General features: G+C 39.1%; 1 protein-coding gene across 2 annotated transcripts; it reads left to right on the forward strand.

Annotated features, from left to right (window-relative positions):
- The first annotated feature begins 70,253 nt into the window (after positions 1–70,253).
- Positions 70,254–233,895, forward strand: AR (androgen receptor). Of its 2 annotated transcripts, XM_030850106.2 has the most exons (8): positions 70,254–71,788; positions 159,990–160,141; positions 202,308–202,424; positions 220,999–221,286; positions 227,154–227,298; positions 231,254–231,384; positions 232,244–232,401; positions 233,048–233,895. In XM_030850106.2, exons 1-8 carry the CDS (start codon positions 70,254–70,256, stop codon positions 233,201–233,203), a joined length of 2,682 nt encoding a protein of 893 aa, XP_030705966.1. In that variant the 3' UTR covers positions 233,204–233,895. The 2 variants fall into 2 exon arrangements, with proteins under 2 accessions (XP_030705966.1, XP_030705967.1); XM_030850107.1 differs by lacking the exons at positions 220,999–221,286; positions 227,154–227,298; positions 231,254–231,384; positions 232,244–232,401; positions 233,048–233,895 and adding an exon at positions 205,798–205,859.
- Positions 233,896–288,358: the final 54,463 nt, after the last annotated feature.

Here is a 288,358-nt window from a genome sequence, read left to right on the forward strand (position 1 = left end):
TAATATGGTATATCACACTGATTGATTTGCATATATTGAAGAATCCTTGCATTCCTGGAATAAACCCCACTTGATCATAGTGTATGATCCTTTTAATGTGCTGTTGGATTCTGTTTGCTAGTATTTTGTTGAGGATATTTGCATCTATGTTCATCAGTGATATTGGCCTGTAGTTTCCTTTCTTTGTGACATCTTTCTCTGCTTTTGGTATCGGGGTGATAGTGGCCTCGTAGAATGAGTTTTGGAGTGTTCCTCCCTCTGCTATATTTTGGAAGAGTTTGAGAAGTATAGGTGTTAGCTCTTCTCTAAATGTTTGATAGAATTCTCCTGTGAAGCCATCTGGTCCTGGGCTTTTGTTTGTTGGAAGATTTTTAATCACAGCTTCAATTTCAGTGCTTGTGATTGGTCTGTTCATATTTTCTATTTCTTCCTGGTTCAGTTTCAGCAGGTTGTGCATTTCTAAGAATTTTTCCACTTCTTCCAGGTGGTCCATTTTATTGGCATAGAGTTGCTTGTAGTAATCTCTCATGATCTTTTGTATTTCTGCAGTGTCAGTTGTTACTTCTCCTTTTTCATTTCTAATTCTATTGATTTGAGTCTTCTCCCATTTTTTCTTGATGAGTCTGGCTAATGGTTATCAATTTTGTTTATCTTCTTAAAGAACCAACTTTTAGTTTTATTGATCTGTGCTATCATTTCCTTCATTTCTTTTTCATTTATTTCTGATCTGACATTTATGATTTATTTCCTTCTGAAAAATTTGGGGTTTTTTTGTTATTCTTTCTCTAATTGATTTAGGTGCAAGGTTAGGTTGTTTATTTGAAATGTTTCCTGTTTCTTAAGGGAGGGTTGTATTGCTATAAACTTCCCTCTTAGAACTGCTTTTGCTGCATCCCATAGGTTTTGGGTTATCGGGTCTCCATTGTCATTTGTTTCTGGGTAATTTTTGATTTCCTCTTTGATTTCTTAAGTGATCAATTCGTTATTAAGTAGTGTATTGTTTAGCCTCCATGTGTTTGTATTTTTTACAGATCTTTTCCTGTAATTGATATCTAGTCTCAGAGTATTGTGGTCAGAACAGATGCTTCATACGATTTCAATTTTCTTAAATTTACCAAGGCTAGATTTGTGACCCAAGATATGATCTTTCCTGGAGAATATTCCATGAGCACTTGAGAAAAATGTGTATTCTGTTGTTTTTGGATGGAATGTCCTATAAATATCAATTAAGTCCATTGTGTTTAATGTATCATTTAAATCTTGTGTTTCCTTATTTATTTTGATTTTGGATGATATGTTCATTGAGGAAAGTGGGGTGTTAAAGTCCCCTACTATGAATGTGTTACTGTCGGTTTCCCCTTTTATGGCTGTTAGTATTTGCCTTATGTATTGAGGTGCTCCTATGTTGGGTGCATAAAGATTTACAATTGTTATATCTTCTTCTTGGATCGATCCCATCATCATTATGTAATGTCCCTCTTTGTCTCTTCTAATAGTATTTATTTTAAAGTCTATGTTTTCTGATATGAGAATTGCTACACCAGCTTTCTTCTGATTTCCATTTTCAAGGAATATCTTTTTCCATCCCCTCACTTTCAGTCTGTATGTGTCCCTAGGTCTGAAGTGGGTCTCTTCTAGACAGTATACATACGGATCTTGGTTTTGTACCCATTCAGCCAGTCTGTGTCATTTGCTGGGAGCATTTAATCTATTTACATTCAAGGTAATTATCGATATGTATGTTCCTATTCCCATTTTCATAATTGTTTTGGGTTTGTTTTTGTAGGTCTTTTCCTCGTCTTGTGTTTCTTGCCTAGAGAAGTTCCTTTAGCATTTGTTTTAAAGCTGGTTTGGTGGTGCTGGACTCTCTCAGCTTTTGCTTGTCTCTAAAGGTTTTAATTTCTCCATCAAATCGGAATGAGGTCCTTGCTGGGTAGAGTAATGTTGGTTGTAGGTTTTTCTCCTTGATCACTTTAAATATGTCCTGCCACTCCCTTCTGGCTTGCAGAGTTTCTGCTGAAAGATCAGCTGTTAACCTTATGGGGATTCCCTTGTATGTTATTTGTTGTTTTTCTCTTGCTGCTTTTAATATGTTTTCTTTGTATTTAATTTTTCATAGTTTGATTAATATGTATCTTGGCATGTTTCTCCTTGGATTTATCCTGTATGGGACTCTCTGTGTTTCCTGGACTTGATTAACGACTTCCTTTCCCATATTAGGGAAGTTTTCAACTATAATCTCTTAAATATTTTCTCAGTCCCTTTCTTTTTCTCTTCTTCTCCTGAGACCCCTATAATTCGAATGTTGGTGCGTTTAATGTTGTCCCAGAAGTCTCTGAGACTGTCCTCAGTTCTTTTCATTCGTTTTCCTTTATTCTGCTCTGCAGTAGTTGTTTCCACTATTTTATCTTCCAGGTCACTTATCAATTCTTCTGCCTCAGTTATTCTGCTGTTGAACCCTTCTAGACTATTTTTAATTTCATTTATTGTGTTGTTCATCATTGCTTGCTTCCTCTTTAGTTCTTCTAGGTCCATGGTAAATGTTTCTTGCATTTTCTCTATTCTATTTCCAGGATGTGGGATCATCTTTACTATCATTATTCTGAATTCTTTTTCAGGTAGACTGCCTATTTCCTCTTCATTTGTTAGGTCTGGTCAGTTTTTACCTTGCTCCTTCATCTTCTCTGTGTTTTTCTGTCTTCTCATTTTGTTTATCTTACTGTGTTTGGGGTCTCATTTTTTTAGGTTGCAGTTTCGTCTTTCCCGTCATTTTTGGTTTCTGTTCCCACTGGCTAAGGTTGGTTCAGTGGGTTGTGTAGGCTTCCTGGTGGAGGGGACTAGTGCCTGTGTTCTGCTGGATGAGGCTGGAACTTGTCTTTCTGGTGGGCAGGTCCACGTCTGGTGGTGTGTTTTCGGGTGTCTGTAGCCTTATTATGATTTTAGGCAGCCTCTCTGCTAATGGATGTGGCTGTGTACCTGTCTTGCTAGTTTTTTGGCATAGGGTGTCCAGCACTGTAGCTTGCTGGTCATTGTGTGAAGCTGGGTCTTGGCATTGAGATGGAGATCTCTGGGAGATTTTCACCCTTTGATATTACATGGAGCTGGGATGTCTCTTGTGGACCAGTGTTCTGAATTTGGCTCTCCCACTTTAGAGGCATAGCACTGACTCCTGGCTGGAGCACCAAGAGCCTTTCATCCACACAGCTCAGAATAAAAGAGAGAAAAAATATAAAGAAGAATGAAAGAAAGAAAGAAAGAAAGAAAGAAAGAAAGAAAGAGGATAAAATAAAATAATTAAAATAAAAAATAATTATTAAGGAAAAAAATTTTAACAGGAAAAAAAAGAAAAAGGAAAAAATAATGGATGGTCGGAACTCTAGGACAAATGGTGAAAGCAAAGCTATACAGACAAAATCTCACACAGAAGCCTACAGATACACAATCACAAAAAGACGAAAAGGGCAGAAAATAATATATCTTGCTCCCAAAGTCCACCTCCTCAATTTGGGATGATTTGTTTTCTATTCAGGTATTCCACAGATGCAGGGTACATCAAGTTGATTGTGGAGCTTTAATCTGATGCTTCTGAGGCTGCCGGGAGAAATTTCCCTCTCTCTTTGTTTGCACAACTCCCAAGGTTCAGCTTTGGATTTGGCCCCACCTCTGTGTCTTGGTCGCCTGCGGGTGTCTCTTCTTCACTCACACAGGATGGGTTTAAAGGAGCATCTGTTTCAGTGGCTGTGGCTCACTCAGGCCGGGCGGATGGAGGGGTATGGATGTGAGGTGAGCTTGCAATGGCAGAGGCTGGTATGACGTTGCACCAGACTGAGGTGTGCCATGAGTTCTCCTGGGGATGTTGTCCCTGGATCACGGGAGCCTGGCAGTGGTGGGCTGCACAGGCTCCCAGGAGGGGAGATGTGGATAGTGACATGTGCTTGCACACAGGCTTCTTGGTGGCTGCAGCAGCAGTCTTAACGTCTCATGCCCGTCTCTGTGGTCCGCTATGATAGCCGTGGCTCGCGCCCATCTCTGGAGCTCCTTTAAGTGGCACACTTAATCCCCTCTCCTCATGCACCAGGAAACAAAGTGGGAAGAAAAAGTCTCTTGCCTCTTTGGCAGCTCCATACTTCTCCCGGACTCCCTCCCGGCTAGCCATGTTGCACTAACCCCTTCAGGCTGTGTTCACGCCACCAATCCCAGTCCTCTCCAGGCATCTGACCGAAGTCAGAGCCTCAGCTCCCAGCCCCCACCCATCCCGGTGGGTGAGCAGACAAGCCTCTCGGGCTGGTGAGTGTTGGTCATCACCAATCCTCTGTGTGGGAATCTCTCCGCTTTGTCCTTCACACCCCTGTTTCTGTGCTCTCCTCCATGGCTCCGAAGCTTCCCCTCTATGCCACCTGTGGTCTATGCCTGCAAAGGGGCTTCCTGTGTGTGGAAACCTTTCCTCCTTCACAGCTCCCTCCCACTGGTGCAGTTCCCATCCTTATTCTTTTGTTTTTTTTTTCTTTTGCCCTACCCAGGTATGTGGGGAGTTTCTTGTCTTTTGGGAGGTCTGAGGTCTTCTGCCAGTGATCACTGGGTGTTCTGTAAGAGCAGTTCCACGTGTAGATGTATTTCTGATGTGTCTGTGGGGATGAAGGTTATCTCTGTGTCTTACTTTTCTGACATCTTCTCTCGAAAACCTAAAATGGAAATTTTAGATGTGAAGAATACAATAACTAAAATAAAACTTTCATTGAAAGCATTCAATACCAGATTGGAGATAACAGAAGAAAGAGCTAGTGAACCTGAAGACAAGGCAATATTAATTATCCACTTTGAAGAAAAGAAAGAAAAGAAAAATGAGCAGAGGTTCAGATATTGTGGAACAATACCAAAAGGTCTAATATTCATATCATCAGAGTCCCAGAAGTTTAAAGAGAATTATTTAGAAAAAAATGCTTGAAGCAATAATGGCCAGAAACTTCCGCAAACTGGTAAAATACATAAACTTACAGATTCAAGAAACTTGGCCAAATATCCAATGGATAAACTCAAATAAATTAACATCTAGACACATCATATACTGCCAAAAATCAAACATAATGAAAAAAATATTGAAATCAGAGAAAATCAATGCATTTTATATGAGGAAATAAAGATTCAAATGACTGCAAGTTTCTCATTAGAAACCATGGAGTCAAGAAGACATCTCTAAAGATCTGAAACAACTGTCAACCTGAATTCTATATACAGTGAAAATAACTTTTAGGAATGAAGATGAAATAAAGACATTTTCAGATGAATGAAAAATAACAGAATTCAGCAGATTTGTTCTAAAAAATGATAAAGGAAGTTCTTTATACAGAAAGGAAATGAGTCCAGGTAGTAACTTGGAACACTAGGAATGAAACAAGAGCAACAAAAAGATAAATATCTGTTTAAAAATAGTACACTATTTTTCTCTTTTTTTAGTTGAGGTAAAATTGGTATATAACAGTTTCAGGCATACAACTTAATAAGTCAATCTTTGTAATCACTACAAGTGATCAGCACAATACACGTTTTCACATGTACCATACAATTAACCACCTTCACCCATTTCACTCACCCCTGGTGCCCTTTCCCTCTGATTACTACCAAACTTTTCTCTGTATCTATGAGTTTTTGTGTGTTGTGTTTGTTTTATTTTTTATATTCCACATATAAGTGAAATCATTGCATCATTATTAACAATAAGATATGGAAACAACTTAAATGTTAAAAGCATTTATCAATGGATGAACAGATAAAGATTATGTGATAAACACACACACACACACACACACTGGAATCTACCTGGTGGAGTTTTCAATGTATATAGATGTAATATATATGATAACTAAAACAAAAAAAGAAGGGAAAAGGGACCTATATGCTGCTAAGGTTTTTATGTTGCACTCAAAGTGGTAAAATATTTAGATATTCTGCCCATTTTTTGATTGGGTTGTTTGTTTTTTTGATATTAAGCTGTATGAGCTGTTTGCATATTTTGGAAATTAACCCACAGTCAGTCACATCATTTGCAAATATTTTCTCCTATTCCATAGGTTGTCTTTTCTTTTTGTTTATGGTTTCCTTTGCTGTGCAAAAGCTTTTAAGTTTAATTAGGTCAAATTTGTTTAGATTTGTTTTATTTCCATTACTCTAGGAAACAGATCCAAAAAAATATTGCCATGATTTATGTTAAAGAGTATTCTACCTATGTTTTCCTCTAGGAGTTTTATAGTATCCAGCTTTACATTTAGATCTTTGATCCAGTTTGAGTTTATTTTTGTATATTGTGACAGAGAATGTTCTAATTTCATTCTTTTACATGTAGCTGTCCAGCTTTCCCAGCACCACTTGTTGAAGAGACTGTCTTTTCTCCATTGTATATCCTTGCCTCTTTGTCATAGATTAATTGAGCATAAATGCATGGGTTTATTTATGTGCTTTCTATCCTGTTCTATTGATGTATATGTCTGTTTTTTTTGCCAGTACCATACTGGTTTGATTACTGGAGTTTTGTAGTCTAGTCTGAAGTCAGGCAGCAGGATTCCTCCAGCTCTGTACTTCTTTCTCAAGATTGATTAAGCTATTCAGGGCCCTTTGTGTTTCCATACAAATTTTAATTGTTTTGGTTTTACTTCTGTGAAAAATGCCATTGGTGATTTGATAGGGATTGCACTGAATCTATAGATTGTCATGGGTAGTGTGGTCATTTTAATAATAATGATTCTTCCAATCCAAGAACACAGTATATCTTTCCATCTGTTTGTGACCTCTTCAGTTTCTTTAATCAGGGTCTTATAGTTTTAGGAGTACAGGTCTTTTGCCTCCTTAGGTAGGTTTATTCCTAGGTATTTTACTCTTTTTGATGTGAAGGTAAATGGGATTGTTAACTTAATTTCTCTTTATGCTATTTCACTGTTAGTGTATAGAAATGCAAAATATTCCTGTGTATTAATTTTGTATCATGCAATTTTACCAAATTTATTGATGAGCTCTAGTAGTTTCCTAGTAGCATCTTTAGGATTTTCTATGTATAGGATCATGTCATCTGAAAACAGTGATGGGTTTATTATTTCTTTTCCAACTTGGATTCCTTGTATTTCCTTTTTCTTGTTTGATTGCTGTGGCTAAGACTTCCAAAACTATGTTGAATAAAAGTGGAGAGAGTGGGCATCCTTGTCATGTTCCTGATCTTAGAGGAAATGCTTTGAGCTTTTTAACATTGAGTGTGATTTTACCTGTGTGTTTGTCATGTACAGCCTTTATTATGTTGAGATATGTTGCCTCCATGCACAGTCTGGAGAGTTTTTATCATAAATGGATGTTGAATTTTATCAAAAGTTTTTTCTGCATCTATTTAGATGATCATATGGTCTTTATTCTTCAATTTGTTAATGTGCTGTATCACATTGATTTATTTGAGGATATTGAAAAATCCTTCCAAAGAAGACATACAGATGGCCAAAAGGCACGTGAAAAGATGCTCACCATCACTAATTATTAGAGAAATGCTAATCAAAACCACAGTGAGGGATCACCTCACAGTGGTCAGAATGGCAATCATAAAAATTCTACAAGTAATAAATGCTGGAGAGGGTGTGGAGAAAATGGAATCCTTCTGCACTGCTGGTGGAAATGTAAATTTGTGTGGTCACTATGGAGAACAGTATGGAGGCTCCTTAAAAACTAAAACTAGGGCTTCCCTGGTGGCGCAGTGGTTGAGAGTCCACCTGTTGATGCAGGGGACATGGGTTCATGCCCTGGTCCAGGAAGATCCCACATACTGCGGAGCAGCTGGGCCCGTGAGCCATGACCACTGAGCCTGCGCATCCAGAGCCTGTGCTCCACAATGGGAGAGGCCACAACAGTGAGAGGCCCGCATACCACACACACACAAAAAAAACTAAAAATAGAGTTACCATATAATTTAGTGATCCCACTCCTCAGCATATATCTGGAGAAAACTATAATTTGAAAAGATATATGCACTCCAATGTTCATAGCAGCACTATTTACAATAGCCAAGACATGGAAGCAGCCTAAGTGTCTACTGACAGATGAATGGATTAAGCAGATGTGGTATATATACACAGTGGATTATTACTCAGTCCTAAAAATGAATTAAATAATTCCATTCACAGCAACATGGATGGACCTAGAGATTAGCATAGTAAGTGAAGTAAGTCATACAGATAAGGATAAATATCACATGATATCACTTATATGTGGACTCTTAAAAAATGATACAAGTGAACTTATTTACAAAACAGAAACAGACTGACAGACATAGAAACGAACTTATGGTTACCAAAGGGGAAAGGGATAAATTAGGAATTTGGGATTAATATATACAAATTATTATATATAAAATAGATAACCAACAAGGACCTACCATATAGCACAGGGAACTATACTAAATATCTTGTAATAATATATAATGGAAAAATAATCTAAAAAATAGAATATATAGATAGATATATATAACTGAATAACTTTGTTGTATACCTGAAACTAACTGAATCAATTTGTTTTATACCTAAAACTAACACATTGTAAATCAACTGTATTTCAATAAATTTTTTTTAAAAACCCAAAGTGGTAAAATATTAATTCTGAATAGACAGGAACAGTTAAGTATATATATTGTCCTTCAATATGTGAGTAAATAAACAACTGTAGAACATCCATACAGTGGAATAGCAATCAGCAATAAAAACAATGTGCTGTTGATGCAACAACTTAAATGAGTCTCAAAGGCATTATGGTGAGTGGAAGACAGTTTCCAGTGGTTACATACTTTATTATCCATTTATATAACGTTCTTGAAACAAGAAACTTATGGAGATGGGGAAGAGATTAGTGATTGCCAGTGGTTAGAGATAGTGAGGTGAGGAAAAGGTTGAGTAAATATAAAAAGAAACACAAAGGAGATATTCGTGGTAATGGAATAGTTCTTTATCTTGATTGCAGTGATGGTTATACAAATCTACACATGTAACAAAATGACACAGAACTATATACACACATTCTACCAATGTTAAATTCTTGATTTTGATATCAATATTATAATTATGTAAGATGTAACCATTTGAAGAAATCAGATAAAAGGTACAGTCTTCCCTTGAAGAAACGTATCTTAAAAAGTCAATGTTTCTCATAGTTTCACCACCCTGAAGTCATAACTGTTAAACGTACAGTATACCTTTTTCTATATCAAGAATCAAGAAACTTCTTATGTGGAGTCAAATAGTAAATATTTTAGGCTTTGAGGGCCATATCATGAAAGCTATCAGAGACAATTCATAAACAAATGGTCATAGAACTTTACTTACAAAAACAGGTGGTGGTGCTTAATTTGGCCCATGGGCTGTCATTTGATGAGCCCTGCTCTAGATTAAATATATAATATATTGTATGTATAATATAATTTTTGGACAATTACTATAGATAATTATATATAATCTTTATTACATAATATTTTAAATTTAATATATACACCTATACCCATATTATTGTTTATTTTACATATGTATGAACATATATAGTTAATGTTTTAAAATTTTATTTTTGCACTCAATAATACATTGCAGACATCTTTCCTTGTCAGCACACATAGATCAATCTTATTCCATTTCAGTGGCTGCAGAATATTTCATTGAGGAGAAATATATATTTAAGTAACCTCTCATTAATATTTATGGGAATTCCGATTCTTCACAAATATAAGGAATGCTACATTAAACATATTTATATATATGTATATATACATATATGTTTGCACTTGTGCAAATATTTCTGTAGAGATTAATTGCTTTTAATTCACAGATTGTTTTTAACTTCTTTATTGGAGTATGATTGCTTTACAGTGGTGTGTTAGTTTTTGCTGTATAACAAAGTGAATCAGCTATACATATACATATATCCCTATTCTCCTCCCTCTTGCATCTGCATCCAACCCTCCCTATCCCACCCCTCTAGGTGGTCACAAAGCACTGAGCTGATCTCCCTGTATATGCAGCTGCTCCTCACTAGCTCTCTATTTTGATTTGGTAGTATATATAAGTCCATGCCACTCTCTCCCTTCATCCCAGCTTGAACTTCCCCTTCCTGGTGTCCTCAAGTCCATTCTCTACATCTACGTCTTTACTTTATAACTGTCATGCCCCTAGGTTCTTCAGAACCGTTTTTTTTTTCTTTTCAGATTCCATAGATATGTGTTAGCATACGGTATTTGTTTGTTTTTTCTGATTCACTTCACTTTGTATGACAGACTCTAGGTCCACCCACCTCACTACAAAAATCTCAATTTTGTTTCTTTTTATGGCTGAGTATTATTACACTGTATAAATGTGCCACATCTTCTTTATTCATTCATCTGTTGATGGATACATAGGTTGCTTCCATGTCCTGGCTATTGTAAATAATGCTGCAGTGAACATTGCGGTACATGACTCTTTTTGAATTATGGTTTTCTCAGGGTATATGCCCAGTGGTGGGATTGCTGGATTGTATGGTAGTTCTATTTTTAGATTTTTAAGGAACCTCAACACTGTTCTCCATAGTGGCTATATCAATTTCCATTTCCACCAACAGTGCAAGAGTGTTCCCTTTTCTCCACAAACTCTCAAGCAATTATTGTTTCTAGATTTTTTGATGATGGTCATTCTGACTGGTGTGAGGTGATACCTCATTGTACTTTTGATTTGCATTACTCTAATGATTAGTGATGTTGAGCATTCTTTCATGTGTTTGTTGGCAATTTGTATATCTTCTTTGGAGAAATGTCTATTTAGGACTTCTGCCCATTTTTGGATTGGGTTGTTTGTTTTTGCCATATTGAGCTGCATGAGGTGCTTGGAAATTTGGAGATTAATCCTTTGTCACTTGCTTCATTTGCAAATATTTTCTCCCATTCTGAGGGTTGTTGTCTTTTTATCTTTCTTATGGTTTCCCTTGTTGTGCAAAAGCTTTTAATTAGGTCTGTTTATTTTTGGTTTTATTTTCATTACTTTAGGAGGGGGTCAAAAAAGATGTTGCTGTGATTTACGGCAAAGAGTGTTCTGCCTATGTTTTCCTCTAAGAGTTTTATAGTATCTGGTCTAACATTTAGGTCTTTAATGCATTTTGAGTACATATTTGTGTATGGTGTTACGGAGTGTTCTAGTTTCATTCTCTTACATGTAGCTCTCCAGTTTTCCCAACACCACTTATTGAAGAGACTGTCTTTCCCCATTGAATACTTTTGCTTCCTTTGTCATAGATTAGTTGACAATAGTTGCGTGGGTTGATCTCTGGGCTCTCTATCCTGTTCCATTGATCTATATTTCTGTTTTTATGCCAGTACCATACTGTCTTGATTACTGTAGTTTTGTAATATAGTCTGAAGTCAGGAGCCTGATTCCTCCAGCTCCATTTTGCTTTCTCAAGATTGCTTTGGCTATTGGGGTCTTTTGTGTTTCCATACAAATTGTGAATTTTTTTGTTCTATTTCTGTGAAAAATGTCATTGGTAGTTGGAGGGATTGCATTGAATCTGTAGATTGCATTGGGTAGTACAGTTATTTTCACAGTGTTGATTCTTCCAATCCAAGAACGTGGTATATCTCTCCATCTGTTTGTATCATTTTTAATTTCTTTCATCAGTGTCTTATAGTCTTCTGCATACAGGTCTTTTGTCTCCTTAGGTAGGTTTATTCCTAGGTATTTTATTCTTTTTGTTGCAATGGTAAAAGGGAGTGTCTCATTAATTTCTCTTTCAGATTTTTCAGCATTAGTGTATAGGAATGCAAGAGATTTCTGTGCATTAATTTTGTATCCTACTACTTAACCAAATTCAGATTAGTTCTAGTAGTTTTCTGGTAGAATCTTTAGGATTCTCTATGTATAATATCATGTCATCTGCAAACAGGGACAGGTTTACTTATTTTCCCATGTGGGTTCCTTTTATTTCTTTTTCTTCTCTGATTGCTGTGGCTAAAACTTCCAAAATTATGTTGAGTAATAGTGCTGAGAGTGGGCAACCTTGTCTTGTTCCTGATCTTAGTGGAAATGCTTTCAGTTTTTCACCATTGAGGACGATGTTGGCTGTGGGTTTGTCATATATGGCCTTTATTATGTTGAGGAAAGTTCCCTCTATGCCTACTTTCTGGAGGGTTTTTTATCATAAATTGGTGCTAAACTTTGTTGAAATCTTTCTCTGCATCTATTGAGATGATCATATGGCTTTTATCCTTCAATTTGTTAATATGGTGTATCACATTGATTGATTTGCGTATATGGAAGAATCCTTGAATTCCTGGGATAAACCCCACTTGATCATGGTGTATGATCATTTTAATGTGCTGTTGGATTCTGTTTGCTAGTATTTGTTGAGGATATTTGCATCTGTGTTTTTCAGTGATATTGGCCTGTAGTTTTCTTTCTTTGTGACATCTCTAGTTTTGGGATCAGGGTGATGTTGGCCTATAGAATGTGTTTGGGACTGTTCCTCCCTCAGCTATATTTTGGAAGTGTTTGGGAAGCATAGTTATTAGCTCTTCTCTAAATGTTTGACAGAATGCTCCTGTGAATCCATCTTGTCCTGAGCTTTTGTGTGTTGGAAGATTTTTAATCACAGTCTCAATTTCAGTGTTTGAGATTGGTATGTTTATATTTTCTACTTCTTCCTGGTTCAGTCTCAGAAGGTTGTGCTTTTCTAAAATTTGTCCATTTATTCCAGGTTGTCCATTTTATTGGAATATAGTTGCTTGTAGTAATTTCTCATGACACTTTGTATATCTACAGTGTCAGTTGTAACTTCTGCTTTTTCATTTCTAATTCTATTGATTTGAGTCTTCTCCCTTTTTTTCTTGATGAGTCTGGCTAATGGTTTATCAATTTTATCTTTTCAAAGAACCAGCTTTTAGTTTTATTGATCTTTGCTATCATTTCCATCATTTGTTTTTCATTTATTTCTGATCTGACCTTTATGATTTCTTTCCTTCTGCTAACATTGGGAGTTTTTCTTTTTCTTCTTTCTCTTATTCTTTTAGGTGTAAGGTTCGGTTGTTTATGTGAAATATTTCTTGTTTCTTAAGGTAGGACTGTGTTGCTATAAAATTCCCTCTTAGAAATGATTTTGCTGCATCCCATGGGTTTTGGGTCGTCGTGTTTTCATTGTCATTTGTTTCTAGGTATTTTTTAATTTCCTCTTTGTTTGCTTCAGTGATCCCTTGGTTATTAAGTAGTGTATTGTTTATCCTCCATGTGTTTGTATTTTTTACAGATTTTTTCCTGTAATTGATATCTAGTCTCATAGTGTTGTGGTCAGAAAATATACTTGATACGATTTCAATTTTCTTAAATTTTCCAAGGCTTGCTTTGTGACCCAAGATATGATCTATCCTGGAGAATGTTCCATGAGCACTTGAGAAGAATGTGTATCCTGTTGTTTTTGGATGGAATGTCCTATAAATATCAGTCAAGTCCATCTTGTTTAATGTATCATTTAAAGCTTGAGTTTCCTTATTTTTTTTTTCATTCTGGATGATCTGTCTATTGGTGGAAGTGGGGTGTTAAAGTCCCCTACTATGATTGTGTTAGTGTCGATTTCCCCTTTTATGGCTGTTAATATTTGCCTTATGTATTGAGGTGCTCCTATGTTGGGTGCATAAATATTAACAATTGTTATATCTTCCTATTGGATTGATCCCTTGATCATTATGAAGTGTCCTTCTTTGTCTCTTGTAATAGGCTTTGTTTTAAAGTCTATTTTCTCTGATATGAGAATTGCTACTCCAGCTTTCTTTTGATTTCCATTTGCATGGAATATCTTTTTCAACCCCCTCACTTTCAGTCTGTATGTGTCCCTAGGTCTGAGGTGGGTCTCTTGTAGAAAGCATATATACAGGTCTTCTTTTTGTATCCATTCAGCCAGTCTATGTCTGTCAGTTGGAGCAGTTAATCCATTTACATTTAAGGTAATTATTGATATTTCTGTTCCTATTACCATTTTGTTAATTCTTCTGGGTTTATTATTGTAGGTCTTTTCCTTCTCTTGTGTTTCCTGCCTAGAGAAGTTCCTTTAGCATTTGTTATAAAGCTGGTTTAGTGGTTCTGAATTCTCTTAGGTTTTGCTTGTCTGTAAGTATTTTAATTTCTCCATCAAATCTGAATGAGATCCTTGCTGGGTAGAGCAATCTTGGTTGTGGTTTTTTTCCCTTCATCACTTTAAATATGTCTTGCCACTGCCTTCTGGCTTGCAGAGTTTCTGCTGAAAGATCAGCTGTTATCCTTATGGGGATTCCCTTGTATGTTATTTGTTCTTTTTCCCTTGCTGCTTTTAATATTTTTCCCTCGTATTTAATTTTTGATAGTTTGATTAATATGTGTCTTGGCATGTTTCTCTTTGGATTTATCCTGTATGGGACTCTCTGCACTTCCTGGACTTGATTCAGTATTTCCTTTCCCATATTAGGGAAGTTTTCAACTATAATCTCTTGAAATATTTTCTTAGTCCTTTTCTTTTTATCTTCTTCTTGTGGGACCCCTATAATTCGAATGTTGGTGTGTTTAATGTTGTCCCAGAAGTCTCTGAGATTGTCCACGATTCTTTTTGTTCTTTTTTCTTTATTCTGCTCTGCAGTAGTTATTTCCACTCTATGTTACTTATCCATTCTTCTGCGTCAGTTTTTCTGCTCTTGATTCCTTCTAGAGAATTTTTAATTTCACTTATTGTTTTGTTCATCATTGTTTGTTTGCTCTTTAGTTCTTCTAGGTGTTTGTTAAATGTTTCTTGTATTTTCTCCATTCTATTTCCAAGATTTTGGATCATCCTTACTATCATTACTCTGAATTCTTTTTTACGTAAATTGCCTATTTCCTGTTCATTTGTTTGGTCAGATGGGTTTTTACCTTGCTCTTTCATCTGCTTTGTGTTTCTCTGTCTTATCATTTTGCTTAACTTACTGTGTTTGGGGTCTCCTTTTCACAGGTGCAGGTTCGTGTTTCCTGTTGTTTTTCGTGTCTGCCACCAGTGGCTAAGGTTTGTTCCATGGGTTGTGTAGGCTTCCTTGTGGAGGGGACTAGTGCCTTTGTTCTGGTGGTTGAGGCTAGATCTTGCCTTTCTGGTGGACCAGACCACATCCAGTGGTGTGTTTCGGGGTGTCTGTGACATTATGATTTTAGGCAGCCTCTCTGCTAATAGGTGGTGCCATGTTCCTGTCTTGCTAGGTGTCCAGCGCTGTAGCTTGCTGGTTGTTGAGTGTAGCTGTGTCTTAGCGGTGAGTTGGAGATCTCTGGGGGAGCTTTCACTGTTTGATATTATGTGGAGCTGGAGGTCTCTGGTGTACCAATGTCCTGAACTCGGCTCTCCCACTGCAGAGACACAGGCCTGACACCCAGCCAGAGCACCAAGACCATGTCAGTGACTCAGCTCAGAAGAAAAGAGAGAAAAAAAGAAAGAAAGAAGAAAAAATAAAATAAAATAATTGAAATTAAAAATAATTATTAAAAATAAAAAAATTAAAAGTAATTTAAAAAGGAAAGAAAGAAGAGAGCAACCAAACCAAAAACCAAATCCACCAATGATAACAAGCACTAAAACTATACTTAAAAAAAAAAAAGGACTGACAGAACCCTAGGACAAATGGTAAAAGCAGTGCTATACAGATTAAATCACACAAGGAAGCATACACATACACACTCACAAAAAGAGGAAAAGAAAAAAATATATATATCATTGCTCCCAAAGTCCACCACTTCAATTTTGGGATGACTCTCTGTGTATTCAGGTATTGCACAGATGCAGGGTACATCAAGTTGATTGTAGAGATTTAATCCTCTGCTCCAGAATCTGCTGGGAAAAAAATTCCCTTTCTCTTCTTTGTTCGCACAGCTCCACCCCTGGGGTTCAGCTTTGGAATTGGCCCCACCTCTGCGTGTAGGTCACCTGAGGGTGTCTGTTCTTCACTCAAACAGGAAAGAGTTAAAGAAGCAGCTGATTAGGGAGCTCTGGCTCACTCAGGCCAGGGGGAGGTGGGTACAGTATACAGGGCGAGCCTGTGGAGTCAAAGGCTAGCATGATGTTGCAACAGCCTGAGGCGTGCCGTGTGTTTTCCCAGGGGTTGTCCCTGGATCAGGGCACCCTGGCAGTGGCATGCTGCACAGGCTCCCAAGAGGGGAGGCGTGGATAGTGACCTGTGTTCGCACACAGGCTTCTTGGTGGCTGCAGTAGCAGCCTTAGCATTTCATTCTCGTCTCTGGTGTCCACGCTGATAATCGCAGCTTGCGCACATCTCTGGAGCTAGTTTAGGTGGTGCTCTGAATCCCCTCTCCTTGTGCATGTGGAAACAATGGTCTCTTGCCTCTTAGGCAGGTCCAGACTTTTTCCCAGACTCCCTCCTGGCTAGCTGTGGCACACTAGCCTCCTTCAAGCTGTGTTCATGCAGTCAACCTCAGTCCTCTCCCTGGGATCTGACCTCCGAAGCCAGAGCCTCAGCTCCCGGCCCCACCCACCCTGGTGGGTGAGCAGACAAGGCTCTCAGGCTGGTTAGTGCTGGTTGACACTGATATTCTTTATGGGAATCTCTCTGCTTTGCCCTCCGGACCCCTGTTGCTGTGCTCTCCTCCATGGCTCTGAAGCTTCCTCCATGCCTGAAACCCCATCTCTGCCAGTGAAGGGTCTTCCTAGTGTGTGGAAACCTTTCCTCCTTCACAGCTCCCGCCCAGTGGTGCAGGTCCCATCCCTATTCTTTTGTCTCTGTTTTTTCTTTGGCCCTACCCATGTACATGGGGAGTTTCTTGCCTTTTGGGAGGTCTGAGGTCTTCTGCCAGCGTTCAGTAGGTGTTCTGTAGGAGTTGTTCCACATGTAGATGTATTTCTGATGTATTTGTGGGGAGGAAGGTGATCTCCACATCTTATTCTTCTGCCACCTTGAAGGTCAACTCACAGAGTTTTAAGAAAATATTTTAAAATAAATACGATTTTTTTAGTTTTAATTACATTTTTCTTTTTATTCTGTCGGTTTTCAGACTCAATGCCTTATTTGCCAATAGTGCTTTATACTTGTTAAAGAAAACTCATTTGATTTTATAGAAATGTTATTATACAAAGGATACTGAAAGCCATTATTTCTCTTTGTGTGTGTGTGTGTGTGGTACGTGGGCCTCTCACTGTCGTGACGTCTCCCATTGCGGAGCACAGGCTTGGGATGCACAGGCTCAGTGGCCATGGCTCACGGACCCAGCCGCTCCGCGGCATGTAGGATCCTCCCAGACCGGGGCACGAACCCATGTCCCCTGCATCAGCAGGTGGACTCTCAAGCACTGCGCCACCAGAAAAGCCCTATTTCTCTATTTTTAAGTTGAGGAAAATGAGGCTGAGGGAAGTTAATTGACTTGTCCAAGGTTGCACAGCAAACTGGTGTCTAAATAGGGCTTGGACTTCAAGACTCTTGATTCTTTGTTTGGGTCACTTTTCTCTCACATGGAGTGGCTCTTGTTTTAGTTTTAGCATGTTTGGAACCTGTATAACAAATATGGTTAATACTTTTAAAGATAAATGGACAAAGGACAGAAGCAAGTTCTTGTCCAAAAAAAGAAAAACCAAAATATGAAAAACAAAAAGAAATACCCATTAAATATATGAAGAAATGCTCAGTTTATACCTTCATTTTCAAATTAAAACAGCAATTGGATTTTTCACCAATCAAATGCATAGATTAAAAAGTGTGTGGAATCCCGTTCACATATTGACTGACAATTGGAGTGAAAATTGAACAATATGCTAGTCTCTATGAGAATTTGAAACGTCCACACACTTTGATCCAAAAATTGTATTGAAATTTACCCTATAGAATTATCTGAAAAATTGCAGAAACACACACACACACACACACATACACAGAGGGGGGGGCACAGTAATCTCCAATTGCAGAACTGTTTGACATTGTGAAAAGTTGGAAACAACATAAATATAGATTAATAAGGGAGTGATTAAATTAAATACTATGCCTTTGTTAAAAGGAATAAAGCCAATCTTTTGTACTCAAATGGAAATGTATTCAAGATGTATGAATTGGGTAAAGAAAATGACAATATATTATAATGGTATAATCCTGTTCTTGTAAAAATAAAATGCTATGCAAATATATATACATGTACTTATTTGTGTGTATTAGGGATAAAACAAGTCTGAAAAAAATATCCCAAACTGTTAACAGTGATTATATGTGCAAAATTGTTTTATACATATTTGTGACAAAATGTCTGAATCCTTGGGCTCCTGAATCCAAAATTTTGATGAAGACCATAAAAAGAGAGACTAGACTTTAGAGATCCTTCACAAAAACGGGAACATACATCTCCAGTGAGTGAAAACAGCCAGTGGGGAAAACAAACACAGTTCCCCCAAGTTAAGGAGAAGGATGTTTATATAATTGGAAAAGCAAGCCAACCATTACCCCACTCCACCTTATGAAGGCACTTTAAATAATGCACCCTCATTAGCTCTAGTGGTTTTCTGGTAGCATCTTTAGGATTCTCTATGTATAGTATCATGTCATCTGCAAACAGTGACAGCTTTACTTCTTCTTTTCTGATTTGGATTCCTTTTATTTCCTTTTCTTCTCTGATTGCTGTGGCTAAAACTTCCAAAACCATGTTGAATAAGAGTGGTGAGAGTGGGCAACCTTGTCTTGTTCCTGATCTTAGTGGAAATGGTTTCAGTATTTCACCATTGAGGATGATGTTGGCTGTGGGTTTGTCATATATGGCCTTTATTATGTTGAGGAAATTTCCCTCTGTGCCTACTTTCTGCAGGGTTTTTATCATAAATGGGTGTTGAATTTTGTCAAAAGATTTCTCTGCACCTAATGAGATGATCATATGGTTTTTCTCCTTCAATTTGTTAATATGTTGTATCACGATTGATTTGCGTAAATTGAAGAATCCTTGCATTCCTGGAATAAACCCCACTTGATCATGGTGTATGATCCCTTTAATGTGTTGTTGGATTCTGTTTGCTAGTATTTTGTTGAGGATTTCTGCATCCTTATTCATCAGTGACATTAGCCTGTAGTTTTCTTTCTTTGTGACATCTTTGTCTGGTTTTGGTACCGGGGTGATGGTGGCCTCATAGAATGAGTTTGGGAGTGTTCCTACCTCTGTTATATTTTGGAAGAGTTTGAGAAGGATAGGTGTTAGCTCTTTTCTAAATGTTTGATAGAATTCACCTGTGAAGCCATCTGGTGCTGGGCTTTTGTGTGTTGGAAGATTTTTAATCACAGTTTCAATTTCAGTGCTTGTGATTGGTCTGTTCCTTTTCTATTTCTTCCTGAGTCAGTCTTGGCAATTGTGCATTTCTAAGAATTTTTCCATTTCTTCCAGGTTGTCCATTTTATTGGCATAGAGTTGCTTGTAGTAATCTCTCATGATCTTTTGTATTTCTGCAGTGTCAGGTGTTACTTCTCCTTTTCATGTCTAATTCTATTGATTTGAGACTTCTCCTTTTTTTTCTTGATGAGTCTGGTTAATGGTTTATCAATTTTGTAAGTAGCAGGATACAAAATTAATGCACAGAAATCTCTGGCATTCCTATACACTAATGATGAAAAATCTGAAAGTGAATACAAGAAAACACTCCCATTTACCATTGCAACAAAAAGAATAAAATATCTAGGAATAAACCTACCTAAGGTGACAAAAGACCTGTATGCAGAAAATTATAAGACAGTGATGAAAGAAATTAAAGATGCTACAAGTAGATGGAGAGATATACCATGTTCTTGGAATGGAAGAATCAACATTGTGAAAATGACTCTACTATCCAAAGCAATGTACAGATTCAATGCAGTCCCTATCAAAGTACCACTGGCATTTTTCACAGAAGTAGAACAAAAAACTTCACAATTTGTATGGAAACACAAAAGACCCTGAATAGCTAAAGCAATCTTGAGAATGAAAAATGGAGCTGGAGGAATCAGGCTTCCTGACTTCAGACTATACTACAAAGCTACAATAATTAAGACAGTATGGTAATGGCACAAAAACAGAAAGATAGATCAATGGAACAGGATAGAAAGCCCAGAGAGAAAACCATGCACATATGGTCACCTTATCTTTGATAAAGGAGGCAGGGATATACAGTGTAAAAAGGACAGCCTCTTCAATAAGTGGTTCTGGGAAAACAGGACAGGTATATGTATAAGTATGAGATTAGAGCACTCCCTAACACCATACACAAAAATAAGCTCAAAATGGATTAAAGACCTAAATGTAAGGCCAGAAACTTTCAAACTCTTAGAGGAAAACATAGGCAGAACACTCTATGACATAAATCACAGCAAGATCCTTTTTGACCCACCTCCTAGAGAAATGGAAATTAAAACAAAAATAAACAAATGGGACCTAACGAAACTTCTAAGCTTTTGCACAGCAAAGAAAACCATAAACAAGACCAAAAGACAACCCTCAGAATGGGAGAAAATATTTGCAAATGAAGCAACTGACAGAGGATTAATCTCCAAAATTTACAAGCAGCTCATGCAGCTCAATAACAAAAAAACACACAACCCAATCCAAAAATGGGCAGAAGACCTAAATAGACATTTCTCCAAAGAAGATATACAGATTGCCAACAAACGCATGAAAGAATGCTCAACATCACTAATCATTAGAGAAATGCAAATCAAAACTATAATGAGATATCATCTCACACGGGTCAGAATGGCCATCATCAAAAAATCTAGAAACAATAAATGCTGGAGAGGGTGTGGAGAAAAGGAAACACTCTTGCACTGCTGGTGGGATTGTGAATTGATACAGCCACTATGGAGAACACTATGGAGGTTCCCAAAAATCTACAAATAGAACTACCATATGACCCAGCAGTCCCACTACTGGGCATATACCCTGAGAAGACCATAATTCAAAAAGAGTCATGTACCAAAATGTTCATTGTAACTCTATTTGCAATAGCCAGGAGATGGAAGCAACCTAAGTGTCCATCATCAGATGAATGGATAAAGATTATGTGGCACATATATTACAATGGGTTATTACTCAGCCATAAAAGGAAACAAAATTGAATTATTTGTAGTGAGGTGGATGGACCTAGAGTCTGTCATACAGAGTGAAGTAAAGTCAGAAAGAGAAAGACAAATGCTGTATGCTAACACATATATATGGAATCTAAGAAAAAAAAATGTCATGAAAAACCTAGGGGTAAGGCGGGAATAAAGACACAGACATACTAGAGGATGGACTTGAGGATATGGGGAGGGGGAAGGGTAAGCTGTGACAAAGTGAGAGAGAGGCATGGACATATATACACTACCAAACATAAAATAGATAGCTAGTGGAAGCAGCCGCATAGCACAGGGAGATCAGCTAGGTGCCTTGTGACCACCTAGAGGGGTGGTATAGGGAGGGTGGGAGGGAAGGAGATGCAAGAGGGAAGAGATATGGGAACATATGTATAACTGATTCACTTTGTTATAAAGCAGAAAGTAACACACCATTGTAAAGCAATTATACTGCAAAAAAGACATTAAAAAATTAAGAAAAATAAAAAAATAAAATAAATTGCCACTAAAAAAAATTTAAAAAATAACATATCCTGGGAAGCATCATAAATGACCAGCATGAACATGATAAATTCAATATGAATATCAATCAGCATTTGGACAGCACTTGGTATACGCATACATTATTGCATTCAGTTTTCCAAGAACTTTGTCAAGAAAGCAGGACAATTATTGTTACCTACATTTTGCATGTGAGGAAAATGAGACTCCAAGTGGGCAAGCAACTTGTCCCAATGTCACACAGCTAGTTCAGTGGTAAAATCAGTGCTAGAATTCAAGACTCTGTACATCAAACTCCATGCTCTCTTTGCTATTCATCTCTGGGTCAGTGAAACCACTAAGTTATTAGTGGTCATGTCTTCTTTCAAAGTATGAAGGGAGGTCCATCAGCATAAGTGGAGAGAAAGAACAGACCCATTGTTTTATAGTTTTTAAATAATCACCTTCATCTGCCCTCGAAATCTTCAATCCCAGTTAAGAATTATTTATTGACAGATACACTGGGTTAGGAGAGGCCACTAACCCTCTGAGTTACCTAAGACAAGTTTATTTTCATCAGTAAGACTCAGTTTCCTATACAATTGGGGGTTTTCTGGTTTGAACATTCATATTCTCTGGAATTCCTTTCAATCCACATATAGGAGAGTAGACTAAATTATTCTGCTGTTCCAGGTCTGACAGTCTGTTCTTCCAGTCTGTTCTTCTATGAAACCTGCTGTTTATTATTAATAACTAATAGTTATTACATGCTCACCATGTGCCGGGCATTGTACTCAACACTTTACATTTACCATTTCATTTCATTATCACAACAAATCTATGAAGTAGGTGCTATTATGATTCTCATTTGACTCATGAACAGACTGAGACACAGAGATCAAATGACTTGCTCAAGTTTACACAGGAAGTGGCAGAGACAAGTTATGAATCCAGGTATTTTGACTCAAGAGCCCATGGTTTGAACCACTGGTTCCACTAGAAGGGACCATTTCTTCTATTCCAGTCATTTGCCTGAGAAATTATAGGAGATATCTTGATCAGACAGGGCAGTCTGGTCCCATTTTTAATGTCTGAAGGGCCTTCTCTGAATCGTTTTGAAATCAAAATCAGTTGATGCATTTCACCTGGAATTAATATTTCTGTAAATCCCTATGAGACAAATCCTTCATAGAGAAACTTCTCTGGAAGCACAGACATAATGTCAAGAAATTAAGATGGAAACTGAATTCCATGCCCCAAGCCAGCCTTTAGCAACACTGATGTAGGGAAGTTTTGACAGTGGCCTTGTCCTGTCTATTGGTGTTTCTTCCTATCCTCATAGACAGAACTCACCATGTGCAGTTTGCAGGTTATTCACTACACAAGGGGGCCTGGTGGAGGGCATGAGTGAGGACTGAAAACCAGCCCCTATTCTTCTTGTCCTGTGTGCCATGGTTTCAAGCCACAACGCCCCAAAGGAAGGACAGCTTTTTCTAATTTGCAGAAAGGCATAGTTCCCTCTCCAACTACTCACTTGCAGAGCTGGAACTGTTAGGGGTATGAGAGGTCGAGGAGAGTGTGAGAATGGCTTTTGCTAATTCACAAAATTTTGCTGCATGAAGCAGCAGCTGCCCTGCTGATAGATCATTACAGATAATTCTCAGAGCTTTTACAGACTTGTTACACTATCTCACAACTCAGGGTACTGCTCTCTTCTGGGAGACAACTGCTAATCTGAGAAATTAATTCCTACTACCAGTGTTAAATAGATCGACAAGGAGAATAGTCCTCATTCACAGTGAAATGAACATTGGTTAGAAGTACTCGAAATACAAGTGATATGAGTTTAAATAAGTTCAAGCCTCCTAAATCAGAAAAATTACATACCAAGAATTGTGAGAAAGGTTAAACCACTGGGTATTAAACAGCCCTGGAGGATTGCAGTGAAGCTTGAAAGCTGAAGATAGTTTAACAGGGTAAGCATTATCAGAAAGGGGAAGAGGGTGCCTTTGATAAACCACAAATGAACTTCTTGAAATCAGGTGAGATTCAATGACTTGTTTAAGGAATGATCCTTGATGACTTATAAAAAGTATATACTTGAAGCCAACATGCATTCACTGAAAACAAGTGATGACAAATAAACTTTGTTTTTGTTTGTGTTGTTAACAAGGTATCCATGCAAGAGAATAGAGTGTGAGACTTCAGTAAGCTCTCTCATTCTAATCTTTTTTAGATAGAGGCCCTAGGGGAATACTGATAGGGTTCACAACTGATTCAGGGCCAACTCTGAAAGGGGATGAGTAACTAAATAACAGGCTGACATAAACCTGATTAAAAAGCCTTGGCCTTGGCCCATTCACTGATTTATCAATGGCCTAAATGAAAATTGAGAAGATATACTCGTATAATTTGCAGTTATGGATATGGGAAGAGGAAGCAAATAACCCGGATTTTTTTAGAGCAGCCCTGATTTCATATATTGTGTCCCCAGACACCACCAAAATGGTCAAAATGTCCCAGAAATTCCAAAATTTTGGCAACCAAAATATACCCACCAGACTTCCTTCTACAGCTGGACACAGCACAAAATCCCTCTGCCAGACTGTGCCAGTTCAGAATTAGGAAAATATCATTATTCATAAGGAAAATGATTATGTCACCAGTTATATGGAAGGACAAAAGCAGAGGAGCAAGAGTGCCAGCAGGAAAACTGACTTGGGTAGCAGTGATGGGGCAATGTTAGCTGGAAGGAAAGCTATTTGTATTGAATTCTCTCCTTAGAGAAGTTATTACTTTGGTTTCTCTAGTTTCCCAGCCTTTCTAGGTTGCAAACTCAGAGCTTACTTAGTAATCTTGGACATCTTACTTACACTTAAGGACTTTCTTTTAGTCATTGAGGCAGATGTTGAGAAATAAAGCAAGGAAGACGTCAGGTGTTTGGTGCTGGTTGGAGTTGAAAAGCGTAATCCAAGTTATCCTCTGAGACTATGGAGAAATATGGAATGAACGTGGGCTTAAGGGGTCAGAGAGAACACATTTCACATCTCAATTTTGCCATTTATTTAGCTATGTCATCTTGAGCAAGTTGTTTAACCTCTCTAAGCCTTGATTTCATAATCTGAAAAAGAGTAATTAGTGTAAAATGATAAACCTCATCTCACAGGGCTGCTGAATATTGATAATGCATATAAAGTGTATAACATGGTATCTAGCACATATTAATAACACAGCAACAGAACTCCTCATCTCTTTTCCTTATGAATTTGCTTCTCCATCACAGTTCTCTTTCCTCAGTGAATGGCCTCATCATTTACCTAGCTACTCAAAACCAAAGACTTGAATATCATCCTTAATTCCTCTATCTCTCTCATCACTCCATCTATCACTGAAACACACACACACACACACACACACACACACACTAAATTATTTAGTTCTTAAGCTCTTTATGCCATTTCTACCTCTTGAATATTTCTCAGATTTCTCCAGGCCTCTTCATTCCAATTGATATGTCCTTAGTCCCAGTCACCATCATCTTTCACCTGTATATTGCCACCGCCTCTTAATTGGTATCTTTATTTCTAGTTTTCTCCTACTATCCTTTTATTTCAAACATCAGTAGCACAAGGAACTCTACTCAATGCTCAGTGATGACCTAAATGTGAAGGAAATCTAAAAAAGGGTGGATATATGTATATGTATAACTGATTCAATTTGCTGTACAGCAGAAACTAATGCAGCATTGTAAAGCAACTATACTCCAATAAAAATTAATAAAAAAGTGATTTTCCCAATATGCAAAGTTTCACTAACCCACTTAAAACATGTCAATAGGGCTTCCCTGGTGGCGCGGTGGTTGAGAATCCGCCTGCCGATGCAGGGGACACGGGTTCGTGCCCCGGTCCGGGAAGATCCCACATGCCACGGAGCGGCTGGGCCCGTGAGCTATGGCTGCTGAGCCTGCGTGTCCGGAGCCTGTGCTCCGTAACGGGAGAGGCCACAACAGTGAGAGGCCCACGTACCACAAAAAAAAAAAAAAAAAAAAACATGTCAATAGCCTCCCATTTTCTTTATGACAAAGACCAATCTCTTTAAACCAGCTCTCAAGGACCTGGCATCACAAACTCCTACTGTTCTTTCAGATGTGTCAACTTTAATGTCCCTTCTGAGAAGTCTTCCTTGGTGCAGTTCTTAGCTTAATTGTCACATCATCAGGAAACCTTTCCTGAATCCCCAAACTAGATTGCCCCTTCTCTTTGTTATATGTTATGTGTTTCCAAGGCTCCCACTATTTCATCTTTTCTGCACTTGATGCACAAATATTTATATATCACTTGCTGTTCTCCAGGAACTAAGCACTTTAGATTATTGTCCAATGCAATTCTCATGACAATCCTATGAAGTAGGTCCTATTTTTATTCCCATTTTTCAGATGATGAAACTGAAGTACAGAGAAGTTATTTACACAAGGCCATACATCTGGTAAGTAGTAGAGCTGGGGATTTGAAGCCAGGTGATCTGGTCCCAGAATCCATGCTTTTAAATCACTATATTATGTTGTCCCTCACTTTTAATAAATTACTTAATAGCATATAATTATGTAATTATACTAGGCTATAAACTCAAGGTCTGTGTAATTTACCACTGTATCTCTCAATGTGGATGCCAGAAACATAATTAACATTCAATAATTGATCATTAGATAAATTGGTCAATATTTATTGAATGAGTATTGAGGGAATAAATAGTGCCTGTTATCATCATTATCAAATCTGCCCTCAATGGGCTTCCCTGGTGGCGCAGTGGTTGAGAGTCCACCTGCCGACGCAGGGGACGCGGGTTTGTGCCCCAGTCCGGGAAGATCCCACATGCCATGAAGCGGCTGGGCCTGTGAGCCATGGCCGCTGAGCCTGCGTGTCTGGAGCCTGTGCTCCGTAATGGGAGAGGCCACAACACTGAGAGGCCCGCATACTGCAAAAAAAAAGAAAAAATCTGCCCTCAAACATCATCCGCTTTGTGAAGATTTCTCTGATCTCACAACTCACCCTGGACATATTTAGTGATTCCTACCTCTGTGCTCTCAAGTTTATTACATATAATTAGTCTTACCCAAGAGCATGGGAAGTCTTTGAAAGCAGCAGATATTTAGTTCATTTTTGGATCTCTAATATCCATATCAAGAATGCCTGGTATAGAGTAGGTACTTGATTAATGTTAAGGAATATGAAAAAGAAAAGAATATAGACATCTAAGTAGATGATATATGACAGACAGATAAATAGATAATAGACTGATATTACATAACCAAGTGAGAATCCAAAAATAAGTTTAAATCTAATGAGATGAAATTTAATTAGAATAACTGTATAAGGTAAACTCCTTGTTAATCAAATTGTGCTATTGCCAGCAAATGTAACGTGATGTTGTTAGGCCATTTCAACAGATACAGTGTCCAGAAAGAGAGCGCTGACAGCTACATCTTATGTGCTAATCTGCCCATACAAACATTACATGCTTAGTTCTGGGCCACCCCCTCTAAGAAGGAAGTTTCATGATTGGGAGGGTGGCTATGGCTACAGTTCTTCATAAAGCTAAACTTATTTTTGGAAACAAATGACCATTCCCTCATGTGTTACTTTTACAAGTTAAGGTTTTCATATCCTTTCCTGTTCTGTATAATAGCAATAATAATAGCACTCCTCCATAGAGGTGTTGTGAGGACTAAATGAGGTAATACGTGTAGAGCACTTTTCCCCATGTCTGGCTGTCTGACTCTAAAGTTATTAGCCACTATCCTGTGTAACAGAGACACATCATAGTATTCGATTGTCACATCACATTCAATTGTTGCAGCACACCTGTGAAATGCATCTTATTATGGTCATTTTACTGGTGATAAAACTGAGGATCAAAAAGCACAAGGGGGGCTTCCCTGGTGGCGCAGTGGTTGAGGGTCTGCCTGCCAATGCAAGGGACACGGGATTGTGCCCGTATCCGGGAAGATCCCACATGCCGCTGAGCGGCTGGACCCGTGAGCCATGGCCTCTGAGCCTGCGGGTCTGGAGCCTGTGCTCCATAACGGGAGAGGCCACAACAGTGAGAGGTCCGCGTACCGCAAAAAAAAAAAAAAAAAAAAAAAAAAAAAAAGCACAAGGGGTCTCTGTAAGTGACATTAAGTGACAGCTCTGGAATTCAAACCCAATTCCAGAGCCCATGGCCTTTCCACTAAACCACACTATCACCCTGGCAGATATATAAATTGTCATTTAGAAATCCATTATGAAGGAGATAGAGAACACGTGCACCTATCCTTCATCCTTCAAATGAAAAAAAATAATTACAGCTCTTTAAAGAATCACTGCCTTTCATTAGTGAACAACATATCTATTAAGCAACTAGGAAGTCTCTTGCTTTTTGAGCATATGGGAAGATTACCTTTTCATCTCTGGCCACAGAGCACTTTTTCAACAGTTAAACTGCTCTAGGCCTTTGCTCCAAGAATCACACGCACACACACACAAACACACACACACACTTACACATATAAGCCCTTTCACCTTGGAAATGCTGTTTCTCTACAGGCCAAAACTTAAGATTTGGAAATGTAAATCAGTTCTGAGGAATCCTGGGGCTAAAGGAGCTTTCCCATTGATTAAATGTTATTCAAGTCACTGCTAGCCCACATCCTTTAACATATAATAGGGTTGGTCGGGACAAGGGGAAGATGGCGGAAGAGTAAGGTGCGGAGATCACCTTCCTCCCCAAAGATACACCAGAAATACAACTACATGTGGAACAACTCCTACAGAACAACTGCTGACTGCTGGCAGAAGACCTCAGTCCTCCCAAAAGGCAAGAAAGTCCCCACGTACCTGGGTAGGGCAAAAGAAAAAAGAATAAAAAGAGGCAAAAGGATAGGGACGGGACCTGCACCAGTAGGAGGGAGTTGTGAAGGAGGAAAGGTTTCCACACACTAGGAGCCCCCTTGCGGGTGGAGAATGCGGGTGGTGGAGGGGGAAGCTTTGGAGCTGTGAAGCAGAGCACAGCAACAGGGGTGCAGAAGGCAAAGTGGAGAGATTCCAGCACAGAGGATCGTTGCTGAATGGCACTCACCAGGCCGAGAGGCCTGTCTGCTCACCCGCCGGGGCGGGCGGGGCTGTGAGCTGAGGCTCGGGCTTCAGGGAGAGGTTGGAGCGCAGGGAGAGGACTGGGTTGGTGGCGAGAACAGAGCCTGCAGGGGGTTAGTGCACCATGGCTAGCTAGGAGGGAGTCCCAGGCAAAGTCTGGACCTGCCAAAGAGGCAAGAGACTTTTTCTTCCCTCTTTGTTTCCTGGTGCGTGAGGAAAGGGGATTAAGAGTGCTGCTTAAAGGAGCTCCAGAGATGGGCACGAGCCGCGGCTCAAAGTGTGGACCCCAGAGACGGGCATGAGACACTAAGGCTGCTGCTGCCACCACTAAGAAGCCTGTGTGCGAGCACAGGTCACTATTCATACCCCCCTTCCGGGGAGCCTGTGCAGCCCGCCACTGCCAGAGTCCCGGGATCCAGGGACAACTTCCCCGGGAGAACGCATAGCACGCCTCACCCTGGTGCAACGTCACACTGGCCTCTGCCGCCGCAGACTCACCCAGCACTCCGTACCCCTCCCTCTCCTCGGCCTGAGTGAGCCAGAGTCACCGAAGCAGCTGCTCCTTTAACCCCGTCCTGTATGAGTGAAGAGAAGAAGCCCTCCAGTGACCTACATGCAGAGGCGGGGCCAGATCCAAAGCTGAGCCCCGGGAGCGGTGAGAACAAAGAAGAGAAAGGGAAATCTCTCCCAGTAGCCTCAGGAGCAGCGGATTAAAGCTCCACAATCAACTTGATGTACCCTGCATCTGTGGAATATATGAATAGACAATGAATCATCCCAAATTGAGGAGGTGGACTTTGAGAACAAGATTTATGATTTTTTCCCCTTTTCTTCTTTTTGTGAGTGTGTATGTGTATGCTTCTGTGTGAGATGTTGTTTGTATAGCTTTGCTTCCACCATTGGTCCTAGAGTTCTATCCGTCTTTTCTTTTAAAACATTTTTTTTTCTTAATAATTATTTTATATTTTAATAACTTCATTTTTTTAATTTACTTTATTTTATCTTCTTTTTTCCTTCTTTCTTTCTTTCCTTCCCTCCCTACCTCCTTACCTCCTTCCTCCTTCCATCCCTCCCTCCCTTCTTCTTTCCTTCTTTCTTTCTTTCTTTCTTTCTTTCCTTCCTTCCTTCCTTCCTTCCTCCCTCCCTCCCTCCCTCCTTCCTTCCTTTCTTTCTTTCTTTCTTTCTTTCTTTCTTTCTTTCTTTCTTTCTTTCTTTTCTTTCTTTCTTTCTTTCTACTTTTTCTCCCTTTTATTCTGAGCCGTGTGGATGAAAGGCTCTTGGTGCTGCAGCCAGGAGTCAGTGCTGTGCCTCTGAGGTGGGAGAGCCAACTTCAGGACACTGGTCCACAAGAGACCTCCCAGCTCCACATAATATCAAATGGCCAAAACCTCCCAGAGATCTCCATCTCAAAACCAGCACCCTGCTTCACTCAATGCCCAGCAACTTACAGTGCTGGACAACCTGAGCCAAACAACTAGCAAGACAGGAACACAACCCCACCCATTAGCAGAGAGGCTACCTAAAATCATAATAAGTCCACAGACACCCCAAAACAGACAACGAGACGTGGACCTGCCCACCAGAAAGACAAGATCCAGCCTCATCCATCAGAATACAGGCACTAGTCCCCTCCACCAGGAAGCCTACACAACCCACTGAACAAACTTTAGCCACTGGTGACAGACACCAAAAACAATGAGAACTAAGAACATGCAACCTGCAAAAAGCAGACCCAAAACACAGTAAGATAAGCAAAATGAGAAGACAGAAAAACACACAGCAGATGAAGGAGCAAGATAAAAACCCACCAGACCTAACAAATGAAGAGGAAATAGGCAGTCTACCTGAAAAAGAATTCAGAATAATGATAGTAAAGATGATACAAAATCTTGGAAATAGAATAGACAAAATGCAAAAAGCATTTAACAAGGACCTAGAAGAACTAAAGATGAAACAAGCAATGATGAACAACACAATGAATGAAATTAAACATGCTATAGATGGGATCAATAGCAGAATAATTGAGGCAGAAGAACGGATAAGTGACCTGGAAGATCAAATAGTGGAAATAACGACTGCAGAGAAGAATAAAGATAAAAGAATGAAGAGAACTGAGGACAGTCTCAGAGACCACTAGGAAAACATTAAACACACCAACATTCGAATTATAGGGTTTCCAGAAGAAGAAGAGAAAAAGAAAGGGACTGAGAAAATATTTGAAGAGAGTATAGTTGAAAACTTCCCTAATATGGGAAAGGAAATAGTTAATCAAGTCCAGGAAGCACAGAGAGTCTCATACAGGATAAATCCAAGGAGAAATACGCCAAGACACATATTAATCAAACTGTCAAAAATTAAATACAAAGAAAACATATTAAAAGCAGCAAGGGAAAAACAACAAATAACACACAAGGGAATCCCCATAAGGTTAACAGCTGATCTTTCAGCAGAAACTCTGCAAGCCAGAAGGGAATGGCAGGACATATTTAAAGTGATGAAGGAGAAAAACTTGCAACAAAGATTACTCTACCCAGCAACGATCTCATTCAGATATGATGGAGAAATTAAAAGCTTTACAGACAAGCAAAAGCTGAGAGAGTTCAGCACCACAAAACCAGCTTTACAACAAATGTTAAAGGAACTTCTCTAGGCAAGAAACACAAGAGAAGGGAAAGACCTACTGTAACGAACCCAAAACAATTTAGAAAATGGGAATAGGAACATACATATCGATAATTACCTTAAATATAAGTGGACTTAATGCTCCAAACAAAAGACACAGATTGGCTGAATGGATACAACAAGACCCTTATATATGCTGTCTACAAGAGACCTACTTCAGACCTACAAACACATACAGACTGAAAGTAAGGGGATGGAAAAAGATATTTCATGCAAATGAAAACCAAAAGAAAGCTGGAGTAGCAATTCTCACATCAGACAAAATAGACTTTAAAATAGAGACTATTAGAAGAGACAAAGAAGGACACTACAAAATTATCAAGGGATAGATCCAAGAAGAAGATATAAAAATTGTAAATATTTATGCACCCAACATAGGAGCACCTCAATACATAAGGCAAATACTAACAGCCATAAAAGGGGAAATCGACAGTAACACATTCATGGTACGGGACTTTAACACCCCACTTTAACCAATGGACAGATCATCTAAAATGAAAATAAATAAGGAATCAAAAGCTTTAAATGATACATTAAACAAGATGGAATTAATTGATATTTATCGGACATTCCATCCAAAAACAACAGAATACACATTTTTCTCAAGTGCTCATGGAACATTCTCCAGGATAGATCATATCTGGGGTCACAAATGAAGCCTTGGTAAATTTAAGAAAATTGAAATTGTATCAAGTATCTTCTCCAACCACAGTGCTATGAGACTAGATATCAATTACAGGAAAAGATCTGTAAAAAATACAAACACATGGAGGCTAAACAATACACTACTTAATAACGAAGTATTCACTGAAGAAATCAAAGAGGAAATTTAAAAATACCTAGAAACAAATGACCACGGAGACACGACGACCCAAAACCTATGGGATGCAGCAAAAGCAGAGCTAAGAGGGAAGTTTATAGCAATAAAATCCTACCTTAAGAAACAGGAAACATCTCGAATAAACAACCTAACCTTGCACTTAAAGCAATTAGAGAAAGAAGAAGAAAAAACCCTCAAACTTAGCAGAAGGAAAGAAATCATAAAAATCAGATCAGAAATAAATGAAAAAGAAATGAAGGAAACGGTAACAAAGATCAATAAAACTAAAAGCTGGTTCTTTGAGAAGATAAACAAAGTAGATAAACCATTAGCCAGATTCATCAAGACAAAAAGGGAGAAGCTGCAAATCAATAGAATTAGAAATGAAAAAGGAGAAGTAACAACTGACACTGCAGAAATAAAAAGATCATGAGAGATTACTACAAGCAACTCTATGCCAATAAAATGGAAGAAATGGACAAATTCTTAGAAATGCACAACCTGCCAAGACCGAATCAGGAAGAAATAGAAAATATGAACTGACCAACCACAAGCACTTAAATTGAAATTAAAAATCTTCCAACAAACAAAAGCCCAGGACCAGATGTGTTCACAGGCACATTCTATCAAACATTTAGAGAAGAGCTAACCCCTATTCTTCTCAAACTCTTCCAAAATATAGCAGAGGGAGGAACACTCCCAAACTCATTCTATGAGGCCACCATCACCTTGATACCAAAACCAGACAAGGATGTCACAAGGAAAGAAAACTACAGGCCAATATCACTGATGAACATAGATGCAAATATCCTGAACAAAATACTAGGAAACAGAATCCAACAGCACATTAAAAGGATAATACACAATGATCAAGTGGGGTTTATTCCAGGAATGCAGGGATTCTTCCATATTTGCAAATCAATCAACTTGATACACCACATTAACAAATTGAAGGAGAAAAAGCATATGATCATCTCAATAGATGCAGCAAAAGTTTTCCACAAAATTCAACACCAATTTGTGATAAGATCCCTGCAGAAAGTAGGCATAGAGGGAACTTTCCTCAACATAATAAAGGCCATATATGACAAACCCAAAGCCAACATCATCCTCAATGGTGAAAAACTGAAAGCATTTCCACTAAGATCAGGAACAAAACATGGTTGCCCACTCTCACCACTCTTATTCAACATAGTGTTGGATGTTTTAGCCACAGCAATCAGAGAAGAAAAGGAAATAAAAGGAATCCAAATCGGAAAAGAAGAAGTAAAGCTGTCACTGTTTGCAGATGACATGATACTATACATAGAGAATCCTAAAGATGCTACCAGAAAACTACTAGAGCTAATCAATGAATTTGGTAAAGTAGCAGGATACAAAATTAATGCACAGAAATCTCTGGCAATCCTATACACTAATGATGAAAAATCTGAAAGTGAAATCAAGAAAGCACTCCCATTTATCATTGCAACAAAAAGAATAAAATATCTCGGAATAAACATACCTAAAGTGACAAAAGACCTGTATGCAGAAAATTATAAGACACTGATGAAAGAAATTAAAGATCATACAAATAGATGGAGAGATATACCATGTTCTTGGATTGGAATAATCAACATTGTGAAAATGACTCTACTACCCAAAGCAATCTACAGATTCAATGCATTCCTTATCAAACTACCACTGACATTTTTCACAGAACTAGAACCAAAAATTTCACAATTTGTATGGAAACACAAAAGACCCTGAATAACCAAAGCAATCTTGAGAAGGAAAAACAGAGCTGGAGGAATCAGGCTCCCTGACTTCAGACTATACTACAAAGCTACAGTAATCAAGACAGTATGGTAATGGCACAAAAACAGAAAGATAGATCAATGGAACAGGATAGAAAGCCCAGAATTAAACGCACGCTTATATGGTCACCTTATCTTTGATAAAGGATGCAGGAATGTACAGTGGAGAAAGGACAGCCTCTTCAATAAGTGGTGTTGGGAAAAGTGGACAGGTACATGTAAAAGTATGAGATTAGAACACTCTCTAACACCATACATGAAAATAAGCTCAAAATGGCTTAAAAAGCTAAATGTAAGGCCAGAAACTATCAAACTCTTAGAGGAAAACAGGCAGAACACTCTATGAAATAAATCACAGCAAGATCCTTTTTGACCCACCTCCTAGAGAAATGGAAATTAAAACAAAATTAAACAAATGGGACATAATGAAACTTCAAAGCTTTTGCACAGCAAAGGAAACCATAATCAAGAGCAAAGACAACCCTCAGAATGGGAGAACATATTTGCAAATGAAGCAACTGACAAAGGATTAATCTCCAAAATTTACAAGCAGCTCATGCAGCTCAATAACAAAAAACAAGCAACCCAATCCAAAAATGGGCAGAAGACCTAAATAGACATTTCTCCCCAGAAGATATACAGACTGCCAAGAAACACATGAAAGAATTCTCAACATCCTTAATCATTAGAGAAATGCAAATCAAAATTACGAGATATCATCTCACACCAGTCAGAATTGCCATCATCAAAAAATCTAGAAACAATAAATGCTGGAGAGGGTGTGGAGAAAAGAGAACACTTTTGCACTACTGGTGGGAATGTGAATTGGTACAGCCAGTATGGAGAACAGTATGGAGTTTCCTAAAAAACTACAAATAGAACTACCATATGACCCAGCAATCCCACTACTGGGCATATACCCTGAGAAAACCATAATTCAGAAAGAGTCATGTACCAAAATATTCATTGCAGCTCTATTTACAATAGCCAGGAGATGGAAACAACCTAAGTGTCCATCATCAGATGAATGGATAAAGAAGATGTGATGCATATATACAATGGAATATTACTCAGCCATAAAAAGAAACGAAATTGAGCTATTTGTAATGAGATGGATGGACCTAGAGTCTGTCATACAGAATGAAGTAAGTCAGAAAGAGAATGACAAATACCGTATGCTAACACATTTATATGGAATCTAAGAAAAACAAATGTCATGAAGAACCTAGGCTAAAGACACAGACCTACTAGAGAATGGACTTGAGGATATGGGGAGGGGGAAGGGTAAGCTGTGACAAAGCGAGAGAGTGGCATGGACATATATACACTACCAAACGTAAAATAGATAGCTAGTGGGAAGCAGCCACATAAGCACAAGGATATTAGCTCGGTGCTTTGTGACCACCTGGAGGGGTGGGATAGAGAGGGTGGGAGGGAGGGAGACGCAAGAGGGAAGAGATATGGGAACATATGTATATGTATAACTGATTCACTTTTTTATAAAGCAGAAACTAACAAACCATTGTAAAGCAATTATACTCCAATTAAGATGTAAAAAATGAAAAAAACTTATAATAGGGTTAATATTAGCTCTGTAAGTACTAGAGACTTTATTTATCCACTGTTTATTTATTCAACAAATATTAATAATAATAGCTAATACAGATGGTGCCTACTATGTTCCACTACTATGTTCCACACACCATTCTATGTACTTTGAGCCTATTAACTCATTTATTTCATATAACAACCCTATGACACAGGGACTATTATTATCCTCTTTTAAAGATTTAAAAAAAACTTATGCATAAGAGAGGTTATGTAACTACTGTAAGGTCACACAGCTAAAAACTGATAGAGCTAGGATTAAAACACAGGCTGTCTGGCTTTAGTGCATGGAACTACTGTCTCTCTAAACTTCCCTAAATATGTACCAGGCACTGGAATAATTTGAATGTTCAGTATACTCCAAAATAAATATTGAGCACCCAGTATGTGCTTCACACAGTGCTAATCACTACATTAAGGATAAAAGAAACATTAGACAATGTCTTTGCCTTCAAAGGTCTTACAGACTATCAGAGGAGAAAAGATTAACACATATGAAATAACATATAAAGACTCGGTGTCACTAGAGTACTGGGATTCAGGATAATCCTGACTGCTAATAGCCAGTCCTAACGTCTCTGTAAACCCTTGAAATGTACCAGAAATGCAAATATTTTATAATCCAAACCATACCACCCAAACCACATATCAACCCTTTCTCCCACATCCAAAGTGCCACAGAACTTTAGTGACACATATATGCTCAAATACATCAATAATCTAATTTCGACTAATTTTGAGATAAATTCACAAATCACTTCCTGGACTGACACAGGTGAGCCTTTCATCAGGAAGTATAGTTTAATATGGCTATTTGGCCTGAGTGGGCACCAGGAAATACCAAGCACTTTTTGAAAATGATGTTTTTCTTCTACTTCTACTTGGCATTTTGTGTAATTCACATATGCCAGAGCCTGAAATAACAGAAGGATCATGACACACAAGGCAAGACTAGGTATGGGTGTGCAAACTTTACCATAAATTACACCCTGTAGCTGTCAGTAAATTTTGTCAGAAGAGAACCTATTTACAATGTAGAACTGTCTATAAAACTATACATTTAGAATATTTTCTCTTTTAAATGTTTTTAAAACTCAAAGACATTGATGGTATTTATAACTATTGAACTATTTTATATTTTTAGATTTTATCATCAACTATTTCAGGGATTAACAACCTACAGGCACTGCCTGTTTTGTACATAAAGCTTCATGGAACACCGTCACACTCATTTCTTTATATATTGTCTATGGCTGTTTTTGTGCTGCATTGGCAGTGTTGAGTAGTTGAAACAGAGACTGAATAGGCCACAAAGGCTAAAATATTCATTATTGAGCCCTTTACAGAAAAAAGTTTGCCAACTCCTGGACTATTTCATTGAAAGTGTTAACACCTGGACTATTTTATTGAAAGTGTTATTATAAATCTAATAGTAACAGGGGTTCAAGGTAGAAAAAGCATTGAAAACTTATCAGGAGGTGTATATATATACTGACAGCTCATTTTTTATTAAAGAAATGTATTTGAAGATTAAATCCTAGAATATTGAACTGGGCAAAACTTTCAAAATGTGTCCATAGATATTCAATTTTATTTTTAATATTATTGTACTCTTAGTAGGAAAAAAGTCTCAAATACTTTTAACACAGTTATTTAAATCAGTCTGAGTTCTCCTCTGATTCTCGGCAGTGTTCACACATACACATTTACAGAATTATTCACGTACATGTGAATTTTATGATCTGCTTTCTTCATTTAACATTATTGCACAAATTCATAGGATGTCAGTGCTTAGAGGTACTTAGAGATTCTCTAGTTCAACCCAACCCCACCCCCACTCCAATGTTACAATGGGGACAATGAGGCTCAGAGAGGGGAAGGACTTGCACAAGACCTAAGAGACTGAAGTGAGCTACATGTTTTCACTGCTGTTGCCTCAACTCTGTTTTATATACACATTCTTATATACTGACATATCATTTGCATTTAGACGTTAATGGAATTTCTTGCTTAACCATTCTCTTACTTTTGTAACACACTTGGTTTCCAGATGAGCAACAAAGACACAGAAAGGCAAAGTATCCTGCCTAAGATCTCATGATGAATTAGAGGCAGAGTTGGGACTACTTGCATACTGCTATCGTCTGCAGAGAATGACAAAAGGTGACATTTGGTCCAAGCGTGCTGAGAAGAAGCTAGTGGTACTCTGAGACCCATCAGGTTTGCAAGGGAATGTCCACCTTTCACTCGATGTTAAGAAACTATAGATTGTACTACTCAACCTGGCTTCTTGCCTCCTTGTGGGCATAGTAGCCAGGAACAGGTGATTCTCAGGCAGCTTCTCCTGACAGGCTTGAGCAAAACAAGAAAAAGGAAGGCCTGATGAAAATAGGAATTATGAGATGGTACAAGGTTACTTCTGCTTCATGTTTTCCCTAAAGCCATGGATCCAGACAGTACAAGAGAAAAAACTGGGTACTTGCAGAGTCTCTGACATATTGGCTTTGGGACTTCGAGTAGGTCTGACCTTTCACTTTGTGCTCTTTTCAATCTGAATTGCCCAATGTCTCTGTCTCTGTTTCTCTCTCTCTCTCTCTCTCTCACACACACACACACACACACACACACACATACACACACACACAATCTGTGCTTTCCAGAAGAGCCTGCTCTTTCCACAGTCCCTACTTGCCCCATCTCCCCCTGGATAAACTTGACCATTTTTCAATGTCATAAAGTCAGCTTGCATGCTCCTGCTCAAGAAACCTTTCAAGATCCCTGCAGCTGAAAATAAGTCCTACCTCCTGTGAAGCCTCATAGCTCTTTCTTGTATAATTATTTACCTTTAGCCCCTGTATTATTTATTTATTTATTTTGCAGTACACGGGCCTCTCACTGTTGTGGCCTCTCCCGTTGCAGAGCACAGGCTCCGGACGCACAGGCTCAGCGGCCATGGCTTACGGGCCCAGCCGCTCTGTGGCATGTGGAATCTTCCCGGACCGGGGCATGAACCCGTGTCCCCTGCATCGGCAGGCGGACTCTCAACCACTGCACCACCAGGGAAGCCCCTAGCCCCTGTATTTTTAAGATAGTATCTTGTACAACTAGGTATACCTATTGAAAAAATTAATGATAGTATTTGATCTTTATAAAAAGTGATGTCATAGGTAGAACAAGGGTCATCACTCCCATCTGATCGATAATAAAGTTGAGGATTTGAGAGGTGAAAAGCCACATTGTTACTATGGGGCAGAGACCAGACACAAGCCTAGTCTTCTGTTTTTCCTTATTGCTCTATCTGGAAGATGAACAGAAATAAGTTTTTTTCTCTTCAGCGTAACATTTGTCAAGATTATCCCAGAACCCTGAACACACACTGGATCTCTTAAAATGTTGGAAATATGGCTTGGAACCCAAACAGAAAAGCCTGGGTGTGGACTCAGGGATTTTTCAAGCCAGGTTGTGTTTTCTCTGGATTATTTTCTACAGCAAGTATCAGGGTTGCATGGCCTGAAAAGACTATCAAGGTTATCAAGGACACATTTGTAAATAGAAAAACCATAAATTAAGACTGATAAAAACTGAAAGTTGTGAAAGTGCTGGCTGACTCTCCTCCCCTTTCCCTATAAGTGGACTAAAGCCTATATACTATACTTCAAGAGAAAAATACCTTCAAACTTCCACAGGAATTAATTGTGTCTCACCCTAAGACTCATGCTGCTGCTTTGTTGCCCTAGGAAATAAGCCAAGCAGCACTAGTTTAATTGTCAAATTTAGAATGAACATTCTCTGAAGAACTATCAGCCATTGAGAAGCCTTGTGGTCAGGAACTAAAAGCTATGCAATTGGCTTCCCAGGGTCCTGTTTTGCCTGAGGCCTGTTTAGAGTCTGAGCTGCATACTTGACAAAAACTAATTTTTGCAGCTGTCAGAAGCCAGGACAGCTGTGAAAAGAGTGAGTTGGATTGGGTTCTGCCTCCTGTACCACTCCAAAGCTCTGCCAACACCAGTTTCTAGAACCATTCCCACAAATGAAACTACAAAGTGTAAAGAGTCATGTGTGCTTTTCACAGGCCTGGCAGAGCACAGAAGCTTGGCACTTAGGTACTTCTTGTTTCAACATGTACCCTGAGTAGATTCAAAATAGGAATGGCTAGAGGTTAAATATGAGGCACTGGGGTAGATTTTTTTACAGATTCTCATTTCTGGCCATAACTTCCCTAAATTGTATCTAAATTGCAATTACCAACACCTGTTCTCTAGGCAGCATGCAATTTGGGAGAGATTTGCAGTGTTCTTAGACATGTCTTTTAAAGTTTCATAATACCAGTTCCTATATTTCCCATGCTAGATGGGCTCAGAACTGGCAGTGTATGTTTTCAGAAACGCAGGTATGCAAATGGGTCAGGCAGGATGTGAAGCTGCCAGGACTGGCAGAAGTCCAGTACCATATAAAAATGTGGGACCCTTTTCTAAAATTATTAAATTTTCATGACGGGGACTATAGATCATTAAGCCAATCCTGGGTCCTTCTAAATATGGGGCTCTTTGTGACTGCACAGGTCACACACTCATGAAGCCATCCTTGCTCCCTGTTTACACACAGACCAGAACATGATTCTTGAATTCAAGCTGTCCCTTGACAGAAAACCTGATAGGTATAATGGTTATTAAACTATCGTTCCCTATGTGATGATTACATCGTGGAATGCTGCAGGAAGACAAAATAAAAGTCTCCTAATGATGCTAAAGAACCATTTGAAGACTTTACTAATTGAGATGGTGACTTCCTAGACACAGAGGAATTGATTAAATGACCTTTTATCAATCTTTGAAAATGATACTATTTCTGTAACCCTCATTGACTTTCCCTGGCAAAGACCAGAATCTCTTTTGAGCATAATTAACAACCCATGTTGGCTTCTTGCCACTTCACATTTATTCACTGGACCAGTGCATGACTGCTCTTCTCATCCCACACAGTTGGGTCAGAGCCTTCACTGGTTAATATTTATAAAAAATACTTTGAAGATGAAATCCTTGGTGAGTAGAGGAAACCCTGGAGTTGGATAGAACAGAGAGTTTTGGGGTCTGGGCCTCCTCTCAGAACTGCCACTACCGCACATTGTGATCTTTGACAGATTTGTTGTAGCTGAGTGGCTGTACTTTCCTTTGGGTGAAATAGCAAAAGCCAAATAAAGAGACCACAACATCTGATGGGGTTTTTCCCAGCTCCAATACTGAATGCCTGAGTTGCTTTAGAAGAGAAGTGTTGGCTGTTTTGTCTCTCTGGTCTTTAGTACCTCCTCCCTCCCTTCCCCACGCACACACCATACTTTGAAGATGGTTCTTAGCGGGGAAGTACTTCATATTATTAAGCGAAGTATGCTCAGCAATACCTTGCCTGTGGGCTGGCATTTAATCTTTGTCTACACACAGAAACTGGTTTGACTGAAACCTGAAAAAAACAGACACAGATCAAAAATAATAATCACAGTAGTTTTACACATACCTCTGTTTTTTATGTCTAGATGACTGATTTAACTGATTTTGTTAGCATTTTCTATCCTGTTATTCTGGTGCTGTGAAGGCCCTAGCTAGAAATGGGAGTTGTGGGGAAATAAAGAAGTTGATTCTGAGCTTATTTCCCCCAAAGCTTCTGAGGGGACTTCACCCTCTCCCCTGAAAGGAAGGAGAAAGGAGTCTATGCTTTTAATTCCATGTAAGGTATAACTGGACTACTCAGAATGTCCCTCTTTGTAATAGTACCCTGACAGCAGGGAGCTGAAGCAGTGTAAGCCAGATTGGGCTCTGCTTGGGGCTCCAGCCTCAGCCCAAGCCTTGGACTGGAAATATCTCCACTCAACCCTATGGCTTGTCTCATCTCCCTGATCTGCCTCCTGGGTGAACTGTAGGCCAGGTTAAACCAGGCCACCTCAATACTTGTGTCATGGGGCAAAGCTGAGGAAGCTTTGCTTCTTCAGCTCCTGGCTTTTTAGCTATGTCTGGCTACCTACATACTGTTGAAAGTCAGCTGCTAGCCTTACCTTAACCAAAGCCAGTTGATGCTCTTAAAATAATTTGATTTCAGAAGCTCCTTGGGCATGGCTTAATGTCCTGTATTGCCTTTGGCCCTTGGCTCTGGGGCATTAGAAAGCTGAATTTATTTCAGAGTAATGGGAACCTAGATAGGCTACTAAAGGCTTCTAACTGGCTATCTCTCAGTCCAGTTCAACGTGTACTTATGGAGCCAATTGCTCTGTGCCAGGCCAGTACCAAGAACTAAGGGTACAAAGTGGACTGAGGTCTAGTCCTTGCCCTTCAGGAGTTCATAGCCTGTTTACAAAGCCAGAGGAGTAAACAGATGATTTCAATATAATGTGATTAATGACAGGCAAGAGATGAGAACTTGATGTCTTGAAGGCACTGAAGAGAAGCACCCAACCCAGGCTAGAGGCAGCAGGGAAGACTTCTTTCTGTAGGAGAGTTCAACAGGTATGGTTCAAAGGAGTTAGTGAGAAAAAAGTGAGAAATAAACATCAAAAACTGAACAACAATAGCAATGGCAAAGGAGTGTCTAACAGCACTCTATGCTCAGGGAACTATGAAAAGTCAAGAAAATTAAAATTTAAAGTACAGGGTTTGGAGTGGTAAGAAACGAGAGTAGAGAGGGAGATGGATGGGGAAGTAGTCATGGGAGTCTTGGGTATCACTTTAAGGAGCTTAGCTTATCTAAAGGCAATGGGGAGTCAGTAAGGAGTTTTAAGCAGGGAAGATCTGTCAATTAAAATATCACTTGGAGTGCAGTGAATGTATGAATGAATAAACATGTCTATGTCACAACTTTACCTGAAAATGTGCAATGTTTTCCAAGGAGCCTACAGAATAAAGCCAGAATTCATTTGCTTGGTTTTCCTCAGGCTTCTCTAACCTAAATTTCTATTCTCAACTCACTCTTTTCTAGCCACATAAAATTCACTCTTCTTACTCATTTAAAGCTCATGCTATTCCTTATTGCTAATTTGTCCCTGTATGCTTCCCTTCTCTGGTGAATTCATAATAATTCTTTGAAAATAAGGACAGTTATCATTTTCTCTGAGAAGTCTTCCCTGACCTCTGTTTACTCTATTCCTCCTCTGTCTTCCCATAGGACCCTGCTCATGCTTTATAGCTTTTATCACAAAGTGTTGTAACATCTCTGTTTCCCTGAGTATTCCCCACTTGGCATGAGCTGCTTGAAAACAAAGAAGATGCCTTATTTATTTCTACTTTATCAGTACTTTACATAGTCAGCACTCAATAAATGTTGGTTGAAATAATCAAAAGATCAACAGGTTAAAACAGAAGGTCAGAAACAGACCATTCTAATCATTCTGGCACTGTAGGAGGTTAATTGTGGAGTGTAGCAGAAAAAGCACCAATCACCAAGGTGTAGGGTGTGAGACAGGACTTGAGATTTCACTCCATGTCCTGATGTTGACTTACTGTAGTCATCTTTTCCTATCTCTGTACTGCAGTAGTCCCAAGCTATGTATTAGTCCAACTGATCTCCTGAAAGGTTACCAATCTCTCTCCCAATCCAGATCTAATTCTCTAGGATAATATTATTCATATTATCCACATTCCTATATCCTAGAGGCCTGCAGAGTCTATGGCAATGGGATATATAAAGCACTTGGGTTGAGAAGAAACAATATGTTAAGTCCTATGATAGAGGAATACTGGGAAAGGTATCTAAGAGATACTTTAGAACATCTCATAATGGAAACAGCTTTCTCTCCCTTCCTTCCTCTCATATCTAAAGAATGGGGCACAGTGACATTTAGAGTTGTGTTGAGTTGACTTTGCCTAGTTGCAATAGCCCACGAAAGCCCATACAAAAGATTCCACAAAGTGAGCCTTGTAAGTTAAATTCCATAGGGTACATACTCATTCATTTGCAGCTTTTTTACATCAAGAGATCTGCTGTTTGATATTCTCCAATCTAAAAAAGATAGTGTTTTCCTGGATTTGGTTGTGAAACCAAAGCCACAGTAGCACAAGCCAGGTAAGGAGAAAAAAAGGAATTGAACACATTAATAGGACCTTTCCTAGCTGCCTGGCAGTAAAGGGGAAAAGCTTAACAACATCTACAAAATGATGGCTAATAGGATGTGTCAGTAGTTAATTTGCATATTTTTCATTTAATGTGAAAACAGAGCCCAGGCGCTTTTCTGACTCCTTTATCACTACTTCCAAACTTCTATAACCCTGACCCATTTGTCCTCCCAACGTTGAACAATGTTGGTTTGGCGAGGCCCAGAGAAGTGAGTGTCAGGGTTCCAGGACGCAGTGTGAAGATAAATAATGAAAATTTAAAATGATAGCATTTTCATAGTGCTTTACTGTTATAATCCTTTTTAGCATAAATCATCTTGATTCTTACAATAACTATGTTCTATTGAGCCTCAGGGCTTTTGCACATGTGCTTCTCTTTGGACAGTTCTTCCCACCTATCTTTGCCTAGTTTTACGAATGCTTCAGGTCTCAACTCAATGATTACTTTATCAAGGTAACCTTCCTTGACTTCATTGTCTATGTCAAGTCTCTCTGTTACACACTCATGACACTGGTACATTTCTTTGTTTCTTATCATAATTGCAACTTTACATGAGTGGGCATGAGCATTTAATTATGACAGCTCTATAATATAAAGCTGTTGTTGAGAAGTGGCTGCCTAGCCAGAGACTACATTTATCAGCCCTCCTAATATCTTGGGAAAGGAAAAGGTGCATACGACCACCCTCCTAACATCTTGGGGAAGGAAAAGGTATGTGCATATGTACCTTTTAGTACGACCAGTTCTTACTAATGCAATACAAACAGAAGTATGTCATTTCTGGGCCACAGTATTTAAAAAGCAGGTGTGCCTTCTTTATCTTCTCTTTGTACTTCTCCAGCCTAGATACAGAGGCTTCTGAGGCCCTAGAGCAGTGGTTTTCAAACTTGACTGCGATGTTAGAATCACCCAGAAACTTTAAAAAATTCTGATACCTCTACTGCATGTCAAGCCAATTAAATCTCTGTATGTGGACACCCAGGCATTAGTAATTTTTAAGCTCCCTAAGATATTCAATGGATAGTCAAAGTTGAGAAAAACTGCCTAGGCATGGCTTCTGGACCCCTAAAACACTGTGTGGAGAAATGTTGTCTGTTGAGCAGGAATATTTGTATTAGGCTGTCATGTGAGCAAGAAATAAGCTTATGTCAAGCCACAGAAATTTGGGGGGTTGGTTTGTCATATCAGCTATTTTACCATAACTAACATACTCCTCATTGTATCTCTAGTGCCTAGAACAGAGCCAGGTACATATTTGGTGCATAGTTACTAGTTATTGAAGAATGGTATTATCTTTCTCACCTTTACAAATGAAGCTCAAAGTGGTTAAATAACTTACCCAAGTTTGTACGGCTAGAAAGCAGAAGTTTGAATTTTAGCCCAGGTCTCCTTGATTACAAAATAGGTATTCTTCCCACTATATTATAATGTTCCATTTTGCAGATGAGGACACCATAGGTTTTCAGAAGCACAGGCACTAACTTTAATATCCCTTATAGGTGACAATTAGTGGGGTGTGATGGTCTCAGGATTCTGACAGCTAATGGTGGGGATATTAGCACCTAATTAGTGGTAAATAAAGGAACAGAAAGACACTGATGGGAGTTGGTAGAAATTGGTAGGTGTTAAGACCCTTATCTGGATCTTAGGTTGCCTGTTTCAAGATCAAACCTGAAACCTCAAACTTTTGACAACTAAGACCCTTTTTCATGAGACCAAAAAAACAATGATTAGAATATAGTATTTTGTGGTAGAAAAACAAAGACGTTGGCCCTGGACCAAATTAAGATCTGATTAAATGGTCTCATTGACTCCATTTTTCCTGTATCTTCCAACTTTGCCTACCATATCTTTCTAAAGACCACCTGCATCATATCACCCCACAGCTCAAAAATATGTAATGGCTTCCTGTCCTTTCCCATATCAATTCCACATCATTCTGCCCAAATCACTAAAGACCCAAGACCCTCCATAACCTGTCCCTGTCATATCCAGCCAACTTTTTCTCTCAGCCCTCCTCTACACCTCTTTTTCTTTAGCCAGAGTGCCCTCTTCACACTTGGTACCACACCCATACCAACTTCAGCATTCCTTCAAACCTTACTTTATGTTGAAGCCTGCTCTCCACCCCACTCTGCTCATGTCCGAAAACTCCATGAAGTCATTTTGTACTACTCTGAACCATCTAGTATTTACCTAGTTGCTATATTTTGTGTATTGGTTTCATCTCCCTGAAGGAGTTTGTCAGCAACTTGGTTGGCAGGACCCCATACCAAGCCTTCTTCATTTATGTAATTGTGACCACTGATTATTTTCTTTACAAAGGTAGTTGGCAAGGCACTCTTGAATACATGATCCCATTTGACAGTCACACTCATCCTGTGAAATACATATTGATTCCCTATTTAACAAAATATTTATTGAGAATCTGCTACCTGCCAGGCACTGTGCAGGGAACTTACTTCTAGCCTCTTTTTATAGATGAGGAAACTGAAAATTTTGGTAAAGAGACTTAGATAAATTCACACAGCTGAAAAATGAAAGATCTAGAGCTCTAACTCATGTTTACCATTCTACATCCAAGGCTTTCTCTATTACATGTTAGACCTCCCTTAGAGTAAGCATTCAATATATCTTAATTGAAATAAAGTAAATTTTATTTTTATACATTTGGGAGAATTCATTGTATATTATTGTGAGCATTAGTAATTTGATCAAAAAATATTTATTGGGCACCAATTATTTGCTGGGTAGGAACGATGTATACATAAAGATTAATAACATTGGTTATGCTCTGTTAAGTTCCAACTGAATGGCAGAAGTTTCCCAGGCCTTATGAAAAGGACAAGAGCACTGTGAGTTAGTGGACCTGGAAGGCTTCAAAGGAAATGTGAGCTTTGAGCTGAGCCTTGAAAGGTAAGTAAGACTTTGATAGAGAAAGGTGAGAGTATGAGGGAATTTCAAGGAGAGGAAATAATTTGAGCAAAAGCTTCCCAAGGTGTTGCAAAACCAGGTCGGGCATCGCTGGTTTGTACCAACAGTAAGAAACAAACTTTTGAGCAATATGTGATAAGTGAAAACCTAGATGGTTTTGAGGATTGAAAGAAGGTGATAAACAAGTATTAGAGCGGGAAGCCAAAGTTGTGAAATGAGTTACTGAAAGTGACAGAACTTTACAAACTAAATTACAATGCACATGGAAATGATTTAAAGTATTATTGTTGTTTTTGTTATTGCTATTCGACCGACTGCACAGTAAGTGGTTTGATTTAATCATCACTGACTTTCATCATTGAGCTGTGGCCATTTCTACAAAGCAATAAAAGGCATAGCCCTTTCCAGGAAAGGCAAGTAAAGAAAATATACAAATTGGAAACGTTCTTTCTTCTCACATTGTTTTGAACTTATTAGAAGTTCAGGAGGACCTGAATCAGCAGGTGGTGACTTCAGACACTGTTAGTCCTTCACACTTAAAGTGAACTTCTTGGAGGAAGTGAATTATGGGGAAAATGAATTTTTTTAACATCTTTATTGGAGTATAATTGCTTCACAATACTGTGTTAGTTTCTGTTGTACACCAAAGTGAATCAGCCATATGCATACATATATCCCCAGATCCCCTCCCTCTTGAGCCTCCCTCCCATCCTCCCTATCCCACCGCTCTAGGTCATCACAAAGCACCAACCTGATCTCCCTGTGCTATGCTGCTTCTTCCCACTAGTTAACTGTTTTACATTCGGTAGCATATATATGTTGATGCTACTCTCAGTTCGTCCCAGCTTCCCCCTCCCACCCCATGTCCTCAAGTCCATTCTCTATGTCTACATCTTTATTCCTGCCCTGCAACTAGGTTCATCAGTACCATTTTTTTTTTAGATTCTATATATATGCGTTAGCATACAGTATTTGTTTTTCTCTTTCTGACTTACTTCACTCTGTATGACAGACTCTAGGTCCATCCACCTCACTACAAATAACTCAATTTCATTTATTTTTATGGCTGAGTAATATTCCATTGTATATATTGCCACATCTTCTTTATCCATTCATCTGTCAATGGACATTTAGCTTGGTTCCATGTCCTGGCTATTGTAAATAGTGCTGTAATGAACATTGTGGTACATGTCTCTTTATTAAGGAAAAATAAAGTTTAGAAAAATGAGCCAGCAACACTAATCATCTTTCACTTTGCCTAGCACTTTGGTCTTTTCAGCTATTTCTGTGGACTCATCTTCATCTCACTCTGACTCTGAGAGATGATGAGAACTAATATTACAGTTCTATAGAGGCATTCTTGAAGGCTGTGGAGCTAAGACTTGTAGGTTTAAATCCTGGCTCTGTCACTTCCTAGCCATGAGAACTTATACCTCTCTGAGGCTCAGAGAGAAAAAATAATCCCTAATTTGCAGAATTCTCATGAGAATTAAATAAAATATGTGTCTATAAAGTCTGGAATGTTCCTCAAATATCAATTCTTCTTTGGTTCTCTGGCATTATACAGCATACTTTTGAGAGTCAGAGAAGATATAGACCCAAGTGAAGGAGAATTCATTCAACATATTGCAATTGAGCTCCTCTTAAGTGTCAGGCTCAGTGCTAGGGGCTGGAGAAAGAACAGTGAACAAAGCAAACAAGACCTTTATTCTTATGGAGTGTACAGGCCAAGCCTTTTTGACATATAGTAGCTGTGTACCTGTAATATTTAATTCCACTAGCCTCAGTTTGCTCAAAGGAATGATAGTCATTGCCCAACATACTTTATTAGGAAGTTGTGAGAATCAGATTGTATAATTCATATGGAAACATTCTTGTGAACTGCAAATTATTGTACTAATGAAATTATTAGTAGTTGTGTTCCTATTTGATAGCAAGAGGGGCTAAAAACATAAGTTGGTAGCTGTAGGTATCAGAGAATACATTATCACAGAATCCTGACCAGCAGTCTGGCCAGAATAGCATGAGCTGCTACTTATAGGTGCCATAGCACATATTATCATAGAATCCTGATCAAAAGCCTGACCAGATGTAGTGAATATGATAATGTCATCAATATTAAGGGCCAGCTGCTGGAGGTACCCAGGCAATTTGTATAGCCAGGGAGGTCTGGCTGTCTATAATAGTGAAGGAGAAAGCCTTTGTCTTGGGCCTCTAGCCATTCTTCTTATGCTCAAATTCCTATCTTCCCTGTCAGGAAGTCCATATTCCCATTGGCTTCCCAAATTTTCCCCTTCTCCCTCCTGTAAGTGAATATGCTCTAGGGAAATGATATGGTCAATGCATTCATATCAATGTGTCAGTGACTGAAAAAACCTCATGGATGACCACTCCCAAGGAAAAGGATATTGAATTGGGGGCTAAGCCTTAAGATAAAGAAATAGAACACTGATTGGTAGAATTCTGGGGAGTATCAATAAAGCTCAGGCTCCTCTGAAACCAGGTGGATAGGAGACTTAACAATAATGGAACCAGAAAATGTAAGCACTAAAATATTTCTCAAAGTATGTTCACTGGAACACTAGTCATTCATCTATTCTTCTAGAAAAGAAGAGAATGGAGAACTGATGGCCAATAGCCCTGGAAATAAGCATAGATATTTTAGAGCCATTGTTAGGATTGAGGGAGACCTGTTGGCACATGCAGAGAAACCCATCTCTAAATCTCACTAGTAATGTACTCAGGCTGCATTAGTTGGCAAAAATATATATTCTTTGCTTTTGTAGAAAAATCTACTCATTTGATTGTCTTCCCAGAAAACCCCTTTGAAGGAAACTGTCACTTTTTCCAGAAGGAATACCCCCATTCACATATTACTGAGAGCTACTATGCTCTTTTACACTTACTATGCTCTTACACTGAGAGATACTATGCTCTTATGCTACTATGCTCTTACACTACTATGCTCTTACAGGGAGAGGGAGCTCTACTATGCTCCCTCTTGCTGGTAACAATTAACTGGCCAAAGGATGGGCATATAACCCAAGTTTTTACAATCAGTCTTTACCTTGGTTTTTGGACCTGGCGATTCAAGGCCAGTTTGGCTCCTAACTTTAATTGTACAGATGTTATCAGTAGCCATTTTCTCCAGTGTGGACTTAGAACGGAGAAAGTGGTCTGTAGAGAGAGGAGGAGGAGACATGTCAAAAGAAGCAGAGACAATAAGAGGGAAAGAGACCTGACAGCACTGAGTCCCTTGTTCTAATTGTTTCTGAGGCCCAGCAGAATTCTGATCTGTAAGACACCCCTATAGGCTTAATAACAAACAGTTCTTTATGCTAAGTTATTCAATTTCTCTCTTTCCTTAGTGAGCTTAACTGGGTTTCTATTACTTGCAAACATACATCTAAACTAGTAAAGCCTCCTACTTAACAAAAGCAAAAGCTAGTCATTAGTGAGCTTTTATATTTATACAATCCTACCAATGTACAAGTATTTTTTTGTTTTTATTTTTATTATGACTTAATCACATATGATTTTTTATGGTTTTTATTCTTCAGTTTGTTAATATGGTGTATCACATTGATTGATTTGCAGATATTGAAAAATCCTTCCATCCCTGGGATAAATCCCACTTGATCCCATGATCATTTTAATGTATTGTTGGATTTGGACTACTAGTATTTTGTTGAGGATTTTGTGTCTATATTCATCAATAATATTGGCCTGTAATTTTCTTTTTTTGTGGTGTCTTTGTCTGGTTTTGGCATCAGGGTGATGGTGGCCTCATAGAATGAGTTTGGGAGTTTTCTTTCCTCTGCAACTTTTTGGAAAATTTTGAGAAGAACAGGTGTTAACCCTTCTCTAAATGTTTGACAGAATTTGCCTGTGGATTTTGGTTCAAGAGGGTAGAGTAGAAGTACGTGTGCTCACTCCCTCTTGCAAGAGCACCTGAATCACAAATAACTGCTGAACAATCATCGACAGGAAGACACTGGAAATCACCAAAAAAGATATCCCACATCCAAAGACAAAGGAGAAGCCGCAATGAGATGGTAGGAGGGGCACAATCACAATAAAGTCAAATCCCATAATGGCTGGGTAGGTGACTCACAAACTGGAGAACAATTATACCACAGAAATCTACCCACTGGAGTGAAGATTCTGAGCTTCACATCAGGCTTCCCAACCTGGGGGTCTGGTAACAGTAGGAGGAATTCCCAGAGAATCAGACTTTGAAGGCTAGCGGGATTTGATTGCAGGGCTTTGACAGGACTGGGGGAAACAGAGACTCCACTCTTTGAGGGCACACACAAAGTAGTGTGCACATCAGGATCCAGGGGGAAGGAGCAGTCACCCCATAGAAGACTGAATCAGACCTACCTGCTAGTGTGGGAGGGTCTCCTGCAGAGGCGTGGGGCAGGGCGGCTGTGGCTCACCAAGGGGACAAGGGCACTGGCAGCAGAAGTTCTGGAAAATACTCCGTGGCATGAGCCTGCCTGGAGTCCACCATTAGTCCCACCAAAGAGCCTGTAGGAGACAGTGCTGAGTTACCTCAGGCCAAACAACCAGCAGGGAGGGAACTCAGCCCCACCCATCAGAAGACAAGTGGATTACAGTTTTACTGAGCTCTACCCACCAGAGAAACACCCAGCTCTGCCCACCACCAGTCCCTCCTATCAGGAAGCTTGCACAAGCCTCTTAGATAGCCTCATGCACCAGAGGACAGACAGCAGAAGCAAGAAGAACTACAATCCTGCAGCCTGTGGAATGAAAACCACGTTCACAGAAAGATAGACAAAATGAAAAGGTAGAGGACTATGTACCAGATGAAGGAACAAGATAAAACCCCAGAAAAACAACTAAATGAAGTGGAGAATGGCAACCTTCCAGAAAAAGAATTCAGAAAAATGATAGTGAAGATGTTCTAGGACCTCAGAAAAACAATGGAGACGAAGATTGAGAAGATGCAAGAAATGTTTAGAAAGACCTAGAAGAACTAAAGAACAAACACCTAGAATTACAGAACAAACAGAAATGAAAAATACAATTACTGAAACGAAAAATACACTAGAAGGAATCAATAGCAGAATAACAGAGGCAGAAAACTGATGAGTGACCTGGAAGACAGAAGGGTAGAATTCACTGCCGCAGAACAGAATAAAGCAAATAAATGAAAAGGAATGAAGATAGCCTAAGAGACTTCTGGGACAACATTAAATGCACCAGCATTCACATTATAGGAGGCCCAGAAGGAGAAGAGAGAGAAAAAGGACTCGAGAAAATATTTGAAGAGATTATAGTCAAAAACTTCCCTAAGATGGGAAAGAAAATAGCCACACAAGTCCAGGAAGCACAGAGAGTCCCAGGCAGGAAACCCAAGGAGAAACACGCCAAGACACATAGTAATAAAAATGACAAAAATTAAAGAAAAAGAAAAATTATTAAAAACAACAAGGGACAAATAACATACAAGAGAACTCCCATAAGATTAACAGCTGATTCCTCAGAAGAAAATCTACAAGCCAGAAGAGGGTGGCACAATATATTTAAAGTGATGAAAGGGAAGAACCTACAACCAAGATTACTCTACCTGGCAAGGATCTCATTCAGATTCGACAGAGAAATCAAAAGCTTTACAGACAATCAAAAGCTAAGAGAATTCAGCACCACCAAAACAGCTCTACAACAAATACTCAAAGAATTTCTCTAAGTGGGAAACACAAGAGAAGAAAAGGACCTACAAAAACAAACACAAAACAATTAAGAAAATGATAATAGGAACATACATATTGATAAATACCTTAAATGTGAATGGATTAAATACTCCAACCAAAAGTCACAGGCTCACGGAATGGATACCAAAACAAGACCCATATATATGTGGTATACAAGAGACCCACTTCAGACCTAGGGACACATACAGACTGCAAGTGAGGGGATGGAAAAAGATATTCCATGCAAATGGAAATCAAAAGAAACCTGGAGTAACTATACTCATATCATATAAAATAGGCTTTAAAATAAGGAATGTTACAACAGACAAGGAAGGACACTACATAGTGATCAAGGGATTGATCCAAGAAGAAGATATAACAAGAGTAAATGCTTATGCACCCAACATAGGAGTGCCTCAATACATAAGGCAAATGCTAACAGCCATTAAAGGGGAAACTGACAGTAACACAATCATAGTAGGGGATTTTAACACCCCACTTACACCAATGGACAGATCATCCAGACCAAAAATTAATAAGGAAACACAAGCTTTAAATGACACAATAGATCACATAGATTTAATTGATATTTATAGGACATTCCATCTGAAAACAGTAGATTACACTTTCTTCTCAAGTGCACACGGAACATTCTCCAGGATAGATCACATCTGGAGTCACAAATCAAGCCTCAGTAAATTCAAGAAAATTGGAATCATATGAAGCATATTTTTTGACCACAATGCTATGAGATTAGAAATAAATTATTTGTTACTAAATAACAAAGATATCACTGATGAAATCAAAATGGAAAAAAAAATACCTAGAGACAAATGACAATGACTATACGATGATCCAAAACCTATGGCATGCAGCAAAAGCAGTTCTAAGAGGGAAGTTTATAGCAATACAATCCTACCTCAAGAAACAAGAAAAAAACTCAAATAAACAATCTAACCTTACACCTAAAGGAATTAGAGAAAGAAGAACAAAAAAAAACTCAAGTTTGTAGAAGGAAAGAAACCATAAAGATCAGAGCAGAAATAAATGAAATAGAAACAAAACAATAGCAAAGATCAATAAAACTAAAAGCTGGTTCTTGGAGAAGATAAACAAAATTGACAAACCTTTAACCAGACTCATCAAGAGGCAGAGGACTCAATTCAGTAAAATTAGAAATGTAAAAGGAGAAGTTACAATGGACACTGCAGAAATACAGAGCATCATTAGAGACTACTACAAGCAATTCTATGCCAATAAAATGGATAAACTGGATGAAATGGAAAAATTGTTAAAAAGGTATAACCTTCCAAGGCTGAACCAGGAAGAAATAGAAAATATGAACAGATCAATCACAAGTAATGAAATTGAAACTGTGATTAAAAATCTTCCAACAAACAAAAGTCTAGGACCATATGGCTTCACAGGGGAATTCTACCAAACATTTAGAGAAGAGCTAGCACCCATCCTTCTCAAACTCTTCCAAAAAATTGCAGAGTAAGGAATACTCACAAACTCATTCTATGAGGTCACCATCACCCTGATACCAAAATCAGAAAAAGATACTACAAAAAAAGAAAATTACAGAACAATATCACTGATGAATATATATGCAAAAATCCGCAATAAAATACTAGCAAACAGAATCCAACAACACATTAAAAGGATCATGCACCATGATCAAGTGGGATTGATCCCAGAGCTTCAAGGATTCTTCAGTATCCACAAATCAATCAATGTAATACATCATATTAACAAATTGAAGAATAAAAACCATATGATCATATCAATAGATGCAGAAAAAGCTTTTGACAAAATTCAACAACGATTTATGATAAAAACTCTCCAGAAAGTGGACATAGAGGGAACCTACTTCAACATAATAAAGGCCATATATGACAAACCCACAGCAAACATTATTGTCAGTGGTGAAAACCTGAAAGCATTTCCTCTACGATCAGGAAAAAGACAAGGATGTCCACTCTCACCACTATTATTCAACATAGTTTTGGAAGTCCTTGCCATGGCAATCAGAGAAGAAAAAGAAATAAAACGAATACGAATTGAAAAAGAGGAAGCAAAACTGTCACTGCTTGCAGATGACATGATACTATACATAGATAATCCTAAAAATGTCACCAGGAAACTACTAGAACTAATCAATGAATTTGGTAAAGATGCAGGATACAAAATTAATGCACAGAACTCTCTTGCATTCCTGTACACTAACAATGAAAGATCAGAAAGAAAAATTGAGGAAACAGTCACATTCACCAATACAACAAAAATAATAAAATACCTAGGGATAAACCTACCTAAGGAGGTAAAAGACCTGTACTCAGAAAACCATAAGACACTGATGAAAGAAATAAAAGATAACACAAAGAGATGGAGAGATATACCATGTTCTTGGATTGGAAGAATCAATTTTGTGAAAATGACTATACTACCCAAACCAATCTACAGATTCAATGCAATCCCTATCAAATTACCAATGGCATTTTTTACAGAACTAGACCAAAATATCTTAAAATTTGTATGGAGACAAAAAAGACCCCTAAGAGCAAAAGCAATCTTGGGGGGAATAAATGGAGCTGGAAGAATCAGGTTCTCTGACTGCAGATTATACTACAAAGCTACAGTAATTAAGACAATATGGTACTGTCACAAAAGCAGAAATATAGATCAATGTAAGAGGATAGGAAGCCTAGAGATCAGCTCATGCACCTATCTATGGTCACCTAATCTATTACAAAGGAGGAAAGGATACACAATGGAGAAAAGACAGTCTCTTCAGTAAGTGATGCTGGGAAAACTCGACAGCTCCATGGAAAAGAATGAAAGTAGACCACTTTCTAACACCATACACAAAAATAAACTCAAAATGGATTAAAGCCCTACATGCAAGACTGGACAGTATAAAACTCTTAGAGGAAATCATATGAAGAACACTCTTTGACATAAATCACAGCAAGATCCTTTTTGACCCACCTCCTAGAGTAATGAAAATAAAAACAAAAATAAACACATGGGACCTAATGAAACATAAAAGCTTTTGCACAGCAAAGGAAACCATACATAAGACGGAAGACAACCCTCATAATGGCAGAAAATATTTGCAAACACATCAACGGACAAAGGATTAATCTCCAAAATACATAAACAGCACATGCACCTCAACAGTAAAAAAAAGAAACAACCCAATTAAAAGATGAGCAGAAGACCTATGTAGACATTTCTCCAAAGAAGACCTACAGATGGCCAAGAAGTACATGAAAATCTGCTCAACATCACTAATTATTAGAGAAATGCAAATCAAAACTACAGTGAGATATCACCTGACACCAGTTAGAATGGGTATCATCAGAAAATCTACAAACAAATGCTGGAGAGGGTGTGGAGAAAAGGGAACCCTCTTGCACTGTTGGTGGGAATGTAAATTGATACAGCCACTATGGAGAACAATATGGAGGTTCCATTAAAAAAATAAAAAAAGAATTCCCATATGACCCAGCAATCCCACTACTACACATATACCCAGAGAAAACCATAATTGAAAAAGACGCATGCCCCCCAATTTTCATTGCAACACTATTTACAATAGCCAGGTCATGGAAACAGCCTAAATGCCCATGAACAGACGAATGGATATACAAGATGTGGTACATATATACAGTGGAATATTACTCAGCCATAAAAAGGAACGAAATTGGGTCATTTGTAGAGACGTGGATGTATCTAAAGACTGTCATTCAGAGTGAAGTAATTCAGAAAGAGAAAAACAAATATCGTATATTAACGTATATATGTGGAATCTAGAAAAATGGTACAGAAGACACGTTTGCAAGGCAGAAATAGAAACACAGATGTAGAGAACAAACGTATGGACACCAAAGGGGAAAAGCGGGGTGGTGGTGGTGGTGGGATGAACTGGGAGATTGTGATTGACATATATACACTAATATGTATAAAATAGATAACTAAGAAAAACCTGTTGTAAATAAATAAATAAATAAATAAAAGTAAATAAGAGCCAAAAACAAAGAATTCGTCTGTGAAGCCTTCTGGTCCTTGCCTTTTGTTTGTTGGGAGTTTTTTAATCACAGTTTCAATTTCAGTACTTGTGATTGGTCTATTCATATTCTCTATTTCTTCCTTGTTGAGTCTGGGAGATTGTGCCTTTTTAAGAATTTGTCTGTTACTTCCAGATTGTCCATTTTATTGGCATACAGTTTCTTGTAGTAGTCTCTTATCAGCCTTTGTATTTCTGTGGTATCAGTTGTAACTTATTTTTCATTTCTAATTTTATTGATTTGAGTTCTCTCCCTTTTTTTTTTGACGAGTGTGGCTAAAGGTTTATCAATTTTGTTTATTTTTTCAAAGAACCACCTTTTGGTTTCATGGATCCTTGCTATTGCTCTGTCTCTATTTCATTTATTTCTGCTCTGATCTTTATGATTTCTTTCCTTCTACTAACTTTAGGTTTTGCTTGTTCGTCTTTCTCTAGTTGATTTAGGTGTAAGGTTATGTTTTTTATTTGAGGTTTTTCTTGTTTCCTGAGGTAAGACTGTATTGCTATAAATTTCCCTTCTAGAACTGCTTTTGCTGTATCCCATAGGTTTTGGATCATTGTGCTTTTATTTTCATTTGTCTCTAGGGTTTTTTTTAATTTCCTCTTTGATTTCTTCAGTGATCCTTTGGTTGTTTAGTAGCATATTGTTTAGCCTCCACGTGTTTGTGCTTTGTACAGTTTTTTTCTTGTAGTTTATTTCTAGTGTTATAGTGTTGTGGTCAGAAACAGTGTTTGATATGATTTCAATTTTCTTAAATTTACCAAGGCTTGCTTTGTGGCCAAGCATGTGGTCAATACTGGAGAATGTTCCATGTGCACATGAGAAGAATATGTATTCTGCTGCTTTTGGATGGAATGCTCTATAAATATCAATTAAGTCCATCTGCTCTATTGTGTCTTTTAAGGCCTTTGTTTCCTTATTGATATTCTGTCTGGATGATCTGTCCATTTATGAAACTGGGGTGTTAATATCCCCCATTATTTTTGTGTTACTGTTGATTTCTCCCTTTATGACTGTTCGTATTCATCTTATATATTTAGGTGCTCCTATGTAGGGTGCATATATATTTATAATTGTTATACCTTCTTCTTTGATTGATCCCTTGATCATTATGCAGTGTCCTTCTTTGTCTCTTATAACAGTCTTTATTTTAAAGTCTATTTTGTCTGATATGAGCATTGTTACTTCAGCTTTCTTTTGATTTCTATTTGCATGGAATACCTTTTTCCATCCCCCACATAAGACTTTTTCATTAACTTGTAGGCCAAGTGCTATTTGCATGGTTAAGAGACCTAGAGAAACTGGGGATCAAAGCAAGGCAAAGACTTATCTAGGGTCAATATCAGAGCTATAACACATATAAAAGCATTATGATTTTGGATTATTCATGAATTTCATTGTCTCAGCCCAAGTTGGGCTGCCTTGGCTTTATACCAGTGAGAATGCCATAAAAATGGCAGGGTAAAAAGCCAAAAGGCTTCCTCTAACCACTTGAGTGACAGAATCTATGTGCTTGAAGCTGTTATAGCATGTGAGTATAGTCATTCTGAGTCCAAGGTGTTTGACACGTTCATTTAAAGCACTATGGCATACAGTAGTTAAAAGTGCACAATTTGTAGAGTCAGAAGATGTTTGAATCTCATCTGTATAACTTTCAAACTGTGTGGTCCTAAGCAAGTAACTTAGACTCTCTGAACTTCAGTTCTCCCATTTGTGAAATGAGAAGAGAAATACGTTCCTAGCTGAACTCACAGAGTTGTTAGGATTAGGTGGGGAAAAAGGCTTTGAAAATTCTAAAATGCTGAACATGTCCTAATTGTTCTTATTTTTTAACAAAATAAAAGTTCATTCTACTAATGTTGAAAATAATGGGCTGGGTTGCTTTTCTATTGCAAATTTCTTGATGGTATGCCTAGTACATAGTAGGTGCTGAGAAAAGGTCAGTTACTTGTTGAGACTTTCTGGCATTTTGTTAATAAGAAAAGGACCAGGCAGATGATATGCAAATATCATTTAGTAGTCAGGATAGCATAAATAATAGTGCCAGGTTTCAGGGGTTCTAAACCTGACTCTATCACTTGCTAGCTGTTTGATCTCAGATAAGTTGCTGTATTTCTCCAAGCTTTTCTTTCCTCATCTGTAAAATAAGAGTAATAATAATAGTTTTCTCACAGGATTGTTGTGAGGATTAAATGATTTAATTCACATAAAGCTGTTAGATGAATGGCTGAACACAGAGTAAGTGCTTTTAGTACTAAATGAGTTGGTTTATGTGTGGCTCTTTTAAAAGGATGGTTAGCACACAAGTGTGTAATAAATATTAACTGTTATTATAGTCCATTGCATAGACTCTGGTGATAAAGGAACTACAACCTGGTTATTACTAGATGAGGCCCTTTTGTTTCAATCTGATCACATAATCCAAATGCTCTTGCAATACTATATTACTTTTGTATCTGTATTCCTGTCCTGGTTTGCTATCTGTAACAGGGGACCACTGGAGCACCAAGGAAGTAGCATCTCTCCTAGCTTTAAACACTATATGGAGACTTTGCTACTATAAAAGATAGAAATGATCTCAAGTGCATCTTTTAGCCTTACTCTGGTTTTCCCAGAGTATTCACATATCACCTACGGGCCTTTCTATTCTTAAAGGTCCATAGGTGTTATATGTTCTCTGATTGATTGTCATTTTTTCCTTTTGGCAGCTATTGATTCCCTCCTCCTTACCTGGTAAAGCAGAAACAAATATGAGCCAAGATTCTCTGTATATTGCCATATTCAAATGGGTTTTTCACAACAAATGCTGCCAAGGACATTTCTAGAGTAGAATGAGATAGGGTCTTTTTGCTGGGGAAGGGTGAGATGTGGGTAGGAAGAAAGAAAGGTCTTGCTGAAATGATTTCCAACTGTAAGCCTCTGCTGCACATGTTTTGAAACCTTTTAAATGTGGAGTTTAAACTTTGAATCCCAAATGTTATCCCTGGCACCTGAACTTGAGGTCAAATATCCTTAGGCATTTTGAAAAGCAAATAGCAGTATACAGATGATACCAGTAATTAACTGTTGCCTAATGCATGAGAGAAAATATGACATTCTGTTTTGTGTCAAAGAGGGCAAGCTTCAAATTCTAGCTCTGCCTCAATATTGCCATCTTTAAAATGGGAATAATAACAATAATGCTTCTCTTGGAGAGCTGTCGTAAGCACTTAATGGACAGATTATTGGGTGAGCTGTGACGGGGCGAGAGAGAGTCATGGACATATACACACTAACAAACGTAGTAAGGTAGATAGCTAGTGGGAAGCAGCCGCATGGCACAGGGATATTGGCTCGGTGCTTTGTGACAGCCTGGAGGGGTGGGATAGGGAGGGTGGGAGGGAGGGAGACGCAAGAGGGAAGAGATATGGGAACATATGTATATGTATAACTGATTCACTTTGTTATAAAGCAGAAACTAACACACCATTGTAAAGTAATTATACCCCAATAAAGATGTTAAAAAAAAATAATAATAATAATCCTTATTGCATAGTCTCTTTGAGTTCTTCTTCTTTTTTTTTGGTTTTCACAACAAACTGTGAAGAAGAAAATTATTATCTCCATTTTAGAAAAAAGTAAAGGGAGGTCCAAACTGGGAGATTACCAGAGGTCACATAGCACATAAATTGTAGGGGAAAGAATTTTCATTCTTCATCAAATGTCACTATAAAACCTATTATGAAATGCCTTGCTCTACCATAGATTCAATACTGTCCCTGCTCATCTAATGTTTGGCTTGCATATTATGGATGGATAGGGCACCTCACCAGAGCATTAGAGAGGCAGCTGGGGCATAGTGGTAATAGGTCAGTTGCTTTGTGATAGAACATCTAAATTCATAGTTGTGCTAGCCCTCCCTGCTATCAGTTGTCTGACCTTGGGCAAATTACCTAATATTTCTGAGCCTCAGTTTCCCCGTCTACAAAATAGAGGTAACCCCTACTCATCTGGTTTATTATACAAAAGTGATTATCAGGGCTTCCCTGGTGGTTCAGTGGTTGAGAGTCTGCCTGCCGATGCAGGGGACATGGGTTCGTGCCCCGGTCCGGGAAGATCCCACCTGTTGTGGAGCGGCTAGGCCCATGAGCCATGGCTGCTGAGCCTGTGCGTCCGGAGCCTGTGCTCCGCAACAGGAGAGGCTGCAACAGTGAGAGGCCCGCGTACCGCAAAAAAAAAAAGTGATTATCAATGTCCTGTAATGTCAGTGGATTCTTACTGAATTATCATTATTAGCAGTCAAATAGCAGAAGTGTGGACAAACCTCTCTTTCTCATAATACTTTTGTAATCTGCTTGCATTTAAAATTTTATACCTATATTTTGGTTAAACGGAACATCTAGAGCTCTTAGTCATAGTGCCTGGTAGAGTGCCTGACACACAGTAGGAGTTCCACACATTTGTTGAAAAAAATGAAAAATTAATGAATGGGAATGCACAAGGTGTGGGATACCGCCTGGTGGAGGAGTAAGTTTTTATATCAGATATATTTATATAAATAGCAGGTTGTGATAAGTGTTTTAAAAGTGATAAGGATAAAGAGCTATATAAATTATGATTAATAAATCCAAAACTACTGCCCAGAAAACTCAAGATTTGAGCTGTGTTTTGAAAGTTAAGTTGAATTTGGTCATGAGGGAAGCGAAGGAATAACATTTCTGTAAAAGACAATAGCATGACCCAAAGGTAGGCTGGCCATACAGTGTAGGATATTTTAAGAGGGAACCCAGGAAGTCTGATATGGTTGAGGAGGTGGGTGATTGGCAGGAGAATGAGATGGGAGAAGGGGCTGCAGAGAGATATTAGGACATCACTGTGATAAACTTTAAAGTCTAGGCTATGAAACTTGGACTTGAACCTGCAGGCCAGAGGTTGCAGATTTGCAGCCCACGAACTAATTTTTGTCCACAGACATGTTTTTTTTGGCCTGAAAAATGGTTGGCCTGTATGATGTTTTTAAACCAATTGAATTAGTTGCCAACTTTTTTAAAAAATTCAGGAGCTTTCACATTAAAGTCTGGAATTCTGTTCTTAAAAATAATGGAACATCTGGAATACTGAGACTTCATTTCTGCCTGGCAACAACCAGTTGGAGTTGAGTGGAGGCTGCCCACTTTAGATGGGGCATCTGTTCTCTAGTTGGCCACAGCCTCTCCCACCACAACCTTTTCTCTCTTTAACACCAGGTTCTCTTCACTCACTTTTGTTTAAGGAGGCGTTCAGGTTTGAAACCCCTAGTATAGGCAATTGAAGTTTATAGAGAAGAGAAACAATGCTATCAGAGTTATCATTTTATAAAGAACCCTCTGATTCTGATTCTGTTGAAGATAGCCTGGAAGAAGGTGATCAGGGGAGAAATTAGGGCTGTAGCTGTGGAGGAGGATAAGATAAGATGGAGGCTCCAATATTTAGGGGGAAAGAAGAAAATATGAGATGAGAAAGTAGTCTTTTATAACCCTCTAAGTGGAGGAAATAGCAAACATCTACAAATCAGCAGAATGAAAAACTCTAAGGGTTTATTCATAAGCCCCACTCCTCATTTCCGGCCCGACTCAATTACAGGTATTTAAATGATTTTTCACTCTCTTTCTTACACTGTGAATATAAGCTCTCAAAGACACAGTCCACAGTATCCTATTCATCAGTGAATCCCAAGTGCCTAGCACAGAGCCTGGCAAGAAGTAAGCGCTTAATAGATACCCATTCAATGCATGAATTAGAGAGATTCTCTACTTTAGGCAGAGAAGGTTTACTGCATGCCTAAGCATGCTGAAACCACAAGGGGTTTCTGCAAACCCCCAAAGCCAAGCTCTCAGTTTGGAAATAGAGTTTTAATTCTGTGAAAATAGAATCCATCCATTTATTCAACAGATATTTATTAAATACTGACCATGTGCCACACCAGGCTGAGTCTTAAGGATTCGATGATGAACAAAACCAACATGGTCCCTGCTATCAGGAATGAGGAAAGTCTAATGAGGAAACAGTCTAATGAGGAAAATAGATATTAAGCAACTAAATGCACAATTATTATAATTGTATTTGTGTGAAGACCTCCAATGGAGAAATACTGGGTACTGTTAAAACATGTTAAAAGGTGGGTGAGTGGGGAACTTGAGCTAGCCTAGGGGGTCAAGGAAGTCTTTATGTAAGTGCTCTATGCATAGGCATTAACTAATGAGCAGGGAGAAGGATAAGCCAGCATTTCAGGTACAAGGAACAGCATATGAAAAGGCACGAAAGATTATTGGGCATTTGAGGAGCTCTAAACAAAGGCCAGTGTGAGCAGAGCTCAGAGAGCAGGAGAAAAAGTGGTATGAGATAAAATCAGAGAGATGGCGAGACACCAGATCATATAGTGTCTTGTTAAAGATTTGGGCTTTTATACTAAGAGCAATGAGAAGCCAGAGATAGAATGTAAGTGAGTGAATGATATGATAAGATTCAACTTAAAAAAACTCTCTTCACAAACATATATTGACAGTTCACTATTAACAAAAGTCTAAGGGCAATTAAGAGGAGAAAGAATAGTCTTTTAAACAAATGGAACTGGATATCCATATACAAAATTCAATTCAAAATGGATCATTCTAAGTATAAAACTGAAAACTATACAACTTCTAGAAAAAGAAACACAGGTTTTTAAAAACATAGTTTGTGACGTTGGGTTAGAAAAAGATGTCTTAAATCTGAAACCAAAAGCTTAATCCATAAATAAATAAATTGATAAACTGGACCTCACAGAATTAAAATCTTCTCTTCTTAAAAAGACCTATAAGGACCTCCCTGGTAGTGCAGCGGTTAAGAATCTGCCTGCCAATGCAGGGGACACGGGTTTGAGCCCTGGTCTGGGAAGATCCCACATGCCGCAGAGCAACTGAGCCTGTGCTCCACAGCTACTGAGCCTGCACTCTAGAGCCCGCGAGCCACAATTACTGAGCCCAGGGGCCACAACCACTGAAGCTCACGTGCCTAGAGCCCATGTTCTGCAACAAGAGAGGTCACCGCAATGAGCAGCCCGCGCACTGCAAGGAGGAGTAGCCCCCGCTGGCCACAACTGGAGAATGCTCACATGCAGCAACAAAGACCCAACGCAGCCAAAAAATAAAATAAATTAATTAATTAAAAATAGAATTATAGTTATAAGTTATAGTTATAGTTATATAGTTATAAGTTATAAGACAATGAAGACAAACTACAAATTGAGAGAAAATATTACTGAGTCATATTTCTGACAATGAGCTTGTATCTAGAATATATAAATAACTCTAAAAACTCCATAAAATACAAGCAGCCCAATTTTTTAAAAAAATAGGCAAAAATTTTGAGCAGTCTTTACCAAAGAAAATATACAAATGGCAAATATACACATGAAAAATGCTCTACATAATTATTCATTGGAGAAATGCAAATTAAATGAGAAATGCTTACACATCAAATTAGAATGCTAAATTTAAAAAGACTGACCATACCAAGTGTTGGTGGGGATGTGGAGGAAATGCTGGTGGGAATATAAAATGGCACAACTACTTTGGAAAACAGCTTGGCAGTTTTTTTATTAAGGCAAATATACACCTACTCTGTGACCCACCCATTCCACTACTAAATATACAATCAAGAGGAATGAAAGCATATGTCCATACAAAGATGTATGTATGTATGTTCATAAAAGCTTTATTCGTTATAGCCAAAAATTGTGAAGAACACAAATTCCATCAACAAGCTAATGGATAAACAAATTTTGGTACATCCATACAATGGGATAATACTTAGCAATAAAGAAGAACAAATTACTGATACACATAAAAGCTTGGATGGATATCAAGGGTATCATGCTGAGTGAAAGATGCCAGACAAAAAAGATGATAATTTTATTGATATAAAATTTTGGAAAATGAAAACTAATCTATAGTGACAAAAATGCAAACTTTTGATTGCCAGAAAGGGAGTGTGGGGAAGGGTGGGTAGAGGAAGTAAAAAGGTACATAAAAGAAATTTTGGGGGTGATGAATATTTTCACTATCTTGACTGGGTGATGGTTTCATGAGTGTATGCATATGGCAAAGTTATCAATTTATACAACTTCAAATATGTGCACATTATTGTATGTCAATAATGACATACCTTAATATGGTTGTTTTAGAAAAATCCTCTGGAATAGAAAGCCCAGGAATAGACCCACATAAATGTAGTCAATTGATCATTGACAAGGGAGCAAAGGCAATAAAATGGAGCAAAGGTAGTCTTGTCAATAAATGATGCTGGAAAAACTGGCAATCCACATGTAAAAAAATGAATCTAGACATAGACTTTACACTCTTCATAAAAATTAACTCAAAATGGATCACACCTAAATATAAAATGCAAAATTATAACACCCCTAGAAGATAGCATAGGAGAAAGTCTAGATGACCGTGGGTGTGGTGATGCCTTTTTAGATACAACACCAAAGGCACAATCCATGAAAGAAAGAATTGATAAAGTGGACTTCATTAAAATTAAAAGTTTTGCTCTTAAAGGACAATGTCAAGAGAATGAGAAGACAAGCCACAGACTGGGAGAAAATATTTGTAAAAGATGCATCAATAAAGGACTGTTATCCAAAATATACAAATAACTCTCAAAACTCAACAATAAGAAAACAAACAACTGGATTAAAAATGGCCAAAGATCTTGACAGACACCTCACCAAAGAAGATATTCAGATGGCAAATAAATATATGAAAAGATGTTCCATATCATATGCCATGAAGGAAATGCAAATTTAAACAGAAATGAGATACCACTACCAGAGTGGCCAACATTGGAACACTGACAACACCAAATGCTAGTGAAGATGTGGAGCAACAGGAATTCTCATTCTTTGTTGGTGGGAATGCAAAATGGTACAGCCACCTTGGAAGACAGTTTGATGGTTTCTTACAAAACCAAACACACTCTTATTATACTATTCAGCAATCATGCTCCCTGGTATTTACCTAAAAATGTTGAAAATTTATATCCACACAAAAACCTGCACATGATGTTTATAGCAGCTTTATTCATAATTGCCAAAACTTGGAAGCAACTAAGATGTCCTTCGGTAGATTAATGGATAACTAAACTGTGGTACATCCAGACAATGGAATATTATTCAGTACTAAAAAGAAATGAGCTGTCAAGTCATGAAAGGACATGAAGGAAACTTAAATGTGTATTACTGAGTGAAAGAAGCCAATCTGAAAGGCTACATATTGTATGATTAATACAATACATATTGTATAATTCCAACTATACGACATTTTGGAAAAGGTAAAACTATGGAGTCGGTAAAAACATCAGTGGTTGCCTGGGGATGGGGGAGATGAATAGTTGGAGCACAGAGGACTTTTAGAGCAGAGAAAAATCTCTGTATGATATCATAATGATAGATACATGTCATTATATGTTTGTTCAAACCCATAGATATACAACACCAAGAGTGAACCCTAATGTAAACTATGGGCTTTGGGTGATTATGATGTATCACTGCAGGCTCGTCAGTTGTTACAAATGTACCTCTCTGGTGGGAATGTTGATAATCGGGGAGGCTATGCAAGTGTGGAGACAGGGGTTATATGGGAAATATCTGTGCCTTACCCTCAGTTTTGTTGTGACATTAAACTGTTCTAATTAATTTTTTTTTTAATTTTAAAAAGTCCCTTTAATTGCTCAATGCAGAACTGACTCCAGGAAAGTAAGAGTGGAAGGAGGAAGCCCATTTACAGTGGTCCAGGTGAGAAAGGACAGTGCTTTGAACTAGGTTGACAGTAGCAGAGATGAAGAGAAGTAGGCAGATTTGTGAGATATTTAGGAAATAAAGCCCACAGGACTTGGCGAATGTCCATCATTTTCCAAAGGTCAGCTCATCCTGGCTTTCCAGAGCAAGGAACTAGGGAAAATTCTATTAACAAAGTCTCCTTGAAATTGCAGAGGAAGCCCATGGCAAAAACATACCCTCAACTCAAATGTCCTGAGAAGACACTACTGATTACTTATGTGGTTGCTAAAAATTGCAAAGAAGAAAAAGAAAAAGAGAAAGAAAGATGGTACAAGCACATAATTTATGTAATAGTCTCCAATAGTGTCTCTTGATCTTTAAAACAATGGGAGAAAAATAAGATTTGAGATTGGGGATCAGAACTCAAAATTCAAAATAAAGTGTAAGCTCCTGTTATGTTCACAGTAGTCTTCCCTGACAATAACATAAATGTAGATAGCACCACCTTTAAAAATATAACATAACAAGGTGATCCTTCAGATTTGTACAATGCTTTCCTGTTTATAAAGTTGTTCCACACACATGATCTCCTTTAATTACCACATCAGCCTTTTAAGGGTACGTATTATTGGCCAGAATTTTATAAGAAAATTTTGAAGACAATTCTGGTGCTGTGAAAGCAACATGAATTTTGGAATTCTTCAGACCTGGGTTTGAATGTCTGTTGGGATGTCATTTATTCAGCGGGCAACTCTGAGGAATTATTTCTCACCTTATGTTTTTTCAGGCTTCTTTGCTTATAACTACCCTACTCACCTCTGTCCATTGGATTTTTCACTATCACTAGTGAAAAATAGTGATATCCCTCCATCCCCACCCTCTATGGAGTGTAGATACCCACCCTCCATATCCACCTCCATATCCACCTTCTACGGAGTGTAGATAAGAAGACAACTCACGTCAGTCACAGCACTCTAAATTGTCAGTGTTTGAAAGACTGTCAGGTCCAGCTTCTATTTCCTTCCCTTCCTATTTCACAGAGCAAGAAACCGAAGCTTATGTAGAGGAAGAGATTCATTGTTAATCTGTAGACAAACTTCTGACTTTGAGACCTATGTTATTTCCATTTCACTTTCCTGCCAGCCCAACTTACTTAATTCCCTTTGAGGAACCCTTGTTAAAAGCTTTGGTGGAACTAAAGGTTTTGATGACTATTTAAATAAGGTTTTCAAAGTATCTGTGCATTTCAATTACATATTCTTGTTTTCCATGACAATAAGGAATTGAGAATTAGCCCTGTTACAATTTGACGTCTCTACGAATAAGACTGCTTCTTTACCATAAGGAGTATTTTGTGAGATTCTTTACCAACAAAGGGTGTATATCTGCGATATGTTCAGGCAGGGGTGAAATCATTAAAATCCCAGAAGATAATTTTTCACCTCCTCAGGTGAAAAGCTCCTCATGCTTCTGGAAGTTTCATTTATAGCCCTTTTCTAAGTTCTCTTGACATTGATGAGTCTAGCTAAAATAGCAATAAGATGGAAGACTAGTTTAGGTTCTACTAAAGTGGAACATAGAACAAATTATGTCCTTGCTTCAATGTCTTCATCTGGAAAATAGAGCAGATCATGCCCACTCTTCCCTGCCTTTAGTATTAAGTTACTTCCTTTGGTCATGGTAAGTAAATTCCCATTATGCTTGGCTGTGAACAAGATAAGATTCTGTAGAAACCTGTAAAAAACAGAACAGGCCCACATGGAAAAACTCCACTTGTCCTCTGGGACAGACAGACCCTGCCCAGATCCAGAAGTCTAAGGAATTTAAAAGCTAGGGAGGCCCAGGGACCCTGCTGATACCAAGGGACACCTCTTTCCCTATAGATCTCCCCTTTCACTTTCTCTACTCTTCCATTCCCAACTGCCTCTCCATCTTTATACAGGGAAGATGAGACCTCTTCCAGAAAAGAACAGTTGCAATAGCCCACATGACCTTCCACTCCTGGTTGTCTACTAAGAGGAAGAAAAGCGGACCTATATAGGTTCCATTCCTTGAATACTGCAGTTTGCAAGCTTAAACTATTCAAAGGCAACTTGGAAAAGCAAGTGCCTGTATATAAGCAAATGTCTGCAAAACCCTGGACAAAATCAAGATCTCTATGTACATGACGTGTTTCTAGAGTTTACGTGTTTGCCTGCTTTTCTGAGTGATTTTCCTTTGTACATCGGGATAGATGATAAGTGTGTGGTAAGAAGCAATTCCAGACAGGAAAAAGGGAAGAGAAGAGGATAGAGATTACCTTTTGTTCCCAGGCAGAGGGTTCCTAGAGCAACTGATACAGTGCCACGAGACCCAATCTACCCCTATGGAGAAATTTGAAATGTTTCAACAAGTATAGACTGGCTTGGCCATTGCTTGTTCCTCAGTTTGTAGGAGATCCTCCCGTCTGCGCTTTTCGGTCTGCCTTCCCTGAACATAGTCCCTCGCTGAAGGAGATCTATTTCCTCTATACTTCTATTGCCCTTTCCCACTCTCTCCCCCCTCCCACAAGTGCACAGGGTCTGTTTTGAAATTGGACTTCAGAATCAAATCTGGCAAGTATGGTCCTCTGAGAGTTTGGTGGCCCTGTCGTCAAAATAAAGCTCCGGGTTAAAGCTTCAGCCCCGATGCTTAAAACCTGGTCCAGGAAAGCAGGAGGTAGTCGGGGAGCTGGGGTGCTCCTGGGCTAGAACAAGCCTCTCCTGCCCTCACCCACGCTGCGACAGCACCTGTTTCTCCAAAGCCGCCCGGCTTTAGTGGACGGGGAGGGGAGGGGAGAAAATCAAAGGGGAGGGGAGGGAGAAAGGAGGTGGGGAAGGCAAGGAGGCCGGCCCGGCGGGGGCGGGACCCGACTCGCAAACTGTTGCATTTACTCTCCACTTCCCAGCGCCCCCTCCGAGATCCCGGGGAGCCAGCGTGCAGCGAGAGCCAGAGGGTCCGGAGCAAGCCTGGAGGCAGAGGAGGCGACGGAAGGAAAGCGACCGAGCTAGCTGCTTCAGTGTGGGACAGGAGCCGAAGGGACGCACCGCGTCAACCCCAGCCGGCTCTGGCGACAGCCAACGCCTCTTGCGGCTCGGCGGCTTCGAAGCCGCCTCCCCGGAGCTGCCTTTTCCTCTTCAGTGAAGTTTTTAAAAGCTGCTGGAGACTCGGAGGAAGCGAGGAAAGTGCCGGGTAGGACTGACGCCTGCCTTTGTCCTCCTCCCCTCCACCCCGCCCCCCCTCCAGGGTCTCCTGTCCTGCTGCTGCCTCCGCCTTCTCCTCGCAGCCCCCTCAACCCCCCTGCAGTCAGCCCAGCGCAGCCAGCCCGAGTTTGCAGAGAGGTAACTCCCTTTGGCTGCGAGCGGGAGAGCTAGCTGCACGTTGCAAAAACGGCTCTGGGGTGCCAGGAGACCGGGGAGCCGCTTCAGCACTGCAGCCAGAATCTGGCTGGTTAGGCGGTAAGCAGGGCAGACCCCCAGATTCCTCTTACTCCCTCTCCACCTCCCCCTGCACGCCGCTTCCCCCTCCCACCAGTTTGTTGGGCCAGAGATCAAAGGATGAAAAGGCAGTCAGGACTTCAGTAGCCTCCCCCCAAAAAGAAAACAACAACAACAACAAACAAAACCCCAACCAAACCCAAACAAACAAAACCGAATAGCAAAACCCAAAACAAAACAAAACAAAAAGAAAATAACCTGGTTCTTATTTGCACCTGCTTCAGTGGACACCAAATTCAGAAGGCAGAGGGTTTTCCTCCCCACCCCCCTTCAAGATTTGAGCATCTTTTGAATCTACCCTCCAAGTATTCAGGAGCAGATTGTGAGCCTACCAGGGAAGATCGTGTCCAGCGCGTGTTTCCTCTGCACGAGACTTTGAGGCTGTCAGAATTCTTTGGAGTTGTTACTCCCGCAAGTTTCCTCCCCAGGAGCTTCCCGCAGGTGGGCAACTAGCTGCAGCAACTACGCATAGCAGCCTGTTGAACTCTTCTCAGCAAGAGAAGGGGAGCAGGATAAAAGAATTGGGTGGAAGATTCACCCAAGCTTAAGGATGGAGGTGCAATTAGGTCTGGGGAGGGTCTACCCCCGGCCGCCGTCCAAGACCTACCGAGGAGCTTTCCAGAACCTGTTCCAGAGTGTATGCGAAGTGATCCAGAACCCGGGTCCCCGGCACCCTGCGGCCGCGAGTGCAGCACCTCCCGGCGCCCGTTTGCAGCAGCAGCAGGAGACCAGTCCCCAGCAGCAGCAGCAGCAACGGCAGCAGCAGCAGAGTGAGGATGGCTCTCCCCAAGTCCAGAGCAGAGGCCCCACAGGCTACCTGTCCCTGGACGAGGGACAGCAGTCTTCACAACAGCAGTCAGCTCCCGAGGACCCCCCGGATCGTGGCTGCGTCCCAGAGCCAGGAGCTGCCTCGGCAGCCGGCAAGGGGCTGCAGCAGCCGCCGCCAGCACCTCCGGAAGAGGATGACTCAGCTGCCCCATCCACGTTGTCCCTGCTGGGCCCCACTTTCCCCGGCTTAAGCAGCTGCTCCACCGATCTTAAAGACATCCTGAGCGAGGCCGGCACCATGCAACTTCTTCAGCAGCAGCAGCAACAGCAGCAGCAGGAGGCGGTATCTGAAGGCAGCAGTAGCAGCGGGAGAGCGAGGGAGGCCACTGGGGCTCCCATCTCCTCCAAGGACAGTTACCTAGGGGGCAGTTCGACCATCTCGGACAGTGCCAAAGAGTTGTGTAAGGCAGTGTCGGTTTCCATGGGCTTGGGTGTGGAGGCATTGGAGCATCTGAGTCCTGGGGAGCAGCTTCGGGGGGATTGCATGTACGCCCCGCTCCTGGGAGGTACACCAGCTGTGCGTCCCACTCCTTGTGCCCCGTTGGCTGAATGCAAAGGTTCTCTGCTGGATGATGGCCCGAGCAAGGGCACCGAAGAGACTGCTGAGTATTCCCCTTTCAAGGCAGGTTACACCAAAGGGCTGGACAGTGAGAGCCTGCGCTGCTCTGGCAGCGGCGAAGCAGGGGGCTCCGGAACACTTGAGCTGCCATCCGCCCTGTCTCTGTACAAGTCTGGAGCACTGGACGAGGTAGCAGCTTATCAGAGTCGCGACTACTACAACTTTCCGCTAGCCCTGGCTGGGCCGCTGCCCCCTCCGCCGCCTCCCCATCCTCATGCCCGCATCAAGCTGGAGAACCCCCTGGACTATGGCAGCGCCTGGGCGGCCGCGGCGGCACAATGCCGCTATGGGGATCTGGCGAGCCTGCACGGCGGGGGTGCAGCAGGACCGGGCTCAGGCTCACCCTCAGCTGCCGCCTCCTCTTCCTGGCACACTCTCTTCACAGCCGAAGAAGGCCAGCTCTATGGGCCCTGTGGCGGAGGCGGGGGCGGCAGCGCAGGCGAGGCAGGGGCTGTAGCCCCATACGGCTACACTCGGCCACCTCAGGGGTTGGCGGGCCAAGAAGGTGACTTTCCCCCACCCGATGTGTGGTATCCCGGCGGCGTGGTGAGCAGAGTGCCCTATCCAAGTCCAAGTTGTGTCAAAAGCGAAATGGGCCCCTGGATGGAGAGCTATTCTGGACCTTATGGGGACATGCGGTAAGTTTCTCCTCCTAAAAATGTCTTTAAGCCTAGAGTCAGTCCTCTCCTCCCCGCGCAAACGCTCTGTTCTTGGGCGAGCTGAACAAGCTTCCACAGAAAGGGCCGCCCTAAATCTGGAGCCTTTCCCTGGACTACCAAAGATTCGACCTTTGCGCTCTGAACCCCCACTGTGTGCTCCAGTCCCCACCACTGTGAGCCCTGGGTGCTGGTGCAAGCCCTTCCAGATTCCTTGACAACCCCCGCCCCCCACCAGCCTCCAAAAATCTTGCCTGCCACTTGGTACTCCATGTCCCGCTGACTCCAAATTTAAATCCAATTGCAAGGGCCATCTTCCGAAATAAAGCCCTTAAGCCCTCCACTACTTCTCCTTCTCCCCACCCCCAAATCAGAGAACCTGGACAAGAAATATGGGCACTTTCTCCTCTTAAGGTCTGTTAGGGATTGCCCCCCTGGCCTGTGGCTGGTCTTGGCAGGTTAGAGGCAAAATAACTGACCCAAGCTTTTCTCAACCCGCCTCCTCCAAAGAGATGAAATGGAGTATGGGATTACGGGAAGAAGGTGGTCTCTGGGTTCTGAGGGCCGCTGTGTGAAGAAGGAGTGAAGTCCCTTTGTTGGCAACAAAGAGGACTTGCCCCAGGGTTGGAGGTCAGGAGAGAGACTCCAACCAGGCAAGATTAGAGCAGGCAAAGGTAGGGGAAAGCCAAATGACCCCTTTCCCCGTAAACAATGGGCAGGATTTGCCCTCACAGGTTGACAATGTTGGAACTAGATGGTAGTGTTGGTTTTCTCTTGTAAAGTGTTTATTTGCTCTATGGATTACAACAGATCCACAGTTCCTACTTTGAGTTTGCATTAGCTCTATAAAGAGGAGAATGTTCTTTTAATGAACAATTTAACCAGACTTGAGTCTGACTTACAAAAGTGTTGGGAAAAAAGTTTAAAGGATTTCCTGCTATTCCAGTGTGCATAGAAATCTGCTTTTGTGAGATTAGGGTTTACAAAAGGAATAGGGCTTTTCAATATATTCCTTCATTTTAAGGACATACTTGCATTTTAAAACATGATATGTTACCTCTAACAAATTAAGTAAGAACTGTTAGGGACCTATGAGCCTTAATCTTGCCCAATAGTTTTCATTAGGACATGAGAAAAGTGGCGGTCAATCTCATCTTGCGTGTTAAAAATTCTTACTTACCACAATTGAGCACTTTGGAGACCACATTAAAGATTTTTTTCCTAGCAAACTAAGATATTAGTTTATTCCCATGAGGGAGGGAATATTGACTGGGGAACTAACTCCTCAGATCTGCTGGGTGCTGATGTCCTCATGGATGTTGATGTCTTGTTCCGTGTTTCTGTAGCTATTTTCTTTACCTGTGACTTTTCAAAATTTGTTAGACTTAGCATCTTTGTTTGGAGACTTAAATCCAACAATTTGCTTCCTTTCACTGATGCTTCTGTTCTTGGAAGGTTGATAGCACAGTGTTAGAAAAGAAAGAGGAGGATAGGATTTCATAAAATATTATTTTCTGGGTTACTGAAGAAACAGCTTCTAACCAGGCTTTATATTTTTTAGGTTCTTAAGGTTTGGCTTACAGGATTTTCAAAGGCTTCATTTATATTGTCAGTCTTTTCTAGTTAATTTGAAGTTTGTTTCTTTTTAAATTTTTTGCAATGTGGTTATACTGTGGGACAAAAGTCTTCATTTCATAAGAACAGATTTACTTGCTAGAGTATATATTTTTTCCTAGGGCGGTTGCTAGTCAGCGGAGCTCTCTTCTACTGTGAAATATTTTTCTTTTGGCGGGGTTGAGGGGAATGTATAAGGTTCTTCATGACCTGCCCAGTCACTGGAACCGTCCTGTCCCTCTTCTGTATGCCTCCCCCAACACCCAAATAACTCAGTTAACAGGGAGGGGGTGAATGATTCCACATATTTGTTAAGAGATGTGTGTGTGTTCGAAGACATAACCTGAAATTTTCAGAAAGTGGCTACAGAGAGCTTTTAAATAGCTCTTCCCATCAGGTGTGCAGTAAGCTAGGGGATTTTATCCCAGGTCTTAATGGAAAAACTTCTCTATTTCTAAAACCTGCATAAATTAATGACCTCAACTAGTGAGACATTAGCAGTACCCGAATAAAGTACAAGATTATTTAATCTTTCCTGGTTTGTGATTGCTGCACTAGTTATAGGAATCTAGTGAAAGAGAAAACTGGCATTCCTGTCTTGTGTGTTGACAAAGATTTTTCATTTCTAGGACAAAGAAAATCCTTGAATCAGGTTTTTGAAAATTTATCAATTTCATCAGAATTCAACAAATCCCAATCTAAAAGTTGGTATTTTCTTACTTTCTCTTTCTTTCCCTCACTTTGTAGGGCCACAGTTTGGTGAAAGGCAAGGAATTATTTTAAGCCAAAGCTAGAGCTTCCACCCTCTCTGTATTGCATGCATTATATGCCAACTTTGAGTTAAAAATCTCAACATTCTAGAGACTTTCAATAATCTGTTGGATTACTCCCTTTTCTGATTGTGTGTGTGTGTTCATACACGTTATTTAATTGTAGGTTTTTTTAAACTTAATAACTTCTGGAATAGCTCTGTGTTCTTATGCATCTACAATATTTCTGCCGAGAGGAGAGAGACCTAAGGTGGTCCATTACTTTTTATTTTTACTTATTTTAGCATGTGGTATGAGCAGAAGGAATAATAAAAAGTGATAGGGCTTGTGTGAAACCCTGATAATATTTTATGGAGCTGTCTTCCACCAAGAACAAATAAAACTACAACTTTGTTAATTGACCACTGTCTCACTTGACAGAAGTAGGGCCCTTTATATCCCAGCAAACAGCGTAATAATATGACAAATATTTATTCTTGGGAGGTGAGACCAAGGAGAGCCTGTTCAGGAATTAGAGTTGGGGTTTAAATAAATTATCCAGATGCAAAAAGAACATTTTAATTTTTCTCTTGATAATTTGTTCTGGTCTTCATAATAGGTAGTATTTTAGTAGTGCTTTGAAATTGGCAAATCCTGCCTTTCTCCATTAGTTGTTTCAAAAGAAGTCATTTTATTAACTCCCCTTTCCATCTCCTCTCCTCTCCACAGTTATCAAGTCACTTTTTATGACTATATTGCAAGGAGCAGTTTGTCTTTTTTGTAAATCTGAGTTTTGCTTTGGGAATGACGCTCTCTGTCCATAGGCCTTCAGGGTCAATATGTTGGAAAGAAGCATCCTTTCTTCACGGTCAGTAAATAACTGGTGAGTTCTGTCTGGGTACCAGTAATCAGAACCCGAGGACCATATAGCCACACTGGGTGGTACCCCATTTGAAAATATGTGCAAGATGTAGTGATAGAATTCTTCTCTTGGTTGTCCACAGAGTATCTCTCTCATCTTGGCCAAAGGTTAACATCAGTGAGAGACATTTTTGAAGATGCTTGCAGCTTTCCTGTTGCAGGGTCACTTAAGGGAGCTTTCTTGCCAGTGCTAATTTTGCCTCATCAGACTTCCATTCTTTTTACGCTGTAAACTTTGATATTAATATATTGAATTTGCTGGCACATTTCATTTTCTTTTTTAAACGTTTTACCTCCCTGTAGTAATTTTCTCATCTGGTATACATATATGTATTTAAACCAAACAATTCTTTGGTCTCCCGACTCTTACTTGTACTGTGGCTGCTCTTGGTGGGATTATGTGAGTTGGAGTTAGGGACATGGACAATTTTATTATTATTGTTATTTACTGTGATATCAAGACCACCAGTTTCATTCAGAACTGTGCTAAGCAGAAAGCAGAATGCCAGCTGGTTGTGGTAAGCAAGGGGCTTATTTTATAACCAAACCTGAAATCATGATTCTGAAAAATAGAAAGCAAATAAAAATCAAGTTTTGTGAGGTTGGTTTGAGAGGGAAAAGGAAACTTCTCCCCATCCCCTACCTCCACCATTTTCTCTTTGTCCGCAGCTTCCTTAAGTGCTGCCTGTCCCCGATTTTCTTTCTTTCTATTCCTTTCATGCTTTTGATATTGGAATATAGACTTTTTTTTCTACTTTTCAGGATATTTTTTCTCATTACACCTGTGGCATGCTCCTAAAGAATTTTTTTTTAATCTGGAGAGTAACAGATCAGATCAACCTCAGCACCTTTCTTTTAAGGCTAGATAGATGACTTGAAGAAATTGCAAAATGAATAGCTGGGCTTTTTTTTACCTTAAGGTTAGAGCCTGATTTAACAGTTGCTGAGGGAGCTGAACTAGATGGCTTGAGGACTTGGTGATTTAATGAAGTATTTTGCTGGCTGCTGTCTCTGTCTCTTGTTCTCTGTCTCTCTCTGTCTACTGGCTATTTTGGCAACGTTTTCTCAAAACCTGAGAATAACTGGACCCTCTCGCCTCTGAGACAGCTCTGTCTGGGTCAAACTTCTGCAGTGCTTTCACAAGTAGTACCTGATCTATATGCAACGGTGCTTGCTAGAATTGTCTGGCTGAGCTAATATGGTGATGCTATATGTGAATTAATCATTTTAAAAAAAGAAAGGTATTGAAGAAATTATTCAACCTCAGAATTTGCCTGCCAGCATTACATCACGTTCTGAGATGTTGAACTCAGAGTAAGTTATCCTCATCCTAGGCACAAAGTTGACTTTTTTTCCCTCGTTGCTTGTAAAGCTCCATACAGTTATCAGTATTGGTTGGCATTTGCCATATTGAAGAGAATTATGAAATCTCATATTTATATAGCACTCTTTTCAAAGAAAAGACCCAGCATCTTCTGGTTTATTCACTAGCACTCATGTAAGTTTGAGTAAGCCAGGAGGGTGCTTAGTGTACATCCCTTTGCTAGTTGAGGGAGTAGAAGTTGTTGCATTTTCTATAGCATTTGTTTACCATAGGGAAACCTCTCTAGAGTGGCACTTCCCAACTTTTTTTCTTGAACTTTCCCACCTGACAGATGATGTTTTAGATTTTTGCTCAGTAAGGGCTACTTTTAGTGACTGCTGCTGTGATTTATGCACAGCTCCTTGCACATTCATGAATGCTGCCATCCCTTCTCTCTTACACCAATTCCTGTTGCCAACCTACAGGGCAGAGCAGTGTTGAGAGTGGCTCATCTAGATAAGCCTATAGATCTAAAGTGCTGGTTACTTGAGAATGCTGCCAATTTAGATCATGCAGTACCTGAGTTTTATTTTTTTAATCAACAGCTTTATTGAGACGTAATTCACAATATATAATTCACCCATTTAAAGTATACATACAATTCAATGGTTTTTATTATATTCAGAGTTGGGCAACCATCACCACAATCAATTTTAGAACATTTTAATCACTTAGCAGTCAAACCCCACCCCAACCTGAGCAACTATCAACCACCAGTCTACTTTCAGTCTCTATGGATTTGCTTATTCTGACATTTAATATAAATGGAGCCATGCAATACGTCACCTTTTGTGACTAGCTTCTTTCATGTAGAATAATATTTTCAGTGTTCATCCATGTTGAAGCACATCTCAATACTTTCCATTTTATGGATGTACCTCACTTTATCCATTCATCAGTTGATGGACATTAGAGTTACTTCAACCTTTTGGTTATTATGAATAATACTGCTATGAACATTTATGTACAAGATTTTTTTTATGAACATGTTTTTTAATTCTTTTGGGTACATACTTAGGAGTGGAGTTTCTGGGTCATATAGTAACTCTGTGTTTAACCTTTTGAGGCACTTCCAAACTGTTTTTAAAAGTGGCTACACCATTTTACAATCTCACCAGCAATGTATGAGGGTCCTATTTCTTCACATCCTGCCAATACTTGTTATTGTCTTTTTAATTATAGACATCACAGTGGGTGTGAAGTGGTATGTCAAAGTGGTTTTGATTTGCATTTCTCTAATGACTAATAATATTAAGCATCCTTTTATGTGCTTATTGACTGTTTGTATATCTTCTTTGCAAAAAAGGTCTTTGCTCATTTGTAATTAGATTATTTTTCTTATTGAGTTGTAAGAGGTTTTTTTTTTTTTTGCGGTACACGGTCCTCTCACTGTTGTGGCCTCTCCCGTTGTGGAGCACAGGCTCCGGACGCACAGGCTCAGCGGCAATGGCTCACGGGCCCAGCCGCTCCGCGGCATGTGGGATATTCCCGGACCGGGGCACAAACCCGTGTCTCCTGCATCGGCAGGCGGACTCTCAACCACTGCACCACCAGGGAACCCCGAGTTGTAAGAGTTTTAAAAAAATATATTCTAGATAAAAATCCTATAAGAAATTACAATTTGTGAATATTTTATCACATACTCTGAGTTGTCTTTTCACTTTCTTGATGGTATCCATTGAAGAACATGCTTTAAAAATTTTGAAGTCCAATGTACTTTTTGTATGTAGCTTGTGATCTTTGTATCATATCTAAGAAGGTTTTGCTTAACCCAAGGTCACAAAGATTTACACTTAGCTTTCCTTCTAAGAGTTTTATAGTTTTAGCTGTTAAATTTAGGTTTTTGATCGGTTTTGAATTATTTTTTATGTAAATATCTAGTCACCACAGCACCATATGTTGATTCTTTCCCTATTTAACTGTCTTGTCACCCTTTGTGTAAAATTAGTTGACTGTAAATGTTTTTTCTGGACTCTGGGCTATATTACAATACATTGATCCTATACCAATACCACGGTGTCTTAATTACTGTAAGTTTTTAATAAGTTTTGAAATGAGGAAGTGTGAGTCGTCCAATTTTGTTCTTCTTTTTCAAGATTGTTTTTGACTATTGTGGGTCCTTTGAATTTCTATATGCATTTTAGGATCAGCTTGTCATTTTCTACAGAGAAGCCATTTGGGATTCTGATAGAGGCTACATTGAATCTGTAGATCAATTTGGGGAGTGTTGTCATCTCCACATTAAGTGTTCTGATCCATGGCCATGGAATGTCTTTCCATTTATTTATGTCATTTTCACTTTTTTCAACGTTTTGTAGTTTTAAGAGTATAAATTTTGCACTTCTTTTGTTTAATTAGTTCCTCAATGTTTTAATTTTTGATGCTACTATGAATGGAATTTTCTTAATATCCTTTAAAATTGTTCATTGCCAGTGTATAGAAATATAACTGATTTTTGTATATTGACTTTGTATCCTGCAACCTCGCTGAAAGTACCTGAGTTTTGAACCCCTCTGGGACTTAAGAGGCAAAAGGTTTCTGCTGCTGTGTTGAAAGTTAAAGCATACTTTGTTTCATCCTGTATGAAGGCTGCATAAGGACACTGTTCTCAGTTTTCCTCAACTGTGAATTAGAATTGGTAATGCCAGCCCCTTCCTGGATGAATAGAAGAGTGTCTCTAAAATTTTCAGGTCTTCAGACAACAGTAGAGAAGAAACATATTAATAAGGTTTATGCAGTTAGTAGTCCTCTTTTTAGTATTTGGATTTGGGAACTACTAGCAAGGGGATGAGGAATAATAATTTCTATGCACTAAACTAACATGAAGAGGTAACAGATGCAAACTAAGCCAAAGAAATCACTAGTTAGTTGTATTTGGCTTATGTTTAGGTTTGTGTAAGCAGCTGGAGTCATAATTTTATGTTTTTATATGTTGTCCTTTAGACAAGGTAAATGCCACCACTCCTTCTGGTGTGTATTTGTAGATGAAGAAGTGGTCCATTTACTCTCATATAATTTGGGCTTCTTTTCAGGGGTGTACTCTATAACCATAAAGAAGAGATAAAATTTACCTATAAAGGGATTGAACTTTGGTCTTATTAACACTCTAGGCTAAGGGTCATATCTAATCAGCTATAGCTATTGTGTCCTGAAAATGGTAAGTGAACGGCAGGCCACTGAACAAAATGTCCTCTTGTGACGTAGTTGTCTTTAGAGATGACCCTAATAAAGTGAGTTTTAAAAAGTATTCATCAATCAACCACTTTTCATTAAACACCTGCTATATGCCCATCTGTGTACTAGAGAGAGATCAGGGTAAAGGGAACACAATTCAGGGAGAATCTTGAGATCACTGCCCTCAAGGAGCTTATAGCTATTAAAACAAAAATAAAAACAAAACAGAATGGCAACACCATGATGCCAGTATGACGAGATGCTGGATTGTATGGTATGTATTTTTTAAATGCAGATATCCAAAAAAGAAATGGATCAACATAGGTGGAAGTGGTCAACAATATTATCTATGGCTGCTTTTTATCCTTATGGATGAGGTTGGGACATGATTTAACTCAAGCAATAGATTATACGTCTTGATGAATATTTCAGATACCAGAAGGTAGTATTTCTGGAAAGACAATGAAGAGTGAACTCAAGGGGTTGGAATCTATTTCTCCTTTTTCAACAGTGCCACCCCAGTCAAGTCAGTTACTAGTTACTTTCTCATTTTTGGCTATATTTTTGCACTTTCTGGGAACATGTTTTGATGTCTTTGACTATACAAGTCTGCAATATATGAGGAAGTAATTAAAATTGAGGGTGATTAATGGGTCTAAGTTTGGCGTGAGAGCCAATAAAGATGCCCAGTGTGGTGGTCAGATCAAGAATTATCATTCTGAGAGGGAAGACATATGGGAACATATGTTTATGTATGACTGATTCACTTTGTTATAAAGCAGAAACTAACACACCATTGTAAAGCAATTATACCCCAATAAAGATGTTAAAAATAAAAAAAAATAAAATAAAAACTGGCAAAAGAATAAAGCATTTATCCAGCCAAAAAAAAAAAGAATTATCATTCTGCTCTCAAGTTTTCCATTGATCATGGTGGCTTGCTTTGAGGTTCTGTATAAATGGGTTTTCAGGGTGTTAGTTAAGGGAGAGAAGCAAAGAGCACAAGTCAGACAATTCTGGGAGTAAGGGGAACATGAAAACTTTTTTTTATAAGGCCTTTGCTGAATTAGATGATGTAGCTTTAAAATGGCCAACCCCTTAATTATGGGTTCTGTTTTGTGGAAGTGTAGTCTTACTATCTGGCCGCTAGGGGGACTGCAAGTGTCCTGTGACAGGGTTTCCCTGGAAATAGTTGGCCTCCTTTGGTGGATTCAACATGTCACAGGATAACTTGAGCCAGAACAACCTAGTACCAGACAATAAATAAGCTACAGTGGTACTTAGTATTTTATCTGGGATGTTCTTTTCCAAAGTTCAAAACATTTTTAGTAGCACTATTTGACTCTTTGACAACTTTTTCTGAATGTAGCACAGGGAACAGTGACATTGGACATATTCCAGTAACACTTTACAGTTTACAGAGTTGTTTCATATTCCATTATTGCATTTCATCCTCTTTTCTACTGTATACAAGTAGCCAGGTTTACTGTGTTTTAATATTCTCCATACTATTATAATACTGTCATTCCCATTGTAAATATTATGTTCAGAGAAGTTAAGTGACATGTCTAAAGTCAAACAGCCTCAAGGTGGCAGAGCTGGGATTTCAGCCCCACTCTTTGTTCCTCAAATCAAGTGCTCCTTTTTTATCACACAGGTCGCTCACCTCATAGATAGGAAATAGGAGAGTCAGAGAGGCAAAATAACCTTAACTAGTATCAATAGAAATTCATGAAGCTCTTAAGGCTTCTGGGTCTTTTATCCATTTACTGGACTGATGGATTGGCTTGTGTGGGCATTCAAGTTGCCAACAGTCTTGCCATCTTACTTTATAGACTGCATTTATTCGACAAATACTTACTGAGCTTTTTACATATCAAATTCTATGCTAAGCACCTATGACACAGCAATGAACAAGGCAGACAAAAATTCCTCCCTTCATGGAGTTTACAGTTTAATGAAAGGAGACATGTAGAATATATCTGATGGTGATAAATGTCATGAAGAATAATTTAGCAGAGTGTGGGGAATAGGGATTGATAGTGGGAAGGACTATTTTATATCTGTTGGTCAGAGAAGCCCTTACTGAGAAGGTGATATTTGAGCAGAGACCTGAAGGAAATTAGGAAGTGAACAATAGGGATATCTGGAGTTAGAATATTCCAGATACAGACAACCACAAGTAGAAAAGACCTGAGGCAGGAGCATACTTTGTATGATGGACAATAGCAGAGAGACCTGTATGGCAGTTTAAGTAAATGGAGAGTGATAAGAGATGAGATCAGAGTTAATAAGGGACATCTCAGGTCTTCCTTAGGACTTTGGTTTTTACTCCGATATGGGGAGTCATTGGAAGATTTTGAATAGAGGATTAACATGATTTGACTGATATTTTAACAGATTCTCTTCTTCAGAACATCCACCACTCTTTGATATTTTATACATTTGTTTGTTTACTGATTGTCTGTGTGGAGAAAACACTGTAAGAGCAAGGCGAAAGCAAGGAGATGAGGCTACTGCAGTGATCCAGGTAAGAGATGATGGTGGTTTAGACTAGGGGTTATTGGTAGAGGAGATGAGAAGTAGCTGGATTCTTGATGTGTCTTCATGGTAGATCCTACAGCATTTACTGACAGATTAGATACTCATTGTGAGAAAAAGAGAGAAGTCAAGGCTGATTGCCAAATTTTTGATCTGAGCAATTTGAAGAATGTGATTGCCATTTACTGAAATGATGAATATTGTAGGTAAAGCCGGTATGTGTGTGTGGGTGGGTAAGAATCAAGAGTTTGATTTTTGATGTATAAAGTTTGAGTTATTTGGTGAACATCTTGTCGGCTTCTTCTCAGTTTTCATGCAGTGCCCTTAGCTTTCTGCTTTTCAAGGAGATTAAAACCTTAGAGACCACCTAGATCTTTGATGCCCTCTCACTTCTCCCCTTTTGCTTTATAGGGGCCTAGAGAGGAGTGGAGTCTTATCTAGGGCGAAACAACAAGCTGGCAACATAACTAGAGCACAAACTCAGTTCTCCTGGATTCCAGCTTGGTGCTTCTTAGCGTTATCCTGAGACCTCATTTTGGGGGTGGTGTGAGTTTCTTCTTCTTGCCCAAACCTTAAACCAGGTAACTAAACTAAATAATGAATAAAAACCTAGAACACCACGCAAAGTGGCTGCTGCCTTCAATGGAACCAAAATATTGTTATTATGTTTTTACTGAACCACACACCAAAATAATTTATCCATGAAAAACACAGTAAGTAGACTTTTAAAGGCCACTGAGCTTTGATCTAAGCTGAAACTTACAGAGATCTGGAACATAAATGGCCTGATATTGTAGGATATTAGAGTCTATGGAACGTGGCAAACCATCTTGTCCAGTTTGGTCATTTTATGAATGAGGTGCCTGAGGCAGAGAGATGGAAAGGAATTTGAACAAAGTCACACAAAAAGCTAGTTTCTTTTAGTCAGAGCCTATTCTGAGGGTTAGCTGTCTGTTGCTCCTTTGGAAAATTCTATGTTGGAAAAGTGATTCCCCACTCAGAACAAAGAATTATAATAGCAGTAATAATGATAGCACTTACTATGTGCCAAATTTTGGTGCCTTACATGGGTTAACTAATTTAATTCCCACAAAAACCTTGGTAAATAGTCCCAGAGAGGTTAAGTGACTTGCCCAAAGGTCACACAGCTAGGAAGTAATAGAAGTCTGGCTTGTAACTGCGAGGTTCTAATCACTGTTTAGTACCAACAGCTTCTCAGATTAGCTAGTCATTCACCTCTACTATCCCAAAAGACTGGTGACTAGGGTGACCTCATTAAGCACTGACCCTATATCGTACACTGATCCTCACAGAATACCTGAGTTCCTGGAGATTAAAGTGGAGGTGGAGGGACATAAAGGGGGTGGTGGGAAGAAGTTGATCATTTACAATAGGGATTGGAAAGCAGAACTACAGAAATTGTTGAAAAAGGCCTGGAGATTCCAAGGTGGTTGAAAATCTCAACGCCCACTACAAACATGGGCAATGCAATGCCTGCTTAAATAGGAAAGAAACCAAGGTAAGAAAAATAAAATGGCTGATTTCTTGAAGTCAGGAACTCTTTTATGTGTTTTACATGTGTTAATTCATTTAATTCTCAAAATAACTCCCTGAGGTAAGTAGGATTATCATTTCTATGTTACTGGTGAGTGAATAGGAACAGAACAATTAAGTAACGTGCCCAAGGTTATAGAACAAGTAAGTGAAAGAGACTATATTAGAATCTAGGTAGCTCTGCTCCTCAACTTATATTATTTTCCACTACATTTAGGGAAAGGAGTGCTATTCATATTATAGAATTTTTTTAATGCAAAAACATTGTGCCTGAGCTTCAAACATTGAGCACCTCTTGTCCTTAAAATACACCAGCTTCTTTTAAGGACTCTTAGAAGGAAAGGTACTTATCCAAGGGCACATGGTGAGTAATTAGTAGAACCAGAGTCTGAACTCGAGACTCCAGACTGCCAAACCTCTTTGCATTTTATCACTCTGTTTCCATTTTCACACTGACTTGTCTCCCTTTATTCCTCCTTCTGTATCGCCCTGCCTCTCATTTTTTAAAAATTAACTTTCTGCATCAGCAAGATTGGACAGAGAATGGGAGAATGATCAGAATCCATGTCCTATCAGGCATTGTCAAAAGGAACAAAAACGTAAGGAAAAAATGTCAGCATATGGGATTTGCCCTAAATAAGAAGGCGAACTTCCCAGTATGAGAAAATGCTACCTCTGTTCTTCTAGCCCAAATTGGTTGTGCAGGATTCCATAGGAAGTCATGAATATGATTGTCAGATGACTTTTTTGTTATTGTGGAAATGTAAGAAGACCACTATGAAAGTCTGCTTCTCTCCAGATTTTTTTTAAGGAAGGTGCAATCTTCCCACTCATATAAGTGATAACTACTTAGGAATTTCTTTTGAAAATTGGCAGTACATAAAAGGAAGCATCTTTCCAAAAGTGTCATATTGGTCTACTTCTCTGAAGCATTGTCCAACCTCTGATTAGATGATGAGGTCTCATAAACTGAGAGTTGGGAGTAAGATGGAAACTCCTTTGATGTTTGGGTGCAGAAAGAATTCCAGAACATGTTTTGAGTCTGTTTACTTTACCTACCCCTCCTTCCCTTTCATCTTTGTTTAAAAATACAAAGGTTAGCAAGTGTGTAGTCTGAGTTTCCAGTTGTTCATTTGAAAAATCTGTTTGATCAGGCGTTTAAATAAAAAGGACCAAATTATACTGAGATATTTCAGTCACCAGCTACCTAATAATAAACCAAAAACCTTAACCATACTCGTATTTTTGTATGTCATTTTCTTTGGACACCTGCTAAGCCTTGTTGAGGTGCTAGATTGACTCAAAATGTGTCATCATCAGAGATGATCCCACAGTGTCTGGGAAAAGCTGCACTGGAGGCTTTGGGAATTAAGGTAGTGAAATGATGTGTTGTTGTTTACCAAAGACTTCTCTGTCATTCCCTCTCCGTGAGTTCCAGTCCTCATCACCTCTTGCCTGGATTAGTGCAGTGACCTCATGCCTGCTCTCCCTAGTCCTCTGTGCTGCTCTCTGATTCATATTGTATTCATCCTACCAGATTAACTTTCCCAAAACTCAGTTACAATATTGTTAGTATCTTCCTTTAAACATCCATTAGTCTATAAGCTCCTTGAGGGTTAGAACTCTGTTTAATTTATCTCTGTATTCTCAATGCTTAGCACAGAAGAAGCCTTCCTGAGCAGTTGTGTACTGCATGTTTGAAATTGCAGCTCCTCTCCATTTGCTTATAGGTTAAAATACAAATTCTTTAAGTCTGGTGTTCAAAGCTTTTCATTATCTGTATTACTTTTCCAACCTTAATTCCTATAATTACCCTACAGAAATCTTTAACTCCAGCCACATGGATCTGTCACCTTAAACCGTTGTCACTCCTGTTTTCCTTGAACTTGTTGTTTTTCCTATTATTCCTTTGGCCTTGAAAGCTATCCCAATTTTAATACTATCTATTTTTCTAACCTTAGCTCAAATATAGTTTCATATGAGATGAAATTTCTCATCCCCTAATCCATTGAGAAAGTTATCTCTGTGACATGATATGGTTGAAAGAATGTAGGCTTCAGTTTTCATCTGTAAACTAGTGCTCGAAATCTCTAGATTATAAGACTTTTGCAAGGAGATGATCAGATGACGTGATGCATGATGGATGTCAGGTATAAGTCAAGAGTTAGTGCTTAATATCTTTTAGATTCAGCCCTTTTTACCTTCTCCATTGATATATACTTAGTTATTAAATTATAATTATTTATATGCTTATCTTATATATCTTTTTAAATTGTACTCTCTTAGGGCAAAGGTTGTTTCATGGATATATTTCTGTAAATTATACAAAACACATAGCTTAGCATTTGGCTCATAGTAGGTATTCCATAAACATTTATTTATTCAGTGAATCTGAGCCAATCATATTAAGTGCCAAAAACAAATAATGGATTATAAGTTCAATTAATAGAAATATGGGATTCAGAATAAAGGAAGTGAATTCTGGTCAGACCATATTTACAATGTGGTGTTCAACCCAATTTTTCATGAGGCATCTCCTCTTGTAAAGCATGAAGAAGCTGAGATGCTGAGTTGGGTATGGGAAGGGAGGTAGGGAGCAATGGACATAAATATTGTCTCAATATATCTGAAGGGCTATCATGGAATAAAGGAGTTAGATATTTTCTGTAGTACCCCAAAGGGCAAATCCAATGAGGATAAATTGCAGTTCAGTAAAAGGAAGACATTTTCTCATAGTGGATTCACCCTATATTGGAAGTTTCCAACAAGGACCAAATGAGTTTTGGGGTGTGTGTGTGTGTTTGTGTGTGTTTATCAAATTAGTTGCTAACATTTCACGTAAAAATTCAGATTTCCAGTTTGGGAAATGAAGATCTGGAATTATTGGGACTACATTCCTGCATGACAGTAACCAGCTGGAGGTGAGAAGCAAGTGCTCCTCTAGATGGAGCATGTACTTTCCAGTTTACCCAGACACGAGCAACCTGCTTTATTCATTTAAGTTACTTGCTTGACTGTTCTAGGCATTTGAATTTGCCATCCCTGTCAGATCAGGGACCTGGGAAAATCTTGACAGCCTTCTTTACCCCAAGGGCTTGTACTCCTCATCTAGGAGGGACTAAAGAAAAGTACAAGGGATGCTGCAATCAGATGTGACTTGGCTTTCAGTTCTGGCACAGCCATTTACCAACTGTATGACCTTGGGTGAGTTAACTTAACCTCTCTGAACGTCAACTCCTTCGTCTGTATAACGCTCTCCTCACAGCATTATTGTGAAAACTAAATAAAACAACTAGATAAAGGGCATGCCACTTAGTAAATGATGAAATACTAGTTCCCTTCTTCTTATTTATGGCACCCTTTATGTCCATTGGGAGTATCACATAAGTAGTAAATTCACCCTCATTGAAGGCATTCAAGAAGAAGCTGGGGGCTTCCCTGGTGGCGCAGTGGTTGAGAGTCCGCCTGCTGATGCAGGGGACACGGGTTCGTGCCCCGGTCTGGGAAGATCCCACATGCCACGGAGCAGCTGGACCCGTGAGCCATGGCCGCTGAGCCTGTGCGTCCGGAGCCTGTGCTCCGCAACGGGAGAGGCCACAACAGTGAGAGGCCCGCGTACCACAAAAAAAAAAAAAAAAAGAAAAAGCTGGACTTGTTGGAGACCATGTATACAGGGAAGAGGTTTCAACTCATAGTAGGTGATTTCCACAGTCACTTTCTAACAATTTAAAAGCCTATCAATAACTCCAAAATGCCCATCTGGATGAATTTAGACATACATCACAGAGTTAGGGACTTTTAATAAACAACAGATAGGATGAGGGCTCTTGGGGAAAAAGTTGGGGTCAGGGCTAAAATATAATGTGTTGACATTCAGGAATAGGCTTTGGCACCTGACAGATTTTAGTTTAAATCCTGAGTTTGACAATTACCAATTGTGTGTTCTGGGCCACTTAATCTTATTTTCAGTTTCCTCATTTATATAATGAAGATATTAATACTTCTCTCGTTGGGTTCTTGTGAGGGTAAGTGAGATAATGGATGTAAAAAGTCTTGACCAATGCCTGGCCTAGAATAAAAGCTTGATAAATGGCTCTCCTCCTCTTCCTCCTCCTCATTATTATTATTATTAGAACAGACCAGCAGAGCTTGGGAAAACGCATGGCTAGACTCTGAAGTACATGAGCCTTTCCTCAGGCCACTGCTGTCCCTTCCTCCCCTCCACAAAGCTCTGTCTCCAAAATGCTTTGGCCGGAATGTAAGTGTGAGGTCATTGCAGATAACAGGAGCGTGATTTGTTTTGGTAATACAAGTTATTCAGTCACTTCCCTCAGCCCAGCTGAAATCTTTTACTAGTTGATGCTTGTTTCAAAGTGCAAGACTGAGCTGGTCTGAGAAGACAGGGAAAGTAAGAAGACCCCTCCTCTCAGCTAGAGGTCATGGTCCTCCACAGGGAACAGAATGACCCAGTGCAAAGTCTGGGCCCTTGGTGAGTTTGGGGCCCCTACATTTAAACAAGTCACTCCATTGCATACATTGGTCCCCTTCCCCCACAGAATCACTGGGCAGGAATTTCCTTCACTCCTTCCATGGCCTGGAACCATCCCCCTTCTCATTCTTGTGCTCTACACAGCTGGCAAACAGCAGACAGCAGAACAAAAACAAGCCTCTTAGCATAGAGAGAGAGCTTCATGGCAATGCTGAATTTGCTTGGGAACCTCATGTTAACAGAGGACCTTCCTGACCGCCTCTCAACACCCCAAACAGATTAAAACATTTTTTTTTACTGTGTCTCAGAGCAGCTCCTTGCCTGGGTATATTTAAAGATCTGCTGAGTCACTGAAGAGCAGACTGGCATGTCACAGGAGGCAAGGACTATACCCTAATCTATGGGGGAGTAAGTTGAGAGGTGGAATCTATCTGACTTCCTCCAATGGGGACAGGAAAGGTGACCCACTTCTAGCCCCCATGACTCTAGAGAGCATCTATTAAGACTTCTTATTCTATCACTTTTTGTTTTCTTCTTAGTTTATAAAAGAGTAAAGATGAGAGGGAGGCAGCACTTGTACCAGTGGGTCAGCTGTCTGAAATTGTAATGCTTCTTTCTGCTATAGGTAGCTGAAAGTAATATATTATCTATTATAGGTAGTATAATTCTTTATACTTTGTCCACCACTGCAGTTATGAATTTATTAGTGGAGAAAATGGCAGTTAGCAAGTAGTTCATTGTAGGTAAAGATTGGGCTTTTCTCCTATAAACCTGGTTTCATCCTGTAAAGCCCTGAGCTTCAACTTGGTCCTGGCCTCTTTGAACCCTGTTCCACAGACTCCAAGCCCCTTTCTCTTTCAAGGCAACTGCTCTCCTCTTTGTCCATTGCTGTCTCCCTTCATCTACTTTTGCCATTTCTACTTATTCAGTCTGCATCCCATGACTTACATAGCCTCCCCCTTCTTTCTATCATGCCATCTCCCTCCCATCAGAATCTTCCTCACAGCCCTTCACTTTGCTGGGCATAGGAGCCAGGGTGGATCCAAAAGGGATGCTTCTTGGATGACTTTAAAAGGTTGGTATTAAGATTTTTTATCAGTGGCAGCAGTAACTTGTTCAGACAGCCATATCCAGGACCTAGAAGAAATCAGATAAGCCAAAATTTGCTTGAAACTGGCAGGAGACCTAGGCCTCTGCCTTCCTCCCCACCACCTTCTTTTATTGAGGTATAATTTATTTATAATATATGTCAATTTCAGGTGTACAACATAATGATTCTATATTTGTATATCCTTTCCCTTTTGCATTCAGTTTTAGATGGTTTTCAGAGGATATGGTGGCTGGCTTTGTTATAGCCAATTGATATGTGAAATGGTAGAGGACTGGAAAATGGGAGTGGAGCCATTGGACATGTTTGAGACTAAATGATTCAAATTCCTGGGAAGTATAAAGTGCTTGAAAGTGCACCAGGTACTTTCAGGCACATTGTCTTCTCAAAACCAACTTGGAGGTAGGCACAATATGGATCAAAATCCTCATTTCACAGATGAAGTACCTGAGGCTGGAGGCAATTGAGGGACATTCCATGGTAATTTAGACAAAAAGTGGAAGAACCAGGACTTGGACCATGTATTTCTGGTTGTAAGCCCTATTTTTTTTCAAGCTCACTGTACAGATTTGCTTTTGAATAAATGAATGAATGAGTATACATTTGATTTGGGAACATTATTTTCAACTTTGAGTTAAAGATTTGCTCCATCCTTTGTGGATCATCATTTTTATTATCAGCAATATCAGTCTTGTCAAATGATAAACATTTCATTCATTAATTCACTAATTCATTCTTTTATCCATTAATATATTTCCTGAGTGCCAACTTTGTAACTGACCCTGTGCTGGATTCTGAGGATGAAAAGAGAAATAAGACATCATCTCAGGTCTGAAAGATCTCAGAGACTGGGGACTGACATCTCAATAGTAAACATAAGAACAGATGCTTATGAAATAACATTACCCAAATTTCAAGTCATATCCCTCTTGCATAGTGAGTATGGCCCTCCTAAAAATGTAGATGTCTTTTATTTTGGGTATATGAATATGAAGTTTTAATGAGTAACTGCTTTTTAATCTAATCCTATCTTCCTAAGAACAAAAGTGAAAGTTTCAGTGTGTGTGTGTGTGTGTGTGTGTGTGTGTGCGCGCGCGCACGCGCGTCCACACGTGCACGCGCGCTGTGGGTTGGATGTGTGATGATAGATGAGAGCTAGGGCATTGCCAAGTAGGAGCTATGGGGGCAGGTTAAGTTGTCCTAGTGGGTTCCAACCCAGTGTGTATGTATTATGTAGAGGATCAGGGTGACAAGGATTGTTGTATAAGAGCTGATCTTAGACTTTTTCCAAGTAACCAGTCAGCAGAACTAGAGCATCACTATTTCACTTGCTTTGAAAACATGACACTTAAGGCTCTTTCCTAGTGTGGGTAAACTAATTATTATCAGATATTACACATTTTGAGCATCTCCCTCTCAGTGCTAGGTGTATATCAAGGTATTTTCTTGTTTAATCTTTAATCTGATCCTAGACGGTTAATGACTTGTTCAAGGTCATACAATGAGTAACTTAGTGGACTTGGGATTTGAATTTCGGTTTTCAGCTTTTTGTCCTCTGGCCTCACTGCTGTTTTCACTATTCCACACGACTTCAGCTTTATTTTTCATAGAGACCATTAAATCTATTCTCCATTAGCCAAAGCTTCTTGCCTCCCTTCAACATTATTCTTCTCTAGAATGTTCTTAAGAAATCTTCAGAAAAACTTTTACAACCTTCATGAGTACTGTGGCCCAGAGCTTAATCCAGGCTTTTAAGTGTCTTGGTTAACTGTAAAATGGAAAATCAAAGTCTTAGCTACTTCAGGAAATATTAGTTTGGGATGTGAATTTCATTGGCAACTTGTCATCTCTATTTTACTTCCTTAGCTTCGTAAACTTACCCACAATGTTCTCTGAGAGCTAGTAGTAATGAGAATGATGGGGAAAAGCTTCCTTCCCTTCCCTTCCAAGAGCCCTTCAGCCAAGGCCACACCCCCTCCTGCTTCCCTATTTTCTGTGCAGACATTGAGGTGGGAGCTAGAAATGAGTTCCTTTCAGCACTGAGTTGATGCCAGGGTTTTCTTTTCCTTCCGCTGAACCAAAGTGGGAGGAGAAGTTGAATGATTACTAGGAGGACCATGAGTGAAGAAAAAGGCAGGGGTACATGAAAGAGCAGTGAAGGTATGCTTCAAATACCAGGATTTGTGTCCAGACTTTGTTGGTTACTATCTGTGTAACCTTGGACAAGTTAACAGTTGTGAGTCAGAATTTCCTCATCTGTAAATTAGAACATAAATTCTAATTTTATAGATGAAAGGATAAGTCTAAAAGTGTTTTGCAAACTCAGAAAGGGCTTATAGATTTAAAGTGTTGATTTTGTATGGTCAAAAATTATGCTACTCTTCACTGATAAAACCTTGTCCTGTTTTTCCTAAAAGCCTGAACATGTGTGGCTTAAGGGGTGGGTCTTTGCCCCTGTACCAGCCACATTACAGATGTAGTAACTATGGGCTGAGGGCAGTGGACTGCTTAAGCATTGAGAAAGTGTAAAAGGAGGGTTACACATTCAGGGGTCAGCAGACGGCAAGTAAAGAAGACCAAGTCCCTCTCTCACTCTCCAAAGCCTCTCTTATTTATTCAGACTTAACATCTGAGGCTTGTTTCAAGTAGGCATGTCTATCTGGGCTTTTTTCCTTATTTGTATGTAACAGGCATTTGTTGACTTGGTGAAAAACATTACTCTCTTTCCACTTCTAAGGATTAATTGTGCTTCTCTTCTAGACATCAATTCAAAACAGTGAGTTGAAAAGGGTCAAGCTTATACCAAAGAATCAGAGATTATCAGAATTTAGAGGGGACTCTGGAAATCAGTACCCTTTTATATGGATTGGGCAGGAAGAGGGATTAGACCAAATTCACAAAACTCATCATAGCACATTCAGATTGGAAATCAAGGGCTTCTACTCCCACATCAGTACTAGATGCTCTTTAAGACCTTTTTCAGCTCAGAGATTCTGTGATCTCCATGATTTTTACCCTTTCTATAATACATTGGGGACAATGGGATCTGAGATTCCAGCTCTAGCTAAAGTGGGAATATTTCCCTCCCCTCCCTTTTGTTTTTTTCAAGGACCTAGAAGATGGAGGAAGTGTGATTATCATGTGTAATACCACTGTCCGCATTAGATCATGTTTGTGAATTCTGAATTAGCAAAGAAATGATTAGCATGGAGAGGGCATGTTTGCTTTTCTGCCCCTTTCCTTCTCCCACTTTGTGCATACCAATAAAATTTTTCAGCTCTGATTTGCCAAACTGCTCTCTTCTCCTGTAGGTGTTAAGAGCAGAGAGGGATTCCTCAGAGGTCATCTCTTTCATCTTACTGCCTTTGCAAAAGCCTGCCTCCAAGGTGCTGGAGGCCTGCTTTGAACAGGACTTTGTACAAGTATACCAGGGAAATGAATGCAAAGTGCTCCTGACATTCCTTGTCACTTTTTCCCATGATACTCTGGCCTCACAGGTGGGAGGTTTTGGTTGAAAACTTGGAACTCAGTGGTGAGTGTTGTAAGGTTTGGACTGTGACCTGTGGGATGCAGCCACACCATTATCTATTAGGCATATAGATTAGCTTGCTTATTAAGCTGTTTTAGTATTAAGTGGTTTGAGGAAGACTACAGTGTAGGTGGGGGATTGTGGTGGGGGGTGAGCAATTCATTATTATTAACATGAAAAAAACACTATCACCTAAACCAAGGCTGCTTTTCTCATGCACATTGGCCTGCCTGCAGGACTCTTAGGGACAGGAAGCAGCATGCTTTGTGTCCTCCAGTTTTCAGCCTTTGTGCACAGGATAGGTGTGAGTTTCTGCACATGTATTCTGGTTTAATGCTTATATGTAATTGTGTACCAGACTCTGTGTGTTTCTTTATATGAATCCATTTCTGAACAGTTGTGGCACAGAGACCTAGAAACAGCGTCTAACTCTGTGTACTCTCCGAGTGCGACCATGGCTCTTATTTTGTACCTGTGTCTCCAAGTTATGCATCTTACTGAGTCAATGTGCCCCTGTGTCTTTTCTTCCATTCTTCTGTTCTTGTGTCTCTGTGCTTTCCTATATTTTTTCCCTCTGGTTTTGGACATGTTTCTATCTTTGTGGACATCTCTGACTCCCAGCCCGTGTGTCACTGCGTCTATGTATATAGCTCTTTGTTCCTGTCAGTGTATGAATTTCTACATCTGGCTGGGTCTTCGAGTGCCAATGCAAGCCAATTTTGAGATGACCATTTCTGTTTATGTATTAGCCCTTCCCCGTGTGTCTCCTTCTCTGTGTGTCTTTTTCTTTGCCCTTAGTGTCCCTGTCTTCGTGTGTCTTTTTATGTGTACGTTTTGATGCATCTGTGTACTTAGTTCATGTTTCTCTGACCTTGTATACTTGTGTCTTGCTTTTCTGGGCCCTTGTAATTTTTGACTTCTTTATGTTTCTGTATGCATCAGTTGGAATTGGCCTGTTATCTTTTTTGTGCATGTGCTTTCATTTTAGCTTGTGTGCATCAGCTTTGGGAAGAACTGTCTATGTTTGTAATCTGTTGTGTATGGTTGTCTCTGTGTGTGTCCCTGTGTGTGTATTTGACTGTATATGTAATGGTCCATGTATCTTTCTGTTTTTCTGTGACCAGATATTTCCATGTAGCTGTCTCTCTGTTGTTTCTGTGTTGTTGGCTATATCTTTGTGCATGTGTACCCATTGATCTCACAAGATGCCCATCTGCTTTCTGAGGAATCCACTGGATTATTTTGTGAGATATCTCAGATATGTTGAACTTACTGTTTATTTTGGGGCTTTCTAGCCACCATGGTACTTAGGTGTGCATTGATACTTAGGTCTGCATAATTCTTCATGTACGATGTCAAAAGAGTAATTTAAGAATTGTACATGTTGTGTCTTTATTGACAGGACACGTGTGTGGGGAGAATTGTTGGTAAATGAGTGGTATTTAAATTGTAAACCTTTTCATGCTAATTTCACTGTGTCAGTGAATTAAATTTGAAAGGACTGGCTGTATAAGATATTACATGCTTTTAGAGAAACTCAGCATACTGATGGTAGAGAAGGCATCTATTTGTACTGTGAAGTCTTATATGTGATGTTCATTACTGGGTTAGAAGATGTTACTTCTCTGGTTTTGTTTGGCTTTTTGTTTTGAGGAGTTACTACAGATGGCTCTGAGGTGGACTTAGAGCACAAGGAGTATAGACACAATGGAGAATGAAAAATGATAGAGGGATGAACATGTTCTTCATCTGTATGGAGTCAGCTGGGGGCTCAAGATGGAATTCATAGGAAATGGAATGATGAGGGCCACAGAGAGAAGCTTAGCAGGATCCCATCTTTCCTTGTCCTGGGCTGCTGTGTTCATCCAAGGAAGGCAGTGAGGGAGGGGCAGGGATGAGGAGGAGGCCAGTCCTCCTTTTTTTTTCCTGGTAGAAGGTGATCTCCTGTATTTAAATTTAAGTTCTTTTGGTTTCTCTTTCTTTGCTTGATATATTCTTTTTGGTGTTTGTTCTGCCACTGCAAGAAGGAAACTTCCAAATGTGGTTCACCTGCTTATTATACTTGTTTCTTTGCAAGATATTAAAGAGATTGTTAAATGTCACTGCAGCTGTCATACAAATTGATCCATTGATGTGGTCAGGGACCCTTTATGGCAGTTTTGCACTCTTCCCAGGGTACCTGTGGTCCTTTATGGGGGCAGCCATGATTTTTCTGACGTCATCCTTTATTCATTTATCTAGTGTGTATACAGAATTCTAAAGAGTACAGTTCCTTCTCAATTATGGTAAGCATTGACAAGGAAGTGGTCACTAGTAGAGGACTAGGCTCAGTGGGAACATCTAAGTTACCTAGGTATAGGAAATTAATTTGGTACTATGCTAAAGGAATATCTATCTAGAAGTCAACTGTTTTATGATTAATAAGGAGATTCCATAAGTATTTTAATCTAATCCTCCTATAAGATTATAGGAAAGATAATTAAAATATTTTAAGACAATTAAAAATTATCAAACACCTAGACATACTATTTATATACAATTGATATGATGATTAAATAATTGTATCTGTTTATACGCTCTTAACTTAGTTTGATATACTGAATGTAAAATAATGCAAATAACAAAACCAAGGGGTAAAATCTATCATATTTTATAATTCAGACAGTTGATTTTTTCTTCTGTTACATTGATTTGAATACAGAGGAGTCTGTGGTCCTGGATTCCAGTCAGAAGATGGAGGTTTGTATGTAGACTCCACATTCTAGCCAACATTGATAACATCAAACCTTGATTTCCTCATTTGCATATGGTCATAATAAAGACTATCTCAGTAAGTACCAAATAACAAACTTTTCACTTATTTAGGGAAAAATAAGAAAAGTAAGGGCAATGGGTAGATATTTCATAAAACAAAATTTATTCAGTTAAAGTAATATTCTGAGATAGTCTTTTGCGGCAAACCCTGGTCATTTTGTTTTGTTTGGGAAAATACTGATTTGGTTTAATTCTGCCTTTTCTAGGGAGGGAGGGTGAGTATTGGGTTGAGGGGGAGTCATGACTTTTCTGAGATTATACATCCATGGTAAAAATAATGTTTTATACGTATGGCATAAAGTATCCAATTTTGTTAACAGCAAATATTTAAGGGACAGGTGTTAGGACCTCAGGTGTGTAGGGACTTCCTTGCTTTCTTTTTAACCTTTTGTAAAAAAAAAAAATCCAAATCAGAATATCAAGTAAAATATCATTCACAAGAATATTATTATAAAGATACTTTTCATATCCTCTAAAAGAATGGAGGTTCTAGATGTTGGTCCAGTTATTGATAGAATATTAGATTAAAAAATTCTAGTATGTAAAAGAAAAAGGACAGCTTCTTGTGATTTGCTATGAAACATCAATCTAAATTTATTTTTTCTATTTTACTAGTGTGATAGAAGCTGGATTTCAAGTTGTAAGTAGATCATTAGACTGCAAGGTAAGCCTTGAGCCTTGAGGAACAAAACCAATCAAACTAGCCTATCAAATCACTTTTCAAGGAGGAAACTCTGCCATTTATTTGGCTAGTTCACTGTACCATGGGTAGTCAAAAATAGTTCATATACTCAAATCAGCATTCTGAAATTTGTTCTGCTGTGCTTAACTGCTTTCCAGGACCATCCTACCTTATTTATTGCAAAGTTATATATGTGTAAAGCGCTCTGACATTTTAATCCTCACAATGACCCAGTGAAGTGGGTAGTAATTTTAATGTCCATTTTATAGAAGAAGAAATTAAGACTCAAAGACATAAATGAACTGGACTAGGGTTCTACTGCTAAAATGTGATGTAGTAAGGATTTGAACCTAGCACATAGTCATCTTCCTATAAATATTTGTTTTATGATTATGTAGAAGTCTGTTCACCAACCATGGTCTCTGCTCTCTGAGGTTAACCATTCTACAAAGCAGAGACTGGAAGGCCATTCAGGTAAAGTGTCTATACTTTTCAGAGGGCCATTAGTAATGCCCAAGTTAAGGAAAAGCAAACAGAGACAACTGAAATATCGACACCTTCAGAAAGTACTTGTGAAACAATTAACCTTTGATAATTTGGCTTTGTGTAAGAAAGGTGGAGTAAGATGGAGGAACCAGTTCTTCTCTGGATCAGTGTTTATTTATCATGCTCTTCTGAAGTCTGGGCCAAGAGTCCTATTTGTTCTGAATAGCCCCATAATGTTTCTCCATTTGAGGACAGCAGATTTAGCACAAATGGATTGGTTTTCTGGGTAGCACAGAGGGCTGCACTGACTGACTTTTAAAAGTCCTTCCCAACCCTTCAAATCTGTGACATTTTCTCAGGATCATCGGATCCCAAGCCTTCATTTGTGATACCATCTCCATTGCTTTTGTGATTAACAGCACAGGGCTGCAAGCTGACCCACTGGGGGTATGGACTGAGGCTCCTGCCCCCACCCTTTGACAGATTTTTTTTTTTTTTTTTTTTTTTTGCGGTACGCGGGCCTCTCACTGTTGTGTCCTCTCCCTTTGCGGAGCACAGGCTCCGGACTCGCAGGTTCAGCGGCCATGGCTCACGGGCCTAGACGCTCCGCGGCATGTGGGATCTTCCCGGACCGGGACACGAACCTGTGTCCCCTGCATCGGCAGGCGGACTCTCAACCACTGCGCCACCAGGGTAGCCCTGACAGATGTTTTTAATACCTTCTCATTGTATATAAGGAGCCATTGAGGCTCAGAGACATTGAGGCTCAGAGTGGTGAAGGGACTTTCCCAGGGTCACACAGCTAGTTATTGCAAGAGTAAATTTGTATTTCGAATTTGTAGAATAGGTGATTTTATCCCTGGTGTTTTAGTTTATTGTGAAAGTCTTAAAAAGGAAAATTAGAAGTAGCACTTAAAATATAATTGCTCCAATTAGTGACTGAAGATCCCGTTAAAATAAGTTATTGTCATCTAGGAGCATTTTGAGGAGAAGAACTTTTCCGTAGCACTTGTCAGTAATACTTTCCTTTTTCATAGTTCTCTTGGGACTGTTGATCTAGGGTAGTATTCCTGAACATCATTCATTCCCAGTGAACTTCAGCTTCACAGGTTTTGACCCTGCCTACCACTTCTACTACTCTGTACTTAACATTTTTTATTGACTTGCCTTTTGCACTTAATAAATTTATTTTAAAAAGAAACTTTCACATAAATATTGTACATGAGAAACCAGGATTTCCTCCCCTACTTAAAAAAAAGATTATAGAAAATTTCAAAAGTACACAAAATTAGAACAACATATAATGTTCCCCCATATACCCATCCTTAGATTCACCAATTATCAACATTTTGCAGTTTTTGTTTTGTCTATTCCCCACTCACTTTTTTTTCTTGCTGCAGTGTTTTAAAGCCAATCTCAGACTTATTTCACCTGTAAATACTTCAGTGTGTGTCTCTAACAGGTAAGAACTTTCTCTTTTTAACATAACCATAAAATTATCATCACACCTAAAAATAATAATAATCTCCAAATATCATATAATAGTTTGTTAGAACCTGTGCTCTTAACATGCTCATTAAAATGAATGCATAAGTACTAAAAGAGTTTACTGAGGTGCCACCTTAACTCATCTCATCATCTCACCACCAGTATAAGTTTCACAGTTGAGGAAACATTGCTCTGAGTCTTACAGATACTGAAGTGGATAGAATTCCTTTCCATTCTCTGGGTACTATTTTCCTCATCTGTAAAACATGATGGAAATGTATGAAAGATAAGAATTGATAATGTCTAAGGCTCCTGCCAGCATATTAGGACATATGTTCTTCTAAGTGGTGATTTACTTCACTTCAGCTCTGGAAGGCCTATTGAACACCACCCGTAGAAGGTAGTTTGGTAAAAAAAAAACACTAGTGACTAAGTGTGTTCCTTCCTGACATGTCTTCTAGATGGTAATGAGTTCCAGCTTTTCCTCAGAGTTGAATTTGGCTTTCATTCCCCTTCTCCACCCATCTTGTCAAACAACAGAGGCAGCACCTATTTATATACTTTCCCATAAGACCGTATTCCTGAAAACACCTTTTGTCAAAATGGAAATATATTCAAGTGCCTCAGTGACCCATTGGACTAGTTTAGACGTGTGTGTGCTTGGTGCTCCCAGTTGTTGCTTAGGCCCACTCCCTAATCTGCTGAGGACTTTTGTGCCACCCAGCTGGGAAATGACTGTCATCATAGCTCAATTATTGCCTCTCAGCTTTCCTTCACTGTCTTTGCAGCAGAGGCTCACATCCCCAGAACCTTGATAGTAGTGTTGAGTTACAAAAGCTTGAGTAAAATGTAGTACTTCTAGATATCTCCCAATTACTTCTCAATCTTTAGAAGATAAACTCTCTTACAGAAGTGCTACAATTAATCCAAGTAAAAGAAAAGATGTAAATAAAGCTTTCCTTCTTCATACATGTGTGGGAACTGCTGGGACAGAAAGAGTTAGCCTAAGGACTTGTGATTACTAGCAAAACTCAGGGCAGAATATTCTACTTCTCAATATGAGGTAAAGATTACAAGCTGAAGTTTCTGACTTTCTGGTAGCGCCAAGCGATATTAAGCAAAGTAAGAATACCCTAAAGATAAACCCCAAAAATAGAGCCAATTTTCTTTCTTTCTTTCTTTGGGGATGATGTCTGACTGGTGACATTGGAAAGGGTAAGGGAAAGACTTTTTTGTAACAAAAAAAAGTGCGGACAGCAGAGATATCTACTAATTGCACTCACAGGGTCCTTATGGAATCCTTATGGGCCTACTTTCAAGTGCATTGGATGTATGTAGAGGAGAAAGATTTGCTGAGGTTATGAGAATTGGGCCAAGAATTAACACATTTTTGAATCCTCAAGAGGTAATTTACTGGACAGTGGAGGGGGTATGGTGGGGTTAGTAAGAGTATTTGTGATTATGTTTTAAAAGGAGAGGGAGCGAGAAAAGGAAAAACTGGGTCATCCATCCATTAAAAAGAAACCTTGAAAGAGATCCAAAAATCCTTAGAAATCCTTGACTTCTTAAACATGATAAGTGTTTGTTTGTTTTTTTCCCCCTGATAATTGTAGAGGTCAGAGAGTTCTCTTTTCTGTTGCAGAATGTTGAGAGGATGTAGAAATAACTGTAGGTAGCTTAGCTCTGGCATAGGGCAGAACTTTTGCACTATGCCTTTAGGATCTGTTTGAATTTATACAATATGTGGCTATGCCAAATACTCCATGAGTTATCAAAATGGAATATCATTGCAAATGATAGTGCTTTTGTTTAAAAGAAGAAATGGAATACCTGTGGTCCGGTACCTAAAAGAAGGCAATAAGGACTTTTAGAAATTTCAGTGCTATACTGAGAAGGGCTTAATATGGAAGAGCCATCATCTCTCCTCTCCTTGTAAGTCTGACTGAAAAGAATATGGAAATTCCATTAGCATCTCAGAAATGTAATTGCCAACATTTTAGCTTGATAGTGACTTCAGATGTTATCTCCTTTACCCCTTAACACTTGGGTGTCTATTTGGGATGCGCTGCAGTACTAACCATTCTGTTTATGTCATTTGCTTTTGCTTGCATAGGAAACTGGTGTGTGTATGTGTGTGTGTGTGTGTGTGTTTGTTATTTTGGTAAATATCAGCTCATTTTTCAACTAAAGCTTTATTTGTTTAAGTTTCACATGAAGAGGCAAGGAAGAGAAGAACACCTTGTCAAAGCAGAACGAAAGAACAAAAAGAGTCAAAGAACCTATTTCAAATGTCCAAGAAACTTGTGGGTTTTTATGTATATTACACAGGAAAGATTTTCTGTCATCTGGTTGCCAAACCAGAGGCCAGGAGACTTCGAATGTATACCAAAAACGTTTCTATCTTCAGAAAGAAAAATAATTGCCTTTCCACATCAGCAATATGGCTGCAGACCACAGTCTTCATGGAGAACTGGAATATGGGTATTTTGGAATCTCTGGTTAGAGTAGGCTTTTAGTTCAGTCCCTCAGTGGTACTCCACTAAATTTTCTTTTTCCTTTTTGATTGTTGCTGTGAAAAGAGGTGACAACCGTACCTGTATTTAGTTGCATTGTGTAGTTGACAAATAGAGCTCACTGTTAATTTAACCCAGCCCTAACTTCCTTGGCATTATACTCATCTTCTGCTGTGCCTGCTGATGAGCTGCCATATTGAGTATATACATGGACAATAAGGCCAGGGAACTGTGTTCATAAATTAAATAATGAGCTGGTGCCTTGGGAGCTATGCTTTAAACACTTACTATTTCCCTTATTTAGCGAAACTTCTCTTTGGAAAGAAAAACACATAAAGGTAGAAAAACAGGCTGGCAAGAACCCTCTTCCCAATACTTACCCAAGTTGGGATACCCTGGTCTCAGTCTCATAGGTCATGTTTTCAGCAAAGTGGCCCCCAGCAGTGGAGGATTTTTTTTACAGTCTGGTTTTTGGAGCTGGTGAGCTGAGAGCCAGTAGAGAGCGTTCTTCTCAGGCAAATACACTAAAGGGGAATGTTTGCTGTTGGAAATTTCAGCATCCTTCTGTAGTTCTCTCTTCATTGTAACATCTGGCTGTGTAACCTTTATTTTCTTTTCTACTTTTCCTCTCTGAAAAAAATTGATGGTGGATTTTCATATGAGGCATATTGCCTTTTTATAGCTTTCTAGATATAAAATGTACATACCATAAAGTTCACCTATTTAAAGTGTACAAGTCAGTGTTTTGGTATATTCACAGAGTTGTGCAACCATTATCAAGTCAATTTTAGAATATTTTCATCACTCCCCAAAAACTCTGTACCCATAGCGGTAACTTCCCATTTCTCCCTATCTTCTCCAGCCCTGGGTGTCCTCTATTGATTTGTCTATTCTGGACATTTCATATAAATTGAATCATGCAATATGTGCCTGTTTGCATCTGGCTTCTTTCAGTTAGCATAATGTTTTCAAGGTTTATCCACATTGTAGAATGTATCATTTTTTTATGGCTGAATACTATTCTATTGTATGAATGCACCACATTTATTTATCCTTTCATCAGTTGACAGACATTGGGTTGTTCCCACTTGTTTGCTATTATAAATAATGCTGTCGTGAATATTTGTATATATTTGTGTGGACGTCTGTTTTCATTTCTCTTGGGTATATACCTAGGAATGGAATTGCTGTGTCATATGGTAATTATGTGTCCAACCTTTTGAGGAACTGCCAGACTTTTCCAAAGCAACTGCACCATTTTACATTCTCACCAGCAGTTTATGAGAATTTCAGTTTCTCCACATACTAGACAACACTTGTTATTGTCCATTTTAGTTTTTTTGTTAATAGCTATCTTAGTGGGTGTGAAATGGTATCTCATTGTGCTTTTGATTTGCATTTCCCTTGATAGTTAATGATGTTGAGCATCTTTTCATGTCCTTACTGGCTGTTTATATATTTTCTTTGAAGAAATGTCTATTCAGATCCTTAATTGGATTATTTGTCCTTTTATTATTGAGTTGTAAGATTTTAAAATATATTTTGGTATGTTTGTCTTTTTAAGGATAGTACTTTACAGTTATATGATATTTTCTAGTGTAGTTTTATTGGTGCTATGTATTTTAGCTGCATTAGCCGCTTTCCTGGGTATGAATGCCAGTAAAATCTGAGTGACCTTGGCTTCCCTGGTGAGAATGCAGCCCAGGGACAGAAATTTATCAGAAATGTATCAGAAATTTGCCACTTAAGCCCCCCACCCCCATCCTTATCTGGGACAAGGAGAATCTACATTTAAAGGTCTGTATTTTTTGTTGTTGTTTTATTTTTTATTTTAGCTTGGCTGTGTCTGGGACCTTTTCTTTTTGTTTTGCCTTGTGCATACTTGAACAGGGAAGGAATGGCATGAGAAATTGTGATAGAAAAGTGTTTATGTTTTATTCAAATCAGCATATTTATGTTGGTTTGTGTGACGGGTCAGGTGGCTGAAGAAATCTCTCATTTTAAGCTCTGGGATACTTTGAAGTACCAATAAGACATACACAAACGTGTATTTGCTTTATGTATGGTTTCTATGTACTTGTGTATGAAGCAGTGGACATGAAGAATATCCCCTCTTTGTTTTAGCAATTTATATTGGTGATTTAAAAATAAAATAATGGAAAGTGGAAAGTCATAGAACTCCACGTAAGAAGAAATAGTTTTGTAATCCCACAGACCTGAGTTTCAAATATTGGTTTTTCTATTTCTTAGCTGTGTCCTTACCCAAGTTACTTTGCTTCTCTGAAAGCAAATGAGATAGATGAAAACCTACCTTCTCAAATTACTGTGAGGACTAAATAAGATAATGTATGTTAAAGTATCTGGCACATATGTGCCCAATAAGCTAGCAACTATTTTTGTATTTGAGGATAGGGGCAAGTGGGTTTATTAATGGGAAACTGTACATTGGTGGTATAACTCAATCTGGGATGGTAGCAGAGAGTCCATAAAACAGAATAGGCTGGAAAAATGAAAAGACTTTGAGCATTTATTTTCTCCTTTATCTAGGCATAAGTGCTCGGTAGCTACTGACAGTTTCTTCTCCTGATTATCTGACTTTTTGAGGAGACTATTAGCCAGCAGAACTTTCTTGTAATAATAATCTCTTACATTTATAGATTGTTTTGTGTTTTTAGAAGTACTTAATGCTCCTTATTTCACTGTCTTCTCATAAACAGCCTCTGAAGCAGGTGTGCAGTCAGTATCAATTACATTTTTCAGATGAAATAACTGAGACCCAGAAACATTTAGAGATGTGTTTAAATTCACCCAGCAGTTCAGTGACAGGATATGAACCAGAGTTACTAGTATTATTTCCCAACATAGCTCTTTTTCTATGCATTATGTTATACATAGTAGGAATGCATTATGTTGCCAGCTTGTTTTCTTAAAGATCCTTTCAGCGGCCTTCCTTGGGCAAGATTTTTCACGGTTCCATGTCTGTTAGTGTACCTATAGAATTGTCATTGAATATCTTAATACTTCAGGTGGTCCTGGTGAACAGCTTTGCCCTTTAGAAGGACACTGAAAACTGGCAAAGACTGCAGAAGAGTAGGAGCCCAGACATCATTTTTAGGGCTGGTAGACTTCCTACTGAAGCTATTTGCAAGGCTACTTTGTATTACCTAAAAGCACTACTTCAGAAGGGTGTTGTGAGATCAAAATAGACACTTTAAATGAAGAAAAGACTGTAAGCATGGGTGAAAATGTGGTTGATGATTGCCTCGCATTACTTTCTTTAATGTCTAGCGAGCAGTCCTTGGAATGCTATTTCAACAAACCTTGTATAATGTAGAAGATACTGTTACAGATTTCTAACACGAAGCTCATAAATCTGCAATTCTCTGCAATTCTCTGTCGTCCTGGGCACATGAAGGAGAATTTATGAGCTTCAGGTTTCTACATAGCTATTAAACAAAGCATATTTAATCTGGTTAGAGCTCACACTGGCTCTTGCTTGCATGCTTGTGCTGTTGTTCTCACTCTTGCTCTCACTCTCCTTCTTTTTGGTTAAAAACAACAAATAAGTTTGTTTTCCTTCAGATGTCATCAATGCAAACATTTGTAATTTTCATCTGTTAGTTCATCCCCTTGCAAAACAAAATGGCAGCACACAGAAGATTGCAAAAGTTGGATTAGTTCCTTCTCTGAGTGTTGCCATAAGTCGTCAGTTTGCTCCTTTTTCTTAAAGTTGGCACATAACCCTGACAGTAAAGGTAGGGTGGCCATTTTTTGTCTTTTTTGGCCTTTCCTCAGCTGCCACTCAACAGTTCTCACACATATTTGTCATATAGCCTACTTCCCTAACTCCACAGGAGTTCTTAATTCATCTTAAGCAGATAGCTGTCTGTCTTTTTCCTAAAGATCCCCAAGGAAAAAAGGCATCTCCAGGGGAAATCTAGTGCCTCACAGTCCTGACAGAAATTTGTTCCCAAATGCTAACCAAAACCCTTTACTTCCATTTGCCTTTTATTGTGTTTAGGGAGATGTATAACCTAATAATAATGATTATATTGTACACAATAATGACTTTAACAAGTAGTAGTATCTTTTGTCAAAAAATATACAGAGTTTTAGATTTCTTTATTATAAACCACTCAACTATGGTTTAAGAACAACTATGAATACTAATTTTGTAATAATTTTACCCCATAATTTTGAAACTTATAAAGTCAACTTTAAAGTGTTACTATTATTCTGGCCAAAGGATGGAAGGTTTGTCCCTAATTACTAATCTATAGTCTGAATGTTCATTGTACTTTTTTGCCAAATCTAAAGATACTATCTTTGCCTGACTTTCCATGGTCTTTTGGACTCTAGGTCTTGTCTTAAAAGCCTCCTCTTCAGATCGGCCTTCCCTGTCCACTCTATTTCAAGCTAACTTTCTCAGTAATCCCTGTCATAGTATCCTGTTTGTTTCCTTTGAAGCACGTATTCCGATGTCTCATTATAAATTAGTTTGTTCACTCAGTTGCTTATTATCTATCTTCCCCACTAGACTGTCAGCTCTATGAAGGCAGAGACCATGATCCTTTTTTTCACTACTGTATACATTCCCAGCACTATCAGAGTGTTCAGCACATAGAAAATGCTTAGTAAATATTCATTGAATGAATAAGTCATAAGGAAGAGTTGATATTCTCTTAGTCGAATAAATCTAGGTCAAGAATTCTCTACCTTGGTTGCACGTGAGAATCTTTAATAGAACTTTAAAACAATGTCAAGGCCAACCCAATCTATTCCAGGTCTACTTGGGAATGTCTATTTTTTAAAAGGACCATAAATGACTCTAATGCATTTCCAGAGATAAGAACCACTTATTAACAGTGTAAAATCAGCTTACTGGCTGGATGAATTTCAACAAGTCACTTTATTTATCTCTGCCTCCAGTTTCCTCATCTGTAAAAATGGAAATAATAGCTCACAGTGTTGTTGTTGTTTGGCACATAGCAGGCACTCACTGAGTATTAGTATCAGTCAGTCAATCAAAGTCAATCCTCCTCTCCTCTTCTCTCCTTACAATCAATAAGTCAGTCAATCTTCAAGATAGTTAATATTATCCCCAGTTTATAAATGAAGAAACTGATCTCAGACAGGTTAGGGTGTGTGAGGAAAAAAAACAGCCTTCATTAAGTTTCCCCTTTTCCTACCCTGTGCAGTAGAAGTGATAGAAGGGATTTGTTAAAGACATAGTCCAATTTTACAAGCCTCCTGGAAAAGTACAGTTTCCAGCCACTGAAGTGAGTTCCAGAGTACCAGTACCTGGCTTGCCTTGGAGTTTAGACTACTCATCTTAACACTTGTGCTTGATCTCATTTGTTTGAAAGACCGTCCTCACAATTTTGTAGTTTAAGTCAAGACCAGATTCAGTTAAAATTTACTTTCCTTACAACTTTTTAATATCACATCTATTTTGCAAAGCTGTAGTAATAAATGTATCCACATTTGCTCATATGAGCTCTCTTTTCTTATTCTTTGATGTTTCTTGGCTGTGCAAATACGATGGGCTCTTTGGAGTAAAGGTACAATATACTTACCAATCCAAGAGCAAGTTTTCTCATTTTTGTTCCTGACTGTTTTGGCTGACAGTCAGAGCTTTTGTCTGTAACATTATTTCTGCATCACATTGATCAGGAGATTTGGCATCTCCAGAGCCCTGGGATGAGGACTTCTTCCTGGTTATCAGGAAGGAGCAGTTGATATTTTCTCCATAGGAAGAAAGTGCTTGATTATGTGTTGGCTTTGGGAAAGGAAAACTTGTGGACTCAACTCTAAGTAGACAGAGTGACCTTTCACCTCATCTGTTTCTGTTATTGTTCATGCCCAGGTCATCCTGAGGGAATGGACACTTTAGGCTTATACATCTATTTTGTGGCTAGTTACACAGAACTGAAGATGATGATTCCCAGTCATGACCTCTTCAAAATCTCCTAGGAAATCAAAAATAATTATACTGGTTCCTTTCCCCAGAAGTTCTGATTCATTTGGTCTGGCATGAAAGCCAGGAATCTATACTTTTAAAATTTACTCAGTGATGGGGCTTCCCTGGTGGCGCAGTGGTTGAGAGTCCACCTGCCGATGCAGGGGACATGGGTTCGTGCCCCGGTCCAGGAAGATCCCACATGCCGCGGAGCGGCTGGGCCCGTCAGCCATTGCCGCTGAGCCTGCGCGTCCGGAGCCTGTGCTCTGCAACGGGAGAGGCCACAACAGTGAGAGGCCCGCGTACCACACACACAAAAAAAATACTCAGTGATTTTGATACACAGCTATAATTGAAAACCTGTGGTTGAAGTTGTTCACTCTCCCATACCCTGCAATATTTCCCTAAGGTGGCATTTAAGCTTGGTCTTGAAGAATAGGTGGAGATTTAATATGCAAAGATGAGTAGAAAGTGAAGACTTTCCATGTGGAGGGAATTTGGAAGAAAAAGTCACAAAAATATGAGAGCTGCCAGAACTTGGATTTTTTTTTTCCCAATGAGAGAAGTGGAAGATTTATCTCTGGACAAAGCAGATAGCAGTGCCCAATGTATGGGTAAAGAAAAAGAGATGGCGTGCACCAACTTGGAATTCCTTTGTATGGAAGGTTGTAAGGTTGTAAAACCTTGATACACGTCTCTGCTTATAAAGGTGATTTAATTCTGAGCCATGTACTACTGTTGAATCTCTTTCCCCAGCTTGAGATCTTTTTTAAAAATAAATTTATTTATTTTTGGCTGTGCTGGGTTTTTGTTGCTACGCGTGAGCTTTCTTTAGTTTTGGCGAGCGGGGGCTACTCTGTGTGGTGTGCGGGCTTCTCATTGCAGTGGCTTCTCTTGTTGTGGAGCCTGAGCTCTAGGCATGCGGGCTTCAGTAGTTGTGGCACACGGGCTTAGTTGCTGCATGGCATGTGGGATCATCCCAGACCAAGGTTCTAACCCATGTCCTCTGCATTGGCAGGCAGATTCTTAACCACTGTGCCACCAGGGAAGTCCCAGCTTGAGATCTTGAAGAGTAAGAGAATTACTTCTTTCTTCAGTAGAGCCATTTATTAGTTTTTTTCTATTGCAGATACCTCCAGAAGAACAGCATTCCACCTAAATGTTCCATTTTAGTTTGATTTATGTAAAAATAGCCAAACTGTTCAAGTGGAGTTCCTTTACAAGGCAGTGATCTCCAGTTCTGTTGCAAAAGTCAGGAGTCATAGAATGAAAATGATACAGCGTTTTCTATAACAAAGAGCCACAACAGCTCTTTGGTATTTGCACAGCCATCAGATTGCCATGGGACTACAAGACCATGCAGGTGCTTGATCTTTTTGCCTGTTGTTGAATGAATCTGTGTTTACATTAATGGAGTCATCTGGGAGGTAGGTCTCCACTGTGAATCAAGAGGTTTGTTTTGAATATTGTTTGCCAGTGGTCACTCTGCTAACCACTCCAGTTCTCCTTTAGATAGAGACCTATTCAAATTCAGGTCTTTATATAATTTGTGGCTTAATCATGGTACACACCAGATATATTGAACAACCACAGTGAAAACAATTAAAGTTCAAGAAGTGTGTCATGAATGTAGATGCTGGTGGTATATAACTCCCCAATACCAAGGAAGAGTGGGGAAAAATCTATTGTTCAGTAGCAGCATCCTACATCTTGCAGGTAGGATTTAGGAATGTACATCTGACCTATACATGTTGAGGTATTGCCTGTTCCCTAGGCAATCCTGGTGGAGTTTTCTGGTGTTAATTTTTTCTTAATGTTTAGGACATGCCCACAGATTACTGCTGATTTCTGCCTATTTGTATAGCACCTGCAAGGCATAGGATTCTTTTGTGTCCAGGATCGAGGAGAAATGAATTAATAGACACAAAATAAATGGAAAATGGGCCAATTCTCTTGTCCAGTCACTCCATGAATATTTGCTGGGTGTTCAATAACTCTAGCAGATGCTAGTTACTGGGGATTCTGGGAGATAATACATAGTGTCTATGTCCACTGTTCACTCAGACCTCCTCCCCACTCACAAACTCCTATCTCCATCACTCTCCATATTCACAGATCCAGGGGACAGTTCATGGAAGAGGGAGAACTTGAGCTATACTTTAAAGTTTGGAGATAGATGTCAAGGCAAGAGGTATAAGAGAAGGTCAAGGTCTTCATAGGCCATGGCCACGGTTTGCACAGAGGAAAGTGAATCAGATAGGCTCAGGAGGAGATTTTGAGTAAGGAGTTCTGGAGATGACATTGCAGAAAAATAGGTTGGAATCTTGCCCCAGAGGGAACTCCTGTGGATTCTTATTGAAAGAGTACCTGACTTGGATTCAGACAGATCTGCATTTGACTACTGCAAATCTGCATTTGTCATAGTTGACACCAGTAAGTGTGGGATGGGTTGGTAGAAAATTTTGTTGGCTGGCTGGGTGGAAGAAAGTAGAGAGAATAGGGTCAGAATATATGTCTCTGTAAAGCTGAGAAAAGAAGAATATGAAATAAAAGAAAACACATAGAAAAATGAGTTTTCAGATAATAGGATCATCACAGGCTAGATTGTGAGACATACACTGGAGATTTTTTTTTTTTTTGTAGTACGCGGGCCTCTCACTATTGTGGCCTCTCCTGTTGAGGAGCACAGGCTCCGGACGCACAGGCTCAGTGGCCATGGCTCACGGGCCCAACCGCCCTGCGGCATGTGGGATCTTCCTGGACCGGGGCACGAATCCGTGTCCCCTGCATCGGCAGGTGGACTCTCAACCACTGTGCCACCAGGGAAGCCCCACTGGAGATTTTGAGTTCTCCTGAATATATTTTTTGATAAAGTAGTCCTTTTTTTTACTCTAAATGAAGCAGACTTGGTTCCCTTCTATGGCAGATCAAAGTTGAATCCTTAAGGTGGGCTTGCTGGATAGGTTGTACCCCTTGGTGAGCACTGTAACCCCTCCACATCCCCAGTAAGGCTTAACAGGGCTCTCTGAGGAAGCAAGCTCCTGAGGATACATGTATATTACATGAAGGTAGTTAAGGAAAATCATCTCTTAGAATTGATTAACCAAACATAAAGTCCTCAGGGGGGCTTGCTTCGGAAAGAGCTGTGAGATGAAAACCCCAGGCTAGAAGGGCATCTTCGCAGCAGTGACAGCTCCCCAACTTCCCTTTGAGTTGTCATCGCCTCTCCTTTGTTCCTACTGCTGACACTACTTGTAAAATAATGTCTTATCTTAAATAAGCAGAAGGTATAATCCTCCATATGACCAAAGAAGAGCTCTCTAGAATAACCCTCAGTGGAAGTATTTTCTTCATGTAAGGGGTGATTCTCTTTTCAGAGGTAGATTAGAGGATTTGGGAAGAAGTGTAATCAAGCTAGGAGATACATGCTGAATTTAAAAGGCAATATTATATCTAAATATGAAACCAAGGTGATAGATTCAACAGTGATGCTTTGCTAATGTAGAGCCCTCTGGAAACCCTATTGCTCTATTTGACTGACTATAGGTTTATTAATAAAGAACTCGTAGTTTGGGTGTTCATTAAAATCAGCCACTTTAAGTTTATGTGGTGATATGTGGATCTGTGTCCACCAGCTGCAGCCTCCATTGCAGGTTGGAGCTGGCAGAGACACTGGCTAAACAATAAGTAAGAGTGCAAACTACAGATACTTCTCATATTAAGCAAACGCAATAAAGGAAAACCAAGATTTACACAAAGGATTAATTAGGGAACGATTATCCTCATTTCCTTAAAAGATTTTGAATATGATTCTTTTTAAATAGGAAGCTCCCTGAGTACACTTCAAATATAGTTGGATGTATATACATTTACCTTTCAAGGAATTGTATTAAAAACACATAATTCTGCAACTTATAGAGGAAATGTGCTTCCATTTATACATTTGGCATTCCTGAGAGATTGTGAAATTAATTTATTGTCTATAACATCATGTTTCTTATTGATTTCTTGTCTTAATATTCCTAGGGAAAACTTTTTTTTAATGTACTAGGTATGATGGATAAGACTGAAGATGAATCTGTTTAAATTAAGCCATTATCAACTACTTATAAAGATTTTGTGATATTCTTATCACTGCAGAGCTTTGAGCATATACTAAAGGGAATAATTACCTCTACAAACTGTGTTTCATTGAGTCATTACTAGTAACTGATTTTGGTGCTTCTTGTTTTGATAGCTTAGAAGTGTGAATAAGTGGAAAACTAAGAAAGCCCAAGGAAATGCCACTCTAGTATTTCTATTAAAAAAATAATACTAGAGAAAAAGAATATAACCTAACTACCCCAAAATTCAACAATATAACTCATTTACTTTGATAATGCTATTCTAACTCTACTTCAGGCCATTCCCAGCTGATTTAGGAATCAAAGTTCTAATGTTTCATCACGTTAAGACAATTGTTTTAATTGCAACTTTAGTTTTTAAAAGGCACAGCATCTTAAATGTCCTTAGCCTCTTTCACATTTGATATGTTTTGAACCTTTTACTTTTTCATTGAAGTTGAAATCATCTTTTTGGAAATACCTTTATCTTTAGTTTCTTCTCTGGATTATTTTCCTTACCTGAATTTCTGAACTTCTTAGACTGGTGGCTTTGGGTCTTCTATAATTGGTCCCAGTAATAAGTTTTCTTTAAGTGATTTCTTAGTAGTCTGATTTCGTTTTAAATATCCAAACTATTTTGTTACGCAACAGAATGAAATGCTAAACCATTTCATAAAGCAAATACACGTGGATTTTTCCTCAAAAAGTCAACTAATGTCTTTATAACATTGAACATATTTTTGCAACTAATAGATAGTGAGTTTAATTTTAGAAGGTACATAATATATTTAAGGAAGAAGTTAATTTTTTTCATATTAATTTTCAGAAAGGTAACTGATTCTATTTACTTCACTTCAGGCATCAAAAGCCATTAATCAGAGAGAACTGAGGAATGATTTGGTTATTTTAGATCTTGTTAAGCTTTGGGAAGAGAAAAATTTCCAACGTAATGGGCAAATTATGGATAATTGGAGCTGTTTTTGCCATAATTTATGTAGTAAACAACAGCTCCCCCCAACAAGCTGGTCTCTGTAATATTTTTATTTAATGAAATGGAGAAAATATTTTATGTTGAACAACAAATATAAATGTTTTAACTAGGCAAGCATCTGTAGTTTAGCATTACCAAACCAAACCAGACAAAAACCTTACAGTTGTGTTAGTTTTTTAAACCTCAACAACAACAACAAAAATCACTACATAAATTGGTAGTGAAAAACTTAAAATATCGGCTTATGGGACCATTCAGTCTTCATCTTCCTCTTCCTATCTACTGATAATTAGGAAATGAAAAACTTCCCTATTTTTTAAATTTCTAAATAATTTCCCAATGTAGCATGTGATAAATTCCAAAGGAAGACAGTTACCATTTCAAATCTGCACAAGTTGTGGCTTTGATTTTGAATATCTGTTAAATTAAAATGAGCTGCACCAGTGCTTAAACCTGTCTTTCTTAAAACATTCTGAGCAAACAGATTACTTGAAAGGTCTTAGCTTGAACACTTCAGAAATTACTGTGGAAGGATTGTTGATGGATACTGCATCACAGCTAACTCTGGTAATTAAAGATTTAGAAAACCCTCATACTGATTATCGAAAAATTTAGCATGAGTTTGAGGAAAAGAATCATGGCCTGCCACAGCCAGTTTTTTTTAACCTTTTATAAAGGTTATGGACCATATTATTTATAAATACTGTACAATGGAAGGTATAAGCCTAGTTTCATAATTCTGTCTTTATACTTCAGTCTAACTCAGATTAAGATTTTTTTAAATCTAAATGATCCTTTTTATCCTTGTTTATTATTTTATTGTAAGTTTCCCATGGAATTTTAAAATTCATGAGAAGGACTTTTGACTTCATTAGGTCATGAAATTTCTGATTTGATGATGGATTTCAGAGAGGCAACTGTTCCATCTATTCACTTAAATTCAAACAGTGAAATACTTTGTCTGTTTATCTTAATTACTGTATATAAAATCTTATATTTTCTTGTGCTTTACTAATCCTGTGGATTTGGGGAAGCTCCACTCTTTTTCCTGTTTTGCTCCTGGGTACTCTTTTTTTTAATGTCTCTTATTTTTCTTCAAAATGTAAAGAAAGGGAATAAAACACTATTAAGTTACTACCAGCATAAGGGAAATAAGTCAGACAGAGGAAGACAAATACTGTATGATCTCATGTATATGTGGAATCTAAAGCTGAACTCGTAGAAACAGAGAGTAGCATGCTGGTTGACAGGGGCTGAAGGGTGGGAAAAATTGGGAGATGTTGGTCAGAGTGTATAAACTTCTTCCAGTGATAAGATGAATAAGTTCTAGGGATCTAATGTACAGCATGGTGACTATAGTTAACAAAACTGTATTATTTACTTGTAAATTGCTAAGACAGTAGATCTTACATGATCTCACTAAAAAAAAAAATATGTGAGAAGATGGAGGTGTTAACTAACCCTACTGTAGTTATCATTTCACAATATATACATGTATCAAATTATCTTATTGTACACTTTAAACATACACAATGTTATATGTCAATTATATCTCATTAGAGCTGGAGAAAAGATATTACTATGTGCATCATGTAGTTTAGTGGTTCTCATTGAAGCCAATTTTGCCCCCCTTGTTCCCAGGACATTTCACAATGACTGGAGACATCTTAGTTACAACTGAGGTGGGAACAGTGCTCCTGGCATCTAGTGTAGAGATCAAAGATGCTGCTAAACATCTTATAATGCACAAAACAGGCCCCCACAGAAAAGAACTATCTGGCGCCATATGTCAATAGTGTGGGGACTGAGAAACCTGGTATAATGGAATCCAGGAAACTTGGAGTCTAGTCTCAACTCTCCCACTAACCATCGAGTCATTTAACACTTCTCTGGGCCTCAGTCTCCTCATTGAAAAATGATGGACTGAGTTACATGATCTTTAAAGAATTTTTCAGCATCCAAAGCTTAGAAACCTATGAAACCTCATGGTCGTCTCTTTGTTATCAGAAAGAAGGGTTCCTTGATGACTCCAATTTTTTCTTTGTTTGGGTAGCCTTCCAGATGATGTACTTATTTACTTTGTTTTTCAATTAATTTTTATTTTTTAATCAAACTAATATATATAGAGATATCTATCTATCTAGATATCTTTAAAGCATTCTAAAATCTATTTTATACAAAGCAGTTGAAATATAAAGTCCTATTTTAGATTATTTTGAATATCTGATTTTTAAACTGGTTTACAAATCTACCTTGTCCTCCATATGCAATTAAACAAACAACACACTTTAAGCATATTGCTTTGAGGGTTCTGCCTGTGTCCAGGCTGTGTGTATTCAGTTCTCCCACACAACCCTGTAAGAAGTTAGTCAGATGGATAATTAGATTATCATGGCACACAATCTTCACACACTCATTTTAGGCATATGTAGATTAGTGAGCACCACACATTATATGCCATTTCTCCAGAGAAACTGGTTGTGTCATTCCTGAAGAAATCTCACTTAAAAAGCCACATGTGGGGATATTTTCTCAGGCAGTTCAAAAACTAAAGTGGTCTCTAATTTGTACTGAAAAGTATTGATTCCTTTAAGAGCAGCTGTTCTGGTTCTCCCTGTTTCTCTTGGTACCATATGCCAACCATTGTTCTATGCACTAAAACAATAGCTAGGTTTTATGCTGTGCCTTACAGCCACATCACACCTATTTTACAGGGGAAGAAACAGAGAGGTAAGTGACTTGCCCCAAATTACATAGCTAAGAAGTAGTTTGCTCAGTGTGGAAACTTCTTCACAATGTCATTTCATCAATTTGATATTTGTACACCTGAAACTAATATAATAGTGTATGTTAATTATAACTCATTTTTTTTAAAAAAAAGCCATTTCATCAAAATATAGGAAAAGCTTCTGGTATCTCTTTTGAGCAGGGATCAGCAAACTTTTTCTGCAGGGGCCCTGATAGTAAATATTTTAGGCTTTGTGGGCCATGCGGTCTCTGTCAAAACACTCAAATTTGCTGTTGTATCACAAAAGCAGCTATAGGCAGTACACAAATGAATGAGTATGGCTGTGTTCCAGTACAACTTTACAAGATAAGGTAGTAGCTTGAATTTGGCATGTAGGCCATAGTTTGCCCATCCCTGCTCTTGAACATTCCTTAAGGTTCCATGACCCTGCTTGATATATTCATTTGCCCTCCTTTTCACCCTTTGGGAGCGTAGCTAAGTTAAATATTTCATTAGGTACTTTAGTAAGAGCACACGTAAAACACTGGGCTCCTCACATCACCAGAAGTTAACCTCCTGAACTCTTTTACCACAGACTAGGCACTGTTCTGATTTGCTCTCTTCTAGCCACACCTTTGGCCCCTTCACAAAAGCTGGCACACAGGCTTTCCAGAAAGCTATTTGAGGCGGAATGCAGAACAGTTGGCTTATAGTGGCCTATGACTATCTGCTTTCTGCCCCGGTAACTATTTCCCAGGTGAGTAGGTGCCCTGCCCTTCCTACACAGAGCTTTTTGCTAGTCATGGTATAGAAATTGTGGATATCCCTTGCTTTTGGAATAGATGTGTTCCATCAGGGCTGTCTAGAAGAGGGAAAATAGAATTATCCAACTACCACTTTGTAATTGGACATGGATTCTTTTGGATAAAAATCATCTTAGCAGACCAAATACACTTTTGGTGAAAGGCAACCTGTTGCAGGCACAGAACACTTGGACAAGATTTCCAAGTCCTAGCTGCCTTCACTACCAGCTTAACCACAGTGCTCATGGCCTTGGGCAAGTCACTTCCCCTCTGTGAGCCTTAGGTTATTATCCATGAGATGGGGATAACAATTATAATTATTCCTCAGAGTTCTTCTGAGAACTAAAGGAGATAATGAATGAGAAAGCGCCCGGAACTGCCACACGTAAAGGAGGGAGGGAGATGCAAGAGGGAAGAGATATGGGAACACATGTATATGTATAACTGATTCACTTTGTTATAAAGCAGAAACTAACACACCATTGTAAAGCAATTATACTCCAATAAAGATGTAAAAAAAAAAGGTGAGGGAATAATTGAGATGAGTGGGCCATTGGGTCAGTAGCCCAAAAAGTGCTGAAAATCTACTGCTTAAATAATCATCTCTTATTGCTTTTCTTTTTTGCAACACTTCATAGTAATTAGTTTCTATTCTAATTAGAAAAGTAATCTTTGGCTCTTTGCTGAGTTTACCTATAATAAGGGTACCAGTTTACCCTTAGAACATTAGTTCAAATATTTTTTTAATAATACAGAATTGTTTGGCTCCAACTGGAGCCACAACCCTCTTAGCCAACATTCTTAGACATTCTCTTCTTCACCTCATCTCTTTCCACTTTTTTGTACCCAAGGCAAAGTTTGAGGCAAAGAAAATCCTCTTGTGATCTTAAGACAAGCATGATGGTAACTTATCCACGAGCAATTTCCTGAGTGCCTAACTGTGTGAAGAACAGAGTAGAATCCTTGGTCTCAGAAAACTCAGTCTGGATCCATGCTGTCCATTATGTAGCCACTAGCGACATGTGACTGTAGAGCTCATGAACTGTCACTAGTTCAAATAGAAATGTGAGGGAGGGAGTGGGAGTAGGAGGTGAAGGAAATTATCCAGAGGAAGGTACTCAAGTACACCAGAAATGGGTATTTATTAGAAAAGTGGGCTATAAATCGTTAGGGAGGTGACTAATATGTGTGACATTACTTGCTCTTATATACTCTGCTTTTCACCTTTTTGTGGCTTTGATGGATGTAGTCTCAGCTCTATGTTATATAGGTAAAGTTGCTATGTAGATATCGTATTTCAGCAATGTATACTGAATACCTACTCATCCATAGAGTACAGGACAGTGGGGGATAATTTGCTTGTTTTGCTACATGGAAAATACAAGATGCTCAGTGGATAGATTCATGTCATAGTGAGTTCACCACTGAAATTAGACTCTGAGATTGGGTTTGATTTAAATGGCTGGTTAGGAAACTGGATTCAGTTCCCTTAATTCAGGAAGCTCATTTTGGGCAATTTCTAACTCACCAATACTGTGTTTGAATGTTAGAGCCTTTGTCTTCCAGTTACTACAGTGTAAGAGCCTTGAGGAGGGAGACAGATATTTATTCATCTCTGAACCTATACCTGTCTCTCTCCTGTGCCTAGCACCAAACAGGTGCTCAATAAATACTTATTTACAACACAAATAATAGTCCATGAAGTTTACTATTTGACAAAGGAACATAATTGTAAAGGCAATTTTTACTACTTAGAACTACATGTCGATTTTCATTTTAGAGATTTCACAGTACTGATTAATTATTTCAAAATAAGTTTGAAGCTAAATGTCAAGTCTGAATGATGAATTGATTTTATTTACTTTATTTGTCCCAAGCTTATGATTTTTTCATGTCAATGTCTAGAGAAATTGTTAAATAAATTATGGTATACTCACAATATGGAATATTATGCAGCCATTAAATCAGGCAGATATGCATATACTGACACACCATACTGTTGAGTGGAAAAAGCAAATTTCAAATCAATATGTTAAGTATCATCTGACTTTTGTAAAATAAAATCACGGCATTTGAATGAACATATATGCATATGTTTATATGTGTATAGGAAAAGCTGTGGTAGAATATATCTCAAGTTATTTAAAGTGGATCCTCCTGAGCAGTAAGATGGAAGAGACCTGGGTCTCAGTGTTTATGTTATACACCCTGTATTGTTTGATTTTTAAAACAATTATTATGAACTGCTTTTGTAATTTTTTAGAAAATTATTTTAAAATTCTGGTACTAAAAGTAGAGCAAGTCAATACAAGTTTTAAACAAAACAAAACTAATTAGGAGGAAACTGATCTCCAATTAAATTGTATATTGGGGGACATATTTGTCTATTAGTTCAACAATGGTCACTTAGAAAAGAAGATTCTTCAACAAATTCTGCTTAGTTCAAGATAAATTTTCTAATGGCACATTTTCTTTGTAAAATGATGTATTATGTATTTTTAGTTAAAGTTTGAAGTATAAATTGTGTGTGCTTTTAAAGTAAATTAAATGGATATTTCAGGCAGATAATCATGAAAATACATGGGATAATAAGGGGTTATGCAGCAGCTCACAGTCTGTACCTTTTTTTTTTTTTTTTTTTTTTGTGGTACGCGGGCCTCTCACTGTTGTGACCTCTCCCGTTGCGGAGCACAGGCTCCGGACGCGCAGGCTCAGCGGCCATGGCTCACGGGCGCAGCCGCTCCGCGGCATGTGGGATCTTCCCGGACCGGGGCACGAACTCTCAACCACTGCGCCACCAGGGAAGCCCAGTCTGTACCTTTTTCTTGTTGTTTATTCATAACTTAGGAAATAAAAATACATTTTGGGCCTCTCTACTTCCCAAATAATTCCCTGTCTCTCCAGTACAGTTGTAAGTTTATTGTTAGTAAAAGCTATGTATCCTGTATATTAGGAAACAATTTATTTATATCTTATAATTTATAATTTAGGATGTAAGATATAGAATTTAAATCTTAGGTTATCAGGGTTGAAAGAAGTCTTAAATGCCATCTACACAGTCCAACCTGTGTGACACTTGAAATTCCCCTGCAGTAGGAAATACTAAGTACAGAGAAGGCACTCCACACTGTAGTTATTTAATTATTCAGAGAGGAGACTTTTTGAGTCTTACTGTATAGTAGGTACTTTTAGATTATTTATAATAATAATAATTTAGATTATTATTTTATTCTTTACAGACCTGCAGAAAACTGTTTAAAGAAGTCTCTTTTTCAGATTCAAATGTTTACACAATTGACTCCTTCATTGGTTTCATTTTTTCAGCTCTTATCAGCAAGTGTAGTTTCTTGAAAGGTTCACCTTTAATTCACAAGAATAATGTAGAGAGATGAATGAGAAGTAGAACCATAGACTGATTCAAATGAATGGGAGCTTGTAGATAACTCAATCCAACCCCCTCGTTTTACAGATGGGTGAACTGAGGCCCACAGAATGGCAGAGACTTGCTCAAAGTCACACAGCAAGTCAGAGGAGGACCTAATTATGTCTCTTGCCTTCCATTTTAGTGAGCTTCCTGTGGTGATATTCATACCAGTGTCAAATCCCCTTTTGCATTATAGCTTGACCATAGCAATTTGTCCTGAAAAATATGGCAATAAGTTAAGTATGGGTAGACCGTGTGAATATGATATCATTCCCATGATTAGGTTATATTATATGGCATGATTGACTTTAAGAGGGGTCTAATCACACAAACCCTTTAAAAGCAGAGACTTTTCTTCACCTGGTAACAGAATAGAAAGAGATATGAAACTTGAAAGAGATTTGATGTGCTAATACTGACTTGAAGATGGAGGGAGCCACATGGAGAGTAGAGTGGCCTTTAGGAATGATCCCCAGCTGACAACCAGCAAGAAAATGGGGACCTTAAATCTAGAACTACAGAGAAATGAATTCTGTCAACAACCAGTGAAACTGGAAGTGGATTCTCCCAGAACCTTCATATAAGAGATCAGTCTGGTTAACACCTTGATTTTGGCCTTGTGAGACCCTGAGCAGAGAACTCAGCTGAACCTACCAAGACTTCTGACATACAGAACTTTGAGATAATAAATGGGTGTTATTTTACGCTTCTCAGTTTGTGATAATTTGTTATGCAGCAATAAAAAAACCTAAAACTTGTACCATGTGTCTAAGGTAAGCCATTTATCAAATCTCACATGCCTCAGTTTCCTTTTGCTTGTCATAATGGAAGTAACCTATACTGCTTTGAAATTGTAGTTGTGAAATGTGACTTCCACAGTAATAGGAGATGTATTATTAAATTTGGGTGGTATTATTAATAACAATTTTTATTCTCCCAGGCCTGTAAAAATCCTTTTCGCACACACACACAAAAGTAAAGGCATATAATTTGACCCTAGGTAGAATTTCCCACAATGTAATCTTAGAATAACCAGGCCATATACCTGCAGCTCTACTGTAGCAGAGAAAATATCGAGCCTGTAAAACTGTTCATTCATATCACATACTGATTGAGAACTCAGGCTGTACCTTGCACTGTAGTAAGATCTGTAGATGATATAAAAGGGAAAGGAATCAGACATGGTCTTTGCCTTCAAGTAACACATAAGGTAGTAGAAGAGAGAAGATATGGGGTCACACTAATATACGCCAAGATAAGAAGTGCTTGAGGCCTTGAGATGAACAAATAAAGTTTGGTGAGAGTTCAAAGAGGGTTTCCTGTGAACTAACTTAGCCTTGAAGAATAGTGAGGATTTGAATAGTAGGAGACAGAAAAGGAAAAGCATTCCAGCTAGAGGGAGGAACATAAGCAAAGACGTTGATAACCAAGAAGGTTACATGAGGGAGTAACAAGTAGTTCAGTATAACTGAAGTGTAAGATGCATAAGTATAATAGGAAATGAGTTTGGAAGAATAGATTGGGGCCAGATCATAGAAGATCTTGATTTCTGTGTTAAGGAGTTTGGACATTATCATGTGTTTTTTGAACAAAAAGTGAACTGATCAGATTTGTGATTTAGAAAGAAAATTATATCAGCTATGGGGATAAGGGTTGCTGGTGAGGTTTGGAAGGTGATGAGGCAGAGACTGGAGACAGTGAGACAATTTAGGAAAGAAACAAAGTAAGAGATGATAAAACTTAGGAGAGTGGTTTTAGGAAATGAGAAGAGGAATGATGTTTTAGAGGAGTCACTGAGGTAAAATGGACATAGCATGGCAAGGAGGCAAAGCTCAAGAAGTTTGTAAGGTGCTGAGATAGGTAGAAGGTACACAGCTAGGAAGTTATCAGTCGGGATTAGTACCCAGACAACCTGGCTGTGGAGCTCTTGCTTAACCACTGTAGTTGACTCCTGAGAGTGTGGAGAGCAGCAATAGTCAAGGAAAAGAACCCTTTTATATGCAATGTGACAGGAGCAGCACTCCCATCCAACCTCCAGCTGCTCTTTGATTGAAGGCTAGGAGTTGGGGTGGAATATAAGTGTGTTTATGTGTGTGTACATGCACTGCTTCTGGGAATGAAAGTGGGGAGTAGATTAGGCAAGGCCACCGCAGTGAAATCTGTGAGCTACCCGCACACGCCTGCTCCAAGGAGAGTCTGTAGAAATTTGGATCATTTCACCGAGCATCACCACATAATAAACACTCATATAGGATGACTGCATTACACAATGCCTGAAGGTTACTTTTGGAATCCACATTCATTTGTTCTGAGTCTGTTCTAAAGATTTGCTAACTCTCTGCTTGACCCCTGGCATGCACAGCCTGATTCATTGGAAAATATGTAGCACTTATAGCATAAGGCCTTGGGAGGCTTCCCAAATAGTCTATGGAAGGATTTGTGACATATGATCTCAGGACTGCCTATATGGAGCCCCTGTGGTGCATGTTGCAAATGCAGATTCCAGGGCTCACCTTCAGTCTTATTGAGGCTCAGGAATCAACATTTGTAACAAGCTTGGGTCTGTTTTCAGTAAACATAAAAATTCTTTCTTTTATTTATTTTTATTTGTTGTTTGAAATCGCCAAATAAATTAGTCATTGTGCCAGAATAATCAAAGTAATTATGATACTGAATATGTTTCTCTGAATGACACCTTCTCCCAGAGATTCTGATATATATCTCCCTTCATCTATCCTGTTTGATAATTAAAGTTTAGACCATTTACCTAAAGAATGAGAGTAGGGGCTTCCCTGGTGGTGCAGTGGTTGAGAGTCCACCTGCTGATGCAGGGGACACGGGTTCGTGCCCCGGTCCGGGAAGATCCCACATGTGGCAGAGTGGCTGGGCCCGTGAGCCATGGCCGCTGAGCCTGTGTGTCCGGAGTCTGTGCTCTGCAGCAGGAGAGGCCACAACAGTGAGAGGCCCGCATACCACAAAAAAAAAAAAGAAAAAAAAAGAATGAGAGTAGAGTTCCCTACTGTTGTTAAAATTTTTTTTCTTGATTCTCAACAACTTGTGTGTGACTCTAACAAGAATACATCTAGTTAACATTAATGTTAGCATATTCACCCACTACCTGAAGAAATTTGGTCCTAATCTTAAAGGAAACTAAAAAAGTTCTTCTTTACATTTCTCTTCTGTGAAATTTTTATACTGGTAGTAGAATAATTGTCACTGCAAGTCACCATTGTCTGCCTCCAGATGAGGAGGCTTGACCTGGTGATGGTAACTGTAGCATTTTTTTGAACATTCTTTGCAAGGTTGATTGTCTTGGCCTCCTTAGAACAGTCTCTTTCACTTTAGTCCCTCAGTGACCAGTGTGGGAAAGGGAATTTTATGCGTTGGAGCTGGTTAAATGAAATCCAAAAATAATTAGGACAGCGGCTCTTTCTTTCGGATTGAATTAGGTAGGAATCTCAATGCACTGGGAAGCATCAAGGTCTCAGCCTCAGGCATTCCCAAAGGATTCTTCAAGTGGCCTGTATTACAGAGGACACTGTTGGAATTGCCTGTTAATTTTGAGAGGAGATGTGTACCTGGTTGTAGGATGACTCACCCTTTTTGCTTGGATGGTTTATCTTTCATTGTGGTCAGACAGACTCTCCAGAGGGCCAGTTCATTGTACGTGTGTGTTTATTCCACCCTGGAGCCTTCTTTATAAGAAAGCATTTGTGGAGTGGTTTGCTGTTTTGTTTTACAGCCACTCTGCAGGCTGTGGAATGGTCATCTGGCCTCTTTATTTGCCTGAGAAAAGCAGTTTTTCCCCTTCTTATCTTCATGGCTGCCAAACAGCAGAAGAGTAACTCAGGGAAGCCATATGATTTCCTTCAATCTGTCTGTTTTGAGACCATTCAGGAACGGTACAAGAACACCAAATCTGAAGTTTATCGGTTTGTATATTTGCTCAAACTGGACATGTGATTTTCTTTTTCAGGTAACATAACTGACAGATCATTGGTACCCCTTCATTGAGGTGAATTAATCCATAATGCTTGCTATCTACCAGGCACCTGTGCTAGGCATTCTCTTAACTGAGATGAGACAAATTTCTGTCCTCTAGGTGTTTTCAGTCTAGCAGGGAACAAATATAAACAAATTGCTATTTTTTTTAAATGTCACAGTGTATGTGAGTATAAAGTACTGAAAAGGTGATTAATTCTGAGGGAAAAGAGTGATAATGGAATGTTCTCAGAGGAGGTCAAGTTGAGGGAAGAGAGGCACTCCAGACAGAGGGACTAGCAAAAAAACATGCTAGTACATTGAGTTTGAGGGAATGGCAAATAGTCCGGTGTTGCTTAAGCAGAGTGCAGGTAGTTGTTAATATTCTGTGTTAGGTTACAGGAGGCCTTGGATGTCATTGTGAAGGTTTTGAACTTTGTCCTGTGGACACAGTCTTAGAAGGATTTAAAAATAATTTGTTAATTAATACAAAAAATAGTATTGAGCACTTCTTATGTACCAGGCATTGTGCATGAAGTGAGTATTGTCTCCTCTAACATTAGTTTTCCCCATTGAGGCTTGGTAGTTTTTAGTTTGCCTGTCCTTAGAAGGATTTTAACTAGAAGTGTGACCCTGAGAATTTGCATTTTAGAATGAGGGCTTTGAGAGCAATATTCAGTGGTGAAACTAGAGGTAGTGAGATCATTCAGGAGACCACTGCCTAAACTGGGCTGTATATGGGCAGAAAAGGATGGGCAGTATGTTTATTGGATGGTCCTAGAGATTTCAAATACATTAAATTTGAATAAATAGTCTGGGAATATAATTAACATATATGAATACAAATAAACCACATGGTGTTTTTGAAAGAACTTGGAGCTTGGAATTATTAGAACATTAGAGTTCAGGCCCTGACACTACTGCATAGCTAGTTGTGAATCTATAAGAATCTTGCTCTTCTTCTTTAAAGTTTCCTTAACTATAAAATGGGAGTTTGAAACTTGCTAGCTACTTCCTAGAGTTATGGGGAACAATTGAGATAATACACGTGAAAGAGTGTGCTATACAAATATCGGTTCTTGAGGCAGCTGTGATTTAATGTACTTAGTATTGTGCCTATCTCACAGAGTTGTTATGACCACCAAATGGAATAATAGATTTGAAAGCATTCTGTTAACTTTTAAGTGTGATTCAAGTATGAAGAATTAGTAAAAATAATAAAAGGTTGTGACCACCTAGAGGGGTGGGATAGGGAGGGTGGGAGGGAGACGCAAGAAGGAGGAGATATGGGGATATATGTATATGTATAGCTGATTCACTTTGTTATAAAGCAGAAACTAACACTCCATTGTAAAGCAATTATACTCCAATAAAGATGTTAAAAAATAATAATAATAAAAGAGAACAATTCATTCTACATCCAGATGTTCTGTCTCCACTGTGACTCATGTACTCATTCAGAACTGTGCAGATGAATCTCCACTTAATTTTCACAGTCTGGATTCCCACACGTAACAGAATCGAATGGGACTAAAAGATTCTATGCATTGGCTTCTTTCCTGTCAAAGTTTGGTTCTGAGACTAACAGAACACCCATTTTACATGAGCTGTCACCAACACTGTGCCCACATTGAGTTACTTTATACCCATGTGCATGCTGAATTTGGGCACAGGCCCTCAGATCCAACAGAAACCCCAAGTTTCCTTCCGTTCAATTGACCAGATACCAATCTTCAAGTTTTGTGCCGAGCAGGGCTACAGGTTTTCACTGGGCAGAAAACACCATGAAACCAGGCATGATCTGGAAATCTATTGCTTGTGATCAGTGGAAATACCTTACCAAGCAGACCCCACCATGGTTTGTTGTTTCCAGTGGAGTTAACAGCCACATGGAAATTCTGCCTTTGGTGTCTATGAGATGGAGGATAGAGGTGAAAAATCAGAGCAGCTTCCACCCTCACCTTTGAAATTCGAAGATAAAGAGAACTTCAAACTCTTCTAATCTATTGTTCATTTCATCAGCAGTCAACAGAAGCTGTGTAGTAATTCTCTCTCCATTCTCTTATTTTAATTTCAGTGGAGCTTAAGATGCTCTGGCTTTTGGTTTTCATGGATCATGCCACATTTTCAAACTGTTATTTTTGAGGACAAGACATTGGGAAGAGCCTGATTCCTTGTCTCTTTACTCTTGGCAAAGAAGATGAAATCGTTTAAAGAGATGCTCTATTGGCTGAATTCATGAGTCAGTATTAGTGAATCTAATGCATATTCAAGAATTTTGTACCATAAGAGTTGAAATTCCAACCTGTAATGTAATCTTTTAAAAAGATTTAACATGGAAAAATAATGAAAGAAAATTAAAGACAAGTAAAATGTATCACTAGTTACCTAATCACCCTATCAAAATTCATTTTCATGTTTATACAAACATTTAACCATTTTAATTTTCTATATTTATCCATGTAACCTGTGTTTCTTTATCTGGTGTATATAAAACATGTTTTTTTTTGTCATGGGTTATTTCTTTTATATTTTATCTTTTTATGGACATATTATACATAGTATCTTTTATTTTAATTGCTTCTTGACATACCATAGAGCTGCACTGTCCAATACATGTGGCTATTTTTATTTACATTTAAGCTAATTAAACTTAAAGTAAATTAAATTTTCAATTCCTCAATCTCATTAGCCACAAGTCAAGGACTCAATAGCCACATGTGTCTAGTAGCTACTGTTTTAGACTGTGGAGATATAGAACATTTCCATCAACAGAGAAAGTTCTATAAGGAAGTATAGCCATAGAGTAAATGTGCCATAATGTAGTAAACCATTTTTCTATTATTGGGCATCTAATTATTTCTCATTTTTATATATTATGGATAACTTGATAATGAATATACCTGTGTATGTAGCTATTTGCTTTGGTTTAATTAATTCTTAAAATCAATTTCAAAAACTGAGTTATGGGGTCAAAGAGTATGAACATGATTTTTTTAGAACCTGTAGTGTATTGCCATAGTCTTTTCAAGAAGGTTTATATTGGAGAGTGCCTAAAGTTTGCATGATTTTTTTATTAGTTGTTTTAAATAATAAAAGTAATACATTCTCATGGAAGAATGATCAAACCTTACGAAAGGGTATATGGAATGATAAAAGTCCTACTCATGACCTTACCTACTATTCTCCATTCCCCCTCCTGGTTTCACTCCTCAGAGGTAAGTGTGGTGACCAATTTCTTGTATATGATTCCAGAGATATTCTGTGCATATAAAAACTTGTTTATATAGTTAAATACATGCATATTATTTTTCAAAAATGCTATCACACTACAATTACTGTTCTGCAAATTGATTTCTTCACTTAATAGATCTTACACACTTTTCCATATCAGTATATATATCTGTATTAATTTTCATAAAGGCTTCACAATATTCACTTGTATGGATGTGTTGTAATTTATTTTGCCATTTCCCACTACTGATGGATATTTTTTTCCTAACTTTTTAAATTAAAAGTAGTACTGTAATTAACATCCTCAAGAGGCAGTATATACAGTGCTTAAGGGGAATGGTTCTGGAGCAGACTATTTTGATTTGAATGTTGGTGCTGCTACCTCCTTACTGTATGATCTTGGACAAGTTACTTAGTTTGTCTCTGCCTCAGTGTCTTCTTGTGAAAAAATTAACATAATAATAATCTCTATCCCATAAGATGGTTAGGAGGATTTGATGAGTTAACAATACACATTAAGAACTTAAGTATTTATACATTACGTGCCAGGCACATGGAAAATATTAACAATCATTAGTTAATATGATTGTATACCTTTATTAGCATACTTTTGCAAATATAATTTCTTAGTTATTAAATAATTGGATAAAACAGTGTATGCATTTTAAATGCTGGTAGATATTACCCCTTTCCTTGCCAAAAAAAAACCCTGCAAGCATTTGCTATTATTAAATTTTTAAATCTTTTAAACCTGGTAGGTGGGAAAAAAAGCAGCTTATCATTATTTTAAGTTTCTTCTCTTTAATTATGAGCAAGCATGAGCATCTTTTCACATGTTTATTGGCTATTTATATTTCTCTCCATGTGAACTGCCTGTTCTTGGCTTTTGCCCATTCATTGTTGTTGTTTGGCTTTTCGTCTGTTTCTTATTGATTTATAGAGCTCTTTGTATATAAAGGAATTTGGCTCCTTTTCCTATGTGTTACAAATATGTTTCCCAATTTATCTTTCAACTTTGTTTATATGTTTTTCTGTCCAGCAGTCTTAAATTATATAATCAAATTAGTCATTCTTTTCCTTTATGGCTTTTAAGTTTGGAGGTTATGCTTAGAAAGTCTTTCTAGGTGGGTTTGATTTAAATCACATACTGGAAGTAGTTTTGCCAAAAAGACTCAATTATGGATGTAAAAACTAGAAGGGATCTTAGAGGTTGCATAATTCAACTTTCCTCTCCTCATATCTTTTAAATTTTTCTTTGCAGAGGAAAAGAAATTTAGCCCAATGAAGGGAAAGATTTCATAGCAAGCTAATGGTAAAAATGTAGACTGGAGTGCTGGGCTCCTGATGCCTATTCCAGTGATCAATTTAGTTTAACCAGATTGTTTCAGAAAAAGAGTTTTCTTACTTAAAAAAAACACATATTTAAACAACTTAGAGATAGAGTTCGTTTTTAAGAAAGTACACAGCACATTTTAAAACAAAGATTCATTTTATTTTTCAGTTAATTTTTACTTAGAGAAACATCAGCATATTTTCAGTTAAAAATAAATCATGTATGTGCTTTAGGTATTTAGTTGAACAAATGTGCAAGTATTCTAACCAAAAGAGCATATCTGGTTTGGTTTTGTTTTTTACTTTCTCAATTATCAAGTGTGAAATGTGGATTTATTTTAACAGAAATGTATTGTGTCTGATAGAGATGAGAACTGAAAAATGTTGGCTTGGCTGCTAACTGCATTCTCACCTTCCTTTCCCTGCTTTGACAAAGCCTGGAATGAAATCTAATTCCTTTTAAATTATTTGGGACCTTAGCCATTGTGACCTATCTTGAATGCAGATCTACTCAGAGCATTCCCTATTCTAAAGCCCTCTCAAGGCTCCTCATTTCCTGTAAGATAAGGTCCAAGCTCCATAGTCAAACTTACTGTAGCCATTTGACCTCTAGCAGCTATGCATAGTCTTCCAGTCTTATTTACACTTCTGTTTATACATGCTGTTTCCCTGTTTGTGGCAACTTTTTGTTCCCCACCTGCCTGCCTGTCAAAACCAATTTAAGTAAACATTATTTCTGCTACTTCTTGTGAAGGCTTTTCCAATCTTTTCACCCCAAGACTAAGTTTTCCTATAGTCAGGACTTCTGGAGTGGCAATTCAAGCATCATGGTGCATCCTTTACCCAGCGAAGCAGCCATTTAACTGGTAACAATTAATAAAAACAACCATTTAAAATCTCTGGAAATTTCCCTAAAGGCATAAAGCAAAGGGAGAAACATTTATTCAAGGAAATAATTAAATCTCAGTAAGAACAGCAGGAGTCTATGGTATTTGAGCCATGTCCTACTCTCATCCTCACCCTAGCTCCATGTGATGGAAACTGTTCTCCAGATAGGTACAGCCAAGAAGATGAGGGATCCCTCTCCCCCAACTCCTATTCTAGAGCTATTGTTAACCCAAAGGGGCAGTTCATCAGCATCTCTTAGACCCTTTAGCCCTGTATTGCAGAAGCACTATTCTAGGCAGACACAGCTGAGATGACTTGAGATCCCTCCCATCACCTAGTTTCCACTCATGAGGATTTTACCCCAGTGGTGGTAAGTCAGGACGACCCAGTTCATACAAAGGGTGAAGGTTGGGAAAGGCAAGCCAAGAGGACTAGGGACTACTTTGACTCCCCAGGGTCCACAACGATAGCAGAGGAATCACTTTGGGAGAAGCAGGTCACTGCCTCTGTTCCCCAACTCTACTGCAGTGACAGAGTTTCTGCAAAGTGGAGAAGGCAGGCCATTAGTATGGAGAGCTCCACAGGTCTGCACGAGGGAACTGACTTTATTTGGAACAAAGCTTGGACAAATTCGTGCCTAAGAGCATTGTCAAAAATAATGGAGATCTTGGAGATAAGCAATTAGAAAGGGATTGAAGGAGTTCCCTGGTGGCCTAGTGGTTAGAATTCAGGCTTTCACTGCCATGGCCCGGGTTCAATCTCTGGTCAGAAAACCGAGATCCCTCAAGCCATGTGGTGTGGCAAAAAAAAAAAAAAAAAAGAAGAAGAAGGGGATTGATATTTCCATCAGTAGTTGCAACAATTAAAACATCACACCAGCTAGAAGGTTACCAGAGAGAAGGAAAAAAGACAACCAAGAAGAGGCCCTGTGGAATCATACTCATTTCTAGGTTTGTAGAGTGTTATGTACATGTGGTAGGCTGTACCCACTAAGCAGAAATGAGAGCAAGAGGTGGGGCACACTTTGAAACATTCCTCAAGCCACACACAGATCTGCAAAATGCATTAATAAAATGCAGAAGGCTTAAGGCTGAAGATGCTTAAGTACAAGCTCTGAGCAAACATTGCCTGAACAATATGCTACTCTGACCCTGGGGCAACTCCTAGGAAGCCAGGCTTAATAATAAAATACTTGTCTTTAGTGGAATGTAAGACAATGCCCAAAGCTGTACCTTCCGAAGAGTGAACAGAGAAAAAAACTTCTGAAATACTTGTCCCTGGCTGGATGTGGGGCAAAATCCTAAACTCCCTGAACTGTGAATGTAGTCTCCAAACCACGTGTATGTTCAATGGTAAAGGGCACAAATCTAACTGGCTAAGGGGCTTAAAGAGCAGCCTTTAACCAAAATGGGGTTTATGTACATCCAGGTTTAACCTATGGGAGGCCAGTCTAAAAGATAATAAGGAAATGTATCTGAACAGACATTAGAAGCTTCACAATGTGGGGGAAATAGACTTCATAGAATTAGTTCATCCAAGTCGCTAAACAAACAAATGACCAAGCAGAAAATAAGAGCAACAAGCTTTAGAATGGGGCAGGACAGTATCCAGAGTTGTTACAATCTAGTATCTGAAATAATCCAGTTTTCAGCAAAAAAATTGAGATGTGCAAAGAAAGAGGAAAGTATGGCCCATACACAGGAAAACAAAAAAGCAGTCAACAAACACTGCCCACGAGGAAACCCAGGTGTTGGACTTACCAGACAGAGTAATATATTTAAAGCTACTTTAAATATATTCAATGAACCAAAGGAAATCATTTATAAAATACTAAAGGAAAATATGAGAACAATTTCTCAACAAATACAGAGTATCAGTAAAATGGTAGAAAATAAAGAAGAACCAAATGGAAAATCTGGAGTTGAAATATGTAATTGATATGAAAAATTCACTAGAGAGACTTAACAGTAGATTTGAGCTGGTGGAAGAAAGAATCAGCAAATTTGAATATATATTAATAAGATTATGCATTTTAAAGAACAGAAGGAGAAAAATAATGAAGAAAAATGAACAGAGAGCCTCAGAGAAATGTGGGACACCTAAATAGTGCACCAATATACATGTAATGGTAGTATCAGAAGGAAAGAAGAAAAAGAACAGAAAGAATATTTGAAGAAATAATGGGTAACACCTTCCCAAATTTGATGAAAAACAATCTGTACATCAAAGAAAGTCAACTCCAAGCAGGAAAAATGAAAAGAGATTGACACCCAGATGTATTGCAGTCAACATGTTGAGGACAAATGTAAAGAGAAGATCTTGAAATCAGCAAGAGGAAAATGACAATGAAAACAAAATAAGCTTAACGACTGACTTCTGATTGAAAATAAGAGAGCAGAAGACAGGGTTATGGCACAAAGTGCTGAAAGAAAAATCTGCCTACTAATAGTCCTGTATTCAGCAAAACATTTTTAAAAGTGAAGAAGAAGTAAAGATATTCCCAAATAAACAAAATCTGGGAGAATTTGTTTCCAGCTGACATACCTTGCAAGAAATATTGAAAGCTGTACAGCAGAAACTAACACAACATTGTAAAGCAACTATACTCCAATAAAAACTTAAAAAAAAAAGAAATATTGAAAGGAAGTGACATCAGACAATAATTTGAATCCTCAGGAAAAAACAAAAAGTTAAAGTAAAGGGAATTATGTAGGTAATGATAAAAAGTATAATTATATATTTTTAAATGTTTTTTCTCTTAACTCAGTAAAGATCAATAGTATGAAACAATATCAGTAAAATTGTACTCTTGGGTCTACGACATATAGAAATGTAATATATTTGACAATAAAATGCAAAGGAGGAGAGTGGGAACCAAGCTAAATTAAAGAAATGGTATCAGTTAATGAATCTACAGAAAGAAATGAAAAAAATAATAATAAATAGTAAATATGAAGATTAACATAAAAACCTCTATAAATTGTTCTCCCCTTTCTTAGCTTCTTTAATAGACATAGGATTATATAAAGCAATAATTATAAACGTATTGTTTACTTGATTACATATATAGACAAATTAGGCAAAACACTTATTATATAAGGGGAGAGAATGGATCTTTAGAGGAGTAAAATTTCTTTAACCTCCTGGAATTTAGTATAAATCTGAGATAGATTTTGATCATTTAAAATGTATGTTAGAAGGCCCAGAGCAACCAGTGAGAAAATAATACAAAAATATAGTTTACAAAAGTTAACATTGTTAAAATTGTTCACTAGAAAATATCTACTTTAGAAAAAGAGGCAGTAGTAAGAGAGGAGCAGAGGAACAAACAGTAATGAGAAATATAGAAAACAAAATGGAAAAGGTAACTCTAACTATGCCAGTAATAATATTAAATGGGAATGAATTAAACAATCAAATCAAAAAGTAGAGATTGTCAGCATGGATAAATAAAACAAGATACAAGTATATGCTGCCTACAGGAGACTCACTTTAGATTCTAGCACACAAATAGGTTAAAAGTGAAAAGATGGGAAAAGATATTCCATACAAATAATAATCAGAAGAGAACTGGGGGCTTCCCTGGTGACGCAGTGGTTGAGAGTCCACCAGCCAATGCAGGGCACACGGGTTCGTGCCCGGGTCTGGGAGGATCCCACATGCTGCGGAGCGGCTAGGCCTGTGAGCTATGGCTGCTGAGCCTGCGCGTCTGGAGCCTGTGCTCCACAACGGGAGAGGCCACAACAGTGAGAGGCCACAACAGTGAGAGGCCCGCGTACCGCAAAAAAAAAAAAAAAAAAAAAAAAAAGAGAACTGGGGTGGCTTCTAGTAATGTCAGACAAAATAGACTTTAAGTCAAAACTATTACTAGAGATAAAAGACATTTTGTAATAATGAAGGATCAATCCATCAAGAAGATATAAAAATTATAAACATATGCACCTAACAACAGTGCCCTAAAATAAATGAAGCAGAGAGAAATAGTTCAACATAATAATTGGAAAGCTCTATCCATTATATAGAACAATTAGACAGAAGATCAGCAAAGAATAGAAGACTTGAATAACTCTATAAAGCAGCTGGACTTAACAGACATTCATCAAGCACTCCACTCAACAATAGCAGAACGCAAAACCTTCTCAAGTGAATATGAAATATTTTCCAGAGTAGACTGTATAATACAGTATAAGAAAAGCCTTTTGTGCTGCAAATTATACAATCAATAAAATGAAAATCCAACCTATAGAATAGGAAAGCATGTATGAAAATCATGTATCTAATAAGGGACCTATATGTAGAATATATAAAGAACTCTTACAAGCTAATAGTAAAAAGACAACCCAATTTAAAATGGGCTAAGGATTTGAATAGGTATTTCTCCAGAGAAGATATACAAATGAAAAAATGCTCTATATCACTAGACATTATGGAAATGAAAATCAAGACCATAGTGAAATATCACTTGATACCCACTAGGATGGCAGTAATAATCATAATCATAAAATCATGTAAAATAACAAGTGTTGGCAAGAAATTTGGGAAATTGGAACCCTCATAGACTGCTGATGGGAATGTAAAATGTTGCAGCTGGTTTGGAAAACATTCTGGGAGTTTCTCAAAAAGCTAAACATGCGAATTCACTCTTAGATATATAAGTACAGGTACATAGCAATTTCATTCCTAGGTAAATATCAAGAGAATTGAAAATACATGTCCACACAAAAACTTGTACATGTTCATAGTAGCTTTATTAATATTAGACAAAATGTAGAGACAACCCAAATGTCCATCAGCTGACGAATAGATAGGTAAAATGTGGTATATCCATATAATGTAATATTACTCATCCATAAAAGGAAACAAAGTACTGATATCTGCTACAGCATGGATGAACCTTGAAAATATTAACGTTAAGTAAAGGAAGCCAGTCATGAATGGCCACATATTGTATGATTTCATTTATATGAAATGTCCAGAATATGCCAATCCATTCAGCCAGAAAGTAGTTAAGATTCACAGGGGCTTTGAGGAGAAGATAGGGAGTGACTACTAACGGGTATATGTTTTGTTTTGGGGTGATGAAAGCATTGTGGAATTTGATAGTTGCACAACTCCGTAAATACGCTAAAAACCATTGAACTGTATACTTTAAATGGGTAAACTTAATGGTTTGTAAATTTTATCAATAAAGCTGTTAAAATGACTGTGTTCCTCCCCCACCATGTTTTTGCATCACTCTGTATTGTTCTCACTTATGAATTTTTTCAAGTTACATTTTAATAACTATTTGCTTCTAAGAGCCTCAAAAGACAAGGTCTGCTGCCTGCTCCTTTCTGTTTCACTGGCTCATAGGATTCGGTTGCCACCTTTTGAATGGGTAGGAAGACTTTGATAAAGACAATGAGTTGTAGCAAATATAGAATACGGCAATTTTTGGAATATATAGAATAGATAAACAACAAGGTCCTACTGTATAGCACAGGGAACTATATTTGATATCCTGTGGTAAACCATAATGGAATAAAGACTCAGAATGGACTTGAGGACACGAGGAGGGGGAAGGGTAAGCTGGGACAAAGTGAGAGAGTGGCATGGACATATATACACTACCAAATGTAAAATAGATAGCTAGTGGGAAGCAGCTGCATAGCACAGGGAGATCAGCTCGGTGCTTTGTGACCACCTAGAGAGGTGGGATCGGGAGGGTGGGAGGGAGACGCAAGAGGAAGGAGATATGGGGATATATGTATATGTATAGCTGATTCACTTTGTTATAAAGCAGAAACTAACACACCATTGTAAAGCAATTATACTCCAATAGAGATATTAAAAAACATAATCAAAAAGAAAATGAATGTGTATGTATAACTGAGTCACCTTGCTGTATAGCAGTAATTAACACAACATTGTAATTGAACTATACTTCGATACAAAATAAATTAAAATTAAAAGAAAAGAATATGGCAGTTTAGTTATCTATATGCAAATCTATAAGATATCAGTTCCATGGTAGAGGGGCTCATTGCAGAAAATGTGCTTTTTCCATTAGCATAAATGAACTTTAGCATATCTTATATTAAAAATGTCCATTTTGATTTACACTTTTATAAAAGTATGCTTTTTTTCCCTTCGAAATCCCAAGCAATATCTTTGACTTTAGTTTTTTCAGTTTTAGCCACCTCCCTTAGCTTATATCAAGGAATAAAAATGGAGTTTTAAGATATAATTACATTTGCTACCAACACTGGTGTGCAGATGGAATTATTGTAAGTCGATCAGGATTTCTGAACATCAGTGACTAGTTGATGCCAGGCTTTATTTTGGACTTGTGTGATACAATGAAGGAATAGTCAAATGAATCTAGCTGCTAGTTCTTGCTGTGTTTCTTCCTAGTTTCAGGACCTTAGGCAAGTTACTATGTCTCAGTGTGCTTAAGTTTCCTCATCTATTATCTCTACTATGCAGTGCCGTGGAGAAGATGCATTATGATAATTGATATGAAAGCACTGAAAACACACACTGCACATAGATGACAGTGACAATGATAGCAGTGGAGGCTCATTTTGTTACTCAATGTATATTATATACCAGGCACCGTGCAGAACACCTGACATGGACTAGCTTACTTAATCCATGCAACAACCAGGGGGGTAGATATTGTCACTACAGTTGTAGTGACTATAGGTATCACAATGCTGGCGTGTGGTGAGTGCTAGGTAAATATTACCTTCCTTTTTCCATAGGTATTTTTTTCCACTCTCCATCTAAGTCAGTTTCAGATGCTCAGAGACCACTCTGTTTTTATGTGTGTATAGCACAGGCATCTAGGCAAACTGTGACTAGGACATTTAATGAAAATGGACCACAGGGTCCCAGGCAGCCCAGTATTACTTAGCCCCATGAAAGGTCCCCAGGCCACTCTAGTCCTTCCTGGATGCAATATTGTCCTTTTCAGCATCCAAAATGTGCAGAAAGCAAGAACCACCACATTTCAGAGCTACTACTTCCTCATCACATAAGAAGTACAGCAAACAAAGTTCCGTTTTCCAGGGCTGAGAGCTGAAGAAAATCATATCACGGGCCTCTCCTAACAACCTCTTAGAGGGTGCAGTTAATTTTCAACTGACCTGGTTATGTTTCTTGTAGTATGATGTTCCCTTCTCCTTCTTCTCAGATGCCAGTTCCTACCTATCTCTTTGCCATGCCTGTTTGTTCCTGGGAGAAAGCAGCTGAAGCTTGCTTCCAGGAGGAAGTTGAGGGTAGTTTTGCTCCTTTGCCAGGAACACACCAACCCAGCTTTCTGCAGGCTGTGTTAATTTGTGTTTTCATTGGTTTGTACATTCATTCATTCATTCATCCACAGACAATTAATATTTGACAAACAATATAAGAGCCAAGTCATGTGCTACGCACTGGGGATAGAACAGTGAACAATACAGAGTTTCTGCCACTCTCAAGGAACTGATAGAGATAACAAAATGAACCATCACATACCCTGGTCCTGTTTTGAAGGCTAGGTGTCTGGTGTTACCAATCTTATGATCACAAAACATTTAGCCCAAGTCTCATCCTCCTTCAGAGAAAGAACATTATTAAACCAAGTACTCAAGAGTTAGTCATTTGGAGACTGAATCATGGAAACTCAGAAAACTAGTGCCAGGAGTGAGGCAGCAGAAAGGAATGAACATGGAACATATAGTCAGAAGTTATTGTGCCTGGGCCCAACTCTCCTGTTCACTGGCTAAGACAGTTAGCTTCTCTGCCTCCTTTTGCTCATCTGGAGAATGGGGTTAATGAAAATCTCTACATAGCAGGGGTATTGGGAGATTAAATAAAATATTTCTCAGTCACTCTGTATCCACCTACCCTGCTGTACTTATCAATATCTGAAATTATTTTTTAATTCTTTATATACTTGTTTCATGCACCTCTCCTAAAATGGAAGCCTTCTAAAGGTAGTCAGTGACTTTGTCTGACTTGATCATCACTATATCCTTACTCAGATTGTGCATGGTAGGTACTGGTTTATGGCAGGTACTGAATACATTTTTATTGACAAAATGGATGATAATGAATATGAAGGTATTTTTAAATTTATTAAATGCTATACATATAATAGTTGTTAAAAATTTCTAATCCAACCCCCTTGTTTTATAGATCTCTGAAGACAATTTGGTATATTAGAAAGAGTGTTGGATTAGGAATTAAAACCAGAGTTCAAATTACAACCCTGCTACTTTCTAGCTGTTCCACTTTAGACAAGTTACTTAACCTCCCCAAACTTCCCTTAACTCATCTGTTTTCCTCACAGAGTGGCTATGCAGATGACATGAGATAAATTCATATGCCTGCTTTATGACCTTAAAATGTTTTGCAAATATAGGTTTTATAAGATGAGAAAACTGAGAATTAGGAAAAAGGGTAACTGGTCCAAGGTCATGCAGCAAGTTAGTATCAGAATTTATAATGGAATCTCAGGCTCCTAACTCCTATCCTATTATACTGAGGCAGATTCCAGAGCAGAAATAGTGGAGGAAAGTAGATAGTGGCCAGGGATAAGGGAAAGCAGGCTCTGTCTGGCTGACTCTTGTCTTTTCATCATAATGACAAAGGGGAACTAGGAAGGTAGTGTGTCAGAGACCACATGATCACTCTGCAGAATGGAAAGAGCTTGCTCATCAAGTTGAAATATTTATCTACTTTTATCTAACAATGACAGTTCCATCAACTCTTTACCACTTCACTTTTACCTAGTTCAAAAAGATGCCAAGAATGACACATTTTCTTCCTCAGGTTTTATCCTAGATTACATTTTGTTCAACTTGTGTTTACCTGTAATCTAGAAAGAGAATAAGGCAAACTAAGAGTGTGTAACAATTATTCTCTATTTCTATTGAGGACAAAGGGAAAAAATATCTGAGAGATTTGGATTAGATATGAGGAAGAACTTGTAGCCAGGATGTGAGCAGTATTGTGATCAAATTGATATTGTGGGAGGGCTGAGCGCGAGGTCTACCTGCAGGAAGTTGGCAGCGGAAACCGGGATAGTGGTGGAGAAGAGCATCCTGGCGGAGAAGAAGTTCTGCCGGAACAAGCTGGTAGAGATGCAACTGAAAGTTTTGAAGATGTAGGCCACTCCTCTGATGCCAGAGAAATGCTCAAGCAGTACTATATTGGTGATGTGCATTCGAATGACCTTAAACCTGGGAGTGGTAGTAAAGACCCTCTGAAGAGCAATATGTGCAAAAGCTACTGGTCATATTGGATCTTCCCCATCGTAGGTGCTATTCTCTTAGGTTTTCTGTATCATTACTACACGGTGGAGAGCAAGTCCTCCTCAGGAAACCTTGTTGAAGTCTGGAAAGTACATCCACTTAGGAGTGAGAACTAGAGACTTGTTTGGAGGCTGCAGCGGTGCCCTCTTCTCAAACCCTGCCAAAAGTATTCTTCTCCCTCGGACCCCAGACTGTTGGCCAGATATCTGCCTCAGCCCTGGGGCCAGTGTCCAAGTCATTTCTCAGAGCCTTACTCTCAAAGCACCAGCTCATCGTTCTGTGTCCTTGCCTTTGTTTCCTCTCTTTACTCTTTTCCACGAGCACCTTTATGTTTCAAAACTTTCTTTTATAATTGTAAGTCCATGTGTCCTAGTGACATTGCCCTTCGGTAAAATAGCCTGCTTTCCAATACTTTGAATGCACATTAGACATACTTAACAGGGCATCACACTCTGGTTTTGAAGCTTTTCTTTTTCCCTTTTTGCTTTTAAGTAAATATTACTTTTGAAATTATGACTTAATTCTGTTATTTATCATAAGAGGTTTAATTCATGAAGTCAGGTTGCACACCTGCGACTTAAAACACAACTGCAGAATCATCTTGTTCCTTGTTTATATTTGTTAAAACCGAGGGTAGCAAGGAGTCCTTGCCACCTCCTAAGGCCACCAAGTGGTGCTGGGCAGAATTCTGCTTCCCTTTTGTTTATGGGGAGTGGAGAGAAACAGGGAGAGGGAGAGATGAATTGGGATAATAGAGTGAATTACAGTAATCTTTCTTTTGAAAAATATTGAAAAACACTACTTTTATGACAGGAGTTTAGAAAAAGCACCGAAAACTTAATCCTTTACTTTGGTTTGGCACCAGTTCCTAGCCATCTTTTTTTTCTTTTTTAAACCCCTTACCATCTTTTATTGGTAAAATATAAATTTATAAGTATGTCTTTAGAGCTTTACAGTTTTGTTAAAGGATTTTGCTATTTTTTTGTTTATCAACTTTTTACTCAAGGGCAATTTTTTATTCCCCTTTTTACAGAAGTAAGAGACTCCAAATTGATCAAAGATACAGTATTTGATCTTACGTTTGCCCCAGTAAAATAACTCCCGTGGTAAAGTGACATTCGGAAAGGGGAGATCGGGACAAGAGAATGTTTTCAGTTTCATCCGTATTTTACCTCCATGGCTCCAATTTGTGATTTTGTTGTTTTTCCATTGAGAATTAAAAAAACTGATAATTGTTTTTTTCTCGGAGAAAAAATTGATATTGTGAAATCTTTGGTATTTTTTGAAGAGCTTTTCATTCATCTGATATAAGTTAACAGTGTCTTAATTAGAACTCAAAAGTTGTTCAGGGTCCATCTTGGCCTTCAAATTAACATGCTATTTGAAAGGCAGCATTGATGGTTTTCAAGTTATTTGGCTTAAGAATAAGTGGAAGAGCAAAGAAAGAGGGAGGAGAGTTGATTAGAAAGTTCTCTGGCAGTGTTTGGGCTAGACACTGGAAGTTCATCAATGAAGGCCATATGATGGATGGGAACAACATACATAAATGGATAATTTGTGGTATAAAATATTATAGGTGCTCTGAAAGAAAACTGTACAAGTTGGGGACATGATCATATTCTATGTAAGGGATGCAGAGTCATGAAGGGCTTCATGGAGTAGGTGATGGCCTCTTGAGCTGAGACTTGAGATGCAGCCAGGGAGGCAGATGGGGGTAGGATGAGGTCATTACAGTTGGAGGGAATGGCAATGTAAGCAAAGACACAGGGGTGTTAAACAGCTGGGTTAGGCTGGAGAACTGAAATAGGGTAGTACTGCTGGAAGGTCATTTGGAAAAGGTTGTGGAAGTGGTGAAAGAAAGAGCTAGAAATAAGCCTTGAAAACAAAGCTAGTGCTTTGAATTTGTATCCTGTAGGATAAGTGGTTTCCAGTGCCTGCCCAAGGAGATTGCTTAGACATTTAATAAAATTACAGATCCTCAGGTCTTACCTGTAGCTTCAGATTCAGAAGACTCTGGGCTAAGTAGAGATGGGATCAGATCTCTGTACAGTTGTCCCTCACTATCCACAGGGAAATGGTTCCAAGACTCTTGTGGATACCAAAATCCACAGACACTCAAGTCCCTTATATAAAATGGTGTAGTGTTTGCATATAACCTATGCACATCCTCCAGTATACTTTAAATCACCTCTAGATTACTTATAATACCTAATGCAATGTAAATGCTATGTAAATTGTTGTACATACAGTGTAAATTCTTTGTAAATAATTTCCAGCGTGCAGCAAATTCAAGTTTTGCTTTTTGGAACTTTCTGGAATTTGTTTAATGAATATTTTTGAGCTGCGCTTCGTCAAATCTGTGGATGCAGAACCCGCAGATATGGAGGGTCAATTGTATTGCTAAGTAGCTCTTCAGGGGATTATGATCCATCAGTGAATTAGGCCACTGCTGTAAACCATGGGGAGTTCTGAGAGCTCTTAAGGAGAGAAGTTACAGAAACAAATATTTTAGATAGGATTCCTCTGGGATACAGTGTAATTTGTGGATTGGAGAGGATCAGACAGGAGGCAGAAAGACGTGAATAAGAGAGTTCAGTTATTTTGAAGGTAAAGTTGTGTGTGTGTATGTATGTATTTGTGTGTGGGGGGTACGATTTAGGTAGTAAAATTAACAGATAGTAGTCACTGATGGACTGGATAGTGATGGTACATGGGATACATTGAGGAAATGTATTACATTAAGTCCAAGATGACTTATAGTTTTCTGGGTTGAATCATTGGGGACTACCATCCCCTGTGAGAAACTATGGTCTAATAATTTATCTTGGAGTTAGAGAGACCTAAGTTCAAATCTTGCAGCCATCATTTACTGTCTGTGAATCTTGGGCAGAATGCTTAAGGTTGCTGGACTTCAGTGTTCTCTTCTATAAAATGGGGATAATCTTACATTTGTTGTAAAGATTAAATGAGGTTAAGGTATATAGAGTGCAGTATGGTAGCTGGGACATATAAGTACCCAGTAAATGTTAGCTGGTATTATTGTGCCATATGTTGGGATGTATACTGGAATGAGATGGAGTAGGGGATTTTTATTCTCTGCCAATGACCTCCTCTCCCAACAATCAAAATCAGTATTTTATGCTGGGGATCAAAGCACTTTCCCAAGTGTCAAGTTCATACCTGGCCTTGTTTTGCCTTGGGGCAGGCCTTGCTGTTTGTGTGTTTAAGAGGGCAGGGTAAGCCCTTTTGCTGGTGAGTGTCTCAATGAGACTGTTTTCCTAGATCCTGTAGGTTCTTTAGGCCAACATGAAATGTCTAACCTTGGATTTCCTGGTTGTGGACTGAGCTTGGAATCTCATCAGCATTTCATTCCTACCCCTGTTGTGTCTGCTTTCATGGTGCTATCTTCCTTCTTTGGGTTTCTGAAGCCCTCAGACACTTTGCTGAATATTTTCACATTTCTTAAGCTACATTGTGTTTTCCCTGACTCAGACAAAGTCACAAAAAGACTTTAAAGTTGTTTTTTTCAGTGCTTTCACAAATTTTGCAAAAAGAATAGCAGTGGCTGCTGCTTTTCTGCCTTAACCAGTAGTGTCTGACAGAGGAGGAAGCAGTATGGTGTATTTCAGAGCTCACTGGACTAGGAGTCAGATGCCTTGGACTCTAGTCCCAAGGAGAAGTTGGGATGGCATGAGGAAATTGGGGATAAATGATCATTTATTTTAAGTGTGCCAGGCCTTTTTCTGTATATTATCTGATGCATTTGTCACAAAACTCCTTTGAGGCTGGTATATTATTTTCCCCACTTTGTAGATAATGAAACTGGTGGTAGGGAGGTTAGGTTCATCTTGTGGCCAACATCACATGGCTAGTGATCAGTAATAGCAGGATTCAAACCCAAGTCTCTCTACCCCCAAAGCCTTTCTTTTTTTTTCTTGTGACAATGCAACTTACTAGAAAACACCATTTACTCTGAGCTTCATTTGCCTCATTTGTAAAATGGGTGCTGTAACCTTTGCTCTGTATGACAGTAAATTTTCTCAGACTTAGGATAGGAGACAGCAATATTTATATCTTTGGGTCTTTAATGTATTCTAAGTGTCTCTCACAGTGCCTACTACCTAGTAGGGCACTCAATAAATATTTGCTGATTTCTTTCTAGCAACAGGGTCGTTCCATAATGGATGAAATCCATTTTGGGGGCTGCTATACTGTTTAATGCTATTACCATCTTTTCAAAGGGTTCTGGAATATAGCTGAGTGACTGTTGAATGTTGGTCATCATATAGATAGCGTGGTGGACAAAGCATAGGTTTTGGAGTTAACCAGATATGCATTCAAGTCATGACTCTCCTACTTTACTAGCTGTGTGATCTTGAAGAAATTGTTCAATGCCTCTGGCTCTGCATTGTAAAATAGAGATATTCTACGTACCCTGCAGTAGTAGTTGTAAGGATTATGCACTGTCAACAGTGCTTAACAGATAGTATGTTCTCAGTAAATAGTCTTTTTAGTATCAGATTTCCAAAGGAGGATGTAAGGAAAATATTGGTCAAATAATGTTTAAGAAGTAAATTAAAATCAAGTTGTTTTCTCATTTCCTGCTTTCTTGGCAATGGATTCCGGAAACAAAGAATGTGGGAACGGCTCTCAGTCCTCAGATTTGATGACACTGCAGAAAGGAATCTGGCTAGTTCTTATGTGACCAATTGGCTCTGATGGCTCAGAAGCCATTGGAAAGATTTTGGCTCACAGAATATAGCAGGTGTATCTTGGGAGATACAAGGACATGACTGTAGTAAGGATTCACTGTTCAGACCCATTTCTGAGAGTGATTTCAGGGGAAACGGACAGCTGTCATTTTGGTGGGTCACACCGATAAAAGTCTTGCTCTTTTAGCATGTTTGTCAGTGATAAAAACTGCAGGAAAATGGAAGTCAGCAGTAGGCCTATAACTGCCTGATGCATAGTGACATGTATATTTCTATTCATCATTGTGTATTGTGCAAAGCAATCTCTTAATGTCAGGTTTTAGACTTGAGTATGTATTAGAGACATGGGCATCTGATCTATTCTAAATGTTTGACAAGTATGTAAAACACCTAGTTTGGTTAGTAATAGGATTTAGTACATGGTGGGCTTTACTCCCTAAACCCCTCAGACAACACACACAATTTTCTGTTTCTAGAGTAATCAGCATCTTGGCCCCTTTTACAATATTTCTCTTTCTATACCTTGCATTAACCATTCAGGCACTTGTCATAGCCCAAAATGAGCCCATGAAAGCTCTTAGAGGATAGGGGCTATGCCTTCCTCATCTTTACATAACCACCATGTAGCAGAGCTGTCTCTTCATAATGTATGAATAGTATGAATTTTTGAATGGATGAATGAAGAGTATGAGCAACCTCGTCTTCTCCCCTTCATGATGTATGATGTTGATTAGTGTGTGTGTATTGGGGGAGGGCTGATTCTTGTATCATACAAAATATAACCTGACTTGGAAAACAAGGCTTCTAGAATGGTAAAGTGAATACTGACATAAATCTACCCTTTCTTAAAATCAACAAACACACTAGCAAAAATTGTGAAAATGAACTTTTCCAGATCTCTAGAAAGGAAATAAAGGCTTGCAACAAATCTGAGGAAAATTTATTCAAGTAAAACTGCTGTATGTTCTCTGATCACAATGGAAGTAACTAGAAATCAATAACAGAAGGAAATTTGTAAAATTCGCAAATGTGTAGAATTAAACACACTCCTTAATAAACAGTGGGTCAAACAAAAAAAAATCACATGAGAAATAAGAAAATACTTGAGGGCTTCTCTGGTGACGCAGTGGTTGAGAGTCCTCCTGCCGATGCAGGGGACGCGGGTTCATGCCCCTGTCTGGGAAGATCCCACATGCCACGGAGCGGCTGGGCCCATGAGCCATGGCTGCTGGACCTGCACGTCTGGATCCTGTGCTCCACAACAGGAGAGGTCACAGCAGCGAGAGGCCCGCGTACTGCAAATAAAAAAAAAAAAAAAAGAAAATACTTGAGATGAATAAAAACAAAATTGTAACATAACAAAGCCTAGGGGATACAGATACTCTAAAGCAGTACTTAAAGGGAAATTTATAGCGATAAATGCCTATTTCTATGGCCTGAATATTTGTATCCCCACGTAAATTCAAATGTTGAAATCCTAATGCCCAATATGATGGTATTAGGAGTTGGGGACTTTGGGAGGTACTGAGAACATGAGCGTGGCACCCTCATGAGTGGAATTAGTGCTCTTATAAAAGAGGCCCCAGAGAGCTTGCTTGCCCTTCTGCCATGTAAGAATACAACAAGAAGTCTGCAAACTGGAAGAGGGCATACATCTGACAATGCTGGCCTCCTGATCTCACATTTCCCACCTCCCGAACTGTGAGGAATAAATTTCTTTTATTTATAAACCACCCAATCTGAGGTATTTTGTTATAGTAGCTAGAACAGACTAAGACACCTACATTAACAAGGAATAAAAATCTTAATAGCTTAACCTTCCACTTTAGGAAACTAGAAAAAGAAGATCAAAATATAAACAAAGAAAGTAGGAAGGAAGATTAATAAAGATTAAAGTAGAAATAAATGAAATATAGGATAGAAAAAAATCAATAGAATCAATGAAATAAAAAGTTGGTTCTTTGAAAGATCAACAGAATTGACAAACTGTTAGGTTAACTATGAGAAAAAAAGAGAACTCACATTACAAAATTGGCAATGAAAGTGGGGACATCACTACCTACCTTAAAAAATAAAAAGGATTTAAGGGGAATGCTATGAACAACTGTATGCCAAAAAATTACATGACCTAGATGAAATGGAAAATACCCAGGAAGACACAAACTATCCAAACTGACTCAGGAGGAAATAGAAAATCTTAATAGTTCTATAACAAGTAAATAGAGTGAATTACTAATAAAGAAACTTCCCATAAAGAGAAACTCAGATCCATATGTTTTCACTGGTGAATTCTATCAAATGTTTTAAGAAGAATTAATACCAGTCTTTCACAAACTTCCAAAAAATAGAAGTGAAAGCACTTCCCCCCAAATTCTGTGGTTCTCCGAAACCAAAGATATCACACACACACACACACACACACACACACACACAAACAAACAAAAAACAAAAACTAGAGACCAATATCAGTTCTGAATATAGATTTTTTAAAAATCCTTAATAAAATAATAGCAAACCAGCAACAAATAAAAAGGATTATAATGACCAAGTAGGATTTATATCAAGAATGTAAAATTGGGATTTATCTCAGGAAGGTAAGGTTGGAAAATCGGCTAATAAATATAATGCACCATATTTAAGAGAATAAAGGCATCATGATCATCTCAATATATGCAGAAAAGCATTGGCAAAATCTCTAACATTCTTTCATGATTAAAACAGTCAAAAAACCAGGAAAAGGGGAGAACTTACTCAAACTGATAATGGATATCTATGAAAAACCCACAGCTAACATCACACTTAAGAGTGAAAGAATGAAAGCTTTCCCTGTAAGATCAAAAACGAGACAAGGATGTCTGCTGTCACCGTTTCTATTCACCATTGTATTGGAGGTTCTAGCCAGGGAAATTAGACAAGAAACAAAGTAAAAATCATCCAGATTGTAAAGGAAGAAAGAAAAACATCTTTATTCAAGATGACAAATTGCTAGAAAGATACAACCTGCCAATAATGAATCAAGAAGAAACAACAGCTTGAACAGACCAATGACTAGAAGTGAAATTAAATTTGTTAATAAAAGCAAAAAAACTCCCAGCATACAAAATCAGGACTGGAGGTCTTCATAGGTGAATTCTTACAAACATATAAGGAAGAATTAATGCCAGTTCTTCTCACACTACCCCCCAAAATTGAAGAGGATGAAAGACCCCCAAATTCACTCTAGGAGGACACCTTTACACTGATACCAAAACCAGACACAGAGACTACAAAAAATAATATTATTGGTCAATTCTTTGATGAATATAGATGCAAAAATACTCAACAAAATATCAGCAAACTGAATCCAACAATATATAAAAAGGATCATACGCCATGATCAAGTTGGATTTATTCCAGGAATGCAAGGATAGTTCAGCATTCACGAATCAATCATTAATATTAGCAAAACAAAAGAAGGAATAAAAATCACATGATCATCTCAATAGATGCAGGAAAAACATTTGAAAAAATTCAACATCCATTCATGATGAAAACTCTAATCAAAGTGTGTATAGCGGGAAAATATCTCAACATAATAAATGCCATTTACAACAATCCCACAACCAACATTATATTCAGTGGTGAAAAGCTGAAAGCCTTCCTGCTTATTCAGGAACAAGACAAGGATGCCCAGTCTTGTCCCTTCTATTTAACATCATATTGGAAGTCCTAGCCACAGCAATCAGAACAACAACAACAAAAAAGAAATAAAAGTTATCCAAATTGGAAGGGTAAAATTGTCACCATTTGCAGATGACATGATACTTTATATATGGAACTGTAAAGTCTCCAGCTCAAAACTGTTGGAACCAAGAAATTAATTCAGTAAGTTTCCTGTATACAAGATTAATATACAGAAATCTGTTGGATTTCTATATGCTAATAATGAAATAACAGAAAATTTTTAAATCTCATTTAAAATTGCATCAAAAGAAAAATATACCTAGGAATAAACATAACCAAGGAGGTGAAGGAACTATACTGTGAAAACTATAAAACATTGATGAAGGAAATTGAAGATTATACAAAGAAATGAAAGAAATATCCTGTGCTCTTCGATTGGAAGAATTAATATTGTTAAAATGTCCATACTATCCTGAGCAATCTACAGATTTAATGCAATCCTACCAAAGTACCCATGAAATTTTCCACAGAACTGGAATAAATCATTATAAAATTCATATGGAACCACAAAGTCCCCAAATTGCCAAAGCAACCTTGAGAAAAAAGAGCAAGGCTGGAGGTATTACCCTCTCAGACTATATTACAAAGCTACAGTAATCAGAACAGCATGGTACCAGCACAAAAACAGACATGTAGATAAATGGAACAGAATAGAGAACCCAGAAATAGACCCAAACATCTATGGTCAATTAATCTATGACAAAGAAGGCAAGAATATAGAATGGAGGAAAGATTATCTCTTCAACAAGTGGTGCTGGGAAAACCCAACAGCCACATGTAAAATAATGAAATTCGAACATTCCTTCACATTATATGCAAAAAAAAATCAAAAGACCTAAATATAAAAATGAAAATCATAAAAGTCCTAGAAGTGAACATAAGCAGAACACTCTTTGACATAAATCACAGCAATGTTTTTTTGGATTGGTCTCCTCAGGCAAAAGAAACAAAAGCAAAAATAAACAAATGGGACCTAATTAAACTTAAAAGCTTTTGCCCAGCAAGGGAAACTGTCAACAAAACAAAAAGACAACCTACGGACTGGGAGAAAATATTTACAAGTGATGTGACCAGCAAGGGGTTAATATCCAAAGCAAATAAACAGCTCATACAACTCAATATCAAACAAACAGCCCAATAAAAAATGTGAAAAAGACCTGAATAGACATTCTTCCAAAGAAATACAAGTGGCTAACAGACACATGAAAAGATGCTCAAAATCGTTAATTATTAAAGGAATGCATATCAAAACAACAACGAGATAGCACCTCAGACCTGTCAGAATGACCATTCATCTAAAAGTCTACAAATAACAAATGTTGGAGAGGATGGGGAGAAAAAGGAATCCTGTACACTGTTGGTGGGAATGTAAATTGGTGCTGCCCCTATTGAAAACAGTGTGGAATTTCCTCAAAAAACTAAAAATAAAATTACCACATGATCCAGAAATTCCACTCCTGGGTATATATCCAGAAAAAATGAAAAAAGTTATTTGAAAAGGGGCATGCATCCCACTGTTCATAGCATCACTGTTTACAATAGCCAAAACATGGAAGCAACCCAAGTGCCCATCAATAGATGGTTGGATTAAGAAGATGTGATACACACACACACACACACACACACACACACACACACAGAGGAATATTATTCAGCAATAAAAAAGAATGAAATTCTGCCATTTGCAGCAACATGAATGGACCTAGAATACATCATGCTTAGTGAAATAAGTCAGACAAAAGAAGACAAATACTGTATAATATCACTTATACATGGAATCTAAAACATAATATAAATGAATGTATATACAAAACAGAAACAGACTCACAGGTGTAGAAAACAAAAGTGTGGTTACCAAAGAGGGGAGGGAGAAATGAGTAGCATGTGATTAACTAATACAAACTACTGTGTTTAGTAGATAAGCAACAAGGATTTGTAAAGCATACCAAATTATAGCCATTACCTTGTAATAACCTATAACAGAGAATAATTTTCAAAAATGCTGAATCACTATGCTGTGCAGCTGAAAGTAATATGATATTGTAAATCAACTATACTTCAATTACAAAAAACTATAAAACACTATGGAAATAAATTTAAGGTGTAAATCAATTTAATAATATTCTATGTTCATTGATCTGAAGATTTAATGTTTTATTTATTTTTTATTAAAATATAGTTAATATAGTTTCAAGTATATTACATAATGATTTGACATTTGTATATATTGTGAAATGATCATCATGATGTCTAGTAACTATCTGTCCCATACAAAACTGTTAAATTATTTGTACTGCATATTACATTGTTGTGACTTATTTATGATATTACTGGAGGTTTGGATCCTCTCAACCCCTTCACCTTTCCCCTCATCCCACAACACCTGTTCATCTGGGAACCACATGTTTCTTCTCTTTATAAGTCATTTTTTGTTTTGTTTTTATTGTTTGCTTTTCTTGTCTTTTATTTATTTATTTTTATAACCAAGGACTACACTCTTTTTCTAAGTTTTGTTTATTTATTTTTGAATATTTTTTATTTATTTATTTTGACTGCACTGAGTCTTAGTTGCGGCACATGGGATTTTTAGTTGTGGCATGCTGGCTTCTTAGTTGCAGCATGCAAACTTCTTACTTGTGGCATGTGGACTCTTAGCTGTGGCATGTGAACTCTAAGTTGCAGCATGCATGTGGGATCTACTTCACTGACCAGGGATCAAATCCAGGCCCTCTGCCTTGGGAGCATGGAGTCATACCCACTGGACCACCAAGGAAGTCCCTTTCTTATGTTTTATATTCCACATATAAGTGAAAACAAGCAGAATTTGTCTTTCTTTATCTGACTTATTTCACATAGCATAATACCCTCTAGATCCATTCATGCTGTCAGCAATAGCAAGATTTCATTTTTAATGGCTGAGTAATATTCCACTGTGGTGTGTGTGGTTGTATACCATATATTCTTTATCCATTCATCTATGGATGGGTACTTAGATTACTTCCATATCTTGACTATAGTAAATAATGCTGCAATGAACATAGGGTACATATATCTTTTTGAATTGGTATTTTTGTTTTCTTTGGGTAAATATCCAGAAGTGAATTGCTGAATTGGATGGCAGTTCTATTTTTAATTTTTTGATGAACCTCCGCATTGTTTTGCCTAGCAGCTGTACCAAAATACACTCCCACCAACAGTGCACGAGGAGTCTCTTTCCTCCACATCCTTGCCAACAGTTGTTTTTTGTTGTCTTTTTGATGGTAGCCATTCTGACAGTTGTGAGGTAGTGTCTCATTGTGATTTTGATTTGCATTTCCCTGATGATTAGTGATGCTGAGCATCTTTTCCTGTGACAGTTGGCAATCTGTTTGTCTTCTCTGGAAAATTGTCTACTGAGGTCTTCTGCCCATTTTTAATTGGGTTGTGTTTTTTTTTATGTTGAGTTGTGTGAGTTCTTTGTATATTTTGGATATTAACGCCTTGTCAGACATATCATTTGCAAATATTTTCTTTCACTCAATAAACTATCTTTTCTTTTTTTGATAGTTTCAGTCGATGTGCAAAACCTCTTTAGTTTGATACCATTTGTTCCAATTTGTTTATTTTTGCTTTTGTTTCTCATACTTGAAGAGATATATAAAAAATATAATGCTAAGACTGATGTCAAAGAGCATACTGCCTGTTTTCATGTAGGATTTTGTTATTTCACATCTTACATTTAAGTCTTTAATCCATTTTGAGTTTACTTTTGTGTATGGTGTGAGAATGTAGTCCAATTTGATTTTTTTGCCTATAGTTATCCAGTTTCCCCAACACTGTTTATTGAAGAGGCTATCTTTTCCCCATTGTATATTCTTGCCTCCTTTGCCTCCATTAATTGACCATAGAAGTGTGGGTTTATTTGTGGACTCTCTATTCTGTATTACTGATTCAATACCATACTGTTTTGATTACTGTAGCTTTGGAGTATAGTTTGAAATTACAGCACATGATATTTAGAGCTTTGTTCTTCTTTCCCAAGACTGTTTTGGCTATTTGGGGTCTTTTGTGTTTCCATAGAAATTTTAGAATTATATTTTCTAGTTCTGTGTAAAATGCCACTGGTATTTTAATAGGGATTGTTTTGAAATGGTATATTGCCTTGGGAGTATGGTCATTTTAACAATATTAATTCTTCCAATTCCTGAGCACGGTATATCTTTCCATTTGTTTGTGTTGACTTCAACTTATTTCATCAGTATCTTTTAGTTTTCAGTATACAGGTCTTTCAGCCTTGGTTAAAATTATTCCTAGATATTTTATTCTTTTTAAGGTAATTGTAGATTGGATTGTTTTTTATTATTTCTCTTTCAGATAGTTTGTTATTAGCTTATGGAAATACAACAGATTTCTGTATCTTAATTTTTTATCCTGCCACTTTACCGAATTTAGTGTTAGTTCTAAGTGTTCTGTGTGTGTGTGTAGCACCTTTAGGACTTTTTATATATAGTGTCATGTTATCTGCAAACACTGACTGCTTTATTTCTTGCTTTTCCAACTTGGAGTATTTTTTACCCATTTTTCTTACCTGATTGCAGTGGCTAGGATTCCAGTACTATGTTGAATAAAAGAGGAAAGAGTGGGCATCCTTGTTTTGTCCCTAATCTTAGAGGAAAAGATTTTAGCTTTTCACCATTGAGTATTATGTTGGCTGTAGGTTTGTCATATATGGCCTTTATTATGTTGAGGTATGTTCCCTCTAGATCCACTTTTTTAATCATAAATTGTTGTTGAATTTGGTCAAATGCTCTCTCTACATCTATTGAGAGTAGCATATGATTTTTTTTTCCTTCAGTTTCTGAAGTGGTGTATCACAATGATTGATTTGCAGATACCAAACCATCCTGTATCCTGGGATAAATCTCACTTGATTTTTTTTTTTTTTTTTTGGCCATGCCACACAGCTTGTGGGAGTTTGGTTCCCTGACCAGGGATCAAACCCGAGCCCTCGTCAGTGAGAGCATGGAGTCCTAACCACTGGACCACCAGGGAGGGAACTCCCTCACTTAATTATTGTGTATGATCCTTTTGATGTATTGTTGAATTTTGTTTGCTAATATATTATCGAGTATTCTTCCATTTATGTTCATCAGTGATATTGGCAGGTAATTTTCTTCTTTTGTGATATCTTTGTATGGTTTTGGTATCCAGGTGATGCTGGCCTCATATGATGAGTTTGGAAGCATTCCTTGCTCCTCATTTTGTTTTTTGAATAGTTTCAGAAGGATAGATGTTAAATCTTCTTCAACTGTTTTGAAGAATTAACCTGTGAAGCCGTCTGGTCCTGGAGTTTTCTTTGTTAGGATTTTTGTATTACTGATTCAACTTTATTGTTAATTGGTCTCTTCATATTTTCTATTTCTTCATTATTCAGTCTTGGGAGATTATATGTTTCTAGGAACCTATCCATTTTTTCTAGGTTGTCCATTTTATTTTTGTATAAGTATACATAGTAATCTTTTTGTATTTCTGTTGTGTCAGTTGTATCTTTCCTTTCACTTCTGATTTTATTTATGTGAGTCCTCTCTACTTCTTTTTTGATGAGTCTGCCTAAAGGTTTATCAAATTTATTTATCTTTTCAAAGAGCCATTTCTTTATTTCATTGATATTTTCTATTGTCTTTTTATCTCTATTTTATTTATTTCTGTTCTGTTCTTTATTATTTATTTCCTTCTATTAATTTTGGGTTTTGTTTGTTCTTCCTTTTCTAGGACTTTTAGGTATAAGTTTTGGTTGTTTATTTGATATTTTTCTTGTTTTTGTGAGGTAGGTTTCTATCTCTATCACTATAAAAATTCCTCTACAAAATACTTTTGCTGTATCCTGTTGATCTTGGATCATTGTGTTTTCATCTTTCTTCAGGTATTTTTTATTTCCTCTTTGATTTCTTCAGTGACCCTTTGTTTGTTTAGTAGCATATTTTTAGCCTGCATGTGTTTGTGTTTTTTCCAGTGTTTTTTTTTTTTTTCTTGTTGATTTCTAGCCTCATTCTGTTGTGGTCAGAAAAGATTCTTGATATGATTTCAGTCTTCATAATTTATTGAGCTTGTTTTCTGGCCTAGCATGTGATCTATCCTGGAGAATGTTTCATGTGCCCTTAAAAAGAAAGTGTATTCTACTGCTTTTGGATGAAATGTTCTATATAGATCTATTAAGTCTATCTTATCTAATGAGTATTTTCAGGCCTGTGTTTCCTTACTGATTTTCTGTCTGGATGATATTTTCATTGATATACATGGGGTGTCAAAGCCCTCTACTATTATTGTGTGACTGTCAGTGTTTCCCTTTATGTTTGTTAATATTTGCTTTATGTATTTAGGTGCTCTTATATTGGGTGCATATATATTTACTATTGTTATATTTTATTGTTCAATTAATCCCTTTATCATTATTTAATGTTCTTAGTCATCTCTCATTATATTTTTTTAATATCTATTTTGTTTGATAAAAGTATTGGTACTTTAGCTTTCTTTTCATTTCAGTTGCATGGAATACCTTTTTCTGTCCCTTCACTTCCAGTCTGTGTGTGTCTTTCAATCTGAAGTGAGTCTACTGTAGGCAGCATATATATGGGTCTTATTTTTTTTTAATGCATTCATTCTCTCTATATCGTTTGACTGGAGCATGTAATCCATTTACATTTAAAGTAATTATTTACTCATTGCCCTTTAGTTAATTGTTTTTTGGTGGGTTTTGCACTTTTTCTCTTCTTCTTCCTCTCTCTTCCCTTTTTTTTTTTTTGCAGTGTGTGGGCCTCTCACTGCTGTGGCCTCTCCCATTGCGGAGCACAGGCTCCAGACGCACAGACTCAGTGACCATGGCTCACGGGCCCATCTGCTCCACGGCATGTGGGATCTTCCCAGACCAGGGCACGAACCCGTGTCCCCTGCATCAGCAGGCAGACTCTCAACCACTGCGCCACCAGGGAAACCCCTTTCATCCTTTTTGATTTGATGACTTTCTTTAGTGTTATGTTTGAATTTCTCTTTTTTGCATGTGTATCTTATGTTTTTATATATATATATATATATAATGATAACGATTTGATGTTGATCATCTCTTAAGTTTGAATGCATTCTAACAACCCTACATTTTTATCACCCCCCCAAACATTTGATGTTTTTGATATCATATTTTACATCTTTTTGTTTTGTGTATTCTTTACCTATAGTGGATAGATATAGATGATTTTAATACTTTTGTCTTTTAACCTTGATACCAGTTTTATATATGGTTAATCTATTACCTTCACTGTATCTTTGCCTTTACCAATGAAATCTTTTATCACATACTTTTCATATTTCTAGTAATGGTCTTTTCTTGCAGTGTGGATTTAGCGGTAGTAAACTCTTTTCACTTCTTTTTGTTAGTGAAACTTTTTATCTCTCCTTTAAATCTGAATGATAACCTTGTTGGGGAGAATATTCTTTGTTGTATGTTTTTTCCTTTCATCACTTTTAATATATCTTGCCATTCCCTTCTGCCCTGCAAATTTCCTGCTGAAAAGTGAGCTGATAGTCTTGTTAGGCTTTCTAATTGCTTATTTCTCTTGCTGCTTTTAAGATTCTCTTTAACTATTGCCATTTTATTTGTCTGTCTTGGTGTAGACCTTTTTGAGTTCATCTTGTTTGGGACTCTTTGTGCTTTCTGGACCTTGATGTATGTTTCTTTTCCCTGGTTAGGGAAGTTCTCAGGTATTATTTCTTCAAATAAGTTATCTGCCCCTTTCCCTCTGTCTTCTCCTTCTGGGATCCCTATAATGTGAATGGTAGTACACTTGATGTTGTTCCATATGTCTCTTAAATTGTTCTCATTTAAATTATTTTTTTCTCTTCAGCCTGGGTGATTTCCACTACTCTGTATTCCAGTTTGCTGATCCATTCCTCTGTATCACCTTATCTACGGTTGATTCCTTCTAGTGTATTATTTATTTCAATTATTGTATTCTTCAGCTCTGTTTGGTTCTTATACTTTCTATCTCCTTGTTAAAATTCTGTTCATCCACTCTTCTCCCAAGTTCATTGAGCACCCTTATGATCATTAACTTGAACTCTTTATTGGATATATTGCATATCTCCATTTCATTTACTTCATTTTCTGAGGTATTGTCCTGTTCCTTTGTTTGGAATATAGTCCTCTGTCTCCTCATTTTGCCTATTTTCTGTTTTTATTTCTACTTATTAGGCAGATCAGTTACATTTCACAGTCTTGGAGAAGTGACGTTATATAGAGGATGTTCTCTGAGGCCCAGCAGCACACTGCCCTCTGTTCACCAGAGATATATGCTCTGAAGGTGCCCCCTTGTGCATGCATGTGCCCTTCTTTTGTGGCAGGGCTGACTACTGTAGGAATGCTTGTAGGTGGTGTTGGTTCCCAGCCTGGCTGGCTGCCAGGCCCTCCCTTGTGCAGTGGCTTGATGGTGGGTGGGGCTGTGTCTTGACTCAGCTGGCTGTGTGGCTCAAGGGTTCCTGGGGCTGATGCCAGCCCCCTGGTGGGCAGGGCTTGGCCCTGGTATAGCTGGCTTCAGATCCTGTTGGGTCCCAGGGCTGGTGCTGGTCTGTGGATGTGGAGGGCTGGGCCCTCGTGCAGCTGCCTCTGTGACCCCAAGAGTCTGGTGCTGGTGCTGACTAGCTGGTGTGTGGAGTTGAGTCCTGATGTGAGAAGATTTAGTATTGTTAAGATGGTAATACTTTCCATGGATTCAAAGTCATCTCTCTCAAAATCCCAACTTACTTCTCAGCAATGGTGTGAGCTGCTTTACCTCCAGCATCTCACTGAATCTTCATAGCAGTCTTATGAGTTCTATATTTCTTTATGCACTTTGCATGTGAAGAAATTTAAGCAAAATGACTTGTTCAAGGTCATTCTGTTAGAAAGTGGCAGATATGACCATGAAAACCAGATGTTGTACCTGTATACCTTCCCACTTCAACAAAGGGCATCATTAAAGAGAATTGGAGAGATATGACATAAGCTCGGGTAATACTTTTAAAAGAAAACATGATTGTCTTCTTGGACAGACAGTTATCAAATTTAGAATCTCAGGCTGTCAGGGGAAACGTAGCTACAAGTCTTATATCATTACTTTGCCAATTTTTCTACTGAAATATCCTTTATACCCCCAAAGAAGTAGGCACAAGTGATCTATGAGGAGAAAATAACTTTGAACTCTTTGATTTTTATCTTAAAAATTCATTTAAAGTCTTCATTATGTTCCACAATGTGATTAATAAAAATATTTTTTAATTACTCAACATCAGGAAAAAATATGATGCTCTGTAAAGATGTTTGGTGGTTTCCTAATTCCCTTCTTGTTTGAAAAGTACAGAGGTATGTACAAAAATGTTATACTTTTACACATCTAGCCTTTCTTCCTTCTCTCTCCACCTATATTTACCTTTCCCTAAGAATACTGTATAGCCAAGAAGGATGGTCTTTTTTATTTTAAGACTATAAGACATTTCCCTTTTTTATGGTAAGACAAAAGGTAATGACATTCTAGACTTATAATGCAGCTACCATGTGGCAGCATAGAGGGAAGGGCTTAACATTTGTTATTCAATGTAGTTCTCACAAAAGCTCTCAAGGGTAGAAAATATCCCCACTCTCCAGATGAGGCAAGCTGATCTCAGAGAGCCTAATTACTGGGCCCAAGGTTCAGTGGTGGAGGCAAGATATTAACCCAGGTCTGGCTGGCTCAAAAGCCCTGCTGAGTTTACATTCTCTCCCAAACAGGGAAAACTGGTCTGTGACTTTTACATTTCATCCTGGTTCCACAATTACTGAGGGACTTGCTTAAATTAGCCAGACCCCTTAAGGGATCTAAAGTATCCTCAAGTATGAGAGACAGAGAAACAGAGAAAGAAAGACAGAGAAAGAGAGGGAGACAGAGAGAGATCAGGGGAGAGAGAGAGAGAGAGACTGAGATTACAGCTGGGTGCCAAGGGTTTCTGAACCCAACTTACTCATGGTTGAGCTGGCGTTTGTAAGCCTATAGCTTCTAGTAAACCACTTTCATTTAATTAATTGTGAAACCATTGGAGAATAGCAAGTCATGTTCTTGTTTGGAAAACTTCCATGCTATGTGGCAGGGCTTTTGCTTCAGACTTCATAAAACTGAATGCCCAGCACTGGGATAATAAGTGAGCACATAACACAGGGGAGGTGGTAAAAAACACAATGTTGCATTCAAATTCTGCACTTACTTATTCTCAGAGCAAACCTCTGCCGTGATTGCAGTTAGAATTTTATGTAGGGAGATGTTAGAAACTCCTGAGGTTTTTCTTTTAATTTTTTTTATTGTGTCCTGTTATAGCCATACAAAATACATGTAACATGCAAGTTACTTATACAGCATAATAATAAAACAAACACTCATGAGCCCTGATTAAGGAATGAGAACATTAACACTATTATTTGTTCACTAGTTTAACTAACCCCAGGACCTAGAATGGTGCCAGATGTGTAGCAGGTGCTTAATAAATATTTTTAAATTAATGCATAAATCAGTTTGTATCTTCCTTCCTTATATCATTACCCCACAGCCTCCCCTCAGGGATAACCACTGTCCTATATTTGGGGTTTATCACTCCCTGGCATTTTTATGTCTTTTCATATATATATTCCCAAATTACATATTGTTTACTTTTGCTTCTTTTCAAACTCTATGTAATGGAATCATATTGTATGTATGCTATTATGAATTGTCTTTTATGCAACGTTAGCTTGTGAGATTCGCCTATTTTTAGATATATTCTGTTCCTTGTCATTGCTGAATTGTACTTTATTGAATGAGTATGATATAATTTATTTATCCTTTCTCCTCTCAGTGGATGTTTATCATTTCTGCTTCTATAAACAAAGCTGGTATGTCCATTTCTGCATATGCTTCCTGGTACAAATGTGCACAAGTTTCTCTAGAATACAAACCTGGGAGAGGGACTGCAGTTGTAATTCTCATTTCCAGTGCTAGAAGATCAATCAGTCCATGAGTCACTGCAATGTGCCCTTTGTTCACACTAGGCCAGGGTCAGTGGGAATCCTGTCCAAATCATTTTGCCAGAGAGAGGAGCGAGGAGGTAGGCAGAGACTGGCCTGGTAAGGTCAGGAAATATCTCAGACCTCTAGCCAAAGTGGGTTGTAATTAGGAAAAATTCAAATTCTAAAATTGCCTTCATTATTTCTCCTACTCTTCCACCTCCTTTATAGCTATTTTTGTGTGAGGTGTATTTTATTAAATTCATATCTAATAAATAAAATGATGACTTTCTTCAGTCTTTAAGTATTGATTATAAATTTGATTAATTAGATTCTTTTAAATAATTTGTGTTGTATTTTAAATTTTAGTATGGATGAAAATTTCTATTTTTAAAGGATCTTTCCAAAAAGACCACTTATTTACTTTATGCAGGTTCTCATTTTGTTTATCTAATATTTACTCTTCAATCATATAATAATAATTACTGTCATTACCATCATCATTTCATTCATATATACACATATATACCTTTATACCTTTCAAAATGCATTTCTGTCTTTGAGGTACTTTCTCATTTGTAGCAATATGCACTCTACTTTATTATATCATCTACTATGTTATTTTACAGTTCTTTGCTTCCTGTCTTTCTTCTCTACTAAATAGCAAGTTGCTTAGAGGCAAGGATAATATCTTGATCATCACTATATCCCCAGCACTTATCCCTGTACCTGGTCCATTCGGCCAGGTGCTAGGAGTTGAGTTGAATAAACTTATCTAATCTAGACCTTCAGTCTCATAATATGGTTAGCCATTGGTAACAAATCCACACTTTGTAGTCAGACTTACCTCAGATGGTAACCTGGCATTTCCACTTACTATAGGAGTGATCTTGAACAAGTTTACTTAATTTTCCTGAGCATCAGCTTCCTCTCCTACAATATAGGGATGACACAGAACTACCTGGCAGGGTTGTTATAAAGATTAAACGAGATGATATATATGAAATAGCTTGGCACATAAAGTGCCTTAATACATGTCCTTTAGATTTTAACTGTATTAGTTACAGAAGTCATAAAATGTAAGAAGAAGATTAAGACACTTTAAAACAAACAAAGAAACAATAGCAAAAAGCCTCTGCGTCTTCTCTTTGTTTCATGAATGAGGATGGGGGCACAATTTTTACCCAAGGAAATGACATTTTTAGCCAAAGGAATGACATTCTTAGCTTTTCTCCCATTTGTTTATGGAAAGTGAGCTCTTTTCCTGTGGAACCTGTGGCCCTCCTAGTCTTGGTCTGGTGGACAGACTCCTGCTGGCTTTCCAGTTAAGGTAGGAAAGGGAAGGATTATGGGGAGAAGAGATAGGCCGCCATAATCAGCTGCTGGGTTTGCATATGAGCAGAACTTTCTGAGTGCTTTCTGTTGTACTTGGGATGTGAATAAAAGCTAATATTTGTGTCTTAGAGATAAAGTGCTTGTCAAGTGTAGCCTGAGTGAAAGCCTTCTTTGCTCTTGCCCTGCCAGGGCTGCTCACTGAGCATTGAGAGGAGGATAACCTTTCATTCTCTTTTGGGATTCTGATGACTGTGCTGAGTATAACCAAAGAGTCATGGGTAGAAAGTGAAGGTGAGTACTGAGAAGACAATAGGATAATGGAAATTGTGTTAGATTTGGAGTTAGAGAGTCCTGGGCTTAGGTCAAATAGTTTTGAGCTTTTCTTCTCTGAGTCTGACTTTCTTCATCTGATATAATAATGAGAAAAAATGTCTCACAGAATTGTTTTGAGGAGTTGAAATCACCCAACACAGTGAACAGGCTTATTTTCCTTCCTTTCTTTGCTTAGTAAGAAAGAAGTATTCATAAAAATGGTGGCTGCATTCCTGTGGATGAGAGAATATGCAGTTGTCACCTATCTGTGGCAGATTTACCCAAGAAGTTAATTACGTTTTGTTTAATGATTAGACATAGGACATAGAAGAGGAAAAAATTGACCTTTGGGTAGTACGAACCATGTTCCATTTGTTTAAACTTGAATTAATTACCATGGGAGACTAAGAGCTACCTTTCCATTAAGGTTTTAGGATTGGCTTTCTGGCCCTCTCCTTCAGTCCACTTGGAAGGACACAGACACAGATCCTCTTGGAGATAGGCAGTTAAACTAGGTGACCTGTGAAGCTCCATCCTAGCCCAAGGAACCTGAGTATTCTAATGGCTAAGTGTTGAGATGGTTGCCTGAAAGGTTTCCAGCATCATTGTGCATCATTTCACAATAAAATCTGGCATAGGGATTCTGCTACTTTATGTTACAGAATGTGGGTGGGGGATTTACATGTGATTTAGATAGACTCCTAAAGAAAGTGAGGGAATGGAAAAAAGACCAAAGAAGACTGGTATGATAATACTAATCATGATCCCTCACTTCTGTATTCATTTCAAGCGCTTTTTATACTTTTGTTTAATTCATACCTCCACTCACACAAGTAGCTCGGTAAGATGGGTGATAATTATTCCTACTTACAGATGAGAGTGAGGCTCAGAGAACTAGAGCAAAGCACATCAAAGTGCTTTGATGCTTAGTCTGGTTTTTCCATAGGTCTCCCTTTGGATAAGGTAAGGTCTTAGGGCTGAGTACATACCCTTTAGTTACTCTGAAATTGTTTCCTGACCACCAACTTAAGTTAAAGACCTTAACCTCAGGTTTCTGCCTTCATCCTTCCCTCATGTAGACATAGCCCATGGGATTGGCTGATTCCAGAGAACTTCTCACATCCTTTCACAGGATTCAAAAGGGCTCTGTCCACATGACAGGAAACCCTACATACATAATCCCTAGGAGAAGTCCAAGGAAAATTCAGCTTCGCCCTGACTCAGTTAAGCAATAAATAATATTTTACATGTGCACTTTACTGCTGAAGACTTCAGACTTCTACCCTCCTGTTTCTGTCAAGTACTGACATGTGTTGCATTGTTCCTCTTGGGTCTTTTCAGTTTGGAGACTACCAAGGACCATGTTCTGCCCATCGACTATTACTTTCCACCCCAGAAGACCTGCCTAATTTGTGGGGATGAAGCTTCTGGCTGTCACTATGGAGCTCTCACTTGTGGAAGCTGCAAAGTCTTCTTTAAAAGAGCCGCTGAAGGTAAAGGGTCTTGGACACTAACTTCTGTTTCCCTTTCTGCTTTATCTTCTAAAAAGAGACACCAGTCTATCAGGACCCAGGATTTTATCATCTCTGAGACAAGGTAACTGGCAGGGCTGGTTCAAAGAACCTAAGAGCCTTAAAAAAAAAGTCAGTTTTCATACTTGCTGGTCCCCTGGCTTTGGCAGCCTTGGTAGTATAGGCAATGTAGGCAATGAAGGTGGTCCCAGCTGGTGCTTGGAGCTTGGTGGGTCCTAGGAATGAAAGAAAAATTAATGATTTGAAAAGATTTAATTTCCTCCTTGCTTGTGTTCCATTCTCCTGCCTAGTGAGGGAAAAAATTGTCCTTATTAGAGAGGTTAGAAGTGGAGAAACCCCAACCGAATCCCCAGCCTGTTCTCTGTGGTGAATACGAAACTGTTCCTTCGTGAAGGCTTTCTGGCCTCGGCCCCAGAAAGGAAGTGTTCTCACTGTTCAGCAGACCATCAGTCTATGCACCTGCTCCCTCCTGCTGCTGCATCCTTGGGGCCTCTTTGCATTAATAGCTCCTAGGTAGATAAGGACCCAAAGTGATGAAACATTTTTATTCTCTCCAGAGAGTTGTCCTCAGTCCCTGGCCATTTGTCCAGAACCATAAGCTAAGTTGCATCTTATATTTGGCTAAGTGGGCTCAAACCCTGGCTCCTTAATATTATTTAACTTAAAACAATTAATGTCTGCTTAGCCCCCAGAGGTGCTCAGGCTGCATCTTACAGGAGGAACTCACACTTCCATACCTCCTATATATACTAGTGCCTCCTTCCTTCCCAATATCCCTGGGCTTAAGCCTCCTACTCATCCACTTCATTCCACATCCTGTACTAAGGGCTTTCTTCTCAAAGGGACACTGATGAACAGTTTCTAGACAGAGATACTCTGCTCTGGGAGCAGACCCAGTTGCTAAACACCACTATTTACTGCTGCCTCCATTTTCCACAAAGGAAGTACATCCTGCCAAGACCTTTTTCTTCCTTCTCACTGGCCTAGAAGTTTTGAGTTCCAATTCAGAATCAAAACAGACAGCTTTTCCTTATATAAAGGCTACAATCCCTGAGGACAGTCTTGAAAGTGGCAGGTATATAGGCCACACCTTTCAGCAGGAATATGATGACACCCACCAGAGGACAGCAGAAGCACCATAGAGTTCTTGGCATCTAGAGAAAAGGTAGAAAGTGTGTGCTCTTTAACTGGCCTCCCTATTGATAGCCAATTGGAATGATGATTACCTTTTCACCATTTTAGCCAGATGGCAGGAATACCTATAAAATGGAAAGCTATTTTGTTTTCTTCCAGTCCCCCAGGCAACAAGGAGACAGCTAGCATTTAGTATTAATGAAAATATGCTGCATGTTCCACCCATAGCCTTGAGTGGCGCATTACTACTGCTTACACTGGACAGTATGAAGTCCAGGGCACCAGTGCCTAGGCGTAGGCAGTTTGGAAAGAGACAGAGAGCAGTGTCTTCCTTTCTTAAGAGTACTCACAAAAGAATGGCTGTCAGAAAAGGAAATGAGGAGTAGCTCCAAACACTTCAGATCACCCCACCTTCTCCAGTGAGAACCTGTCTCTTCCCCATACCCTGTCATCAGGTAGGCCCTATCTATAGAGCAGAGAATGAACCATAGCACCCATCTAGAGCTAATGTGTCAGTAAGTCCAGGCACCACAGTAATAGCAGCCATATTATATGGGAAAAGAGTTCAAGAAAGCAAGCAAAAAGCAAATTCAATAGTCAGATAGATTAGATTGTATTTGATGCTGCCTTTGGGTTTTACAAATCTGGGTCGTGATATTGTTGCTTTTCGAAAACAGTGGGAATGATCAACCATATTGTGAAAGGGAAGATTTTTCTGTCATAACTATTCCACATGGGAGCTTTCTGAGGAAGTTAGGGCTGAAGGAGGGAGGCAGGCAGAAGGGCAGCTGGCAGGGCTGCCTGGGAGGAGCTCTGCTATTATGTGGATCTTGGACTATTTGAGAACAAGGAAGCTGGGGGGAGGGGTAATCACTCATATTACTGAGCACTTGGAAATCCAGCAAGGTCTCAAAATTCTTCAGTCCCTAGAATCACTTGTTAGGGAAACTTGGTGATATTTTATTTGAGAAAATGAGACTCTATGAACTCACGGAGCCAAATGCTCTTAACTGCTTGAAATATTAAAATCTCCAGTGGATTCATTGCAAAACTATGGAGCCCATTGGTTCCTTTGGAATGTGAACCACAGGTTCCAGTCCTGAGCCCTTTGAGGGACAGGAGAATGTGGTTTAAGAAAAAACATGAAACAAAGCAAAAAACAATTATTGGTGTGTTCTTTCACCTCCCATCTGTAAAGCTTGGTAGCTGGAGTTTACTGCCATTATTATCTCTATTTGAAGGCAAGGGGCTGTCTTATTACCTTCAGAGAACATTTATTGATTTTTTTTTTTTTTTACAATGCGTCTTTATTGCCCAAATGGCCTTTCTGAAGTTGATTGTGAATCTTCCTTGTTGAAACTTGGAATTCCACCTGTCTTGGAGGGAGTGGGAGCACAAATCTTTTCTTCCTCATTTGTCTGTCGTTGTCAGTAAGCTCAGATGGAGTATTCAGAGTGTTGATTACCACTTTATTCATGGTTTCGGAAATCTCTGGACTGGGCACAGGTACAAGACTTAAAAGCCTGGCATGTCAGACAGAAATCCATTTCTAGCTTTGGTAGTTCATAAACCATGAAGCTTTAATGCTGTCATTGGTGCAAGGCTCAGCACAGAGTCGATTGTAATCTAGCCAGGTTTTCCTGTTGAGGAGGAAGAAGAGAAGAGAGCCCCACATTTTCTCGTTGTCAGTAATGCTGGGAGTTCGGGGTGATGGTGAGGCTAGTCAGGGAAGGATCTGAATATTTTGAGATTAAAAAATAATGGTAATAGGTCAAGGGGGTAAAAACCACTAAAATCTGCTTGATGGAAACTTAGTGAAATAATGTGTTTGTGTATGTGTGTGTGTGTAAGCGCATTTGAGTGGATGGTCTGTGGGTTTGAAACAGGCATGTAGAGAATCAGTTAGTGGTGGGTGGGTGAGATGAGTGGGGAGGTAAAAGGGGAAGGCATGTTAGATGCTATCAAAAAGACCAGGAAGTCAAAGGAAGGTGATATCCATGAGCAGGGTAGGGGCTCAGAGGGGGTTTAGTTGTGTGACGTTGGATAAGAATTTTTCCCCCTTTGGACATCAGTTTTCCCTGTCTGTAAAATAAGGGAGTTAAACTAGATACTTTTAAAATGCCTTTTCAGCTTAGACTTTTTGTGACAATTCTGCAAGTTCCAAACATCATCATTGTTATTTCAGCAAACACACATGCATTTATACCTGTATGCATGTTTGGTGTTGCCTTCCTAGAAGATGGTGAATCCTAGCTCCCATTCTCTTAAAAAAATCAATCTTCAGAGGGGAATAGAGCCAGCTGAGAGAGTTCACTGTGGATGGGCTGGGTTAAAAGTCAGGACTGAGATTCCCTCTTCTCCCGGCATTATGACCATGGCTGGATAACTTCCTTTCTTTTCCACTTTCTCATCTGGAAAATCAGGATATGAATCCTCATCTCTACCTCATCATGTTTCAAAGAGGGTTAATTAATTCATCATGTGCATTATGTGCTCAAGAATTTACTATTTTTCAGACATTTTCTAGTAAAACATTGGAGATTGTACATCCATTTGTTTTGTACACATGAAGCACTGTTTGGTACACATCATAAAATTGAAACTGTAGTTTACATTCTGAACTCAAAGAATTACACCATCCTCACTGATGTTTACAATATGTCCCAATTTAGTATCCTTGGCAAATTTTATATAAGTATGGCTTTGATTCTTTCTCTAGCCCCAGGTTTTTGTGAGGAAAGAAATGTAAGTGAACCCTCATTGAACTCTTTCTGTCCTTTAAATCTACTCTTTCCCACCTCAACTCATGTGGAATTGAATGTTACTTCTTGTTTGGAGTCTTGCAGAGAGTTTTTGGTGCATATCAGTGTCCCCTTCACTCCCTGACTTTCAGAGGAACATTTCCCAGGGGCAAGTTAACTCTGCTAGGAGGATCTACTTGCAACTTCAACAGAGCCTTAATCAGGTATCTTTGGCCAAGAAGTTGACCGATCCTGATTGCACGAGTCCTAGAGATTTTTTCACAAAGCTCCTATTATCTTTTCTCTGTCTCTGGTTTTCTTAAATATCATAGCCAGACTTTAGATTAGGGGCCAGCAAACTTTTTTCTATAAAGGGCCAGATAGTAAATATTTTAGACTTTGTGGCCTATATGGTCTCTGACTGTACTATTCAACTCTGCCTTTGTAGCATGAAAGCAAACCTAGACAAAACTAATGGGTATGACTGTACTACAGTAAAACTTTATGGGCACTGAAATTTATATTTCATTTAATTTTCACATGCTTTTAAATACTATTTTTTTATTTTTTCCAACCATTTAAAATGTAAAAATCATTCTCAGTTCTTGAGCCACACAAAGACAAGCAGCACATTGGATTTGGCTTGTGAATTGTAGTTTGTTGACTCTTGCTCCTGTGCTTACAAATCTGCATAGTAAATTTTGCTCTTTCTGGTCTCCTGGTATCTTAGCAACTCTCTAGATTATCTAATTTTAAACATTCTTCTGAGTTGGCCAGTCAAAGTTTGTTCCCCTTGCTTGCCTAGAATACCTGGTCTGGTGGCATCTAGGTCTTGAGCATTTTTCACTAAACAGGAGAAAAATAAACAAATCTAGGAATGCTACAAGAGGATACTTTTTTTCTGATGATCTTGTAGATCACTCACCCTTGCAATACCCAGAGGAGAAGTTGAAAATATTCTACACATTTTCTTTTTAGACTTTTGTACCATAACCATATGGATAACTATAAAATATATATGAATGAGTTTTGATGGACACCACATATACCCCAGATGGTATAGAGGAAGGGCTTTGGGGACTCTCTGGTACTAAGCGTTATGGAAAAACTCTGTCTCATAGAAAGTAAGGCCCAGGTGGCCAGCTGAGTTATGAATCTACCATATATTTCCCCATGATTCTTTGTCTTTACACATTTGCTGGCTTAATTCTGGTCCTCCTCATCACAAGACTAGACCACAGGCTTGCAGAATAAGTAATTTAGCTCTGTAACTCATTCCAGTTGATGCCCACCCAAGTCTCTTATTAGAGCCCAATTTGGGAGCCATGTCAAGAATTTGCCATTGCTCGTCTATAGTGCCCTGTGACTGCTTATTTATAGCATGTGCATCTTATGAAACAATGATTAACATGAAATTTCTGTGTCACTTGTAAGATCTTCTGAGTCCATTGTCTCACTCCACCTTGCCTTATTATTCCCCAGTGTGTTATATTTTTAAAGCCCATCCATATACTGCAGCCAGAAGCTTTTTTAATCCCTCACAGAATCTCTTGATAATTGTGAAACTCTGGGTGGTAGATTTTAGCAGTTGGTTGCTCTTGCAAGGGTGTTAGACCCACTTTTTCTTCAGAGGTAGGAGTTATTTCTTACTTCTCTGATCTCTAGTCTAGTCCCATGGCAAGAAACACACCGTCCCTCATAATAACTGAATTCTGGGAGAAGCTGTTATTTCAAAAAGCAATCTCTTCAGTTATAATAGTCATGTGTGCATACTTCTGGAACCTATTTTTCAGGTGTTCACGCTCCTTCTCTTCATGGCTAGGTAACTGCCCTCAGCATTCCAAGGAGGCAGGTAATCTTTTTACCTGTCAGAAGAGAGCACAGAAAAGGAAACTTCCTCCTATCCAAAAAAGGAAACTGGGACTTGGAGGTGAATGATTCTTTATAAAGGGAGCAAAGGGATTAGAATTCTCAGTCCATTTGCTTCCAGCCCATGTTGTGACTCCTGATACATCCCACTGAAATCACCACAGCTTCTGGCTAGACTCGTGCCAATATTTTACTGAGTACTTCATAAGAACAGGCCTGGTGGTAATCTCCTCATGCATTCAGTCAGTATACATTTGCTGGGTCCTTACTACACATGAGATACTAGGCTCACATACTCAAGATACAGAGCCTACCTGAAGGAACTTAGTGATCATAGCCCTGGACACTTTTAAATTTCTTCAGTGGATGAAGAGCTATCATATCCGATTTCCATTGAACTTCCCAACCACCTAGAACAGAGGAAGATGTCATCCTCCTTATTTTCCATGTAAGCAAACTGAGGTTTTCTCAGTTAATCAACAGGTAGTAAGTGGACTATCTGGATGTAAACCCAGGCCTTCTGGGTCCAATGCTAGCAGTCACTCTCTTACAGCACAGCTACCCCTCAAATATATAAACATACTAACCTAAAGCAGAAAGAAAGTGCAATGCCTAGGCAAACAAGAAAGACAACAGTGAAGAGGAACAAGAGAGTCAGAAATTAAAGAATTTACGAAAGACTTAAGTACTGTGGGGAGAAACCAAGGAGCCAATGAGTAGCACCAATATCACAGGGAGCTTTCTTCCTAAAAAAGCTCCAAATACTTAAAACAGCTCCAAATACTTAAAACTCTTCATTAGGTAGGGCCAGGGACATGTGAGTAATAGTCCTTCTGCCAACTTCTATTCTTCAGAGGGAAAGTTCTGATTCTGATGAAACCAGGCTTGGTAGCTCTTAATTCACTCTCATCACACAACCACAGAACAGGAAGCATGATTTAACACCTATGCACATGAGAATTTTACTCCTCACTACCAAGCTAAGGGAAGAACTCAGAGACAGGTTGTATGGATACAAATGGTAGAATCATGGTTCCTTGACTCTTTGCTTTGAGCCTTCTCAGATAAGTGTGCCACAGAATGTTTTCCATGGGGCCAGGAGCAAGAGAACTCCATTCCCCTCCTCTTTGATGTCATAAACCAGAAAATATTGTCTTTCAGGACAGAGCTAAAAATTGAGGCAAAATCTTCTTCTCTTTTATCAGGGTTTTATCTATTTATTTATTTATTTTTTGTGGTATGTGGGCCTCTCACTGTTGTGGCCTCTCCCGTTGTGGAGCACAGGCTCCGGACGCGCAGGCTCAACGGCCATGGTTCACGGGCACAGCCGCTCCGCGGCATGTGGGATCTTCCCGGACCGGGGCACGAACCCATGTCCCCTGCATCGGCAGGGGGACTCTCAACCACTGTGCCACCAGGGAAGCCCTTATCAGGGTTTTAAATTTTTAATTGTCCTTCCTCTCCTGGTTCACCTCATAGTGTAGACGGACCATGATTTCACTCTGGTACTTGGATATGGAACCTGGAGACTGTGGGCCTCTTACAGGTCCCTAAGTTAGATAACCACATTTCTATAGTCCCATGTTCACAAGTTCTTTCACTTTCTGGGCAGTTGACTCAGCCATGAGTTATTTAATGAAAAGACTTAAAAGATTTGCAGTACTTGGAATCACAGGATCTTTAAATGCTAACCTGTTAAAATTTGAAGGAAGAGAACTCAGAAATCTAAAAATTTGACCAAGCCATTTTATAGATGAGGAAACTGAGGCCCAGAGAGAGGAAGTGACTTTTCCAGGTTCATAGAACATATAAAAGGCAGAAATGAGGGTCTCCCAGCCATTTCTTGTTTCTTGTCTGAGGGGTTCTCCAGCCTCACAGCTGATCAGCAGAGCCTCAGAGATTGTTGCCTTGGAATCTCCAAGAATTATGTAAGGCAGCATAATAAACCTTTATCTTGACTGTAGGGATATCTAAAATTGCTATTTGATGACTGGCACTTTCCCCAGATAACATCCATTTATTCAACAAACAGTCAATGCTTACTTATTGTGTACACTAGACCTATACCAGGCACTGGGATAAGAGATAACAACAAAAACTAGTCATTGAACACTCAGTATGTATTAGTTGCTTTGTAGACATTTTCTCATTCCATCCTCACAAAAACCCTATGATGTAGGTATTATCATTAGCCCTATTTGCAAATGAGGGAACTGAGGCACAGAAGAGTTAAAGTGACTTGCCCAAAGTCATATAACTTGTTAGTGGCTGTGGAGTGAATATGACACAGAGTTTCCAACATAATAGAGTAAGATAAGTGCTGTACTAGAAGTAAGTACACAATCCACTGAGCAGACAGAATAAGAGAATGAGTTATTTTACTTGGAATGTTTAAGAAATCTTCACAGAGGAGTTAAGGGTTGATTTAGGTCTGAAGGGATGCGTAATAGTTTGCCAAGTACAAAAGGTAGGAAGTGAACTTCAGGAAGACAGGACTTCAGGAACAGACTGGCCAAAGACAGGGCTGCGTGAAAGTTGGATGCTTGTTTTAGGAACATTTTGGAGTCCAGAAGTGGTTGAGAGGAACCTCATCAGATGCAGCAGGTCCCTTGACCAGCCTTCAGTTAGCCTTTTATGCCTTCACCCCCCACCCCGATGCTGAGCTGTACATCACTGTCCTACTCTACTCTCTGGACTTTTTGGAAGCACACTGCTATCTAGGTAGTGGAATAAGATGCAGTGCAAGAGCACCAAATGGAGCTCTGGTTCTGCCATTGACTTACTATGTGGCCTTAGGCATGTCTCATTCCTTCTTTTCACTTCAAATCTCCATCTAAATAATAAAAGTGTTGAACTAAATGATCTTGAATATTTTAGCAATAAATCTATAAAAACCTAAATCTTTAACGATAAATCTCTAAAATGTTATAGATATTCCAGATGTTTCTATTGGCCAGTGGTTCACTTTATATGCATCAGCCTTGGAAAATAGACAACCCAATCCTTAACTCCAAGACTTAATAGATATGCAGCTTTGAGCAAGTCACTTAACTTCTTTGTGCCTCTGTGAAGATAGCAATAGATCACAAGGTTATTGTAAGAACTAAATGATATGTAACACAGCTCCAGTGCCCAATAAGTTTTGGTTCCTTCTACTGGAGTGAAGCCTTGTTTATTGGCACACATACGCTTATGGTGTCCCCTGGGTAGCAGAAAGGAGAGATGGCAAATAGTATTTATCGTAGTTCTCTGGTAAAGAAGGCTTTGGGTTGGGTTTGGTGTAAGGTCCTCAAACAACCACTTATCTTCAGTGTTACTTAATTGGTGATCTGAAGGGCCAATAGCATTTGTATAAGAACATAGCAAAGGTCAATCTCTTCCTCTTTCCTCTTGGCCTCTCAGGGCACTATGAGTAACATTCCCCAGAAAGCCCAGCAAGCATGTGTTCATCGCCTCTCTTGAGTTTTGGGCTTTGGACTCGAAAGTGTCAGAGCTCTCTGTGTATCTTTGCCTGCAACAAGATTTGTCTGACCTCCCTGGTAAATTCAGATCCATAGCCACAGGCCAGGAGAAAAGCTAAGAGAGGTCATAAATTATCTTCCACATTCTTCAGCGATTGGTTTCCCTCATCCAGCCAGTGGCGTGTCTTAAAAGTATGTTGGGGCCAGATTCAATAGAAACCTGAACCAGCACCTGTGTAAATAAAATTTTAAGGCTTCTTTTCCTGAAGCTGGATGGATATTTTTTAAAACCAAGCTGGACTTTATTTTATCTAGAGTGCTGTCTCCTATGCTCTTAGTGCTTTGGACCCCTTGGAGGAATGTAGTCTGGTTGTAGTGTTATTGTTTTGTTTATTATTTGTGAGGGAGGGGCATTTATTTCAAAACTCGGATAATGCCTTGGTATGGCCTGTGACTTCACTGTGTATAAAATGAAACTGGTGATGTACCGTCATTCATTCTGCCTCCCACAGATTGGCTTTATATCCCTACATCCACGCCTGCTCTTCAATTCTGATCCTTTTAAAAACCAGCCAACCAGGTTCCTTAAAAAACTAAAAATAGAACTACCATACGACCTAGCAATCCCACTACTGGGCATATACCCTGAGAAAACCATAATTCAAAAAGAGTCATGTACCACAATGTTCATTGCAGCTCTATTTACAATAGCCAGGACATGGAAGCAACCTAAGTGTCCATCGACAGATGAATAGATAAAGAAGATGTGGCACATATATACAATGGAATATTACTCAGCCATAAAAAGAAAGGAAATTGAGTTATTTGTAGTGAGGTGGATGGACCTAGAGTCTGTCATACAGAGTGAAGTAAGTCAGGAAGAGAAAAACAAATACCGTATGCTAACACATATATATGGAATCTAAAAAAAAAAAAGGTTCTGAAGAACCTAGGGGCAGGACAGGAATAAAGATGCAGACGTAGAGAATGGACTTGAGGACACAGGGAGGGAGAAGGGTAAGCTGGGACAAAGTGAGAGAGTGGCATGCACTTATGTATACTACCAAATGTAAAATAGATAGCTAGTGGGAAGCAGCTGCATAGCACAGGGAGATCAGCTCGGTGCTTTGTGACCAACTAGAGGGGTGGGATAGGGAGGATGGGAGGGAGACGCAAGAGGGAGGGGATATGGGGATATATGTATATGTATAGCTGATTCACTATGTTATAAAGCAGAAACTAACACACCATTGTAAAGCAATTATACTCCAATAAAGATGTTTAAAAAATAAATAAAATTAATTAATTAAAATAAAGGAAATAAAAAAAAACAAAACAGTCAACCCAAACCAGCATGTAACATACTACTTATCTCTAAGTCCTAACTTAATGACCCTCTGATCTTGTCCAAAACCCTAAATGGGGAAAGGAGGTTAGCATCTTGCCTAAGGCCCCCTGGGCCCAGCAGTAAGTGGATATCCAGTCCTTGAGGTCCCTTAGCTCTGCTCAGCTTCAGAATAGAGACAGGATCCTTCATATGTGTTGCTTATGATTAAAGGCCTCCTACTTCTCACTGTCCTACCGCACCTCTTCTGCCACCCCACCCCTATAGCTTCCATGGCTCCCCAGAAACTCCTCTGTAACCCATGTCACTCGGAAAGAGATTTTCTTGTCTCTTTTGCAATTTCATGAAGACTAGCTAGCAAGTTTAAGTCCAGATTATGCTTCCATGGGGGCAGAGATAGATGTAGAAAACAATAGAAAGGGGTTTGGAGATGTGGAATGATTTGTCACCTATGTAGTGAGCCCTACAAAAATATTGAAATGTTCTCTACTCAGAAGCCCTATTGATATAGGGGTAAAAGACTTGATTTGAGTCCAACATTTGTTGACTCTGTGATCTTGGGAAAGTGACATGTCCTCCGTGAGCCTTAGTTTTCTCACTTTTAAAATTGGGATAATGATGACCACCAGAGAAATTCTAAGGATTACGTGAGATAAAGCAACTAGAAGTTTTCTTACATAGTGCCAGACTTTCAAAAAAACTGAACCAAACACTTTCGACAATGCCTCTTAATGTGTAAATGAGAAATCAGCTCCACGTCAAATTTCAGCATGTTTCCAGGGATCCCATGATTTCACTGTAGAAATGCAAGTATGAATTAAATAACTCACCTGTTGCTATTTACATGGATAGTTTGGTAGCAATTATTTTTAGACATGTGACATATTTCAGACATAATTCAGACTGTAATAGTTTTGCAGCTTTGCAGATGTATTCATTCCCAATTACCAAAGACCTAAAAGGAATTAGCTAGAGCTATGAGGGGTAGTACAAAGGTAGACAACACAGGGCTCCCTGGGACCTGTCCCTTGGTTAGAGGGAACTCTGGATTATAGGCATTTGTATTCGTATAGTCTAGTGTCAGGGAAGAAGAGTTGGAGGTGAGTAGCTTCCACTCATTCATTTTTTTAAACACGCATGTATTGTATGAGGCCCTATGTGGACCCAGAGATGAGTATGAGATGGCCCTGTCCTCAGGGAGCTTCTAGTCTGGTGGACGTGCCCTCCAAGGTCAGCTACAGTTTTACACTACACAGGGTATTTAAGCGCAGCAGAAGCAGTGTGATGAGACAAGGGAGAGAAAAATCTACAGGCATAGCTTCCCATACCCAAGGACAACACTGACCAAGGCTGGCACAGTTTGAGGGAACTGTTCGCATGAGCAGGTCTGGAAGCCTTATCAACAACAGAAAATAATGATGATGATAGTTATAGCAGCTAATATTTACTGAACATTTTCTGTGTTAGACGCTACACTAAGTGCTTACTTAATCTTCACAACAACGTAATGAGATAGTAGATACCCTTACTACCCTTATTTTACAAATGGGGAAACTGAGGCTCAAGGACTAAGGGAACAGGAAGGGAACTAATTCATCTGAGTTCAACAAACATATCGCATCTTATATGCCAGGCCTGTGCTAAGTGCTAGGGAGAGAGAGATGAGTAAAACATACTCTCAGTCCAGAGGGAGCAAACCAATAAGTGCACAGTGAGGCTAATATATTCCAGGCCTTCTGCTTGATGCTGCGAACTCAGTGATGAATGATACACAGTCCTTCTTGCAAAGCTCTCAAAGTTTATTGGGGGATATCAATGTGGAAACAAAAATTATATACTGCTGTGAGAAGTGTCATAAGAGAGATAAGTGCAAAATGGGACAGAGATTGTGCAGCAAATGATTGGTTTAAATCAAAGCCCAAAAGAAGCAATGTTACTAAGAATAATAGAGAAACTGATTGATTTAAATCAAACCCCCAAAATAAAAACCAGTGTTATCTAATTTTATTCAGGCTTGGTCAGTTATTTTCCATTTTTCATTCTATCCCTAAAATGGATGATCAGTATTATTTCCCATGGAAGGATGATGAAATACTATCAAACTATACTATTAAACTATCCCTTTATCCCATCTCATGCCCACACTTTCCCTTTCCTCACCTTTACTCAGGCTACATCCCTCTACCTCAAATGCTTTTTAAGTCCCACCTTCCTTCAAGGCCTCACTCAAGTGCCTGCTCCTCCATGAAGCTTCCACCCCATGAGGATATGGGGAGGGGGAAGGGTAAGCTGTGACAAAGTGAGAGAGTGGCATGGACATATATACACTACCAAACATAAAATAGCTAGTGGGAAGCAGCCGCATAGCACAGGGAGATCAGCTCGGTGCTTTGTGACCACCTAGAGGGGTGGGGTAGGGAGGGTGGGAGGGAGGGAGACACAAGAGGGCAAAGATATGGGAACATATGTATATGTATAACTGATTCACTTTGTTATAAAGCAGAAACTAACACACCATTGTAAAGCAATTATACTCCAATAAAGATGTTAAAATTAAAAAAAAGCAAAAAAAAAAAAAAGGCATTCTACCCTCTCCCGTACTCCCACAGCACTTCATGGGTGCTTCTCTTGTGGTTCTTACCACTCCTTGCTTTATCTTTAGGTGATGTACTTACACATCTTTTTTCCTCTACTAGACTGAGCTCCTTAGTGGAAGATTCACTTTGCTGAAACCATGATTTTATTTTAAATTCATTGGAATTCTCTTCTGGATTGTATTGTTGCCTAGTGGGCCTTACCCTTCAATCTTTTTTTTTTTTTTTTTTTTTTTTTTTTTTTTGCAGTATGCGGGCCCCTCGCTGTTGTGGCTCTCCCATTGCGGAGCACAGGCTCCGGAAGCGCAGGCTCAACAGCCATGGCTCACAGGCCCAGCCGCTCCGCGGCATGTGGGACCCTCCCGAACCAGGGCACGAACCCATGTCCCCTGCATCGGCAGGCAGACTCTCAACCACTGCGCCACCAGGGAAGCCCACCCTTCAATCTTAAGCATGTGAAATTGCATAACCTATGTGGAGATTAACACGTTCTACTCCTAGCTTTTAATAAAGGCTACTACATTAATATAACAATGACTAAAATGTGTCTTCATTTCTTTTAGGTCTTGCCCTCAGTCATACATAATTTATAGTCTTATTATCTCCCCTCAGGCCTCTGTTGTTGGATGTTTAGATTGTTTACACGTACTTAGGTTGCATTCATGTACATTACTTTTACTCTTTTTCTTTTAAAAATTTCCTTAGGATCCATTTCCACCAGTGGAAATACTGGATCAAAAGCAGAGGTTGGGGATGCGAGCATGTGATGTGCAGATCTTTAGGAATGGTAGATGCATTCGAGGAATTGGAGGGAGACAGATGACTGAATAGACAGACAAAATAAAGTGTTATGATTTAAGAATTTATGAAAAGCGTCTCTGTTTGAAAGTATCTTGCCACACATGATCTGTCACAGGGTCTGAAACTCGCCATATGTAGGACTGTTTTGGAAGACTGCTTCCTAGGACACATTCAGCCATCATCAAGAAATGCTGTTGGGACATAGGTTGTCAGTATGTTTCTTGGCAGGATTCTGGAGGATAGGAACACCAGCCTCATAAATTTTGAAAGGGATAAGGGATTCAGGACAAGTTCTGAACATAAGGTGCTTATCTAGAATAGGAAACTTTATAGATAGAGCATCAAAGTGGCAAGCTCTCAGGAGCCAGGGGTCAAATTAAGGCATTGAGCATTCGGTAGGATGAAAGGACAGAAGGGGAAGAGGGAAGCAGAGGAGGAGTTGTGGTGAGAGATGAACAGGTTTCACCTACTTAACAGGACTTGGAATTTGGGGTTTGTGTTGGGTTTGTGATATCACTTTATACTAGGGAGAGATGACTGAGTTTTGGGCAACCAATAGGTGATTTTAGATAGAATTGTACGGGTCAAGGCCTAAGGGGATGTCCAAGTCCAGGCCAGCTTCTGTGGACATCAGAAAACCATGAGGCATTTGGATATCAGAAACCTATCAGGGGCAGAAGAACTCAGGGCAGCATGGCAGACTCAGCACATACAAATAAGTGCACACCAGTTATCTCACAGGATTAAGATTACTGATGCAGGATAGAGGCCAGCTGCCACTGCCCTCTGTGATGGACAGATCTTTAGGGGTGGTAGGCACATTTGAGGAATTGGAAGGAAGTTTTTACCTATTGGTTGAATTCACTGACATGGTTTGGGGGTTGTAGCTTTCACATACTCAGGTTTTCTTGTTCAGGTGGAGACTGCAAGATCTACTGCAGAACTGCATATTCTATGTGGGAAAAAAAAAACAGGTCTCCTGAGTTAGAACAGAACATAGAACCCTGCAGGGTTAAGGATAGAGGTGCTCTGTAAGAAGTCAGACAGCATTTTCCAGTTCTGTCCGCCAGAATTTCTTGTCCCCCTTGGGACTCAATTTCTCTTACTCTGGTTCCTAGTGTTCTTCCACTCTTCACCTTGAGTGTAAATATAGAGCACATTCCTTGGGTTCCCAGAAAACAATAGGGATGACCTCTCATTCACCAAAGTGCACATTAGTAAATACTAAGGGAGAACAAATGGGAAATCCAGTATAGAAAATAAAAGTAGGATTCTATTCCTTGGTATCCCAGATTAAACAATAAAGAACGCTAAATTCTTTATTGTTTAATCTGGGATACCAAGGAATTCTTAAACAACAAGAATTAGATGCCTTCCTGTGGCTCTTTTTTAGTCATGTCAACGTAGCCCAGTCTTCACTTGGTAACCCTTTTTCCTTGTTTGTTAACCCTTCTTCCTTTTTTGTTAACCCATCCACTATGCTCCTATGGGGTCCTAGGGAAATGACAAAAATTTACACACATATCCAGTAAGAGGAAGGTCACTCATTAATAGCAAACCCTTTTATGATGTTGTGAGCATTTGACACCCATGTTGCTAGGAACACCTGTGAGTAACCTGACCCCTCTTTGGAGAAGAATGTGATTGGTGTATTGCTTCAAGGAGACCCTCACTGTTCTGGGAAATATAACTCCGAAGTTTGCTGAATATTACCAGGGAATATGTACAGAGAATAGAGCCTGCAGATAAGCCGTCTTCTGATTAGCTTCAGGCATGTTTAAAGCAGCTAGGATGTGGTAGATTTAGCCTTTAGGAAATTCACTTGACCTCTCTAAGCCTCAGTTTCTTCACCTATAAAATGGAGATAATATAGCGGTTGAAAAAGCTAAAGGAAATGATGCTTGTGAATACACTGTGTAAATTGCAAAGTATCCTATGAGTAGTAGTTTCTAGAGGATCTCCTTACCATCATTCAAGACAATCATGCCTATGTTATATAAATACTTGCCTCTGACCACCCTGGAAACACTTTGCAAAGAGTTGTCTATAGGAGAAACAGTTTAATATGCAAATTACTCCTTAATTTGCATGTTTTCTATATAACAGCTTATTAACATGAGGTACATCTTCTCTAATCTGCAGTCATACCAGAATGATTACCTCTTTGAAATACCTTCCAGAAATCCTCAAAAATGAATTTTATTCCTCCAAAAATAGTCTATCGCAAAGATAACCTCCAAATTGATTGACAGTATGTCCAACTACTTTTGCAAGATATAGGGCTAGGCAGATAATTTTATTTATAGAGATAATTATTGTCTTCCTGCAAGTGAGCAGTAGCCAGAAAATGGACAAGAGAGGCATGAGAATTGCCTTCCTATTACAGCTCAGCTTTGGGTCTTACCTGCACGGTTTCTAAAAGCCTGTGCAGATAAGTTGCAGTGTTTATGGCAAAAGCAAAACTTGCTCTAAAAGCAAGCCCTTGTTTCATTGCTTAGTGTTTTAATCCCCATCAGACATGACTTTGATCTGGCATTTGGCAGCAGGGCAGGTTCCTAAGCTGCTGTATACAAATTGGGGAGGAGTGGTGATATTATTGGAATGAATTTATTTGTTGTAAGTTATAAATACATGGGCTTTTTCAGTTTCATCATCACCCTCAAAACTTTATCTGTTTTCCCCAACGGAGCCGTCTCTCAGCCTTTAATATGCTTGCTTTGAGCTCACGGGCATTGCTGCCTGGCTAACACAGGAACCTTGAGAACTTGCTTCCAAGGTCCTTTTCTTTGTTTTCTCTTGATGCCCAAGCTACCAGGGTCAGTAGTGACTGTGGTGAGCTGACAGTGAGGTGGCAACAAACTGAGCTTTGTCCTCTGGCTTCCCTTGACCCCTTCTATTCATCATCCAAGAGGCTCCAGGCCAGCATTCCATAGAGCAGCCTCACCAAACTCACTAAGACTGAAGAGGAACCAGGATTTCAAATAACTGTTATGGAAGGAAGGAATGAGACTTAACATTTATAGAACTACAGTGATCTCTTTGTTGAGTCTTTTCACTCCAGAAAGATAACTACTCTTTTTAGGAAGCCTTCAAACCCTAATGATCTTCTAGGACCTGGACTGCTTTCTTAAGAAGCACATTACAGGGAGATGTCTTGGCCAACAAAATATTAAAAGACCAATCATTCATTCACTTATGCATTCAACTAATGTAAATTGATAATTTTATATGTACCAGACACAGGAATGACAAAAAGGAGTTTTATCCTTGTCTCCTTCACAATCTAATAAAGACAGCTATTCTTTCATTTTGTAATGATCTGTCACATTTCATACACTGCTGGATATCTTTACATGGTAATGACACAAGGGAATGATTGAAAAGCTGAGACAGGGGCAGGAGGACTGAGTGTGTATCTAACCACTCTCAAGGCTCCATTTTGAAATACTGGGGTTGCAGTTTCAAAGGACTATTTTGAAATTTCACCCCATGGCACTGCAGGTAATAGAATCTTGCTGTCACTGGAGGCAAGAACATGGGTGATAATGACATAAATGAGATGAGAAGTTGGGAATAGTTAGTGTTCATTTTATTTTAGAGAAGAGTATACTTTATGCATGCATCATGGCAGAGTAAACCACTACTAGGAAAAAGAAAGCTAGCATGTGACCCTAGGCAAGTCACTGAAGCTCTCTGGACTTGTGCTTCTGCATCTGCAAAGCTGTTAATGGTATTTGCTCTTTCTACTTCATGGGTATGTTGTGAGATGATGTATAGGAAGGGATTTGCTAATGTTACCACAGCTTACAAATGTATGAAATTGATTTTAGGACCTTATAAAAGTATACCTGCCTTCATTAATGATTTAGAGTGTCTTTAAAGACGTCTGCATGCTTTTAAATTAGATCATTTGGACTACAACTTACAAGGCAGTCTTGATTTTCTTTTCTGACTCCTATTATTGGCACCAAAAGGCGTGCTAGGATTTTTTTTAAGATATAATTCACATGCCACAATAGTCACCCTTTTTAAGTGTGCAACTTCATGGTTTTTAATATGTTCAAGAAATCATGCAAACGTCACCACTGTCTAATTCCAGAACATTTTCATCATCTCAAAAAGATACTTACTCCCAATTTCCCCTCCGCTCAGACCCTGGCAACTACTAATTTACTTTCTGTCTCTGTGGATTTGTCAATAATAGACATTTTATCTAAATGGAACAATACAATATGTGACGTTTGTATCTGGATCCTTTCACTTAGCATAATGTTTTCAAGGTTAAACCATGTTTTAATATGTATTAGTATTTTATTTTTTCTGACTGAATAATAATTGCTAGGTTATATGGTAACTCTACATTTAACTTTTTGAGGGACCAAGGTTTTTTATTTGTTTGTTTGCTTGTTTGTTATAGAGACTCCACCATTTCACATTTCCGTCAGCAGTGTATGAGGGTTTGAATTTCTCTACATCCTTGCCAACATGTTATTATGTTACATTAGTCGTAGTAGTAGTAGTAGTAGTAGTACTCTTATACCCATCCTAGTGGGTATGAAGTGGTATTTTGTTGTGGTTTTGATTAGTGTTTAGCTAATGGCTAATGATGTTATGCATCTTTTCACGTGGTTGTTGGGCATTTGTGTATCTTCTATGGACAAATAACTATTCACATCTTTTCCCAGATTTTGACTGGATTATTTGTTTTTTACTACAGACTTGTGTTATTTATGAGTTCTAGATACAAGTCTCTTATCAGATATGTGATTTGCAAACATTTCCTCCCATTCTGTAAAGTTGTCTTTTCATTTTTGATGGTGTCTATTAAAGAACAAAATCTTTAATTTTGATGAAGTCCAGTTTATCTATTTTTTTCCTCTTATTGCTTGTGTTTTAGTGTCGTATCTAAAACTTCATGCCTAATCCAAGGTCACAAACATTTACACCTATGCTTTCTTCAGAGAATTTTGTAGTTTTAACTGTTACATTCGGGTCTGTGATCCATTTGGAGTTGATTTTTATTTTATATGATGTGAGGTGAGAGTCCAGCTTCATTCTTTTGCATGTAGATATCTTGCTGTCCCAGCATTATTTGTTGAAAAGAGTATTCTTTCTTAATAGAGTCGTTTTAGTATCCTTGTTGAAAAACTATTAATCATAAATATATGAGCTTATATCTGAACTCTCAGTTCTATTCCCCTGAACTATATATATTTTCTTATGAAACCAGCACACCATCTTGATGACTGTAGCTTCGTAATAAGGTTTGAAATTGGGAGCTGTGAGTCCTCCAAATTTATCCTTCATTTTCAAGATGATTTTGGCTATTCTAGGACACTTGCATTTTCATATAAATTTTTGAAAAACATCATCAATTTCAGAAAAAGTGACAGTTGGGTTTTTGATAGAGATTACACTGAATCTGTAGATCAATGTGGGGAGTTTTGTCATGTTAACAATATTAAGTCTTCAAATTCATGAACACAAGATGTCTTTCCATTTATTTAGTTGTTCTTTAATTTCTTTCAGTTACGTTTTGTTGTCTTCAATGTACAAGATTCACAGTTCTTTTGTTAAATTTATTCCTGAATACTTTATTCTTTTTGACACTTTTGTAAATTGAATTGTTTTCTTAATTTTATTTTGGATTACTCATTGCTAGTCTAAAAATGTAACTAATATGTGTATATTGATCTATTATACTGCATCCTTGCTGAATTCATTTATTAACTCTAATAGTTATTTTGCATATTTTTTTAGAGTTTTCTTCATATAAGATAACGCGATCTGTGAATAGAGACAGTTTTCCATCTTCTTTTCCAATCTGTATGCCTTTTATTTCTTTTTCTTTTCTAATTGCCCTGGCTAGAACATCCAGTACAATGTTGAATAGAAGTGGTGAGAGCAGACATCCTTGTCTTGTTCCCAATCTTAGGCAGAAAGCTTTCAGTGTTTCACCATTAAGTATGGTGTTAGCTGTGGGTTTTCCATAGATACCCATTATCAGGTTGAGAAAGTTTCCTTCTAGTCCTGGATTGTTGAAGTATTTTTATCAGATGCTTTTTCTGTGTCTATTCAGATCACATGTGGTTTTTGTCTTTAATTCTGTTAAAATGTTATATTAAATTAATTGATTTTTGTTTGTTGGACCAACCTTACATTCTGGGGTGAATTTCACTTGGTTATGGGGAATAATCCTTTTTATATATTGCTTTTTGGTTTGCTAGTATTTTGTTCAGATATTACCTCGATATTCACAAGAAAATGGATCTGTAGTTTTCTTCTTGTACTATTTTTGTCTTGTTTTGTTACCAGGGTAATAATACCTTCATAAAATCAATTGGAAAGTGTCCCTCATCATTTTCTTTTTCAGAAGTATTTGTGAAGAATTGGTATTAGTTCTTGAAACATTTGATAGAATTAAGTAATAAAGCCATGAGTCCCTGGGCTTTTCTTTGTGGGGAATTATTATTTTTATTACTATAATTAGTCATATTACTAATTCAGTATCTTTATTTGTAATATGTCTATTCTGAATTTATATTTATTTTTGTGTCAGTTATGGTAGTTTGTATCTTTCTAGTAATTTTCATTTCATCTGTGTTACTCAATTTGTTGGTATATAATTGTTTGTAGTATTCCTAAATAATTTTCTTTATTTCTGTAAGATTTCATTCAGTAAAGATGATGCAATAAATAATCTTTATTTCAGTAGTATTATCTCTTCTTTCATTCCTGATTTTCATAATTTAAAAGTACTGTTTTTTTTTTCTCTTGGTCAATTTCTTAAAAGGTTGTCAGTTTGTTGATCTTTCCAAAGAACCAAGATTTGGTTTTGTTCATTTTCTCTTTTATTTTCTATTGTCTATTTCATTTATTTATGTCCTATTTTTTAAATTATTTTTCCTTCTGCTTTCTTCTTTTTTAGTTTAACTCTCCTTTTTCTAGTGTCTTAAGATAGAAGGTTATGTTACTTATTTGAGATCTTTCTCAATAGCTGTAAATAATGTATATGTAAGCAGTTAGAACTATAAATTTCCTTCTAAGCACAGCTTTTATTGAATTCCAAAAGTTTTGGAATGTTGTTTTTTCATTTCAATTTATCTGAAGGTATTTTCTTATTTCCCTTGTGATTTCTTCTTTGAACAATTATTTAGGCTGCATTGTTTAACTTTCACATATTTGTGAATTTCTCAAAGTTTCTGATTGCTAATTTCATTCTATTTTGATAAGAGAACATCCTTTGTATGATTTCAGTCCATTTAGATGTATTGAGACTTGTTTCATGGCCTTAAGTAGGTTCTCTCCTGGAGGATGTTCCATGTGCACTTAAGAATGTGCATTATGGTGTTTTGGGGGTGGAGAATTCTACAGATGTTTGTTAAGTCTAAGTTTTATAGTGTTGTTCATGATTTCCCTTTTCTTATCTTCTGCTTACTTGTTTTATCCTTTATTGAAAGTAGGGTCTTTAAATTTCTATTATTATTTAATCACCTATTTTCCATTCAGTTCTACCAGTTTTTACTTTATGTTTTTTTGGGTTCTGTTATTAGATGCATATATTTATAATTGTATGTCTTCCTAACGGATTCAACTTTTTACCATTATAACATGTCCATCTTTGTCTCTAGTCACAGTTTTTGTCTTGATGCCTATTTCATCTGATAATAGTATACCCACTCCAGCTCTCCTTTGGCTGCTCTTTGTGTGGAATATCTTTTTCCATTCTTTTACTTTCAAAGAGTTTGTCTCTGAATCTAAGGTGTCTCTTGTAGAGAGCATATAGTTGTATCTCGTGTTTTTTTTCCAATTCATTCCTCAAATCTCTGTCTTTTAATAGCAGTGTTTAATCCAATTACACTTAATTACTTAGGCAGGATTTACACCTGTCAAACCTCATGGATTGTTGTTGCTGCAGTTTGTTCTTCTTTTAGTTGTTTGCTTGTTTAGTGACTTAAAAAAAAAAAAAAAAATTAGGGCTTCCCTAGTGGCACAGTGGTTGGGAGTCTGCCTGCCGATACAGGCGACGCGGGTTCGTGCCCTGGTCCGGGAAGATCCCACATGCCACGGGGCGGCTGGACCCGTGAGCCATGGTCACTGAGACTGTGCATCCGGAGCCTGTGCTCTGCGACGGGAGAGGCCACAGCAGTGAGAGGCCCGCGTACCACAAAAAAAAAAAAAAAAAAAAAAAAAGTTTAATTATTTGGGCTTCCCTGGTGGCTCAGTGGTTGAGAGTCCACCTGCCGATTCAGGGTATGTGGGTTCGTGCCCCGGTCCAGGAAGATCCCACATGCCATGGGTCGGCTGGGCCCGTGAGCCATGGCCACTGAGACTCCGCATCTGGAGCCTGTGCTCCGCAACAGGAGAGGCCACAGCAGTGAGAGGCCCATGTACCACAAAAATAAATAAATAAATAAAATTAAAAAAAAAAAAACTAGTTCTAGATGGCTGGGAATATGTTGGAGATTTTCAAATCCTCCATTGGACATCTCATTTCTCCACCTCTTTTTTAAGCTTTTTGGTTAGCTCATTGTTTGCCACAATTGTTACCACCAACTCAGCCAGCCTTGATGTTCAACATTTGTCTCTCGTTATCTTCTACAAACTCCCCCAGGGAAAAAGCTATTCACACTTGGTAAGCTCTGATTCAGGTTAAATAAACATAGCCCTGAAAATGGAGTCTTTCAGGGAACCCCCAAATGGTCAAATAGTGACCGTTCTCTGAAAGGGGGGCTTTAAAGGAGTCCCAGCCCCATTCCGCCTCCTCCAGTGATTACCAGGCTGCTAGTTTTCACCATCATTGCAGACTGTTGGTTTTCATGGTTACTATGGAGCTGGGAGGGGATGATGGGCAATAGGGCAAGTTTAAATGTCATAAAGTTTTGAATAAATCCTCCTCAGATTGCTACAAGCATTTGGTTAATTTCTAGAGTTCTGAAAATGTTTATTCTGACCATCTTTTGGCCAGTTTTCTAATTTATTTAATGGAGGAGAGAATTTTAGGAGTTCCTCACTTCATCATTTACTCTGACATTACTCCAGTCTAAAGTGTTTTGATCGAGCACTCCTCAACCTTTAAAAAAGGGAATATCTACAGTGTCCAGGAAAAAAAAGACTCTGAAAGTTAATTGGATTTTCAGGATCCTTCTGCTGTTCCTGAGGTCACTTAACCCAATGTTGTTTTTCATTTGACAAGCAAGAAGAAAGATGTTTTCTTGCATGTGATATAAACATATAAGCCAGACCATGTTTCCCCTCTACTCAGAATCCTCCAGTGTATCCCCATCTCACTTATTATAAGAGTATTTGACCTATAAGATCACAAATGATCTCTTCTGCTGTTGCCTCTCAGACCCCGTTTACCATATTTTCCCTGCTGTAGCTGCACTGCCTTCCTTGCCAATTCTCAAACATGATAAGTATTCTCCCACATTAGGGACCTACATCAACTGCTCCCTAGGCCATTAATGATCTTCCCGTAGATAACTGTGTGGCGCACTTTCTCACTTCCTTCAAGTTTTGGACAAGTGTCACCTCAATGAAACCTGCCTTCACCACTCAAGTTAAAATCATTGTCACTCAGCACTCCCCATTCCCCTTACCATGCTTTTTGTACATAGTACTTGTTTCTTTCTAACATACAATTTAATTTCCTAATTTATTATGTGTATTGTTTATTTTCTGCTTCCTTCCCTCTTTCACTTCCCCACACACATTAAAATGGATGTTAGTCAAGATAGGAACTTGTGATTATTTGTTCATTGATATATCCCTAGCATCTAGAACACTGCTTGGCATAGAGTAAATATTTAATAGACATTCAATTAATTAATATTGAATTTAATAGATATTCAATTAATTAATTCTGCCTAGATTTATCTTAATATTTTATCTGTTACATGGGCATGTGTTTAGTATAGATTCTGGTATTTATTAGGTGTATATTCATTTTTCACTGAATAACACAATGAATATTATGCTCCATTTCTAACCCTTTATTTTTCCAGTATTGTCAGGTAAATGAAATGTTCCACCTAAATGAACTTTGCCATATAACTGATCTCCAAGAAGTCTAGGTTTTAACATTTTTATATATCTCTTCATGGAATGGATACAATGGTTTTCACGCCTTCCGGAACACAGCAGAGTGACTATAATTTAGCGTTTTTGTTGGATTTTGAAAAACTATGGAAAAAATAATAGGAATAAAAGAATACCCTGTGTGGCAAGAATTTAATCTCTTACTTAACTGTATGAGCTTGGGCAATTCTGTTAACCATTCTCAGCTTCAGTTTCATCGTTTGTAAAAAGATAATAATAACTTCCCTGAATAGCTCATATATTGCTGTGAGGTTCAAACAAGATAATGCATGGGAATACTATCTCTAAGTTGTAAAGCTACCAACAAATGCAAGGTAGAGTTGATACAAATGTTTATGATTTAGGAAGATGCTGAATACATATGAACTGATCCCTACTGGTGAGTTTTTAGGGAACAGAGAAGGGTTACACTCAATGTGAGAACAGCTAAACCTGAATAACATCAGCTCTACCTGTCATTAGTTGAAAATAATTTTAGATTCCTGATGTTTTAGTGTGAGCAACTTTCAACACTGGAATTTTGTAAGTCTCCTTGCCCTAGAGTATTAAGAATTATCAACGTTTTACATGTTTTGGAGCCAAAGATGCCTCCCGTGTTTCCTAGGAATAACTCTGGTGCCCTTGGTACTGAAAAGGTACTCCAAAATGCAAAGACGCTCAGATACTTAGGGAACCCTGGGACAGTGAAAAAGAACAGAAAGTTAGAGTCGTTTGTCAGCTCAAGTTCCTGAAGTTGGTCAGGGTGGGGTTTTTTTTGTTTGTTTTGTAATTGTTGTTTTGGTTTTTTAACATCTTTATTGGGGTATAATTGCTTTACAATGGTGTGTTAGTTTCTGCTTTATAACAAAGTGAATCAGTTATACATATACATATTTTCCCATATCTCTTCCCTCTTGCGGCTCCCTCCCTCCCACCCTCCCTATCCCACCCCTCCAGGCGGTCACAAAGCACCGAGCTGATCTCCCTGTGCTATGTGGCTGCTTCCCACTAGTTATCTACCTTACGTTTGGTAGTGTATATATGTCCATTGTTTGTTTTCCATTAAGGAAAGGCTAGCAACATGTACCTTTGAGTTCTTCTGACTTTCCAAATCACAAATGGAAAGGAATAATGTATTCATTTTTCTTGGGTCCTGCATTATAGAGGAATTTTAAGATTAAAGAGAGACATCTCATTTTGTCAGTGACCACTATTTTTGTTTGTAATTCAGTTGATTTCAACATTTTCAGTGAGAGTTTTGTTGGGGAACTGAAGTATTGGGTTGACCAAAAAGTTCGTTCAGTTTTTCCCATAAGATGGCTCTAGTAGCACTTAGTTGTCTTTAACTTCATTTGAAACAATTTTGTTAGATTGTTCGTGACAGCTGTCATATCAGTGTGCATTTTAAAAAAGACTTATCAAAATTGGTGAACTTTTGTGCACCCATTTTAATATTGAAGATGGAAGAATAAAGCAACATTTTCAGCACATTATGCTTTATTATTTCAAGAAAGGTAAAAATGCAACTGAAACGCAAAAAAAAAAAAGATTTATGCAGTGTATGGAGAAGGTACTGTGACTGATCAAATGTGTCAAAAGTGGTTTGTGAAGTTTCATGCTAGGGATTTCTTGCTGGATGATGCTGCATCGTCGGGTAGACCAGTTGAAGTTGATAGTGACTGAATCAAGACATTAATTAAGAAAAATCAATGTTATACCATGTGGGAGATAGCCAACATACTCAAAATATCCAAATCAAGTGTTGAAAATAATTTGCACCAGCTTGGTTATGTTCATCGCTTTGATGTTTGGGTTCCACATAAGTTAAGCACAAAAAAACCTTCTTGACCATATTTCCACATGTGATTCTCTACTGAAACGTAATGAAAACATGCCATTTTTAAAACAAATTGTGACAAGTGGTGAAAAGTGGACAATGTACAACAATGTGGAACAGAAGAGACCATGGGCCAAGCAAAATGAACCACCACCAACCACACCAAAGGCTTGTCTTCATCCAAAGAAGGTGATGTTGTGTATATGGTGGGATTAGAAGGGAGTCCTCTATTTGAGTTCCTTTCAAAAACCAAACTATTAATACCAACAAGTACTACTCCCAGTTAGACCAACTGAAAGTGGCACTCGATGAAAAGCGTCCAGAATTAGTCAACAGAAAATGCATAATCTTCCATCAGGATAATGCAAGACCGCATGTTTCTTTGATGACCAGGCAAAAACTGTTACAGCTTGCCTGGGAAGTTCTGATCCATCCTCTGTATTCACCAGACATTGCACCTTCAGATTTCCATTTATTTCCGTTTTACAAAATTCTCTTAATGGAAAAAATTTCAATTCCCTGGAAGACTATAAAAGGTAACTGAACAGTTCTTTGCTCAAAAATATAAAAAGTTTTGGGAAGATAGAATTATGAAGTTACCTGAAAAATGGCAGTAGGTAGTGGAACAAAAAGATGCATATGCTGTTCAATAAAATTCTTGGTAAAAATGACAAATGTGTCTTTTATTTTTACTTAAAATCCGAAGTCACATTTTGGCCAACCCAATATATGACAGGAAAAGACGTTATCTTTATGGCAAATGGATGGTATGGGTGGACCTTTCTTGATGGATGTAGTCTCACCACCTTCTTATTCTCTGATGGCTGGAAAGTAAAGCCCAGGAGTGCTTTAAGTAAGCAGTCAGTATTCTTTCTAATACCCCGCTAGCCTCCACATGTCATTTTTCTGGCCATGACTGTTGGTCAGTTCTAGCAACTGGTCTTTCAGGTAGTAATCACCAAAATGCAGGCCATAGTAGAGGTTGGGGAAAGGAACAGTCAAACCCATTTGGCTGTCTTAAGGAAGTTGTAAAAAGAAAAACTTTGTTTTTAGTAGAAAGGAAAAGAAAAAGTGTATGGAGTCAATGTGTTTGGTCAAGACTAATTGAATATCTTAGTTTTTGATGAGCCACAAGTCATTAATTTCACAGTTTGTTTTATCCATCAATGTTGGCTCTTTCCAACCTCCATGCCTTTTCAAATACATCATTTCCTCTGCCTGGAATGCTCTACCTGTGCTTTGTTTACATAGTAAAATTCTGTGTTTCCATCAAGATTACTGCTGTGAAATGCAACTACTCTTAATTCTTTCATTTTAGGAGTTTAACTTAACATTAGCAAGCTGTTTGCATTTCTTTTACTATATAGCTTATTAGCGTCCCATTATTTTGTCTTCTGATGATGTTATATAACAACTATTACTCTCTTTTGCCCAATTAGTTGTACATATTCTCCTAGGTCCTATTTTTTTTTAATTTACTCATTTACTCCTTTCTTTTTCTCTTTCTCTTTCAATATTTAGTGAATGCCTATGAGGGCCAGACATTGTGTTAGTTGTTTTGCCCACATTATTTCATTTATTTCATTTACATGTCACAGCAGACTTATAAGTCATTATCTCTATTTTACAGTGCACTAAATTGAGGTCTAGAGAAGTCAAGTTACTTGCTCCAAAGTTCCAGCTAGTAAGCAGGGATTTTTGTGGAAATACAATGCCCTATTTTTTTCCCTACTCTATTACACTGGCTCCTTTCTCTATAGTTTCAATTGATTCCTCTATATGTGTCTGAAATCAATCTTTCGGTGCCTTTATGGGGCTAGAGTAAGAAAGGAATTTTGGCTTCTTAGTGCTCAGGGTCCATCACAGTGTGACTCCCTAAGAGGAAGTAACTAAAAATAATCCTTGGAGAAGAGAGACTTGGAGAAGGTGGCTATAAAATAATTGGGATACAAGCTCACATCTTCCCTACTGCAACCAGGAATGCTTCTACCCTCAGTAGGGATGGCAGTGACACCACAGGTAATGTTGAGCCCAGTAAGGCAGCACTTGGTGGAGGGTGGTAATGGCTTCTTCAGCTTTTCTTGAAGCTGTCACAGAGCTCGGTAGGTCCTTAGTGAGGCCCAGGATTGAGTTTTTCGTTCTATAAAACTTTTCTTTTCTTTTTCTTTTCTTCTCATATCTTCCTTTTTCTTCTTCTAGTCCTGCCCCCTCCCTTCCCCTTCTACTCCTCTTCCTCTTCCTCTTCTCCTTCATCCCTTCTTCCTCTTGTTTCTCCTCCTCCTCTGCCCCTCCTTCTCCCCCCCCACCTGTGTCATTAATCTTGTCAAGAAGCATGTGTTTTGATAAGGTATACACTATAATCATCTTGATAAGTAGTTTTTGAATTTTTAGTAAATCAAATCAAAATAGCACTCAGAAAGGGAGCATAATGAGGGTATGTTTGAGCTGCAGATTAAATTTCAGTTTTCAAATTTGATCTTAGGTGACCTTTATTTTTAGAACTATATAGGAAGAAAAATCTGCGAAATTTTATTAAAGCTCTTTATTGTGGAGTACTTGATAAATAAATAACATTAAGTACACTCCTTGAATGCTGCACAATAAAGATTTCAGCAGTAACTTCAGCCTTGGTCAGTTCTTCCCGCATTCCACGTGATTCCAGGAGAATGCACACCATTCAAACAGCTCTTGTTTACCAAATAGCTAAAATTTGCCAGATTTACATAAGTTATTTTAAATGTCCATGGCTCTGCAAAAGTGGATGATATGATACAGATTTTACAAAGGAGGAAACAGATTCAAAGAGGTTTATGCTGCTTGCCCAAGTTTATGCTATTTACCATAACTAGTAAGTGACATTGCTGGGACTCATAACCCAGTCCCTCTGACTCCTAAGTTCTTGCTTCTGCCACCACACCGTACTTCTTTGCTAATTAACAAATAGCTAAGAACAAGTAATAGAAATTTCACAGTCTATGTTATAGTCTTTTAGTCTCTGGAATGAATATTAATTTATTGAGAGATTACTGAATTCTCCTCCTCATGCTCCCCCATCATTTTCTCAACAGAAAGAAATGTCCTCACAGTGAGCCACTGTAGTCAAGCCATGACCTACACCTCCTTGCCTCATTCCATAACTCTCTCATCCTCTTTTGTCTTATTGCTATTTCATCTCCCACTAGATGCCAACTCCTAAAGGGCAAGAGCTATAATTTCTCTTTCTCCTCTACAGACTTCAGCACAGGGCTGGACCATTGGGGTTTTTTTGTTTGTTTTTTGTTGTGTTTTTTTTGTGCGGTATGCGGGCCTCTCACCGTTGTGGCCTCTCCCACTGCGGAGTACAGGCTCCGGACGCGCAGGCTCAGCGGCCGTGGCTCACGGGCCCAGCCGCTCCGCGGCATGTGGGATTCTCCCGAACCAGGGCACGAACCCGTGTCCCCTGCATCGGCAGGCAGACTCTCAACCACTGCGCCACCAGGGAAGCCCTGGACCATTGGGTTTTCAGTAGGTATTTGTTAACTAACTTTTTTTTGTCAATAACAGAAGTACCTTCTCTGGCCATATTAGAAAAGCAGCTTCCTTAATTGCACAGTATGGTGAACAGGAAACACACCTGTTGTGAATGGTGACTCAATAAATTGGGGACTAGGATGTGCTTGGGGACACCCCGTTTTGGTTTCCTCTCTGAAGTATGGAGTTTAACCCCCTTGTTGTATAAATAGGGATGCTGAAGCCTAGAAAGTGTAAATGATTTGTCTCAAGGAAACAGGGAAGCCTAACAGAGCTGTGACTATTTTAAATCTATGTTTAAAGCAGACAATACATGCACATGGTACAAAATTTTTAAATCACAAAAGGTTAAAGAGTGAAAAATAATTCCAGCCCCCCATCCTTCAGGCATGCAGTTCTCTTCTTCAGAGGCAACCAATATTTATTAGTTTCTTGTGTGCCCTTGTATACATAGTATATTCATTAATAGACACATATAGAAAATACATAAAGTTTTCCCCAGACAATTGGTGTTCTGTGCTGTTTTGCATATTTTTCCCCACTTTACTATATATCTTAGAGATTGTTCCACTCAGTTTATACAGAACTGCTTCATTTTTAAATGGCTGAATTGTATGACTCCATCTATTGATGAGCATTTATGTTGTTTCCAGTCTTCTGCTATTATAAACAAAGTTGCAGAGAATGTTCTTGTATATGTGTCATGCCACACATGTGCAAACATGTGCTGGGTCAAAGCATATGTACATTTCAATTTTGAAAGCTTTTGCCAAATTGTCCTCCACAAAGGTTGTAAGACTATGCAAAATTTGTATTTGACAAAATTTATAAATGAAATAGTTACTGTTAATTTTACAAAAGAATGATTGTCTTGACCTTACAGAACTGTTCAATACAGTGTTTCTTTAAATGATCAATCCCCACTGTACACTCAAATGAGAATTCAGTTTAAAGAAATGTGACTTATACACTACTGTTCAGGAACACATCTATTGGGTAAAGCATGTGAAGATGGCAATATGTTTCTAAAATGCAACTGAGGCTACATAAACTGTGCTTCTAATCATATTACCAAACCCCAGAGGTGTGATCAGGTGAAAGTGTGTGGAGAAAAGAACAAGGGGGTCAGACTCAACTAGAAGGAAGTAAAGCTACCACAAGGGCAGGACTGGTGTCGTGCCAATAAACTGGGTTTCTGTCTGCGAGGGGGCAGGGGTCAGCAGGAAGTCTTGATATTTGTACTGTTCACTAATTTCCATGATGTAGATACTCTTATCAGGACCAATTTCAAGCTACCAGTATGACAGCACTGAATGTGAAATTATGAAGATGCTCAGAATTGGTATTTATGAATCACTACAAACCAACTCCAGCACAACACTGCACAGAACCTAAGGGTAGACAGCTGGAGAACATACAATTTGGGTCTGACCAAATGTCAGATGACCTTGGCAGAAGTGAGCTCCCTATTCTTCATAGTGTTTTCCTTGGTGAGGTTGGAGCCTGTACTTCTCCAAGATGGTCTTTCCAAATCCCATCTGAAGAACATTATCTGTTTGGTGCTCCCGACACTATTCATCTGAGTGGACTGAACCTCACTAGTCTCTCGAGAAGCAAAAAAAACAAGGAGTTTTGTAAATTCTCAAGTGCTATTTCAATGTCAAACATTCATCCTGTTATTAACCTGATGTCAGCTGCAGAACTACATAAGCAGTCAACTCATGGGCAAGGTCCAACATCAGCAGTTCTCTCCCCTAGCTGCACATTAGAAACAATAGGGGAGTGTTAAAAAAAGTCATAGTGCCCACCCTTACCCCCAGTCAATTGAATAAAAACTACTGAGAGTGAAACCAGGCATAAGTATTTTGTAAAAGCTTCCCAGATGATTCTGACTTGCAGCCAAGGTTGAGAATTACTGCACTGCACTACCTGGTTCTGCCATCGAATCAACTCTTCCTACCACCTCCCCTCCCTTATCATATGCCAGTCACACTGACCATCTTGCTGTTCCAACAACACACCAAACACATTCATGACTTTAAGGCTTTGTATTTGCTATTACTTCTCTTGAGAATTTTCCCCCCTGACTCTTTGCATGTCTGGTGCTATTATTCAAGTTTCAGCTCAAAACCTCATCCTCAGATAATCTTTCCCCACTCTACCTAAATTTACTCTCCTATTCTATCACAGCACTCTGTATTATTTCTTTCATTATATGTATCACCATCTGAAAATATCTAAATTATTATTTATCACTCATTTATTACTTGTCTGTTTCCACCAAGATCACCCAACTTGAGGGCAAGGACTTTGATTGTATTATTCACTGTTGTTTCCCTGGTTGCCTAGAATAGTGCTTGGAACATAGTAAGTATACACTCAAAGATTGTCCTTTAACCATCAGATGATAGTTATTAAACATCTTCTATGGTTGAATTCAATGATGTATTCAAATATTTCATTGTGTTAAGGTTTAAACTGCATAGCATTGCATTCAAGGCTATTCGTGACCTAGCCACCATCAAACTTGTCAGCCTCACCTTCTACTTGCTGTCCTCTTGAAGCAGGAGGTCTATATGAATTGCAGTAGCTAGGGAACGTGGTCTGGAACTGAACACTGCAGGGTTTTCTTTAACAGAGAAGTGTATTTGTGTGTGTACTGGGGGCAGGAGGCAGAGGATGAAATGTTTGTGGCCAGGGCAGGGGCCAATGAAGAGAGTAGCATAGTCATAAGAAGGTTGCTCTTGGAGGGGAATAGAAGACAAGATAGACTCAGTAACATTATACATAACTCATCTAATGTACTGATATTTTCCCTTTTACAAATCACTTGCACATGCATTCTATATTATTTGTTTTGTATAACTCTAGGATGGAGTAATGCCATTATTTATATCCTCATTTTTTAGATGAGTAATCAAGGTTCAAGGTTCAAGGCCTTGCCTGAGGCCATTTGGAGCTGGGATTTGACACCTGCTGTTCTTTCTGACTGCCAGTCTAGTACTCTTTACATTTCTATTTTGTGGAGCTTGGGCCAGACTGTGGAAAGTACAGAAAGCCAAGAAAAGGAGTGTGGGCTTGATTCCTGTTCCCCTCAGTAGAGCTAACTATAACATCAAAAGAATCAAAAATGATCATGGGTTTATAACCACTCCCAAGAGCATTCCTGTTGAGCATTAGCTGAGGGGCCTGGCTGAGGGCCCATCATGGTACTGGGTTAACGGCCATCTGTGTTTCTGGGTGGGTGGGACAGGTGGGGGAATGGTTGCAGCCCTAGAATCACAAGGAGTCAGCTACCTTATAAGTTCTTCTCACAAACGACTTGCCCTGTGGCAGGGCATAGACTGTGTTGTTTAGAGTTTTCTAGCCTGTTCCACAGGCCAAAGAGCAGTATTCTAGGAGAAAAAACAGTACTAGGAATCAATAATGCTTGGGATTGCTTTTCATAGAAGAGAGACCTTGGGTGATTAGGCCAGAGGTTCTAGGCTGCCTCAGCCCCAGAGAAAGTAATGTCCACAGGATACATGGCCCTAAACAGGCCTTGGTCTCCTTCCAGTATATGTAGGTCACTCAGGGAAGAGGCACTTAGCTACTTCTTTCTGTAGGGTACTGTCTTTGTTTTTCAGAGAAAGCCCTTAAAGTCAAGAGATTTGAGATTGGAAAAACAAGATAGGTATGCAGACTGGCTTCAGCCCTCCTAGAGTCACACTCAGGGACTCTGAGACTCCCATCACAAATACTAATGTGAATAGAAGACTTCTGAACCTACCTTCCTTAGTCTGCTACTATTCTCTTAATGCCTAACATATTCCCATCTAGTTATAGATCAGGGGGAAAAGATGAAGAGAGAAGTAGAGGAACTTCCCTGGTGGTCTAGTGGTAAAGAATCCGCCTTCCAATGCAGGGGACATGGGTTTGATCCCGGGACAGGGAACTAAGATCCCACATGCCACAGGACAACTAAGCCCACGTGCCACAACTACTGAGCTCACATGCCTCAATGAGAGAGCCCACCTGCCACAAAGTACAGAGCCCACACACCACAACTACAGAGCCCATGCACCACAACTAGAGAGAGAAAACCCGCACACCACAAGTAGAGAGAAGCCCGTGCGACACAACAAAGAGCCCACACTGTGACAAAAGATCCCACGTGCCATAGCTATGACCCAACACAGCCAGAAAAAGAAAAAGAAAAAAGAAAGAAAGAAAGAAAAAGAGAAGTAGAAATATGGGTCACATAGTGATTCAGTAAGACCACAGGGCTGGTCCTCAGGTCTTCCTCCTTCCTGCTCTATGATCTTTTACTATTCTGTGCTACTTCTTTCTTTGAAATATAGTGTCAGGGTCCATATGAGAAAAGATATCACATTGATAAAGACAAGCATCTATATCACAGGTCACACAGACCTGGCTTCTGATTCTGCTTCTGCCACTTATTAGCTGGTAACTGTAGGTGAGTCATTCAGCATCTCTGAGCCTTATTTTCCTCAACCCTAAATTAAGAATAGTAGCTACCTGGAAGAATTTTGACAAGAATTAAGTGAGTCAGCATCTTTAAAGGCACCTGGAATAGTACCCAAAGCACAGTGGGTTACCTCCTCTCTCCATTGCTTTCTCTAGGAAAGTCAAGGATTACTCTTCCTTGACACTAGGAAGAGGCAATGGATATATGTAGAAACTACAGGGCAAATAAGTCAGGAGAGAGGCAAATATTCAATAAAATATTTGCTTGGTTTTATAGTGGTTCAGTAGAAAGCATATGGTAGCCTGGATTGAAACTGGGCTATATTCTTTGGTCTCAATAGGCACTCTGTATCTCATGTTTCCTCATAAATTGAGGGTAACGTTCTGTACCCTCCCTACTTTGAAGAAAGGCTCAGCAAGATAATGAATATGAAAATGATTTTGAAGTAATAAAGCAAATGTGCAAAGAACATTGTGGGCAGGAAAGCTGAGTTTTAGTTCCATCACTGTCATTGATGCATTGTTTAACCTTGGTCAAGTCCACTCTGCTTTCTGGATCTCAATTTCCTCACCTGTAAAATAAGAGTGTTGGACTAGATGATCTCTGCAAAGGTCCTTGCCTCTTCTGATATTCAAGGAGTTTATTATTTAAATAATAATAATATATAAGATCTGTATAATGCTTTATGCTTTATGTTATTTTTACATCTATTATCTTATATGAGAATAGCACTGAACTGCTAGACTGGGGATAGGGAGACATGGATTCTTGTTGCTACTTTGACATTGACTCATAGTATGACCTTAAGCAAGCTTTTTCCATTCTCTGAGTCTAAGTTTCTTAGTCTGTGAAATAGGAGATACTGAGGGTTGAACTAAGTCATGTAGGTCTCTAAACTTTTCCACAAAGCCCTGGGGAGTCCTATAGAGCTTTTCTAAGGTGTACCACAATGATAAAGCTGCAGAGAAGGGGAGAAAAGGAGAGGTCTAGCAGAAGTTCTAAGTTTCCTATGCCTGCTTCAGGCACATTAAGTTTAATTTTTATCTGTTACGTTATATGGGGCCTTTATGTAATGTTTCATTTATTAAAAAGGTTCACCACAAAAGAATAAAATAACTTGAATGGATGTTCTCTAAAGCCTTAAGTTTTAAAAGTGGGATTCAATAACATATGTTGTTTGATAACACCATTGTTGTTTTTTGAATAAAATAGTATATTGTGAATATCCTTCCAAGTTAAAAAATAAGACACTGACTGCAGTGCTCCTTTGCATGAATATAGAATAATTTAATCATTCTCTTAATGTTGGACATTTAAATTTTTCCAATGCAGTCGTCCCTTGGTGTCTGCTGGGGATTGGTTCCAGAAGCCCTGGTTGATGCCAAAATATGTGGATGCTCAAGTCCCTTATATAAAATGGCGTAGTCCACCTGAAACTGTAAAACTCTTAGAAGAAAACAAAGGCAGTACACTCTTTGATATCAGTCCTAGCAATCCTTTTTTGGATCTGTCTCCTCAGGCAAAAGCAACAAAAGCAAAAATAAACAAATGGGACTACATCAAACTAAAATACTTATGCATAGTGAAGGAAACCATCGACAAAACAAAAAGACAACCTACTGAATGGGAGAAGATATTTGCAAATGATATGTCAGATAAGGGGTTGATGTCCAAAATATATAAAGAACTCACACAACCCAACATCACAGAAAAAAAAAAAAAAACCCGAACAACCCAAACAATGAGCAGAGGACCTGAATAGACATTTTTCCAAAGAACACATACAGATGGCCAACAGGCACATGAAAAGATGCTCAACGTCACTAATTATCAGAGAAATGCAGATCACTAATTATCAGAGAAATGCAAATCAAAACCACAGTGAGATATCACCTCACACCTGTTAGAATGACTGTCATCAAAAAGACAACAATGGACTATTACTCAGCCATAAAAAGAAATGAAATTGAGTTATTTGTAGTCAGGTGGATGGACCTAGAGTGTCATACAGAGTGAAGTAAGTCAGAAAGAGAAAAACAAATACCATATGCTAACACATATATATGGAAGGTAAAAAAAAAAAAAAAAACGGTACTGATGAACCTAATGTCAGCACAGGAATAAAGACATAGACATAGAGAATGGACTTGAGGACACCGAGGGGAGGGGAAAGCTGGCGCAAACTGAGAGTAGCATTGACATATATACACTACCAAATGTACAATAGCTAGTGGGAAGCAGCAGCATAACACAGGGAGATCAGCTCTGTGCTTTGTGACCACCTAGAGGGGCAGGATAGGGAGGGTGAGAGGGAAGATCAAGAGGGAGTGCTTATGGGGATATATGTATGCATATGCCTGAATCACTTTGTTGTACAACAGAAACTAACACAGTATTGTGAAGCAATTATACTCCAATAAAGATCTATTAAAGTAAAAACAAAAAACAAGTGTTGGAGAGGATGTGGAGAAAAGGGAACCCTCATGCACTATTGGTGGAATTGTAAATTGGTGCAGCCATTATGGAAAACAGTATGGATGGTCCTCAAAAAATTAAAAATAGAACTACTATACGATCCAGCAGTTCCACTTCTGGGCATTTATCTGAAGAAAATGAAAACATTAATTCAAAAAGATTATATGTATCCCTATGTTCATTGCAGCATCATTTACAATAGCCAAGATATGGAAGCAACCTAAGTGTCCATCAATAGAAGAATGGATAAAGAAGATGTGGTGTATATATACAGTGGGTATTATACTAAGTGAAATAAGAGACAGAGAAAGATAAATACCATATGATTTCACTTATATGTGGATTTTAAAAAACAAATGAAAAAACAAAACAGACTCATAAATTCAGAGAGCAAACTGGTAGTCACCAGAGGGGAGGAGGGTGAGGGGTTAGGAGAAATAGGTGAAGGGAATTAAGAGATAAAAGCTTCCAATTATAAAATAAGTCACAGGGCTGTGATGTACAGCATAGAGAATATAATCAATAATATTGTAATAACTTTGTATGATTTACTAGGTTACTAGGCTTATCATGCTGATAAAATCCTAAAGTATATAAACGTCAAATCGCTATGTTGTACAACTGAAACTAATATAATTCTGTATGTCACTATAGTGCAATGAAAAAGAGAAAAAAACTATGAATAACAAATAAATAAATAATAAAAATAAACTGGCATAATAGAATGAATACAGTTGAAATTTCGATCCATGGTTGGTTGAATCCACGGATATGAAACACATGACTATGAAGGGCTGACTGCATTCCCTGTTTAAATAATGCTACACTGAACTACTTTCTTGTGCTTAACTTATTATCTTCTTATAAAACATTCCAAAAGTGGAATTACTGGTTGAAGTTTATGTGAATTTAATTTTTTTAGATATATGGCAAAATTGCTCTCTAAAAAGTTTACACACCCACTAACAATACCTTTTCACCAGTAATTAGTATTAAATTTTTACTAGTCTTCCTTGTGAAAATCATATCTTATTTAAATTGTATTTCTATAATTATTAATACAATTGAAATTGCACAAATTTCATATGCTTACTGATCTTTTGTGGTTCTTCTTTTAATTGCCTGTTCATGTCTGTTGCCCATCTTTCTGTTGTATTGTTCATTGTTATATGTCAAGGAAATTGACCACGGCTTTTACATACTTGATATTGATATGTATTTTTTAGTTCATGATTGTCTTTAAATTCTATTATTATGTTTGTTTCACATAAGAAAGTTTAAATTTTTTCTAGTCAAGTGTCAGAATTTTTGCTTATGTATTCTTTATTGTCATGTTTTAAAAATCCCTTTTGGACCTTCAAAAATTAAAAAATGTTCACTTACAATATTTCAATATCTAACAATATTTCAATAATTCCTTTTTGTTTTTTTTATTGACATATTTAATCCATCTGGAATTTATTTTGGTTTCAACTAGTAATTTAACTTTATTATCTTTTCCAAATGAATAACGAGTTGTTCTGACACCATTTAATGAATAAATCATCCTTTCTTTACTGATTTAGAATGACATATTACATGTGCAGAGTCTGTTTTTGGCTTTTCTGGTCTCTTGCACTGATAGGTCTATGCTGAGTCAATACCAACCTGTTGTAATTATTATGGCATTATAATACTTTAAATGTCTAGTAGGAAAAGTCTCATTACTCTTCTTTTTCAAAAATATCTTGGCAATATCACACATTTTATTCCTTTAGATAAACTTTGGGATAATGTTGCCAAAATTTTGTTTGGATTGGTTTAAATTTATAGATTTGACTGGGGAAAATACTGGCATCCTTGCAGTATTGCATCTTCCCATCCAGAAACACTGTACATCTTTTTTTTTTTTTTTTTTTTTTTTGCAGTGCGCAGGCCTCTCACTGCTGTGGCCTCTCCCACTGCCGAGCACAGGCTCCGGACGCACAGGCTCAGTGGCCATGGCTCACAGGCCCAGCCACTCCGCGGCATGTGGGATCTTCCCAGACCAGGGCACGAACCCACGTCCCCTGCATCAGCAGGCGGACTCTCAACCACTGCGCCACCAGGGAAGCCCAACACTGTACATCTTTCCATTTAATTCCGATCTTTTTTTACATACCTCAATAAAGGTGTTTTGTTTTGTTTTGTTTTTAGTTTTGTTTATATAGGCCTTACACTAACACTCTCTTTATGAAGCATGAGAAGTCCTGCTTCTTCAGTCTTCTCTATAGGTTCATAATAAAGATGATGACTTGACCCTCTTCTCATTTGCATGATGTGTTGCCACAGATGGTGGGTAACTCCCCTACTTTACCTCCTCAGCTCCAAATAGGATTTTTCACAATGAACAAATTGAAAAAAACCTAATCAGACGTTGACCTCAGCTCATACTGCATGGCAGCACCAAAGGGGCTGACAGAAAACAATAGAAATGGGGAGTCTCTGGAGAAAATATCTGAAGCCTGTCCTGTGACCTTTGTTTCTGCTGAAGCTTTGAATCAGACTTAAGGTTTATGATGGAAGAATAGGACCCATGAAGAAAAATGCAGAACACTATCAGGCAGTCAAGAATTTCAGAGCCAGCTGGCATGCAGAGGGCCTCATATCAGTTCATTATGTGACCATTCACAGGGATAAAGTGTTTGAGCTGTTCTAATAAGAGAGTTATCAAGTATTTAAATGTGCGATCTGTTTGTAGTTCTAGAGTTTGGACTTACCTCCTTCAGCATGTGAGAGGGGTTTTTATATTTTGCCAGAGTTTTCACAATGACATTTTTTGTGAGACTGATTATAGGTTGTTGATAAAATTTTGCTGTTGGAGGTCAACAGTGTCAAAGAGCCAGGTGTAATGTTTGTAGAATCTGAGGAGGAGAAGAAGATGGTTTGTAGTTTGTGTTCTCTATGTTAATTATTCAGTCACCTTGGCTACAGCATGGGAACAGAGGACCTTCTAGGACCATCTTGGAGCAGGCCCAGATCCCATTTACACAGTTCTTTTGTCAACTGAGAAGGCCATACACTTACTAGATAATAAACAAAGATACTTAACATCCTCAGAGTGCTCAGTCTTGAGACTACACCCACCCACAACATGTCTCCTTTGGATGCATTTACTAGATCTTGTGCTGGCTCTACCAATTTCCTGTGATTTGGGGCATGTCATTTCAATACCTTGAGGCCATTTTCATAACTGAAGAGTCAAGCAGTACTTTGGGACATTTTATTAGAAGGCTTTTAAAGTCCTTTACAGATCAAAGATTATCTATTTTTAATAATATATAATTATTATGTATTATTACCAATGGGTCAAAGCTACAAGGAGACAGACACTGAGTTTCCTGGAAGTAAGAGCATCATAACAGAGTCCAGAAATGAAGTGGGCTGCAATTCAAGAAAAGGTGGGGCAGGGATGCTATAGAGGGGATTCAAGCTTTTTATGGAGAAGTAGGGGTGGTGTGACCAGTGTTTAAAATTCTTTCCAATATGTAAGATTCATAGCCTTATGGACTATGATATGGAACAAATAAACTGTGTGGTGCCATGCAGGTCAATTTCATTTTAATGAGCATCATTTTCTTCAGCTGTATAATGCGGTATATAGTAATCCCTGTTATACTTAATTTGTACAAGATTCTTATTAACTTTTGTAAGCTAATCAAATGGGATGGATTTTTATTTTATTATGTTTTATATTAGGTTTTAATTTATTATTACTTTATGTTATTATATGTTATTTATAATACATAAATAGGTATTATATAGTAGAGTGTAAATGTAACCTTTATATGCACTAGGAAACCAAAAATTCATGTGACTCCCTTTACTGGCATATTCACTTTATTGCAGTAGTCTGGAACCACACCCACAATATGTCTGAGGTCTGCCTGTAGTCTTGAGGTTTGCAGCAGCACTGATACTGTGGGGGTGTCCCAGGTCTAGAATACCCACAGCACTGGAAATGAACCCACTGGAATTTGGTACAGGGCCTGCCTTCTAGGAGTTGACACCTAAAGGCTATATGACAATCATCAAAGCACCATCCATTCTGTGCACATATTACAGTCCTCAGTTTGCAGCAGAAAGAAGCTGTTAGCAAATTATGTGTTCTATTTATACAAGTAAAATCCTGCAGTATGGTAGAAAGGGTATTGGCCTAGAGGCCTTAGTTTTTTCATTGTTGAGTGAAAGTGATGACAGTACCTACCTCAAAGCATTGCCAAGGCGATTTATTTAAATAGCATATGTAAACCCCCTCACACAGGCTTTGTTCATAGTAAGTGCCTATTAAATGGTAGTTTTTCTTCCTTAAGGTGCCTCCAATTCAGTGTTCTTCAGGCAAGTCACCTCCCCAGAACTCATCCTTGGAATGGAAGTGTTGTCCTGGGGTGATTTTTAATAGTTCCTTCAAGCCCAGCATTTCAGAGTCCTTTGACAAAGGGAAGAGAAAGAGGGAGGGAGGGGGGGAAGGAAAAAGAAAAGGGGAGAGGAAGGAAAAGAAAATTTTGCTAACCTGGTTACAATGAATCTCCTACAAAAAATAACCTACTACAATAGATGTGACTGTAATGTAAATTTTAGACTGAGTGAAGAGAGAGGAAAGCTGAGCTATAGCTAAATTTGTGGGCTTTTTCCCCGATATCAAATAGCAATTGTGCTTCATTTTTTATTCCTTTTCTCTACCACAAACATTCTTACTCTGCCAAAAGAAGCCTCCTTAAAATCTCAGTCTATCCCATAAAGTAAAGCACAGAAGTAAATGAGAGTAAAAATACCAAGGACTTGGAGAAAGAAAGGGGTGCGATGAAGGGATGCACAGGCTCAGTCTGGGGGGCAGGGCCACAAGTGTAAGTTCTGCATGTTTCAGAGCAGCAGGGTATGTATCGCTGTCTATTTCTGCTGGTGACCCTATGTGCCTCTGGATCTCTCTGTTCCACTTGAGTATTCATTCAGTCAGTGTTTATTGAAGGCCTACTGTGTGCCAGGCCTGTGCGAGGAGCAAGGAGACAAAGTATTGAGTGAAATATGTGTTTCTGAGTGGACCTCCATGTTTTTCTTTGAACAGCTATAATCCTAAGGATTTCTGAGTCTGAGAATGTGTGTGGTGTGTTTGTGTGTGTATATTTCTGTGTATCTCTCACAACTTCACATGTGCATGACAGTGATTGTTTTTCTTCTGCTATCTTCAGAGGACTTCCTTTCATTTGCTGTGTTCACTTTGCAAAGAGTGGGCTTTATCTGTTTGATTTTTACAACCTGAAGGATTGAGGGTATGATCACTAATATTTTAAAAACAATTAAAAATCACATGGAGTTCTCTTTTATAGAAGGCTTAATTGTATTATGAAAAATAAGCATGTTATTAGCTCAAGTATGATCCTATGATGATTACAGAAGTCAGGAGAAGGGAATATTGCCTGACCCCAAGTCTCTGCTATGCCATGCTAAAGGAGTGACAATTTCCACCATATTTTCTCATGGACATTATTGACTTTTAGTAAAGAGCATCTTATTTAAAAAGCCAGTACGTAATCCTAATAAAGGAGTATCAGCAGGACCTGAATTGTTCATCCCTTTGAAAAACACCTATGAAAACCAAACAATATAGCATTGAATTAAGCCATCCTGGTTTAATAGTTAGAGTCTTTGTGATCAAATTGTATGGGACCATTTTCTATCCACTTCTCTCATTGGGCAGGGTATATCGTCACACCTTTTCTGCCTAGAAATACTTTCCAAAGAGACTCTGGCAACACATTAACAGGACTGTCTACTCTTATATTTGTTCTCCCAGGAAAACAGAAGTACCTGTGTGCCAGCAGAAATGATTGCACCATCGATAAATTCCGAAGGAAAAATTGTCCATCTTGTCGCCTCCGGAAATGCTATGAAGCAGGGATGACTCTGGGAGGTACAATATTTTTCTTCCTCTTTCTCCTTCTTCCTTTCCCTCCCTCATTCTCTTATTCTCTCTTTAAACCAGATTTTCCTCTTTGATGCTTCCATGGAGGCCAGCCATGCTCTAGATACAGGCTGACCCCTTCATATCCTATGTGGCCATCAGCCAGCTGGTGCTTTTCTTTATCTTTAACCATGCCACACCGCACTGTGGGGCTCAGCATAGGAGCAGGAGTTGAAGCAGGGATCAGGACCCATCAGAGGGTGAGTGAGTGTGGACTTGACTATGAAGGGTTCCCCAGGGGACATAATGGTACTGACCTTCTGTTGGTAAATGGTGGCTAGGATGAGAGAACTAAGGAATCCAGAACAGTCACAGGTGCAGGATGACCCAGGCACAGGCTGGCCCTGAAAACCCAGGAATATCCCTCAGTTAGCTGCTGCCTGTGTTGTGGAGTTGGCCACCTGGAATGAGAAGCTGCTTTTCTTTGGAGCCTATGACTAGGCTGCCAAGCAGAGCCAATTTCCTATCCCACATCTCCCAGGGATGAGCAGGCCTTTTAATCATTTCATTTTGTTTGCAAATCTATTGACCATTTCCAAAAGCATTTTTTTTAGTAGCAGAGTAACTTGACAGAACAAAGATACAGCTCTTTCAAGGGTAATCCCCCATCGTAATGCTCTCTGTCCTTTATTCTATGTCTACCATAATTGTTGTCACTATTACAGAAAGGTTTGGCTGACACTTACATTTTCCCCCTTCAAATTCCTCATTTCTTCATGTTTATATCTACTCAGTGGCAGGGTCCTCTCTACTGCCTGCTGCTTCCAAAAACATGCACCTTTCATGAGAAAAACTAGCTTATTAGTCTACTTTGATTTGGAAATTTGAAGAAAGGCAAACCTGTTTCTGAACACCTGAAACTGTAGCCTCATACCTGATTACTTATTATCAGCCTGGAAAACCCAAGTTCCTATAATTCTGCCCTCTCACCTCCCCTTCTCAAGGCTGATTTAGAGTACTTGTTTATCATTGGCTTTCTGCAAGGTGCTTAATACCTTGTCTGCCTATGTGCATATTTACAGAAACCAACATGGTTGTTTTCTAACCATGTGTGGGTCTTCATGTGGGTAACTGTGTCCTCCCCTCCTCACAGGCTAGTGATAGTCTTTAAACAGACCAAAGTACTAAAAATGAATTGACGCAGATTCAGCTTGAGACAGCCTCTCAAGTAGTGTCTAGTACTCCTAGACATCACAGCCAGATGCTCTGTGAGTGGTTTTCCAGGCAACCACATCAAATGAGATTCAAATAATATAAGAAAAGTCAACTTTGTTCTTCTTTGCTTGGCTTACTACAGAAAAATCCTATAATTGTGGTCTACAGTGGGGAGGAAGAAACAGGACTGGGTGTGGAGGGAGAGGGCAGAAAGATAGCCAGGAAAGTTGACAAAGGGGTTGACAAGATGAAGTGTTCTCCATATGAATGTTGTCACAACATTCATGGTGGGGGGTCACCCCATGGTGAGGGTTCTGATACTTTCGACTCTCAATTATTTAGCCCTCTGTGAATTATGTATAAGATATGGGGGCTCCTAGATATGGAAAACTTTTGCTTAGTTTTCCATCTGCTGATATGAATTGCAAGCTGCTTTGACACAGGTAAAGTTTAATGGTAACAAAAGTCCTCATAACATTTGGGCCCAAATCATAAAATTAGTTTCATGTATCAGCTAACATCCTCTGTTATAAAGCAGACTGTGACATGATTACAGTGAATCTCTTTTGAAAAGAAGTTTGTGTATAACAATTTCACTATTCCATATAGCAGTCCGACATAAATCTGTAAATTAATTTCTTGAAGAGAGTGGTAAAGTAAATTTTCAGATTGATTTATTAAAGTGTTCAAATTTGAATGGGCTTGGTCAATACAATGAAAAGAAGCTGAGAAGTGCTGTGGCTGGCTTTGGTTCCAGTTCCCTTTTTACATTTACTGAGTGTCTGCTATGTACAAGGTACCATGCTAGGCAATAGAACTTCAGGCAGGCAAACTTCCAGAAATGTCCAAAAACTACAAGGATTCTTGATGTCCTGTAAATGATCTTGCCTTTGGAGTCAGGCAGACCTAGGTTAAAGGCCCAGCTCCATTATTCACTGTGCCCCTTCTAAGCTTCAATTTCTTCATCTGTAATTTAGACATACCATTCTTACAGAGCTATGATAGGGTCAGATGACATGATGAATGTGAACATGCTTGGTAAATGACAAAGTGCTAGACAAATGTGAGGACTTATTATAATAGTAAGGTCACTGGTAATTTAGCTGGTAAGGCTCTACACAGCACTTCCCAGTTGGCTTTAATCCTGAGTTACTTAGCATGCCCTATAATATGTAATAGCTCCAACAGGCAGACCATCACCAGAAATCATCTCAAAACAAAAGTACCATCAAGATCCTACTTGGAAGCTGATTCTAGTAATTAAGGGAATCATATATTATGTTCAAGTACCACATCAGTAAAAACCCAAATGTTTACCCTCTTAGACACCATTGTTTGAGAAACAAACCTTTCCATTTTGCTAAACTTATCTTCACATTCCTTGCTTCCCTGCTGCAAACCCTTCCCAGTTTATTGTTAACTTGCAAATTCAGTGTATACTATACCTTTACTCAAACAATGGAAAAAAGAAAGCAAGCATCAATACAGTGATCCTTCTGAATATATTGGTAATAAACATCCTTTTTCACAAGATGTGGGTTTAGCATCAACATTTTGATCACCTTGAAGGAGATTTTGGATAATTTTGTTTTATTTTTCCCATCACTCAATTTAAAATTGTATAATATCTTCCAAAACGGCAACTAAGAATGTAGCTTGGTCAAATCCCTTCTCCCATCTGAGGCTCATTTTTCTCATCATAAAAACGAGGTAGTGGGCTTCACCAAGGACCTTTTAGGCACTACCATTTTGTGATTCTATGTCTAAAGTCACAGAGAAAGGATTGTAGATGTATCAGCCCTTTTTTGGATTGTCTATTCACTGTTCCAGAGGTATAGATTAGTCTAGACTTGAGTGCATTGACTTGCATAGTAATTTTAGCTACCTCAAGTCACACCTAAATAAGATCTATCATGTATCTAGACTGTATGGATAAGTTATTGATGGAGTAGAGGGCAGAAGGACTGTCTTTATATCTTAGAGAAGCTGGCACTCTGCAGCTGATGGCTGCTTGGTCTTGATGCCTCAAGGTCTCTAATTTGGCTTTCTCTTTAGTGTTCCCTCTATGTTTGGTGATGGAATCTCCTCAGCTCAGAGATACTTAAAACACATACCCTTTTCCTTTTTGCTTCTAGGCCTATCTACCTGTTGATTCTTGTTATCTTAGCAGCTCTTGGTGTTTCTGAAAGGATCCTGGAGGTGGTTGGATTCTCAGAGTGGTTTCCTTAAAGCCTACCTTCAGGCTCTCAACTGCCCATCTACAACAAGGATAGGCCTTTCTTTGAACATGGTTCATTTCTGGCTGCTTTTGAAAAACCACACGTTGCTAATTGCTTCAATAATCTAACCTCCTTGCCTACATTTTGTTTAAGAAATTTTTTAAAAATATAAATGTCCAAAGAAGCACCTTCTCCCTGATGAATTAACTGCTGCTTTTTCACAGTTCATAATTAGAATAAATATACAGCCATTTCTTACTTTTCTTTGCACTTCTCAAGGATATACTCCCAGTTTCTAAGATGGAATAAGAAGGAAAGAATTACCTTTACCCGCCATATTCTTCCCTGACCCTTCCTTCCTTCTCATTTTCTCTCCTATTCCTCCCTAAACATTATTTCTTTCTGTGTTATGCAACTTTTGAGTTCTCAACCTTTAATAAATGGCTTTGGCCCCTGCCTACTCCCTCCTCTCCTGAAACATGGAAAATGGTAGGCCTTTTAGGAATTTCAGGTAACAGCCAAACCCCAGAAGAGGAGAAGAAACATGGAGCCCCAGAGCATGTGAGAATCTGAGGTGTGCAGCATTTTCTTCAGAGGTTACTCTAGCATATTTGAGAAGTCTCGTTCTTACTAGGAGGCTGAACTCCACATCTGAGACTCAAAACTGTTAACAGATCTGTAGGTTTTAACAACCTCCATGATTCTCTAGTTGAGAGGATGGCCTGGTCTGATGTTGCCATGGACACTATGAACATCCTTGTCATTTCCAGTGTTGAAGTGTTGAAGTGTTGACGTCAGCTCTTTCATCTTTCCCCATGCTCACGAGCAGCCCACCATTGTTACTTCTGGATCACATGCCCTGGATGCAAGAGAGTGATTCCAATGCTGAAATACCATTTCATGGCTTTGTTCTTCAGCAGAAAAGTTTCACAACATTTATTCATCCATCAAACTATCCATTCATCTTTCCAACCAGCCAACTAGCTATCCCTTTCATCTTTCCATCCATTCACTCATATATTTATCCCTTTAACACATATTAACTGAGTGCCAACTATGTGTCAGCTTCTGTGGTAGGCATTTTGGGGGAACATAGGTGAATGAGATACAATCCCTGCCTTCAGAAAGTTAAACAAGGGGAGACAGACCGTGATAACTAATACACCTTAACTTTAAAGGCTAAATAGGAAATGAAGAAGCTGGGAAGAAGTTTAATGAGGTAGAGGGAAAGGACATTCAAGGCAAAGGGCACAGTTTGAATAAAGGCAGAAAGACATTTAAAAAATTCATTGAGGTTTTGAGGAATAGCACAAGTAGTTTAATATGGCCAGATCTGGAGAAAGGGGGAAGGCAAGCTGAAACCACACTGAAAATGTACTTGGTTATTATGCTAAAAGGTTTGAACTTCAGGCAGTTGAAGAGCTATGACACGGAATAGACATGTTCACATACCATTTTGTTTATTTGCATGCTTGTTTTTTAAGAGAATTAGCGATGACATGAATGCTGTATAGATGAGGGCTTAAATTTTATAAAAAGAGATAGTATGCTAGGTAGAGAGAGAGAAAGAAATTTCTAGCATCGATTTCATTAAACACCTAGGATTATAGCCTTGGTTCCTGGGGTTAGTTGCCTCTGCTTGGATTGATACCTGTAAGTGCTGACCATGTGCATAAGTCCTTCCCTTATACAAGTCTGCTGCCTTGATCTGGGCCAGTGCTTCTCAGTATGGGTTCTGAGAAAAATAGTTCTGTGACATGATACATGAAAAATTATTTTTATGGTTAAATAAGTTAGGAAAACTTGCATATTATGGTCTTGATCAGGAAGATTTACAGTGCATGTTAGCATATCACAGACCTTGTCAAGTATTGCAATAAAGTAACCTGAGGAGCTTGGTAATTCAGGATTCCCAAATTTAACTCAAGCACAGAAACCTGTTTTCACATAGTACCTGTTAATATCCTATAAAACCACTGTTTTCTGGAATGTACTTTGGAAAACTTGGTTATAGATAAATACTCTATCCTATAAGTAGGCAATACCCCAAGCCCAGGTCATCCATTTTATAGATGTGTATACCTACATGTATATTGCTCACAAGGAGAATCAATTAAGAATGACTTCATGACCAAGAGCAGACCATCTTCACCACATCTCAACTGTATGCACCAGAGGTTACTAAAACCACTAAAGTAAACCATGTTGGGTCTGTAGTATTATTGTCATACACAAAGGATAGGATATAATTCAGGCCCAAGTTATCTAATAGCCACAGGTACATATTCCTGACCCAAGGAGCATGCTAGATACATAATTTCTGAGAAATATAATGACTTCTAGCATCATGCAAAGTGATCACTAAATATTTTGGCTATCTAGACATTCTACCCTAAAGTTTAACAGTCCTTTTGTGTACTCTCTGACTAGCATTCCAACATCCACCCAGAACCTCATCATGGTGCTACCACGTACATACACTCATTGCTCATGTAGGAGGCCTAGAAATCACAGATTTTAAGAATTTGTGTCCCACTGCCCACACAATGATTGAATCCCCTCTAAACCCTGTTCAGCAAGCAGCAGAGTATCATAAAGAATCAACAATGTGGAACTCAGTTAATGGAATTTCCTCCCTTCTACTTGGACTCTGTAGATTAGAGCCCAAAAAGTCTCTAGGTTGAAGATGTAAGCAGTAAGTCTCAATTCTAAGAAGTGCTATTCCCCACACAAATTTCTTAGATACTTGAGTGCTCTTACAGATCAGCATAACTGAGGCATGCACAGAGGAGCAGAATTGCCCTATAAATTTTGACACCAACCTGTACAACATGTGGCTCAGCACTTACAGTTTCTGGTTTTGTTTTGCTTTTTTTTTTTCTTTTGGTTTTGTGTTTTAAGAGGTCCTTTGTATAGTGGAAATAGCATGGTGGACTAGGATACATACAGGCCTTGTTTCTAGTCCTGGCTCTGGCACTTAGTATCTTGATGACCTTGGATAAATCATTAGATCGCTCTGAGCCTCAGTTTCTCCGACTCAGTTTTCCAACTACACTATGGGAATAATAAAATTTTCCTTACAGAATGGTGGTAAATTTGTAAAGAAACTGGTACATAGTAGGCACACAATAAATATCACTGTATCTCCCTTTTTGGATGAAAATTGGTCAGTGCGCTCCCAGTCACTAATGGAGCCTGTTCTTTCCGCTATAGGAGTGTGGATTATGGTACTGGTTCCTTGGTTCCCTGGTCTCTGAATTTCCCCTAAATTAACCCTTGCAATCTGTCCTCCAGGGTCAATATTGCCATCCTCCAATTGGTTACATATATATTTGGTGACATTGGAGAGAAAAAGGTATACTTCTCTCTAACTGTAGTTCTCAAGTGAACTTGTATATGGAGAGATGAGAGACCGTATCTCTTATTTCCTCCAAACCAAATTATTTGGTACAGCACATATATGCTGTAGTCTGTCTCTGAATATTTGTTTTTAGAGAACTATGGTAGAGGTAAATAATTTTCTCTGATCATCAAAATTGATGATACCACATATCTGGTTCTTGAATAAGTATCTAACTTATAAAATTTCCACTTAAAATCCTTGAGTTTTTAAAGTGTAATAGCAGCAGAAAGATTTTATTGTTGTTTACTTTCGCTGTGAGTGCTCCAGATTCCCTGAGGTGCTTTTGAGAGAGTAAAATGATGTCACAGGCAATGTTTTTTGAAAGTAGTATGCAGAAAGCTAAGAGTACACAGCCCACAATAGGTCATATATACAAAGGCAAGTATTTTCTAAATATAAAAATTCAGAAAAAAAGTTTCATATGAACTGATAACATAATGGTTTGTATGAAAACATTTTACTTTTGATTTAAGAAGAGTGCCACTTGTAGTTACAAATTGGAGAATGTATTCCTTAAGATCAACAAAAGTGTTTAGAATATTTTCCTATTGTCTTGAACTTATACATAGACAATTTACCTGAGAAAGATGCTTTTTTAGAGACTTTTGTACATCCTTTGGGATCATGTTTGTATGAAGTAGAACTAAGGGGGAAATACACAACCACCCAGAAACCAGTAGAGCCTTCAAATTATCTATTATTGATAATATTTCCATGGCAACAGATATCTAGGAAGTAAACTGCAAATGGCATCACTACTTTAGATCACCTCGTTTGGAATCAAGTTCCATTCTCTTCAGTCCATTTAATTCTTGCTACACTTTTTAGATCTCTTAACCCAGGCATAGAAATGTATTTCTTTCTCCTGTTTAATACCCCATTGGACCAGTGGTTCTGTGGCTGAAGTGAAAATTGATTGTTGAGGGACATTTCAGACTTCTAGCAGTCAGCACTTAAAACAATGTAAGCACCAATCCTGAAGAAATCACCTGCAGAAAACTTGGACTGACATTTGGAACTAAAAAGAAAATCTGGATCTTGACCAAGACAGAAGGTCACCAGCCTGGGCCTGCACAGTGTGGTGTATCATGCTGGCCACAGTGAAACTGGAAGAGAATGAGGACTCTCACCAGGGTGGAAAATGAGGCATGGAAGCTTTGATTAGTGAGCTGTTAGGCACACAGACATTAATTTCGAAGCATTCCCATCTCCAAGCTGAGTAATAATGTTTGTAATATTATGGGATTGTTTGGCAGCTGCAAGAAATTCAGAAAACTGAATAAGGAGTCTTTGTTGGCCTCTGAGTGGCTATAATGAGACCTTTAAATTTCACCTCCCTTCCCTTCCTCCACATCCTCTCTGCCCAACCACCACCACCACTTAATTCTTGCCCGCTACGTAGCAAGAGGCACATAACAAACACATATATAAGCTCTTTAGTATATTCGTCAATAAAGCAGAAAAGAAAGGGGAAAAAACCCGCAAAACTCCAAGTAAAGAATTTTCCATTTCCCAGTCTCACTTCTGTATTATGGGTAGGTAGGGAGACAAGGAAACCCCCAGTCCAAAATGGCAGTCACTCATTCTCCCCAACTTTGCATGCTGCCTCCTATGTCAGAGGATCTGACTCAAGTATCTGATTATGGGGCCTGCTAGGTGCTAGCCCATCGTTAAGTTGCTATGTTCACCAGTGTCGCTGTTTCATATTAGAAAAAATCCAGGTTGGATACTGTAAGCATCTCAAAATGACCAGACACTGAAGAAAGGCTGACCTGCCTCATTCAAACTGAGGGTTCTAGAGGACTCTAGTGGATAGCAGGAAACACCTGGAATCTGAAGCTTAGGGGCTTAAGCCTTTGCTCCTCAACAGATACTCTAATGTTGGGACTGGGGGCTACTCTCTTAGTTGATGACTCCTCCCAGTGGGACTGATGGTGTTTCCCTACCTCACAGGGATATTGTGAGGACTAAATAATAGAGTTACCAATTCATGTAGTCATGAGCATCATGATTGTTGTTTTCTATAATATGACTTGGCATTAACAGAGTGCCCTTTGATTGTTTTTGATTGTATATGATAGCATCAGGCACTGACTCAAGTGGATGCAGTGAAGCTCTGGCTCAGTTACTTGCTTTCCACAGTGTGCTGCTGCTGGGAAGAAGCTTTGCTAATAGGACTCAAAGTGCTACCTTGAACAAGAAGCCACTGTGCCTATCTGAGGCTCCTGTGGCATTTTCACTTGGTTATTAGGCAATTCATGAGTTTCCTCTTACCTCCATTTTGCTGGACCACTGCCAAGGAACTAGATCTTAACCTCAGGCTCCATCATTGAGCTGAAGGTAGTAGCTGATCCACAGAAATTCAGTAAACAAAGACCAGATTTCTGTTTTTCCTGGAGAAACACCCCCAAGAAGCCAGCCAGCCTCTCTCTTCAAACAGACCAGGAGACTACAGTCAGACATTTCTTTTCTCCCTATTCCCAAAGTTAATGTGACTCTGCTTTTAGGAACACACACACACTTGAACTTTTCATAAAGCAGGAGGAAGGCAAAATCCAAGAACCAGTGTCTACTCTCTTGTTTTCTATTAAAGTTAAGATGATGGAGGAAAGTAGATAAGACTTTACCTCTTCTAGCTTTAGTGCCCCACACTTTTCACTCACACCATACACTTGCTTCTCCAGCAAGTATGAAGCCTTATTTTTCTCCCAAGCCAGCCTCAAAATTTGCATTGATGTAAGAGGAGAGGTCCTTAGAGTTTGTAATATCTTGCTATGCTCTGTCTCTGCCTCAGAGCCTCCATATCGAAACTAGTTTCCTTCTGGTGGATGTGCAGTCTTTGAGGCCAGGGGCAGACAGGTATGAGGGTCAGAAGCACTCTTCCAGCCTTGCCTGGGACCTGCATTTTCCACCCTCTTCCTTCTCCTCTCTCCATCTACATGCACACACACACACATACACACACACACACACACACACACACACACGCACACACTTCTTTCTCCTTCCCCTGACTCAGCAACATTCTGGAGAAAAGCCAAGGAAGAACTTCAAGGAGGGAAGGGAGTTTCCCCCTCCTTGGGGCAGAATTTTAATCTCCAGGCCAACAAGAGTTTCCCTAATGTGGATTGAAAGGCTAATGTGGTTTATTCTTTAACTGCTTTCTATTTGTTTGAATGTTGCATATTTCTGCTAGTGAATTTTCCTTTAATAAAGCCGTTAATACACCAATGGTATTTTCTTATTTACAACAGACTGACAGGACTAATGCTGTTAACATTGGGCCTTTTTTTCTTTTTCGTTTTTCTTTCTTTTTTTTTTTTTTTTCTCTCGTTTGCTTTCCAGGTCATGCTGACCTGTTCGGCTTGGACTGTTTCACATTTGTTTTTAATGTCAGTTTAAATGTAATTGTAAAAGCATGTATGCTCTAAATTCACGTAGTTACTTTTTCCAGTAGAAAAGCCTCATATGCGAAACCATTTCCAGGCTCTGCAATTTCACATGAGCAGGTTTTTGGTAATGACCTTGTGCCCCTCACCCAGGATGGCATCTGGACAGTGAACCTCTTTCTTCTGGCTCAGTAGTCAGAGAGAGGAGACTTGGAAATAGTTTCTGCCAGGTCCTGTGCTTTGGCAAGCATATGCAGCATTGCATATCATTCTATTATTAATTACGTTTACTCCTCCATGAACTAAAAACCATTAGACTAAATAGTCCAACATAAACCTTGAAAGATAAAATTCAATATTCTTTTCCCTGGCTATTCCTATGACTCAGAATTGGGACAGGGAGGAGAATGGGGGCATGGGAGGAAGGACCAAGAAACCTTATTGCCTGAGAGAATTTGGCCTACACTTATTTGTGTACACTTACACTTGGATGCACCCCTACTAATCTCTCACTCCATGGCTGCCAAGAACTGGCTCTGTTCCCTGTCTCTTATCCTTGTCCTAATTCTTCCCCACTCATTTCCAGCTGACCCTTCTCCCCACTAACTTGCTACCCTACCTGATAAAATTGAAAGAGTACTACCCTAGAAGTCAGGATACCTGGTTCTAGTTCCTGCTTTGCTACTATCTAGCTGTGTGACCTTGAGCAAGACTTAGCTTTGGCCTTCAGTCTGCTCATCTTTATAATAGGGATTTGTTTCAATGCGAAAGGAAGAAATAGACAATATCTGGGGCTTTCAAACATTTTCTTGGCAATGGAATCTTTTCTTCAAACAAAATCTGATGCAGAGTCCCAAATGAAGATACGGAATAGAGCACCGCTTTGAAAGAAGGAGGGTTTATTGGAGCCACATGCTCAGGCCTACTTTGCCTCTTCTCAGGGCCCTTTAAAATCCTTGGAGCTCCACTACTGTACTAGATTGATGTCTGGGGAAACTTCTGATTTGATTCTCTCTCCTAATTGATTTAAATCCCTGTGGAAACTCTATATGTTTCTTTTTTTTTCTTTTATAACATCTTTATTGGAGTATAGTTGCTTTACAATGTTGTGTTAGTTTCTGCTGTATAACAAAGTGAATCATCTCTATGTATACATATATCCCCATATCCCCTCCCTCTTGTGTCTCCCTCCCACCCTCCTTATCCTACCCCTCTAGGTGGTCACAAAGCATCAAGCTGATCTCCCTGTTTCATCAGTTAGCTTTTTCAGAGAGAAATTCAGCTGCTTGAGATAAAGGGAATGACGTGGAGCAATGTGGGGTTTAGCAACTAGCAAGAAAGAGTAAGAGGCATCATGTATTGACATACAGAATTTACTGTGTGCTAAGCACGTTGCATGTATTCTGTTAGGTAAAGTTACAACAACTCTGTGAGGTAGATCCTATAATTATCTTAGGATTCTTGAACCTGTCAGTTTGGCCCTCAATCTTTGACTTGAGACCAGTTGACCAAGATGCAAGACAATATTTCTTATAGGTTGCCACCCTAAGCAGTTTTTCAGAGTGTTTTCTAGCTAGAGATTCATTCTTGGAAAATGTCATAGCCTGCCCATTGATATACAACTTTACAGAATTCAGAGTACTTTCATTGAGATCATCTCACTTTCTCCAAATAATAGTCCTATGCAGTAGTCAGGTCAGATGAGAAAACTGAGGTGTAGGAGAAATCAAGGGATATGTTCAAGGTCAGACATCCCATAAGAATGTGAATACCACCACCAATAATAAAAAGCCCTTTCTTGTGAATAACATTTTAGAACTTTGATGTCATCATTGCATTCTGCCTCCTTAAGTACAGTGAAATTTTTCACCATGCCACAGTCTTGGAGGGTTCTACTGGTGGTGTAGAATCTTCCCTCTACTCTCAGACACCACCACAGTGTCTATATTCCTCTTTAACAACCTTATTAGTTAGGTGCTAATGTTATCATCGATTTATAGATGAGGAAATTGAGGTACAGAGAGGCTAAGTCTTGCCCAGAGTCACACAGCTAGTGAGCAATACAGCCAGGCTTAACACTGAGACAGTCTGACTCCAGACTTTTTGCTGTTAACTACTACCCTTTGTACATATATCAAGAAACTAAGAGCAAAAGAAAGAAAAGGATGTTCTGGAGATCGTACAGTGAGCTCCCCTGGATCTTAATCCAGTGTTCCTCTGAATATCTAAACCTAAAGTTGTACAATGAGATCCCCTGACTCTAATCCTAGTGGATGAAATGATGGTTGGCATGATTTAAGCCAGAGGCCACAAATTGGTTTTCCACAGGCCAAAATTGACTTGCAGAATTGTTTGTCCAGCACAAACAGACTTAGACTGCCTCTAGGCAGGGCATCAATCACTTTCCTGTTCCCTAGCCCACCCTATTTATGTTCACTAGGCTGTTTTAGATCATTTGCGTATCTGCCTGACTAGTGAAGATATTCAAATTCATAACCCATACATTTAAGCATTATAATATATAAGCACCTGCACACACACACATAATTTCAGACATTCACATAAGTACAGCCTAGTCTGGTTTCACAAAGAATTTGAAGCTCTGCACCAAATGTACCTTTGTGTTTAGTTAGCATTTAGAATTACACTTAAGACCTGAATTCAGTTTTATAGGCAGTTATATGCTGAAGAAACTCAGTTACTTTTTTTCATCTCATAATATGTCACTCTTCCGTTCCCTTCTCTGCCATATCTGGTTCTCTGTTAATCCTGCTGTCCCTTCTTCCCCATGTCCGAGTTTGGTCTCCTGTAATCCAGTCACTCTCTACTCTTTAGGAATGGATGGAGAGTGAAGAAAATCATTTTGGAGGGCTCACTATGTGCCAGGCATTCTCTCTCATTTAGTTCTCATAAGTGTCCTAGGAAGCAGGAAGCAGCTTCTCCATTTTATAAAGGTGGAAACAGAATCTCAGAGAAGCTAGGCAATTGGCTCAAAGTTATTAAGCTAGTAATTGATGGAGCTGGGGTTTGAATCCAAGATCTTCTGATTCCAAAGCCTATTATCTTGTCTATACCCCAATTTTGTAAGGAGAGTGTATTAGTTTTCCACTGCTGCATAACAAATTACCTCAAATTTAGTACCCATTTATCAGCTCACAGTTCTGTAAGTCAGAAGTCTGACACAACATGACTGGATTCTCAGCTCAGTGTCTCACAAGGATGAAATAAAACTATTGGTCAGGGGCTTTGTTCTAATCTGGAGCTCACAGTCCTCTTCCAAGCTCATATGATTATCGCAGGATTCAGTTCCTTGCAGCTGTAGGATTAAGGTTTCTGTTTCCTTTCTGGCTGGCTGTCAGAGGCTGCTCTTAGCTCCCAGAGGCTGCCCTCATTCCTTGCCATGTGTACACCTCCACTTTCAAAGCCTGCAACAGAGAATATTCCTTATATTGAATCACCCTGATTCCATGAATACCCTTCCAGAAAGAGTCCAGTCCCTTTTAAGTCTTATCTGATTAGGTCAGGCCCATCAAGGATAACGACCCTCAAAATTCAACTGACTTGTGACCTTAATTACATCTACCTAATCCTTTTACAACAGCACCTATATTGGTGCTTGACTAAATAACTGGAAGAAGGTATGTGAACACCAGGGGTTGGGAATATTGGTGGCCATCAAGTATACCTAGCACAGGAAATGATTCTTTTATCCTTCAAACTCCATGGTGAGATTCAAGGAAGAGAAACATCCTTGACCTTGGGGAGAGGAACTTGAATTTTCTAAGAATTTGTAAACTTTACCGCACCTTGCCTCTCCCCTGCCCAAGGATGAGAAAACCTCTGTCTTGAGGTAGCAAGGAATGAGGCTGGAATAGTGCCTAATGGTCATAGTGGCTATAGAAGCTACAGATTAATCACATCTACTTCTCCTGAGGGATGTACCATTGAACCTGATTGGAAAAATCTTTCTCTGTTGCTGTAGAGACAGCCCTCATAGGGGTCTAATGCCACTATGCTGAAAAGTCAGCTCCCTATAAGGTCCAGGCAGCAGGATCCAGGCATGTTTTCAAGGGCTCTCTTCCCCTAAAGATCAGGTACAGACAAGGATGTGCCTTGCCAATGTCCCTTTCTTGTCACTGCTTTGACCTACGATTGAAAGACAGTGATGAGATGCAAAGCAACTCACACACCATTAGAACTATCAACCTATACTGTCCCCTTTATCCTGGCTTCATCACTCAATTTGAGCAAACCAATGGGTCTCTGCGGTAACACAGGGGCCTGACAAGCCTGTACCTCACATGAAAGAGTTAGATATGACTCTGGGGCTCAGGTGCAGGAGACAGGAGGGGTGTGGGGGCGGCCTTCATGGATGAAAACAAGGCCTTGGGCATTGAGTAACAGCTGAGACTAGCAAGCCTCATTGTCCAGCATTCCAAGTCGTCTAGCAACATGCTGGCCTCTGCTGCACAGAGAGAACAGAGGATCCCCCGGCAGAATGAATGGAATCTGATTTCAATTATGTTCAGTACAGTCACCCTCTTCAGGCAGAGAGGCCAGAACACCTGGTGCAGCTTGGGCCACCGTGACCGCAGGGACAGCAGGTTACCCAGGTCCTGGAGGCAAGTGGGAATACGGATTATCTTTCTCAAACAGATGCCATATAGGTCTAGAGGAGGAGGATATGAAAATACCAGCCAAGTTTTCATTAGCACTATGCAGAGAAGGGGAATTATTTTAGGTTGATGGATTCTCCCCACAGTTTCTGCACATATTGATCTTGCTTGTAATGAGTTTGCTTAGGCCCACAAGTCATCAGCCCACTGAGATCTGAGTCATTGGTGGGAGAGTCAAGGTGACAGAGCATACCTCGCTGATTGCACCAGCACCAATTCCTCTCTGTGTCGTTCCACCTTTTTGAAAAACCCATGGATTCTTCTATATAAAATTCATTTGGATTTGTTTTTTAATCAATAGCATGAGTAGGGCATGACAAATGGGACAGATGCCCCAGAGAACAGTCTAGATTCACAACAGTATTCCATAGAACTTTGTGAGATGAAGGATATGCTCTGTAACTGTACTGTCCATTGTAGCAGCCATAAGCCACATGTGCCTTTTGTGCACTTGAACTGTGGCTAGTGAGCCTAAAGAATTATATTTTAATTTTATTTAATTTTAATTAATTTAAATTTAAGTAGCCACATGCGTCTAGTGGCTCTTGTGTTGGACAGTGCAAATCTTGAGTTCAGAGAGGCAGGTACTGAGATAGAGTAGAAATGACTTACTTACTCAGAAAAAGAGCTGGTATGGTACAGGGAACTCTGGATTAGGAATAAGAGCCCAGTTCTAGTCTCTGCTCTGCCAGTAGGTGACCACACTCACTCTGACCTCAGGCTCTCCATCCTTGACTTGAAATGTTGGATTAACAACAGAAGTCCCCAAATAATGGCTAAGGCCTGAATTCAACTTTGGGATACAGAAGAGTTTTAGGAAAAATTTAAAATATTATATGAACGCCTTCTAGGAGTATGTATATGTGTGTGTGTTATGTGCACATGCATTGCAGGGGCAAGAAGGTGGTAAAGCATTCACTTCAGTTCACCAGAGTTCCCACCATTCTCCTATAAACACACACACACACACACACACACACACACACTGTATTACTTGTGTAGACAATGAAGGTATATTAATTCTGTGAACCCCCTGGATGTGATGAGTTCTAATGACCCTTCCTATTTCATCATGCTATGAATCTCTAAGCCACTGTAGTTCCCCAAACCTATTTCTACTTTGGGCAAATGACTAGAGGAGTCTCATAGCTTCTGCCTTTTCCTTTCTGGATTTGATGCTAGTTACTGAAGTTTAGAGTCACGGGTGAGGGTGGAAGGCAGGGAGAATATAACCCTAGCCCTACTCCTCAATTCTATTAGGCTAGAAGTAGGGTTTAGGGCTTCAGACTCCTTGGGGATGCAGTATGATATAGTAGAAAGAGTATTGGCTTTATAGTCAGACTAAGTTAAGATTTTTAGGTTCTATTTCTTGATAGCTGTGTTACCTCAGTTTACTCACTTGCAAAACAGAGATAGGAAATATTCCTCACCTCCTAAGATCATTGTGGAATTAAGTGATATAATATGTTTATGAAGTGAAGTATATAGAAGGCTCAGAAAAAATATTTAACCTTATATCTCTTAGTTCCCTCAGGCATAAGGCTAATTGTATCTGTCTTCTCCCAGGCTGAAAGGGGGACTACATGGCCTGGCAACTTCTGAGCCCAAGGTCAGAAAGTACCAGTGATGGGGAAGAGAATGTCTACCTCTAGAATCTGTACCAGGGGAGCAGATCCAGAAGTCACTGTCAGTCTGTGGAGCTGCCTACTTGAGCCCATGTCAGCAATGGGTTCCCCAGATGACAAAAAATTTTAGGGGCTAGGCCAGTAGCTCTGGGACAAGATGAGCTTAGTCCTGCCCATACCTCCAGCCTGTGCCCTTGATGGGAGGTGGGAGTTGACAGTGGGTGTGCATATCTCATTACTGGCTGTGCCCAAACCTTGCAGAAATGATTGTTGGACAAGGTCATCTTGAACTCTGTGTTGATTTTCCAGGCTTCCTTGTTATTTTACCCTGAGTTCTTCTCTGGGCTCTTCTTGCACCACCAAACCCTCTATTTTCTCCTCCTCTACCCTGGTTGTTGATCCAAACATGTGATTCATTCTTTCATTGATTTACTGAGTTGTACTATGATTGGAGTTTGCATTGCAAGACTTATTTTTCTAATTAGAGCTGAGAGTCAGTTCCAGATAAGTATCGTTTTTTGCAGGAGCCAGAAACAGATCAGCAACAGGTTTTGTTGTATTTATCCATTAAAATTGAGCAATCAGCTTCTCTCTTTGTTTTATACCTTTTAAATTTTATTATTATTTTAAAGGGATTAGAGATAAAGTGGTTTATGGTCTGTCCTGGTGCAACTGCCTATGCTAGATCTCAGAGTTATGACCTTTTCAATTATTTATATTTCTGCCAATATAAATGCTAAGGAAAATAGCACAAAGTAAACATCAGGATGCCCAAGGACCTGTAAATTGTGTGTATGAGAGCACAGGGGGAGGATGGTTCATAAGGTTTGAGTTTTAGATTATTCTTGTTTTTTTTAAATAATGTTATTTCTATCATCCTTTTTAATGGATGGTTCCTGTTTTACAGGCAGATTATAAAGGTAGGGACATTCTGTTATTTCTTTGATACAACTGGGGATTTCAGACTTCAGCTTCTCTCTCTCCCCTTTACTAAAGATGAAAATCAATATATGTGTTACAGTGTATGTTCAACTATGAGTGTAAATGTCTGACAATACCTGGGACTATTATAGTTGAAGTGAGAAATGCTGCAACACCAAAAAATTCCCATTCATTGACCCCAAAGTGGGATGATAAGTCTAGTCCTTCTCCAACAGATCTGCCTTTCTAGTCTCCTTCCCTAGCAGTTTGCTAGACATGATAGACATAGACACAAGTACAACATTCCCTTGATTTAAAACATTCCATACTTGCCTATCATCTATGTGATAAAGCCCAAATTTCTTAATATGATATACATGCTCCTTTAAAGTCAAACCCCGCCTTTGTTTTCAACCTCATAAACAGCAAGTCTCCCCACATATACAATATACACTCCAGCCACACTGGTCTCTTTTACCCCTAAACACTCAGTGATTTTGTTTATGCCCTTTCCATTCCTCTCTGCCTGGTGAAATCCTCACTATTCTTCGAGGTCCAGGTCATATATCACCATAAACATTTCCTGACCTCACCTATGCAGAGAGATTGTTGTTCTTTCTCTTTTGTTAATACTCCTGTTGTAACATTCACCAGTTTGACATTTTCTAATTGTTAGAATTGTTAGCGGGCGTTTATTTCTCCTCTACCAAACAGGGTTAGGGCCTATGTTCTTTTCGTCACCCAAAAGCAAAGGCCTAACAATGGATGTCTGTTGAATGAATGAATGAGTGAATCATAAATATATTAGTAAATGATTTAATTGAAGATCCAAGGTATGAATAGTGGAGACTGCATTTAGGCAGAGTCCAATCCAAGGATATACTAGGTCTGTCTGGCAAGAGGATCACAGAGAAAGCAAGATATGAAAGTTTGAGTTAGGAGGAATTTAGAATGATGAATCATTCATTTAACCAGTGTTTAAACGGAGCACTTGTCCTTAAGGAGTTTAGAGTCTGTGACTAGGGAGAATGAACATCCTTGTTTTCTTAGCTCAAACAGCTTTTCTAACAGGGTAGCTGTGCTGTGTGTTTTTGGCCACTGATAATAAATCCAAGTTTCCCTTCTTTCCCAATAGCCCGGAAGCTGAAGAAACTTGGGAATCTGAAACTACAGGAGGAAGGGGAGACTTCCAGTGCCACCAACCCCACTGAGGAGTCAGCCCAGAAGCTGACAGTGTCACATATTGAAGGCTATGAGTGTCAGCCCATCTTTCTGAATGTCCTGGAAGCCATTGAACCAGGTGTGGTGTGTGCTGGACATGACAACAACCAACCTGACTCCTTTGCAGCTTTACTCTCTAGCCTCAATGAACTGGGTGAAAGACAGCTTGTACACGTGGTCAAGTGGGCCAAGGCCTTGCCTGGTAAGGAAAGTGGGGGCATGGAATGTGGGAGGTCATATTTAGTGAAGACTTCTTTGGGCCAAGCACCATGCCTGTTTACTTCCCATCCATTAACTCATGCAATCCTCACCATAACCTTGTGAGGGAAGAGATTGGTAGAAATTCCTACATTAAAAATAAGGAAACTCAGAAATCAAGGAGAAAAGCAACATTATTGAGTATCCCACATGCCTCACATCAGCACACAGCAACCATGTTTCTATGTTCAACCCACAGATTTAGTCAGCAAATGTTCCCATAATCATGGATCACATAGACATACCCTTATATGCCTTAAGATGCTCTTCTATATGTACACACACAGGTTCACCCCAAAGATAATCTTGAGCCTAACTGATATTCTGTCTTTAATATTACTTGGAACCCATACCATGGGAACTCTTATAATATGGTATGATAGAAGGAACATGGGGTTGGGAGTCAAAACAGTTATGTTCTAGTCTTAGCTCTGCTGGTAACTCATTATGTGATCCCTTCCCTTTCTTGGTCTCAGTTTTTCCATCTGTACAATGTGTGAAAAGTGGTTTGGACTAAATTGATGGTTTTCCAGTTTTACTTCAAGGAACTCTTGGTGCTCTTTAAACTACCTTAAGGAATTCCCTGGCAGTCCAGTGGTTAGGACTCCATGCTTTCACTGCTTGGGGCATGGGTTCGATCCCTGATCAGGGAACTAAGATCCCACAAGCTGTGCCATGCGACCAAAAAAGTAAAAAGAAATAAAATAAGCTACCTTAGCATCATCATAGTGGAAGGAAACATTAGGTGATAGTGAAAGAAATATGAAGTGTTTTTCTAACTTCTGCATGGATACCTCCAGTGATGGGGAATTCACTTCCTCTCTTGGCCATCTGTTGTTTGTAAAGGTCTGATTATTAAAATATTGGAGCTTAAAGAAGCCCCAGAGATCCTCTGTCCAACGATTCACAAATGTTCCTTTAGCAGCCAAACTCTTTATTTCTCAAAAACATGGTACACAGATCCAAGTGGAGCTGGTTGATTTAAAGCCAGTGCCTCTCCCTCACTACCCCTAGAGAAGCCTCAGATCACTCTTGCAGAATCTTAGGGCTCCAGGGAACACAGTTTGGAAACAAGAGAAACATAAACTCTTTAAGGGTTCTCTTAATCCTAAACTTCCATGACTGAAAGATTCTTTTGAAACATCAACAACCAAACCTCTCCTTGTGGAGTCAAAGATTAACCTGCCATTTAATAATAACTGTCAATCAGATGTGAATTTATGGTGAACAGAGAAGTTTCATATGTAGTACCTCATTTGATCCTCATAAGAATTCTGTAAAGTAGGGATTCTTTTCCCTGTTATATAGATAAATACACTGAAGCTCTGAGAGGTGATGTGCTTGCCCACAGTTGCACATTCAGAAGGTATCAGGGCCAGAACTTGAGCCCACGTCCCCTCCTAACTCCAAATCCCCTCCTCATCCAACTCTACCCATAGTCTGTGTAGTACCACTGTAGTTCTCTAGCCTCGGGCTTTACAGTGAGGGACCAAGACTTTATCCAAGGCCAGTTGGGTCATAATGTGGACTTGCTGCCTTGGAAGACATTGCATGTTGACTGTCAAGCCCCCTTTTTGTCTTTCCAACTCACAAGGCCCAGTTACAGCTACCAGATTGTCCCTAACACCTTCCTAGCTTGGAAAGCTGAGGTTGACTAGCCAATTAGATCCCTGGGAAGAAGGCCCAAGGACTCTGGCTGCATATACACTGTACCGAAAACAGAGAGTTCACACAGGGAAGAAAAAAATACAAAAAAAAAGGAAGAAAAGAAAAAGTTGCTTTAATTCTTATCACTTATTCAGCTGGGTGTCTTGATGTCATGTGTCTAACAGAGATTCAGTTTAATCTTTCCAAGCAGTTGCCAGACACCTTAGTGTCTCATTTTATAGGATAGAACCTTTTCTTATATATGATTCCACTTAATCCTCATAGCAGTCCTATGATTCATAAGGACTTTCACTCCCATTTCAATGATAAGGTTCAGAGAGGTTAATTAACTTGTTCTATTTGGTCACTTAACAAATGCAGCCAGAGCTTGGGCTCAAACCCTCTGAGTTCTAGTTTGATGGTCTTAACAATAACCTGGTGCAAAGCATTATGGCACAATTTGTATAACTGGGAGCCACTGGATTTCCTCAGCCTAACCTCCAGGGTTGGAAGCCCTTTCCTTACATTAACAAGTCTGCAAGTTAATATCAGTTCACCATCTAGCTTGTCTAAGGAAATGATCTCTGACCCTGAGTAATTTAAAGAATAGCTTCAAAAGAAAGCCAAGTACCACATTCATTAGAACTGTTATTCATGTTATCAATAATCACCTACTAATTCAAGTTATTTGCTCATTGAACATATTGAGTTCCTGTCCTTTGAGAGGCACTGTGCTAAGTACCTACTCAGATCAATTTTGTTGTGAAGTTTTCTGTGATAGTGATGATATATGTAAATTGCCTACTACAGCACCTGGTACCTTAGTAAATGATAACTATTGAGGGAGGGTGAGTAGACTGTATGCACACAGTATATTTATAATCAGATGTATCTGGCTTGGAATCTTAGCTATACGCTAGTTGTGTGACTTTGAGCAAACCACATGTCTGCAGTACTCGTTTCCTCATTTGTAGAGATGGTAGAACAATTGCTACCTTGCAGATGGTTATCAGCACAGAAATTAGGTATAAAGAGCATCTAGTATAATAGCTGAAACATAGAAGATGCTCCGTAAATGGTGGGTCATTATTATCAAGCTTGAGTGCTAAACCACTAAAATCATTTTAAGCTGCCACTAGTTTTTCCTAGAAGCTCATTCATGGGTCCCAAAGATGAATTGTCTTCTTTGAAGACCTTAGCTGTCAGGTGCAATAAAGCAGCAAATATTTCCTAATTGACCTTTCTTTGGGTATGTTCTTCCAGACTAGACATGAGACTATAGGTTTCTACTGAAGATTGCTAAGAAATGATGTTGATTGGATTCTAGTGAGAAAACAGAATCTCAGGTTAGCCTCTGCTCCCTAACCTGTTTTGTGTGTTTCATAACCTGAAACCATGACTTCTCTCTGTTTCTCCAAAACAGCCTAATGCAGCGCCAAATAGGTGTTGAGTGAATGAATATATGTTGAAGGAAACCTGTAGACTGGAACTACTGTTTCCTCAAGTCATCCCTTGATAGCCGTACTATCTGAGCAGGCTGCTTCAAAGGATGGGCATTAGTGGGCTAATTTTCCTATAGGTCTAATCTGATTACAATACCTAACTCTGTTCTCTAATGCCCAGCCTTTGAAGCAGCTATGTTGTTGATGCATATACAGTAATTAGGCTTGAGTTCTAAGCAGCTCTCACTAAGGACTGTTAATTAGTATTACAGCCAAACTAAGCTTTCCCTTTTTCTCCTCTTTTTTAGTTCTCTGGCATCTCAGGGAAGGAAAAATCATCAGTATTGACGGCTTCCTTGGTATTTGTACAGTTTAATCCTCATCCCCCCATGCACCCTCATATTCACACACTCACCAACCAAGGCTTTCCTTGATTCCCATTGCCTCCCACCCCAGGGTTCAGGGTTCAAGCTCCCGGGCCCCTCCCAAAGAGATTCTTTGATGTTCCATGCTTGACCCTGGCTTTTTGTCTCCTACTGGAAAGAATCAGTCCCAGGTATTCTGTGCTACAGAAGGGCTTCAGGCAGGAAATACTCTGGGGTCTGAGGCTCCAGCTAGTCTGTTAGCAGACTAGCTCCTGTGAAGATGTGAGGCACACGCCTGGGAACTAAGATTGCAGTCAAAGGTGGTGATGTGAGGAACTCTAGCATCCTGATGTCTGGTAGGCTTGGAACCTAAAGGAAAAAAGGGTAAATAGGGGGTGTGTGTGTCAAGAACCAACCAAACAGAACAATGTGTCTAGATAGTGTAGACTTCAGACCTGAGCCTATGGCTAAGAAAAAACTCATGACCTTGGTAGTTCTTGAGCTGTGTTGTTCAGCAGTAGTATGGGAGAAGCACTGAAGAAGAGAATTAGAACACCTGGGTTCTAGTCCCATTTCAGCCACATACAGACTGTATGAGCTTGGGGAAGTCAGTTAACTTCTCTGGCCCTCAGATTCCTTGTTGACAAATAAGTGTCACATTGCCCACACTCTAGGGTAATTGTGAGGGTTAAATGAGGTCATCATCAGGAAAGTTAGAAGCATTATACAAATTCATGTAAGCATTCCTAATAAGGTAAGTAAGACAAAATTTCAGATAATTCTGGATCTGTTAGGGAGAAGATAAATGAGGCACTGGTAGGGGATGAGCTCTGAGGTGATGCTTTAAGTATCCAACTATTTGGAAACCTCCAGGAGAGCATACATATCTGTTCTACCTATGTGGAGGCAGCATCTGGGAGCCTCTGTTATCTGAGCTTAAGGGAGGTAATTTGGAGATCATCTATAATTCTCATTTTATAAAATGAAAATAATGAGAATCCTAAGTCTAATTAATATTTCTCAAACGCCTACTCAAATATCTGAACTGTGTTATATACTAGAGAGATAAAGATGAATAAGAAGGGAATGGTCCCTGTCTTCAAAAAGTTCTAAGTCTTACAGAGGAGACAGATATGTGCATAGATAAATTCCAGTACAGTGTAATGAGTGCTATAATTGGACAGAGCTACTTAAGATTCAGCAAGATGGTAAGAGAAGAATCACTAGGTCTTCTGTCTGGATGAGTTGGAAGAGGCATCACAGAGGAGGTAGCCTTTCAGTGAAGACTTGAAAGATGAGTAGGTGTTTATCAGATGGAAAGCCTGGGGAGGGAAGAATGCATTCTAGGGAAAGGCAGCTGCCTGTGCAGAGATAGCAGAGATTTAGAGGCATGATGTGTGTGTGTGTGTGTGTGTGTGTGTGTGTGTGTGTGTGTGTGTGTGTGTGTATGTTCAGCAAACTGTGGGTTTTTCAGAATAGCTAGAACCTAAATTATGAGAAGGCAAATGGTAAGAAATTAGTCTGAGAAAGCAGGTCATAAAGGGCCTGTTTGTGTATAATAATGGCAGTAGGCAGGAATGGCAGTAGAGTAGGAAACTAGCAGGGCCAGGTATTTATTGAATAGAAAACAATAGAGAGGAAGTGGGAGGCAGGAAAAGGGTCAGAGAAAAGAGATGGAACCTGAAGGTGGTGTGGAGAAGGCATGGCTGTCAAAGGCATTCCACCATATGTTGATATGTAATAGTATCCCTTTCCCAGGGTTGTTAGAAGGTACAAACAAGATTATAGCTAGAAAAGAGCTTTGTAAAGTGAAAAGTGCTGTTCATGTGAGAGAAATGATTATTACACTGTGTCTTTGGAAAGACAGTGAGCCTTTCTGAAGATCAAGGCTTTGGAATCAGACTGGCTTTGGAACTTGATCTGCCAATTACTAGCCTTATGATCTTGGACAAGTTCTTCAACCCTTCTGTGACTCACTTTTATTGATTCACAGAATGGGAACAATAATAGTATACACTTTATTGGATTCTTGTGAGAAATAAATGAATTAATATAAGTAACATGCTTAGAAAAGAGTTAATTCATTGTAAACAGTCAGTAAGTGTTAGATTATTATTCTCTTCCAATGGACAGTGCACTTTTTGCCTCTGTTTCTTTTGAGCAGCTCAATGAAGTAGGGAGTGCACGGAGTGTTATCCCTACCATATAGTTTGTTCCCCTCCTGCTCCCCAGCATTGATGGCCCCTGGGGCTCCTCAAGGGCAGCCCAAGTGCCAGAAATTCTCAGCCCAGCAGAGTCCCAGACTTCACTCAGCCCATCAGTGCTCAGTCTGACCACTGCCTCTGCCCTATCTCCAGGCTTCCGCAACTTGCACGTGGACGACCAGATGGCAATCATTCAGTACTCCTGGATGGGGCTTATGGTGTTTGCCATGGGCTGGCGGTCCTTCACCAATGTCAACTCCAGGATGCTCTACTTTGCCCCTGACCTGGTTTTCAATGAGTAAGTGCTTATGGGTCCAGAACTCACATAAACACAGACCTCGTTGGTGGTGATGATGGTAATGTAAGTAATGGTGAGAGTTGGTTCATTTGACCTTTAGGTGAGGCAGTAGAAGCCCAGCCAGCCTGCTCAATCTGAGGTGGCTTTGCCTGGCTGAAAGGCCAATTGGTAGGAGGGAACAGGGGAAGGCTGTCGCTTTTCCCAATCAAGACTCAATCCTGGTAATTTGGCAGTGCTTTTGACCTGCTTTTACCTTATCTCAGACCCTCATGTCAGGATCCTTTTTCTTCACTCTGAGCAACATAGGGAGTGAACAGAGAGACTCTAGTTGTGAGGGCTGAAGTTCCTTTGGTCCCTTATGCTACCATCAAAAGCTACTGCCAGTTACCATTTGTTGAGAAACTCCTTTGTGCCAGGACCATACTAGATATTTTCCTAATCCTTTCTCATTGAGCACTCATGAGAACTTGATTTCCCCTTTAAAAAAAATTTTTTAATGGATGGGGAAAATTAGGTTCAACAAAATAAAGTGACTTACCCAACAACGTCAAACAGCTAGTGCATGTTGGCAACAGAATTCAAAGTATGGCTCTGTAACTCTTAGCTCTTATACTGCCTCCTGATGGTAAGTGATGAGGAAGTGCAGCTCCATCATTTTCTGGCCATGTGACCTTGGCCCAGCCACTTCCCTTCTCTTAAAAACAGTTTTAATAAATGCTTGCCCTGCCACCGGCTCTATTTACCCTTCATGAATTTGGCCAAGAGCTCAGGGTTTAAAATTGTACTTTCCTCAACTGAAACCTCTATTCTGTTATTTCCTACATCATTGTCTTTGGGTAAGACCCTTACCTTCCCTGATCCGCAGTTTCCTAATCTGTTAATAAAATAAATCTTTCTTAAATGGTTTTGTTATGACAACTAAAATAGGAGCTAGTGGATGTGAAATGTCTGTCCCATAATGGGTAAGAAATAAAAAAGAAGTACCTTTCCAATACTCTCTTTTCCTAACAATGATAATCTGTTCTGTGTCTGCTATTTGAGGTCCCTTGTGGCATTGTGAATGGAGCTGGCCAGAAAAAATCTTCCCAAGAACTTTGAGCTAGTCTCACCACAGAGAATCCCTTTGGTCAGGAAGGAATTGACCTTCCCTCCCCTTTAGCCCTTTAACCCAGAAGAGCCTTAAAATAAAATCTACAGTCCAGTGGTTCCTTCCAGTACAGCAGTGCCATATGGGGGAAAATAAGCGTCCCCAGCTGCCCTCTTCCAACTCAGCCAGCTCTGGTAGCGAGAAGCTAAGAATAACCATTGAGCTTTTGGCACAACCTGCTTTGTGGTTTCCAGATCTCCAAAGAGTTACCTATGATGCCATCTTCTGGAGCAGGCCTTAAAAAGCCCTCTTCCTGTTCATCTCTCAACCCACCCTCTTGCTGCCCTCCAGCGATTAAATCAACTACTGGGCACCTGCACTACCCTCCCCATCCAGAGCCTGAAGACCTTTGAACCTTTGCAAGGTGATAATTGGCTATTTTCTAAATCTTCATTTCCTTTTCCACATCTGTGTAAATATGTGACACCCTACCTCAGCTATCTGGTCCACTTCCATGTACCTCATCAAAAGGTACCACAGGATTCCCCACAGAGTCAGGGTCCTATATCAAGCCCCAGGGCTCCTGAAACAGCAGACCCCCTTCCTCTTATAGGAACCCGCCATGTTAGAGCTCTTAAAGTCCCTAGAATCATCTAAACCAATGTTTCTTAACAGGGATGCTGTTGACATTTTTCATCTTTTAGCACATTCCTGCATATTGGAATGTGTTTAACTGCCCTGGTACCTGCCCACTAAATACCAAATAGGATCCTAGTCACTGTGACAGCCCAAACTGCCCCCACACATTTCTAGCACCCACTAAGGGAGCAGTACCTCTCCAGTTAAAAGCCACCAGTTGCTGCTAGCCTCCTCAAGGTACCAATGGGGAAACGGAGGTCCAAAGAAAAAGACAGGGACTCTGGGCCAACCCATTTGCTGACCTCTCTGACACCAAACCCTGTCATCAACCCTGCTTTCTTCTTTTCTCCTCCTCTCTTTGTGGAGAACACAGTTTGTGAGGGTAATGGACCTGAACCCTAGCTGTGTGACCTTGGGTAAATTACTGAACTTCTCTGAGGCTTATTCTCCTCATCTGTAGAATAGTGAATAGAATCATAATGGCACTTTCCATTTTTTGAGCAATTACTATGTGCCAGGCACTGTGCTCCATCATTTATTTCCAATGTTCGTCTCCCCACTTCTCCATTCTCTTTTAATCCCACCTACTTCTGCTCACCTCCTGAATTCCATTCCTGCCCCTTGCTTTCTACCTTCTGCACTCTATTCCTTTCTTTCCTCCTCAGGTCTTATTCCTTTTCCCTTTGAATTCCTTCCCTTGCCTTTCTCCCCTCCTTTCTACACCTTCTCTGTTCCTGGGGTCTGCAGCAGTATTAGAGCAATCCTTCATGTCAGGATTACAATTTCAATGGTAAAAATACTGCAGTGTTGTCATCAACAGAGGCTTGGAAGCACAGACAGACCAGAGCAAGGCCATGCCCTAAGGCTCAGCAAATCTTACTTAAAAATTCCTTAGGGCGAAAGAGCTTGGAGCAGCATTGTTTTGGTCAGTTGACTTGTGATACTATCTAAATGCTTCATTTTTCCAGTTGGGTTCCAGCCTGCATCGAATATTTCTACATTATCTGCCCCTTCCTTTCCCTCTTTCTCTACCATCCAAGGTCTCTCTGAGATAGGGTGCTGAGCTTCCACCCAGCCAGTACCAGGCCTGCTCAACCTGTGAACAAGGCTAGTGGTTTGGGGACCAAAATGTCAAACCACAGGCTTCAGACCCAATTTGGGAGGGCTTTTTCCTCACCACTTAAGTGAGTGTCAAATTCCCTTTCCTTTCTCCACAAGATATAAAATCAATTTCTCTCTCTCCCTCTCCTCTTTGTCTCTCTCTCCCTCTCTCTCTCTCTCTCTCTCTCTTTCTCTCTCTCTCTCTCTCTCTCTCTCTCTCACACACACACACACACACACACACACACACACAGACACAGACACACACACAATTTCTGAAGTGCTGAAAACCAGGAAGGTTTGCTAGCAGGAGGATGCTGTATCTTCTCTTATGGGCTTGTCATGGCCAGTCATGGAACAGAGAGGTTGCTCCCCTCGAGAATCTGTCCAAGCCTTGGTCACTTCCCTATATAATTTATAGGTGATAATGTGATGATGTTTTCACAAGTCACTATAATAAAAGCAGCTCACACGTGTTTATAACTCCCAAACTGTGATAAGGAACAGCCAGTATATGAGGGAGTAGGCTCCGCTTCAGCAGGGGACATTTAGATTTGACATTCAGAAATATTTTCTGGCTGATTTGATAAGCATTGGAACTCATTTAAAGGGACAATGGGGAATCTCCTTTTCTGGGAGTTTTTAAAGAAATGATTAAATTTCTAATATGGGAAGTGTGGTCACTTGGGAATCCTGATGTCCTTATTTTAAGACTTGATTTCTAAGGCCTGTCTCCTAGAAATCCTCCAAGTTTGAATGTCTGGGAGGCAGGTTCTGGCTCTGGCTGCAGCTGAGATTTTAGGACTAGTCAGGGAGACCATGTGCCAGTCCCATTGTATTCATTTGGTTAGGCTTTCCTGTCCTTGTGCCAGGAAACAGGAGGACCACGGGGACCTGGAATTTCCATGTGGTAATCTATATCCTGGCCAGGCAAGATGAGTAGTTATCAGGATATCATGATTTTGGAGAAAAAAGAACAACTTTGTTCCTGTCACTGAAGCACCAGCAAGAGAAACAGCAAGCTCTTCTTGGAGAACTTGGAAAGGGGAGGGCAACCATAGATATTCTCTCTGGGTTTATTGTAAGCCTTTCCTTACTCCTCTTTTTTTCTCTGTGCTTCCTTCCCAGGTACCGCATGCACAAGTCCCGGATGTACAGCCAGTGTGTCCGAATGAGGCACCTCTCTCAAGAATTTGGATGGCTCCAAATCACCCCCCAGGAATTTCTGTGCATGAAGGCTCTGCTGCTCTTTAGCATTAGTAAGTGCCTGGAAGGGCAGAGAATGCCCCTAGGGGCATAGGGGATCAGAGGGAAGCTGCTTTTTTCATTAAAGGATTATTGGGAAGAAGCCAGCTCCTGAACATTTCCCTTCTTCTTTCACCTTCCCTCCTCCACTCTCCCTTAGCATCCTTTTTCCTAACAAGGATGAATTTCATGGCTAGAGACCAATTTCTTTGCTATAATTCAACCTCCATTAGATCCCCACCTACCCCCAATCTCTTTCTGGTACAAGGTCTTTTTGTCTGGTTTTAGCAGGTCTCTGAATTTTTCCATAGCTTCTACCATAGAAACAGGCAAGGACCACCTTATATGTCTTGTAGGGCAGAAGGGATTGCCTCCTGGAAGGAATTTCCTCTTCTGCCAAAAAGAGAAGTTCTGTGTAAGCAACTCAGAAAGGGCTTATTTGGCAGCCAAGGAATATTTCTTTAATGTCTCTTCTAAGCAGAGTGCTTAGCCTCTATGAGGGAGAAAGGAGACAAAATTTGATATTCAAGACCACGTGTTTTAATTTTCTAATTCAGAGCCAGACTGTGAACAGCGTAAAACCATAGGTCCTAAGAAATGTGTAGATGAGAAGTCTAGAGAATGGAAAAGCTCATTAAATTTTATTTACTTGATACCCTACAAACTGGGTCCAGCTAGCCTTTTCCCTAAGACCTTCCTAGCAGACTTCCTAAAGGTCCCAGGCATATAGGCCTCAAGTGACAGGAAACCAAGTAGATGGTTCTCTCCCTGTGGGGGTGGGGGTCAAGTTTGTGGTCAGAAAACTTGGTGCTTTATCTAATGCTCCTTCGTGGGCATGCTTCCCCTCCCCATTCTGTCTTCATCCCACATCAGTTCCAGTGGATGGGCTGAAAAATCAAAAATTCTTTGATGAACTTCGAATGAACTACATCAAGGAACTTGATCGTATCATTGCATGCAAGAGAAAAAATCCCACATCCTGCTCAAGGCGCTTCTACCAGCTCACCAAGCTCCTGGACTCTGTGCAGCCTGTAAGCAAACGATGGAGGGTGCTTTGTCAGGGAGAGCAGCCTGATAGAGCCAAGTGATAATATGCTCTTCTAAGGTCTGGCACCACCTGTTCGGAGGTGCTTCCATTCCCCTCTGGCTTTGAGTGTGGTCCAGGAAGAAAATTCAATGAAGAAGAAAGGAACACAGGTCACAGTGTCCCAGCTGGATGTTGTGAAAGAGGTGGAGGAGTTGAGAACAGAGCAGTTGGGATTCAGAGAAGGGGCTTAGAGTAGATAAGTTCTCTACGCAGACAAAACAGACCTGGATGTTTTCCCCCTCTTCCTCGAGTCATGTGCGTTTGTGTGTGTGTATGAGAGAGCGAGTGTGTGTGTGTGTGTGTGTGTGTGTGTGTGTGTGTGTCTATGCTGAGGAAACGGAACACGCAGTCTTGAGTCAGAGAGCTTGCAATGGTGTAAGAGATCTCTTGGGAGCCTTCGATGACTCCCTGGAGACAATTTAGTGCACATGTGTGTGTACGCACACGTGCACACACACATACACACACACACGGAGGCCCAAGGACATGGAAGGAAAGAGGAGGAAATCAAAGAATGTAGGGATAGACCCTGACAAGAAGCCAACTCCTTGTCAACCCTGTTTTCTCCCTCTCTTATTGTCCTCCTGCAGATTGCACGAGAGCTGCATCAATTCACTTTTGACCTGCTAATCAAGTCCCACATGGTAAGCGTGGACTTTCCAGAAATGATGGCAGAGATCATCTCTGTGCAAGTGCCCAAGATCCTTTCCGGGAAAGTCAAGCCCATCTATTTTCACACGCAGTGAAGCTTTGGAAGCCCCCATTTCCTCACCCCCACCCCACTCCCTTTCTCAGAAATCTTCTGCCTGTTTTAACTCTGCACTACTTCTCTGCAGTGCCTTGGGGAATTTCCTCTATTGATGTACAGTCTGTCATGAAGATGTTCTTGAGTTCTATTAGCTAGGCTTTTTTTTTTTTCTCTTTTCCTCCTTTCTTTTCTTTGCCTCCCTATCTGACCCTCCATGGCACTTTCAAACTCTGCTCCCCGCTGTGGCCCTTATCTGTGTTTTGAATGCTGTTGTATTTCTTTAAATCTGTGATGATCCTGTGGCACAGTGTCAAGTTGTGCTTGTTTATAGCACTGCACTGTATACCAGCCATGCAAACGTTTACTCACCTAATGCCACGTGAAGTTTAGAGAGGTAAGAGTATCTGGGAAAACAAAAGACAAACAAACAAACAAAAACAAAAAAAAATTGCTAGGGTTTTGCCTCTTAAAAAATATAAAAACAAACAGCAATCCCTGAAGAGACCAACAGTAACTAGAATAAAGTGAAAATTGCAAGCCCATGGGGAGTCACTTCTTTCTTTCCCCAAACCCTCTCTCCCTGGGAGACTGTATTTTCTGCCAATGGCTATTGCCATTAGAGGGCAGGGTGACACCAGAGCTGACGTGGATGGGAGGCAGATTTAAGAGAGGACAGAGAGGACAAATGGATCACCAGTACCTGCCCAGAGCCTTGGCTCCTGAGGGCTAGACTGCTCAACTGCAGCACAGTTCATGGTACTGAAAAGTGTACTTCTTGTTTGAAAACTTGTCTGTATGGCCTCCCCCCACCAGTCCCTTTCTCTCTCACCCTCTGCCTCCACCCTCAAATTGACTTTCAATAGCTTTTCTAAGAGCTTTGAACTGAATGTTCTCTTTAGCCAAAACTTGGCCACTTCCACTGAAGAATCAGACCAGCAAGAGGGAGAGGGAGATCTGACCTTTTGTAAGTCACCATTCCGATCCAGGTCTGCTTTCCCATTTGTGGCCCAGGGAAAAGCTTGGGGCTGCAGTCAGAGGAAAAGGAAGTGGTGGCTTGACTGTTTTCCTACTTAGGACACTGAAGATTTGATCCCTCTTTGCCCTTATCTTTAAAAGATCTGAATGTTTTCTGCCTGACTCCATACAGCTACAAGCATAATCCACCCTCCCTTCAGTGTTTTGTGGGCCTGAACTTCACCAGGCTGCACTACATCCACAGTGGTGAAGCTTGTCCACTTCCTTGGGCATGTTCACAGACTCTCTGCTAAGAACTCCCACCACTAAGAAGGCTAGCAAGCCAGCAGTCTCAATGTCTATCTCTAGATGCCAGTAGGCTCAAAGACTTCTTAGAAAATGTCTCTCATCAACTATCAGATCTCTGGAGCCCTTAGACAAACTGGAAAGAAGGCATCAACGGGATTGGACAAGCTGAGCGTCTTGCTCTTGTCCCCCAGAGATGACACCTTCCCACAAAATGGAGAAATGCCGACTTCCACCTTCAGAGCAGCTAAAGGGGCTACCCAGATCAGGGTTGAAGAGAAAACTCAATTACTAAGGTGGGAAGAATGAAGGCACTAGAACCAGAAACTCTGTAAATGCTCTCCTTGCCACCCAGCATATCCACCTGCAGAAGTCATGGGAAGAAGAGAGAAGAAACCAAGAGAAGACTGACTACTAAAGTAAAAGTCTTCAGAAGCAAAGTCTAAAGCCAGATGGGCACCATCTGGTGAGTTTACTCATCATCCTCCTCTGCTGCTGATTCTGGGCTCTGACATTGGCCATACTCACTCAGACTCCCCACCTTTGTTGCTGCCTTTCAGCCAGAGGAAGCTGAAAGATTGAGACTACAGAACCATGGCCTCCGTTGGAAAGGTTGGTGTGGCTCCAATGGGCTGCCACCCATGAACTCGGTGTGTTCCTGGGATACTGGTTTCATATAGTCCTTTGGCACACCTCTGTTCTGTTGAACAGAGTCGCGAGTGCAGGGGAATGTCCACCTACTTTCTCATCTTGGCCACTGCCTCCTCACTTAGCTCTTAAATTCATCTGCTAAACAAGAAATGGCCAGTCACCAAGCAGCCCATTTCAGTTGGTTCACTCTACTTGTCATTGAGAAGATAGTTTCTGAGTGACATGATATGATCTACATGGGTTTCCTCCCCTGATTTCTGTTGATATTAATAGCCAAATGAACTTGCAAAAGAGCTTCTTTAAATAACAAGGGAGAGGGGAACCTAAGATGGGTATTATACCAATCCAAGACTGCTGGACAGAACTAAAGCTGACAGGTTCTGTTTCTGGGGTAGGATAGAAAACTTCTGTTTTTCTTTGTTATGACACCATTTGGCTTATGTAGGGTCACAGGATCACTTTTAGCTGTTTTAAAGAGAAAAAATTCACTACTTTTTCATTTAAACTAGTTTACCTTTTAATAGTTCCTTTACATCTGTTTTGAAATGATTCTCATCTTTTGTGGTGCATGGATTCAATTATATCATTCTAATACCTCTCCTTGTAAATATTAGATGCTCTCCTTTCCATTTCTCTGGCTATCAAGTTTTTCATCTTTATGGATTTCCCAATTGTGACTCTTGTCTTTATGAATATATGTTTTTCATCTGTGAAAGCCAAAATTCAGTGAAACGGCAGTGTAATTAAAAACAGCAACAACTGGATTACTCCGAATTTCCGAATGGCAAGACTAGGGAAAAATGGCCTAAACAAGAATTTAGGCCTACTGTTTTTGCACTGGGGTTTCAGTGAGCAAAGGAGATTTTAGCTTGGCTTTATCTCCCACAGATGAAAGGGGGATTATTTTTTTCTTTTGGCCATTGTTGTTCCAGCCAGTGTAATTGACAGAAGTCTCATTTTGCATGCACTCTGCTCTGCAAACACAGTTGATGTAGTTGGTACACTGTGCTCACCCTTGAAGGATCGGCAACTCACACCCACACAACTGGTGAGCTTAAAGATGAGGATCACTCACCAGACAAGCGACGGGGACTATCTCCAAAAAGGTTTGCAGTGCTCAATGGGGATGGAGAGTGAGGAAGAGAAAAAGAAGAAGCACCAGGGAGAAGGCCCCATCTGTGTTTGGCAGCAGACAGCAGCCAGGGTCACAAACTCTGTGAAAAGAGTCGTGTGGCAGTTTCAGCTCTTGTTCATTGGGCAGCTTGCCCAGGCCTGGCCTCTGAGTTGAAACGGGGGTTGGGTTCTTTGTTCCATAGCTTTTCTATGCCACAGACAGTATCTTTGTTCTTGGAGAGTTCATTATTTTTTTAATGAGAAAGGGTTTTTTTTGAAGGATTCTGTCATATATCTTAAAGAAAATCAGTAATACATATATTTTTATATATGTTCACTGGCACTAAAATATGGGGGAAAAAAAGCTTCACTCTGTCCTCTGGGTAGTTGCTGAGGTGACTGTCCAGGTTGAGAAATAATGTGCTGATGCTACAGTCCCTCTCTGTTCATACTCTACTTCTAAATACATATATACATATATAGCAAGAAGTATTCTGTTTGTACTTTAAGAGAAAATAGGCCCACCATTCACATGATACTGACACTACACAAGTGACCTAACTTTAAGCATCAAGTAGCTTCTGTTTGTTTCATTAGGCAGAGCACAGACATGGCCTTTCTTTCTCCCTTGATATTCGGCATGGCTCAAAAGCCCAAGCCACTCCCTCTGTCCCTTCCCAGTCTTGTGCTAAGGTTGCATTTCATGAGACTCTCTTCAGACAGCCCAGTAAGTATCCCTGCATGGTCCCTACATGGCCCTGGAAAAACAAGAGGTTGACTACTAATTATCTTATGCCAGTTGCCCAGGTGAGAGGGCACTGGGCCAAGGGGGTGGCCGTCATGCTCAACCACATGTAGGGGCTCATGGGAACCAGGAATGCTAAAACACAAGATCCAATCCCAAACTTAAAGTCAAAATAAGCCATTTAGCATGTGCAATTTCTTATAAAAGGATATTTCTACCCTTGCTGCCTTTTATAGGCAGGTCTGTTCTCACCACTAATCTCTTTGAAAATCTGTGAAAGCAGTTTTAAAAAACAAAGAGATGAGAGCATCGCATTACGTAACCAAAGATTACACTGTATCTGCTAAAATACCAAAATTTTTAAGGGCAGGGAGGGAGCAAGCATTAGTGCCTCTTTGGTAACCTATCCAAAGACAGACTAAAGGATTTTGCTGGTGACTGACTTATAAGAGTTTTGTGGGGTTTTCCCCACAATATACACGTTTAGAAGAGTGGAAGATAATTTTGAAAAGAAAGGGATTATGGGTCCTTCAGTAAGTGATTTTTTATAAGCAGAACTAGCTTTCCTTTTCTGTTGTAGTTGCTGAGCAAATTCTTAAAGCTCCATCATTGCATGGTTAGAAGTGGAGCTGTCTTGGCCATTGTGTTTGCTAGTGCCAATGTTAACTTATCTGAAGATGTGAAGCCCTTGCTGATAAGAGGAGCATTTAAAGGGCTAGATTTTGCACTAGAAGGACAGCAGGCAGTAATCCTCATTTCTGCCCACTTTGAATGGCACAAAAAAGTTCTCTGTGGTTTAAGGCAGAAGGTTGAAATATATTGTAAATGAGTATTTGTATCCATGTTTCAAAATTGAATTATATATATAGATATAATGTGTTCTGATAGCTTTACCTTTCTCTGCACCTTTATATTTGGTTCCAGGTCATAATTGATACCATGTATTTGTGAGAGAGGCCAAAGCTACGTTTTGGAAGCTCTCTCAGAATGGAAAAGACACTTGGGTTGATCAGATAGCCAAGAGATCTCTGCTCCTATTGAGGCCTGACCCACAGGCCTTGCAAAGGAGCAGAGGGGGGAAAAGCGTAAGGTACATGATGTGTTGCACTTTACTAGCCCAAGACAGATGAATGTGTAAAGGGTGGTGAAGTCTCATTGGAACTGACTGGGATTTACCATAGGGAAGGCCCAGACTTGGGGCCAAAGGCCCACCCAAGCAATTAGCCAGTGACCCTCTAATGGGACCTGTGCAGTTGGAAGAAGGAAGGGTATTTTTTGTTCTTCGCCATCCCTGTGAGAAAAGGGCAGTTTCCTGCACTTGGGAACCTGGAGCAAGTGCTCCATTTCAAACAATTCACTCACCTGCAACTGAGGTGCTCTTGCTACTGGGTGTCTATTCTGGTTTTGGATACGTTCTGTAAAGATTTTGACAATGAAAATGTGTTTTTCTTTGTTAAAAAATTTATCAGTGTACTAGAAGTAGTTTATCTGTAGGTACAGGTCCATCTCTGCTCACAGGTAAGGGTGTTTTTCTTCAATTAAGAGACTGACACTGGGGTCTGTTGCCCAGAGCCTCCCAACCCTTAACCATTTCTAGGTGAAGGCAGAAAAATCCACAATTAGTCACTCCTCCAAAGACACTTCAGCTGAGGTAACAAACCATTCGGAATGTTCCCACTCCAAAAATAAGTGGTAAATATTGTAATTTAGCAGGCAGAGTCTTAAAGGGAAAAGCAGCCTTTGACTCATCTTTGATTTCTCCCCATTAGATTTGGCCAGAAAATAGATAATATGTATGGGTTGGTTTCCAACCCCAATTCAGTAGAGTGGGAGTGCTGATTCCTTTCCTTATCCCACTTGTCTCAGCTTTTTATAGAATTAAATGAGAAGCTATCATCTGAGTGGTCCTTGTGGCCTAAAACAGTTTGCATCTGCACTACTTAAAAAGGCTGGCACATAGCTACAGGTTCCATTGGCCACCAAAGACTGGAGCCCACACTTATGTCCCAAAGGAAAGGAAATTCTGGAATGCTGCTGCTTCTCTGGTGGTGCCCTCCTGGGCTGATGCTTCACATTTTGGAACTCTCTTCCCTGAGCATTTACATAGACCAGGCCTGCAGTCTCTCCCAACCTTAGCCCTTGGTGCTAACTGTCCGGCAGTGAAGTGCATGTGGGGTTGTCCTATCCCATAAGCCACTCAGGTGCTGAGAGTAGCCACCATTGGGATGACCCAAACTAAAAAGAGAGTCCCCTCCCACCACTCAGTGACACTTTTCTGCTTTCCCCTAGACTGGAACATTGATTAGGGAGTGCCTTGGACATGACATTCTTGTGCTGTCCTTGAGATTCATTTGGCAGCAGGAGGAAGCAGACTATGTAACCAGATGTAAGAATTATTTTTTTATGTTGAGGGAAAAAATTAAAAAGAAAAAAAGCATCATATAAAAGGTTTTTTTTTCAAAGAAACATTAATTTTGCTTGAAACTTCTTTCGATGGGGCTTCAGTTCTCACAGCGGCACTTGGCCTCCACTGGGCAGCAGGACCAGCCCAAAGCGCTAGTGTTCTATTCACTTTTTGTAATCTTGGAATCTTTTGTTGCTCTAAATACAATTAAAAATGGCAGAAACTTGTTTGTTGTAATACATGTGTGACTCTGGGTTTGTCTCTGTCTCTGCTTTCAGAAATGTCATCCATTGTGTAAAATATTGCCTTGCTGGTCTGCCAGCTAAAACTTGGCCACAGCCCCTGTTGTGGCTGCAAGCTCAAGTTATTGTTAACAAAGAGACCCAAGAAAAGCTGCTAATGTCCTCTTATCACCGTTGTTAATTTGTTAAAACATAAAACAATCTAAAATTTCAGATGAATGTCATCAGAGTTCTTTTAATTAGCTCTTTTTATTGGCTGTCTTTATTGAAGTCGAATTGGTATCATGCCCAGTGGCTTTTTAATGCTACTTTGATTTTAATATATTTAAAAAAATCTTTGTACAGGGGTTATAAATTTGTCCTGTGTTGGCCTTAGCATAGTTTGACCTGGGACCACCAAAATATCAAAAGGTCTGGGCTAGAAAGCACAGATGGACACTGGCCACCCATTACAACTTCTCATCAAAAAGCCTGAGTTTGTCAACCAGGAGAAAGCTATACAAAACCCAGCTGTTCACCCTCATTCTCATCCTTGTGAGAGCATAAAATGGGTGGGGGCTTCACTGCCCTGTTCTTGCCAAGCTTCCGGTAAAGAATGGGCATGTTCACACCCTCACTGGTTTTGAGGACCTATATCGTCCTTGACCATCAAGGTAAAATCCGAGCCAGGCTTCTTTAGGGTTTGCAAAAGTTCAAGCAAAGCCCACTCCTGTTTCCTCTCAGTGTGAATACTTAATGAGATCCCAAATTGAATTCTGGGCTTGAGATACAGGCCATCAATGAAGTGTGACAGATGTGTTAAGGAATAATGGGAAAGTTCTCTATGTCTCAGTGTCCTCACCTGTAATAGGGGTTGTCACAGTGCCTCTTTACTGGGCCAGATTGGGGATTCAGTAAGAATGTATATGACCCAACTGGTGGGCTTATTGCTCTGGCTTTGATCCCTGATAAAATGCCAGAACCCCTGAGAGTGATCCCACATTGAGCCATGTTTATCACTGACCACTTCAGAGTAGATGGATTTCTCAAACTTTTCCTGAGAGCAATGCTTGATGGAGAGGAGACGAAGAGATTCTTAGGATGTGTGTTTGTTTGTGTGTGTCTAAGTAAGGAGAGAGAGAATATGAATGTTTGTGGGTTGTGTGTGGAAGTCAGAGCCTGCCTGCAAAAGAGCCCCTCTGACAACCATTGCTTAGCTTCTCTTCTCTTAGACCTACAGAGAGTGACCTAACAGCCACCCTATTTGGTTTCATTGACCACTCAACTCATGCCTAAAGTGACATGGTAGTTACCATCCACCATAGATTTTCCAAGGAGTAGAAAAGCACAGAGGTCAGGGGGAAAAGGACACCTAGAGGATTAAAAAGAGCCTGGAGGCAGGAGTCTTATATGTGACTTAATCATGATCATATAGTATATAGCTAGGATTCAGACCTGCTGATTCACTGTATGATACTGGACAACCCTCTCCCCTTTTCTTGACCTTAGTTTTCTCATCTATAAAATGAGTGTGTCTGAAGATGCGAAATAGAACTAGATGAGATGTAGAGCCGCTTCCAATGTGTACACCGTGGTTATTGCAAACTACAGCAACACTTTTAAAAATTGTAACATAAAAGGAAAAGGAAAGAGCCTTTTATTATCCCTAGAACACATAGTTTTGTAACTAGAATCCCCATGTTTGTACTCAATAAAAATTTACCAAACACCTGGGGCAGAGGGTCAAAACAAAATTTGAGTCCTGTGTAATAAATGCTGTCAACCCCTTGATGGATGGGGATACTGCTCAAAAGTAAAATAATTTACCATTTAGATGATCTCATAAATAGCAGAGATAAGTAGGAGTTAAGCCACAGTTCATGCTTTCAGTGAGTTTACAGTCTATTAAATGCCTTAGGCCAGGCCAGTCTGGGACTTCAACCTATCACATCTATTCCTCAGACCCTCCCACATCTATTCCTCAGACAAGATTGGTCTAACCCCTGATTTCTAATTGCTGCCTTTTAGAGATAGAAGGGATCTTAGCATCTAGCCCAAATTTTGCATTCTTTACATAAGGAAGTCACGACATAAAACTTGTTGAATGTTATTGTGAATTAGGACCTGTGTCAAGGGACTAGCTCTAGCACACCCAGCTCATAACCCGTTCATATGCTTGCAGGCAGCATGCCAGGGTGGCAGAGTACCTGAAAACCTCTTACATCCCCTTGCACACTGGTTCAGAGCCTTGGTGAGAGAGCCTGCACTTCTCATCTGTGGTTCCCTTGTATACAGCCCAAGGATCTCTACTCCAACTGCAGTACCTACTTCACCTACCACCCACTCACAGAGGTTTCCTTCATGCCATTGCAGGGGAGAGTGAAAGAAGAGAATTATTGGTTGAGCTGGAATTGGGACTGTAGAAGCAATGAGAAACATTTAAAAGACACACTGAAGTATGAAAACCTAGTTTTCTGAGTTAATAGGCAGATGCAGATGATTCAAATTCTCAGATTCTTCTGCCACCATTTTTTCAGGCCACAACTTCCCCCTCTTCCCTCAACTTTTTTCCCAAAGTATTTCAAGTGAAGAGAAGAGTATTTGCAAAACTTTGACTGCCAATCAGCAAGACTGTACCAAAAAAGCTGACTTAAGCCAGACTTTATGCAAACTGTCCCCTGAATCCCCATTGAAGCAATTCAAATCTAAGACCAGAAAATAGGCCAACCGAGTAGGAAGGTGCTGTGAGAGAAACATCACTTACCACTTAGGCAGTGACACTTGTCTCCAAAGAAAACAAGTCCTTTTGATGCTTATACACAGTGCCAAGAGTAGATAATTTCAGGATTGGACTAACCTTGTGGGAGAATCCCACCACCTCAAGAGACTGCAGGGACTCTTCATGGGGGCACAGTATCCAATTATCCCCTCATTCATTTGTTCTTTCATTTATTCAACAATTATTTATTTGTGTAACCACTATGTACCCCACATAGGAACAAGACAGACATGGTCTCTGTCCTTATGGAGCTTCTAGTCTAGTAGGAAAAACAGACAGACACAGACAATTATAATGTAATGGGTGCTATGGTGAGGGAAGTGCAAGTTTCTGCTGGGGTGCAGAAGAAGGATGCCTAGCCTGGTCTAGTGGGAAGGTCAAGGAAGACTTCTTAGAGAAGTCTAGGCTGTGACCCAAGTTCAGTGAAGATGGGGTTGAAGGTAGAGAAAGAGGCATTCTTTCTCAGGCAAGAGGCAGCAACCTTGTAAGGGAAAAGACAAATTGTTTAGTTTAGCCTGAGTGAAAAGTTTGAAAAAGAGTATGAGTGTGAGAGAAAAGAGTAAAGAAAGAAGCAAAAGCCAGTGAGTGTTCATGTGTCACACTAAAGAGTTGAGCCTCTATTCCAAGGTTAAAGGGAGCTATAGAAATCGTTGCCACCATTTCAGTTCCCAGACACATGATCTCATCTGAACCTCATAACATCCTGAAATCAGGCAGAACAGGGATCAAGCCCATTTTTCAGGTAGGGAAATTGAGGCTCAGCACAGCAAAGTGATTGGCCCAAAGGCTGCTACTGAATAATTAATGACCCTAAGTCTGAACTGGAAGCCCTGAATCTCCTGATTTCCAGTTTTAGGCTCCTCACATTAGAACAATCTATCAAAAACCTGGACATGGTATAATCCTTGGAATGTGTTCAAGGGTCTCTGTCATGACAGTATATACTGTTTACTATGCCACCTATACGTGCCATGGTCTTCCTAAGTGACACTTACTGGCATGATGTTCCTGGATGAGAGACAGGGCATCCCAGAGAGTATCACCAGCAGCTTCATACCCCATAAGGGGTAGTGGAGGCTATGGGAAGCCAATCAAATTGGTGTTCTATGGATGTGGGGCCTCATTCGTTCATCAAAACAGGAAGTCAGGAAAAACGCTGGAGAAGAATATACAACATTCCACCTTCCTAGAGGTGATGATATCTGACTCAGGCCTTGAACAGTGAGATGAAATTCCACAGGAGGGAAAAGTAGCTGAGCAGCCAGGAAAGAGTATATGGCTACTGCTTTGGGACAAAGCAAATAGGAACTAGTAGAAAGTAATAGTTGGAGATGAATCTGGGCTAAGGTCTATTGAGAAAAGCCTGCGTGTGCCACAAAGAAATTTCTTCTGTAGGCCAGTCATTCTCAGTTGCGACAAGGGAAAGCTAATGGCCACATATGTGACATGCCCTCAAGGGAGCCTCCAGGGTTATATGCAATTCCTGATACACAACTGTCACTTAGCCCCTTTCTCTCCCACTTAAGAGAGAAAATACGAATACAAGTGAGACTGACAATATTTTTTTCCTTTCGTTGCGGAGCACAGGCTCCGGACACGCAGGCTCAGCGGCCATGGCTCATGGGCCCAGCCGCTCCGCGGCATGTGGGATCCTCCCGGACCGGGGCAAGAACCCGTGTCCCCTGCATCGGCAGGCGGACTCTCAACCACTGTGCCACCAGGGAAGCCCTAGACTGACAATGTTGAAAGGAAAATCTTGAACCTCCTATAGTATAATATTAAGAAAATTATTCACCAATTTCAATGTTTAAGATATTATCAACATATTATTTGCCACACCTAACAAGTAATTACAGAACACCAGTTGAGATAACTAAGGATTTTTGAACAAAGCTGTAACATAATTAGTTTGGGGAGTTGAAAGCTTTATTAAAACATGTATAAGAAAGAATATAGTAGAGGGTAACACAGAGATTGACTCAAAGTAATAATAGTAATAATAATAATAGTATTAAATGTATTGAGCCCTTACTATGTGCCAAGAAATGCTAAGGCAAAGCTCTTTATATCGTATCTTACATAATCCTTATATTAACCCTATGAGTTGAGCACAATTACTCCCATAATACAAAGAAACTGAGGCCCTGACCCAAATTATTTCTGGCTCAGACCCAAGGTTACTTCTAAGTAATAACGCCTGAACTCAAACTAAAGTACGTTTGTTGTCAAAGCCTATGATTTTGATCACTGCGGTATAGTTTCTTTTTTGAAAGTCTGGTTGATTTTCTCAGTCTTTTGCAAAGAGGCCCAAGGAACTCAAAACAGGCAGCATTACAAATAGGAATAAGGAAGGAATGATATCACAATGGAACTGCCTTTACAACTACTCATTCCAAGAGTGAAAGAGATGTCTGGTGTACATGAGCCCATGATTTCCTCAGTAGCCACCTACTCCCCAAACTTCAGATGAGTACTTTTGGGAGGAAGAATTGTCTGTTCCAGCCCTACCATCTCTCAAGTGTCTTTCCAAGCCTCTTGCTTTCCTTTCCTGTCTCTGGCTAGAGGTGCCTGGGGTACAGCAGTTCACTGGGTGTCCAAAAAACCTATGAGCATATTTGTCTATAAAGGCATGCAGGGGAAAGAGCATTGGATCAGAAATCAGAGTACCAGCTTCTGCCACTAACCATCAGGTGAAGTTTAGCAGGCTCTTTCCCCTTTCTGGGTCTCAGTCTCCCTATCTGTAGAGCAAGGGAGATAAGAACTAGGCTAGTTTCTTCTAGCTCTTACATGCCTTCTTAGATTCTGTGAAACTTTTGGCTAAAACCAGAATTTTGTCAATCTGGGAATTTCCAACTTTATCTCACTCCCATGCCTGTAGTCTCATTCCTCTATTTTAGAATCTGTACCATGGAAAAGACTAATGATATTTTTGCTGTACTTGCAAATGTCCAGTCACCAGCATCCTTGACAACATAGCCAGTATTTCATTGCTTGTTGTTCCACAACAGCCTATACCATACAGCATGCCATCTTGCCTAAGACACCCATCATTCTTGGTGAGAGTATATTTCTCCTAATGCATCTTGGGTCATTCTGTACCTGGACAATTTTGATATGGACCGAAGACCCTGTTAGATATATCTCTTGTACAGAATAAACATGGGCAAGTGTGACTGCTTGAGGAATCTCTGAGGTGGACGTGGTATGGACTTTATTAATGGTCTAGGTCAGGAACCAGAGTACAGGCAGTGCCATTAGATAAGCACTAATGGACAAGAGACCAGACCAAAGACCTCCCTTTGGGAATAGAGCAACACATTCTATTAGCCTTCATTCATGCAGTGCCCTTCATTTGAAATGACCACCTCCACTTCTGCCTAGGTAAATCCTTCCTACACATTAAGGCTCAGCTCAAAAGCCAACTCCAGTATGTTTTCCCTATTTCCTCAGCTGGAAATCAGCTTTATCTCCTTTAAACTTTGAATCTCCTTCCCCTAAGCCCACACCACTGCTTTGGCTTGCACTTAGTTATAATAGCAATTTATTATCTTTTAAATAGTGCTTTATACCATATAGCACTTTGATATCAACTATCTCATTGGAGACTCACATGAACCCTATAAGGAAAGCACAGCAGGAATTATTAATATCCCAGTTAAATATGTGACAGGAAGGAAGCACTGTTATTTTAGAAGTTGGCTAGAGACTTCTATTTTTAGCAGTGTGTTTTGCTAGATAGCCTGAATGACTCTCCCAATGAAAACAAAATGTAAAATATAAAAATAATATTTTAAAATTCATTGCTGAATTAGTATGATAGTAAAAGAAAATCCACAGCCAAAAAGGAAGTTAAAGTAGGAACACTGAGGTAAATGAGTATCAAATCCAAATTTTGCCCTAGGGGTTTTACCAGACCTGGAAGACTGAATTTCTACATTGATGACTGCAAGAGGTGAAGGAATATGAGATAAAGACTAGAGTGAAGTCAATGTAAGAGTGAAGAAGAATTAAATCTGTTTCACAGAAGGAGATGGCAAGGAAACCTGCCTGGCTTCATCTTGGCACTGGGTGGAGGAGAAAAATAAACCTCTCATGAGAATTTATAACCATAAGTGGCCTTCATATAGTTTTTAGTCCTAATTCAAGATACTAATGAGGTCTGAAAAACTAAAAGATGACATCCCAGATTGGTGGTTCTCACAGGAGACTGGCAAAAGCAAATCCTCTGTAGAAGAATGTAACTTTCATCTAGACCTCAAAAATTTCTATACATAAAGGTCCAAATAAAATAAGCATCTCACAGTCAAAATTTACAAAACACACAAAGAAACAAGACACCCTGAGTAAAAGTCTTCAGAAATAACAAACAACATAATCAGACCCACAGACTATAGAATATAAAACCATCACATTTAGAATATAAAATTAACTTTACTTAAAGTGATTAAGTATATTTATAAAATGCTTGAAATAGATACAAGGAAGAAGAGACTATAAAGAACAACCAAACATATTAGAAAAAGTATAAAATAGAATCTCTCCAACTAAAAAAGTAGAATAGTAGAATTAAATCTATATTGATTGATTAGAACACATAATATATGCAACTAAAGAGAAAATTGGGGAAATGAAAGATGGACGCAAACAAATTATCCATAATATAGAACAGAAATGAAATAAAATGGAAAATATGAAAGCTTAAGAGACAAGAAGGTAGTGCAGATAGATCTAATATATATCTAACTAGACTTCCAGAGCATAGTCATGGAGTAGGAAAAAGGCAATATTCAAAAACATAATAACTGAGAATTTTTCAACATTGTTGAAAGACATTCATCTTTAAGACCTACATTCCCGACAAATCCCAAGCTAGACAATTAAAAGAAATCCACACTAGCTCAATTTTGTTTCTTTTTATGCTAGACACATCACAGTGATTTTACAGAATGCTAAAGGAAAAGAATATTACAAAAGCAGTCAGCAAGGAGGGATAACTAGGACAAAACGTTATTTACAAAGAAATAGCCACTAAAGATTAACTTATCAATAATAATAATGGTAGCGGAACAGAGTGGAAAATGAACTTTGATATACTGAGAGAATTCTCTACTCAACAGAACTATCTTTCAAGTTAAAATAAAGATATTTTTAACCATATCCTCAGTAAAGGAAATTCTAAGTGACGTACTTCAGATATTTGGGAAAAGATCTTGGATGGAAGGTCTGAGATGCAAGAGGTAATAGTGAGCAAAGATATCCATAAACATGTGAATAAATCTAAACATACATTAACTATATGCAGAAAATATAGTGATGTCTAATATTGTGGGAAAATAACAAGATAGAATTAAAGAATCTGAAAACTGCTTATATATTGAGAGGGGATTATTACAGTTATAAAACTGAAGTCCTTAATTTGCTGAGAAAGAAGATAAAGATACTCATTAACTTAATTTTTATCCAGTTCTTTTATTTTTCCAGTTTTATTGAGATATATTGATAAAGGACATACAGCACTGTGTAAGCTTAAGGTGTACAGTATAATGACTTGACTTTCATATATTGTGAAGTGGTTATCACAGTAAGTTTAGTTAACATCCATCATCTCATATAGATACTAAAAAAATGTTTTATTTTCTTTGTGGTAAGAACTCTTAAGGTCTACTCTCTTAACAATTTTCAAATATACCATACAACAGTGTTACTATAGTCATCATGTTGTACATTATATTTGTCTTTCTCTGTCTGACTTATTTCACTTAGTATAATGCCCTCAAGGTCCACGCCAGTTGTCACAAAAGGCAGGATTTTTTTTTATTTTTTGTAGCTGAATTATATTCCACTGTGTATATATATATACTACAACTTCTTTATCCATTCATTTGTCGATAAACACTTACATTTTTCCATTTCTTAGCTATCATAAATAACGCTTCTATAAATCTGAGGGTGTAGATATCTCTTCAACATAGTGATTTTGGATATATCCCCACAAGTGGAATTGCTGGATCTTATGGTAGTTCTACCTTTAATTTTTTGAGGAACCTATACTGTTTCTAATGCTTTGTAGATGGAATTGTTTTCTTTATTTTTTTTTCAGATAATTTGTTGTTAGTGTATAGAAACTTTGATTTTTATAAGTTAATTTTATATCCTGCAAATTTACTGAAGTTGCTTAAATATAATGGTTTTCTAGTGCAGTATTTAGGATTTTTCTATATATGAAATCATGTTATCTACAAATAGAGACAATTTTACTTCTTCATTTCCAATTCAGATGCCTTTTCTCTCTTTTGGTTGCCTGACGGCTCTGGCTAGAACTTCCATTACTATGTTGAATAGGAGTGGTGAGAGTGGGTATGTTTGTCTTGTTCCTGATCTTAGAGGAAAACTTTTCAACCTTTCACCACTGAGTATGATCTTAGCTGTGGGCTTGTCATATATGGCCTTTATTATGTTGAGGTATGTTTCTTGTACACATAATTTGTTAAGAGTTTTTATCATGAATGGATATTGAACTTTGCTCATTAACTTTAGACTTTATTAAGTTAAATGTCTACATAATATTGTTAAAAATAATCAAAAAGTTTGAATGTCAAAGAATAGAAAATGTATACTAGGCAAATACCAACCAAAGAAATTTTATTTAGTTATATTATTGGCAGACAAAATAAACTATATGACAAAAGCATTACTACAAATAGATGTTTGTCTCACACCAGTCAGAATGGCCATCAGCACAAAACCTAGAAGCAATAAGTGCTGGAGAGGGTGTGGAGAAAAGGAAACACTCTTGCACTGCTGGTGGGAATGTGAATTGGTACAGCCATTATGGAGAACAGTATGGAGGTTCCTTAAAAAACTACAAATAGAACTACCATATGACCCAGCAATCCCACTACTGGGCATATACCCTGAGAAAACCATAATTCAAAAAGAGACATGTACCAAAATGTTCATTGCAGCTCTATTTACAATAGCCCGGAGATGGAAACAACCTAAGTGTCCATCATCGGATGAATGGATAAAGAAGATGTGGCACATATATACAATAGAATATTACTCAGCCATAAAAAGAAATGAAATTGTGCTATTTGTAATGAGGTGGATAGACCTAGAGTCTGTCATACAGAGTGAAGTAAGTCAGAAAGAAAAAGACAAATACCGTATGCTAACACATATATATGGAATTTAAGAAAAAAAAGGTCATGAAGAAGCTAGGGGTAAGACAGGAATAAAGACTCAGACCTACTATAGCATGGACTTGAGGATATAGGGAGGGGAAAGGGTAAGCTGTGACAAAGTGAAAGAGTGGCATGGACATATATACACTACCAAACGTAAAATAGATAGCTAGTGGGAAGCAGCCACATAGCACAGGGAGATCAGCTTGGTGCTTTGTGACCACCTAGAGGGGTGGGATAGGGAGGGTAGGAGGAAGGGAGATGCAAGAAGAAAGAGATATGGGAACATATGTATATGTATAACTGATTCACTTTGTTATAAAGCAGAAACTAACACACCATTGTAAAGCAATTATACTCCAATAAAGATGTAAAAAAAATAGATGTTTGAATTGATAAAAAGCCCAGTTTACCAGGAAAATAACATCATTTAAAATTTATATGCCTCTCATAAAAAAGCCTGAAAATATATAAAGAAAAATGTGAAAATACATGAAAACTTAACAGTCTTGATATTACAGTGGGAGATTTTAGCATATTTCACTCAGGAACTGATATAGTAAGGAGACTAAAAAATGAAAAGGAGGACCAGTTCCCGGCAGTGTCCAGGAGAGCGTGGATCAGCCGCCCGGCTTGGATGTAAGCTGTGTGGCTGACAGGGTCTTGGTGGTCCGGCCGGGTGCTCAGGCTCTCAGGTGGGAGAGCCGAGTTCAGGACGTTGGACCACCAGAGACCTCTCATCCCCATATAATATCAATCGGTGAGAGCTCTCCCAGAGATCTTCGTCTCGACGCTAAAACCCAGCTCCACTCAATGACCACCAAACTCCATTGCTGGCCACCCTATGGCCACCCAAACAACTAGCAAGACAGCAACACAACCCCACCCATTAGCAGAGAGCCTACCTAAAATCATAATAAGGTCACAGACACCCCAATACATGCCACCGGATGCAGTCCTGCCCACCAGAAAGACAAGATCCAGCCTCATCCACCAGAACACAGGCACCAGTTCCCTCCACCAGGAAGCCTACACAACCTACTAAACTAACATTAGCCACTGGGGGCAGACACAAAAAACAACGGGACCTATGAACCTGCAGCCTGCGAAAACGAGACTCTAAACACAGTAAGTTAAGCAAAATGAGAAGACAGAGAAACACACAGCAGGTGAAGGAGCTAGGTAAAAACCCACCAGACCATACAAATGAAGAGGAAATAGGCAGTCTACCTGAAAAAGAATTCAGAGTAATGATAGTAAAGATGATCCAAAATCTTGGAAATAGAACAGAGAAAATACAAGAAACGTTTAACAAGGACCTAGAAGAACTAAAGAGCAAATAAACAATGATGAACAACACAATGAATGATAAGAAGGTGATACACTTATAAAAAGTCACATAGTTAAGAAGCAACAGAGTCAGGACTTTGGCTTTCTGACTCCAAATCCAATGCCCTTGAAACTATGAGCACCTCTGGGAAAGCCTAATCCTCTGTCTCCACTTCAGTCAGCTCTATGTAGCAAAAAGTCCCCTTCTGGTTTCATATATACATAGACCACCACTTATGGTGGGGATGAGGAGACATTTACAGGTAAGTTGTTTTTTTGTTTATCCATTCATCAGTTGATGGGCAATTGGGTTGTTTATACTTTTTGGCTACTATGATTAATGCTAGCAGCATTCATGTACAAGATTTTGTGTGGACATCTGTTTTCATTTCTCTTGGGTATATACCTAGATGAGAAATTGCTAAGTATCATGGCAACTGTGTGTTTAACATTTTAAGGAAGTGTTAGCCTATTTTCCATAGTTGCTGCAACAGTTTACATTCCCACCAACAGTGTATGAGGGTTCCAGTTTCTCCATATCCTCACCAGTACCTGTTACCTTTTTTTTGGTTTGGTTTTTTTTTTGGATCATTGCCATTTTGGTGGGTGTCGAGTAGTATCTCATTGTGGTTTTGATTTGCATTTCCTCGATGGCTAATGGCATTGACCATCTTTTCATGTGCTTGCTGGCCATTTGTATATATTCTTTTGAGAAATATCCATTCAGATCATTTGCCTACTTCAAATTAGCTTATTTATCTTTTTATTATTGAGTTGTAACATCCTTTATATATTCTAGATATAAGGCCCTTATCAAATATATGATGTGCAAAATTTTCCCCTTATTCTGTAGAATGTCTTTTCACTTTCTTGGTAGTGTCCTTTGAAGTGCAAAAGTTCTTCATTTTGATAAGGCCAATTTATCTATTACTTCTTTTGTTGTTTTTGCCTTTGGCATCATACCTAAGGAATCATTACCTAATCCATCCTCACAAAGATTTATGATTATATTTTCTTCTAAGAATTTTACAGTTTGAGCAGTTACATTTAAGTCTTTGATCCATTTTGAGTTAATTTTTATATATAGTGATAGGTAGGGGTCCAACTTCATTATTTTGCATGTGGATATCTGGTTGATCCAGCACCATTTCCTGAAAAGACTATTCCTTCCTCACTGAATTTACTTAGCACCCTTGTAAAAAATCAGTTGACAGTAAATATAAGGGTTTATTTCTTGACTCTCAATTATATTCCATTGCTCTATATGTCCGTCCTTATTCAAGTACTACATTCTCTTGATTGCCATCCCATTTTGTCACCATATGGACAGAAATCCTACAACATGCCTTCTGCCAAAATCCCCTTTATGACTCGCTTTCCACCCAACTCTTCTCTAGGTCTCAGGGTAAGATATGCCCAAATGGCAATTTAATTTGGTTAGTTCCAAGCCCTCATTCATTTTCACTATCTTTCCTTCTCTCTTGTTTTTTCTCTCAATCTGTCTTTTCTTTGTCTCTTTACCCTATCTGTCCCCTTCCCTCTCAGTTGCCCAACCTTTCTCTTTCTTTTCTTTTTCTTCCTTTTCCTTTCATTCTTTCTATCTTTTCTTTCTCTCTCTATTGTTTTCCCTTCTCTTGATGTTCTTGCTCTTTTTCATTTTTACTGCCCCTTTCCACCCTTCCAGTTCAGTCTCACTCTCTCTCCAATCTCAGTCTCTCTCTCTCTCTCTCTCTCTCTCTCTCTCTCTCTCTCTCTCTTCCCCTAGTCTTCAGCTGTGAGCTCTCCCAGGTCCTGTCTTTTAAGATCTTGCCAATTCCTGCTGGTGCCTGTGCAAAACTATCCAAAGAATGTAGTTAGCTTTGAATTGTACTAGGGTCAATCTCTATATTAAAGAGATCTCAAACGTTGCTTCAAATATTTCAATTCAACAAATATTTATAGAGAAACCACATATATCAGACATTATGCTCAGTTTCATTATGCATAATTTCATTGACTCTTCACAACAACTTTGCAAAGAAATAAGGAGCTATTATTCCCATTTTACAGGCAAGGAAACTGAACTGAGTGTTGAAGTTCAGTGAGGAAAAGAGGCATGACTACAACTGCATGTAAGCATTAAGATTTGTGTCAGGTCCATGCTATTTTCACTCTACTGGGCTGGGAATGATTAATACCTATCCTCTAGAGCTAAAACTGAGAGTAGAAGTGTAGAATAGGTGTAAGGAGAGGTTGGAAGGGAGAAGAATGGCCAGGTGGTATAAGTCCCAGCTCCCACCCTGCCCAATTTTCCAACCCAAATTTGCCACACTCTTGATTTCATTCTCAGACCTCTTCCTGCCCCAGGTCCTGAGCCAGTCTTGACCGAGATAGAAAGAATCTTAGAATTTTTATTCCCTTCCGTCAATGCACCCTGGAAACAAGTTACACTCCTCAAACCCAGGACCCAACATTGGGTTGCTATATTGTATCTACCACTTCCACCAGTCTCTTTTGGTGCTAATTGAATTTGACACTTGGTGGGTGAGTAGTCAGACATAAACATCCGTGTAACCCTTAGGTTTCAGTATTCTGTCCCCTCACCTCATGCTTGTCCAGTGCATAATCTTGGCCTCCTGCCTTGTTATCCTGCTTCATGTATCTCTAGGCCTGGGGCTCTGAACACATGCTCATAGCTACCTCCCACTTTAGCCTTCCTCCTCTTAGAGCAGGTTCCACTTCTGTACCTTCCATTCCTCCCATCTGTTACCCACAGCCAGATATTGCATCACATATCATGCAAGATGTGTAGTAGCTTGCAATTCTTCCCTGCCTGCTCTTGCCTGGACCAGGCTACCTGTATCTACTGGGCTCCAACATTGCAGTCAGGATAGTCTTCTCCTGGGGTATCTTCTTCCTACCAGGCCCACATTACCAAGGTCTTGGGGACCCTGGAACTCTTGTGACTGAGTCATGAGGAAATCAGAGTTTAGCCTTAAATGAAGGCCTGAGCCTGATCTCCTCCCCCACCACATTATCTTGCTTCTATGGCCACAATCCAGACTGGAATTAATTAGGTAGTACACGTTTTTCAGGTACAGCATAACCTTTCCATGGGGAACTCTGACTGACAGATTCTAATTTATAAGCTTTATTCCAGTGCATAGGCAAACACTGCCACGCTCAGACTGTATCATTTGAAGGTTATAGCATTTAGACCCTAAAGCTCTTAATTTTATTGGAAATGGGAGAAAAAATGTCATACAAATATTTCATTTTGATGCATAATGATTCCAACACACACCCCTTACTGCAGTAATTGCCACCCACTCACCTGCATCATAATTTGATAGTCTTACAAAAGGGCCCAACTTCCTGCTATGTCTTTTTTTGGTGTCTTAGAGCAACAAAAGTGGGCTTCTTCTTCCCCCATGATAGTTTTCAGAATATCATCTTCCCTGTGTACACATAGATTGGGGTGGGGAATCCCTTCTGATGCAAGTTTAGTATTTCAGTATATTAAGTGTTAACTGGAGTATCTTTCCAAATATAATGGAGCCATTGAAACTTATTCCTGTGCTAGAGTCCCCTGGTAGGCTAGCTGGCAGAAGCACCTTGATCATTCCAGCCTAGATGGTGTAAATGTTGCCTAGAAGGAAAAGAATAAAGAGAAATAAACAAGCAGAGGGGCACACAGAGTTTGGTACCAGGAGAGATGAGGAGAGAGAACTTGGAATCTCAAGAGGGCCACTGGACAAAAAGCTCCAGTGAGAAAGGCTGAAAAGTGAGCTTAGGGGCAAAGACTATGCTGGTTTAAGCAGGAATGAAATGAGAATGGAATGGGAAATCGTGAAGAAGATGCCTGGGTAAAACATGATTTGGGAGAAACACTGGGCCTGCAGACTGGAAAGGATAGAATGTAAATCAGAGTTGGAAGAGCTGCCTGAGGGGCAGTTGTAGCCAAAACTCTGGTCGTGGCATCCAAACCTACCATAAGGAACCATGCTTCTTTGAAGATGAAAGGGAAAGAGTGAGCCAAACTCAACAATGGACTAGAGGTTAGTTTTTATAGCCAGAAGCTTGGCTTGAACTTACTATCAGAGTGCATACACGTGGGTCACTACAGGTACAGAATTTGTCTTTGTAGTGCAAGAGGCCCTGGCTCTGCCCACCAAAATTCTGGCCACAGGGGAGGTTGTGAATAATGGCTTAAGGAGTCAGGTGTTGAAGAAAAAGGTTGGGGAGGTCTTTCTTACATTTTAATTCCATATGGAGCTTTCTCTTTGGCTCCCCTTCTCTTCTTCTCCCCCAGAAGTCTTCATCATAGTCAGACATACCCAAGTTCCAGTCCTGGTTCCATCACTAGATGACATTTCTGTAAACTGAAGATAATATCACAATATTCTCATTGAGGTTTCTCAGTGTTAAGTGAATGTAATGCAGCTCTGTCTCCTGCTGACCAAGAGAGGGCAGTACGGTAAATCTCAAGATTATAGCACCACTTGCCCTTTGCTGCTGGGTGGTCTGGGCCTTGGGCCAACTGGCTCTTCTACTGGATGATTGGAGCAAGGGTCTGGTAACCCCTGCCAGGTTGTAGATAGGATGGATGTCAGGGTAATGGAAAAATTACCAGAGTTAAGGCTATTCTCAAGTGGAAGTGGAGAGGAGATGGCAGCTATAAGAATGCCCAATGCAGCTGAGAGGTCACCTATCTCCCGCTCGGCATCTTTACTACTTCCTACAGTGAAATAGAAAGTGTCCTTGATCTCCATCAGGTGGGAGCTGTCCTGCTCTAAGTCAGTTAAGTTTTCTGACACTTGGCTCAAATCCTTCTCCCTCCCTTCCTCTTCCCTGCCTCTACTCCACTCTTTGGAATAGCTATGGGAACCATCCTTTGTGGGGCTCTGCCAGGCCTCCAGATTTACACTCTATTTACCAACATTTGTGGCTATGTTAGGCAGGGTACATGACTTCAGATCTCTCCAGTTGTCCTTTTAGCCTATACTTTAGTAAATAAGAGGATCACTAGAATTTGTTGAATGCAGAGCATATTCTAAACACAGCCAAATACATAGCATTTTGTTACCTCATTTAAAGTGTCCTATAATCACTTTACAGATGAGAAAATTAAGGCTGATAAGAAGGTGATAAACTTATGAAAGGTCGCACAGTTAAGAAGCAACAGAGTCAGGACTTTGGCTTTCTGACTCCAAATCCAATGCCCTTGAAACTATGAGCACCTCTGGGAAAGCCTAATCCTCTGTCTCCACTTCAGTCAGGCCTATGTAGCAAAAAGTCCCCTTCTGGTTTCATATATACATAGACCACCACTTATAGTGGAGATGAGGAGACAGTTACAGATAACTTTCCCTCACACTCACACTAGGCATTCTTTTAGTTATCACGCCTCACCCCAGGTAATCAGGGAGCAGGTACTGGTGACTCCTGTTTTCACTGTTACTCCATAGATCTCAGCCTCTCAGTATCTGCCTGAATAAGCTGTCTTCCCTGGCCTGGACCAGATGCTAGGTAGCAGACTTCCCTCTTTCTTATTTCCATTCAGATGCCACTACCCTTGGTAGGACCAGCTCTCACCCTTATTCTTCATCTAGAGTCCCCAGGTAGGCAGACTGGCAGGAGAACCCTGATTGCTCCAGCCTGGATGGAGTAAATGCTGCCTGGAAGGAAAGAAACCTTGGTCTTGTACCCATGGCTGCCAGAAATGGAGCCTAAAGGTCCACCTCCTGTGTGTATGAAGTTAGTCAGTGTTTCTAATAAGGTAGGCCATGAAAGTTGACTAATTTCTGCCATTTGGCTCTGGCCTGGCCCAAACCTGCACCTTGGAAAATAGTGAGCCAGTCAGGCCTGAGAGCTCAGCCACAGCTGCTCTGGGAGCCCACAGCTTGTGCCTGGCCCATTCCCTAGCCCTGCAGTTTTATTAGCTTCATTTTTTTATATGCCTTTTAATTTCCTGAATGCAGCCAAAACCAACATCAAATAACTTCAAGGAACACAAGTTCATGATTCCCCCAACCCCTAGTGCTCATCCCCCCAAGTCACTTTGAAGCAGGGTGAGCAGAATGTGCCACAGTTTTCCCCCTGCCTATCTTTTCAGAGGGTGAGTGTTGCTGCTCTGCGAGCTATTCTCAGACACTGCTGCCTCAGAACTCACTGTGAGAGACGGTTTCGGGTCACCATAACCCAAAGAGCAGAAGGAGGGAAAAGGGGGTGGGGAGAAAACCCAGCCAGCAAGTAATTCTCAGATACCAGCCTCCCTGAGGCCATGAGTGCTAGGCCTAATGGTCCTGGCCAGTGCCTACTAGGAGGGACAGTTGGAGAAATCAACCCCCTGCTTCTCTGCCTCCTTCCCTACTTTTCTTCCTCTTTCCTTTCTTATTTCCTTCCAGGCTAGCTAGGAACAAGCATTCTAGCAGGCCTCCCAGATGGGCTGTAAATCCCAGCCACCCCAAGGGATTCACCAGTCTCTTTCCTTGAGTTCTTAGGTATTGAAGCCAAGAGCCACAGACAGGTCTGGGAAGTTTCCAAGCACAGCAAGCTCGGCACTCGTCCTGAAATCAGATGCAGAAGTCAAGCTGCTTGTGTTGAAGGAGTTCCCCAGCCTAGAGAAAATCAGAAAAACAGTTCGCATTATAGCTTTCCTGACCCCTGGTGCTGGGATTAAAGGTAGGACTCTAGGACTGACTGGACAGAGCCTTGGCCTTTTAGTCAAGAGCCATGGGTTCTATTCCTGAGTGTGTATCTTTGAAAAGTCCTTTTCCTCTCTTGGTCGCAGAATGTCCCAGAAACATAGCAACTTCCTCTGAACATATTCCCCTGAAGTGGAATGTTTCTAATTTTTTAAAATAGATAATATGTTGACATTTTGCCTGCTAAGACTTTGATGAAGAAATTTTAGATGTAGCAATGTAAAGCAAGACCATGTGACAAAGGGAAGGCAATTCTAGAACTTTTGTTATGTGCTTGCTCCCTTAGCAAACAAGGGCTTTGGCCCTGTTGCTGTGCCCCCCTACCCCCATTAGATTCTGGCTAAATCTTTGGTGTCCTCATCTGTAATGTGGATAGAAGGTCTCTAAATACCTTACTACCTTAACATTCTATTATTATCTAGCCTCTGAGGTTTCTTTCCCTGTCCTTGATGAGACTATTTAATAGTTTAATATTTTCCTCTGTGGATAATTATGAATCTATATATTTATAGAACTTCTATCTCTATCTATCAATCTATCTATCTGTCTATCTATCTATCTATCTATCTATCTATCTACTGATCTACCTACCTATATACCTATCTGTGTTAAGTATAGCATTTACTACATGAGTTCCTTATCAATTAACTGGATGACAATTCCTCTTTTGATTGTAATCTGTTTCTCTGTGGGCCTTTTTTCTCATAAAATAAGCTCAAAATGTAAGTTAATCAGTTCATTTTGTCCATTGATAATGGGAACATATAAATAACATCTCTCTCCTTCAGATGAGAAAGTATTATTAATATAGAGTAGATAAAATTATTATGTTAGGACCCATGAACACTCCCCATTCAGAAACTATAATAGGTGCTTGTAGATCCAGTCAGAGATAATATTTCTTCTGCAGACAGGTCAGATAATATAGAAATTCTCGTTCAAGTCCTCTCTCCCCTCCCCCAGCATTGAGAAGTTAGAGACAGGAAAAGAGAAAGTGGAAGGAAGCTCCAGGCCGTGTTGTGGCCTCTAACACAGAGCAGGGAGATAGGCAAGAGAGGAAGCACATTTAGGTCACCTTCCCATCTATTTCTCTTCATTTTTCAGGTTATATCAGAAGTTCCCGAACTCTTCTTGGTTACTGACGCCCTTAGCATCTCATTATTTTTTTTTCATAGTGTTTCTAAGCCAAAAGAAACATCCAATAGCTCCATTTATTAGACAGTTAAGTCCAAACAAGTCAAAAAGTACTCATGCCCTAATAACTTAGTAGCTGTTTAAAAATAATACACATACATTGAAAGAAAAAATATTAATATGCATATTAATATACAGTAAAATATTATTTTATGTCACCTTGAATAGTCATATTTCAGGCAGTGTAAATCTTCTCAGATCTTTGAATCAGATTGGACATCACTACTCTCATTTCTTGTTCCATATGGATTTTCACACAGTACTTGATTTTTATCACAGCAGCCATCAAAAGGAATGTAGCACAATCAAGTGTTGAAACTTTGAACTACCTCAAGCTAGTAGCTTGCAGGATGTCTGACAGATGTCAAGTACTACTGTGTTTCCCTCAAAAATTAAAATGTGTCACATGCTCATTTGAGTTCACTGCGGTACCCTGAAGAACCTCAAATCATAATTTAGGAACCGCATGGTTATATATTCTTGGACATTCTTAGTTGTAACTGCCTCTTTTTTCCCTCCACTGGCTGAAATGTCTTTCCTTAGTTCTATTTCCACAACATGTCCTTTGTTGTAAATGCAATCTGAAATAAAATAAAAGTATGTCTACATCATCCATAAAATTGCTGTTGAAGATGTGTTCTACTTGCCCCTTCCACTGAATGCATCACATTGAGCTGGGGAGATCTTTTTAAAATTGCACATCTGGCATGCCCATCAGATTGGAAAATATTTAAAAACCTGACAACAAGGGCTTCCCTGGTGGCGCAGTGGTTGAGAGTCCGCCTGCCAATGCAGGGGACACGGGTTCATGCCCCGGTCTGGGAAGATCCCACATGCCGCGGAACGGCTAGGCTTGTGAGCCATGGCTACTGAGCCTGTGCGTCTGGAGCCTGTGCTCTGCAACGGGAGAGGCCACAACAGTGAGAGCCCCCGTACTGCAAAAAAAAAAAAAAAAAAATACCAAAAACCTGACAACAAGATGTGGTGGTGAGAATATAGAGTAATGGGAGCTCTCATATATTGCTGGTGGCAATATAAATTGGTATAAACACTTTGTGAAGATGTTTTGAACTATTTACTAGAGATGGACATATGCATATCCTATGACCCAGATAGTCCACAACAACTGGTATAACCTGAAAGTTAATGTACCTGTGCACCATGATACAAATACCAGAATGGTCATGATAATATTGTTCACTATAGCACCTTTGAAGAAACCTAAGTGTTGATGTAGACTAGAATGGATAGATTGTAGTACATTTGTACAATGGAATACTATACAGCAATATCAGCAAAGGAATCATAGTTATATACAACAACATGTATGGATTTCACAAGCATAATGTTGAACAAAAGAAATCAAAGAAGAATACACACTATATGATTCCATTAATATAGTTTATCAAAAGGCAAATCTAGCTATATTTTAATGGATTTATGTGCAGATGGTAAAATTACATTTACAAAAGACATTACTCTGGTTCTGCCAAAATAGAGTAGCCCCAGTGGGGCTGGGGCTGGGGCTGAACCTCAGCCTCCACACACACCTAGCAGCAATGACTCTGTAAGAGGAAGCGTGAAACAGAGCTAGGGGACACTCCTGCTCCCTCTCCCCACTAAGTCAGTGGATTCCAGTGGAAGCTGAGCTTCCACCTCCACCCTGAAGCAGCAGAGCAATTTGAATCAGCCCTCCACGAGGGCAGTGGAACCAGAGAAGTGTTGATTTTACACCTCACTCCAAGGCAGCAAAAGGGTGCCCTGCTTTCACATATCAAAGGGGTAGAGGGGGAAGCTAAACTTCTACACCATCCATCTGCAATGAAGCAGCATGAGTAAGTGCATTGCTTTTGCAAAGGTGGTGTCAGCAGTGCCCAGTAAGAAGCTGAACACACACACCCATCTGGTCCCTGCACTATACCACAATAAGGGGACTGCCTGCTTAAGAAAAAGAAGATAACATGAAATAAAATATTTAAATAGGTCTCAGAGGCAGGAGGGATAAATTGTGAGACTGGGATTGACATATACACACTACTATATATAAAATAGATAACTAATAAGAACCTACTGTATAGCACAGGGAACTCAACTCAATACTCTGTAATGGCCTGTATGGGAAAAGAATCTAAAAAAAGAGTGGATATATGTATATGTATAACTGATTCACTTTGCTGTACACCTGAAATTAATACAATATTGTAAATCAACTATACTCCAATAAAAATAAAATTAAATCAATGCGTCTCAGAATATCATCTTATAATGTCCCAAACATCCAGAATCCAATAAAAAAATCACACACCATACCAACCAAGAAAATCATAACTTGATTGAGAAAAAATAATCAGATTACATTAACATTGATATTAGAATTATCTAACAAGGATTTTAAAGTAGCCATCAAAAAATGTTTCAACAATCAATTAGAATTTCCCTTGAATCAAGTGAAAAAATTATAAAATATCAGCAAAGAAAAAGAAGTCATAAAAAGTACTAATTAGAAATTATAGAGTTTAAAAATACAATAGCAGCAGGAAAAAAAATACCCTCACTAGTTGAACTCAACAGTAGAGTGGAGATGACAGAGGATCAAATCAGTAAACTTGAGGACAAAACAATAGAACTCACACAATATGTATAACAGAGAGGAAATAGACTAAGGAAAATGAATCTGTGGAGACCTGTGGGACAATAACAAAAGATCCAACATTTGTATCATTGGAGTCTGAGAAATGGAGAACAAGAGAAAGTGATATATTTTTCGAGTACTGAAAGGAAATAACTGTCAATCTAGTTTTCTATATCCAATTAAATTATACTTCATGATGCAGGGAAAATAAAGACATTCTAAAATGAAGAAAAATTGAGAGAATTTGTCATCAGTAGACCTATCTTAAAAGAATGGCTAAAAGAAGTTCTCTACATATAAATGATGACATAAGAAAGCTTAGAACCATGTAAAGGAAAGCAGAACATTGAAATGGGTAAAGTTAGGGATGAATACAGTAGACTATCTTACTTCTCATGAATTTCTTAAATCCAAATTAATAAGTGAACCCAAAATTCTAAAATCTGATGTAATACCCAATGTAGGCAGAAGAAATGCTTAACAAATTATATTTTTTATGTGGGGAGGGTAAAAGGACCTAAAGAAAGTGAAGTTTCTGCATTTAAATCAAAATAGTAACTCGGCAATACCAGAAAACTTTAAGTTATGTAGGTATATTTACTATCTAGAGAAACCACTAAGAAAATGATACAAAGTGATATACTAAAAAATACTACAAATAAATCAAGATGGAATACTAAAAACAATGTTCAAATAACCCAGAAAAATGTAAAAAAAGAGAATGGGAATAGGAAACAGAGCAAACAGGAAATAAAATATGACAGACTAACATATCAATAATTACTTTAAATGTAAATGGTCCAAATATAGTTAAAATACAGATATTCACAGAGTGAAAAAATAACTTATCCAACAAAATATTTTCTATAAGAAACTCTCTTTAAATACAATGACATCACTAATTTGAAAGTAAAAGGATGGAAAAGATATGTCATTCAAACATTAATTTAAAAGCAAGAATAGCTAATATTAATATAAGATGAAGTATATTTCAGAGCAAACAATTACTAGAGACCAAAGAGCACACTGCACAATGATAAAAGGATTATTCCACTAGGAAGACACATACTCCTAAATTTGTATGCATCAAACAACTGTGCATCAAAACACAAGATGCAGAAAAATGATAGAGCTGAAAGGAGAAATAGACAAATCCATAACTGTAGTAGAAGACTTAGTACCCTACTCTCAGAGATTTATAGAACCACTAGACAGAAAAACTGAACAATACAATCAACCCAAATGATTTTATATATACATTTTAAACATATATTTTATATATATATATATATATATATCTGACAAAGAAAAGCATCTATAAAGAACTCTCAAACCTCAATAGTAAACAAACAATCCATTAGAAAATGGGCAAAAGACATGAGGTGGCATTTCAATGAAGAGGGTATACAGATGGCAAATAAGCACATGAAAAGATGTTTAACATAATTAGACATTTGGGAAATGCAAACTGAAACTACAATGAAACATCACTGCACATCTATCAGAATGGCTAAACTAAACAATGGCAACACCAGATGCTGGGGAGCATATGGACAAACTGTATAACTCATGCATTTCTGGTGAGAATGGAAATGATACAACCACCCTGGAAAAGATTTTGGCAATATCTTACAAAATTAAACACGTAATTACCAGAAAGCCCAGAAATTGAACTTATGGACATTTATCCCAAAGAAATTAAATGTATGTTCACACAAAAACTTGTACACTGATGTGTATAGCAGCTTTATTCTCAATAGCCCAACCCAAACTGGATGCAACCCACATGTCCTTCAACAGGTGAATGATTAAGCAAACTGTACTACATCCATACTATGGAATACAATAAAATGGATTGAACTATTGATACACTCAGCAATTTGGATGAATCTTCAGGGAATTGTGCTGAGTGAAAATAGCCATTCCAAAAGGGTCACATGTATGATTCTATTTATATAACATTCTTGAAATGGAAACAGTTATAGAAATGGGGAACATATAGAGCAGATTAGTGGTTTCCAGGGTTCAGAAATGGGTAGGGTGGAGGGGCAAGGAGGTGAGTGTGGCTTTAAAAGGGCAACAGGAGGGATGCTTGCAGTGATAGAACTGTTCTCTAGCTTGACTGTATCAATATCAATATCCTGGTTGTGATGTAGTACTATAGTTTTGCAAGTTGTTATTGTTGAGGAAAATTTGGTACAAGAATCTCTCCTATATCATTTCTACAACTGCATCTGAATCTACAATTGCTATCAAATGGAAAGTTTAATTTTACAAAAGAAAAAAATTAAAAAGACATGGGTATCACAAAAGTCAGTATAGCAATTACCTCTAGGGGAAAAGAGAGGATTATGATCAAGGAAGGTCACATGGAAGTGTTTCTGTGGTCTTGGCAATGTGTTATTTATTGACTTCAGTGATGGTTATATGCATTTCATTTTATAAATTGTCACTGATTATACAAATACTTTTTATATAGCTTTCTACATACATGCTATATATTATAATGGTAAAAAATTACTTAAAATATATATCGGATCATTTTCATTCACTTGCTTAAAATTCTCCAATGGTTTCTTTTGTGCATAAGATAAAATCCAAACTCCTCAACAAGGCCTATGGGACCTTCTTCACCAATCATTTCCTGCTTATGTTCTGTGCTCCTGACATATTGGAGTTTTTTCAGGTCTTCCCACCACAGGATTTTTGCACAAACTTTTCCATCAGCTTGGAGAATGTTTTAGCACTCTCCCTATCCTTTATCTACAGATTTAATGCAAACTCCCAGACTATATCAAACTCAGTGATATGCCTTTTTCCCCTTATTAACACTTTCATAATTTATAATAATGTATTCTAAATAATATTTTGAGTACTGCCTGTGTCTTCCTTAACCCCTTGGCCCCCAAGCCATAAACACCACAAGTACAAGAACCCAATTTACCTTGTTTCTTACAGTGCCTAGAACAGTGCCTGGCACATAGGATATACTCAGTATATATTTGTGGAATAAGCAGAATAAAATTTCATTTTGTCATTTTGTGTTATTTTTGGAGGTAACATGCTATGTTGGAAAGATTCTTTAGAATCATATTTCTCAAATCTTGGTCAAATATTGAGTCTATCACTTACTAGCTATTGACCTACAGCAGGATTATTTACCTCTCTGATCCTTAATTTCATCACTTTCAAAATAAAACTAATAATTCTTATCTAATAGGACTTACAAAATTGAAAAGCAGTATTTTATTTTATTTTTGAATTTTATTTTATTTTTTTATACAGCAAGTTCTTATTAGTTATGCATTTTATACATATTAGTGTATATATGTCAATCCAAATCTCCCAATTCATCACACCCCCCACCCCACTGCTTTCCCCATTGGTGTCCATACGTTTGTTCTCTACATGTGTCTCAATTTCTGCCCTGCAAACTGGTTCATTTGTACCATTTTTCTAAGTTCCACATATATGCGTTAATATACGATATTTGTTTTTCTCTTTCTGACTTACTTCACTCTGTATGACAGTCTCTAGATTCATCCATGTCTCTACAAATGACCCAATTTTGTTCCTTTTTATAGCTGAGTAATATTCCATTATATATATGTACCACATCTTCTTTATCCATTAGTCTGTCGATGGGCATTTAGGTTGCTTCCATGACCTGGCTATTGTAAATAATGCTGCAATGAAAAATGGGGTGCATGTGTCTTTTTGAATTATGGTTTTCTCTGGGTATATGCCCAGTAGTGGGATTGCTGGATCATATGGTAATTCTATTTTTAGTTTTTCAAGGAACCTCCATACTGTTCTCCATAGTGGCTGTATCAATTTACATTCCCACCAACAGTGCAAGAGGGTTCCCTTTTCTCCACACCCTCTCCAGCATTTGTTGTTCGTAGATTTTCTGATGATGCCCATTCTAACTGGCGTGAGGTGGTTTTGATTTGTATTTCTCTAATAATTAGTGATGTTGACCAGCAAAAAGCAACATTTTATGTCAGGATGCCTATCATAATGTTGAAACAATACGTGCAAAAAATCTTTTCCTGCATAAATTCCCTTTCCATTTAATCCAGGAGAAACTTTGTTACTCCTAAACAACTCATTTTCTTTTATCAAATATAGAAATTACATAGCCCACTATGTATCTCTTTTTTCTCTAGCCTCTAGGAAGCTCAAGCACTCAACCTCTCAGTGCAAGTAGGATAAGTGCCTCAGTTACACTAGATTATCTCTAAGGACACTTTCAGGGCTGTCTTTTCTGGTTCTTTTCAGGATAGTGCTCAGTATAAAAGAAGAGTATTGCTGAACAAGCCCCTGTAGACTTACTGCAGCTTTCAACCACAGGCTTTTGCAAACATGGAGCAGATGGTTGCCTGCTTAGTATGATCTGATAGGCCTAAGCAGGGTTGCAAATGGATATAATTTTTCATTCCAATGTTTATCCATTTACAGAGGATGATTGTGAGACAGTATCTAAGTTCTATAGAAGAAAGTGGTATGATCAATTAGTGATTTGTACACGGGCACAGAATGGGGTAATGGTGGCATATTTACTGCATGATTAACATTTCAGATCTTGTAATATGTCTCCCCACCACCTGATCCAAAGCCTGAAATTCCATCATTGGTGTTTCATACCTCTGGGAGGGGCCAAGTGAACAACCTGAGGCTTATTAGCAGGCCTCGGAGCAACGACTCATTGACAGCCAGCTGAGACCTGATAGTAATGGCACATAGGATAAGAGTGGCTGCTAAAAGTTCATGGCATGGAATATAAATGAAGTTTCTTATCTGCAGACTATGTTCATTGCTTCTCTGGACCTCCTGGTGTACCCAAAGTCTTTAGAAGCCACTACACAGAGGTGATAGAGCTGATGCTCTCACCTTGGTCCTTTAAATCATGTCAGGTTCTAAGGCAAGTCATCTGATGCCTGTGGGCCTCAAAGACCAAAAGACTGTAGAAAAGAATGTATAGATAACCTAGTTTCTACATACTGGCTAGGAAGACTGTCCTCCCTCTTTCCCTTACCCCTTACCTCCATCCTTCCTTTCTTCCCTCTTTTATCACCTCTTCTCTGCTGTCCCAGTTGTCTCCCTGACTTCTTTTTATGCTGCTTCCTTCCAAAATCCTTATCTGTGTCTCCTCTAGTGCCATCAGGATGTGTCTTCAGCTACCTTTCCCACCCTGGGTCTTTTTAAGAGCCTTGATTCAAGAACACTTATGGTTTGCAGATGTCAAGTGATTATTCCCCTCTTGCCTGAGACTCAGAGCAAGTTAGTGTGGTCTCCCTGCCCTCACTAAAGTGGGAGTTTTGTGAGGTAGAGATGGTGTCTTACTCACATAGTCCCAGGTTGAGGATGTGATTTTTGAGTGACCATATTGGGACTGAATGAACGAATGAGCTGGAAGAAATTTTAAGGGTCATCTAGTTGAAGCCCTTGGTCCATATTTTATTACACATTGTATTACAAATATGGAACCTGGGATCTGGAAAGGGGAAGGTTACACAGTGACTTAGGAGAAGAACTAGGGCTAAATTTTAATCCTTTAGATCCTCAGACAAGGGCTCTTTGTGCTAGAGAAAACCCAGACATTATGAGTTTAAGCCTCGGCTCTGCCGCTTCCTAGCTGTGGTAACTCAGTCCTACAGAGAATTTCAGTTTCACTCTGCAGATATTCTCAGTGCACCCTCACTTCCTGTTTGTTGGGGCTGCCTGCCTGTGTAGCATGTGACAGAGAAACCTGACCTGTGCTACTCCAGAAGTCAGAGCTAGGACAAATGAGTGACAGCTATGGAGAGGCCAATTTAGATTCAGTTTAAAGAAGAATTTTCTAATAATTTGGGTCATCAGTATAGCAATAGACTGGGTAGATGGCCTTGTAATGTGGGGGTGGGCTCAATTAGTGGTATGGGGACCGAGGCTGGAAGCCCCTTTGGCAGGGATGTTGGAGAGGGGATTCTTGTCTCTTTCATCTGTGAGATTCAATTATTTCATACGGTTTTAAAAAACTTAAAAAATCTTTCAGTGGATCCCACTGTCTACCTCAGTGTTTCTCAAAGTGTGGTTTATAGATCCTCTGCATCAGCATCATGTGAAGCACCTGTTCCCAGGATCCGCCCTAAGCCTACTGAATCTGAATCATTGGAGAATGGTATCAAGGAATCTGAATGTTTACCAAATTCCTTGGCTATCTCCTACCTACTTTAGGGGCTTATTTACACCCCAGAACCTGCACCATTTTGCCATTCCAACCACTGACTTTTCTCCTTCCTATCTGTGTTTCCATAGCTCACCCAAACATTTATTTTTCCCTTAAACTTTCTCCCAGATGCTTAGTTAGTCTTGTGACCTTGGGCAAGTTACTTAATTTCTCTGAGGCTAAGAAGCCTGACATATAAATGGTGTTCCTTAAATCTCAATCCCTTTCTGCTTTTTACTTCCTTCCTTAGTGGTCTTTTCCATTCTGGACCCTTGGTTTTAAACTCCTTCTCTTCATTTGTCATGATCTCCAGTACCCTGTTTCCTGTCTCCCCTACCTTTATTAGCACAGGTATGCACACACACACACACACACACACACACACACACACACACACACACCAAAAAATAAAGAATAGGAAAAAATCAACCTCAATTGAGAATTATTTGAGTGCTTACTATGTGGCAGACCCTCTGATAGGCACTGGAGCTACAAAGATGAACACAGCATGGTCTCTACCATCAAAAGGATCACTTTCCAGCACAGGAGACATTCACATATACAGCCTGTTCATCCCATACCTAGAATGCTATGGGAACTGAGAGAGAGGGATCATGGATTCTGACCTGCATGTGAGAAGGAAAGAGAATCAAGGAAGGCGGTAAGGAGGACAGGTCAGAGTTGCAGGGAACAGAGCAGTGTATGAAGAGTGGAGAGTGCATCTGCAGGTCAAATAGAAAATGTTCAGCACAATTGGGGAATATTGGCAGTAGAAGTGGTTTGGAAAGTACCCTGAGTATGAGGTACCTGTGTGCTCTCCAGATACAGATGGTAGATAGATAGTTAGATAATATCTGTCTGAAGTTCAAGAGTGAAGTAGGGCTGAAGAGCTGGATTAAGGACAGGTCAACATGCAGATAAGACTTGAAGCCTTGAAATAGAAAATGCCAGATGGTTAAAATGAGTGGGCAGGGAAAGGCCTAGTTTTCAGAGGTCTCTCTTTTCAGAACTCTGATCAGCCCAGAGAAGCTTCTTGAACATTTCTTTTAAGAGGAGTTCTTTATGTCTCATCAGTGCTGCCCTAGCCTATATAGTATGAATTAGAAAAAAACATCCTCTTTGGGCAGACATTATACAAAGGTGTCCCTTTTGGGTGGGTGCAGCACTATAAGTGAGCAGCTACTTGACAAGCCAGGCAGTCTCTTCTTGCCCTCTCAGCTGAGCACCTTTGTTGTCTAATACATAAATTGTGCAACCCTACAATGTATCTTTGAGTATACCACCACCAGGAAGGCGGATGTAGGTGAAAAATGTCATCAGGTGCCAGTCTGGCCTTCCCTGGGAGACAGCTACCTAGACTCTCACACAAGAAGCATGGCTTCAAGTCCTTTGCTTCTGCTGGGAAAAAAATTTGAAGATTTCCTCAGAATTTCATGGTTCTTATCCAAAGGCCACAGGCTTTGGTATTTGAGGTACTTCACCAGAGAGAAGTTTTCCTGAGGCAACTGTAGAATAGTTGAATGAAAAATGCTGTCTGGACAGGTTCATAATCACTGAACCACATGCTACCTGCTCAGGCTCATAATCACTGAGTGACACCCCCTGGACTGGAGGCCCAAGGTAGGTGACCCAGGCAGGAAACTGAATGCCAGAGTTGGGCACCCAAGATAGTACTACAACAGTAGTAAAAAGAAGACAAGTAGCACTTGTTTGAGGCTACTGCTAAGCCCCAGTTCAAGGTCAGGCTGAACTTACAGGTCAGGTCAATGTGTCCTAGCTGTTCTTAGATAAGGGAGACAGAGGCTCGAGTACAAGCATTCCAACAAGAAAAGTCTAGGGTTCCTTGCTGTCTATAGCTGCTCCCATCACTCTATGAGCCATGAGCCGCTTCTTCCCTGACCAAACCAGATAGCTGGCTTAAGGAACAACTATGCATGTGGGCCACATTCCTCTTCCCCACCTTTGTCTTAGCTAGGATGATCATGTAACTGGACACTGGCTCTGCTAACAGGAGCTGTCAACAGCAGAATACGTTGCTGATGACAAGGCATGTCAAATATGCTAGTGCTGATCCTTGTATACAGAATCCAGCCGGAGGCTGATTAAATCTTGTCCACTGGCTTATGTTCTAGGCCCCAAATGCTGATGAGTACTTTGTGCCAGCTCTGGTCTATGGGGCTTCCTATGTGGGAATAAGCCCTGTGTTGCTATAATTCCCCTTTGCAGGAAGATACCCCAGACTACAGGTCAAGAGCCTCAGGTTCTAGCTCTGGCTCTGTCACACATTTAAAATATGGCCATTTAAAATAAAAATGGCCTTTAGCAAGTCCTTTCCTTATCTGTATCTCAGTTTCTCCATGAATAGCATGGCAGATTTGGACCCTTCTAGTTCTATTATTTTGTGGCTTCCCAGAAACTCTGACTTGGCCTATCATTCTATTAATGTCAGGCCTTTCCCTTTCTTTTCTCCCTCTCTCCCTACTCCTCTCATCTGCACATTCTCTGGAGGAACCTCTGGCCTTAACTTGTGGCATTATCTATCCCAGGCAAAATTCTTGTATTTTAAGAAGAGTCTTTAGGAGGTAATAATTTAACCCAGTGTTTTTCAAACTGTGGGTCACAACAAAGTAGTAATTATGATTATGAAATCTATTTAGTGGTCAACAACTGGCACTTCTTAAAAATGAAATAGAATAAATAGAAAATATCACAGTGATTGCACATACTAAAGGTAAGTAATGTTTAGTGAAACTTTTGTTTTTATATTTGGTCAAACAAAATATAAAACTGCAAATATTCAGCAATTTTTGATATATAAAAACTGCAATCCACATGTACATGAAAATATATATGAAGATGCACCCACATAGACACACAAGTAAAAGCAATTACTGGTTCATAGTATAAAATGAATTCTTTACTGTGGGTTAAAGTTAAAAATGTTTAAAGATACAACCTTAAACAGAGAAGATGGCTAGAGGTGAGCTATAAGTACATCACTGGGGAAACAATTTTGGGCATAGGTCTTTTGGGATTCAGCATTTCTCAAATAAAGGCAGCAACCTTCTCTGTTATCTGTAGAATTTTCCAATTCTGTTTATATAATACACTACTTCTGGAACATTTTAGGTAGTCCTAACCTCCCTGTCAAGAAAATGGAGTGTATTCAGGGGACCTTTTATGTAGAATCACATCTTGGAAAGGAAAAGAGGAACTGGGCCTTCCAGGATTGGTGAAATGGGGCTTCCATCTTTGGTCCTCAGTAATTGCTGGGCCACAAGGCCCCATTCACCCTGGTGTGCTCCCTACAAGTGAGAATAACAAACAGGGCACTCCGGCACTGCTTGTGTCTTCCTGGTTCCCAAAGCATGGATTCTGATTTTGTGAGGTATAATTGACATATACAATTATATTACTCTCAGGTATACAACGTAATGATTTGATATTTGTGTATATTGCAAAATGATCACAATAAATCTAGTTAACATTCATCACCATACACAGTTACAAAAATTGTTTCTCTTGTGATGAGGATTTTAAGATGTATTGTCTAAACAACTTTCCAGTATGCAATACAGTGTTGTTAACTATAGTCAGCATTCTTTCCATTACATCCCCATGACTTATTTTATAAATGGAAGTTTGTACATTTTGACCACCTTCACCCATTTCGCCCAAGCTGCACCTACTTCCTCTAGCAACCACTAATTGGTTCTCTGTATCTATGAGTTTGTTAACTTTTAGATTCCACATGTAAGTGAGATCATACAGTAGTTGTATTTCTATTTCTGACTTATTTCACTTAGCATAATGCCTTCAAGGTCCATCCATGTTGTCAGAAAAGGCAATATTTCATTCTTTTTCATGGCTTGATAATATTCCATTGTGTATATATATGCTGCATATTCATTATTCATTCATCCATCAATGGACACTTATGCTGTTTCCATATCCTGGCTATTATAAATAATGCTACAATGAACATGGGGGTGCATATGCCTTTTTTAATTAATGCTTTTGTTTTCTTTGGTTAAATACCCAGAAGTGGAATTGCTTGATCATATGTTAGCACTATTTATAGTTTTCTGAGGAACTTCCAAATTGTTTTCCATAGTAGCTGCACCAAATTACATTCCCAACAACAGTGCACAAGTGTTCCCTTTTCTCCACATCCTTGACAAAATTTGTTATTTCTTAACTTTCTTTTCTTTTTTTAACATCTTTATTGGAGTATAATTGCTTTACAATGGAGTGATAGCTTCTGCTTTATAACAAAGTGAATCAGCTATACATATACATATATTCCCATATCTCTTCCCTCTTGCGTCTCCCTCCCTCCTACCCACGCTATCCCACCCCTCTAGGTAGTCACAAGCCACCGAGCTGATATCCCTGTGCTATGCAGCTGCTTCCCACTAGCTATCTATTTTACGTTTGGTAGTATATATATGTCCATGCCACTCTCTCACTTTGTCACAGCTTACCCTTCCCCCTCCCAATATCCTCAAGTCCATTCTCTAGTAGGTCTGTGCTTTATTCCCATCTTACCCCTAGGTTCTTCATGACATATTTTTTTTCTTAGATTCCATATATATGTGTTAGCTTATGGTATTTGTTTTTCTCTTTCTGACTTACTTCACTCTGTATGACAGACGATAGGTCCATCCACCTCACTACAAATATCTCAGTTTTGTTTCTTTTTATGGCTGAGTAATATTCCTTTGTATATATGTGCCACATCTTCTTTATCCATTCATCTGATGATGGACACTTAGCTTGCTTCCATGTCCTGGCTATTGTAAATAGAGCTGCAATGAATATTTTGGTACATGACTCTTTTTGAATTATAATTTTCTCAGGGTATATGCCCACTAGTGGGATTGCTATGTCGTATGGTAGTTCTATTTTAAGTTTTTTAAGGAACCTCCATACTGTTCTCCATAGTGGCTGTATCAATTTGCATTCTCACCAACAGTGCAAGAGGGTTCCCTTTTCTGCACACCCTCTCCAGCATTTATTGTTTCTAGATTTTTGGTTGATGGCCATTCTGACTGGTGTGAGATGATATCTCATTGTAGTTGTGATTTGCATTTCTCTAATGATTAATGATGTTGAGCATTCTTTCATGGGTTTGTTGGCAATCTGTATGTCTTCTTTGCAGAAATGTCTATTTAGGTCTTCTGCCCATTTTTGGATTGGGTTGTTTGTTTATTTGTTACTGAGCTGAATGAGCTGCTTGTAAATCTTGGAGAGTAATCCTTTGTCGGTTCATTTATTTGCAAATATTTTCCCCCATTCTGAGGGTTGTCTTTTGGTCTTATTTATGGTTTTCTTTGCTGTACAAAAGCTTTCAAGTTTCATTAGGTCCCATTTGTTTATATCTGTTTTTACTTCCATTTCTCTAGGAGGTGGGTCAAAAAGGATCCTGCTGTGATTTATATCATAGAGTGTTCAGCCTATGTTTTGCTCGAAGAGTTTGATAGTGTCTGGTCTTACATTTAGGTCTTTAATCGATTTTGATCTTATTTTACTATATGGTGTTAGGGAGTGTTCTAATTTCATACTTTTACATGTACCTGTCCAGTTTTCCCAGCAAAATTTATTGAAGAGGCTATCATTCGTCCGCTGTATATTCTTGACTCCTTTTCAAAGATATGGTGACCATATGTGCGTGGGTTTATCTCTGGGCTTTCTATCCTGTTCCATTCATCTATATATGTGTTTTTGTGCCGGTACCATACTGTCTTGATTACTGTAGCTTTGCAGTATAGTCTGAAGTCAGGGAGCCTGACTCCACCAGCTCCATTTTTCGTTCTCAAGATTGCTTTGGCTATTCGGGATCTTTTGTGTTTCCATACAAATTGTGAGATTTTTTGTTCTAGTTCTGTGAAAAATGCCAGTGGTAGTTTGATAGGAATTGCATTGAATCTGTAGATTGCTTTGGATAGTTGACTCATTTTCACAATCTTGCGTTCTTCTAATCCAAGATCATGGTATATCACTCCATCTATTTGTATCATCTTTAATTTCTTTCATCAGTGTCTTATAATTCTCTGCACACAGGTCTTTCGTCCCTTTAGGTAGGTTTATTCCAGATATTTTATTCTTTTTTTGCAATGGTAAATGGGAGTGTTTTCTTGATTTCACTTTCAGATTTTTCATCATTAGTGTATAGGAATGCCAGAGATTTCTGTGCATTAATTTTGTATCCTGCTACTTTACAAAATTCATTGATTAGCTTTAGTACTTTTCTGGTAGCATCACTAGGATTCTCTAGGTAGATTATCATGTCATCTGCAAAGAGTGACAGCTTTACTACTTCTTTTTCGATTTGGATTCCTTTTATTTCTTTTTCTTCTCTGATTGTTGTGGCTAAAACTTCCAAAACTAAGTTGAATAAGAGTGGTGAGAGTGGGAAACCTTATCTTGTTCCTGATCTTAGTGGAAATGCTTTCAGTTTTTCACCATTGAGGATGAAGATGGCTGTGGGTTTGTCATATATGGCCTTTATTGTGTTGAAGTCAGTCCCCTCTATGCCTACTTTCCTGAGGGTTTTTATCATAAATGGGTGTTGAATTTTGTCAAAAGTTTTCTCTGCGTCTATTGAGATGATCATATGGTTTTTCTCCTTCAATTTGTTAATATGGTGTATCACATTGATTGGTTTGCATATATTGAAGAATCCTTGCATACCTGGAATAAACCCCACTTGATCATGGTGTATGACCCTTTTAATGTGTTGTTGGATTCTGTTTGCTAGTATTTTGTTGAGGATTTTTGCATGTATGTTCATCAGTGATATTCGCCTGTAGTTTCCTTTCTTTGTGACATCTTTATCTGGTTTTCATATCAGGGTGATGGTGGGCTCATAGAATGAGTTTGGGAGTGTTCCTCCCTCTGCTATGTTTTGGAAGAGTTTGAGAAGGATAGGTGTTATCTCTTCTCTAAAAGGTTGATAGACTCCGCCTGTGAGGCCATCTGTTGCTCACCTTTTCTTTGTTGGAAGATTTTTAATCACTGTTTCAATATCAGTGCTTGTGATTGGTCTGTTCATATTTTCTATTTCTTCCTGTTTCAGAATCCGCAGGTTGTTCATTTCTAAGGATTTTCCATTTCTTCCAGGTTGTACATTTTATTGGCATAGAGTTGTTTGTAGTAATTTCTCATGATCTTTTGTATTTCTGCAGTGTCAGTGGTTACTTCTCCTTTTTCATTTCTAATTGTATTGATTTGAGTCTTCTCCCTTCTTTTCTTGATGAGTCTGGCTAATGGAGTATCAATTTTGTTTATCTTCTCAAAGAACCAGCTTTTAGTTTTATTGATCATTGCTATCGTTTCCTTCATTTATTTTTCATTTATTTCTGATCTGATCTTTACGATTTCTTTCCTTCTGGTAATTTTATGGGTTTTTTCTTCTTTCTCTAATTGCTTTAGGTGCAAGGTTAGGTTTTTCATTTGAGATGTTTCCTGTTTCTTAAGGTAGGACTGTATTGCTATAAACTTCCCTCTTAGAACTGCTTTTGCTGCATCCCATATGTTTTGGGTCGTCGAGTCTCCATTGTGATTTGTTTCTAGGTATTTTTTGATTTGCTCTTTGATTTCTTCAGTGATCACTTCGTTATTAAGTAGAGTATTGTTTAGCCTCCATGTGTTTCTATTTTTTACAGATATTTTCCTGTAATTGATATCTAGTCTCATAGCGTTGTGGTCAGAAAAGATACTTGATACAATTTCAATTTTCTTAAATTTATGAAGGCTTGTTTTGTGACCCAAGATATGATCTATCCTGGAGAATGTTCCATGAGCACTCGAGAAAAATGTGTATTCTGTGGGTTTTGGATGGAATGTCCTATAAACATCAATAAAGTCTATCTTGTTTAATGTATCATTAAATCTTGTGTTTCCTTATTTATTTTCATTTTGGATGATCAGTCCATTGGTGAAAGTGGGGTGTTAACGTCCCCTACTATGATTGTGTTACTGTTGATTTCCCCTTTCATGGTGGTTAGTATTTGCCTTATGTATTGAGGTGCTCCTATGTTGGGTGCATACATATTTACAATTGTTATATCTTCTTCTGGATTGATCCCTTGATTATTATGTAGTGTCCTTCTTTGTCTCTTGTAATCATATTTATTTTTAAGTCTATTTTGTCTGATATTAGAATTGCTACTCCAGGTTTCTTTTGAAATCCATTTGCATGGAATATCTTTTTCTATCCCCTCACTTTCAGTTTGTATGTGTCCCTAGGTCTGAAGTGTGTCTCTTGTAGATAGCATATATTTGGGTCTTGTTCTTGTATCCATTCAGCCAGTCTGTGTCTTTTGGTGGAAGCATTTATTCCATTTACATTTATGGTAATTATCGATATGTATGTACCTCTTATCATTTTCTTAATTGTTTTGGGTTTGTTATTGTAGGTCTTTTCCTTGTCTTTTGTTTCTTGCTTAGAGAAGGTCCTTTATCATTTGTTGTAAAGCTGGTTCGGTGGTGCTGAAATCTCTCAGCTTTTCCTTGTCTGTAAAGGTTTTAATTTCTCCATGAAATCTGACTGAGTTCCTTGCTGGGTAGAGTAATCTTGGTGTAGGTTTTTCTCCTTGATCACTTTAAATATGTCCTGCCACTCCCTTCTGGCTTGCAGAGTTTCTGCTGAAAGATCAGCTGTTAACCTTATGGGGATTCCCTTGTGTGTTATTTGTTGTTTCTCCCTTACTGTTTTTAATATTTGTTCTTTGTATTCAATTTTTGTTAGTTTGATTAATATGTGTCTTGGCATGTTTCTCCTTGGATTTGTCCTGTATGGGACTCTCTGTGCTTCCTGGACGTGATTAACTATTTCCTTTCCGATATTAGGGAAGTTTTCAACTATAATCTCTTCAAATATTTTCTCAGTCCCTTTCTTTTCCTCTTCTTCTTCTGGAACCCCTATAATTGAAATGTTGGTGCATTTAATGTTGTGCCAGACGTCTCTGAGACTGTCCTCACTTCTTTTCACTCTTTCTTCTTTATTCTGCTCTGCAGTAGTTATGTCCACTATTTTATCTTCCAGGTCACTTATCCATTTTTCTGCCTCCGTTATTCTGCTAATGATCCCTTCTAGAGTATTTTAAATTTCATTTATTTTGTTGTTTATCGTTGCTTGTTTCCTCATTAGTTCTTCTAGGTCCTTGTTAAATGTTTCTTGCATTTTGTTTATTCTATTTCCAAGATTTTGGATCATCTTTACTATCATTCTTCTGAATTCTTTTTCAGGTAGACTGTCTATTTCCCCTTCATTTGTTACGTCTGGTGTTTTTTTACCTTGCTCCTTCAACTGCTGTGTTTTTTCTGTCTTCTCATTTTGCTTATCTTACTGTGTTTGGCGTCTCCTTTTTGCAGACTGCAGGTGCGTAGTTCCCATTGTTTTTGGTGTCTGTCCCCAGTGGCTAAGGTTGGTTCAGTGGGTTGTGTAGGCTTCCTGTTGGAGGGGATTAGTGCCTGTGGTCTGGTGGATGAGGCTGCATCTTGTCTTTCTGGTGGGCAGGTCGACATCTGGTGGTGTGTTTTTGTGTGTCTGTGGCCTTATTATGATTTTCGGCAGCTTCTCTGCTAATGGGTGGGGTTGTGTTCCTGTCTTGCTAGTTGTTTGGTTAGGTTGTCCATCACTGTAGCTTGCTAGTCGTTGAGTGAAGCTGGGTCTTGGTGTTGAGATGGAGATCTCTGGGAGATTTTCACCATTTGATATTGTGTGGAGCTGGGAGGTGTCTTGTGGACCAGTGTTCTGAAGTTGGCTGTTCCACCTCAGAGGCACAGCACTGACTCCTGGCTGCAGCACCAAGAGCCTTTTATCCACATGGCTCAGAATAAAAGGGAGAAAATGTAGAAAGAAAGAAAGAAAAAAAGAGGATAAAATAAAATAAAGATAAAATAAAGTAAAATAATTAAAATAAAAAGTAATTATTAAGAACAAAATTTATTTAAAAAGTAAAAAAAAAAAAGGATGGACAGAACCTTAGGATAAATAGTGAAATCAAAGCTACACAGACAAAATTTCACTCAGAATCGTACATATACACACTCACAGAAAGAGGAAAAGGGAAAAAAATTTATAGATCTTGCTCTCAAAGTCCCCCTCCTAAATTTGGGATGATTCGTTGTCTATTCAGGTATTCCACAGATGCAGGGTACATCAGGTTGATTGTGGAGATTTAATCTGCTGCTCCTGAGGCTGCTGAGAGAAATTTCCCTTTCTCTTCTTCGTTCGCACAGCTCCTAGGGTTCAGCTTTGGATTTGGCCCTGCCTTTGCATGTAGGTCGCCTGAGGGCGTCTGTTCTTCCCTCAGACAGGACGGGGTTAAAGGAGCAGCTGATTTGGGCAGCTCTGGCTCACTCAGGCCGGGGGGAGGGAGCAGTATGGATGCAGGGTGAGCCTGTGGCAGCAGAAGCCAGCATGACATTGCAACAGCCTGAGGCACACCCTGCATTCTCCCAGGGAAGTTGTCCCTGGATCACGGGACTGTGGCAGTGGCGGGCTGCACAGCCTCCCGGGAGGGGAGGTGTGGACAGTGACCTGTGCTCGCACACAGGCTTCTTGGTGGTGGCAGCAGTAGCCTTAACGTTTCATGCCCGTCTCTGGGGTCCACGCTGATAGCCGCGGCTCGTACCCATCTCTGGAGCTCCTTTAAGAGGCGCTCTTAATCCCTTCTCCTCGCACACCAGGATACAAAGAGGGAAGACAAAGTCTCTTGCCTCTTAGGCAGCTCCAGACTTTTTTCCAGACTCCCTCCTGGCTAGCCGTGGTGCACTAACCCCTTCAGGCTGTGTTCATGCCGCCAACCACAATCCTCTCCCTGGAATCCAACCGAAGCCCATGCTTCAGCTCCCAGCCCCCGCCCACCCCGGCGGGTGAGCAGACAAGCCTCTCGGACTGGTGAGTGCCGGTCGGCACCAATCCTCTGTGTGGGAATCTCTCTGCTTTGCCCTCCGAACCCCTGTTGCTGCGGTCTCCTCCACGGCTCCGAAGCTTTCCCCCTCCGCCACCCAAAGTCTCCACCAGTGAAGGGACTTCCTAGTGTGTGGAAACCTTTCCTCCTTCACAGGTCCCTGCCACTGGTGCAGGTCCCACCCCTATTCTTTGTCACTGTTTTTCCTCTTTTTTTTTTGCCCTACCCAGGTACGTGGGGAGTTTCTTGCCTTTTGGGTGGTCTGAGGTCTTCTGCCAGTGTTCAGTGGGTGTTCTATAGGAGCAGTTCCACGTGTAGATGTATTTCTGATGTATCTGTGGGGAGGAACGTGATCTCCGTGTCTTACTCTTCTGCCATCTTCCTCATCTCCCTCTTGTCTTTCTGATACTAAGCATTCTAACAGGTGTGAGGTGATATCTCACTGCAGTTTTGATTTGTATTTCCATGATGATTAGTGATGTTGAGTGTTCTCTCATGGACCAGTTGGCCACCTGTATGTCTACGTTGGAAAAATGTCTATTTGGATCTTCTGCCCATTTGTCTTCTTTGTTTTTATTTTTGTTATTTATTTATTTATTTTAATTGAAGTATAGTTGATGTACAATGTTATATGTTACATGTGTACAATGTAGTGATTCACAATTTTTAAAGTTTATATTCCAGGTATAGTTCTTATAAAATAGTAGCTATATTCCCCATGTTGTACCATATAGCCTTGTAACTTATTTTATACGTAATAGTTTGTATCTCTTAATCTTATGTCCCTATATTGCCCTTACCTCCCTCCCTCTCCCCACTGGTTACCAGTAACATGTTTCCTATATCTGTGAATCTTCTTTCTGTTATATTCACTAGTTTGTTGTATTTTTTAGATTCCACATATATGTGATATCATACAGTGTTTGCCTTTCTCTGTTTGACTTATTTCACTTAGCATAATACTCTCCAAGTTCATCCATGTTGCCACGAAAGGCAAAATTTCATTCTTTTTTTTTATGGCCGAGTAGTATTCCACTGTATAGATATATCCCATCTTCTTTATCCATTCATCTGTTGATGAATACTTAGGTTGATTCCATATCTTGGCAATTATAAATAATGCTGCTATGAACATTGGGGTGCATGTATCTTTTCAAATTAGTGTTTTTGGTTTTTTCAGATATTTACCCAGGAGTTGGTATATTTCATTCTATTTTCAGTTTTTTGAAAAATCTCCATTCTGTTTTCCACAGTGGCTGTACCAATTTATATTCCCACAAACAATGTATGAGGGTTCCCTTTTCTCCACATCCTTGCCAACTTTTATTTGTAGTCTTTTTGAAAATTAATGTACAGAAATCTGTTGCATTTCATAAACTAACAATGAACTATCAGAAAGAGAAATTAAGGAAACAGTACCATTCACTGTCACATGAAACAGAATAAAATATCTAGGAATAAACCTACCTAAGGATATAAAAGACCTGTACTCAGAACACTATAAGATATTGATGAAAGAAATTGAAGACAAAACAGAAGGAAATATATACCATGTTCTTGGATTGGAAGAAACAATATTGATAAAATGACAACACTACCCATGGCAATCTACAGATTCAGTGAAATCCCTATCAAAATACCAAAGACGGGCTTCCCTGGTGGTGCAGTGGTTGGGAGTCCACCTGCCGATGCAGGGGACATGGGTTTGTGCCCCGGTCCAGGAGGATCCCGCATACCATGGAGCAGCTGGGCCCATGAGCCATGGCCGCTGAGCCTACACGTCTGTGGCCTGTGCTCCACAACGGGAGAGGCCACAACAGTGAGAGGTCCACGTACTGCAAAAAACAAAAACAAAAACAAAACCCAAAAAAACAAAAAACCAATGGCATTTTCCACAGAAATAGAACAAATACTTTTAAAATTTATATGGAAACACAATAGACCCCAAATAGCCAAAGCCATCTTGAGAAAGAAGAACAAAACTGGAGAAGAAAGTTAGATATATAAACCTCCCAGACTTCAGACTATACTGCAAAGTTACAATAATCAAAACAGTATGGTATTGCTACAAACACAGACACATAGATCAATGGAACAGAATAGAGAGCCCAGAAATAAACCTTTGCACTTATGGTCAATTAATCTATGACAAAGGAGGCAAGAATATACTGTGGAGAAAAGACAGTCTCCCCAATCAGTAGTGCTGGGAAAACTGGACAATTACATGTAAAAGAATGAAATTAGAACATTCTCTAACACCATATACAAAAATAAACTCCAAATGGATTAAAGACCTAAGTGTAAGACCTGAAACCATAAAACTACTAAAAGAGAACATAAGTCGAACACTCTTTGACATAAATCATAGCAATATGTTTTTGATCTGTCTCCTAAAGCAAATAAAATAAAAAATAAACAAGTGGGACCTAATTAAACTAAAAAGCTTTTGCACAGTGAAGAAAACCATCGAAAAACATAAAGACAACCTACTGAATGCAAAAAAATATTTGCAAATAATGTGACTGATAAGAGCTTAATATCCAAACTGTATAAATTGGTCATACTACTCAACATAAAAAACACAAAAACTCAATTAAAAAATGGAAAGAAGAAATGTATAGACTTTTTTCCAAAGATGAAATGGAGATGGCCAACAAGCACATAGAAAGATGCTCAACATTACTAGTCACCAAGGAAATGCAAATCAAAACCATAATGAAACGTCACCTAACATCTGTCAGAATGGCTACCTTCTGCTTACTTTTTTTTTAATACAGCACCTTTTTATTAGTTACCCATTTTATACATTTTAGTGTATACATGTCAATCCCAATTTCCCAATTCATCCCACCACCACCCACCCCTGCTTTCCCCCCTTAGTGTCCACACGATTGTTCCCTACATCTGTGTCTCCATTTCTGCCTTGCAAACAGGTTCATCTGTAGCATTTTTCTAGATTCAACATATATGCGTTAATATACGATATGTGTTTTTCTTTTCCTGAATTACTTCACTCTGTATGACATTCTCTAGGCCCATGCACGTCTCTACAAATGACCCAATTGCGATCCTTTTCATGGCTAATATTCCACTGTATATATGTACCACATCTTCTTTATCCATTCATTTATCAATGGGCATTTAGGTTGCTTCCATGACCTGGCTATTGTAAATAGTGCTGCAATGAACATTGGGATACATGTGTCTTTTTGAATTATGGATTTCTCTGGGTATATGCCCAGTAGTGGGATTGCTGGGTCATATGATAATTCTATTTTTAGTTTTTTTAAAGAACCTCCATACTGTTTCCATAGTGGCTGTATCAATTTACATTCCCAACAACAGTGCAAGAGAGTTCCCTCTTCTCCACACCCTCTCCAGCATTTGCTGTTTGTAGATTTTCTGATGATGGCCATTCTAACTGGCATGAGGTGATACCTCATTGTAGTTTCGGTTAGCATTTCTCTAATAATTAGTGAAGTTGAGCAGCTTTTCATGTGAATCTTGGCCATCTGTATGCTTCTTTGGAGAAATGTCTATTTAGGTCTTCTGCCCATTTTTTGATTTGATTGTTTGCTTTTTTAATATTGAGCTGCATGGGCTGTTTATATATTTTGGAGATTAATCCTTTGTTGCTTCATTTGCAAATATTTTCTCCCATTCTGAGGATTGTCATTTTGTCTTGTTTATAGTTTCCTTTGCTGTGCAAAAGCTTTTAAATTTCATTAGTCCCATTTGTTTATTTTTGTTTTTATTTCCATTACTCTAGGAGGTGGGTCATAAAAGATCTTGCTGTGACTTATGCCAAAGAGTGTTTTTCCTGTTTTCCACTAAGAGTTTTATAGTGTCCAGTCTTACATCTAGGTCTTTAATCCATCTTGAGTTTATTTTGTTGTATGGTGTTAGGGAGTGTTCTAATTTCATCCTGTACTCAGAAAACTCTAAGACTCTGATGAAAGAAATCAAAGATGACAAAAACTGGTGGAGAGATATACCATGTTCGTGGACTGGAAGAATCAATATTTTGAAAATGACTATACTACCCAAAGCAATCTACAGATTCAATGCAATCTCTATCAATTACCAATGATAATTTTTACAGGACCAGAACAAAAAAATCTTAAAATTTGTATGAAAACAAAAAAGATCCCGAATAGCCAAAGCAATCTTGAGGGAAAAGAAATGGAGCTGGAGGAATCAGACTCCCTTACTTCAGACTATACTACAAAGCTACAGTAATCAAGACAATATGGTACTGGCATAAAAACAGAAATATTGATTAATGGAACAGGATAGAAAGCCCAGAGATAAACCCATGCACATATGGTCAACTAATCTATGACAAAGGAAGCAAGGATATACAATGAGGAAAAGACAATCTCTTCAATAAGTGGTGCTGGGAGAACTGGGCAGCTACATGTAAAAGAATGAAATCTGCTTACTTTTAAATTAAATTGCTTTTTGTTTGATATTGAGTTGTATGATTCTTTGTATATTTTGGATATTAACCTCTTATCAGGTATATGATTTGCAAAATTTTCTCCCATTCAGTAAGTTGCCTTTTCATTTTGTTGATGATTTCCTTTGCTTTGCAGAAGCTTTTTGGTTTGACGTAGTCACATTTGTTTATTTTTGCTTTTGTTGCCTTTGCTTTTGGAATCAGACTTTTAAAATCATCACCAAGACCAAAGTCAAGGAGCATACTGCCTATGTTTTCTTCTAGGAGTTTCATGGTTTCAACTCTTAAATTCAAGTCTTTAACCCAGTTTGAATTAATATTTGTGTATGGTGTAAGATAGTGATCCAGTTTCATACTTTTGCATGTGACTGTCCAGTTTTCCCAACATCACTTGTTGAAGAGACTGTCCTTTCCCCGTTGTATATTTTTGCCTCCTTTGTCATAAATTAATTGACATATATGCGTGTGTTTATTTCTGGGATCCCTACTCTGTTCCATTGACCTTTGTGTCTGTTTGTTTGCCAATACCATACTCTTTTTTTTAACTATGGCTTTGGAATATACCTTAAAATTTGGAGTGTGTTGCTCCTGGCTTTGTTCTTCTTTCTCAAGATTGTGTTGGCTACCTGGAATCATTTGTGGTTCCATAGAAATTTGGGGATTGTTTATTTTATTTTTGTAAAAGATATCATTGAAATTTTGTTAGGGATTGTGTTGAATCTGTAGAGTGCTTCAGTCATGTGTACATTTTAACAATATGAATTCTTCCATTCCATGAGCACAAGAAGTTCTTTCCATTTATTTGTGTCTTCTTCAATTTCTTTCATCAATGCCTTATAGTTTTCAGTGTACAGGTGTTTGATTAATTCATTTTTGGACAGGAAGAGATCTTACTGTCCCAAGAGAGGATAAAGCATCAGCTCTGTTCCCAGGATTATATGCAATGAGATTGTCATTAGCTCCTTTACAGGTCAAGGGTTGCCAGGGTCATGGTTAGAAAGCAGAATGAAGAATGTTTTGACATGTATGCCTATCCTGAGGGGAGTGGGTAGAAGTGCCAACCAGTTATTGTAGTTCCTAATTCTCTCAAGACCTGATTCACTGGCAGTGAATTTCTCCTTCTTGGCCTCCCCATGTGGAGAGGACATTGGTTACACTATGGAAGACAAGGCCCTTCTCACACTGAGACTACCACTCTCCCTAACAGTTTCCCAAGGTGGAGCCCATGAAGAGAATAAAACTAATCAAATCCCAGATATCTGACTTGTAATGTTAGCCCAGAGAAAAAGTGTGCCCTAATAACTGTTGACTCCTGTCAGGCTCTGAATGACCTTACTTGTTTCTCATTACAGTAGAGAAGAATTAGCAATGTCTGGGATAGGACTCATGGGATATTCATGTAAAGGAATCTTAACATCCAGATATCTTTATTCCCTGACCCCAAGTTTCCAGGCTTCTGCTCTGGTCTCCCCTGTGTTTAAATCCTTCAAGAACCACCTAGCTGCTACCTCTTCTGATTAATTTTCCTCATCCTGAAGTGACATCACCATTCACCATAGCACCATACTACTTTTTCTACTCTCTTATGATTCTCATCAATTTCTGGCGCATATATTAGTTATATGCATACATGTCCTAGCCATAAAAGTCACAAAGAACTGAGTTCAAATCCAAGATCCACTACTTACAGAATGATCTTGGGAAAATTCTTTAGCATCTCTGAACTTCAATTTCTTCATCTGGAAAATTAGCATGGCAATATATTCACCTCATAAGGCTGTTATATGGACCAAAAAAAGCATATTTAAAATTCTTCCCCCGACTTCCAGTTTTAGATCCAACATCACTCCCATCCTAAAACAAGAAAAAGGCTGAACAAACTTAGCATCAATAACTTTTCTTGGATTCATCAGAGAATTGATGTTGCAAGACACACCACTACACCAGAATCTGGAGAAACAGGTAAATCCGCAGAATCACGTCCAAATCTACAGCAGAAGTCACAGGAACTGGGTAGGAGCTTCAAGATGGCAGAAGACTAAGATGGAGAGATCACCTTCTTCTCCACAAATACATCAGAAATACATCTACATATGGAACAGCTCCTATAGAACACCTACTAAACGCTGGCAGAAGACCTCAGACCTCACAAAAGGCAAGAAACTCCCCACGTACCTGGGTAGGGCAAAAGAAAAAACAGAGACAAAAGAATAAGGACAGGACCTGCACCACTGGGAAGGAGCTGTGAAGGAATAAAGGTTTCCACATACTAGGAAGCCCATTTGTGGGCAGAGACTGCTGGTGGCGGAGTGGGGGAGCTTCAGAGCCACAGAGGAAAATGCAGCAACAGGGGTGTGGAGGGCAGAGGGGAGAGAGGAAAGGTGCCGACCAGCACTCACCAGCCCGAGAGGCTCGTCTGCTCACCTGCTGGGGCGGGCGGGGGTTGAGAGCTGAGGCTCGGGCTTCAGTGGAATCCCAGGGAGAGAACTGGGGTTGGCTGAATGAACGCAGCCTGAAAGGACTAGTGTGCCAAAGCTAGCCGGGAGGGAGTCCGGGAAAACATCTGGAGCTGCCGAAGAGGCAAGAGACTTTTTCTTCTCTCTTTGTATCCTGGTGCACAAGGAGAGGGGATTAAGAGCGCCGCTTAAAGGAGCTCCAGAGACGGGTGCGAGCCACGGCTATCAGTGCAAACCCTAGAGACGGGCATGGGACTCTAAGGCTGCTGCTGCCGCCACAAAGAAACCTGTGCATAACCACAGGTCACTCTCCACACCACTCCTCCTGGGAGCCTATGCAACCCGCCACTGCCAGGGTCCTGTGATCCAGGAACAACTTCCCTAGGAGAACACACGGTGTGCCTCAGGCTGTTGTAATGTCATGCCAGGCTCTGCCGCCGCAGGCTTGCCCTGCATCCATAACCCTCGCTCCCCCCGGCCTGAATGAGCCAGAGCCCCGAATCAGCTGCTCCTTTAACCCCGTCCTGTCTGAGGGAAGAACAGATGCCCTCAGGCGACCTACATGCAGAGGCATGTCCAAATCCAAAGCTGAATGCTGGGAGCTGTGTGAACAAAGAAGAGAAATGGAAATTTCTTGCAGAAGCCTCAGGAGCAGTGGATTAAATCTCCACAATCAACTTGTTGTACCCTGCATCTGTGGATTAACTGAAGAGATAATGAATAATCCCAAATTGAGGAGGTGGGCTTTGGGAGCAAAATATATATTTTTTTCCCTTTTTCTCTTTTTGTGAGTGTGTATGTGTATGTTTCTGTGTGTGATTTAGTCTCTATAGCTTTGCTTTCAGCATTTGTCCTAGGGTTCTGTCACTCCATTTTTTTTTACATTAAATTTTTTTCTTAATAAATATTTTTTATTTTAATAACTTTATTTTATATTCCTTATTTTTCCCTTCTATTTTTTTCCCTTTTATTCTGAGCCGTGTGGATGAAATGCTATTGATGCTCCAGCCAGGCATCTGGGGTGTGCCTCTCAGGTGGAAGAGCCAACTTCAGGACACTGGTACACAAAAGAACTCCCAGCTCCTTGTAATATCAAATGGCAAAAATCTCCCAGAGATCTCCATCTCAATGTCAAGACCCAGCTTCACTCAACAGCCAGCATGCTACAGTACTGTACACCCTTGCCAAAAAACTACCAAGACAGGAACACAACCCCATCCATTAGCACAGAGCCTGCCTAAAATCATAATAAGGCCACAGACACCTCAAAACTCACCAACAGTTGAGGACCTGCCCACCAAAAGACAAGATCCAGCCTTATTCACAAGAACACAGGCACTAATCCCCTCCACCAGGAAGCCTACACAAAATGACTGAAAAAGCCCTAGCCACTGGGAACAGACACCAAAAACAACGGGAACTACGAACATGCACCTACAAAAGGGAGACCCCAAACACAGTAAGATAAGCAAAATGAGAAGACAGAAAAACACACAGCAGTTGAAGGAGCAAGGTAAAAACCCACCAGACCTAACAAATGAAGAGGAAATAGGGAGTCTACCTGAAAAAGAATTCAGAATAATGATAGTAAAGATGATCCAAAATCTTGGAAATAGCATAGACAAAATGCAAGAAACATTTAACAAGGACCTAGAAGAACTAAACATGAAACAAGCAACGATGAACAACACAATAAACGAAATTAAGAATTCTCTAGAAGGAATCAACAGCAGAATAATGGAGGCAGAAGAATGGATAAGTGACCTGGAAGATAAAATAGTGGACATAACTACTGCAGAGCAGAATAAAGATAAAAGCAAAAAAAAGATAAAAGAATGAAAAGAAATGAGGACAGCCTCAGAGACCGCTGGGACAACATTCGAATTATAGGGGTCCCAGAAGAAGAAGAGAAAAAGAAAGGGACTGTGAAAATATTTGAAGAGATTATAGCCAAAAACTTCCCTAATATGGGAAAGGAAATAGTTAATCAAGTCCAGGAAGCACAGAGAGTCCCATACAGGATAAATCTAAGGAAAAACATGTCAAGACACATATTAATCAAACTATCAAAAATTAAATACAAAGAAAAATTATTAAAAGCAGCAAGGGAAAAACAACAAATAGCACACAAAGGAATCCCCATAAGGCTAACAGCTGATCTTTTAGCAGAAACTCTTCAAGCCAGAAGGGAGTGGCAGGACAAACTTAAAGTGATCAAGGAGAAAAACCTACACCAAGATTACTCTACCCAGCAAGGATCTCATTCAGATTTGATGGAGAAATTAAAACCTTTACAGACAAGCAAACGCTAAGAGAATTCAGCACCACCAAACCAGCTTTACAACAAATGCTAAAGTAACTTCTCTAGGTAGAAAACAGAAGAGAAGGAAAAGACCTACAAAAACAAACCAAAAAAAATTAAGAAAATGGGAATAAGAGCATACATATTGATAATTACTTTAAATGTAAATGGATTAAATGCTCCAACCAAAAAACATAGACTGGCTGAATGGATACAAAAACAAGATGCGCATATATGCTGTCTACAAGAGACCCAGTTCAGACATGGGACACATACAGACTGAAAGTGAGGGGATGGAAAAAGATAATCCATGCAAATGGATTTCAAAAGAAAGCTGGAGTAGCAATTCGCATATTAGACAAAATAGACTTTAAAACAAAGACTATTACAAGAGACAAAAAAGGACACTACATAATGATCAAGGTATATTTCCTAGAAATTTAACAATTGTAAATATGTATGCACCCAACATAGGAGCACCTCAATACATAAGGCAAATATGAACAGCCATAAAAGGAAAAACTGGCAGTAACACAGTCATAGTAGGGGACTTTAACACCCCACTTTCACCAATGGACAGATCATCCAAAATGAAAATAAATAAG

This window comes from Globicephala melas, chromosome X (assembly GCF_963455315.2).
Source record: "Globicephala melas chromosome X, mGloMel1.2, whole genome shotgun sequence".
In the NCBI taxonomy this organism is placed as follows: Eukaryota; Metazoa; Chordata; class Mammalia; order Artiodactyla; family Delphinidae; genus Globicephala; species Globicephala melas.

Bases quoted from the DNA above. Each gene is read 5' to 3' on its own strand.
- AR (XM_030850106.2), top strand. From the start codon at position 70,254: ATGGAGGTGCAATTAGGTCTGGGGAGGGTCTACCCCCGGCCGCCGTCC. The intron at 71,789-159,989 runs GTAAGTTTCTCC...GGGTCTTTTCAG, and splicing joins GGACCTTATGGGGACATGCG to TTTGGAGACTACCAAGGACC. The intron at 160,142-202,307 runs GTAAAGGGTCTT...TTGTTCTCCCAG, and splicing joins CTTTAAAAGAGCCGCTGAAG to GAAAACAGAAGTACCTGTGT.